This window comes from Syngnathus scovelli, chromosome 3 (genome assembly GCF_024217435.2).
Source record: "Syngnathus scovelli strain Florida chromosome 3, RoL_Ssco_1.2, whole genome shotgun sequence".
Taxonomy (NCBI): Eukaryota; Metazoa; Chordata; class Actinopteri; order Syngnathiformes; family Syngnathidae; genus Syngnathus; species Syngnathus scovelli.
This window is the reverse complement of record NC_090849.1, coordinates 21,051,887-21,286,886: the sequence shown is the minus strand read 5'-3', so window position 1 is coordinate 21,286,886 and position 235,000 is coordinate 21,051,887. Positions and strand designations below refer to the sequence as shown.

The 235,000-nt window shown below is 43.6% G+C and overlaps 21 protein-coding genes and 3 long non-coding RNA genes across 52 annotated transcripts in view; 14 read left to right on the top strand and 10 right to left on the bottom strand.

Moving 5' to 3' along the window:
- The window catches only part of LOC125994223 (uncharacterized), a 42,867-nt gene extending 13,121 nt beyond the window's left edge, over positions 1 to 29,746 (bottom strand). The window contains exons 1-6 of one of the 4 annotated variants that reach the window (XR_011086566.1): positions 29,671 to 29,746; positions 29,425 to 29,589; positions 27,000 to 27,041; positions 26,613 to 26,765; positions 13,671 to 13,765; positions 10,355 to 10,412 (exon numbers count right to left, since the gene is read on the bottom strand). This is a non-coding gene — a long non-coding RNA (uncharacterized lncRNA). Of the gene's footprint in view, positions 1 to 1,052; positions 1,657 to 8,081; positions 8,466 to 10,354; positions 10,413 to 13,670; positions 13,766 to 26,612; positions 26,766 to 26,999; positions 27,042 to 29,424; positions 29,590 to 29,670 lie in introns of those variants that run through there. The other 3 variants (XR_011086567.1, XR_011086568.1, XR_007490529.1) reach the window with 3 other exon arrangements.
- On the top strand, positions 675 to 3,476 carry dmrt3a (doublesex and mab-3 related transcription factor 3a). Its single transcript, XM_049763289.2, has 2 exons — positions 675 to 1,059; positions 2,358 to 3,476. The coding sequence occupies exons 1-2, from the start codon at positions 675 to 677 to the stop codon at positions 3,320 to 3,322; spliced, it is 1,350 nt and encodes a 449-aa protein (XP_049619246.1). The 3' UTR covers positions 3,323 to 3,476.
- On the top strand, positions 6,471 to 9,952 carry dmrt2a (doublesex and mab-3 related transcription factor 2a). The gene is made up of 4 exons (XM_049763271.1): positions 6,471 to 6,584; positions 7,555 to 7,903; positions 8,323 to 8,425; positions 8,629 to 9,952. The coding sequence occupies exons 2-4, from the start codon at positions 7,568 to 7,570 to the stop codon at positions 9,600 to 9,602; spliced, it is 1,413 nt and encodes a 470-aa protein (XP_049619228.1). The 5' UTR covers positions 6,471 to 6,584; positions 7,555 to 7,567; the 3' UTR covers positions 9,603 to 9,952.
- On the top strand, positions 28,950 to 47,372 carry smarca2 (SWI/SNF related, matrix associated, actin dependent regulator of chromatin, subfamily a, member 2). Its single transcript, XM_049763012.1, has 34 exons — positions 28,950 to 29,115; positions 30,223 to 30,490; positions 30,608 to 30,737; positions 30,826 to 31,221; positions 31,308 to 31,409; positions 32,429 to 32,681; positions 32,758 to 32,884; positions 33,088 to 33,261; positions 33,360 to 33,533; positions 33,807 to 33,980; positions 34,055 to 34,108; positions 34,182 to 34,312; positions 34,420 to 34,477; positions 34,791 to 34,867; positions 34,946 to 35,093; positions 36,305 to 36,468; positions 37,908 to 37,974; positions 38,041 to 38,151; positions 39,317 to 39,559; positions 39,665 to 39,778; positions 40,683 to 40,787; positions 40,852 to 40,938; positions 41,033 to 41,079; positions 41,445 to 41,611; positions 42,232 to 42,395; positions 42,477 to 42,704; positions 42,773 to 42,850; positions 42,935 to 43,153; positions 43,227 to 43,453; positions 44,290 to 44,395; positions 44,461 to 44,562; positions 45,017 to 45,155; positions 45,317 to 45,456; positions 46,168 to 47,372. Exons 2-34 carry the CDS (start codon positions 30,257 to 30,259, stop codon positions 46,195 to 46,197), a joined length of 4,770 nt encoding a protein of 1,589 aa, XP_049618969.1. The 5' UTR covers positions 28,950 to 29,115; positions 30,223 to 30,256; the 3' UTR covers positions 46,198 to 47,372.
- Positions 47,373 to 53,325: 5,953 nt separating this feature from the next.
- Positions 53,326 to 100,090, top strand: adamts3 (ADAM metallopeptidase with thrombospondin type 1 motif, 3). 5 transcript variants are annotated; one of them, XM_049763023.2, is made up of 23 exons: positions 53,326 to 53,640; positions 53,966 to 53,987; positions 55,733 to 56,166; positions 63,703 to 63,859; positions 72,886 to 73,076; positions 77,929 to 78,012; positions 78,222 to 78,378; positions 80,461 to 80,566; positions 83,169 to 83,312; positions 84,887 to 85,019; positions 86,379 to 86,492; positions 86,727 to 86,872; positions 87,662 to 87,837; positions 88,432 to 88,565; positions 88,630 to 88,753; positions 90,921 to 91,004; positions 91,639 to 91,719; positions 92,846 to 93,009; positions 94,797 to 94,953; positions 95,069 to 95,201; positions 95,661 to 95,868; positions 96,439 to 96,556; positions 97,340 to 100,090. In XM_049763023.2, the coding sequence occupies exons 1-23, from the start codon at positions 53,578 to 53,580 to the stop codon at positions 97,924 to 97,926; spliced, it is 3,717 nt and encodes a 1,238-aa protein (XP_049618980.1). In that variant the 5' UTR covers positions 53,326 to 53,577; the 3' UTR covers positions 97,927 to 100,090. The 5 variants fall into 5 exon arrangements, with proteins under 5 accessions (XP_049618980.1, XP_049618979.1, XP_049618978.1 ...); XM_049763022.2 differs by having other exon boundaries at positions 72,883 to 73,076; XM_049763021.2 differs by having other exon boundaries at positions 72,880 to 73,076.
- LOC125994240 (uncharacterized) lies at positions 85,836 to 86,384 on the bottom strand. Its single transcript, XR_007490549.2, has 2 exons — positions 86,184 to 86,384; positions 85,836 to 86,111 (listed from the first exon to the last, which is right to left on the bottom strand). It is a non-coding gene; the product is annotated as an uncharacterized lncRNA (long non-coding RNA).
- Positions 100,091 to 102,703: 2,613 nt separating the features above from the next.
- On the bottom strand, positions 102,704 to 111,485 carry npffr2a (neuropeptide FF receptor 2a). Its single transcript, XM_049763317.2, has 4 exons — positions 111,305 to 111,485; positions 108,366 to 108,679; positions 107,511 to 107,610; positions 102,704 to 106,883 (listed from the first exon to the last, which is right to left on the bottom strand). The coding sequence occupies exons 2-4, from the start codon at positions 108,670 to 108,672 to the stop codon at positions 106,031 to 106,033; spliced, it is 1,260 nt and encodes a 419-aa protein (XP_049619274.1). The 5' UTR covers positions 108,673 to 108,679; positions 111,305 to 111,485; the 3' UTR covers positions 102,704 to 106,030.
- Positions 111,486 to 118,512: 7,027 nt separating this feature from the next.
- slc4a4a (solute carrier family 4 member 4a) lies at positions 118,513 to 145,702 on the bottom strand. 6 transcript variants are annotated; one of them, XM_049763049.2, is made up of 29 exons: positions 145,459 to 145,700; positions 143,805 to 144,041; positions 143,147 to 143,225; positions 140,260 to 140,333; positions 135,282 to 135,449; positions 131,999 to 132,134; positions 131,398 to 131,558; positions 130,531 to 130,710; positions 128,223 to 128,318; positions 126,580 to 126,656; positions 125,428 to 125,585; positions 125,223 to 125,310; positions 124,873 to 125,027; positions 124,551 to 124,661; positions 124,311 to 124,485; positions 124,040 to 124,173; positions 123,635 to 123,909; positions 123,490 to 123,560; positions 123,199 to 123,384; positions 123,017 to 123,130; positions 122,784 to 122,945; positions 122,342 to 122,520; positions 122,145 to 122,217; positions 121,984 to 122,052; positions 121,737 to 121,910; positions 121,191 to 121,340; positions 120,964 to 121,057; positions 120,516 to 120,595; positions 118,513 to 119,909 (listed from the first exon to the last, which is right to left on the bottom strand). In XM_049763049.2, the coding sequence occupies exons 3-28, from the start codon at positions 143,155 to 143,157 to the stop codon at positions 120,552 to 120,554; spliced, it is 3,315 nt and encodes a 1,104-aa protein (XP_049619006.1). In that variant the 5' UTR covers positions 143,158 to 143,225; positions 143,805 to 144,041; positions 145,459 to 145,700; the 3' UTR covers positions 118,513 to 119,909; positions 120,516 to 120,551. The 6 variants fall into 6 exon arrangements, with proteins under 6 accessions (XP_049619006.1, XP_049619004.1, XP_049619008.1 ...); XM_049763047.2 differs by lacking the exon at positions 120,964 to 121,057 and having other exon boundaries at positions 145,459 to 145,702; XM_049763051.2 differs by lacking the exon at positions 128,223 to 128,318 and having other exon boundaries at positions 130,558 to 130,710; positions 145,459 to 145,699.
- LOC125994241 (uncharacterized) lies at positions 136,911 to 139,833 on the top strand. The gene is made up of 3 exons (XR_007490550.2): positions 136,911 to 138,106; positions 139,209 to 139,286; positions 139,505 to 139,833. It is a non-coding gene; the product is annotated as an uncharacterized lncRNA (long non-coding RNA).
- Positions 145,703 to 146,064: 362 nt separating the features above from the next.
- Positions 146,065 to 153,325, top strand: rufy3 (RUN and FYVE domain containing 3). 4 transcript variants are annotated; one of them, XM_049763161.2, is made up of 18 exons: positions 146,065 to 146,555; positions 148,311 to 148,484; positions 148,604 to 148,721; positions 148,804 to 148,905; positions 148,985 to 149,108; positions 149,269 to 149,333; positions 149,418 to 149,483; positions 149,565 to 149,634; positions 149,701 to 149,793; positions 149,865 to 149,951; positions 150,407 to 150,574; positions 150,640 to 150,737; positions 151,754 to 151,873; positions 151,959 to 152,034; positions 152,101 to 152,177; positions 152,256 to 152,289; positions 152,360 to 152,437; positions 152,766 to 153,325. In XM_049763161.2, the coding sequence occupies exons 1-18, from the start codon at positions 146,306 to 146,308 to the stop codon at positions 152,910 to 152,912; spliced, it is 1,947 nt and encodes a 648-aa protein (XP_049619118.1). In that variant the 5' UTR covers positions 146,065 to 146,305; the 3' UTR covers positions 152,913 to 153,325. The 4 variants fall into 4 exon arrangements, with proteins under 4 accessions (XP_049619118.1, XP_049619120.1, XP_049619119.1 ...); XM_049763162.2 differs by lacking the exon at positions 146,065 to 146,555 and adding an exon at positions 147,312 to 147,995; XM_049763163.1 differs by lacking the exons at positions 151,754 to 151,873; positions 151,959 to 152,034; positions 152,101 to 152,177; ... (1 more) ...; positions 152,360 to 152,437; positions 152,766 to 153,325 and adding an exon at positions 150,885 to 151,236 and having other exon boundaries at positions 146,066 to 146,555.
- Positions 153,239 to 155,864, bottom strand: grsf1 (G-rich RNA sequence binding factor 1). The gene is made up of 11 exons (XM_049763330.2): positions 155,735 to 155,864; positions 155,422 to 155,622; positions 155,130 to 155,271; positions 154,759 to 154,914; positions 154,468 to 154,602; positions 154,266 to 154,404; positions 153,983 to 154,092; positions 153,748 to 153,842; positions 153,538 to 153,673; positions 153,387 to 153,462; positions 153,239 to 153,291 (listed from the first exon to the last, which is right to left on the bottom strand). Exons 2-10 carry the CDS (start codon positions 155,614 to 155,616, stop codon positions 153,410 to 153,412), a joined length of 1,161 nt encoding a protein of 386 aa, XP_049619287.1. The 5' UTR covers positions 155,617 to 155,622; positions 155,735 to 155,864; the 3' UTR covers positions 153,239 to 153,291; positions 153,387 to 153,409.
- Positions 155,865 to 156,447: 583 nt separating this feature from the next.
- Positions 156,448 to 167,404, top strand: jak2b (Janus kinase 2b). Of its 2 annotated transcripts, XM_049763039.2 has the most exons (24): positions 156,449 to 156,982; positions 158,324 to 158,584; positions 159,195 to 159,318; positions 159,382 to 159,499; positions 159,884 to 160,029; positions 160,818 to 161,109; positions 161,257 to 161,376; positions 161,547 to 161,704; positions 161,792 to 161,903; positions 162,364 to 162,550; positions 162,616 to 162,740; positions 162,821 to 162,955; positions 163,613 to 163,700; positions 163,795 to 163,922; positions 164,188 to 164,326; positions 164,511 to 164,662; positions 164,869 to 165,019; positions 165,091 to 165,227; positions 165,437 to 165,626; positions 165,729 to 165,853; positions 165,924 to 166,096; positions 166,167 to 166,284; positions 166,598 to 166,711; positions 166,910 to 167,404. In XM_049763039.2, exons 2-24 carry the CDS (start codon positions 158,338 to 158,340, stop codon positions 167,009 to 167,011), a joined length of 3,381 nt encoding a protein of 1,126 aa, XP_049618996.1. In that variant the 5' UTR covers positions 156,449 to 156,982; positions 158,324 to 158,337; the 3' UTR covers positions 167,012 to 167,404. The 2 variants fall into 2 exon arrangements, with proteins under 2 accessions (XP_049618995.1, XP_049618996.1); XM_049763038.2 differs by having other exon boundaries at positions 156,448 to 156,982; positions 160,818 to 161,376.
- A 1,900-nt stretch (positions 167,405 to 169,304) lies between these two features.
- Positions 169,305 to 178,947, bottom strand: gldc (glycine dehydrogenase (decarboxylating)). Its single transcript, XM_049763059.2, has 25 exons — positions 178,639 to 178,947; positions 178,485 to 178,563; positions 176,042 to 176,177; positions 175,639 to 175,803; positions 175,488 to 175,565; positions 175,273 to 175,420; positions 174,957 to 175,153; positions 174,800 to 174,896; positions 174,618 to 174,723; positions 174,420 to 174,559; positions 174,166 to 174,246; positions 173,979 to 174,076; positions 173,593 to 173,677; positions 173,468 to 173,509; positions 173,223 to 173,365; positions 172,943 to 173,018; positions 172,071 to 172,196; positions 171,748 to 171,897; positions 171,522 to 171,634; positions 171,298 to 171,439; positions 171,107 to 171,218; positions 170,931 to 171,026; positions 170,458 to 170,630; positions 170,288 to 170,368; positions 169,305 to 170,025 (listed from the first exon to the last, which is right to left on the bottom strand). The coding sequence occupies exons 1-25, from the start codon at positions 178,945 to 178,947 to the stop codon at positions 169,885 to 169,887; spliced, it is 3,114 nt and encodes a 1,037-aa protein (XP_049619016.1). The 3' UTR covers positions 169,305 to 169,884.
- A 28-nt stretch (positions 178,948 to 178,975) lies between these two features.
- On the top strand, positions 178,976 to 191,352 carry LOC125993946 (zinc finger protein 462). Of its 5 annotated transcripts, none has more exons than XM_049762987.2 (12): positions 178,976 to 179,110; positions 179,978 to 180,300; positions 180,482 to 180,617; positions 183,606 to 188,149; positions 188,254 to 188,519; positions 188,591 to 188,709; positions 188,805 to 188,933; positions 189,014 to 189,251; positions 189,363 to 189,505; positions 189,578 to 189,801; positions 189,867 to 190,563; positions 190,826 to 191,352. In XM_049762987.2, exons 3-12 carry the CDS (start codon positions 180,494 to 180,496, stop codon positions 190,915 to 190,917), a joined length of 6,576 nt encoding a protein of 2,191 aa, XP_049618944.1. In that variant the 5' UTR covers positions 178,976 to 179,110; positions 179,978 to 180,300; positions 180,482 to 180,493; the 3' UTR covers positions 190,918 to 191,352. The 5 variants fall into 5 exon arrangements, with proteins under 5 accessions (XP_049618944.1, XP_068506412.1, XP_049618943.1 ...); XM_068650311.1 differs by having other exon boundaries at positions 179,978 to 180,376; XM_049762986.2 differs by having other exon boundaries at positions 179,978 to 180,380.
- On the bottom strand, positions 180,570 to 182,574 carry coq2 (coenzyme Q2 4-hydroxybenzoate polyprenyltransferase). Its single transcript, XM_049763439.2, has 5 exons — positions 182,451 to 182,574; positions 181,338 to 181,655; positions 181,019 to 181,185; positions 180,691 to 180,956; positions 180,570 to 180,624 (listed from the first exon to the last, which is right to left on the bottom strand). The coding sequence occupies exons 2-4, from the start codon at positions 181,603 to 181,605 to the stop codon at positions 180,822 to 180,824; spliced, it is 570 nt and encodes a 189-aa protein (XP_049619396.1). The 5' UTR covers positions 181,606 to 181,655; positions 182,451 to 182,574; the 3' UTR covers positions 180,570 to 180,624; positions 180,691 to 180,821.
- A 286-nt stretch (positions 191,353 to 191,638) lies between the features above and the next one.
- Positions 191,639 to 195,213, top strand: mfsd10 (major facilitator superfamily domain containing 10). The gene is made up of 13 exons (XM_049763293.2): positions 191,639 to 191,797; positions 192,385 to 192,571; positions 192,749 to 192,845; positions 192,911 to 193,014; positions 193,093 to 193,251; positions 193,331 to 193,513; positions 193,739 to 193,841; positions 193,987 to 194,098; positions 194,183 to 194,291; positions 194,449 to 194,539; positions 194,620 to 194,667; positions 194,749 to 194,838; positions 194,905 to 195,213. The coding sequence occupies exons 2-13, from the start codon at positions 192,419 to 192,421 to the stop codon at positions 194,988 to 194,990; spliced, it is 1,335 nt and encodes a 444-aa protein (XP_049619250.1). The 5' UTR covers positions 191,639 to 191,797; positions 192,385 to 192,418; the 3' UTR covers positions 194,991 to 195,213.
- A 324-nt stretch (positions 195,214 to 195,537) lies between these two features.
- On the top strand, positions 195,538 to 201,651 carry secisbp2 (SECIS binding protein 2). 2 transcript variants are annotated; one of them, XM_049763146.2, is made up of 17 exons: positions 195,538 to 195,762; positions 196,130 to 196,263; positions 196,542 to 196,605; positions 196,886 to 196,961; positions 197,181 to 197,383; positions 197,460 to 197,615; positions 197,688 to 197,840; positions 198,002 to 198,088; positions 198,180 to 198,263; positions 198,411 to 198,531; positions 198,605 to 198,771; positions 198,899 to 199,031; positions 199,237 to 199,408; positions 199,481 to 199,701; positions 199,950 to 200,104; positions 200,349 to 200,532; positions 200,726 to 201,651. In XM_049763146.2, the coding sequence occupies exons 1-17, from the start codon at positions 195,754 to 195,756 to the stop codon at positions 200,830 to 200,832; spliced, it is 2,226 nt and encodes a 741-aa protein (XP_049619103.1). In that variant the 5' UTR covers positions 195,538 to 195,753; the 3' UTR covers positions 200,833 to 201,651. The 2 variants fall into 2 exon arrangements, with proteins under 2 accessions (XP_049619103.1, XP_049619101.1); XM_049763144.2 differs by having other exon boundaries at positions 195,539 to 195,762; positions 196,539 to 196,605.
- On the bottom strand, positions 201,502 to 205,875 carry prlrb (prolactin receptor b). Its single transcript, XM_049763272.2, has 9 exons — positions 205,735 to 205,875; positions 205,153 to 205,224; positions 204,399 to 204,531; positions 204,021 to 204,190; positions 203,108 to 203,283; positions 202,763 to 202,904; positions 202,586 to 202,682; positions 202,431 to 202,500; positions 201,502 to 202,348 (listed from the first exon to the last, which is right to left on the bottom strand). Exons 2-9 carry the CDS (start codon positions 205,214 to 205,216, stop codon positions 201,806 to 201,808), a joined length of 1,395 nt encoding a protein of 464 aa, XP_049619229.1. The 5' UTR covers positions 205,217 to 205,224; positions 205,735 to 205,875; the 3' UTR covers positions 201,502 to 201,805.
- Positions 205,876 to 206,202: 327 nt separating this feature from the next.
- On the top strand, positions 206,203 to 211,476 carry malt1 (MALT paracaspase 1). 3 transcript variants are annotated; one of them, XM_049763131.2, is made up of 19 exons: positions 206,203 to 206,448; positions 206,599 to 206,765; positions 206,829 to 206,950; positions 207,100 to 207,247; positions 207,356 to 207,534; positions 207,680 to 207,776; positions 207,853 to 207,900; positions 208,275 to 208,298; positions 208,390 to 208,434; positions 208,545 to 208,748; positions 208,812 to 208,989; positions 209,113 to 209,184; positions 209,258 to 209,385; positions 209,648 to 209,788; positions 209,870 to 210,027; positions 210,098 to 210,223; positions 210,325 to 210,415; positions 210,498 to 210,697; positions 211,327 to 211,476. In XM_049763131.2, exons 1-19 carry the CDS (start codon positions 206,303 to 206,305, stop codon positions 211,414 to 211,416), a joined length of 2,364 nt encoding a protein of 787 aa, XP_049619088.1. In that variant the 5' UTR covers positions 206,203 to 206,302; the 3' UTR covers positions 211,417 to 211,476. The 3 variants fall into 3 exon arrangements, with proteins under 3 accessions (XP_049619088.1, XP_049619090.1, XP_049619089.1); XM_049763133.2 differs by lacking the exon at positions 211,327 to 211,476 and having other exon boundaries at positions 210,498 to 210,781; XM_049763132.2 differs by lacking the exon at positions 211,327 to 211,476 and having other exon boundaries at positions 210,325 to 210,781.
- Positions 211,468 to 216,409, top strand: emb (embigin). Of its 3 annotated transcripts, XM_068650088.1 has the most exons (11): positions 211,468 to 211,616; positions 211,873 to 211,947; positions 212,038 to 212,221; positions 212,481 to 212,563; positions 212,782 to 212,918; positions 212,993 to 213,154; positions 213,218 to 213,338; positions 213,431 to 213,506; positions 213,571 to 213,696; positions 214,300 to 215,137; positions 215,313 to 216,409. In XM_068650088.1, exons 1-9 carry the CDS (start codon positions 211,559 to 211,561, stop codon positions 213,653 to 213,655), a joined length of 981 nt encoding a protein of 326 aa, XP_068506189.1. In that variant the 5' UTR covers positions 211,468 to 211,558; the 3' UTR covers positions 213,656 to 213,696; positions 214,300 to 215,137; positions 215,313 to 216,409. The 3 variants fall into 3 exon arrangements, with proteins under 3 accessions (XP_068506189.1, XP_068506188.1, XP_068506187.1); XM_068650087.1 differs by having other exon boundaries at positions 213,571 to 215,137; positions 216,046 to 216,409; XM_068650086.1 differs by having other exon boundaries at positions 213,571 to 215,137.
- mrps30 (mitochondrial ribosomal protein S30) lies at positions 214,215 to 216,433 on the bottom strand. The gene is made up of 5 exons (XM_049763298.2): positions 215,827 to 216,433; positions 215,348 to 215,493; positions 215,017 to 215,122; positions 214,770 to 214,946; positions 214,215 to 214,576 (listed from the first exon to the last, which is right to left on the bottom strand). Exons 1-5 carry the CDS (start codon positions 216,431 to 216,433, stop codon positions 214,296 to 214,298), a joined length of 1,317 nt encoding a protein of 438 aa, XP_049619255.1. The 3' UTR covers positions 214,215 to 214,295.
- hint2 (histidine triad nucleotide binding protein 2) lies at positions 215,943 to 218,896 on the top strand. Of its 2 annotated transcripts, XR_007490521.1 has the most exons (7): positions 215,943 to 216,092; positions 216,971 to 217,098; positions 217,259 to 217,396; positions 217,470 to 217,574; positions 217,695 to 217,767; positions 217,834 to 217,986; positions 218,751 to 218,896. XR_007490521.1 is itself a non-coding variant. In XM_049763444.2 (6 exons), exons 2-6 carry the CDS (start codon positions 217,009 to 217,011, stop codon positions 217,923 to 217,925), a joined length of 498 nt encoding a protein of 165 aa, XP_049619401.1. In that variant the 5' UTR covers positions 215,943 to 216,092; positions 216,971 to 217,008; the 3' UTR covers positions 217,926 to 218,352. The 2 variants fall into 2 exon arrangements, 1 of the variants encoding a protein (XP_049619401.1); XM_049763444.2 differs by lacking the exon at positions 218,751 to 218,896 and having other exon boundaries at positions 217,834 to 218,352.
- LOC125994017 (long-chain-fatty-acid--CoA ligase ACSBG2-like) lies at positions 218,754 to 225,786 on the top strand. Its single transcript, XM_049763151.1, has 15 exons — positions 218,754 to 218,902; positions 220,300 to 220,371; positions 220,750 to 220,844; positions 221,562 to 221,845; positions 222,392 to 222,480; positions 222,798 to 222,918; positions 223,025 to 223,105; positions 223,309 to 223,458; positions 223,540 to 223,707; positions 223,772 to 223,953; positions 224,035 to 224,268; positions 224,341 to 224,555; positions 224,771 to 224,910; positions 224,994 to 225,237; positions 225,446 to 225,786. Exons 2-15 carry the CDS (start codon positions 220,313 to 220,315, stop codon positions 225,535 to 225,537), a joined length of 2,154 nt encoding a protein of 717 aa, XP_049619108.1. The 5' UTR covers positions 218,754 to 218,902; positions 220,300 to 220,312; the 3' UTR covers positions 225,538 to 225,786.
- A 578-nt stretch (positions 225,787 to 226,364) lies between these two features.
- Positions 226,365 to 229,398, bottom strand: LOC125994184 (flavin reductase (NADPH)). 3 transcript variants are annotated; one of them, XM_049763418.1, is made up of 5 exons: positions 229,378 to 229,398; positions 228,105 to 228,299; positions 227,515 to 227,716; positions 227,223 to 227,387; positions 226,365 to 226,893 (listed from the first exon to the last, which is right to left on the bottom strand). In XM_049763418.1, exons 2-5 carry the CDS (start codon positions 228,237 to 228,239, stop codon positions 226,736 to 226,738), a joined length of 660 nt encoding a protein of 219 aa, XP_049619375.1. In that variant the 5' UTR covers positions 228,240 to 228,299; positions 229,378 to 229,398; the 3' UTR covers positions 226,365 to 226,735. The 3 variants fall into 3 exon arrangements, with proteins under 3 accessions (XP_049619375.1, XP_049619373.1, XP_049619374.1); XM_049763416.1 differs by lacking the exon at positions 229,378 to 229,398 and adding an exon at positions 229,171 to 229,371 and having other exon boundaries at positions 228,105 to 228,246; XM_049763417.2 differs by lacking the exon at positions 229,378 to 229,398 and adding an exon at positions 229,171 to 229,369.
- Positions 229,399 to 235,000: the final 5,602 nt, after the last annotated feature.

Below are 235,000 nucleotides of genomic sequence, written 5' to 3'. Positions count from 1 at the left end.
TGGGTCAAGTATGCCCCCCCCCCCCACACACACACACACACACATACACACTTTTGGGGCTTTCTTTGTGATTTTTATCATTAGCTTCTCACCTTAGTTACCCAAACAAAAATCAAATCAGTCATACCCAAACTACAATAGAAATATTTAAATCCCTTCAGTCCATAATATATATATATTTTAATAAATATCCAATTCTAAGTTTGAATAAAACATTTTTGGTGTTGGATTTGAAATGTTTGCTTAATATCTCACGGATTAAAACATAAAATAAACAAACTCGTCCCTCTAAAAAAAAAATTCTAAAAGTGATTATTTTTTGCATTTTTTTCCCCAAGTACCGACCACTTCGGTCACGTGCACGTTTTGATTGACAGCCTTGTATAACTTTAAATATAGAACTATTCACCAAGAAAACTGAAGCCAACTGACTCACTAAAGTGTTTCCTATATATAAAACGTTTTTGTCTATATTTTTCCAAGGAGGGAACAGTTGTGGTTGACGTGCACGTTCTGATTGATAGACAGCCGGGTGGGTGGGCGTGTAAAGTAAGCCACCCCAACCCGCCCCCGCGCCACCCGGGTCCCCGTCCCCTCACTCTTGTCTCTCTCTCATCTCGAGCGTGTGACAAGTGTCGAAACTGTACAGCGCGCACACCACATCCGGATGGGCGATGAACGGTTACGGCTCCCCGTACTTGTACGTAGGCGCGCCCGTGTCGCAGCCGCCGCGAGCGCCCCTCCAGCGGACCCCCAAATGCGCGCGGTGCCGGAACCACGGCGTGCTGTCGTGGCTGAAGGGCCACAAGAGGTACTGCCGCTTCAAGGACTGCGCCTGCGATAAGTGCATCCTCATCATCGAGAGGCAGCGCGTCATGGCCGCGCAGGTGGCGCTGCGCCGGCAGCAGGCCAACGAGAGCCTGGACAGCCTCATCCCGGAGGCCCTCAGGGTCGTGCCGGCCGAGGGGGCCGCGGCGGCGGCGGCTGCGGCGGCTGCGGCTGCCACGGTAACCGGCGGCGAGTCCGAGGCCAGCTGGCGGAGCGCGGAAGAAAGACGCGGTAAGGCGCGCCCACGTTTTGAAAGCAGTCGACACTTCTGGATTTAATCAGATCACTTCTGGACTTCCGATTCTTTTGATTAGTCATAACTTATTTTAGTAGAGACACACTGGAAATATATTTCAGGGGAAAACAATGAAAAACAAGTGAACAAGTTTTAATTGCCGTCTATCTTAATTGACAAAAACTACATCATCACAATCGTCAAGCAGGGATTCCAACTATATAACGTTGTTTCAAAATTAACAATAATAGAATAAAATAAAACTATGGAGGAAACGTGAGCTAAATTGTTTATTTTATGCTATTTTGCATTATTAACGTTTTATATTGTTATATGTAAACATACACCTGTATACAAACGTATACGTACAGTAAACACAAAATAACACACACACAAATATATGTATTATTTTTTTTAAATTACAACATTTCTCAGTAAATGATTTAAGGAGACCTGGATCAAATGAGTGCATGTCAGGTTGTTTTGATGTCACACTCGGCCTTTGGAAAATTTTCTATTCTCAAATACAAATGTAAGTCCTCTGTTACATTCTACATTTGAATAGGACATTTTATGTCAGCTCTTTTAGCCGCCTGTAAAAAAAAAAAAAAGAAAAAATTTGAACAAACAAATATGTATTTAGATGGTTCGTGATATAAACAAATGCGTTTTAATTGAGGCGCTAGATAAAGATAAAGGATCATTATTATTGCCTGACACGTGATTAACGACGTTTTTTCTTTTAATGCATCTGCATGAGCATGATGGAGTCGCTGAAATTCATTGAAAGACACTTTGGAAAGAAAAAAAATCATTGACAGACTTCATGTACATATTGCTGCTTGTAAAAACAATTGTATGAAAAATTTAATGTTACATGTAAAGTACAATATTGTTTTTATGTACATAAAATATGTTTTTATATAAAAAACATTTTTCATAAAAATACATTGCTACATGAAAACCAATACACAATAATACACTTATATTTGTACGATATGCATTATATATATAATTTTAAAACATTAACATTATTTTACACATATTTAAAAACAAAATTCATTGTTAAATGTCATGTTTAATCCAAAAGCAATAATTTGCAATTTATTATTAACAGCACAACATATCACAAATTCTATTTACCCTTGATCTGATTTATCCAGATTTTGGGTCACTTGTTACTAGGCAGACTTCACCAGGATCCATCGCAAAATACGTTACTATCCATATTAATTTCACAATTGGGTTATTGCTCTCTAATAGGAAATATAAAACAGCGGTGTTTGTTTTGCAGAAGCTCCAGAGGATGGGAGTGGGGACGTGTCTGGGCCCGAGACCGGGGGCAGTCCTGGAGAGCGAGACCAAGATCAGGTGAGCTCCCCAGAAGGTTCCAAACCAAACTCCTGCTACACGCCGGAGCCCCCAGACGGCCACCTGGGAGAGAAAGAAGCCAAAGCCACCGAGAGTCCCCAGAAGAGCCCTGCCAGTCCAGGGGGCCGGGCAGTGCTGATCGAGGGTCTGGCCGGCTCAGTCAACCTTCCCTTCAGCCTCAGAGCCAACCGTCCCCCACTGGAGGTCCTCAAGAAAATCTTTCCGAGCCACAAGGCACCCGTTTTGGAGCTCATCCTCCGAGGCTGCGGGGGCGACCTGGTAGGGGCCATCGAGGTGCTGTTATCCAGCCGGGGCCCGGATGGAGGCGGGCAGCCGCACCCAGAATCGCACCCAGACCCTCTGGTGCTTCCGCCGGGGGGGCATCCTTTCGAGCACAGCCTGGGCTCCTACCACCCGGTGACGTCCTCGGCCAAGTGGTCGGTGGGCTCTGCCTTCAGGGTGCCGGACTCGCTGCGCTTCACGTCTGAGTCGCCCTCAGTGGGGGCCCTGGGCGTCCCCCTTCAGCACCCGCGCTACCCGCTAGTTCTGCGCAACTCCCTGACCCGGGGCCCAGGCGGAGCCCTGGTGCCCAACGATGTGACCCTGTGGAACACGGTGGCCCTGCAGCAGCAATATCAGCTACGCTCGGCCGCCGCCGCCCAATACGTGTCGCCCTTCGGCCCGGCCGGAGCTCCCGGGGGCTCCGTCTTCCGGGGGGCCTCACTCCTACATCAGCACCACTCCAGAGTCACAGAAGAGTCCCGCGGCGGCATCCAGGACGGGGAGAGCTGCGGGCCAGGGGCCAAAGGGGGCCTATACTCACCCGACGAGGACTACGAGGAACGCTCGGATTCGGCCGACTCCCGGATAATGAACTCGTCCAGCTAGACCGCTTTTTGTTTGTTATGACCAGACCCGTACCAACAATGACGTGAGCGCTACTCGTGAATGTACGCACGTTTACGTCTATTTCCTGCATGATGTCATGTTTGTGAGCATGTGTTCAGTGTGACTAATAAACAAGAGACACTGTAAATGTAAAGTGTGTCAAATGCCGCCTTATTAAAGCCCAGCCACCACCTCCACTTTGTACACAAAAGCAAATGAGCCAAATAGAAATCATCCGGTGAGTGTCACAAAATCACCTTTCAACATTTTTAACTGGGACACAACGGAAAATAATTTGATTCAAGCATAAAAATGAAACACCTCCAAAACATGTGTCACACTACAAATAGCCCTCGATTAGTTTTCGAAAGTAAAAATATTTACTGTAGCGAAGCAGTTTGAAGTTGTAATAACAGTGTTCACCACTAGATGTCAGAATCACAAGTCTGTATTCTTCACCACCAGAGAGGAGAGGGCGGCTCAAATTAGGTCAAGAAAACTGTTTCTTTCTGGTAAAATAAAACGCAGATTATATGTTCACCAAATTCAACCATCAACACTTTTGCCTGGTTTGTTTTGATATGCTAACAGCTATGAAAGATTTCAATTTGCAACAACACTGATCTCAAAAGTACATAAAGATCAACTGTTCAAAAAGATTAGTTTTCTTGAAATGCATGAGGCCTTATTAAATGCGTGACCTCCAAAAACATGGATATACGTAAATCCAACTACTGGCTTAATTGGACAAGTAGAAATAAAAGCCGAACTCACGTCTTCCTTGAAGATTTGTAAACGGCATCAGATAATATAATCTCATTTCATATATAACAGAATGTTTGGACAACTGGATCTGCAGAATCTGCAGCATGTGCGTGGCACAGCATGTTCAGTTTCCTTCCATTCAAATAAGGTGACAAATGCCGCCACCCAGTGGTCAAAGTTGACACAGCATGAGCGCTCCAGTTGTATACAGCTCGTTGAGTTTACCTGCTTTCGTGTGACATCTAGTGCTTGGACGTCGAAACGACATTTGATGCTTTTCATGACTAAGAAAAGTTACAACTCAAGATGAACACGAACACTTATTTCAATATTTTCCCCTACAACGTACATTTAGATAAAAAGTTAAAAGTTAAATAAAGTTGTAGACGGTAGAAATACTGTCTTCAAAACATGATCAATTCCAAAATAAATAAAACAGCAATTACTGACGTTGAAACGACATGAAAAAGTCTAAAACAAAATGACCGACGGTGAGAACTGATTTAGTGTGTTAACTGCCGTGTTGTCTTTTGACTGGTGTCGGGTCAAGGTGTCAAAGCACTTGAGACGAAGACAAATGCCGCTCGCCATGTCTGCTTATGTCCTTAAGTGCATGTGTTGCGAGTCCATCATGGGCTAATTAACATAACAGCGCTCCACTTACACTTTTAGTGGCGTGGCGTGCACCTCCACCACCTCCTCCTCCTCCTTCTCAGTGGGACACTTCCAGCTAGTTGCTGCTCTTTCAATCAGAAACACGACAGCACGTGATCAAATGTCATTTCAGTTCGGTGTGTGTCAACAACACGACATACGACCAACATCTTCAGAACCCGACAGAAGTTCTGGAAAAGTTTCATGCGTCAATAAAGCCTCCAAAGATTCATTTGAAGCGTCACAAGAACTCCAAAGTTTTCTGTAACAAGATCTGGAACTCCTCCTCAAGATTATTCCTACACTCATGAAGACTTTGTTGACCAGCTGGAAGAACCACAAATCTTATTTGACGTGACTTGGACCCTCTCAAACAATCATTCTTCTCTCCAACAGACCTCTATGAAGACCTCCATTTTTTTCTACAAGACCTAGAATGCCTTTAAGTGTCTTAAGACTCATTTGAATCCCTGCAAGAACCTTAAATTGTCTTGAACATGAGCGACACTGAATTCAAGAATCCTTAACCCTTCAGAAGACTCAACAGAAAAGACCTCTAAATGTTCCAAAGGGCCCTGAACCCATCAAGAGTCTTCCAAAGATTGCCATATCTTCTTGAACAGAACCTAGAACTACTTCAGAAGTCATTCAAGCCTTCCAAAAATTATTTGGAACCACCTCGAGAAGCCCAGGTTTCAACAGGGACAGGTAGCTCTTCATAGGGGACCCACAAACCCGAGTTTTATTGAGAATCCAAGACTCCCCCTCTCAGAGAAATTGAGACCATCCACAACGACCTGTGGAAGACCTTCAAGATCTACAGGCTGTCCCACATTTCCCGGTGTAACTTTAAAAAAAAAAAGATGCCAAGAATTCCTTCAAAGTCTCATCCCAGGGGTCCTTAATGAGCCACAGAGAATACGTTACACCTGGAGGTGTCCAGACCCTGGTGACGAGCGCATCCCTCCGACCTGAGCTGTGGGCCGGGCCTGTCGGATCAAAGCATTCCTCACCAGGAAACTGCAGCGTGGGGTGGCCGCTTGTAACCCCCGTCGTAAATTAAGAGACCAAGTGGAGAGTCAAGCTGCACCTGCAGGTCTTCACCCCCCCCACCCCACCCCAAATAAACTACTCAACCCTCCCTTTCTCCACACATGGAGGAAGAGTTAGGACCCCAGAGAACCCCAGGCTGCACACAGCGTCTTAGATTGAGGGCTATTACGCGGTTGTTACAAATATTGACCAGTAATGTACTAGGAAAACACAAAAGGTATATATACAACGAAATAATGTGTATGCATCTTTAACCAAAATAAAGTGGAAAGGGATAACATAAGACCTACATATAATTATCATGTACACAAAACAACCAAAGAAAGTATAAAAAAAATGACAAATTCCAAAATAAATTAATCAAATGTTGAAATCAATAAAATAATGCCGTCAAATAAATGAAAACAGAAAAAAAAAAGTTTGATTTTGCAATAAGCTAAATGGAAATATGTTGACTAGAAACACCATGACATGAAATTAATTCATTTGTGACGGTTATATTGTCAAGGACCTTGTGTCAAAGAGCAGATTTGAGCACCGCGGAAGCTTGGTGGCTCCCTATTGGTCAGTTTAACTTTTTTTTGTATTTGCTTGGAGAGGCCGCCAATCAGAAGCAGAGGGGGCGTGGCTTGTGAGAGGCGTTTGCGGTGAGCTGGCGCTGCGCGAGCAAATTTGGCTCAGTCGGTTTACGCACGCAGACACACGCAGTCAATTAACAGCCAATTAAGTGCTCGCTGCTCTCCAGCAGGCTGGAAAACACCTGGAGTGAAAGGACCGTCCACTCGTGGAGGTAAATTTTATTCTTTATGTTAGTATGGCCACTAATTAGCAGGTAAATAAAACTAATCAGCGCAGGAATTGATTTGTTTTATTTCAATTATTTTTTGATTGTTTTAAGATATGCTTAAGTCTAACTTGGATGCTGAGTGTTTATTTGTATTTGAAATTTTTATTTTCTGGAATATACAGTTTTTTTTTGTTTTAAAACCTGTTTTTAACACTTGTTTATTTTTTTATTCGTATAATCTGGATTAGAATCCTGCACTCTAACATTTAAAATCATTTTGATCTATTCATATTCATCTCCATGGTTGGGGCAAAAAATATTTTAAATATGTTTTATGAGTATATTCATAAATCTGGATAAGAATTCAACACTTTTTAACATAACTTTTTAAAATTATTTTATTTCATGCAATAGCCTAAGACATATTTCGTGACTTTAAAAAGTACTGTACTTTTTTTGGTTAACATTCATTTCTCCATAATGTAGAGAATGAGGAAATATTAATGAAGATTTATTGCTGCAGCACGTGCATATTTTGTAAACTGGATAATAATAATAATAAATAATGTCACGTGTCTATCTATCTATCTATCTATCTATCTATCTATCTATCTATCTATCTATCTATCTATCTATCTATCTATCTATCTATCTATCTATCTATCTATCTATCTATCTATCTATCTATCTATCTATTAAAATATATTCACACAAGCGTTTACTTATTCAGAATTGTATTGCATTTTCCTCTCATTTCAGAAAAAAAGCTATACTGAAATGTAAATTTATATGTATTTTCAAAGTGCTACATTATAATCCAGACTATATGAATGCAATCTTCTAAACAAAAGAAATGAGAAAATGAGTATAATCAAATGCCCTCCTATGCATTTATGTGCATGACATTGCAAACGATCGTCATCATTGCCATGCAATTACCGCAACTAAAAAAATCCCTTTGCATGGTGTTCAGGGCGCTCGCAAACATGACCGAGGGTTGCGAGTTCGAGATCGACGTAGAGAGCGTGGAGGCGGAGGCCGACGAGGCGAGCGAGCGAGTGGACGAGGACAACCAGCACGACGGCGGGGACGCTCTCGCCGCCAAGCCGGGCCCCGGAGGCCTGAGCCCGGGCGAGCAGCGCAAGTTGAGCCGCACGCCCAAGTGCGCTCGCTGTCGCAACCACGGCGTGGTGTCGTGCCTCAAGGGCCACAAACGCTTTTGCCGCTGGAGGGACTGCCAGTGCGCCAACTGCCTTCTGGTGGTGGAGAGGCAGCGGGTGATGGCCGCGCAGGTGGCGCTCCGGAGGCAGCAAGCCACCGAGGTAAGGCGGCGGGCGGATCCAGGGACGGTCGCTGCATGACAAGCTCTGACGTTGCGCACGTTCAGTATAAATGCGGAGAATTCTCGAGACGGATTAGAAAGATTAGAAATTTCTATTGAAATAAAAATAAAAAATGAAATACGCAAGTGTGCTTCACACTTAATGATAACGATCAGGATTTTTGTTTTTTTTAAAGACATTTCAATGTCAACAATGTCAATCACGTCTTGTCTGTTCTTCTATGTTGCTGATATTATATTATATATATTATATATATATATTTTGATATTTAATCCTATTTTTTAAACATGGTCAATCGGATTGTGACACACGACTTGAGAGACAAAGAGATTGATGCTAGCTGTGACTTGATCTGAAACAAATTTTATTTACGAATGACCAGAGTTTTTTTTTTTCAGGACAAAAAAGGCCTGTCTGGGAAACAAATTCCAGCGGAGAGGAGGCCCATCTATCAGCGACATGTTCGTCCATCAACTCTGCTGGCCAAAAGCATCCTCGAAGGTCAAAAACTGGCAATTACATCTCTCTTCTTCTGCATGGGCTTTAAAACGAGTTCATATTGAAGCAGCTGTTGCAAATATTATTTGTTTATTTTACACTTTTGAGGAGTTGACCTATTTGGTTAAAAGGGGAACCTGTCCTGGAGCTGTTGCTATCAAACCTGAAACCATTTGCACGTCCTAATTTGTCCCCCAATTTGACAGGTTTCCGCCCGGTGCCGTCCGATTCCTTCCTGGCCGCCAACCCGAGCCTGCCTCCGCCACTGAGTGACCGCATGCGCAAGAGGCGGGCCTTCGCCGACAAGGAGCTGGAGAGCATCATGCTGGAGCGCGAGTACAAGGAGCGTGAACTTCTGGAGAACGGCCAGGCCTCCCCGCTCCTCTTTGCCAGCAACGTGGCGCACCATGCCGTCGACTACAGCGCCTACAAGTCGGCGTACTCGCCCGAGGTGTCCCCCAAGGACATGTACCTGGGCCCGGCCTGTTTGGACGCGCCCGTGCCGTACGCCGCGGCCGCTAACAACGTGGAGCTGGTCTCGTCCAACGTGAGCGTGGCCGCCACGTACCGGCACTACCCACGAGGGGGCTTTGTGGTGTGGCCCCGTGCTGCCGCTAACCTGGGGGACGCCCTGTTCTACCGCCAGTGCCTCTTCAACGCAACGGCGGTGCAGAATATGAAGCCCGGCGGTGCGCCGTGGGAGCTCAAGACCGCGCCCCCCGAGAGCCAGCCAGCAGAACGGGACGTGGCTGATGCTGAGGGCTCGCGAGCCACCTCGTTGCAGGATCCCCCAAAATCTACCATGAGAGAGAACTCTGCTTTCTACTCGCCAAAGAGGAGCTATGGACAAGCCTTCCCAGCTAAGGACGCCACCAAGTTCTCACTGAAAGTCAACTCCGCCTTTCACTCGCTCATCCAACACTCGCTGGGTGACAAGGGCGGTGGCGGGGCGGCGCCCGAACTCCGGGGTGCACCGTACTGTAAGGAGTTCCTGCAGGAGGCGGCGCGCAAGCTCCGGGAAAGTTCCGGCAAGGACGCGCAGGCCGGCAAAATGGCCGACAGGTGCGCCAAAGACTTTCTGTCCAAGCCGGGAGGGACCAAAATGGCTGCCGGCGAGTCCCTGTCCTTCTCAGTGGAGGCCATTTTGAAAAGACCCGCCATGAGTCGAGCGTTTCATTGAAAGACAAAACCACCCAATTTTCTTTTAGAAAAAAAAAACTTTAGATCCCAGACAAATCAGCTCAATAAACCTCCGTCGCTCGGATTACTACTTTCCTGTCTGCCAAGGTTTTGGCGCCAACTTGTGGCAATTTTGCACATTCTGAAAAATGCAAATGGGTGACTAAGAATCGCAAACTCAGAGTCGGCGGGGGTTCTTTGTATGTAAATATGGTTTTTGGGTCCAAAAAGAACACTTTCTGGTTTTGTACAGTGTATTATATTGTTTCTGCTTGTGCATGTGAAAAAAAATGTCAAAAGTATTTAAACAAGTTGCTCATGTCAATAAACTTTGTAAGACTTTGCCTAAAATGCCTCAGAGTTCACACTCAAGTCCGCCATCTTGCCATTTCCCTAATAATAAAATCCAACTTCAAGCCACTTTTGCTTAAGAACAGGACATTTATATAAACTTAGAAAAAAAAAAAAAAAGTAGTAATTACACTCAACAAAAAGCCGCCCCAAAAATGCTCAAATCTTCGCTGATTTTTCTTGCTGTTTTTTTAGCCCGTAATTGATATATTTATTTTGAGCGTAAAGGACATCAAAAATACATTCTTTTAGTCATAACGGATATTTTTGTAATTAATTGTCTAAATAAATAATGATCTCCCAAACAATGAATCTCAAATAATCATTGGTGAAACATGAAAACTCCATTTGAAAATCAATTCAAGCCATTCAAAAATACATCCAAAAGAAAACCAGCCCTACCTTTCAAGATTTTATTCTCGTCCAATATTTTCCCGAGTGACCCTCGGCCTCAGGATCCCTGTTGAGTACAAGAAAAACTGCCAATCCCGAAATATTTCAGTGCCCCTTTATTTTGATTACAATCAGCTTTAATGACATTTATCATGTTTGCAGCCTAATTTACACATCAAGTGTCAAGTCGTGTGAAGGAAAAACATTTTAAGCGCATTTGTACGTGCAGCTTTCAAAGACAAGATCGTTCCCGTTTTCACACGTGTTGTTGTGTAAACATAACTCGTGAGTGTGTGCGCCACACAGCGTTTGTGTGTACTAAACGGCCACTGATAACAATCTGCTGAGGACCACAGGGGGGGTGGGGGGGGGGGAAGATTGAGCATGTCAGCAAGGGAGCCGGCCGGATTGCTGACTTCACAGCACGCAAACACACACGCAGACACACACACTTTCACCTTATCAACAGTTGCCGTTCGCACAGTAGCATTTTGTTTGCGTGCACGCAGGTGTCGTTTGCCATTTCGAGACTTGACTTGCACACAAACACACACATGCACACACGCGCGCACGCACACACACGAGGAAAAGTGGCCTGGGAATTTAGTCTTTGGCATCTCTTGTTTCGCAGTGACAACAAAGCAAAAGGTCACAAGGGTGCTTTGTCGTTAATACACGTCGCTGCCGACGTTGTCGTGTTAAATGTCGCTGCAGGGATTGCTACAACCTGAACGCATCGTTTTGGCAATGAGCTGGAGAAAACTGCTCGCGCTATTACGCAGGACACATTACTTGGAACATTATCACTGGCGGAGCTAAAAATTCTTTCCACAAAGCCCCCAAAAAATTCATCAGAAAACACAGATTATGTTTCCTATAATGGACATGTGGAAATGTCTATACTGATTTAAGGGTGGAAGAAAGTATCAATAGATGCTAGCCATTGCTTATGTTAGCATTAGCTTTAAGTTAGCAGAATAATGCTAAATTTTGTGGGTGTTTTGGTGGTGACAAAAAAAAGTTGAACTTTATTCAAGAATATTTACTATCTGACACGACCGCCATCTCATATGTCATATCTTGAGTTTCCGCTTACAAGTCAAAGCAAAACAAATATCCATTAATTGACAGCTCATATCTTAAAAAACTTTGGGAAAAAAGTCAGGTAGGGGAGTATCTTGAGTCACCAACTGTATTTATTTATCCCGGAAAACAGGAGTGTTCCGCCATGGCGATATTGGTGGTCATTAAAAAGTAGGGGAAGAACTTCACGCCATGCAAACTACATCACGCTCCATTAACTCCTCCAGTCATAATAGCGTGTGTGTTTGGGGCATCTCCCAACTCGTCGCGAGTTGCTAGCGTGACCACCGCGACGACAACGAGGCGGATGTCTGCGCCGACACCTGGAGAAGGCCACTGGAGAAGATATTTTGGAAACTGTGACGATACAGTAAACCTCAGCTATTCATGCGGTTAGCTTCTGTTGTTATTGTACGTTTAATTATTGACTTCTAGTTCTTGACTGTGAAATGAACCATTCAGGTACATTTTTGGAGAAAGAAGGAAAACGAGTGTTGTGTTAACCGAAATGAATATCTAAGTTTCCAAAAAATGTTCTCGTAGTTGCCACTGATACTCGTGTCCATTTTATTCAACCGCTAAGAAAATATCTTCTATCACGACAATGTTGACAGCTCAACCTACTTTTCATGTTGCGTGTTTTTTTTTTTTTTTATAAGTGTTATTTCATGTCACGTCCACCTGTCATTTTGTAGCAAATTTGCCAGTCTAAACTTTCATGTAAATTCTATGGAAAAAGTGTGTCACATTGCGGCCCCCAAAGAAAATAGCCATAGCGACATTATGTAGCGTCACACTCTGTGTTATTTCTGCCCGCTTTGTTGTCTTTTGCACATGATTCACGGCTCTTCTTTTAGCGGCCGCCGCGACGTGACTGATCGCAGCTGCCGCTGCCCGACCGCATCGACCGCCGCTGCGTGAGCTGTGATTTTACTAAAGTGCTGATAAATGGCCGCCGCACCTGGCTGCCGCTAACTAGAGTAAACAGCGACTCTGCCAAAGTTAAAACTTGAGGGGCCCACATTTGCATTGGCCTGGAGGAGTCCATGTAAATGACTGCACATATAGACGCTAAATTTAGGTTCTTATTTTTTTGAATCTGCTATCTCAGGACACTGCTGGGAAATGTACTGATGCTCAAGTTCCTTTGGCTTAATATTGGACTGATATTTTGGCATCTCAGCTTTCTGTGTTTTGTCATTGAAATTTGATGCTATGCTCCACACATCTAATTTTTTTCCAATTCTGTCAAGGATACGTGGTTCAATTTTGGTAGCAAATTTATAAAATATATACTTTTGAACACTACAGTAAATTTTGTGGCTCTACTCATGAAAGACATGTCTACCAAATTTCAAGTTGCGTATTGAAAGTGACTTCAGGGGCTTCATTTTTAAAGATTAAAACTTTATGTTTGAATGTGGGCATTGACACAATGACTCAAACGGTTGGCTTCAAACTAAAATGGCCGTTCTCAACTGCATCTTTTCAGATATGGCTGCTTTTGTGGCTCCATTCATGTCTACCAAACTTTATGTTGCCAAATAAAACTTTGGTATCATGGATTCAATCATTTTGGTTTCTGTTTTTTATGTAGGGTAATTCAACTTTGCCTACACAGAATGAACACAAAAATCGAATCTGTCACAATTCAGTATAAAATGGCTGCTTCGCATTCAAAATGGCAGACATAATGTGTCCTTTCAGGCGTGGCAATGTGGAACGTGACAACATTTTCGCTGCCAAGCCCTCGGGATTTTAACCTTGGTGCTGGCTGACAAACAACCTGTTGCCACTGTGCAACTTTGCGCCTGTTTTGGCAACAGCGTCTGTGCTAATGTGTGTGTTGTTACATCAACACACTGTTTTAACTCACTTGGCCCTTGGCCTGTTTGAAGTGTGCACACACACTAACATTTCTCAATTTTAATTCCAAAAGGTCCAATCCAAGAGTCGTTATACTTACTTCACCGGGGAAGGTGTGATTTTTTTGTGGGTCCACACATAAAAGATAAGCCTACCAAATTCCATGTTGTGTTAAGTGAGGCTAATTTTAAGGGTCGGACTAAAGGGTCCCACTATTGAGGACAGGTGTCAATGTCAGCAAAGCATGGAAGTCAGCTGACCCCCCCCCCCCCCCCGACCCCCCTCTGTCTAAGGACACAGGGGTGCATTTGAAGGTCAAACATATTTGACTCCACCTCTAGAATAACCCCATCATAAAAACGAGAAAAGGTCTTACGTGGGGGAAGCTGCGCGACATCACCTCAGAAGTTGCGGATTCAGTCGATCCATTAATCATCATCATCATCACTGGCTCATGTGCACACAGAGAAACTGCAAAAATGCATCAAAATACAATTTATTTTCACATTTATTTAATTATTAAATTGATTAAAAATGACTTTTTTAAAAAATTATTTGGCATGGAAATAAGCATTCAAAAGATTCATGCAAAGATGCAACCGTTCCATTAAATTATTAGAAAAATAAATGCAGTCAAATGTTAATCCTTAATACAGCATCGCTTTTATGATTTGCACCAAACGCTAATATTCATGTGTTGCCGTGGTGACGGGGTGCATGATGGGAAAGCCAGAAAAACATGTGTGCTCTTTAAACCTGTCGGTGGGGAAAAGAAAAAAAAAATATATCTTGACGAGCCGGGGAAGCTTCTCCCGGGGCGCGGCGTTGACACGTGTAAGTGGACCCTGGTGCATTTGAACTTTTTTAAAAGCTTAAAAAAGACGATTTAGCGAGGAGGGAATCGAGCAGGGAACCACGGCCAGTCGCGAACCGGAAAAAAAGGAAAAAAATTCAAAGGAAATCGTAAAAGTCTCAATTTTTTTTTTTTTTTAAAAAGTGCAGATTCTTTTAGCGTTAGCGCTTTTAATGGCCCTAACCCGAGCCGTTTTTACATCACATCAGGATGTGTTGTGGTATTAGTTGGAGCGGGCCAAGAATAATGTCATAAATGACGATGATGAGGCCAGACGCTTCCGACCAAGTGATGAGGAAAGCAAAGCGTGTGCCGCGTTAACGAGCGCATGTGTTCCCATGAGTTATGAATCCAGTCCCGTCATGTGCCACTCTTTTTTGGGGGGGATTATTTCTTGGGACTATATGCTTATTTCGACTGTGCTTATTCAGAGTATTTCTGTCATGCAAATTGGCAGTTACCATGGAGAGACATTTTGCAGGAAAGCGCATAAAGAGGAGTTTATTTTTGATTTTGTGGATTATTTCTAGGCACTGTTTAATTCTAATGCTCAGAGTGGCGCTTATCAAAAATAATTGTTGAGAGGAGCAATTGCATAATATGACATGTACAGGATTATTGGAGAGTGAAAAGGTCCGCCGTGCTTGATGTAGACTTTTTTTTTTTAACTTTGTAGCTTATTTCTAGTCATAGATTTTATTTCTATTGTGCAGGGTGAGCATTATCAAAAATAACTGCTAATAAAAACCATGCTAATTATCATATAACACACACAAAGAATATTTTATATACTTGAGCCCACAAATATGCCATTGATTTTGTTTTGTGTGGATTATTTGCGGTCGTTATTTTTCATCAGTCTACTTTGTTCCACTGATGTTTTTCCCATAGCGGTTTTAAACGAGCCACTTTGAGGAGCGTCACCTCCTGTAAAAAAAAAAAAAAAAAAAAAAGTGAACAAGGTCCTTACACTTGATAGCTTTGCGTCCGGGTGGTCTTAAGGGGCGAGGACCTTGTAAAGGACCTCGCGAGGTTCTAACGGGGGTCTGGCCTAGCCCAACCTAACCTTTGCTGCTTGATGACGTGTCCAGCTGGAGCAGCACGGTCACCAACTTGTGCTAACGGAAAGTTGCGCTCATAAACGTTTGGCTTTGATAGCGCCATCCTGCAAGTTCCTAATATTGGCAAAAACAAGCTACCGCGTTAGCGTTGGCTAACTTGCGCGTGCAAAGTTAAAATTTGAAAATGGCATCTGACAGTTAGTGACAGCGAGTTAGCTAGATTGAGGACTAGCTAGGTAGCCGTCGCATTTAACCAAAGGAGAAAGTAGAGTGAAAAAACGTTGGGGAAAAACTACATTCACACGCGCCCACATAAATGTCACGCAAGATTTAAGCAACGTGCCGTCCCAGGGCTGCAACCTTTTGGCCCGACAGTTTGCTTTTTCCCACTGTCCTCGGCCCGATAGTGCGTGCGTGCGTGCAGGCGTGTGTGTGAGTGTGTGTACGTGCGCGTTTGTGTGTGTCTTTTCCACGTGTGGCAGCTTTTTGAATGACTACATTGATGATCCTATAATAAGTCATCTTGTCTCGCAGGTTACGTCTCCTGTCTGCAAGTAATAAAGCTCATAATTAACAATGTCCTGATCTAGACATTATTTGTGAGTGTGCATGTCGCACATATGATGCTCATCATCATCATCATCTTCAACGAGTGAAGTCACTTGCAGTAGAAAAGAAGACGACCTTGGCAGGGGCTCGGACCTTGGAGCGGGGCCTGCACGGCAAAAACGGTTTTCCACGTATGGATTTTATTTTTATGTCTTTTATTTTTATGTATTTGTTTCATCTTCGTTCGCTTGCGTGCCATCATTCTATCTGTTTTACTTTGAATAAAATGGAAACATTGATACCCTTTAATCCATATATATATATATATATATATATATATATATATATATATATATATATATATATATATATATATATATATATATATATATATATATATATGTGGATTTATATCCAGTGAAGGATATAAATCCACATATATATATATATATATATATATATATATATATATATATATATATATATATGTGGATTTATATCCAGTGAAGGATCCACTGTGGGCGTTTTGTGCATTTCTCGCCTGTTCCAAGAAAACAACAAAAATGCAAAGACTCTATTTAGACAAAATGTATTTTGTGTAGCGCAGATATTTACGAGGGGGCTTTGGAGTGTTTTGGTCTTCTTTTACAACACTGACACATGGCAATAAGATGTTGGCCCGTTTGAAGTCGCACATCTGCCCGCCAGCGGAAACGCGCAAAATCTCGCGTGCCTCTTTGATTGTTACATTGGAGATATCATATGTGTATGTGTGTATATGTGTGTGTGTGCGCTACCAGGCCGGCTGCTGCGAGCTTGTAAAAGACTGGAAGATGGGGATTCCACATGCTTATCCAAGGAGATAATAAACAAAAGGGGGGGACGGGTGATATATTGGGCACATGTGGGCTCTTGGAAGGATGAAGGGCTGGGGTGGGGGTGGAGGGGAGTGGAGAGGGGGCCGGTGGTTGGATACTTGAGGGGTATCCGAGAACAAGATGAGTTCAGTAGATCACATCATCTGACATGAAGAGATTCCCACCCTGGCCACACCCTCCTCCCCAAATGGGGAGCTGCTTCTTAAATGAATGGACGCAGTAAAGGAAATTTTGGGATTTGCGCTCATTTTCACCACTAATAGATCTGCTAAAAGTGGAGCAGAAATTTCTCTGCAAGAAAAAAGAACATTCTGGAACACTGCAGAGTAAATAAAAAGTTTTGATTGCGCTGACTCAAGATTTAGAAGCAAAAGGGTGACATTTGGGGACAGTCGGGAGCCCGGAATTTTCAAATTTAAATAGGGTAGGGTTGAAAAATAAGGTTTCAAAATCTACCCAGGGTTTCAAAAAAACAGGGTTAGGGTTTTCATTTAGGGTTTAATAGAAGAACAAACGTTCGGCTTTTAAGAAAAAATTTCATCATAATAATTCAAGTAAATTGAATTGAATTTATTCCTGGAAATGGCGTGTAGACTCGGAGGGGGTTAAAAAAACGTGTTTTTTGTTACAACTGTGATTTGTTTTGATAACATGCCATTAAGCGCCAGGACCAACCCGCTGACGGGACTCCGCGGCGTCGGCGCCACCGCCGCCTTCCCTTCGAAAACGCGAGCGAGGGTCGCCATTGGCTGCCTGCACCACGCAAACACAAAACGTTGTCTACATAACAAATATTACATACTATACATATTTAGGAGATGATGTCGAAAGATGTGATCATATCATTAGATTAATAAAATATATAGAATATGGAAGAAAAGGTAAAAATAAGAACACAAAAATGAAACAAATTCAAATGAATTAGTAAATGAAATAGTAAAAATACATAAATACAAGTTAAAAAATATGAAATAAAATAATATAAAAAAAATGACTAAACTAAAAAAAACATGAATGAAATAAAAATACCCTAAATTAAGACTAAATCAAACAAATCAGAGACTAAAATAAACATTAAATCAAACAATTCAATCCTGAAATATAAAATACTGAAACAAAAAACACCCAAAGTACCCGAATAAATCAATAAAAACAACATTAAAAATAAAACACAAGCTAAATAAAATAAAATTAGGTTGAGCACAACAAAAGCTGTTTTCCGAGCAGAGAGGGCAAAAACTCAAAAATAAAAATGGCTTGCCAATACTGAAACAGGTTTTGTAAAGAAGAATGATTTCTCTCAATAAATCATTGTGAGCCACCTTTGCCCCTTGCCAAACCTGGCACCACACACGAACATTTCCACACATATTTGGATGGTGAGACAAGAAGTACAGACGTTCACATTTAATTTAAGAGGTGTCACAAAAATATGCGCATCTACCTCTGCCGTCGGGCGCCCAAAAGTATTTTTAACATATCCACCCACCCAATAAGACAACCCATGAGCTCATAACACTTGCAAGCGTACATAAATTCTTTATCCTCTTCGAAGAATGGCTTCATTTGATCCGAATGTATTATGCTGCCCCCTGTGGCAAAGCGACAAAAACACATGTTTTCGAATTTCTGGATGATTGAAAATAAAGCGGGTAGATTATCGGCGACGGCGCGAGGGAGCAGCGACAGTTTGGCTGCTTGAATTGTTTCCACGACAGCGGCGTTTGTCTCCCGTTGAAAATCACGAGGAGTGAGTCATGTGTTGAGTACAAACACACTCTGCTGGCATTAGGTCACCCTGTTTGTCCACAAGTTTACCCGCTGAGGAATTCACAATTGAACTGAACCATATTGTTATCTATTTATAGTATCTCAAAATCACCCCAAAAAAAAAAAGCACGAACTGGAAATTGTTTTGGGGCTGCATTTCAACAGTAGCGGTTGACGTCTGCTAAATAGATAGCGCTTGTGTTTGTTTTCGGCTTTTGTTTTTGCGTACACAGCTTTGAGAGGTCAACGAGCCTGTGACACCTGTCGGGCTAAACAACAACAAAAACAACACATTGCTCCTGTGCATGCTCAACTTTGTCATCCGACACCGCAACAAAAAGAAACAAATGTGTGCTGATCGTTAAGTAGCATTTCATACAAAAAAAAAAAAAGCCGATCACTGTTAGCCAAAACGAAAGCGGACTTAGAGTTACCGCAAAGATATTGCGAGAGCTTCGCTTTCACGGAGGACTGCAAAAATTGGAGAATATGAAATTGCTGAGTGGCTGAAATTCTGAGGATTTTAGAAAATTCACAAAATCTCGAAAGAATCAAAAACGATTATCGATGAATTTGATAACCAACAATAAAAAAAACTTAAGACAGACAGAAAACGTCTGGCCGTGAACCCACTATTTGGCACCCCGTGACCTTATGTTGTCACGGTGACAATAAAGTAAACCGTTAACATCCCCAAACAGCGCGGCATGAAGTTATCGTTTGCGCGTAAAGGCGGCTAATTCCGCTAGCGGCGGGCAGCCAATTCCCATGAAATGGGCCCGATATTCCTTTCATTTGTTCTCCGCCCCCACAATTAGTCTCGGTCGGGGAGGGGTGGTGGGCGATCAAAGGGGGTGGGGGTGGGGGCGCTTCGCCACTCGCATGTGCACTGACGTCCTCAAAGCAGAATGAAATATGAAATATCCAGTTTCTCGCTTGTAAAAGCGAATCTCGGGGAACGGGAGGCGTTTCACACGGCTAATACGAAACATTCGCCGCTCGCTGTATTCCGTGCCAAGTAAGAGAGTATAAATATTATTTTGGGGTTTTGGATTATTTTTACTTTTATTTACTATATTTGAAAACATACAGTGTTTTGAATACAAAACAACCACATAGATTTGCCTTATAAAGTCAGTTTAGCTTAATGCTAACAAACAATACAAAACACCTTAGGCTGGCTAACAAATAGCATCGGTACTATTTACAATGTGTGCACTTAAGTATTTTTGCCACTTTTGTAACTTGTTGTTAGTTTCTCAGCTTTTAGGGGGAAAAAGTGTCAAAGCAAACGATGCTGTGGCGTAAGACATCTGTACTCGCATCAATTACGACTTCTGCCGACTGACATTTATGGCTTTCGCCGATGAAGGCCAGTTCTCAGGCCAGTTCTCAGGCCTCGGCAGATGTTCAACCTCAAGGGTCCCCAAACCTTGAAATGTCGCCATTCACATAACCACTTGATTTCTTGAAAGAATTCAAATTAAAACATTTTTTTAGGGACATCTTTTGGAAATTTTTTTTAAATAAAATTTCTGTAACTTTTATGTATAGCCGATATTAAGAAAACGACTTATTGTAACTATGTGTTAAATTTTGAAAAAATATTTTATATTTATTTTATATATTTTTTTTGTGTTTGGGCCTACCCAAATTTGTACATAGCTGTATTTTTGGTGGCTGTTGATGGGAAGCAACTTAAACAAAGCGGCAACAATGTTGCTCTAATGAGCGTCAAAAACGGCGTAAATGCGACACAGGTGCCGGCGCATCGTTGTAGCAGTCCACCGCTTGCAAATCAATCGCTCGCTGTCAGACGGAAGATTCCAGAGTGTGAAACGACACCTTGACTTGAGGGAAAACACTTGTGATGTCTCCCAGTTGTTGCCAGCATCCCGTCCCCCCCTGCACCCCCATGATGACCACATGGTGACCCCCTTCCAAGTCACCTGCTGTTGGAACCGTGGCTAACCTGCCATCCCCGGCGGAAAATCTGCCGCCTCTTTGGACGCATACTTCCATTTTTTTCCACTGGATGGCAAAGCTTATAAAGTTCTGACAAGTTCTGACTAAATTAAGATCCACTCAATTTAATATTATTATAATATTACAAGATGGCGTCAAAGCACTACTTTAGTCTAAATTGAGCGAGGGAGGGTGGCAGTTGCCTCCCCCCCTGACACAAACACACAGAAGAATAAAGTATCCGTCTTTGGTATGTCCAAATAGCAGGTTGTCAATCAAACAGCGGGGAGGCGGAGCCACATTCACGCACTTCCATCTCGCAGGCACGACGTGTACGTAAAATGCCCGCCATCTTTCTCTCATTTACGCCTCCTATAGAACGAGGACGGTCCAAGCCATAAATCAACTCGCAAATCTTCATAAGACTTTTTTTTTTTTCTTTCTGCACTGGGTCTATTCACGTCTGCTCGGCAACTTTGAACTTTATGACCTTAATGTTGTCTGACTTTAATTTCAGGTGATGTTTTATTTCTCAAATGTATGTGAACTCAAGTCGCCTTAGCAACACATAAGAGTGTTGAACTCCCCAAAGTGAGTCATCTTTGTGCTGCCGTGAGGGACATGAGGGTATTTGGGGATGAATTCCAGCGATGGGCGACTGTTATAAAGCAGCAGAACATATTTGAACAATGGGGACAGAAAAGGTTTTTTTTTGCCGTGCCGGGCTTTCGTATTTAAGTGAGAACGTGTTAACGTTTTGATGGACGACTGCGATCTTATCGTGCTGGCCGCGCTTTGAAGGCGGTCCCGGGTAGACGGCGACCCAGGGATGCGAGTCGTCCAGCGCCCACACCTGCGGCGGCCATGTTGTTTTGATTCGCCATCGAGGTCGTCTCGGGCCATGATTGACCAGACAGGCTCGTGGGAAAAAAGGGGAACGGAGATCTGATCTGACATCAAAATAAATGAATGAGTAACATGTTCATGTACGCTTTTGGAAAAATTCAAGCAGTTGGCCCACAAATGAGCGGTGGCGGCGGAATGTCTGATGTAAATGGGAGCTTGCCACGTTATTGGGCACGCCCAGGTTACCCGTTACGTAACACGACCAAGTTCAAAAGCGCCGAGTTGAACGTTCAAAAATAACAAAAGTGTCCTTGAAAGCATAGAAAGTTGTTTAAAAAGGCATCGAATAACTTTTTTTTTTCATAGGAAATAATGGGGGGGGGGGGGAGTTATCATCCCCTTGGAAAATACCTCGTCGCTACCTCCCTTTCCTTCTCTACTTGCTACGTGATGTCATCTTCATATCTTGGACACTTGCATTTTTTTTTTTTTTTTCCAAAGAAAATCTCGATACCTGGAGCGCCTTCAAACGACAAAATACCTGTTCCATCTGGCGGACGCCAAGTTATTTACGACAACCTCGATTTTTTGTTGTTTTTATTACATTCAAAGCCTCGAATTACCGCACCATTCATCCTGATGCTCACACGCCGTCCTCGGGAGGCGTTGCTATTTTTACTCAAATAAGAAGAGAACCATCTCTTCTGCTTTGGAAACGGGGGCCGACATGCCTGGAATTGTCGCACTGATGCCTTTTCCAGAGAACAGCTGGGATAAGTTTGTTCAGGCAAACTTCTGGGCGCCCAAAGAAGTCCCTCAGTGAAATGTAGACAGGACCCTGGACCCCGGCCATCGGGAGGGGGGGGGGGGGGGGGGACACACCTTACGAACGCAGCGGTTTAATTAGGTTGGTAAATGTCAAGGATAGATGACAGGTTCTCTTTGGTGTCATCCATCGTGGGACCCCAGTGGGCGGACCTGGTGCTCCGCACATGTGGAGCAACCCCCGCATTTCTGACTAAATAAGTCATTCTGCGTTTTTGGCAACGTCCGGCTGGAGATACGATACAGCTGAAGCGCTACATTGTGCTGCCCCTCGAGTCGGACAACCTGGAGATCAAATTCGAATCTCCTGGGGGGGGATCAGTGGTCAATAGAATAGTCCAAATCCCTCAAGATCTCTGCAAGTCTCATGAGATTTCCTGTGTCTTGAACAGTCGTCCCCCGCTATTGGCTAGCATCCGGGGACTGACCGGCCAATGAGAGAATCCACATCTAATTGACGGACGCTCATTTGATATACAGTACAGTATTTGATATTACTCCCAAAATACGATTTAAAAAAAAAAGTAACAATAAAATATCTAATATTAAAAATACAGGAAAAAATCTTATCTTAACATATATACATAAAAATATAATAATATTTTTTAATATTGGTCATGATGGACCTAATGTGATATATTGATAATATGTAAATATTATAATATTATTCAAATACAGACATTGTCTGTAAGGAATGAATTTTACAGAGACAACATTTTAGAAAAAAAGACAAAATTCTACGTCCATTCTGGAATATCTAAGAAGCGAACACGGCAGGAGGCTCAGCGGCGCCTTTGATACCAAATGACCGGAAACGACTTTGCGCTACTTTTGCCCATTTTCCCACTTGAGCGCTCCGCTCCGCTGGGATTTAACGGGAAACAGGTGGACATCTTTAAGGCCATGCGAAAACAGCCCAAAAAGCATAACAAGGCCCCTGTGGCTTCCCCATAAGTGTGCCCTCATTTACCATATGTAGCCGCATATATCAAGCATATAATCATTAACGAGCGGTTCACGGGGAGGTCGCGCGCGAGCCCTTGGAGCCCGGCTCCGGGATCGTTTGCTTTCCCCTGAAAACCACAAGAGAGCCGGCCTGAGCAAATGTTATGCTTTGCATGTTTCACAGAGCTCAGTGGCCACGATTTCCTTTCACTAGCAATGACAAATCAAGACGGTGGATAGAGTTGCCACTAATGGCTTATCCTCTGTGGCTTCCTTTCTTTCTTGTTTTTTTTTTTTTTTAAAGAAAATTTCCCTTACCGTGCCAAGCGATTCAACATGCATGACCTGACGTGTTGGGATTGAGCTTTTTTAAAAAAAGGAAGTGATGACATCCTCATTGTCTCGCGTCATTCGGCTGCCCGGTAACAAACGGCCCGCGAACCGCTGATTGGTCGCTTACACGAATGACATCATCGAATACAAACAGTTTTCATTCCACTTTCTCCTTCAATTGTTGCCGTGTGTGCTTTGGCCAGCGCTTGTTAAAGTCTTGCGGCGAAATTAGGTCATTTCGGTAACCGCAAACTCAGAATGGCAGTCCTATAAAATAAATGACTCTACAGTATACAATATTCCAATTTACATGAAAAACAAGTACTGAAGTGCGGCAAGAGTAGACGTTTTGCTTGACCGAGCAAGCCGCGCCAATTCACGTTTCCATCTTGCCGTTGATGCGTGCGCTGAGCTTGATTGATTCCTTGTTTTTCTAGCCAAGTGCACTCCGGCGGCCCAACAGGTCGACACAAGCTACTTTCATGCGGACGGGCGACCTCGCCCTGCTAGAAAAACTGCCAGCGCTCGACATCTCCGGCTTATTTTGGTTTTCTTTTTTCTTGTTGTTGCCAAAGAAAAAGCTCGTTACGTGCTTCTCTGACACGTTTCATTCTCACCCGCACAATAGCGACAGTGAAAGACGACATGATCCCCGCCGCTCATTCATCACGGGGCCCGAGCTATTCGCGTCGTTCGGGTCGATAAGCGCCCGTCTGAAACCGGAGCCGATTTCTTGCTAAATTCCGCCATTAGTCACAGGCCCGTGTTTCGGGGATTAGCCAATCCCTTGGAGAGCGCTGGGCCAATTGTCGTCTGGAGCGGCAGCGTGTTTAAGTAGTGTTTGTTTAGGGAGCATTTCTTTAAAGTGGTGTCATGCTTTTAGAGGGGATTGGCCGGCTGTAAAATTCCGGGGCCCTTTGAGGTTTGCAGTCATCCGAGCACAAAAAGGAGCACGCGGGGGCGAGTGGGAAACAGTACAGTAGGTTTCAAGGCGTCTAATGGTTACTTTGTGCGTGGATTGACTTGTTGCAGGGACGCTTAGCGGCGACGCGATCGCCTTTCCGCAACAAAGTGAGCCGTTCAAGGCGGTGCTTGGAATACGAATGGAGTCGACCGCAGCAGATTCGGGAATTGGCATACGATACCTTTCTATTAAACTACCCTCAATTCCCATGGAAGCATTACAATCTGGAATTTTCCCCCACTTGGCCATTTTGAATTCCAATAAAAAAACTGGACTAAACTTTCGATTTTTTTTTTTCTAGCTTAGAAGTAGCAACCTGACGTGGCATCACATCTGTATTGATGCGCGCCGATCCAGACGTGTACATGAGGTCACACACTTCACGGCTCATCTGCCGTGGTCACCTTAGCTTTTTCCCTCCTCGACCGCCATTTGTTATTCCTCATGAAAGGGAAGCCCCGGGTAGATTTACGGGGCAGGTGCTCCTCGGCACGCCTCCCGTCGCCGAGCGTTCCCGCGGGAGCGCTGTCTGGTCGGCCGAGCGACTTTCTCCGACTCGTCTGCCTGAGATCTTTTTCCAAGATGGAGCAGGGGTCAGGCGGGAGGCCCGGGGAAGAGAGGAAGCGCTGTCAGGAGGAAACCCGCCTTTGTAGTTGCCTGTGCTGCAGGTGTTCTGCCATTCATTGTTAAAGCGTGCTGTTTAATATTACCGTCCCGGGCCGCCGCGATCCTACGCCTGAGAGAAATATGGACTGTCGGGAGAACACAAGAGCGCACATGTTGATTTAGCGTAGCATGTGCCTAGCATCCTGCGGGCTCTCGACAGGAAATCTGCAACAATTTCGAAGCTAATCGCCGGCATGTGAGGCGACATTGTTTTAACATGCCGTAGATGAGACGATACTGTAGAAGCATCGTTGACATGCTCAGAGACTTTACAAAGAGGTTTTTATTCCTATAAATTAGAATTCATGTGTTAAAATTAGCGCTTTATGTGGCAACCCGACCATAAGCCTCAACACGGATAATTTGGAGGTCTGAGTTAACGTTTTTTTGTGGTAACTCTATCCCTAACCTCAACCCAAACCATAACCCGAACCACTAAAATTACCGCTAGCTATTAGCTTAATGGTAACACCAACACAATTCTTCAGTTCTAGAGGCTTTATGCTCATTTTCACTTAGCTGTAGAATAGATTTTAAAATATAGCTGCTGGCCCATGAATCAATGAACAGTTAGGCTCAAGAATAAATGAAAGAAATGTTAAATGAATATCGGTCTCATGTTGCTAGGCAGAATTGGCAGGGCTCAATCACAAGTGCCCCGATGACCAATGAAAAAAACTGCTCCACGCAACAGCAAAGGAGGTTGTTGCGGAAGGTTTTGCCTCTTCCTCAAACAACTCACAAGATTTGTGATCACCATCTGCTTAACATGGTGGGGCACTGCACTTCTTGCCCGTCCTGCAAGCGTGTCAGCCGAACAAGAGCCAAGACTGTGATTGAGTTGTGTCTTTGCCTGGACTATGACCATAACATCATAAAACACACAAATGGAGAATGTTTTTTTCTTCCCCCCCCCCCCTAACTTGCGTGATTTTCCAACTTTTTGAACGCGCATATGTTTCGGGCTTGTCACAGTGGATACCTGCCTGCGCACAGGCGCATCCGGCGTCTGTGAGCCGTTAAGACCGCTTCATCTTCGACTCGTCCGCACAGCGAGAGCGTAAAAGAAAAAGGTACGACGGCTCCATCTGCAAGTCATATGTTCGCCGTTAAGCGTGTTCCCGGACAAAATGTGTTTTGCCTTCCGTTCCTTGTTGAATTAGTGCAGCGATGGAATGCGAGTGGTGGGAAGTAGCAAAGTGTACGTACTTTGTTACTGTTCTCACTTGAGTGTTTATATTTATGATGTCTTGCTTACTTTCACAAAACAGGCTTGTTACTTTGACACGCACCAACAATAACGCAATTAAAATAGGTCGTAAAAAGAGAGCTGTAAACACCATGGTTTAGTTTTTTTTTTACTCATTGGGATGTTAGAAAAACAAAAACTAGTCCGGTGCTAGCTTGCGCTGTCATTCTTTTCATAGTGCAGTTATCAAAACGGGTATTGTATATAATTAATAAGGAAAAAATCATTTCTACTTGTGTACTCAAGTACATTTCAGGGCGTGTACATGTCGACAAATTCAGTATTTTGATTTCACCAGTGTTTTTATCCACAAGTAGCAATCTGAACTTCTACTTACGAACAAAGTGCGAGTACTATTGCCACCTCAGATGGTAAGCTGAGGCATGTTGTGACTAATGGTTTGTTTCCACTCACCGCCATCTTCTGGGATGCTGCGCTTTGAACGGCAGAGCCTCAGGATTACCCACGGAAAAGTCTCTTGTTGTGATGGATCCGAGCAGATGCGTCACAGCCACGCTTTGGCGCATTAAGATCAATTGCCAGGTCAAATGCTTCCTGTTCTTTGACCTGATGGGAAGGAAAAGAGTGTTGAAGTGGAATGAAGATGTGAAAACACCATCTCTCAGCTTTTGCAAAATAATTAGGAAGTAAATGAAGCTTTTCATCCATTTTTCAATGATTAAACTTTGATTGCCTCACAATGTTGTGTTGTTGATTATTAAAAGTGGTGTTGAGGGTAGTTTTTGTACTATTTCCACGGTCGGACAAGTAAACAATGTTGTCAACTGTGGCTCTGCTCACTTGTCAAGTCTTCCTCCTATGTGCAAACATCCACTTGGCCATCTGCCCCAGCCATAAAAAAAAGTGCACCACAAGGTTAGTAGTGGTCATTCAAATGGCAATGAAGAAAAGAAAAGAAAAAAAAGCTTCACCACCAATTGTGGCTCATCTCTAAATAAATGAGGGCCGCACCCTTGTTTGCGTACACCTGCAGACGACCAGGCATTAGCTGTGTGTGTGAACATATGAAAAATACATAATTAATAAAAAATACATGAATGTTTGTTGACATTAAACTGAACATTAGAAACAAGAACAAAATATTGGGTAGAAAATGCACAAATATTTGATACACAATATAAACGTGGAAAAGTATTCCGATTACATGTACAGTATGCAAATATAACAAAATACAGAATACACAGAAAATTCAAAGGGGTCAGGCTAAAATCTGAAATGGATTTAAAGGTAAAGTACTTCATGCCTACTCACTATCGACAATACTTAATTTGATTCTTATATGATGTTGAGAGGGGGTGAACGGTCGTGCCACTGGGCTTTTGTGAGCGTGACGGCCTTTGAAGAGGTTTGGTATTTAAATAAATTGTCACGCCACTGACTGGTCCACTGGAGTCTTTTTCAAGGTGACTGCTCCGCCGCAACCGCCCGGCCTTTCACTGCCAAATGATTGCGGCCGAGCCTTTTCCTGGCTCGCCGGACCCGAGTGGCATCACGGGCCGCAAGGTGACTTGGCTTAGTTTATTTGGTTAGCATTTACATCCGCTTCCTGTGCGGATGGCCCAATAAGAAAAGGCCGGTTGGGCCCGAGAGGGTGGAAACCAAGATCAGAGATTAAATAGCTTTTGTTAATTGAGGCAAGATATTCAAATGAACGTCTGTGTCAGGATGGGGTGCTTTGAATGTACTGGTGTCCAACCTAATGATTCCGGGCCGGATTGCGGCTTGAGGTACAGTAATAATCACAACCACCATCTTATGCTTCCCACCAATCCTTGATATGAGTCAACAATCTACGACTAAACCATTTTGAGAATTATCTAAATTTCCTCAAAATTACGACAGAGATTTAATGTGCAAGTTTTTCTAAAATAAAGGAACCATGAATGAATATGAAAGTTTACAGGGGTTAACTTACAAACCACTTTATAAACATATACAAATATATACATAAACTATATACATATATATATATATACAATTATATTTTGGTCTGCGCAACAAATGGTTTCAAAATTTCATTGCAGTAGGTCCTATTTGTAAAAATGTCAATAGACACCGAATGATTTTTTTTCTATGTTCCAGTCAAATGGTTATGCATGTTTTTTTTAAGTCATTACCGACCGACCGTCACGGGAATAATACAGACAAACTTTTTTTTTAATGCAGACTCACAAGCCAACAACTTTCCAGCTCTTGATGTCACTATTAGGCTACGCCTCTTAAAGGCACACCCCCAACACATACCACAATACATAGCCGCGATTAAACAATTTAAAAAAATATATTATTTCTTCACTTTGTTTTTGTATTTTTAAATTATTTTATTATTAATTATTATTATCATTATTATATATTAATGTGGCACTTTTGTCCCCGACTTCTTTCAATAGCGTAAATAGCTTTAAAGAACAAGTGCTAGGTGTTGCTTCCCCCTTGTGGTCAATGTAAGAACCTCACACAAGTCGGTAGGGGGGGGGCAAGAAAGCACTGTCAATTATATAAAGCTTGTTTAACCAATTTACAACGTCATTTGTAGGTCGAAAAATCTTTTGCACACAAACTGGTCGATGTCATTTTTTATTTAAACGTCTTTTCCCTTTAATACACCACAATGTTGAAACATTACAGTAGTTGTACAGTACAATCCAAAACACACCCAGAAAGAAGACACGACGACCGACAAGGCACCGGAGCCAATAGGCAAGAGTGGAGAAGAAAAAAGCCGGGACATCCTGTGCATCCAGCCAATGCACGACCGCGCCAACGAGCTCAACTTTAAATATGTCAGCAAAACAGCACGAAGGGGGAGTGAATTTGACGACTGCAGTCATATTTTAGAGAAACATTAGATTGTTTTTTTTCTGCTGCCGTGTGCCACTTTCGCTTCGGCCGAGAGGTAAATGATCTCCGCGTGGCGGGGGGCATGGGGGGGCTTGTCGCCGTGTACGGCGTGTTTTTAACCGTGTCGCGGTGCTCGTTGCTGTCAAAACTTTTCTGACCCGCTCGCTTTGCAAGAGGGAGAGAGAGGGGGAGAGAGTCTACACCACAGAATCAGAACCAGCTAGCTCATTAGCCTCCTAGCTTAGCGTTAGCTTAGCCGCACGAACGAGGGTTCGAAGGGGGTGTGTGTCAGCCAGAAAACGACCCAAAACACCGCAATGGTGGACATCAATTATATATTCGTGACTGAGCCGTGCGTAGTTACCTGGAGGTCTGCTCACTGTCTCGACTTTGATACCACAAGTGACGTTCCGCCATGTTGGCCACCGTTTTTTTTTTTACCAGGGGAAGCCATGATCCAATCAAGAGTCCACTTCAAATGTGTTGCCTTGACATGAACGGCCCCGGGAGCAAAAAGCTCACGGTGCTCCTGTTAAAATAATATTTTTATTTAATAAATTGACTTGTGTGGTGGTCAGCGCGAAGGGTATATAAAAACGTTGCCACTTACTTGCTGGAATGTGGGGCAGGCACACTTGGCGCTTTTTGAGAGCTAAATAGAAAATGCTGGAATGATAAAGTAGGTACCCCCCCCCCCCCCCCCCCCCCAAAAAAAGGTATTTTTTAAAATTATTATTATTTTTAATCACCAATACCAGTGTCAGAGTTTGTTAATGGAAGGGAATGGGGTAATTATGTTAAGAATTAGAAAGGTTATGTCAATGGCTCACCTATGACATAATGACTTAAAATGTATGGCGTTAGAATTTATTCAAAATTGAGGGCTACCTTTTTTTTAAGTGACTTAAAATGGAGGGCTTATAATATGTAATGAAACTGACTCAAAATAGAGGACTTAATGTATTCATGTAATGTATAAGAGTCTTAAAATTGATATGTATTTGGTTATTTTAATTAGAGTTATTATGAATTATTACTGTCATATAGCTTGTTAGCATTGAAAGGTTTTTAGCTTGTAGAACTTGGGTTCTATTCGAGTTTATGACTGCCCAGATTTTGACTAGATTCTTAGTGGCATTTAAATCTATTTTCTTCCCTAAAGACGGCCTGCTGCTTATCATCCGGCGTTCCAGTCCATGTCCACTCCTTCTGACCCATCAGGTGGTATGTCCCATCCTGGCCCTTCCCCGGGTGCGGGCCTTTCACCCGGCCCCATCCTGGGCCCCAGTCCCGGACCGGACCCGTCACCTGGCTCAGTTCACAGCATGATGGGACCCAGCCCCGGGCCCGGAACACCCAATGCGGCCCACGGCATGCAGGGACAGGGGCAGAGTGACTTCTCGCAAGACATGATGTATTCTATGCACAAGGTAGACATGACACGATTCATTTAATTCATACTGTGTGTGAAATCGTGAAATAAAATGGCCATTTTCTAACTTCTGTAGCATAGTCTTATATCAATATCATTGCTTTTGCTTTTTCAGCCCATGGAGGGAATGAACGACAAGGCAATGGCGGACACGATGCACTTTGGGCACATGAAAGGCGTGGGCATGAGATCTCTCCACAGCGGCATGGGCCCCCCACAGAGCCCAATGGACCAACATGGCCAGGGTAAATTTCAACTGTGCTTCTTTATTTTAATTCAAGTTTAACCACAATTCCCCAATCTCTGGTCTCTGAACTTTCATTTCTAATTCAGGCTACATGTCCCCCCATCCTTCACCAATGGGCGTACATGAGCACGTGTCCAGTCCCATGTCCGGGAGCGGAGGACCCACGCCACCCCACATGCCCCCCTCCCAGCCGGGCCCCATGATGCCCATGGACCCGCAAGCAGGAGGAGGAGGAGGCGGCGGCGGTGGCATGGTACCCAACATGTCCGGCATGGGCCAGCAAGGCCGTGGGCCATCGGCATTCAGTCAGGCCCAGCTGCAGCAGCTCCGGGCTCAGATCCTGGCCTACAAGGTGTTGGGGCGCGGGCAGCCGTTGCCCGAGAACCTCCAACTGGCCGTGCAAGGAAAGAGGAGCCTACCCACAATGCAGCAACAGCAGCAGCAACAGACGGCGAGTGGTAGTCCTTACAACAGACCTCAAGGTACGAATGATATATTGTTATATATTTAGTTGCTTGATAATCTGCAGTTTTTTAACCAACATTTGAACATGTGTTTTGGTCCAAAGGCATGCCAATGGCACCTTTGGGTGGAGCCCAGTCCAGCCCGTGCCCCACTCCAGCCATGCAAGGACACAATCAAGGTGCAGGACCCAAACCTTGGCTCGATGGTATGTATTGGAAAAGGATGCAACCCAACTTTTTGGATAGTTAGGCTAACTGTCATTTTACCTGGAGACTGAAAACACTGCAAAAGATCGATTAAAGCTCAGATACACATTTTCTCTACAGAAACTGATTGATTTTTTTTTTTTTTTTGCCTCTCTGCTTCCTTTATTTGCTCCCTCGCAAATGGCTGAGTTCAAAACAAAAAAGGATATTCGATAGAGATGTAAAAGGCATATTTGCACTTTTCTTGTATCTGTCTGCTGAAAGCAAACCTGCCTGTCTACAGCAAAATTAGACATATACGTAAATACTTAAAAAAGTGAGCAGTGCGGTGAAATAGAACTCAGCCTTTTTATTCCATATGTCATCATAAAATCGAATTTGAAGCTGACGAAACTTCAAACCAACCAACCAACTTCTTGCGTCACACTCTTCTATTTGACAGCAAGCTGAGGTAAATTTTTTGAAATACGTGCTCATTTGATGACGTCCACAACACGTATCCATTAAGTAAGACAGGAAAGTTTTTTTTTTCTGGGTTGGGGGGGGTAATTATTAATTAGAACAAAGATTTTTTTTTACTTTTATTCCAAACAGCACAAAAAGATAAAGTTAAAGTCCCAATGATCATCGTCACACACACATCTGGGTGTGGTGAAATTTGTCCTCTGCATTTAACCCATCCCCATGTGATTTTAATCCATCCCCTGGGGGAGAGGGGAGCAGTGAGCAGCAGCGGTGCCGCGCTCGGGAATCATTTGGTGATCTAACCCCCCAATTCCAACCCTTAATGCTGAGTGCCAAGCAGGGAGGCAATGGGTCCCATTTTTATAGTCTTTGGTATGACCCGGCCGGGGTTTGAACCCACAACCTTCCAGTCTCAGGGCGGACACTCTACTACTAGGCCACTGAGCTGCAAATGAAACTCAAATCATAATGCCTCGTTTCAAAAATGTCATTTTTACTGACCCAAAATTAAAAAAAAGTAGACAACACAATCACTAAGCTTCCTCTTCTCCAGGTCAAGGTGGCGACAATCAAGCCGGTGCCCCCAAGCACCTCCCCCCTGTGAGCGGCGGTCGCCCGTCGCCCGCGCCTCCCCAGGCCGCCTCCTTGCCAGCCGGGCCCCTACCGGGCGGCTCCGTAGCCCCTCAACCGGCGGGCCAGCAAGTGTCCCCCATGCTGCAGATGCAGCAGAAGCAGAACCGCGTCACACCCATTCAGAAGCCACAGGGCCTGGACCCGGTGGGCATCCTACAAGAGAGGGAGTACAGGTAAAAGGACTGTGCTTTGTAGCCCTAAACACATCGATTAGTTTCCACGAATCACTTCGATAATGACGTCCACCAGGCTGCAGGCTCGGATTGCACATCGTATCCAAGAGCTGGAGAGTCTGCCGGGCTCCCTTCCGCCCGACCTGAGGAACAAGGCCACGGTGGAGCTCAAGGCACTGCGGCTTCTCAACTTCCAGCGGCAGGTTTGTGACCTTTTTGCATTTCCAAGTGTGCTTAAAAAGTAAGACTACAATTATTAAGTTCCTTCAGTGTGCAGATCAATTTTATATTAGTGTGTTACAAACAATAAGAAATTCTTTAGATAATGTCTTAACTGTACCAAAGATCCGGATCGTGAATTCTTCCCGGAAATATTGTACGGACTGTCATATGCCTCTCTCGCTAGCTGAGACAGGACGTGGTGGCGTGCATGCGGCGGGACACTACCCTGGAAACGGCCCTCAACTCCAAGGCGTACCGCCGCAGCAAGCGGCAGACACTACGGGAGGCACGCATGACAGAGAAGCTGGAGAAGCAGCAGAAGTTGGAGCAGGAGAAAAAGCGCCGGCAGAAACACCAGGTTGGAAACAAAAAAATTAACACATGAAAGGTGTCTCAGAGGTTTAAAAAAAAAAAATATATATATATATATATATATTTTTTTTTTTCTTCCTCCAGGAATACCTTAACAGTATCCTCCAGCATGCCAAAGACTTCAAGGAGTACCACCGCTCCATGTCGGGGAAAATGCAGAAGCTCACAAGAGCCATCGCCACTTGGCACACCAACACGGAGCGGGAGCAGAAGAAAGAGACTGAGAGGATCGAGAAGGAGCGAATGAGGAGACTTATGGTAACAACTTTAAGTTACTCCAATATGTTGTACTGTACAGGACTCCAGATTAATATTTTGATTTTTTTTTTTACTAAGATCACAGTGGTCCTGAACCTGAAAGTTTAGCGGCAACAAGGAGAACATATATAAATTTTAAATATTCACATTTGCATGCCAAAGTACAAAGCAGCAGTGATAAAAATGTGATAAAATGTGCAAAACTGTCTGAAACTGTAGTGAAACTTGAATTTGGTTAAGAAACAAGGTCTCTTGCAATGGTTTGCATCGCAGGCGGAGGATGAGGAGGGCTATCGAAAACTCATCGACCAGAAGAAGGACAAGCGTTTGGCTTACCTACTGCAGCAGACGGACGAGTACGTGGCCAACCTCACCACCCTGGTGTACGAGCACAAAGCTGCGCAGGCGGCAAAGGAGAAGAAGCGACGGAAGAAGAAGAAGAAGGCGGTACGGACGCACCGTAAGACAATTCCAAATTATGAGCTAAATTGTTGAGTGACGCCAATGCGCTCCTTATCTAGAAGGTTGACGGAGAAAGTGGTGAAGGAACAAGTGCCATCGGACCTGATGGGGAGGTAAGTCGGCAGGTGTTCACCCTCTCTGGAGGAAAAACCAAGTTTTCGTCCACTCTTTGTGGTGTGTTTGCAGCCCATGGACGAGAGCAGCCAGATGAGCGAGCTGCCCGTCAAGGTCATCCAGACGGAGACGGGCAAAGTTTTACAGGGTACCGAGGCACCCAAATCCAGCCAGCTGGAAGCCTGGCTCGAAATGAACCCCGGGTGAGAAGACCCATTCTGCTTTTCGCCTTTAGTTTTTAGATGTCTCCGCTCAGCGATGCAATGTTAGAAACTTTCGTTTAACTGTTAGCTTTTCATACTCACCACAGGTACGAAGTTGCGCCAAGGTCGGACAGCGAGGAGAGCGGCTCTGAGTTTGAGGAGGAGGTCAGTGAGTCGTCAATACAATGCGATTATTATGGAAGGTTATTTGGTTTATACACACACAGAAACAGACGGCCTAGCTAGTGCGTTATTTCTTTATTAAGCCAAGGTTAGAAAAATCTCATGGCACATCATCAAATAAAATCCCACACTCAAAATCCTCACAATACAATCTCACACTTGTAATCCACTAGGGGGCTGTAGCTGTACACATTTCAGCAATGCACACTCTCAATGCGGTCCTCCACATCAAACATACTTCTTGTAATGAATATACTCTGGCGGGTCCTCAAAACGTATTATTTTATGTCTCAAGGAGGAAGGAGAGACGGCCAAGGGCGAAAATGACAAGACCATAGAAGATCCCGTCGAAGAGGCCAAGCACATTATCGAGTCTGTACTGCTTCTTTTCTTAACAAGTACTGAATAACAATGCACGGGAGTCTGATGTTGAATCACACACACGTTCAGATCATCCAAACAAGACGTGGATGACGAGTACAGCGTGCCGACAGACGAGGCCAGCCTGCAGTCCTACTACGGCGTGGCCCACGCCGTCATCGAGAGGGTGGAGAAGCAGTCGTCTCTCCTGATCAACGGCTCGCTCAAACACTACCAGGTATGTGCGTGCAGCTTCTCGGTGAACTCACAACCAAGTGACAGGTTGTGTGGGCACTTTTTGGAGCGTGGTTGAAACAGCGCCCAATGACGTCGTTGGGAGACCAGCATGAGTCCGCCCTCCCTCACTGTTTAAGAAATTCTTTCTTCTTCCTGTAATTGTTCCCATTTCCCTTTGCCTGGTTCTCATCTTAATATGCTTCCGACCAGATTTTGAGGGCAAATGGATGTTGTCATGCTAACCGTCATCCGGTAAACTTAACCGCGGCAATTTTTTTTTGTTTAATATCGCCGTTGCGTTGGCATTTCATCTTCCAAGGTAGTCAAGCACGACCCCGTAATGAAGGCTGCGACGCTTGGCCCCTCAGAGACAACGAGGAGATAGTGGGGGATGCCAGACAGCGAGGAGCTACAGGGGTTGGATTCCGATCATCAAAAGGGCAGAGCGCAATGTCGGCTCACAGCGAGACCGCCGACCAATTAAAAGCACACGGCGCTCCGCGTTTTTGACAGCTAACACAATCACAGAAGAAAAATGAATAAAACACAGCGGCTATGATCCCGTTGGAACATTTTGTCCATTTCAGACTACTCGTCCCTTGAGGTTGAAGTTCATTTTCGAGGCAAGATGATCCTGCTGCCAAGATCAACTTGGAGTGCAGGAGGGCGCGCAAATGGAGGAGGGCGGGGCGGGTGGCAGTGGCGTTGAACTTGTAAGGGACACTGGCTCAGCTTGGCTGGACTGGAGATAAGGCCCAGAGTTCACCATGCATTTAAGGCTTTGTAGAAACCACCCGAGTCTTTTACTGCTCAGAAAAAAGTCGGTCGACTTGAGACAAACTATTCTCGGAAAACCCTTAGCAAAGAATCATCATTATTCCCGCCCGTTCCTGTTCTGTCAGATGCACTGTCCTCTTTTAAGACCTTTCGGCCTCACGTTTCCAGCAAATGAGCATTTGCAAATATTTTCTCCAGCTGTTGTGTGCTAAGCGACTTTATTTATTCAGGATGCACAAGTTAGTCATCTGGGAATGGAGCCGATTTGTTCTAATTTGTTATTCAGATGGCCACGCCTCCACTTTGTTCTTTCCCCTATTTGATATCCCCCCACTCTCTCGCTTTCATGCTCAGCACGCCCTCCAAACAAACACGTTTTGTTGTCGCCGTTTGCGTTAACAAGTATGTCAACACTCTTGCGTCTCTCGTGTTCAGATTCAAGGCCTGGAGTGGATGGTGTCGCTGTACAACAACAATTTAAACGGCATCCTGGCAGACGAAATGGGCCTGGGCAAGACCATCCAAACCATCGCCCTCATCACGTACCTGATGGAGCGCAAGAGACTCAACGGGCCCTATCTCATCATCGTGCCTCTCTCGTCAGTACTTGAACTGGCTTTTGTGTCCAAAAGGCATTTCTCACACAATCGGAGGATTAAGTGAAGTAAAGCAGGAGGGAGAGACTGAAAGTGGAGTGGAATGGAATTCGTGCACTCCTTGCAATTCCTTACAAATCAAACACAGCGTTAATGGAAATGCCTAGAAATAAGATCCAAACACTAACCTAGTTTCAAACCCGAACTTGAAACTCAAATATCGCAATTTGAAGTATTAACTCTATTTTGAAACGTTAATTTGAAAGTAGCTAACCTTGTTTTAAAAAAAAATAATAATAACACTCCAGGTTTGAAATCCTAATTTTAAATTCTAAACCCTCATTTGAAGCCTCTGGTTGCAAGCATGCAAATCCCAATTTGACCAAAGATGATGTCACATTTCCTCTTAGATACGACATAATGTTATTTCATCCACATTTTTTTTTTTTAAATTCCAGTAGCGTGAAATCCGATTGCGGCTAATCAATACGTGCGCACTTTTTGACTTGACATCTTGCGGCGACTACACAAGCGCAGATAAGCGTCAGCCATGATGAATGGGTCGATATTTTTAAAGAAACCGGCGCTGCAAATTGGTATTCAACGTAGCTGCTGGATTCCCAACACTTGGCATCAGAGCTGCAGCGGTGCGAAACTTCACAAGGTTAAAACACGCTTATATAAAACAAACAAGCTTCTCAGTCTTTGATTGGACTGAACGAAATCAGCAATTTATCTCTGGTTGTTTTTGCTCACCATTAATCCTTTCAAATCCTTAGACGGCACACGAGCAGCCTGCTGATTTGGATGCACGCCTTAGCCTAATTAGCATACAAATATGAAACAGGAGCTTCCTAATACTCACATCCTATGTAACGCTCCTGATGTCCACATAAGCCTTTGACTTAATTAGCCTGTTTACAAAACGCTTAGTGCCAATTCTAAGTTTTTAGACGACTGACCCAAGTCACACCCCTGAACCCTGAAAGTGACCAATCACAGCACAGAACAGATTCTCTTTAATGAATTTGTAAATATAGTTTTTTTTTTTTTTATCAATGTTCAAACCCAAAATACTTAAGTGGTTTGTCTGCATAGTTGTCAAAGTACAACTGTTTCTTTGACGTCTGCGTCAACCTTTTATTGACTAATAGTAAAATAAGATTTATTCTGCCAGTGTTTCAGTCTTAAACTTGGACCCCAGGGTGTGCAGACAACAGAAGACCACGCTGTCTTTCGTAATTACTGTTTTGGCAGATTAAAGCTCCGATGTAATCTTTTAATATGCGCTGAACTAATTACGCTTTTCCGCCTTTGTGAAGGCATCAGACCAGACAGCCAGTTTTGAAAACCTTCCAAAAGTCTCCAATAGCAAGCAATATTTTTGACTCACTGCTTCTTGCTTGCGTCGCTTTAATTCTCCTCGATTTTCTGGCTTTCAGGACTTTATCCAACTGGATCTACGAGCTTGACAAGTGGGCTCCATCCGTGGTCAAAATTGCCTACAAGGTAAAAAAAACTTTTTTTGTTTTTTGCTTTGTTTGTTATTACAAAAAAAACTTTTCCTCACCAAAGGGTACCCCCGGACTACGCCGGGGACTCGTGCCGCAGCTTCGCAGCGGCAAGTTCAACGTTTTGCTGACCACCTATGAGTACATCATCAAGGACAAGCACATACTGGCCAAGGTGAGACCTCTTGACCTCAAAATGACCTTTTGTTTTGCTCCACTACAAGAACGTATTGCCTCTGTTAGCCTCAGTAGCTATCTGGCGGTATTACAATGAGTTAATCAGTTACAATCACTTGGCCAGTGAGCAGTTAGCAAGCTAGCTTTCTTACAAAAAGCTACACCCCACGTCTTCCCTGGATGCCCCAATTTTCAGAGCCGCTCGCCGTTACTTCCATTTGTGAGTGCGTTGTGTTATTCAGGCGTCCGTAATATGTTGGAATGCCGAGGATTGTGGACGTACACAGGAATTATCAGGGAGCACGGACTCAAATTCCTGTCGTGAGCCACAAATTGAATGAATGTTCTGCTGCGTTTAATAAATGCTTCACGTTCTGTCAAGTGACACAACGTGACATCTGTGGAGGAGCCTCCGGCAACCTGTTAGCTTAAGCTAGCTGCTAACCTATAACACCAGCAACTATAGCTGCTGGCTAGTGACCACACCAATTGGCTTGATTTATTTATTTTTTGTTCAACATTTTCTAGACTTCATGGCACATTTTTCCTCACAGTGGAGCGTTGGATGTGAAAGGTTCCCTAAATGTTGACAACAAAAGTTTCAAAAAGTCCCTTAGCCCCAACCTTGTCTGTTGGGAGCTTTGTCTGTTTGCTCCCTTGCAAGCAAATTGGCCGTGGGAGATCACTGGAGTGAGTCTCTCAAAGCAGATAAGGCGCTGTTATCATTTCTTTCTCCAATTCCAAGACGGGCCCGATGCAAGTTCAGCATGACTGTAAGTGCCGTCATTGATTTATCGAGCACTCCAAAATGAATGCGGGCCCCGTTAGCCGCTTCTTTTTTGGAGATGGCTCAAGCAACGTACGCGGCGCTTTTCTGACGGCTTTGTCGATACGCCCCTTTGATATCTGGGGTGTTTGTTAAATGCCAGATGTTTTGTGGAGCCCAAGAGTCCGTTCTCTTGGTGGGAGAAGGGTATTGATAACGGCATTATAACCGCCAAGGAGAACGCTATCACACCAACCTTGAAATAATGTCGCACTCTATCGACTTTTCATCTCATACTTTGCTGTAAACAGTGTTAAAAAAAAGTTTCATCCTCGTAATGTACTTCTGGAGACTTATGAACTTTATCGCTGTCCTTGCCATATAATAATTTTTCCAGATCCGTTGGAAGTACATGATAGTGGATGAAGGCCACCGCATGAAGAACCACCACTGCAAGCTGACCCAAGTGCTGAACACGCACTACGTGGCGCCTCGCCGCCTGCTCCTCACCGGCACGCCACTGCAGAACAAGCTGCCCGAGCTGTGGGCGCTGCTCAACTTCCTGCTGCCCACCATCTTCAAGAGCTGCAGCACCTTTGAGCAGTGGTTCAACGCCCCCTTCGCCATGACGGGCGAGAGAGTACGCACCTTCGATTTGGTGTCCTCATGATGTCGTTTGCAACCGGGCCCCCGTGTGCCATTGCGGTTGCTAAGGTCACTCTTTATTGTTCTGGACTTTCTTCAGGTGGACCTCAACGAGGAGGAGACCATTTTGATTATTCGACGTCTGCACAAGGTTCTCCGCCCTTTTTTGCTGCGACGCCTGAAGAAGGAGGTGGAGTCTCAGCTGCCAGAGAAGGTGAGAAGCTTCAAAGTCGCTGCAAACACATCACAGTGGAGTCTAACACCAAAAAAAAAAACCTCACCTTGTTAGCAATCTAAAATTAATCTGCAGTCTTCTCAAGATGCTGCACCTCCCTTGGAGTGATTGCAGGAATGTGCAAAAAAAGATTTTTTTGAACTTATCACAGTGGTGTTGTAGCACCAAAATAATTCATCAGCAAGCACGTTTTTTTCTTGATCTTCGGGTGTTTTGGATTTAAAAAGAGGCTTCAAGTAGTTTCTCACTCCCAGTTGGTTTACTTGTAAACGAAAGAGAACAAAACAAAAACAGAACAAAAAGAATGATTGAAAACAAGCAAACAATTGCAAAGAAGGGCCGTTTATCTTAATGCTAATCAACCAAATTTCAGTGCTTCAATCCTTTCAGCAACAATTAAATTTGATTACAACTCACGAACATTTTCTCACATCATATTGACACTAGCGATTAATTTATGTGATCTTAGTTTGTGTTTTTATCTGCTTTAGCAGACTTCCTCAGGCTACTGCATTTCCTCTTTAAATTATGTGTATGCCTTCAATATTTAAGTCTTTTTTTTAACACATATAACTAAAAGTGATTAATTGGAAACACCAAAATGTTGAGTTTCCCCCAAGCTGTTTTTCTAAATATTTTTTGAAAGCATGAAGAAATTAGGAATTTGTAAACATGTCACAGTGGGGTTCTAACCTCACAATAATTAAATAGTAATTCATTATTTTTTCTCATTTAAGCCGTGTACACGGGGGAAATTTATCAACTGCTCTTCATTCAATTTTCATGGATTTCTAGTTACGACATTAAACGGAGCTTCACACTTTGGAGTACAATGAGCAGAATGACGTTCATATGGTGATTTTTCTCATCACCTTCTGCACAGGTGGAGTATGTTATCAAATGCGACATGTCCGCCATACAGAAGGTCTTGTACCGCCACATGCAAAAGGGAATCCTCCTCACCGATGGCTCGGAGAAAGACAAGAAGGTACAACCACGTTGATTGGCAGTTACTTCTGCACGTCACACGTTTGCTTTTCTTTTGGCATCAGGGTAAAGGGGGAGCGAAGACCCTTATGAACACCATCATGCAGCTGAAGAAAATCTGCAACCACCCGTACATGTTCCAACATATCGAGGTGAGTGATGTTTATGAGCTCATTTAGCGCCATCTGAGTTAATTGACCTAAAGTGGAGCCGATCGATCATTGATCGTTTCATTCTCTACCGTAGGAGTCATTTGCTGAGCATATGGGCTACTCCAACGGCATCATCAGTGGGTAAGACTGAATTAAAAAAAAAAAAAAGCTTGATTATTTTTTTTAATATTTTTTTTTTCTAGCCGCTGTTGACAGAAGCTAATCATTTGATGTGAAGCCAACGTCGTGTGCTAGTAATTTGCCAAGTGTTGTCTACAGCTTGTTATTAGCACAGTGCGGCGATAATTGGCGATTATCGACGTCTCTGCCGTAATTGGCGAGCGGTTACTGCCTGTGTATCCATTGCCTCTGCATCAGAGTGTTCTAACAGGATGGGAAGTGTGTGCTGCTTCCATGTGAATCCCGGCGGAGTTGTAGCTTCGCTTTTCAAGCGGAACCACATTCATCTTGTTTGTCAGTAATTGCGCCGTCCGTTTCCAACCCAGGCCCGACCTGTACCGAGCATCTGGGAAGTTTGAGCTCTTGGACCGCATCCTGCCAAAGCTGCAGGCCACCAATCACCGGGTGCTGCTCTTCTGCCAGATGACCACACTTATGACCATCTTGGAGGACTACTTTGGCTCCCGTAACTTTCAGTATTTGCGTCTAGACGGTAAGATTGAAGTCTTTAGCGGCACCATGTTGGTGACCGCTGCCGTCAAGTAAAGCCGGCACATTTTGGAATCGGGTTACATAATGCAATATGGAACAACATCATACATTATACATGCCGTCATCCAATTTCTCGGAACACCCTGTCATAGCAGACGTTGACTGATGGCTGAGCTGCGAAAACTAATCATGTTTGCTCATATTGCTGCAAGTCACAACTTGATATCTTTTCATTATTTAATATATGCAACTAATTAATTCCTTCCGGTGTATAGGTGGATGTAAATATGTATTATCATGATAATAAGTGACATTAAAATGCTGAGGAAAACGCTTTCTTTGTGCTTCACGTCCACAAGTAGAAGGCTGATATGTTTTCATCGTATTCATATCGGCAACTATTAAATAACCGAGTACGGATGGATGTCGAGTTGTATTATCATGATAACCAGCGTCATTAAAAGACTCAGTAAACAGCTTTTCTTCCTGGAATAGAAGAGAAATTAACATATTTATGTGAGGCATGCCTGGGGTAATTGATTTAAAAAAAAAAAAAGGGTTGATCACATTTTGCCTTTTCAAACGCAACCCGAGACTAATTCGGTTCTTTCATTTTTCCAGGAACCACCAAGTCGGATGACCGAGCCTTGCTGCTGAAGAAATTCAATGAGCCGGGGTCGCAGTACTTCATCTTCCTGCTCAGCACCCGGGCTGGCGGCCTCGGACTCAATCTGCAGGCCGCTGACACCGTCGTCATCTTTGACAGCGACTGGAACCCCCATCAGGTCAGTCGGGTTGTTTGAGCAACCATTGCAACTTTACTCTACATCTTAACATGAGACTAAAAAGCCGCGTCTCGTTTTCAGGACCTCCAGGCGCAAGATCGCGCTCACCGCATCGGCCAGCAGAACGAGGTGCGCGTGCTGCGCCTCTGCACCGTCAACAGCGTGGAGGAGAAGATCCTGGCGGCCGCCAAGTACAAACTCAACGTGGACCAGAAGGTTATCCAGGCGGGCATGTTCGACCAGAAGTCCTCCAGCCACGAGCGCCGCGTCTTCCTGCAGGCCATCTTAGAGCACGAGGAGCAGAACGAGGTATGTGGACGGCTTGCCGGCATGCCTCGTGGGAGTTGAATCACTTTCCGCTGTGTCTTCACATGTAGGAGGAAAATGAGGTACCCGACGACGAAACCCTGAACCAGATGATCGCCCGCAATGAAGATGAGTTTGAGCTGTACATGGTAAGAAAGCGTCACGTCTTTTTTTTTTTTTTAAACCAAAGACCCGTTGCCGCGTTTCCACTCAACCCTCCTGTGCGATCTCAGCGCTTCGACATGGACCGGCGGCGGGAGGAAGCCCGGAACCCGAAACGTAAGCCACGCCTCATGGAAGAGGACGAGCTTCCCTCCTGGATCATCAAGGACGACGCCGAGGTGGAGCGCCTCACTTACGAGGAGGAGGAGGAGAAGATGTTTGGCCGAGGGTCCCGCTGTCGCCGGGACGTGGACTACAGTGACGCGCTGACCGAGAAACAGTGGCTGCGGGTAACGAGCGGCGCCCGGTTTTTAAACTGCTGGCAGAGTCGAGAGTCTTGTGTGATGATGACCTCCCCGTTAGGCCATCGAGGACGGCAACCTGGAGGAGATGGAGGAGGAGATCCGCCTGAAGAAGCGCAAACGCAAGCGGCGGCAGGACAAGGAGCCGTCGTCGGCCAGGGAGGACTGGGGCTCCAAGGCTAAGAAGAGGCGAGGGCGTCCGCCTGCCGAGAAGTTCTCGCCCAACCCGCCCAAACTCACCAAGCAGATGAACACCATCATCGACACCGTCATCAACTACAGAGACGGGTGAGGACGACCTCCTCGAGGGTTGGAGCAAATTGCGCACTTGATAATGATTCAAAATATCACCTACTCGAATGCTCGACATCAGGTTCGACAATTAATACTTGTCTATCCTTGGGCTGTTTGGACAAAAGCTCACGATGAGTCCACTTTGATTGATTTCTTTGAGCACGGTAGCAAAGAAAATGTTACATTTTTCACCCGCACGTTCATAATCCAGCTTGGTGTTGAATCAATAGTATGATCAATTTTACCAACAGAGCATACAGCCTCGGGCTCACGTTTCCATCCATTTTGACACAAGGGGGTCTGAGACTGAATATGCGTCGCAGCATCTCCAAGTGTTGAGGAGGAGGGGGGGGGGGGGGGGGGGCATGTTTGCCGGTGGATACGCCTCAAGCCCTGATGCATTTATTTCCCCTGAGAAGAAAAGGATCCCATATGTCTAATTGAATTCCTCAAGTAGCTTGCAAAAGTAACTTCCACATTTGTTGGGTTACATTATTTTTAAAATTAGGGTTTGAAATGGGACCCCACTGAAATTATAATTTTTTTTACTTTTTTTAGTATAATGCCAGTTTCGACATTCAGCAGAAAATATTCCGATATTTTATATGTTCAATGCATAAAATGACTTCTTCTACAGGCAGACATTTTTTACAGTTTTTGTTTAACATCATAAAAGTGTCATTTACAAATTTAGGCTATAAATGTATGCGAGATGTTTATTATTATTGTGAAAAGGCCCTAATATGGGTTGAACGGAACAGGATTAGAATTTCAAACCAACTTTCAACTTCTTTAAATATTGTTTCAAGCTTGCTTGTTTTGTTTTTCAGGGCTGGCAGACAGCTTAGCGAGGTCTTTGTCCAGCTTCCGTCCAGAAAGGAGCTACCGGAATATTACGAGCTGATCCGGAAGCCCGTGGACTTCAAGAAGATCAAGGTATGTCTGCGTCAAGGTTCCTGGCCTTTACGGGCTCAAGCCATCAATGCGCCGTCGCTCGGCAGGAACGCGTCAGGAGCCATAAATACCGCAGCGTCGGAGATCTGGAGAAGGACGTCATGCTGCTCTGTTACAACGCGCAGACCTTCAACCTGGAAGGATCCCAGGTCGGTGCAAATTGAGCTTGCTGGCAATACAATGTGTTTGCGTTAAATCCCCGGGAACACGTTTAGTTGACCTTATCCCTGTTGACATTTTGCTGCTTCGGTGATTAAAGAAGCAATAAAACAAGGCTCGAAATGAGTCATTGTTTTCGAAAGAAACAAGAGTTGCCGTTTTAAAGAAGGATTTGAGCTAGAAGTTTCCAATTAGGTTTTGAAGCAAGCGTTTGAAATTAGCATACATGGGGTTAGGATTCCAAATATCGGTTGGAAGCCTGGGAAAGGGTTTCTCAAACGAGCTTAGAACCTTTCGGTTTCCGTAGATATATAAATAATAAACGTTTGCGTTTTGAATAAGGGCTGGTTACGAACCACAGAGGTGTGACGCAATCCTAAAATACGCCCTCGTCGTAATCAAGTTGCACTGAGCAGCCACGCCTTTGCCAACATGTACCGCAAGATCTACGAGGACTCCATCGTGCTCCAGTCGGTGTTCAAGAGCGCCAGGCAGAAGATCTCCAAGGACGAGGAGAGCGAGGATGACACGGAGGACGATGAAGATGAGGAGGAGGAGGAGGAGGAAGAGTCAGAGGCTGAGGGTGAGGACACACACACACATTAAGGTCTCATTGTCATTCTGCACTTCATCTGACTCCGCACAAAACCGGGACGTCAACACCAGCGATCTAATAATAGTTTGTGTTTTTAAAGACTGCACTTTTTTACACTCACAATTGAAGACCTTATTTGTGGCTTCCAGCCAAGTCGGTGTGGGTGAAGATCAAGCTGAACAAGGAGGCTCGCGGAAGCGCAGAACGGGGCAAAAAAAGGCAGAGCCGGGCCAAGGCCAAGCCCGTTGTCAGCGACGACGAAAGCGACGACGACGACCAGGACGGCAATGTAAGTCCAAACTCAAATAACACCTTCAAAATTACCAAGATGTCGAAAGAAGGATTCAAGGAGTGGAACCGTTCGATTCGATTCGATCACATCTTTTAAAACAAATCCGACTTTACTATGGAAATCTATTTTTTTAGTGTACTGTTCATAAATGACTGACTAGAAATGATAAAATAGAATTTTTAACCACCATAAACAGTGCGCACGCCTACTTGATGTTTATGAACCGCGAGGCTGAAACGAGCCACGTGTCGCCGGCTCGGCTTGTGTCTCTTTTCAGCCCCGCTGAGCCTATCAGATGTTTTCTATTCATTACCGCCACAAATCCACCGGCAGTCTCGCCTCTTGTTTTGGTCACGTCGGCGTTCATTACCCGCCACTTTTGTCACACCAGGCGTCAAACATTTGGAAGCGTTGAAGGCAACGTGCTCGAGATGAGCCTCCGGGAACAACCGCTGCATACGCTGACTAATGACTCATGGACGCCTCTCTGGCGGCTGTCCACACGTCAACAACGGGTTTGATTGGTCGCAGCTCAAAGCAGCTCACTCGAAAGTTCTCAAGCAAAAGAAATTTGACGCCACACTTGTCACATTCTGATGCCTTTCCATGTGAGCCATCTCTGAGTGGTTTACTTTTTAAATGGGTAAAAATGAAAAAAAAAAGTGCCCGCCTCTCACCCACCCTCACGGCTGCTTTGTATCTCCGCAGGAGCAATCTGACATCAGCGATGACGAGTAAGGACCAGTTCAAGCCCCCCCCTTCCCCCCTCCCCCCCCCCCCCCCTCCACCCCCCACCTCGTTGTCCAGGTTCTGACTTTGTTTTCATTTCATCCTATTAGTCCACACAGTCAGCCCACTGCCTTGCAGTATGAACATTTTTTTTCCCCCCCCGTTATAATAACCAGATGAGCCGCATATGTAATCTTGTTCCAAGAGATTTTTTTTTTAAATAGTTTTACGTATGTAATCGATTTTTGCCATTGTTACGCAACGCTTACGCTCGCACTTTTTAGAAAGTCACAAATGAGTATGAAATGTTAAGATTTCATGTCGCACTTCTAGAGCAGGGGTGTCCAAAGTCCGCGGTACGAAAGAATGTAGAACTAAGCTGGGGTCCAGTGACAATTCAGCTACCGAAATTCACACATGTTTTTTATAGCCAATTCTGACCTGAATTTAATGTTTATTTAGGAAATTCTACAGACATTCAAACCATCCTTTAAGGAAAAATGTGGTCATGTCTGTCCCGATGTGAACATAAATGGCAAAGCAACCTAAAAAAAGAACAATTTTAGTTTCAAATGTTCCATTGAAACATCAACTCATTTGATTTGACGATATCTTTTCACATTTGCCCACCAGATGGCGATAGATGTGCCCCATTCAAAGCATGCAGCTCATTTCAAATTCATTCCTCGCCACAAGCAGTGGTCCTCACCGAAAAGAAAACTTTAAGGTTATTGTTAGACGCCTGCGATGTAAAGTGATTCAACTTTAAAGGAGTGAAATCCGCAAATAGTTTGCATTTGTTATGTGTATTTCTGGCTGAAGTCATTTTAAAATGAGAAAAGTTTGGACACCCCTGATTTAGGACTGCATGAGCCTTCCATTTCCCATCATTGACAGTTATGCCGTTAAGATCCAGTTGTTTGCTTCAATACAAGTTGGAAAAAACAACATTCAAAACAGTATTATAGCTTTCATGCAATATATTTGAATCAGTATGTTATATTTGATTGTATTTTTCCACAAATCCTCCTATTCATTTTTAGATTTGGCTTTTGGCGTGAGTTCTCATTTGGCAGATAATCATAAGGGTCGACTTAATGTTTGCTTTCTTTGCACAGCGTCTTTGTGGTTGTATTGCCTAGCCAAGAGCTAATTAAATAACACCAATTTGGAGCACAAAAAAACATTTGTTCTTTATTTTTTTTTCTTGTGTGTATATGTAAGGGTGTATGTTTGTATGTTTATTTGCCTTGATGAAAAAAAAGTGACGAGTAAATACGTTCAAATTTCAAACCGAAGAATAACAATGTGTTGAAAAATATGCTTCAATTCAAATGCAATACAAAACAGAAATGAAATATTTGTGCTTATGGAGTAACATTTTTGGATCGGGAACAGGAAACAATGAGATGAGATGGCATGATTGGCTGAAAGGAGCAGCCATAGATCAATATCCATTAGACAGCGGTACTTCGGGCACAACATCACAAAACAAGTTCACGTACGATCAATGATTTATTAATTTTTTTATAGCAGACGATGTTAGGTTGTCCTTCGTGTCCCTTCGCGGTCTGCCTCTGTTTGCTTACCCACACAAAACACCTCAGGAAGGAAGGAAAAAAAGGTCATCGGGGTAATTGGCCATCGAGACATTTGAGGTTCAATACCTGACATTCACCCGCCCTCCTCCATGTTGTGTTAAAATCAAATGCCACTACAATTTTCAAGCAGAACAGCAAGCGAGTGAAGATACCGACCGCTACATTAGCATCTGGCGCTAACTGCGTCTTCTCCCTCATTTCACGCCATCCCAACACCGGAGGGCCGGCACATCAAAACGGCTTTTCTCATTCTTTTGCTCTATACCGCCCGTCCCGAGGCAAGCTTGGCTAAGATAATTCCCGCCGTCTTTTTTCCCCCCTCAACCCTTTTGAAGTGGTCACTCTGTTGGCACAATCGCCCGAGTGAGCGGGCGCGCCAATCGGAAGTTAATCCTCGTCTAAGCGCCCCGCCGGACATGTCGGCCGCAAACAAGTCAGGTCACGGCATCGATGCAGGTCGGACGGACGGAATTTCTCTCAGAGGCCAGGTGCTCCCGATCTGGTTTTGTAAGCGCCCCCCCTCTTCACCCTCCCCTTGGAGGCCAATAGCTTTCCTTGTCTGGCGCAATTTAAAACAAGAGCGGTTCCATGGGGAAAATTCGGGGGGGTTCACGCCTGGTCGAGGAACGGGATGACACTGCGGTCATTCCGCCGTTGGTTTGATCTACTGCTACAGCTATTGATTCCGTTGCCAAGAATAGTTCTGGGACTTTGGAAGTCTTGCATTGCTTTGAAATTTTGACTCGGAACATTTTAGTTTTTTATAATCAACAGACGATCTGAATTTCTCTTTCATTTCTTCAAAGTGGACATTAAGAAATTTTGAGGGTGGGACGAGGAGGCCGGGCTAACTCGCGGCATGAGCTCTTCATCCTTTGACCTTGATGTGCTCGTCAGGAATGTCACCGTCTGAAAGGGAGTCGGGATTAGAAAAAGCAGGTGACGCCATTGTCGAATGGGACCGTTTAGCCGTGTTGGCTTTGCACAGCCTGGCTTTTGATCGCACTGTTGATGCAGCTGATCCCTCGTCAACACATTTTTTCTTAAAGACAGCAGTTTAATCAAAGATAAGGTATTCCTTTATTTGTCATGGTATTAACTAGTGCAAGAAATTCACATTTCTGACTTCTCAACTCCAGTTTTTAAATCCAAAAGCATGCCTTCAAGTCAAGGCTACAAATCTGGCCTTTCTTTGTGCAGGTTTGAATGTTGCTGACAAGAGATCTCCAGAACGTTGGTCTTCTTTAATTGGTGTGATGCTAGTGTTAGCATTTAGAACCATCCACAGATTGTTGTGGCCAAATGATTAAGGTGCTTGAGAGTCTTGGCCTTTCCTTGTACAGAATCCTCCTGACAACAAATAATATTCTGGAATGACAAATTAACATCTGCCTGGGACCTTTATTTGAGCACTGATACGCTCAAGAACTTCCTCCTAAAGCGTCTCTGTGTTAGCTTCTACAAAACTCATCACAGGTTGCGATAAAACCACAGAAGGAATTACTTTGGAGCAAGAAATGGAACATTTTTGATTGAGTCTCTGGTTTTCTTCTAAAACAAGCTCAATTCCATTGTCCATGTTTGCGTTTGCTAATTTTGCGCTTGATTGGTTACAGCGTTTTTTTCTCAATTACATTTGTGTGAAAATTGTGTGAAAAAAAGAAATTAACTTGGGCCAAACATCAAAAGGACTAATTATTTGAGGTTGGAGGTGCTTATTTTTTGAACAGTGATAATAGCGCCTTTCTACCGCACTTCCAATTAAGTGTCAGGGTGGGTACAACGGCAGACATTTTCGACATATTATCACTTGAAGCTGATAAAGTTGAACATTCTTCAAACGTACCGGCAGGCGGTGAAGTGAAACCAAACACGAGATCATTTTGTGGACCTGCTCACAAACTTTTGGTGAACTACTTTCATTAGCTTTAGCCTTGATGCTAAATGTTGCCGTTCAGAGACGGAGCCAAGCAATTAAGGTGATGCATCAGAAATGACAGCCTGCGCTAATGCTAATTATTAACATTAGTTCAAGTCTATCGGATTAATTACCCTACGGCCCAATCTCTCATACCGTAATTGAATGTAAACATTAGCATCGGTGCTAACGATCGTATCGATTCCCAGCACTAGAAGTAGCCGAAGCACACACATTTGAGCTTTTTTTTTTTGATACTATAAATAACTAACTGAAAAAGCTCAACGCAGACAGAAAGCATTTCGGTCACGCAACCTCTGTGAATTTCGAATTAAAAAAGAATCGAGCCAAGATGAATTAGCAGGAGGAAACGTTTGCGAATAATTGAATTAGCAGCGTGGTCATTCCTCAGACTTGTGATCAAAACCAAACAAGTTTTCATTATTTAACAATTATCGGTTATACTTGAAAAGTTTAACGGACAAAAAGTCAAGAAAGTCTCTATAAGGTTAGGTCTGGACTCCTCTGCGATACCATACTCCCATCATATTCCATTTCTGCAACCATTACTAATGTATATGTATAATATTGAAGTCATATTTGACAATCAAATATACCATAGATATAGAAGATGGATGGATTTCCATCTTTAATTATAATTCGACCGGAGGCTCTTCTTGTTCCTCTAAAAGGATCTTATGATATCCAACTTAAGCCTCGGGTATCCATTTTTTTTTTTTTATGGTAATGACGAGTCTCCCGCAGAACGCTGACATGGAGATGAGCCTCCCTACCACCATGGCTGCTTTCGTGTTTATTGCCTTACAGGGTTGTTTTTGGGGGGTCGAAAACTCAAAATTGATTATTTTGGATGTTTTGCTCGCATTAACATAATAACATAAACACACACACAAACAAATGTTCTTATTCCGCAAGTGTACAAACCTAAACTTTCTATGCTTTAACTTTAGCATTGATGCTACTGCTAACTGAAGTGGGGGAAACCATGACGTCAAATCCCAACACGTGGAGAAAATGTGCCAAATTAAGCCCAGAGAGCTGCTGACAAAGCGAGCGCTCACCGCCAGCATCTCGCCGTTAGAGCCAATTAACGGCTTGTTTGGAACGAGCTCCAGCAGATGTTACAATTTGCAATTTTTTATTTATTTTTATTTTTTTTACATTTCTCATCAGGGCTCATATTTCTTACCCTGACTGATGGTCCAACATTTAGCTGTAACAAATGTAGCGTATGACTTTCTGGTTATACAACTTTTATTTTAATGTGTTCTCAATTTTGTCTGCTAACATTCCAATCTTGTGCTACACTTAGAATTCATAATTATTTCATATTTATGCCAGTGTGACTTTTTTTTTTTTTTAATATATAAACAAACTCAATGAGCGCAGTAGGTGTGAGTTTTGTTTTTTTGTCTTGTAAAGAGTCAAAAAGCAACTGACGGGGCATCAGCGCCGCATGAGGCCACTAAATCAGACGCCTTTTATTGTTCTTTCCGCTGCACCGCTGCCTTTCAAATGAGCCTTGTTAAAGCAGAATATGTGTGTGTGCGTCTGTGTGTGTGTGTGTGTGTGCGTCTGTGTGTGTGTGTGTGTGTCCATGCTCATTACAACAGCATCGTGTGTTGCGCCGACAATGACTGGTTGGGGAAAAAGTCAGCAGGAGGCGGGCCTCCGTGGAGAATGCCTGAAAGGCAAACATCATCTCGAGCTTTAAAATACGCTTTCATGAATTTCGGAGTTTAACGAGAAAAAGAAGCTGCATTTTACTCGCCGCTGGCGTTCACTTGTCCATATTATGACAACTGAGTTTTGATATTGCATTAATTTTATAATATCAAGACTTTTTCCACTTTGTTTTGGGAGCATTGCATACTACAACGTTTTGTCTTTTAATATAGAAATGAAAAAATCACCTTGTTAGCCCATTTGAAACTATTGAGCATGTTGCCAAGCAAATAAATACTTTCCGGGCATTCCCCATTCAGGATATGACGAGCATCTTTTAATTTATGTCAATTATTCCCAGCTCCCCCCCTTTGCACCCTCTAATGGAATGTCCCGTCAATGATTTTTTATTGCCCCCGACGACAAAAAGCATCGCTGACCCCACGGGGTGCGACGTGGACCCATTGTGAGCGGGACATAACCTGCCTGGTAAAGACGTCACGGGTCATTGTGTTGGGACGAGAAAGAGTGAAAAGACGGCATTCCGGGTTGCACTCCCAACCCCATGTTTTACATGCAGGCGGGGGGTCAACTTCATCACCAACAGGCTCAAGAGTCGTTCGCTAACTTCACCTACCCGTTACTTTCTATGTTCCTCTGTTGAAAAGCCATGCAAAAGATACTTATAAATAATTAAATCAGCAAATCAATAAATAAAGTGAAGCGCCATTTTGACGCTAGCTTTTCAAAGAGGAACAAGGCCAGCCCGCAAATAGCAAAACTCCACAGCGGGGTCCCACTGTACCCATTTTACCCCTTCCGAAATAGCCAGACGAAGATTTGACATGATCAAAGAAAATGGCGTCAATTTGCAATCTCAAGGCTTTCATTCATCTTCTGAATGCCGCTGCGCCAGAGCTCAGATGTGGAAAAATGACAGTGACAAAGAGGACTGTCACACGCCGTCTGCAAATGAGATGGGTCGCATGACACGGCAAGTGATTGGTGGGCCGTGTCATCTCATGTCACACGTTGCCTCGCGATGATGGCTGCCATGGAAATGTTCACAAGTCGGGTTTATTGATTTGGACTCTGGATGGTTTTCAGCCACTGCTTGATTCTGTTGTTCAAGGTAGCGCTTGTCATGAGCAAGACATGATGCGGGCATTCCGCAAGGGAGTTGTTTAATTTACGAAATATTTTTACAGATGTCATGAATTCAGCATTTTACCATGCTCTGTTCATTTCTTTTTTATGTTTGTAATAACACTTATCCAACTTTTTGCTCTGCAGCTAAACAAAATAGTCCAATCGTATTTTTGCAAAAAATACGGACGTGTCACGTTTTGGAAAAATCAATACATGTAAAAATTACTTTAAAAATAAGACCCCAAAATAAGATTTTTTTTTTTTTAAATGTTGAATATTTTACAATGAGCATCTACGTATACAAAAAATTAAAGGGGAGGCCAAGGTAAAAACTTGTGGAATGTGAGGTAACAGCAAAATCCAACCCTTCGAGGGCAGCCATTTTGCCAATTGCCGTCGACTGAAAATGACGTCACAGTTGCTCTCCCCCCCCCAAACGGACCAACACCTCACCTGGTTCCCGCCATCATTTACGTCATCCACCCCTGTTCTTGTTCTAAGGAAGTGTGGACACTTCTTCAACCATAGTCTTTACATTTACTTTTATTCCCCTCTTGATAAGCTTGAACAAAAAAGTTTTACATCTAAGAGGTCCAAAAAGTTTTTATATATGTCACTCTCCTATTTTACATCCTTTTTTAATCACCCAAACTTGGCGTTTGAAGTGGGGTGTGTAGACTTTTGATATCTGTCGTACGAGAGTATGCGTGGGACGTTTTTTGAGGGGGGGGGGGTGTCAATGGTGACGTCACACAGGGCCGGACTTATTTGGTTTATTAGGCGGAAGCTTGAGGAGGCAGGCAGGCAGGCAGGTCGCGCAGCTGTGCAGCGGCCGAGACGCAAGCGGCGGTGGACCCACGCAAACTTTGGAGTGACAGTGACCCCCAAAAAGTCACGCAACTAGCCTCACTTGCACTCCTTGCGTTATTTCAAAGAAACAAACAAAAACAAGACAGAGGCAACATTTTGCCGCACACTCCATCTCTTTTTTTGGATCAACTTTATTTCTTATTAATTTCCTTGACAAGACTCGTGATGGCCGCGTTGTCACTCGCCTCGTTGGTGCTACTGGGATTTATCGCGACTTCAGCCGCCAAGGTAAAAACTTTGTTGGTCACATGTCTGCTTTTTTTTAACGTTAAAGGTCAAAACAGAAGAGGGACTGACTGTAAGGAGGCAGTGTGTGTGTGTGTGTTGGGGGGGGGGGGGTGCGCGTGCACGTTTGACTCCCTTAAATGCGCGCACTGTGTGAGATGTTGACACACTCCACACATGCACGCCACACACACTTTATACTGTTACATAACGTTTTCAAGAAGGCTTTTTTTTGGGGTTAATTTGATTTTAGATGACACGTGCCATGTACTCTTGTTTGCGTGAATATTTTATTTCATTTCAATAATTTCCTCCCTTTGTCTTGCAGGCTGGTGAAGGTGATCGAGAAGGTGAGTTTCAATGAAAAAGTGGGAGGGGGGGTTAAAGGTTAGGGTTCGCTTCATGTAGACTCATATAGGCTCACAGAAATCACGAATTTTTCAAGATATGGTTTTTGCAGTTGATTTATTGTCAAACAAAAACTTTACAGAATTACACTTTGTGTTTTGGAAAAGAACCAAATAACTGCCTTAGAAAGTTAATTTAGCTTAATGCTAACCTCAGTGCAAAAATCCAAAGCAAAAATGTCACCAAAGTATATTCTTCTTAAATCTTAAGAATTTTTTGCTCAATTTCTCTTCAATCCTGCTTTTTATGTTTATTATATGACGTACCGATTCGGGCATGATTATTGATGTATGTAATTTTGTTAATTTGGAATCATTACATTCGAAATACACACGCATGTAGATGCACACAAGCTTCTAGTCTACCAGGGCTTTGCTTGACAGAACCCGTTAAGACAGGAAGTGCAAATTCCACCTCTGGATCCCTCCACATCTGTTCTCCATCGGGAAGTTAAGCAAGGAGTTGAGTCTCGACATGGTCCACGTCGTACCCCCTTATCCCCCCCCAAACCCTCTTACGCGAACACTTGACCTCTCTTTGCTCACTTCCTGTTTCGCAAGTTGAAAAAGCCCGTTACTCCCACCGAAGGTTTTCCAGGGACTCGTACGCACGTAATTGCCGGTGTGTTCAAGGACTGCTTGGGGGAAAAAGGAATTGTGTATTTTGCGGGAGTGAAAACACACAAACAAAAAATCATGGCAAAAAATGGGGAAAAAAATCCATCTGTGTTGTTCCTGCCGTGGATTTTCACACACCTTTTGTCCAGTTCGTCCATTTTTTTTTGAGGGGGGGGGATTTTCAACCAGCTGAAAGCACATCTGAGTTAAACAGATTAAAAAAACAAAACAAAAAAACAAGCGTGTCTGATGACAGAGTACTTGGTCTTGGCCTCATAAAAGATCTTTTATGTTTTCAAAGCAGATGTGTTAGCATCACTTTTCATTTTGGCAGACCTTACTGGTTATTGTCACTAACACAAAACTTTCATCTGTCTTACACCCCCCCCCCAAAGAATCTTTGTTTTCGTGTTTTTCTCTGGACGTGTAATTTTACCTTCAGCAAAGACACCTGTTTGAATGGCCAAACCTTTTGCGTAATTACAAGGTCTCCGAATGCGCTTTAGCTTTTTTCTTTCCGACCCACCGATCTACACATTTTTCAATGTAGGAGATGCGTCATCCATGTTTGGTATACCTGAGTTAAATTTCACAGTAATTGGACACAAGAAGTTAAAGTTCAACGGAACCCTGGAAATAGCCAAAACCGATCCTAAAATCCTGTTTGTTTGTTTTTTCTTCCCTGACCTGATTTCCATCCAATTTCTTACATTTCATTTCATCTTGCTAAGTAACACTGGCTTTGGGTCTGAATTAAAAAACAACACTAATGGGGCCTGAATTAAAAAACAACACTAATGGGGCCAAAGCAAAGTGTTTTTAGTTCCATTCTAAACCGCTCAAGTGTAATCTTCTGTAGTGCTTCCCAGTGCGCTCAAATAAATACAAGATGACCTATAACAAACGACATGATCGCAATCCGAGCCCACCGACTGTCACCCGATCAAGAATCGAATCCCTGCCAAACCGCCTTGAACTGTAATCCGACGTAGTACCCGGATTTTCCTGACGGAACCCGCTGGTATGGTCTGGTTCTTTTTGATGCACAGGTCCGCTGATTTGTGTTGCAGATCATCTGAAGCGCCGTCTGAAGGAATACGGCTTGGTCACTCCATTCAGCACCGATGCCCACGGACGCTTCCTGTCCCACCTGCTGTCGGCCACCCACAAGCAACGGGTCAGGAGGGAGGCGTCCACGACACCGCCCCCGACGCTCCCACCCACCCCATCGGATCGGCTCTTCTTCAACATCAGCGCCTTTGGCAAGGAGTTCCACCTGCGACTGCGGCCCAACAACCGGCTGGTTGCACCGGGCGCCACGGTGGAATGGCACGACGACGAAGGCTTCGGGACCGCAGGCGGAGCTTCCCGACCCTTCGCCAACCAGACGGCGTCCAACAACGGGACGACGAGGATAAGCTTGCTGAAGACAGACTGCACCTTCGTGGGCGACATCACTGACGTCGCCGGGGCCTCGGTTGCCATTAACAACTGCGACGGTCTGGTAAGTGTGCTGTTCAATGACCTTATCAACGGGCCCGTTTTGGGGCGTCCGGAACTCGGGACTTTTCTTTACGTCAGCATTTTTACAGCGCATTGTTCTCAAGAGGCTGTTTATGCCGACGTTTGTTACGCTTGAGTGGCCGTTAATCGGCGAAGGCCTCCCCGACTCCCTCGAAACGACCCCTTCCCAACATAAAACAGGAGTGGCCTTTTGTGCGGCCCGGGCCAACCGGACCTCCCCGTCAACCCTCGTAAAACACTCGAGCGGTATTTAGAGAATGAATCACCCACGCCCGGGATTCCATTTTGGGATTCCGAGGTGTTAAAAAAAACAAATGCTTAACATTAGGGATAGTAAGGGAACGCCGCCGCCGCCCCCCTCGAGAAAAAAACATTTAGGTTTGCCTTGGCGATAGTCCAAGAAGGTCCAAGAATGTATTTTGTTTTGTGTAAAGAGACATTGAAAATCAAATTAGTAATATACAACTGTTAAAATATTTTCTTTTGATGAAAGTGCAACATCAACTGTATTGCCAATAGTGTCGTCGTCTTTTTCGGGACGTTGACCATCGCTTAGCAAAATGCAACATCAAGAGTTTGTCTTCTTTTTTTTTTAAGAAAGTGCTCTGTCAATAGTTTTGTCTTGCTTTGAGCAAAGTTTGTCTTCTTTTCAAGAAAGGTTATTAGGTCTTATCTTTCCCTCGCTGGATCCAAACCAGGGAAACTGGGTGGCTGTTCTTTATGTTGGCCATACGCCAATAACACATCGCTAACTGTGATAGCGGCTAGCCAGGGGCTAAGCTGCTCTGTATTTGTTGATGGGACAAATATGAATTCGTGCTCTACTACATGTTGCTTATTCAAGGAAAGCAAAACATAGCTTATCTTCACGTTATTCAGAAACTGTGTGAGGCTATTACGCTAGCAATGAGCATCCAGGCTACAAGCGTTGTCACATTTGTGTTATCGTTCGTTCTCCTAAAGCTGAGGCTTGAGTGATAAGAAGCAACGGCGGTCAAATGAAAATATTTTGCATCGTTAGGCAAATTTTGAAGTTGGACGACCGGTCGAGCGGAAGGGACCGCTGCTGCAGATTTATGCTCTCCATAAAGAAAACAGAGTAAACGGAATTCCTTCTCAGCCTCGTTAATGCAGGCGGATTAACGCAGAGGCAGCTGGACAAAACTAGACAAATGCTGTCAAAAAAGTTTTGGAAGAAGAAGCAAACGTCATCAGAAACTATTTTTATGTGTGATAAAATATCGTTGATATAATACAGAATAATATATCTAAATATCCTTCAGAAAAACTGGTGAGCCGTGATTGGCTGGAACCTGACACCTGGCAACCGTGATGTCATTTTCAGTCGACAACAAGTGGCAAAATGGCCGCTCCCTTGAGATGGCTAAAAGCAGGTGGACGTTACCTGTTTAATTCAGATTCCACAAACAAAACTACCGTTTCGACATCTTGCTTCAATGAAAATTTGAGGTGATTTGAATTTTGATGAAATATTGATATTTACGGAGCGCATTGAAAGCAGCTCGTTGTGCATGTGGAGCTCTGTGCCTTTTGTGTTTTTCACCAACCACCCCCTCCAAGCACTTAGTCTGCCTCCTCAAGCACTCCCGGCAGTGATGGTCCCTTACAAAGGTGTCCTTTATGGTCTTCACATCACGACGTATAGTAAGGCCCGCTGGCGTGGGAGTGTGACAGAGACGAGGGTGTGGGAGGAGATTTTTGCGGATCCTTGCTCTGGAAAACTGAAAGCGGCACTAATGTTTGGGTTTGTTTGTAGGAAAATATGCATCAGGTGCCGACAAAGCGTCTATATTTCACTGGACAGTGGCGCATTGACTGCAGAAGTTTATTTCTTCTGCGACCAAGCTTGTAACTCGGTTTACCACTTCCAATTTAATTCAATTTACTAATATATCAAATTGATTCTCCCCTAATTAGAATGAATTAGAATTCCATCAACAATAGAGACTATGCTATTGTGTAAAAATATACAATATTTGTTTTAATGGCTCATTTTAGACATTTACAATGCTAACCTAAAGGCAACTCCAAAGATTTTTTTTTTTTTTTTTGCCTTCAGCTCAGTTTCACTCCGGCAACAGAAAGCTCGTAAATTGACAAAGTTCACAAGCGCTCAGTCAAGGTGCCACTGTGCTGTATATAGCATTTTGAATTGATGCTCCCATTCCACTTATCTACCATGTGAGGATGTTTGTCAAGCAAGCAGGAAAGACGAAGGCGCCGTTCCAAACGAGAGCATGACTGAAAATAGAAAATGAGCCTCTTCCTGTCTTTTTAAAGCAGCCGTGAAATTGGCCCTCGACCTTCCCTGTTGGTCCCCAGCGTCGAAACCTTGTTGAGCCCCATTAGCCGTGTTTGCCGTTATAGTCGATTGGATGCCCTTTTTTTTATTATTATTATTTTGCGCGTATTTTCGCCTCTTGGCGTTTGTGTCAAAGCAGCTGCTAACATGCCAATGAAATGATTTGAACCCCGCATTTGTGTTCGTATTTCGGATTCACATTTGCGTGAACCGCAATAATGACATCCGGCACACTACAGATACTAAAAAAAAAAAAAAAATGATGGAAGGATGATAATAAGCCTGCAAACTTTGCATCCAGTCTTACTGTTTCCGAGATGTCAAAGTAACCAATTACAACATTTGTGTCAAACGAGAAAAGGCTTGCTTGTGTTTTGGGGCTGCTTTGCTCCTCCTGGCATGGGGGGGCTTCCTTGAATTTGTCTAGTGTAGACGTAAACCTTAAAGGCATTTGGATTTGTGATGCCATATTAGTGTGTCTACTATGAAATGCGGAGGAGGTTTGGCTATGTTGGGGCTGCTTTGCTACATCCGGCGTCATGAAAGCGTGCATTACAGACGATGAAGCAAAATGTGGGTGCGGGTATCAGAAAGCAATTTTCTTTGAAGCAGGCTGAAGGAAACAGTTAATCAGTGGCTTGGTGGGAGTGTGTGTGTGTGTGTGTGTCGTGGGAGGGGGCGAGGGGGTCCACACAGGATGTGAGAGTTGTGCTTCTCATATGATGTTGTGGCAGTTAGCTGTCCCGAGGTCATTTGCTTGCGCTGCACTTCATCACGCTGAGAGCCGTGACACATGTGGAGTCCCGCCCCGCCCACCACCACCACATGCATCATTAAAATGCATGCATTACCCAATTAAAGTTTATTTATTAGACTGCTCATGAATGATTCAAAATGGAGGGAAAATGTGGCGGAATCATTTTAATGATGAACTTTATTGGTGAAATTTGAACTTGCGATTATTTGACGTTTAAAAATGGTAAGAACTGGAGAGCTTTGCTGCCACCTTGTGGCAATTTACTGCTAAAGAACGAACTGTTGAAGTGAGTTGAGGAGCTTGGTTTAGGCAGAAACAGTGCTTTGCCGTCATCTTGTGACATTTCGTTGCTGAGGAAATGAATCGAGGATCATTTGGAGAAATGCGGCATCTTTGGCAATTATAAACACGTTTGTGAGATTTGTCACTTAATCGGATTTTTGCATTTTACGGTAAAGCTCGGTCTGTTCCCATCCCACATGAAACGGGGCCTCAAAGCTGAAGTGAACCAATTAAAGTCATGCCTTTATGTATTCCGCACAAAATTGTTTATTAGGAGCTCAGCGTGATGCGGCTCGAGCGTCGAAGCGCCGATGAAGCGTTTGGCGGAAACGTGCCTGCCGCTCTTTGATGCTCCGCGCCCGGCTTGTGCGAGGCCAACGTTTGTTAGCGTGCGATTTACGAAAACTTAATTATAGCCAGCGGTCTTGTGAAGCGCACACTTCCTGTGTTTGCTACCTCTGACACGTGTGTTATGTGTGTGTGTTTAATGTGTGTGTTGGCTGTGAACTGCCTGAATCTGATGCAACATATTGCCGAGCTGTGTTTTGAAATTTCTGACTACAATTACGGCCCAAACGATCATCAATAATGGCGATTATTATCCCCAACGATTTATTCGCACCCCACTTGAAGACTCGTCAGTGGATGTGGATGACCTCGGAAAGAAAAAGCAAAAACACCTGTTGTGAGTTTTCGTGTGGCGCTAGTTAAAGAAAGAAAAAAAAAAATGGCAGGCACTTTCTTGCGCTTGTAATCGCTTGGAATCAACGCCTGTTTTCAAGTAAAAGCAAAAAAAAAAAAACTCCAAAATGTAGTATGGAAGTAAAAATGAACATTTACCGATATGAATGGAAAAATGTGTTGATTAAAAAAATTAAATTCCATTTTCCTTAAATGGCATCACACCACATGCATAGATGGTTTTTTTTTTTTTTTTTTTTTTTTTTTTAATAGCAGGGATGCACACCTCTAATATATAGATATATAGAGAGATAGATTAGTACAGTGACAACGTAAATGTTTGCTACTTCCCAAAATTGCTGCTGCGAGAGGGTGGGGGGGGTTCTCGTTTTTCCATCTTCTTCCTTCTTCTTGTGTGGGTCACATGGCCCAAGAAGGCTGCACATGGCTGGAAAGAGAGCAAGAGGAAAAAAAAATGATAAGAGCAAACAAGTCAGGAATGCAGCTGACCTCCATGTCTTCAAGTGGGCGGAACGCTTGGTCGTTCCCATCCTCCTCAAAGTTCACGTCTGCGGCCGGCTGGCCTCCCTCCCCGTGTAAACGACACATACACGCTTCCTGACTTTTCTTGTCACCAAATTGAGTCTTCCTATTCTGCGATTTAAAATCGTTTTTTTTTTTTTATTAGTTCCGAATTTACAGTGATCGCTGTGATCAAAGCATTTGATCTACTGTGGTTTAAATTCTCGACTTTTGTCCCCAAAAATGTCGTGAATTTTCAATAGGTGACCCAAAAACAATTATTATTATTATTTTTTTTTAAATGAGCTTTACTTGAAAGTCAAGGTTGCCACTGTGCCGCGTAAATGGCATCACGGGGAAGACACCGGCAGGTGTTTGCACCATTTGTCGGGCCGAAAAAAAAAAAAAATGGCGGGGGGGGGGGGGATCAAGACTGCTGTGTTCCATCACTTTAATACCCCAGCTTCAGCCCGGGCCAAGCAGACAGCGCTGCCCTGCCAAGAATAACATGTGGCATTGAGCTGAAGGGCTCCAGTTGGTCAGAAACGGCCCCTTTCAGTGCGAAAACCTCTTAGAGGGCTCGCTATGAGGCGGGACAGTGGCACCTTTCAGCCGCCATGTTGTTCAAAGGTGTGTTTGCTTTGCAGAAATGCGAGCAAACCTTCGTCATCATTAGCTGCCATTTTCATCCGCCGCCTTGAAAGCGCCACGCATCTCCATTTCTTGTCGGAAAGCAAAATCTTGGTCGAGTGCCTTTCTGAAAATACGCAAGGAAAACAAACAGAAAGAGCAAATCGTCACGTTTGGAACCTAAATGCACCACCGAATAAACGTATTTAAGACGCGAGTTAGGTCTTGAAACAAAATGAGGTTAGCGTTATCCGCTAGCCGACGGCTAGCTAGCTGAAATTATTGATGAAAGGAATAAGTAGATGGTCTCATTTTCCAAATTGCCAATTTAGAAAATATTTTTGACTCTCCCATACCGAAACCTCGACGTATTAGTGAAAATGTAAACATTAGCGCTACTTGTTAGCCGGCGACTGGCGAGCAGCCGTATGCTTTGCTTTAAACATTTAACGTGACATTCATGGTTGATTTTTGTGTATTTGTGTGACAGTTTACGGTAAAAAAAATATTATGCAAATGCCCCTCTGGATTATCATCATAAAAACGACTCAAGATTAAAAAAGTTAAAGATAATTTGCAAACTCGGTGCGTAACATCACAAAGTTAAAGCCGCTTTATTTTGTTTACACTTTTTAAGCTGATTTAAATCTGCCAATGCAGGAAAGTATAGATTATAACAATGTGTTTGGCAGCAAAAATGCTGCTAGCTCAACAATGAATCTATTTCTGCTAATGGTAAAATATTTTTACATAATTACCCAGCCTGACTTTTTGTGTGGTTATTGTTGAACATTCAATGGCTGGTTTTTTGCTTTTTTTCGAAGGTTAATGTCTGGGTACTGGACCCCGGTTACTTTGGCGGGTCTGATTAAAGCTACTGTTTAGGTGAAAATGGACTTCTATGGCGCAGCAAACAAATGTTTCAAGGACCCTAATTGGAATTTTTGACAGTCGAGTGACCATGCAGTACCATTTGTTTGGCTAAATCCAATCTTTTTCATCATCTGGAAAAGCCAAGGCTAGTTCGACTATTTCACTCGATACTTTACCCGGTCGATTGGTAGCAACAATTGGACGGCAGCTAGCTGGAACGCTAACGTCTCCATCTTCACTCTGCCCTCCTTGTCCAACGGAGTGAGCGTATCAAAGACGTTGGGTCACAACAAGGTTGTCAACGTCTTTATAAGCGATATACTACCAGAGAGACGTTTGGCACTCGCTATATGTGCTCCGACATTCCTTCGCTAAGTTGGGGAATGCAAACGTGTGAAAGGGGCAAACGGGAGCCGTGGCTGGCAAAGACCTTGAAGCCACATTAACGACCTTTTAAACCGCTCGCTCCAGGCTGTTAACTCCCAGGGGAAATATCCCACTCTTTGCCCACTAAATGCTCCATTATGTGCAGGAGCAGGAGCAGCAGCCGATGTTTGCCACTGGGCGCTCACTGAGCCTATGTGAACTGAGCTTTTTCTTTTTTTTTTTTTTTTTTAAAACACCCTATCAAGTGCCCTATAGTCAATGCACTCCAATGAATCACCACTAGGGGGTAGGATAACATATCAATATCTCCATGAATGGGGTGGTTCCTTGTGTAACACTACCTGAACGCAAACAAGAGGGAAACTGAGTAAGCGCTTGAGCTAACAATTAGCATCTATGTGGCGGGGTTGTTACACTGCAAGCAACACTTGGTGCTGTTACATGTGGACAGACTCGATAACATACGTTCTTTATCCTCTGTGAAGACCGACTAATATTACGGCCGTACTGAGAAACTGAGAGAGGAGCTGGCTGTCTTCTACTGCCACCTGTTGCCCAAAAAGCAGAATGAGCAGCACCAGTGAATTTCATTCTTGTTACTTGTATTGTACTTGTTTATAATTCGAGTAAAAGAGTAAAAAGTTGTTTTTATGTGTGAATTTATACATTAGATTTTACTTCTTTGGTGAGGGACTGTTACATTACTCATTGGTAAATTTAATTTCGCAGATTTTATTTGTATTTATTCGTTTTCAGTTTTTGACAGTTTCAACACTTGTTTTACTTCTATGATGATAAAGTTACATTTTGTCATTTTTCAGTTTTGTTTCATTTTTATTATATTTTTGTGGCGATAGAAAGTTAAGCCATTTTCTACTTTTTAATTTATTTCTGCGATAGATTGTGAGCGATTTTTCTCTTTTTTAGTTTTTTATCCATGATAAATGACCGCTGACCTCTCGAGAGTGAGAATATTCTCCCGCAATAATAAAAACAGTGGTGACCATTTTTTTTCCCTTGTATTTTCTTATTGCCTGAGTCCTGATCTTTGCGCATTGCAGGCCGGCATGATCCGGACGGATGCGGACGAGTATTTCATTGAACCTCTGGAGAGGGGCACCCAGGAACTGGAGGACCAGGGCAGAGTCCACGTGGTGTACCGCAGGTCGGCCGTGCTGCAGGGCCCATCCGACATCTCGGTGGACTACCACAAGCCAGGTAAGATGCCAAATGGTGTCCGACTTTTTTGCTTTATGACAGTGTGGAATTAATTTGGGTTTTTGTGCATCGCCACCTACTGGATTGGAGGGTGTAGTGCAGTTATTGTCATAAACGGAGTTGAAAATGACATCATGAGAGATTGTGTATCACGTTGTCGCTTGAGTGCACGTCCCATTTTGATGTAAAGGTGTTAAATTCCAGCTTGTCGCTCAAGTTTCCAGGCAGATGCATCAGATATGACACACTGATTTCAATCCAATCCTTACGCGCATCTCTTCAAGGAGATCGCGGCAATTTTTTGAGTGCGTTTCCTTGGGAATCATCCAAACAGGATTTTTCACGCAAAGCTAGGCTGACGCTCGTTATCACACTGGCCATCCACGTTTATGGAAATGTCGCATTGCGGAACTCATCCGGTGCTTTATCATTTAATCCTCTTAGATTATATCGCAGCACATCAGGTATTTGAATTTCAGTGCCAGTCATGATAACTTGTATGGCATTAAAATGCTACATTAGAGATGTACAATCTAATATTAGCTCTATTAAAATTAAAAAAATAATCTTTGGTGACCAAAATGACTGGGTAGACAATTAAGACTGTTAAGCCTTATGGAATCAGCCTTATTTTTTTCCATGTTCATCCTATGGCATTAAATATACAAGAATTGGAAGAAACATAATTGTCCCAGAATTTTTTTTCACTATCTCTGAGTCACAGTCACATGTTGCCTTGACATTCAGATGATTTCATGCCATGGGACCAAATAATTCTCCCACCTGGAAGAAAAAAAAAAAACTCTTGCGCAGTAGTGACCTTTTGTATCGACCGTTCACGCTTCTGACGTTATGGCGCCACTTGAGCAATTAATGTCAACGCTATTGAATAGAAGAATCCACTGGAGCTGCATGTCGATTCTTTTATGGTGGAAAAAAAGCACAAGGTGTACTTACAAGTTCAAATATATTTCAAAGTTCCTTTTCGACATTTAAGTATTTAAAAAAGAAAATGAGAGGTCATACGAGAGGTCGAACAAAATACGGTCTCCTATTTTTCACCTTTCACATCTCCTCTCGACTGCTACGTTAGCATCTGGCGCTACGCCCCGGCCGACTTGGGAGTCTCCTTGCCACGGAGGTCGCGTAGGCTGTGGGAATTCTACGCTTCTCGGCTCTTCTCCCAGCGTCCGCGTAACAAGAGTCGTATTTTCTTGCTTGGTTGTTCAGCTCGGAGCATTCTGCTGGCGCTCCTCGAAGCAAAACAGCCGCGCGGCATGTCGTGTTTGCCCGTAAAACAAACGCGCGCCGTGCCGTGCGCCAACCAAAGCAAACAGCACGCCGGCCCGGCGGATTACACGAGGTGAGGTGTTAATGGTCGGCCAGCACGTTGGTTCTTTATCGGGAACAGATGATACCGTTATGGTGGTGACTCACTTCCTGTTTGTTTCTTGAGATGATCAAGGCTCTTGCAGGATAACCTGACTGACCCTTTTGTTAGGCCGTGTGCTCCATGTAATTGGATTTCATTCAGAAAAAATTCAAGTTGTATCATATTTTTGTATTTTCCTACTTGACCTCATTATTTTGACGAACTCACAAATGACATTACAGTAAACTGCCCTTCATGCTAGAAGACCACAATGAGTGAAAATCCAATATCCGGACCAAATAAGAAACAATTTTAATTTCATGTAACTTCACGATACATCGAGGTATGAAAGGTGAACTTTTCCGCAACAGCAAGCCTTGCGCATGACATAACGTCGCGACATTCCGCTTGCAAATCACGGAACCTTTCAAAGATTCCGCTGCTGGTTTATTAACCCCATGGAATCCTCTTGTCATTGTGTCTTTCCATCCGTCTGTCTGTCAGCAACGTTCCACAAAGCCAGATGAAAATCGTGCTTGGAAAGTTAGTGTGTGTTGACCCAGCACTTTGTGAAAGTACACACCCACGGGTGGATGTTTTATTAGCTACGCCCACATCATAGAATGAGATCCAGAGCACTGAGTTGAATCAGAAATTCCACCAAAGCCCATCTCGCACCACCTGCTAGACTCATGGTGATCTGAGTGTGGGGGCCAGTGCCGCTGGTTTCGATGGATAGATGAACGGATTGGGTTTTCGCTGGCGGAGGCAGCACTTCACCATCAAACAAGCTAACGGCGCGTTAAACAGGGTTGCAAGGTTGTTAGCCGTAGCCACTAAAAACTCACATTTACATGTTATGCCCCCTTTCAAAGTTCTAAATGTAGTCGGGAAGAACTTCTCGAGTGGCAAAGAAACCCGCCAGTCAGTTCATGTCACCTCCAAGCAGATGGTCCGTGGTTTTACCGGCTGTCTGTAAGTTGGCAAAAAGGAATCTTATTTTTGTTGGCTGTGAGAAGAAATGGTGAAAGGGGACCATGCGTCTCCCTTCATCACGCGCATTAAAAAGCTTTGCGAGGGAAATTCAGCTGGTGTCAAGATGAAATGTCCCTTAACTACTTTGGTGTCTGCCTGGTGGAGATCCAAACGCAGGGAAACATTTCATCATCCGCTTCTACTGTGAATAACATTCAAGAGTCCTCATGACTGGAAAGTGGAGCTTCCACAGCATAGCTAATTGCTGCCTGCCTGCAAGTGACATCACCTTGGGATTTAGGGCAAGGTGTTTATATGATCAAGATGATGATGTACACACTGAAGCCTGCCATACCAAATAATTTTATTGTGGGGTACTGTATCATCGTCGTAGATATGATAGCATTTAGCACAAATGTTATTTACTTATAAAAGAAAATGAATCGGGCCTAAAATTGAGCCCTGTGGAACCCCCTTTTCAAAAGTGATGACATCACAGACAAATCATCCATCAATGGAGGTTGAATTGTAGTCAGAGCAGATGTCCGCCCCCACTCTACCTCCCAGAGATCCTCTTATCGGGCTCGGCAACCGCGGCCCTCCGCCGTCTTGCAGGTCTTTGGATATTAGCTTCCATTTTCACATGTCGGTGGAAATATGAGCACGAGAAACCGAGCGTCTGGGGGGAGCGCCGAAGACCGCCGCGGTCCGGCGGCGTTCTGGAAGGCGCTCTGAGGCCGGCGGGCACAAAGAGAGAGGAGGCAACGGCGGCGGAGGGTTCTGGTGCCGAGCCAGGTGTCGTCACGCTCCAAAGAGAAAAGCGCTGATTTATATTTGTAGCATGGCTGTGCTAAGCTAAGAGCGGGGGTGGCTGCAGGCGGAGGAATTTGGTGAGATGGCAGGAGAGGAGCAAGGTTGGAGGTCTGAGAAATGTCATGACGGATGCTAAGTACGGCGCTTGTAAGATCACCAAATGTCGTACGTGAGGCGTAAACTCAGCTGTCGTAAAAAAAAAAAAAAAAAACTGGTGAAATAATCAAAACTTCTTGAAAATAAACTAAAATAAAGGTTATTGTTGCTATAATTATAATTTCACTTATAATAAATAAAATGTATTTTTTGTTATCGCCCTATTTCGGCTCATGTGTTTATTTTTACCAAATCAAATTTCAGAATTCCTAATCTTGAAAGCAGTCTCAGAATGTTTTGACATAGTGAAGCTTTCTAGCTTTTTTATTTATTATTATTATTTTTTTAATCCATACCTTCTGCCATATCTTGAGTTGTTTAAGCGCAAAGACGTATTGCCGTGTCTCGGGAAAACCACTTAGGGAAGTAATTTACTGAACCGTCTGCCGCCTAACTTTATTTAATGAAACGCTCGCTCGCAATGCTTTGGCATCTGCTGATAACAGCGACTGAATCCTACTTTGGTAATTCTCTCTCTGCTCAAGAAACCAGTCTTGCAAAAACAGCCTTGGCCTTCTGTGTGAAATGAATTCGTATATGTACGAGGCGTCTCCAAGCAATTTACCTTTATCAAGCTAAATGCATTAAAGGTTACTTGGTGTCACCTCGGATGGCTCCTCTAATGTATCGTAAACAGAAGCAATTTCAGATGGGTCAGATGTCAGTGGGGGAAAAAAAAAAACCCAAAAAAACCTGCATCCTCCCCGTGCGTGTTTATGTACTTGAAACAAATTAATGCCGCAAAGCTTTCAAGCCGGAGTCGCTGCAGATAAAAAAGTGGCGATAAGAACCTCTGCATCATTAGCATCAACAAATACATACTCAAGTCAGGATATGAAATCTGTGCTTTTTGTCTCCTTTGTGAGTTTGATGAAGCAGCGCTGATTGTATCACGCTGACATGCCGTATCAGGTACTCTAATCTCAAGATGCGCTGTCATACATTGCAATGTGGTGCAATACATTGCGGTAGAAAATGATACAATAGTGCGACATACCATATGGTACGATGGTACAGTAGATTATCGTACGGATAATACGATACCGATAAATTAGATTATCATAAAATACATATATGTTTGATATAATGTGATACAGCATATATGATATGGTGCAAAATGACACAATATAATCTGGTACGATAAATATGAAACAATGTGATAAAATTAATATCGTATGTTCTCATACGATCGTAACGATATAGATATATTATGGTACAATGCATGCTGATAAAATACAATACGGTACGGGACAATACGGTGCACATTATAGAACGTTTTAGTACGTGAAGATTTAGTACGAATCGATGAAATATCGTACGGTACGATACAATGTGATTGCGATATGATACGATACTAATGACATAATGTAATGTGAATGTTTTAATTACGGTAAATGACAATATCTGAGATTCAATGATACGGAATGAAAGGATTCAATACGCCAAAATTTATATATGCTAACGATTCGCGACGATATGCTACAATACATGAAGCTACGTCACGATAGCGACAATACTGTACAATACATCGCAACGCGGTACAATTAGACGAGCTACAACATTAATTATGCTACATTTCCGTCGGCAGTAGCTGTAAATAAATAAAAGCGTGCGCCCGCAATTTATCTTTGTTTTTGTCATGAAGCAGACCTCGCTTCTAAAGATACTTTCCACGTTATGGCGCGTCTATCGGGTAAGTCGTACCTCTGAGCACTTTCCGTCGGAAACCTGGAGATAATTAGCGGGATGGAAAAGACCTTGGCTGTCATCATCATCGTCATCATTCCACTCGTTTCTCTTAGCTCACATGGCGGCTCTGTCTTTGTCTTCCCCCTCCTTCTTTCTGGTGCCGTTTTGTCAGCCAAATATTTGAAATTCCTGTTGCGGTTACTATAGAGCCGCTCTCATCGGTACACGTTCCGATCTCGATCGGGGAAAAACAAAGCCCTGCGGTGTTGTTTGTGACTTTTCATCGCTAATATGTGAAATTTTCCATCAGCCGATGGTGCGTGATTTGCAGCTTTTCCATCAGATGAGACAAGCAGGAACAGAGTCATCCTCGCTGGAGGAAATATGCTCCGTTTACAAGTATCCTCTGAGGTTTTTTTTTATTTTAAGGTCGTGACATTTGTGAATTTGATCCGTTGTGTTGCAGAAGGCCCCAGAGTGGAAAACAGTTTTCTGCTCGGCCTTTTTTATGCCCACGACATTGGGCTGTTTGTTTGAGAGAAACGGATGCGGGTCACTAAAGTGGATTGAACTCCCCGAAAAGGAAATACAGCCAGCGTTTTCTTCACCCCCCTCCCAAAAAAATGCAGTTCGCACCCCGGCCATGAATGAGGCCTAAGTTTGGCTGCGTGTTGCGTAGTCAAGCCACGGCAACAAGGCCCGGCGTTGTCCGGCGTCGCTGCTTCCAGCGGGCCCAAAACACTTGCGGCAACTTTTATGTCAATGAATCAAAAGAGCGACGCCTATAACCTCCAGAAAACAGCAAGCTGCGGAGCTAGCTAAAACTGACAACGAGAAATCGGATATACTAACCACCGGACGATCGAAAGGGGTAGCTACGTTTTCGGGTTAGCGTTCGTACGGTACTTTTTAAAAGCAATTTCCCGAAAACGTATCAAATCTTGAACTGAATTGTATCACCTGGCAGAATCAAATTTGGTGGTGTAATTGATGCTAACATGTTGTATTAGCCACATACTGATAAGAAACTAGCTTAAGTGCTTCATTAGCGCGTTAAATTTGTTATCAAGTTTTTTTATTGCCTGTCAGATTCTTAAGCAATAGCTTCAGCCTGTTACCACTGCAATGTACGAATATAAAAATGAGGTCATTAAACAACTAACAGCTTTGGATTCCCATTAGCATTAGCCAAGTAGACTGCTGTGTCAACGTTTAGCATGTTTTATTCCCTGTGCATCCGTTTTACAGGCGTAATTAGGTTAATAGTAACATTTTATTTCTCTTGAAAGTCTCTTGGGTTTATTTATTCTTGATTTCTGGCGAATCAGCCGAACTCATTAGCGATCCAGGAGCGTGTGACCCTGCGGGAGTTTGAGCGTTGGCTTCAATATTGGGGCTTGTTTAGTGAGTTTTGGGCCAGCCCATATTAAATTGGCATCACAAAGCCAGTAAGGAGTCGTTGCCATATGAAATGCCCAGTCAAGCAAGTTTTTGCGGTGATACGGCGCGTAATTAGACCCTCGTTGTTATTGTTGTTATCGCTGCCCCTGCGATGTTCGTTTTCAGACGCAAGAGAAAAGCTTATGTTGTGCAATTATCCTCGGTTTCATGTTCCTGGAGGAGGCGAGATCACCGTTATTGTGAGCGTTTAATCAAGCTTTTGTGTCATTTCCAAGAAACAACAAGGGCTGATGGTAATCGTGCGTGCCACTCCGAGTACGGCTTGATTTTTCCTATTGTGTACTTGCAGGATCAGTGAACTCGGCAGTACGGCTGAATCGTGCTTCTTTCCTGACTCCTGGCAAGTTGGCGATTCACAACTTTGTGCTTACAAGGGCCCGAACTTCAAAAGTACAACGAAAATATCGACGGTTCGCTGATTTGCCGTATGGACAAAAATATACACGGCAGTATTTGTACTTCCCGTCCCTGCTAATGATAATCAACCTGCTTTTTTTCCATCCGTCTCCGGTGCATAATTAAATGAGCGTATGACGCCACCGACAGACAGTAGATTTCCACTGTCGCCGACTTTGCCGCTATTTTTAGCCTGCGGCGGCGTAGGCTAGCCTTGTCGCCCCCTCGTCCGGTGGTGCCACGTGTAACCCCCCCCTCCCGGGCCCTCAGATCCAACCACCCCTTACCCTCCTGGTCTGCCGCACAGCGGGGGTCTCCAGGGACTGGTCCGTGGACCCGGAGCACACTAGTGGTCTTAAAGCGGCGCTACTGAGGGGAAGTCCTGTGCCTTTGAAGTAGCCTGTTTACTCATGAGGGTGGCGGTGGAGGGAAGGAGGGAGGGGCGGGGGTGCACAAGAATGCCAGTGTCACGGCGCGAGTGGTGGAGGGCAGGAATTCGGCCCACAATCCCCGGCCTGTAGGAGCCCGGCCCGCGGAAGACGTGGCGGACATTTCTGCCCTGTTTATTTTAGCTAACCTCGACCGCTCAACTAACAGCAGTGTCTGTAGAGCGGTGCATCTCTGGAAAAAGACGAAAAGAAAATGGCCTCTGCTTACACATCTCTCGTTTGTCCCTTAAAGATTACCGTACTTTCTTAACGATAGTGCTCCAGAATCTGTGATTTCTGTTTTTTAGTCTGATCTCTTCTTCAGTAGGAATGAATTTGCATTGTATCCCATTTTAATTGGAGTGATTAGTATCTTAATTGATGTGATTTGTATGACATAAGTAGAGTGGAACGTATAGGATTAGAAACAGGAAGTGTATCATTATTTAGACATGAAATGAGTGTGTCATATCCTAATTAGAATGACTCGTATGAATGGAGGGCTTGAAATACAAAGTGGCGTGCGCGCGGCCACTTCCATCACGTAGATGAGTGTGATCGCTTTCACAGTGCACTACCAGCCAGACCCAATACTGTCAGCTCCAATGCTTCACTTCATTTTCATATCAGACGCAGCCAGAGATGCACACTCGGAAGCCAAATCTGATTTTTCCCTCTTACGTAACCGCAAGGGATCATTAGTGTTCGGCGCCGATAACGATACTGAAGATCTTTTGCTCACGTCTGAGAAAATTTTGCATTGTGTGTATTTACAACCGTGACTATAAATATAGAACATTTATTCTCAGAATCATAAGAATAAAAGAACATATTGTACCGAGCTGGCCAGGATAGCGACGTGAAGGTTGAATCTGGAGAGTATGGAAAGACTTTTTTCCAGAATCCACCATACTGGCAGTAGGGCCCAAAAAAATATTTTTGCGTTTGGATTTTAATAAAAAAAAACATAATGATTTTAATAAAAGTTAGAATAATTACACTGGGCTGTTCCCTATAAAAACTGCAGAGTGGTCAAATGCTGGTGGTCATATTTGACTGAGTAAATCATAACCATGAATTTAATTTCCTGTTTAAGATGTTTAAAATGAAAGCTACTTTTTCGCTGCTATTGTCAGGAAACGGATGGTGAGTTTGTTATATTGCTAACGATGCTTCGTGAAGGAGCTGAGGGCCGTTCGGCGATAATTAATTTGACTAAACACATATTTATTCAGAAAAAGGCCCAAGGCAAGCACGACGTGATGCGAAATAATAAGGCCCCAAAAGAGCCAAGGCCCGATTGCAAAAGCAGCTAATAAAGATTCCGAAGCTACACCCGAGCCCGATCAGAAAATCAGAAGGCGGAATATGATGGCCACTTAGAAGGGATTGCTTCCAAAAATAACATAGCGAAAAGCCGGTTCAACCAGAGGACAAAAACCTGAGAAGCAAACTCAGCAAAGTTGGACTGAATAGAAATATCTCAATCTATTTTTAGATGAGCAGGATTCATAGTTGATGAGTAAAGTTGTTTGGCAAGGGATCGGATCGGACCGAGGTGGGGCGCAATATTGTCGTGCCCCGACCCCAGCCACCAGTTGAAATAATTGGATCGTGGAGGACACATGGAGTAAGTCGCCCAAGTCGCGTCCCAGCAGATAAGCAGATCCTGGACGTACGGATGACTGTGAATCTACGAAAGGATATCATTATTGTTTCTTTATTTTCAGAAGCGGAGTTGCCAGACGTTCCCGGGACTCTGGATACAGTTGCGCGGCAGATCAACGAGACGGTCCAGCAGCGCCGACGGCGGGACGCCGGCGAGAACGACTACAACATCGAAGTCCTGCTGGGAGTAGACGACTCGGTGGTTCGATTCCACGGGAAGGAACATGTGCAGAACTACCTCCTCACGCTCATGAATATTGTAAGTGTGGCCATTCTTTCAATAAGCGGAAAATGAAGTGAATCGTGGCTGATATCGAAATGATGACGATGCGTGGCGCGGATTGGGCGCCTCAGCGTATGTACGCTGAAGCCACACTTGATATAAGGAAACACACACACACACACACACACGCTCAGCAGGGGAGGGTGTTTTGTGTGAGAAGGCATGCTGCGAAGACACGGGTTTTCTTCGCAGCGCTCAGCAGGAAGTGGCCACGCCGAGCTGCCTCCGTCCTGTCTCCTTGCGGAGATTAGCTGCCGTTAGCGTGCAAGCGCACGGCCTGCCGAGGCTCATCCTACTGTACTGTAAAATGTACATTTTGGCATATTGCAACCTTTGAAAAAATTATGATTAAGTTACATCCTGAGTTTAATGTAAACTCATTTATACGACTAAATTATTCAAATTTTTATTTAAATTAATTTCTATTCAATTAATCATATATATATAATATAATATATATTAATATATATATTTAATTAATCATTTATATAATATATTGTAATAATAAAATATATTCATATATATTTAATTAATCAATTAATTTAATCGTGTATATGTATACATATATATACGTGTGTGTGTGTGCGTGCGGTCATTAGCTCAGGACCCTCAAGGAAGGGCGTGGGTGGCTTTGCTGGTTTGTTAAGGCTTCCATCATCGTCAGCAGACTGGTTGCTGAGGAACAAGCGTCCAAATTCTAGACCAAAAGCATTCCGGCTTCTTCATGAGAATAGCTCATTACGGGAACAAAACAATGGCCTTGCTCGTCTGCCTCCTATCAAGCTTTGACGTATGAGTTGTAATTACAGGCTCCTTCAAGACACAATTACAATCAATGAGTCACACAAATCGGGTAGCCGGGTAAAGAGTCACCAGAACTTGTTCAAAGAGTCATTCGAAAGTTCAAGAGTGTGGGCCCTGATATAAAATTGGGTGGACGTGTCTATCAAAAACACAACACGCGTGCAAATTGTCTTCATTTTTAATAATATATATTTTTTGAATATTTGACCAGTTTTTACTCATCTGAAAAGTTTGTAGCTTTTACTGTATATAATGAGCTGCTCATACATTTATTGGGGTCATAATGACCCTCTGACTACAATGCGGCCCGCGAAAAAAAAAGTTTGACACCCCTGATTTAGTCCAACAACAATTTAGCGTCCGTCGTAGACTCATAGTTTGTATTATTTAAAGGATATACACAGATGGTATTTACACATAATTGTTTCTTGCAGTATAATTTATTTCCATTAAGAACTTAGCACTAGCTTGCTATGAAGCTGTCATGCAGCTTAACCTTTCCAAGAAAAGAAATACATTGATCCATCTGTGGAGCTCAATAATACCAAACCTAACATATTTGCGATACGAGTGTTTTGCTGGCTCGTCACAAGCTCCAATCAGCGCAGAGCCGGAGTGTGACCACTTTAAGAGAAGAAGAAGGGAGGCGGTGCAAGCTTTGAAGTGCCTTATTCTCGCTCGGGTATGATTACGCTATACAGACGCCGTGCTGAAAAAGAAAGGAGGAGGGAGACCAAAAAAAAAGCATTTAGTGCCGACTCTTACTCTCGGTCACAAATCTTATCACGGCTGCGTTTCGATTTATGATTGGATGAGTGAGTGAGTGTGTGTGTGGGAAGAACTTGAGGTCTACACACAATTGCTTCTTTGCTTTGTGCTGCAGTGGAATAGTTTTTGTTGAGCGGACAACTTTGATATTTATTTGGCGTATTTAAGGCAATTAAACAATTCAATTTGACGCTACTTTTTAACATAATACCGTGAAATACCTGAAATTCCTCCTTTGTTCCTTTAAGTGTCACCATCAAGTGGTCGAAAGTGGAATTGCAATATAATATATGAACAGATCAGTTGAATCTTTTTTTTTTTTAGAAATATTTGCACACAAAAAAATAAGTTTGGAAATGCATTTACTATTCCTCCTACTTACTTTTCACCTTTTGTATTCAAACATGCATGCCAGGCAGTCAATAACTGGAGTTTACCCGCAGGAGTGCATGTGTGAGTGGCAGCCCGGGATTGGTTGCTCACCCTTGGGAGACCCCCCCCCCCCCTTCCTCCCCCTTCCCCCCTAAGGGCAGCATTGAAAATAGATGACTGGCTCTCAACCTGCATTTCTCGGGATTGCATCGCAGTAACATCATATGGCTAAAGTTTGCTCAGTTCCGCTCGCAAATTGCAGCTCGGTGTTTGAAAGCCGCTGCGGCGCTGCTTGTGTTTTTATTCCATTACTGTCCCATTGTGCCGGCGACATGATTGGACAATCAAGAAAAGGATGTATATAAATAAATTGGTGTTATCGCGCTGGAGGATGGAAATTGAATTCGTCGTGGACCTTTTCTGAGCATCCTTCTGTCCTACAGTGGAACGCAGATGGAAATAGAAGATTGTTTTCTTTTTTAATTTAGCTCCATTTATTTATTTTGTATTGCGGTCAGACCTCGACCAAGCCTGTAAATGGATTTGCAACTTCTGTCTCTAAACGATTAATCGGTATTAATTTAGTGAACGATTGTCGACCTTTGCTAAGAAATTAATTTCATTCCAATGCTTCAATCTCAGACCAAGCAAACCGGATCAATATATATACTATATATATTTTTTTTGTCTTATGAGGGCTTTTGAGATCAGCTGTGTTTTTAAAATCTTTGCGGAAAAGAACTCTGCAATAGCTTAAACGTATTTCTCAACGTGTGCGACGAGCGAGTTTGGAAAGATGGGCGGTTGAATCTCAGCAGGCTCAAGGCAAATGAACGCCTCGCTATGCCAGCCTGTCTTCTCACTCAGAATGGCCCCGCTGGCTAATGAGCACTTTCCATATTTCCAGTCTAGAAGATGGACATTTCTTTGCATCTTCTGATTCGATTGACATTTAGCTTGCAGTCAGTGGGCCGGCCGACGGCACAGCAAGGTATGCGGATTACGTGATTCAGAATCAGACACTAAACGACATGTAAATTATATGGCGGGGGCGGGAAGATCACCGCCTGAACGATATACACATATAATCCGAGGTCTATTTGCGGCATTGTTTTTAGTCAACCATAGTTAACGATCAGTTTTGAAATAGTCTTGATGACACCACGATACAACGGTGCCTTTTAGATTTTTGAGCTACACACACCATAGAGCAACACTCACAGGCATATTCTTTATCCTCTGCCAAGAAGGGATGATCTGAGAAGATGAGCAAGGATCTGATAATCCAGGAGTGTAGTGGAGGCTTTTTTTTTTTTTTTTTTTTTTTAGTGTGGCCTTAATATTTCTTCGTGTCTGCCGGATCTATTTCAATGGGACTGTTATTTACACGTTCAATAAATGGAGAAAAAAAATAGACAAATGCCACGACTCCCAAAAATAACTCGCAGGGTACAGCTGCAGGATTCCTGTAAGCCTCTTGAATATTTTCAATAAAGGACAAGCTGAGGTTGCTGCAGTACTAAATCACAAAGAGCAAATTTTACCTAATTCAATATTTATTTTCTTTTAGGGCCTGATTATAAAAGCACTTCCAACATGATGAAAGTGGAAATGCCAGTAGCACTCTATATTATTGCACAATTTGTGTTGAAATATCCCCCGCCAATCACGATAATCAAGCAAAACTTTGTTTTTTAAAATTTATATGTAATTTGTGTTTATTTTGACATTTTAATTTCAACTGGGAGTGGCAATGAATTGCCCTTTTTTAGCTGTCTAGGCATTATTTTATTCATGATATATTTTTAATGAATCTGCTGATTAACCCGTTATCGGAATTGTAATCTACCAAATATCATCCGTAATTATTTTTTAATGAACCTGCTGATTAATCAGTTCTTGGAATTGTAAAATGCCAAATATCAGCTCATTTATTCAGTCTTTAATTTTTTTTAATCACTCTACTGATGAATCGGTTGTCAAAATTGTAATGTGCCAAGTATCCGCATCAGCATCAGCCTTGAAATAAAAAAAAATAAAAAAATTGATGAGTCGGGCCAGAGCGAATACAATATATTTTTACCAACCAACTGGAGGGCAAGAGCCAAATGAATACTATGATTATAGCGGACTCTTGAAAATGCCTGCATGGGGAAAAAAAAAAAAGGCTCACGTCGTGCCAACCCCTTAAGTAGCCCATTTAACACCTGGAAAGGTTCACCGGATATTTTGCCGTAGCCTTCCTCCTCCGAACAAAAGACATTCAAGACATGCATGCTGGTGTCATTGGGAGCACATCTTCTCCATCTGTCAGTTGTCATGGGAATGTACGGTACAGCTCACCTCCAATCACAGCGTCACCCCAGCCACCAGTTTAATAATGGCCCTACATGTCTCTGGCTCCCTTATCATTAATGTATTTCATTTGGATTGGACGCTCCATCTGCCCTCTATTGTCCTTTTCTCAAGACTGCTCTGATGCAAAAGCAGGATTGGTAGAAATATGACGTGAAGCTCCTCCCACAGTAAATCTATCACTTGTATCTATCATGGAGCAGATAGAGAGGGCCGAGGCCAATCCCTGAAGGGGAAATTTGATCCCGTGGCCTGATTAACGTGTTGCCGCAGCGTAAGAGTTGGCGCTGGTTTTTGCATCTCTTTCGATTGTACTGATTGTACTGTTGTTTCCCAGATTAGCTGAGGCGAAGACCGAATCGTGATGTCCAACACCAGTTTTGTGTTGCCACACAAGTAAAGATCTAATTACGTCCACGTTTCGCTTCAATGAGTTCTGTCCATGGTGTACTTCTCCGGTTAGGCGGGGTGAAAAGGGGGATTTGTCTTAAACCAATTTAATAACCATGTGCCCCCCCACACTTCTTAGGTAAACGAGATTTACCATGACGAGTCCCTGGGGGTCCACATCAACGTGGTCCTCGTGAGGATGATCATGCTGGGCTATGCCAAGGTGAGATTTTCTTAACCCATTGACGAACATTTAGATTTCTTTGACACGATGAGAGTTGATCTGTTTCCATGCTTTGCTGCTGTTTTGGTTAGCAACAGAACTCAAACGCTGTCCACCTCCTCTTCTGCCGTCCCAACAGTTGATGGCAGTGTTGGAGTTCCTTCACGATGCAATCTTCATGAAATATGTTTCTCTGCCTTTTGCGTCAGTCCATCAGCCTCATCGAAAGAGGCAACCCGTCACGCAGCTTGGAAAATGTATGCCGCTGGGCTTTTGGCCAGCAGAAGGGTGACGTTGACCACGCCGAGCACCACGACCACGCCATCTTCCTCACTCGACAAGGCTTCGGTCCTACGGGAATGCAAGGTGAGGACCCAAGTTTGAAGTCTCAAAACCTTTACCTGAAAAGTATGTCTATTTTGATTTAAAGCAGGTGAATTCCTCATTTGAAGGACTCGCTGTGAAAAAGATTACGTTTTTTTCCCCCCGTTATTTTTCTAACAAAATGAACCTGCCGGCAGCTTCTCAAGTCGTTCGTCTCTCTCTGCCATTCCATCTTCCAGCGGCATGTGTGAGGGAAAAGAAATTAATTGCTTCCGCAATACAGTATTTTCACCCCGTGAAGCCCTTTGCACTGACTTTCCAACGACCACAATGGGAATTTAATTCCTCGCCCATTCTCCCCAGTCTCTTTTTTTGCCGTAGGGGGTTAAAAATCTATTCGGTGTGACCATAATCCTCCCAGCGGGCGAGCGGCCTGCGCTTTCATTTGTAGCCAAGACATTATCAGCTTCATGTCTTCACGTAGAATCGCCTCGTCTAAAGCCAAATTATTCTCACGTCGTTCGGCGGAGAATCTGGGAGGGCGGAACATCTCCCGATTCGGGTTAGCAATTGATAAATGAGGAGCCGCGCTGCGAGCCACATATTATTCGTCGTTTGTCTTTGAGTGTGACATGTTTTGGAATGGGATCATTGCAACAAACAAAGCAATCGAGCGAGCGAGAAGTCCGACAACCCGGGCCACAATAACGGGATGATGGAAACGGTCGGAGACGCTTGTCCTGTCTTCCGCCAAAATAGCCAATTGAATCCATCAAATAGCCTTCGAAAACAGGCACAAAGCATTTCTCATTTGTTTTGATGTCAGTTTTAGCCCTGTCACGCTAATTACGACATTGTCTTGTCACTTGATAAATCAAACGGATACGATACGCGTTTGTTTACATACGTCATTCATCGGTTGCGACATTTTCCCGCGTGTCAGTCACCTGCTGTTACGAGCACTTGGGCTGTAACGGCTTTTGAAAAGCGTTTAAACGGCTCTTTGGAGGGGAGAGCTGCTGACACTTCACATGTGATCCAAAGCTGACTGCGGATGGGGAAGCTTCTTTACGCCAGCTCGCATGAATAAGAGTGAATCACCGTCCGGGACGCACGCATACGCCTCTGCATTATTTGCTTGATCAAAATTCAAGAGTACAAAAGCCTCGGGCTAGCTCACATGAAAGAAATGTCACTAGCACCTCTCAAAAATGCATAAAAAAGGATTATTACAAACCTGTCTGAAGAAAGCAGACAGCACAAGGTCAATATTTGAATAATTTACAAACCAAAACAGGAGCTGCGCGAGTTAGCCACGTTAGCTAGCAATTGCGTCTCTACTCTTTGTACGTTACTTACGGTGAGCAGATTTTTACCATTTGAGCTAGAAAATGTGCAAGCTTTAGAATACGCTGACTAAGATGCTTTTAAATTTAACCTTTCGAGTATTTTCTTTCTTTGCCGCCAATAAAAACCAATATGCAAATGTAACGCATTGCACATATAGCGCAAGTGCTACTGTCGGATTGGAAATATCAAAAGATCATTTACAGTTCAAGATTATCGCCACGGAGCACATAAAAGAAACCTTCTAGACACAATCATTTCTCCCCAGTCATTTTTTTATCCCTCACCCTTCCACAAAGGCCGCTGATGAGAGACTTCATACTGTATGTTTGAAAAAGACCACCGCTAAGCATCAAAACCGTTCTCATTGAAAGACCCCAGTCAGTTCGTGGAGCTCCCCCCCCCGCCCTGCCCCTCCCATTTCAAGCCCAGCACTTTCTTTCATTCTCAAACTTCCCACAGGTGATAATGGCTGTTTTCACCACTTTTTATAGCTGTGAAGGCACTTGGGAAATCGTCTTTTTCGCACTGGAAGTGGAACCCCTTTTTGTCACCTCCTGTTATCGGGCACGACTGACAGATTCATCTTTTTTTTTTGATCCGCTCTGTCCAACCGTGTAATGATTAAACTCACAAAAACAAAAAAAAATCCTAACCCTGTGGATATAGCACCTTGGGGGTCCAAGCATATAGGGGAAGGGCAGTGCCCTCGCGGCACCCGCTCTGCCAGTGTTTTTAACTTCTGCCCCTCTAATCCTTCCCAACTTGTTTTTTTAGGTTACGCTCCCGTAACCGGAATGTGCCACCCAGTCCGGAGCTGCACCCTCAACCATGAAGACGGCTTCTCCTCCGCCTTCGTAGTGGCTCACGAGACGGGTCACGTGTAAGTCTTGCGTCTTTGATTGAGAAGACAAATTAAGTATTAGGCATTACAAAGAGTGGTTTGGGAACCGTTTAAAAAAATAAATAAAAATAGGGCAGCCAGGCCAGCCAAAATTTTATGACATGAATTCACTTGTTTGAAATTTAGGAAGCAATTGACTAGCTTGATTTTTGCCACAGTATTGGGACTTTAAGCTTAAGCCTTGAGACTTGAGTCTTACTTGATAGTTGCAATATGTGATTTCGTCACATCGCTGCTGAGAAGACGAACCGCCAAGTGCAGCCAAGCATTGAGATTTAATGAGCCAACTTTGTGGAATCTGCTGGGTTCTTACAACTCTCACAGCCTGGAGCCAAACCTCACCAGCTGGAGGCAAAATAAAAACAGCCAATAGATTTGTGGATTTATCCGCTAACACATTTTGGAGCGAGAGGCAACGAGCTGGCTACAGCGATGATCGGATGAATTTTGCAAACCCAAATGCTATCTGCGGCGGTACAGCCCACCATGTGTTTGTTTAATGGACAAATTTGTTTTCTCTTTTTTTTTTGGCCCTCGACGGGGATGTCGAAATTTCACAGTGGGCACTCATGCGGCCCAGAGTGGCGTTATGTGCCGCTTGTAAAAAGAATAGAAAGAAGTTCCGGCACGACTCTCACTGGGCATACACAATACGAAGAAAAGATTGGGTCGGATATTTATATTTACCTTACATGAAAATTCTTGGATATGGGGGCTGAGTAGTTGGATTACACCAGATAAAATATGTAAGCTTGTATAATTATATACAGTGAAGCCTTGATTTAACCGACTATTGGTCGTCGATTATAGTTGATTGTGCGTTAAATTGACATACTTTTTTTTTCATGACCTAAAAATTCTCTGTACAGTACAAAATGATTATAAAACACTATAAAACAAAATTAGTTATGTTACCACGCCTCCATTACGATTAAATGCCATTAGGAAAGGCCTTGACAAGAAAATAAAACTATACTGTACCAAAATTAGCATGTTGATGCTAAGCTAAAACATGGCCGCTACTTAGCCGCAACCGTTAGCTTGCTCCAATCTGTTCGGTATATCTTAATCTACGAGAGCACAACCCATACAATTGTGGACCAGAACTTTTGGAAGTAGCCTCAAGGTGTATGCAGAGTAAGAACATTTCTTCTCATTTAATATATTAGCGAATGAGAGCCATTGTTGTTTTTTTCTTTTTGGGGTCTTTGTATATGTGGAGCAAGAGCCAGGGCCACTTGTGAGCCCTTTTCACGCCACCCTTCTTGGACCCGAGGGCACAATTGCCACTCCTAACTGCAAACAACACTCGTGAAGCTAAGCCATTATTACTTGTTTTATGATAGCAAGCGGAGGGGCCTGGTCATCACCCTCAATTGCTGTTTGCACTTCTGGAGAAGCCCATAAAAGTGCACTTGACTAATAGCATCTGCATACTTTAATTTCCAAGAGCTTTTATTCTTTCCAAAAGATGGCAATTTCCAAAGGACGAGTTTATCATAACAGGAAGTTTCAATTACCCACGCACCGAAATGGACAAGGTGTCGGCCATTTTGGTTTCCGAGCGGCATACGCTAACAATTGATCAGCAAGGCGTATTTTTTCTTTTTTTTTAACACAAAATTAGGCCGATATGTTCATTGTAACGCATGGGAAATTCTCACAACGCTATTCTTGAAATTAAGCAGGGAGTCAGCCATTTTGTCATCTCTTTAGCCAAATTCCAGACACACAATTTTCCCAAATAATCTCCAGTGGGAAGCATGGATACAAAACAAATGGGTTTCTTTTCTGCCTTTCACTTAATTTAGATGGGCAATTTTTTTTTTTTTTTTAGGTTAATCGTTAAAAGAAGATTGCGAGGGCTTATTAACTGCTTCTTGCCGTGTTAATATTTCATACTTTTGTCGAGTTGTTCCTGGTTAAATATGACAAATAGGGTTCAAGGAAGATCATTTACGCCGAGGTGCCATGAAATAATAATTGCTCCGCTTTCAACACTGAAGAAAACATCCGTGAAAGTTGTTCGTTAAGAATTGTCCGTATTGTCCACAGAGAGTCATTTATCTGTTGGCCCAAAAAAAAAAAAAAAATCATTCCGGGGTTATTTATCGGGCTGTCGGGGGAGCGCTTCGAGCTCGACCGCACTTTGCATTTCCCAAAACCTCTCAACGCTCCGTGAATGAACTCCGGTGCGCTTTCGGCTGTGCTGACCGACGATGCAGAACGAGGCGTAACTTTCATTGGTTTCATTTGTTGCCATTTCTGAGAATGCTTCTGGAACAGATCAATCCTATGAGTCTTCATTATCTTTTTCTCTGCTGTCCCCGAAGCAGATTGCACACAACACTTGGCCGAAAGTTATTATGAAATGTGTTTGTGTTCAAAGATGGGGGAATGTTGTTTTCCCCCCAAACGTCAATAATAAGAAAATTGAACAACCTCAAGTCTGTCAGAGATGTTTTGGAAAATTGTGAGGTGTGCGACAGAGGACTGTAATGAGAATACAGAGTTGGAAGGAAATGCGGTGTACCAACCAAATGGCATACGTGTGTGTGTGTGTATGTGTGTGTGTGCGCAGGTTGGGCATGGAGCACGACGGCCAAGGTAACCGTTGCGGGGACGAGACGACGATGGGCAGCGTGATGGCTCCTCTGGTCCAGGCGGCTTTCCATCGCTACCATTGGTCAATGTGCAGCGGGCAAGAACTCAAGCGATACATCCAGTATGTCGAGCCTTGTTGTTTTTCCTTCCTGACAATCGCTCCGGCAATTATTCTGTCTCCATTTGAGACTTTTTTTTTTTGTCCCCCATTCTGAGTCAGATGTTTTTGATTTTTTTTTTTGCAAACTGTCAATTATATTTCATGGATTTCTGCAAAAGGGTGCTGTCGTGATGACGCTCCTCATCCCGGAGCCTCCGTCAAATCCAATCAAAGTTAAATCAGTTTGCCTGAACCCGCTTTCACTGACAGACTTTTTTGGTTTTTTTTTTTCTTCTGAAGATGTCTCACTGCACTTCAAACAACAGGAAGTTCACTTTTGGAGACTTTAGCTTCGATTTGGTTTGCATCAGTGGAGCGTATGTGAATTGCGAATGGCAGGGCAAAAACTTTCATGTTTTGTAAATACAAATTAGAAAGGCGACAACTCATCAATTTGTTTTTTTTTGTTTTTTTTTTGCCATGAAGGAAAAAGGTTATATTCACGTTTGTAAATGAACAGGCGTGTTTTTGTTTGTCGCCTTTATGAATGGCCAGGCAAGTGATTGGCTTTTTAAAAAAAAAAATTTATGTGAACGAACAGATGAGCGTTTCCATTTTTTGCAAGGATGAGAGGGCCACTTAGCTGTGAACGGACAGATTAATAGAGGCATGCAGCAGGCATTGGGGAAAAAAAAAAAAAACAGCAGCTCAAGCATGGCAGTGATTGATGGAAACGTACATCCCGCGTTCAGCAGATCTCCATCCGGCCGTAAAACAATCAGTCGCCGTGCACGTGTATCGACTCAATGAGAAGGCTTACAAGTGCAGGAACGACGCTTTCGTGCTCTGTTGGCAAGAGCACATGTCTTGCGTCTTTCCATCCAATTTCACACGTGCCAGGTTAGAATTTTCAAGTCAACTGTGACACAAAGGAATGAGCCAGCCAGATGGGCTTTTAATGCCGCCGCAATCTGCCCGAGTCATACCGCAGACACACAAACGCAGGCGTCGGTTCGAGACGTTAATCCAAGGACCGCAAAGGTCACATTGAATAGACAGAACTACAATTTTTCTTTCTTCCAAACTTTTAATGAAATGTCTTAAGATGTTCAAACAAAGAGAATTACACGTCGCTTTAAAACAACTAAACTGTTGTGTCATAAGAACAGCCCTCACTAGCTTCATGCTAACGTGTAGCGGAAAAGGCTAATGACATGCTAATGGTTAACATCAGTAGTCATGGTTTTATATCCGTTTAAGCAATGGATATCTGAACACAAATAGTGAAACATGCAAATTCTCAACCGCTTTGACACTCATAGACTAGTGGCTAACCGTTTAGCTAGTTAGCGGCCAGCCAACTGACTAATTGCTTATCACTCAATAGGCCAGGTCTGCCTATAGATTGTATATGAATAATAAATTTTTTGGACGTTACTTGGCAATAGTCTGTCTGTCATGAGACTAGTCTGCATTACGTATCTGTATCTCAGTTGTTACTTTATTTGAAATGATTCAAACCTGAAATTGGAGTAGGGTGTGTAAACTTTGCATTCATGAGACCTACGCGAGTGAACCTTTTGTCTCCTCACCAGCACGTACGACTGCCTGCTGGACGACCCCTTCAAGCACGACTGGCCGCAGCTCCCCGAGCTCCCCGGGATCAACTATTCCATGGACGAGCAGTGCCGCTTCGACTTTGGCGTAGGCTACAAGATCTGCACCTCGGTGAGTTAGCCAAAATGCCCCCGGTGAGCTTTGACTGTGTTTGTTTGTGCACTTCGCTCTGATCGCGTGAATCTCGCCTGGCAATTAGTTGTTCATTTCAAGTCCTATTGAAGAGAGCGTGTTGTTAGGGGTCTTGTTTATTTTGTTCTTCAGTGTGCGTGAACAAAATGTGATGATTGGAATGGAAGAGTTCACTCGGGGAAAGGATGGCCCGGCTGCTCGATAGCAAATAGCATATCCGAATGAAATGGAATAAAATGGCATTTAAAATTAAAGAGCCATGTATTTGAGAATATTGCATTGAAATTATTTATCCTAACAATATACAAAGAACCTACGTTAAATAAGAAAAATTGGCATTTGAATCAAATTTATATTTAATCCTGGCCCCGAGAAGTCTGCTGCAATGAGGGCAGTGCATGACTGGAGGTAAACGGGGCCGTGAGGCGACGTTTGCTCTTTTCCTTTGCCACTCCTCCTCCGCACGAGTCCTTTCCTAGCCAGACACCGCAGAGGCCACCGAGGCCCACCAGGCAGAGCGATCCGGTGCCGTGGACTCGCACCCCTCAATTGATACCGGAGCACTTTGTAATGTACTTACTTGCACACAAGCAATTAATTAAATAATTACAACTACTTCTGAGTAGCATGCAAATAGTGATTTGCTGTAAATGTATTGTTTTGCCATCAAAAGCACAATTTTGTTGCTGGTATTTTATTGAAGGATTGTTTAAGATGTACGAGGAGGCATCACGAAAGCAAAAATGATTAGTCGTTGTCGTGCATAAAATATATTTTTGTTGTATTTTTTGGAGGGTATTTTTTGCTTAGCAACCAGTCCAAGCTGTACTATGACGTGATTGTATTTATATTCGTCCATTATGGCGGGGTCCACTTTATAAACATCTGTTTTATTTCCCATTGTGGTCAGCAATCATCGCCTGCAGCTACATTGTCGGATGATAATTGCAGTCATATAAACAATATTTATCTCTCCGAAGCACGATCCTCTGCGACGTAATATCTACTAGAAGCAGTCCCCTCCCTTCCATTACACGCTTGACAGGTCATGTGACGCCATTTCGCTGTTCCCTGAGATGAAATACAAAGTAAGCACACAGTTTTTTTTTTTTGTTTTTTTTTCTCCCCGCCCGCCCTGCTCACCTCATGATGTCCTCTAATCCTCTTCCGCCGAGGTTACTGATGAGCCTCTTTAAATCCACTCCTGCTTCGACGAAACGCTCAGTGACACCCGGGCCGCCGCGATACGACCGCTCTCCTCCATTTATCCGAAGCTCGCTTCATTTTAAGGCCTCTCAAATGAACACAAAATAAAAACTTTGATTGCATGTCTTTCAGTTCCGCACGTTCGACCCGTGCAAGCAGCTGTGGTGCAGTCACCCCGACAACCCTTACTTCTGCAAGACCAAGAAAGGCCCGCCCCTCGATGGCACTGAATGTGCTCCTGGCAAAGTAGGTCTATCTCATATCAAGCCATTAAATGCCGGTCCCAGTTGAGATTTACTGACCAACTTGTATTATTTCAAACATTTTGAAACATTATTTCAAAATTATAACAAACAATTCCTGCAAATAGATGTCTTCTTTTTTGAAAACATTTCCATCTGGGCTTTTGCTAACCAAAACAGCAGCGTCTCCCAATGCTGAAGCGTTTTGTGTTCACCTGCCATGTCGTGCGCCCTCTAGTGGTGCTACAAGGGTCACTGCATGTGGAAGAATCCCAGCCAGGTGAAGCAAGACGGCGCCTGGGGCCCGTGGGGTAAACATGGCTCCTGCTCGCGCTCCTGCGGGACCGGCGTCCGCCTCCGGACGCGACAGTGCAACCAACCCACGTAACTATTACACGCTGACATTTGTCTCTTTTTTTTTTTTCCATTCTTGTTTTGCGAAGCGCCATTTGGTGAACTGTAGATAAAGCACTGTATAAGTTCAGTCCATTTACCGTTTAAATTTAATTAGGAAAGGTGACAAACAAATCACTTTATAAAAATCCACAAATCGTCACTGTAGGCTAAAATGCTAGTTGCCATAAATATTCTAAATATTATACGAATGTGACTTGGCTTTCTTCTGGCACTAGCAGTCTTTCCTTATTTTCAATTTCTTTCTTGCATTTAAGTTAAACGTCGTGAAAATCTTGAATTTTATAATCATGAATTGCTATATCAAGCATTCAAAAATAGGTAAGCTCTATATAATGTATATTCTTGCACCATGAATATATCAATTGAATAATTAGATCTAATATTTACATCCTTGCATATGTTTTATCCTGAAATATCTCAATATTAGTCATAGATTTTAAAACCGATATTAGTGTTACTGAATATTCAAAAAGAAAAGATTGTCAAGAAAAAGTTGAATAATTCATTGTGACATATGCTTAAAATTAGGACTATGGTATAATGGAAGGAGAATATTTGCAGTGAAAAGACTGTGATTAAGTCTTGGAATGGAACAAAGGTGTCCACTAAAAGCAAGGTAGCCAGAAGGTCGCCTCGCGTATTAGCATAACTTTAAGGTTAAATCTGCCTTCTCTATTCTTAGACGGGAGAGAGCTAACGTTCGATGACGATAGCCACAAGCTAACTATCAAATGTCCCTTCTTTCCCCACCTAAAGTCCCCTCAATGGCGGCCTGGACTGCCCAGGGGTCAACTTTGAGTACCAGCTGTGCAACACAGACGACTGCCCTAAGCATTTTGAGGACTTCCGAGCGCAACAGTGTCAACTCCGCAACTCCCACTTTGAGTTCCAAAGTGCCAAGCACCATTGGATGCCCTACGAGCATCCCGACGGTGAGTCGGGCCGCCGCTGATGCATCGCTCGCTGGGTTCCCAGTGGGGGAGGGAGGGGGTGAGTGTATATTGGGTTGATTCGGGGTCAAGGCGCCCTTTCGTCAAGGTGTAGTGACACTGCCAACTGCCGCCCCAAAGGCGCAGAAAATGTCACATTTGCATGTGTTGGACAAGAAAAGGGCTCTTGGGTAAGTGTCTCTTTCCACAATAGAAATAAACATCTGAGAAAAACGCCATTGATGAATTACGGAATTGTGATCGTCCCCTTTTCCTAATTGATACCTCTCCCAGGAAAAAATAAACAATCAGAAAGAATCCACATGATAAAAAAATAAGTGTTTCAAGTAAAAAATAATCCACAAGAGAGAAAAAAAAAAAGGCAATTTGCTGGACAGGTCCAATTATTCCTCGCTCGTTATTCTTGACAATCTTCATTTTGCCCAAGAGAAATAAACACGACAAGAAATAATCAATATGACCAAAAAATACTTAATTGAATGCAATCAGCCAGCGAGACACCATGAACGCAATAATTAGAAATTCCTTTTAAATTGAAAACAAGTCGACTAATTCCTCTGGCCTTGATTCTTGTAGCCAACAAGAGATGCCATTTATACTGCCAGTCCAAGGAAACGGGCGACGTGGCCTACATGAAGCAGCTGGTGCATGATGGCACGCGATGCTCCTACAAGGACGCCTACAGTGTCTGCATCCGCGGCGAGTGTGTGGTAAGACCTGTGACCACAAATATATATTTTTTCTCATTATTCAACAATATACTTCAATCTTTAGAAAGTCGGCTGTGACCGTGAAATCGGCTCCAACAAAGTTGAGGACAAGTGCGGCGTTTGCGGAGGAGACAACTCCCACTGTCGCACCGTCAAAGGAACCTTCACCCGGACTCCCAAGAAAGCCGGTAAGCCACCGAGGGAATGCCGGGGAAAAAAAAAACACACCTCATTTTCAACGTCGATGTATTTTCCGGCTCGTCGTGAATAGAATCGGATTTTTGGTTTCTCTCCTGCCACGCCTGCACTAACAGCTAACTTTTTTTTTTTACACATAAAAAACATAAAAAGTGTGCGATCTTTAATTTTTTCCCCCGTTCTGTGTCTGTCAGGCGTTTTCAAAAGGGTGAGTAAGTTTGGGTGTGTTATGAATCCGAACGTTGGCAGCCGATAAACGAAGCGACTCGGCTGTCAAAATCGTCAGGAATAAGAAGCTTGTTAATTACTGAAGAAGTAATTAATTCCCACTTCCTTTATTATTATTTTTTTTTGAAAACAAAATCCCATTATGCACTGACTTCTATGCTTTGGTTTTAATTGAAGTGTCTTCTCTCAGGTTATCTCCTCTCACCAGGCACACTATGTGACACCCACCACCAAAGTCTCCAAAAATATATTTAATACCTGTAATCGTTTATTGGCGTTTGCCCTCCTTCATTTTGAGCTCAGCGCATAACATTAAGACTTTATATTGGTGAAATAGTTAACGTTATACATCAGCTTGCACAATAGAAATCGCAGTCAAAGAAAAGGTATTTTCGGCCATTTTAAAAATGTCTGCCATGTGATGACTCATCTCGCCAGGCATTCACGATAGAAAGAAACTGAATCGTAGAAATGAAGGATTTTTTTTCCCCCAGATACTAAGTATCGATCCTCGCAATTGTGATGAAAACGTCTCATACTTTAAATCAAACAGAAAAGAAAACATGTTACTGAAATATAAAACAATTTCAAGTTGCGACTTGTCATCCAACTACATGTTTTAAAAGTTTTTCACCCAAATAATTCCACACCAAAAATCAATATACTCCAAAATTGGATTACGACATGATGGCACAGTTAATATCACTGGGTCAGACATCCCTCTTTCATTTTTTTTTTTTTTTGATCATGAAATGATTCATTCTTGACATCATCTAACATCTTTTAACAGGGAAAGCATTAAACAAGAGAGCCCAAAAAGAAAGCCATTTGTTGGAAAACACACTGTGCAAGTATCCATCGTTGTAGCCGTCCAGATTGTAGCGCAGACCGCTAACACTTACCCTTGTTGCTACTTTCTGCTGCTAATAATGATCCACGTAGGCTTGTGGTCAATACACGTTTGTCCACTTCATGTGATTATTTCCGATGCCACGCTAACTTAAGCCTCTGTGTGTGTATGCGTGTGTGTGCAGCATCCCGTAGACATCCCCGGCAGACCTTTACAGGCAATCTAGTGCGATGGTGTCGGCCATTTTGTGAAGAAATTACAGTGGAATCTCCAAAGTCTAACACCCAAAGATGGTGGCAAAGCACTATTTTTGTCTAAAGGAAGCTCCTCAACATCATTCCTTGGCACAAACATGCCGCAAGATGGCCCCTACGTATGGCGCTTTGATAACACTTCTTTCCCGGACTGATCGTCGTTACTCACCGATACCGAGTACCGATACGGCTTTTGAAGCCCCTCAATTCATTCCAGCATGGTTCCTTTAGACAAAGATGCCACAAGATGGTGCCAAATCATTGAGGTTTCAAAATGAACCAGCCTCTTGGCAAATGCTGAGTCATCAAATTCGCTCAGGTTCACGCAAATTGATTTTATTTTTAAAATAAGAAAAGTCTCCCTTAGTAAAAGTTTTTTGACTGCAACAATCGACTTTGATGGTTCCACTGGATTTCAATTTAAACTGGATATTCACCCTGGATGTGTGTGTATGTTTTTTTTAAAAATGAAACCCACCTCACAACCCCCCCCCCCCCCCCTTCCCGCCCCCGCAGCTGGATCCAAAGTAGGATTGCAGGCCGTGTTGTCCCTGCAGCCGTGCCACCTGTCGTAACCTCGCCGAAGCCAGCCGCATCCGTAATAGCCTCACAGAGCTTCACGCCGTCCGTGTCGTGTGACCCCCTTCCGCCAATGTCACGGGGGTCAAGCAATTACACCCCCCCACAGGGTTCTCGTGCCCATCCGCCCTCAAACTAAATTCCATTCGCATCCAGCGTGAAGTCCCACTTGCTTTGCTGATCTGATCCCATGTGATCCGATCCGACGCCTGCAAACAAACTAACGGCTTTGTTTCGTTCCAAAAGGGAAAACCAGAGGAGCCTTCTCGTTGCCCAAAGGAGCTCGCAATGTCTTTTTAAATGAGAGCGAAGAGTTTAGAAATGTCATCGGTGAGTCACGGGAGGTTTGTAAGAGCGGTGGACATCCCTGCCAGACTTTGCTGCCCACTAGTCTACTAAACACGTTGTTTTTTTGGTTTTTTTTTGTTTTTTGCTCGGGTTGTTGTTTGGTTTTCATTCGCACAGCAACTGAATATCTGCCAAGGCTAAAACATTTTTCACCTCCAAATTCTGGAAAGCGATAGGAATCCTTTCACAAGGAATGCCTCGAACAAAATGTAAAGCCCCAAAAATTTCAAATGTTCACAATTTCTGCTAGCTTTTATAAATGAAAAAAAAAAAAACCATAAAACAAAGCAGTGGAATTAAAATAAATCAAACCACTAGAAATAATCCACATTCAAAAAATAAGAGGAGCTTCCTCACAGTCCACATTGAGCTTGCCAAACAAACCAAATCGCCTTGGCAGAGGTAACAAAGACCTCCTTTGGTATTCCAAGCGTTCATACGTGTGAATGAAAACCTCTTTTAATGAAATTCTCGTTCTCGGGCTGCTTTGTAGAGCCAAGCGTGCGGGATGTCCACCCTTGCAAACCCTGCGTCCTTTCTGCTTATCTTACGCGTCTTCTGTCTGTGTTTCTTTTTTTGTTTCTTCCCTTTTTTTTTTTTTCTTGGGGCGCCAAAGGCTACCTTAAGATGTTTCTCATTCCTCCTGGAGCTAGACATGTCATCATCCAAGAACATGAGGCCTCCCCTCAAATTCTTGGTAAGTGTGACATCGCTACGCGACCGGGCGGCGGCTAACGGACGTCGTCTCCCTTGTTGCCGTTACGATGCTAATCGTAACGTATATACAAATGAAAAACATTCATCCATTCTGCATGACGCCTTGCATAATTTATTTCTTGGCACTCCACCGTGCATGCATTATGGATCATTAATGCGATTAAAGACACTCTATGGCTTAGAATAGCCGCGGACAAAAACACTCAGCGATCGAAATAGCTCCACCGCGTTTACGTTGAGTAGATTCGAGTAGATCTGACCGATTGTTGGAATTCAAATCAAAATGGCAGTGGACGAGAAAGGAATTTTCAAACCGCAGTGATTGTAAGGAGATTTTTGGCTGAATTCAGGTTTTGGAAGTTTGGTTGTGAAATGTTGCTGCATGCAGACGGAGAATGTAAAAAAGAAATTCAAACTAAGTAGCTGTTAAAAAGCCAAAGCGTCCCTTGCGTCTTGTCGCTTTCGTGCCGGCAGGGGAGTGATGACAGCTGGTGTGTGTCCCGAGCCTTCACAGTTTTGTTATTTCCTAAGAAAATTGTCTCCATTAAAATGCGGTGCTGCGGCAGATGATTGTTTGTGCCACTCTTTGGTGTTGGGCTTTCACGGAATATCAAATCACATATTAACGCAGCCTTGAGGCGGTCTTACCGTCGACATTGATAGACGCTACAAGAAGCTTGGAAATAGTAGGAGTAGTATTGGAAGTTTATCTGTTTTTTTTAAATAATCAGATTTGTATAAAATACTCCCCCCCCCCCCCGCCCAATTCATTATTTTTTATTTATTTATATTTGGATTTTTGCTATTTATAGGCTGCCGCCATCCCAAACCCCCCTGTCTAGTTTTAAATTGTAATACCAGCATTCACCGCTAGATGGCAGACATCATTGGTTAAAAACTGCGGTGCTATTTGCCCTCCAGTAGTAGAAAAATTGCTTTAACGGTCTTGTTTGCACCTCAAATTGAACCGGCGAATTAAATCCAGCCTCTCTGGCTCCGTATGTGTTTGACGTTGCAATCACTGTGTCGCAAGCGCTGCCGCAGCAAAATCCACGCTCTTGGTGGAGCCGCTTCTCGTTGATTCATAACAAAACGGCCAATTGCAGCAATCAAGAACCAGGCGACGGGCCACTACATCCTCAACGGCAAAGGAGAGGAGCTCAAGTCCAGGACCTTCATCGATTTGGGCGTGGAGTGGCACTACAACATCGAGGAAGACGTGGAAACGCTACACACCGATGGACCCCTGCATGACCCCGTGGTGGTTCTGGTAAGAAGGAATTTGTTACGTCTGTGTGTGTCTGTCAAGGAGACAAAAAAAAAAGTTTTGTGGGTCTACACACCGTGGACACAAATTTGATGTGGCTGGATCAGAACACGTAAAGCCAGTCACGGGGTCCCCCTGCTGCGAGCGCTTCCTTTTTTTGCAGCAGTGTTCCGTAACCTCTACGAGCTTAGATTTTATAAAACCGCCGGGTTCAAAGTTCACCGATAAGAGCAAAGTGGACAGTGAAAATCAGCAATTCATAAAAGAGTAACCCGAAAGGGGCATTCCAATCGGATGCCACCTCGTCTGGGTCGTCTCGACACAGGGGAGCAGCGCCTCTGCTCTGAATTGAAAATTGGAGAGATGTTTTTTCAAAACTCCAAGGGAAGAGCACTTACTAAACACAAACGTGGGGACAGATTTAAAAAAAATTTGAGCATATTTGGAAATAAAAGGTTTCCGCGTAACGAAAACAAACTTGATTTAAAAAAACATTGTGGGCATCAATCTTTCCCTCATATCAACACTGATTTCAGCGGCGCACTTTTCAATAAGCAATCAAGATGAGACGAGACGCAATTTCCCTGTCGAAATTGCAGCTATCGTTCTGTCAAATTTGTTCAATTGAATCCAGCCTGCAAATGCGCCAATCACCAAATATTTTTCACACATCGTACTTGATAACTTAAATGTACTGCATATGTTTTTGTGCACACCATAACAATAATTAGTCATGGCTAACTTAAAGGTTTTGTATTTCTCATCTAAACTAGATTCTAAAATGGTGCTTGAAAACAACATTTTTGCAGATAGACAAATGTCATGTTGCCAACTGACCATGGCTTTAATATTTCATGTCGGTTTCATGTCTGGATTAGCATGGGAACCTAATAGGGTCCCAGTACAGACCCTTGTGGGACCCCGCAGGAGCGCAGTGCATAATATAAGGTCTTCACATGTTTAATGTGAATTCATCTTGTAGAATGTAAAAAAAAAAAAAAAAAAGTCAAACTATATTCCAGCGATTCCCAAACTTTATAAATCAAAAGGTCACAGCACAGCACCAAATAAAAATATTAACAAAACACGTGAATGAATTCTGAGCCATGACTTCAAGTCTGGAGTGTAAACACATCTAACTGAAAAGCATTTATTGGTCCTGCCTTGAAATAAATTCAAAAAGTCATTTAAATGAAGAACATTAATTACAAATTAATTGGAATCTCCCAGAAATTTCCTAGGTGTGTATCATAAGTAGAAAAAAGGAAATCCAACTTTGGTATATAGAAATAGAGAGGTGCAATAAGCGGCTTGTCATTGTTGCGTTTTAAATTCATTTTAATTTTTAATCCATCCGACTCCACATCAGCCTTGTGAATTCAAAAGGTCCTTTCATATCCCAAATATCGCTTTTTGTTTGAATGAAAAAGCACTTCTTGTCACTCAATATTACAAATGACGCTAGTTTCAAAAGAGAATATTGAATGCTGCTTAATTACACTCATCGGTGCGACGCTTCTATTTGAACGTGACAAAGAGAACTGGCACAGGATCATTTGCTTGATAACTGCAAAGAAAAGTCATTTGTTAATATCTGTAATTGCAAAGTAATCCAGTGACCGTGACTCAAAACAAAATTGATTTAATTACCAAAGCTGAGCCCCCTCTGTATTTAGTCAGTTAATTAGTTGCTCGACAATCATTAGACACACAAAGAAGACAATTGAATATAGGCTTTCTTGGATATACCTGAGAAATCTACTAACTCATATTCTCTTCCCGTGTGCCAGATCATACCCAAAGAAAACGACACGCGCTCCACTCTGATGTACAAATACGTTATCCACGAAGACTCGGTGCCCGTCAACAACAACAACGTGATCCAGGAGGACACGTACGAGTGGGCTCTCAAGAGCTGGTCTCCTTGCTCGAAGCCCTGCGCCGGAGGTAAAGAACGCATTAGAAAGACAATATGCTAGCATCGTTCATTTGCACTTCACACAGCATGGACATAATGAATTTGATTTAGTAATTGAACATTTGTTTTTCTTTATTACTTGAGGCTACCAATACACCAAGTACGGCTGCCGGAAGAAAGGCGACACCAAGATGATCCACAGGGGCTACTGTGACGTCGGCAAAAAGCCCAAACCCATAAGACGCATGTGCAACCTGCAGGACTGCACGCAACCCCAGTGAGTGTGTTTTTTTATTTTTATTTCACATCAATTAATTGCAATTGTGCCGAGCCCTCATCAAGGCCTTCAATTTGATGACTCGACTTAATAATAATAAATTGCAGAAAGAAACATTATGTCATCACATAAGGTCATATTGACTAATTAATTCTCTGGAAAGCTCTTATTGAGGCCATAAATCTGAGTTATGTATTTGAATTTCACATGTGGTAATCATAAATACATTAGCACGGCGTGTGTGTGTGTGTGTCAAGGAGCAAAATGAAAATTATAGACGAGCAAGTTCAAGGTAAAGGCCGGAATTGCGTCTGAACGAAAATAAACTGGTTTTAAATAAGCCCAGGTAAAATAAGATAACTAAGATAAGCTATGATAAAAGATAAACTATGCTAAAATAAGCTAAGCTAACATAAACTAAGATATGTCTCCCGCGTGAGCCTCGCCATTTTTTTGCAGGTGGATCTCGGACGAATGGGAACATTGCACGCGCACGTGCGGCAGCCTGGGCTTCCAGGTGCGCACGGTGCGCTGCGTCCAGCTGCTGCACGACGCCGCCAACCGCTCGGTGCACAGCAAGTACTGCAGCGGCGACCGCCCCGACACTCGCAGGCCCTGCAACCGTCTGGCCTGCCCCTCGCACTGGAGGACGGGAGCCTGGTCCGAGGTAAAAGGGATTTTAGTCCTTTAAATGATTTCTTATCGTTGCATTCAAGAACTGATTTAATACGTTTGATATTTGTCAATCTAATACTTGCCTGATATTCTTTGCTAATTTGGCAGCGTCACTTTTGCTCTCAGGCGATGTGTGGCTCATCTCCAAAAGTTACAGCTCACAGCTTGTAATCTTCAAACATTCGGAAAACTAAGACGACAGGCTGTCACACATGGAAAATGTTTTTATTGGGATTAAGAGTAGGAAAGATGCAAACAAATTAACTAATTAATTAGCCAGAGTGAAAGCCTTTAATTTGAGGCATCACATGATTTGGTGTTTGTGTTTCTGTCAGTTTTTCAAGCAAGAATTTTTTTTTTTATGGTTTCATCATCACATGTTGGCACGATGCCAAAGCAGTCGGAAATCTCAAAAGCTATCCTCCATATTTTCATTTTTTTTTTTTTACCGTAAGAGGTGAGTTTTTATGTTTTGAGGATACCCACCTCAACATGTAAGGGCATTATATCATTTTCTGAGTTATGGAGACCAACTAATCGCAAATCTCCACTTGTTGCGCAGTGCTCCGTCACTTGCGGCGAGGGCACGGAGAGGCGACTGGTCACCTGCCGAATTGGAGACCATTGCGGCGGAGACAAGCCGGAGAACGTGCGCATATGCCGGCCTGGACCATGCCACGGTGAGGAGAAATTTAAATCAAATGGAAATTTAGTCAAGATATGCGCGTGTGTGTGTTTGGGGGTGTCAAAACATCTCTTCGGAACGAAAACCAATTTTATGTTTTAAACGGTATGTGATCAAGGTAGTTTTATTTATTTTTTTATGAAGCAGAATCCAAAGCTATTTAATTGTATATGCATGATTGTGTTTTAATTATAAATGTAACTACTGTACATCAAAGTTGCTACGGCAGTCGAATGCATTAACCGACCAGCCAGGACGACGAGCTCGTCTCTGACAGGCATTCTGGGACACGCTGACAGTTTGAAAAGTATCTCATCTAGGCAGACATTTTCTGCACCACTTATTCTGCACGGGGTCACCAGAGGGCAACTGGAGTCTTTCATCTCACATTCCACAGTAGTCATCAATGAACTCAACACACAGTTTGGACACATCAGAGAAAATTTCGTCAGTCACTGTAGGGTTGTTGTTTTTAAACAAACGGAATGTTTCATAAACTCTGGATAATTTATCATTTTTAATGACCAAATACTAAATGTGTTTTTATATACATCAGAAGCAGCTGAATTTACATATTTTCAAAGATCTCAAAGACGATTGAGCCAATCTATGTGTCTTTATGAACATCAAAGACAGTTGACTACCGTAAACCGAGCCTGCTTACGTAAAGACAACGTAGAACTCAGTGAACCGGGTGTTTTGGCCAGAACAAGTGATCGATCCTCTCTTTGAGGCTCGTTGCTTTGCTCTCATATGTTGATGCCCTTTGATTTTTCAGACGAGCCCTGCCACGGAGACAAATCCATTTTCTGCCAGATGGAAGTTTTGGCTCGCTACTGCTCCATCCCGGGCTACAACAAACTCTGCTGCGAGTCATGCAGCAAACGGGCGACAGGGGGCACTTTTTTCTCCGAGCCAGAGGACCACGTACGCTTCGGTTCTGCTTCTCAGTTGCTGGAGACGCTGATGGCCAATGCCACACGCGCCGCTAAACAACAACAAAATGCCAGCAAACGGCAACAAAATGGCAATAAGCCACAACAAAATGGCGGGAAAGCGCAGCAAAATGGCGGGAAAGCGCAGCCAAATGGCGGGAAAGCACAGCCAAATGGCGGGAAAGCGCAGCCAAATGGCGGGAAACAGCAACAAAGTGGTCGGAAACAGCAGCTAAACAACGGGAAACAACAACAAAACGCCGGCCGATCGAGACTGGTCACCACGCCTGCCCCACCCAAGAAAGCCAAAACGGCGCCAACGCCCCGGAGGAACCCGAGGGACGCCGCCCACGACGAGAGGCAGCGGCCCGCGGGTGCCGGCTTCACCGACAGCCGGTGGCCCACCACGTACTCGCAAGTGGAGAGATGAAAGTGGCGCCTTGTTTTAATGGGACTACGCAGACACAGCAGCTTCATCCTTCACCAGCTAACATCAACGACGACGTCATCATCAAAGACACAAACAAAGAGGTGCTGGTTCACTTTGTTATTTAGAGTTACCGAGCTGTCGTAGATAGGAAGCCAGAGCAGTTATTTCACAAAGGGCACAAAAATTTCAAGGGATTTTTGTCAAACACAAAACCATTCAAATCACAGAAACGCTTTCCGGATGTCAAACAGAAACCTCACTTTTTTTTTACTTTAATGTTGAGCAACAAAAGTTCTTACTGTCATAAGATGCGGAAACGACCCTGACAATGTTGAGATGAAAATCGGATAATTTTTAACAAACATCAAAGCCAACAAAGTTCCTCGAAAATCCACCGTGTGTTATTATCGTCAGAGAATTTAGTCTCGATGAATATACGCGTTTGAATAAATATCAAATCGGAAAGGCCGTTTACTGTAAAAATACATATAGTTACATATAGTTCATCAATGACCCTAATAGGTTTGACTTTTATACATAAAAAAAATATATATTTAGTCTTCAATGAGACTTAAGCGATTTCCCCAAACATCAAGGACAGATACGTTTTTGAGAAAAGCAAGGGACACACGTTGGAAGACAAATTGGACTTTTAAGAACTTATTGTGTGTCTTATAAGACATCAAAGATAATTTCAAGTCTTCAATGAACCTTTTAAAAAAAAAAAAATTCAAAAACAACTACTCTTGAAAGAAGTAACAAAATATCACATTCAATTTAGTCCCAACAAACCGAATCATACCTGTTTTCATAAATATTAAATATTTATTGTTGCTATTTATTGTCTTCTTGAACATCAAAGGCAGTTGCTCTTTTTATTCAAATCAAAATTCTTCATATGGCATACTTAGTACAAGGCGATATAGAATTATGACATGACAATGATTTTGTATTTACAAACTGGATACTCTTTTACTATCTCAGTGTTTAAAAATATGAAACTACGTTAACATATGTGTTTGTACCTACCTGGATGTAGCAGCTGTAACTTTCCAAAGCTACAGCCACAGCTAGCTTTGTCTTAGCTTCACTCACTGAAAAGAATTTTTGATGAAAACAACGCACAACAGCTACACGTTTGCCGAAAATATTCTCTACTTACACATTAGCATGTTTAGCATGTGCTAACAGTCATCCGCCTAGCATGGGTGGATTTTACAAATGATTTTGATTTACCATGGTGCAACACAATCTTTTACCTTCATTAGCATCTCGAGCAAGTCGCTCCCATCTTTACCCTGACCTTTAGCATCCTAATGTGATCACAAGTGTTGATCATTTGGATGGGCGTTTTTTACAATTTTTTTTTATTAACAATGACAAATGGAACATTCCGAACCTCCTACCAGAGAATTCATATTTGATACTTGAATACATGCTAGAATTAAATGTAGCGTCTCGCTATATCTGCCCATTTCTTCCGTTTATAGCTTGGCTTTGCTCACACGTCCAACATTTTAGCAATGATCTAAATGGCGTTTTTGATGACTGAAGAAGACAACACAAAGAAAACCAGAAAACAACAACGGATTTCCTCACAAGCACGCCATGCATCTGACTGCAATAAAAACACAACACAACAATGTACAACAATGTATAGTACGTGTATATAGATAGCATTGAGTGCAAACATATTTATTGAAGGGCGGTGCTGATTGCGCAATAACATTTTTTTTACTTTTCCAGCAAGATTCTCATTTTTAAATTTTTTAAATGATTTTTTTTTTTAAGAATACTAGGATAGAACTGACATTGTTTTTTGCAAACAATTAGATGTAAATATACACGCTCAATTTTGAGATGTTTGTCACCAGGCTGTCTTTTCACAGCTGTTTTTGTTCTTTAGCAACTGACCCGACCAGCGCTTCACGCTAACCGCTAGTGTAGTTGTTAGCTGCGCGTCGCTGCCGAGCTTTGTAATGACGCTAGTCGCGCAGGACAAAACCCCTGAGCCTCCTTCCAGTACTGTATCCATACAACCTGTGCATTGTCATGTCTCCATTGTGCTTGTCTTGTGTATTTTGTGTAGATTCAAGTGTACACTACTACTGATGCTGTTTGTTGGAATGGGGAGCACATAGCAATAAAGAATAGGATCAACATGGCCGCCTCGCCGCTCTTTGTGCTTTTTGTTTTTTATTAGTCAATGGATATAAAAGATAATGGATCTTTATGAATTACAGATATTAACATTGATGAATTACCCACCTACAAATATAGGTGGACTCGACAGGACGGTCAAGTAGAATTAGCACTAGCATCGATGCTAATGTCATCCAGTGTTTTGATTGGTTCTATCATTAGCCACGAGTTTATTTTGCAGTGAAATTTAAAAAAAAAAGAAAAAAATTGCTTTACACATTCGGTGAGTAACCTCCCATAGTTTATTTAGTCGGTTCCTTTCACTAAATTGAAGATAATGAAAGCGCCTGCCGAGTAATTTGCTGCATGATGTGATTGTTCATGTTTTAAGCAACTGCCTGCAAAGCACACAACACTCAAACGGAACTTCTCACTGGCAATAAAATTAATATTCCATTATGGCCCAATTGTGTAGCTGGAAAAAGAGATGGAGCTAATATAGGGGGATTATTCTGCTTGTTTTATGTAAACCATTTTAATACCTTAGATGACGTCCCACTTGGTTGTATGGCGTCCCTCTGCTGGTCTTTGTGTAGCAGCAGATGGACTCTTCTTATAAAGTGCAAAGGGATTAGCAGAGAAAAAGAAAGTGGATTTCTATAAGACGGCAGAATACGGATGTTGCTTCCAATACTTTAGAAAAGGGAAAAATGAAATGCAAACTAAGAAGCGAGTGCAACTGGGAATCGGGTGAGGAAGCGGCTGATGCCTCTTGAGAAATGGGAAGAGACAAAGCTGTCAGACAGCAGCAATGTGAGCAAGGCAAGGCAAAGATGAGGAATGGGGTGATAAAGATGAGGCAGCCAGGAGGTGCAAGCCAGGAAGTTTTTTAACTTTTCAGATCAGAGTGAAATAGTGAATATATTTCTGACACTTTAAGGTGAAGGAAAGTGTCTGTATTGTTCATTGATGGAAAAAACTTCTGAAAGTTTCACATTTTATTACATTATATTACATTATATTATATTATAAAGCAATATATATGTACTATATATTTTTTTTTTTTTTGCAGTATACATTAGTGTTATTTGTGGTGGTATACAGTTTCATTTTAATTTTATTAAACGTTTTATTTTTATTTTATTTACATAAACGTGACTGATGGGTTCAAGTGTGAAAAGAAACCAGAAAAAGACAGCATAAACTGAGCAGTTCAATAAAACACCAAGGTTGGGCGCATTTGTACCAACCCCAAAGGCATTTATGGATCCGATTTTTGCGTCGTTGTCGTTGCACGGCCTGCTACATTCGTTCTAACTACTTTGTAGCGTTACATGTTAGAATATTGCAGCACAAAAACAATGGAAAATCGATTGTGGCTTACGGCTATGAAACATACATCCATTCAGTGATTAAAATGTCATGCTAAGGCTATATCGTCAATATATTTTAGTGTACATGTATGGCAGAATGCCTTTGAAATCAATTGTGACCTTGCCCTGACCTATAGGACTACAAACGAAGGCCCGATTTTGCCACGCACCAGCTTCCTTAACGTGAACTCCCTTTTGTTTATTGCTAGCACATCATAGCGTTACTAAGGCAAATATCGCTCACCCACTCTCAATTCTAATGAGTCATTTCACTAAATCGTCTTGAGCGACGTCACTGGCACAGCCAGCTGGTGGTGGTAAAAATGCTCTGAATTGAAAAGCTTTTAATGACTGCCCCAGGAAATAGACACTTGTGAATATTGTTGTGGCAGTTTCAATGGAATACTTTTCCGCTTGTTTTTTCCGCCCAAGGGAATGATGTCAAAGTGAGACAAAATAGTGCTGAGATGGAAAGAAATGATGTGAACAAAAAAAAAAAGGCTGACTCAAGTGTCTTTTGGGCGGCTGCGTCAATTTGCATGACAGTGCTGCAGCTGTGTACAGAGCAGCTCTCAATTTTTCCTTATAATCTGTCTTCTACCACTTTGAGTTGTACTTTTTTTTCCCCTCCATTCAGCGTTAAGCTATTCAACAACAAAAACTGTACAGAAAACCAAGAAGAAAATTTGAAGATCTGACTCACAAATAAAACAAACTGTTGGTGTTCAGATCTAAATTCCTCTTTGGAAATGGCCAAATTGTCCCTAAAATGGCTGCTTCAATCTAAAATGAAAGATGTCCTGTCTCTTTTGACACTATTGTGGGTCTTGTTATGATAGATGTGCCTACCAAATCTTATGTTTGAAATTGAACCTGACTTGGGGGCTTAATTCTTTAAATATTCTGGACAATGCTACTGAGCCAAAATGGCCGCTCAAAGCCAAAATGGCCGCTTCAAACCAAAATGGCTGACTTCCTGTGTCTTTTCAAACATGGCTTCTTGAGATGTTTCTGGTGGTCTAAATGTTAAACTCTCTTCTCTTTTTGTTAGTCTATTTCTGAAAGACCTACCTACTAAATGTTATATTGCTAAGTGAACCTAGCTTCAAAACCAAAATGGTGTTTTAAACCAAAATGGCTGACTGAGACTTTTTGGGCATGGATATTTTTTGTGTGGCTTTAATAACGAAATTCCAGGGGGCACTACCGAGGTAAGATCTGCAATGTTTCCCATTGTTTGCGCGAATAACTGAAACAAAAAGTGGGTTTAAGTCTTTATTGTGAATGAGTAAAGAATCGCATCATTTGCATGGTCGCACCACACACACACACACGAGACAAAAATGAAGTGAACATAGCAAGCAATTCAGTCCTCTGTACATACACGAAAATCTCAAATCCAATTAGACGAGTTTGAAGCAGGAGGCAACCTTTGGCAGGCAGAACGTGAAATCGATACGCACACTTTCACATACATTTGATTGTACACGCAATGATATTTTTCCTTGGTACGTGCATATGACGGAGACAAGGCATTGTGGGTAGCCAGTCCATGGAGAATCCACGATAATCCGATTTAGACTGATCGAGTTGTTGCCATGAAGAACGTCAAATGTATAAGACACAACATTCCTTTTTTTTTTTTGTTACATACAAACTTCTACGCCTGCCCCTTGAGTGCCTTGTCACAGCGTCGTGTAGCTTAAGACGTTAACAGTTATTGTATATTGTGATTTTTTTTTCGTAACGCATTGTAATCGCTACATCGTAATCCATTAGCCATCAAAATTTTCGGTTCCTTTTATTTTTGTATGTTTTGTTCCCTTGAAGTCAAGATGCTACATTTTGTAAGTCAATAGCTCAAATCAAGATGTACTAATTGTTACTGTCGCTTTTAATTGATTTAAAATCAAATTTTGATAGGTCAGACATGCAAAATATGGAGGACTGAAAGTGCCACCAAAAAATGAATACATCATGAAATGTTTATTTAAAATGCTCATTAATCAATTAATTAAATGTCATTTATTAAGAAAATATGGAATTATATTAATCAAACAAATGAATAAATGCATCATTAAATAATGAATTAGATGTCTCATTAACCATATATATATACTATATATTAAAATATTGTAAATAATAAATTAGATGTCTCTTTAACATTGTATATATATATATATATATATATATATATACATATATATTGATATGTAAAATATATTGGCCCATGCAATATGCCTATTGCAAAGACATGCAATAAGTTTGCTATGGAATTGTTTGCTTTTATCTTTTCTATATTTATTTTTTCATCCACAAATAAGTTTATTTCTGTGCCACGTTAGTGAGGCTTGATTATTGCAAAGGTGTGCCATGGCATCCGCAACATTTTACTGTATACTATACAATATAGTAAAACTGCACTTTTTGAGAGGCCTTTTATAAATTGAACGTAACCTGTGCAATGAACAGACCTTTTTTGTAGCTACATAGGCAACGTCTTGGATCTTTGCGTTCCATTTGGGAAAAGTCGAGAGAAAAAAACAGTGTTGAAGTTTCTTTTTTTATCTGGAGGCACAGCAGTTTTTCACCGTCTTGATTCGACTCAGCCGTCAAATAAAGCAAAAGACACCAGTCTAAACCGCCAAGACAATCGATGAGGTAACCATAGATCATGTGATGAGTAGCCCTTCACAAATTAGCAGGACAACTATCGTGCCCCGAAATCGTTAAAACACAGTTAGAAATACTACATGACATTAATTCAACACAAACACACACACTCGCACGTTACACGTCCACATGCAGACTTGACGCAAGTACTTTCTAAACGTTCATCCACGTTTACAACACCGAAAACATTTTTTAATCTTTTCATTACGTCGCGTCACAGGCACAAAAATGCAATACATTCCCTAAAAAAAAAAGCACTCTTTTGTTTTTTAATGGACTTTAGTGTCCAGTCATTGTCAGGGAGCTGTTCCTAATATTTTGGCCCTCATGTTGTTCAAAATAATGATTCAGTCCTTTCATTTCAAAAGTTTCTTAACATTTGAGATCTTAAAAAATATCACATACAAAATACAACCTTTTGAATTATTCAGTCATTGTATCTTGTTTTATTGTGCTTTTTTTTTTTTTTTTTTAACTGAAAACATCAGTCTAAATAATATGAATAAATAATTTTTGTATTTCAGCTGGAACGAATTTGACATGATGATCAATTTTTCTAATGGGAACACGAATGTGCACCGAATGACGTGAGATTAAAAACGTGGAAATATATGAGGTGTTGAACACTGCACACAAAAGATACCAAGCTGGCAGTGGAGGATCGCTCAGGCAGAAAATTGAGAGCCCCCCCCCCCCCGAAAATAAAAAAAAAGCTTGAGGGTGCTGAGTTGTCCAAGTTTAGTTTGTGCAGCACCCAAATTTACACTGGATGAAAAAAGGATTACAGGTGTTATGACATCATCAGGCCCTGCCGACCGCCCACATGCTTTATCTACTTAGTTACGTTCAGCGCCAACCCGCTGTGTATTATGTGAAACATCTTGTCGGGAATATATTTCAAATCATTTACTTTCAGTCTGTTCAGCTGGAGACTTTTTTGTGATTAATTAATCATATTTAGTGAAAACGATTCTTGATTGATTCGAACAACTGATTCAAAAGGCATTTTTTAGGATAATAAGAGGTGAGGCATCTTTTTTGTTTTCTCTATCAATTCAAGTACTACTTAACTTCGAATTAATTATTGAAACAAATCAAGGCTCCAAAGGTGGATATAAAAAAGAATCAAAAATGTAACCATTTAATCTTAGTCCATGGCCTTATAAAAGAAGGTGGCCATTGAATAAAAAGCTTTCTCCAGCATTGGCTTCAGCTTTGTAGGCTGATGATGACATAAGAGGCGGATATGAATGAGTTTCGAGGAGCAATGCATCCTTTGTTCCTGGCTAGTGCTAACACACAAAGCCATAATTGGTTACCAAGGTGTCTTTGGAGTACCAAAATGAGCAGAAAATATGTTCTGGCACCCTTCTCTATAATTATTTCATGAATGTCAGATCTTTCAGCTCTCTGAAATGCAGCAAAATTAAAACAAAAGTGAAGAAATGTTTGTTGATCACCCCAAATTGGTTTTGTTTGGATTGGTTAGCTTAGCATGCTTTTTCTCGGAGTAAGATGTCTGGAAAAATAATACTATTTTGATTATGGGGTGGAGGTTTCCATTCTAAGAGCATCTTTCTAGATGCTCCCACCAGTTGTTAGCTTAGCAGGCTAGTTTGTTTTCGTAGATACTGTTTTAGTAGCTTTGAACGTGATCCCGCTAAGCATCCACAACAAATCATACCTGCAAAGTGCTATGAAGTTGGCAGAGGTAATGACTTAGTATTCCCGCTTCTGAAATCTGCATTGCACATTGTTGAGGATATGCCTTTATACATTTATACATGAAGTTTTTGGGAAGGTCGGTGCCTTCATGAGTTCGCAGGGTACGATGAAGCTCGCTAGCTCGTCGTCATTTCCTCGGAGGTAGCTTCCTGAAGAGATCGGCACTGGGACGGAAAAAACCACAGGTCGCTTTAAATTGACACGGCTGTTACGCCGCCGCTACTGCAGGAGCCCTTCTCCAAGTCCTCCAGGACCAAGTCCTGCTCCGCAACCTGAGGCACCCGCCTAGAGCTGCTTTTGTCCAGGCTGTTCAGCGAGATAGGCTCAACGGAAGTCTGCGCGTTATTGGCCGGCAGCACCGAGTTGGGCTGCAACCGGTGCGAGTACGTTTTCCTCCGCTGTCCGTCAGCCGCGCACAGGCTGAACTTGAACACCACCTGGAAACCCCGGCGGAAGTTCTCGTTGAAGAATCCGTAGATGATGGGGTTGACGCTGCTGTTGAAAAAGGCCAGCCAGTGGGCGAAGGGGTAGATGTAGATGTTGACGATGCGGTACTGTTGCTCGGTGAGCCGGGCGTAGTCGCTCAGCATCATGAGGGTCCACAAGGGCAGCCAGGATAGGATGAAGAGCAAGGCGACAATCAGCAGCATCTTGATCACACGCTGCTTCTTCTTGGAGACGCTGTGGCGGTTGTCGTGACCGGGCTTGCCGCCGGTAGGCATGGCGGTCTTGAAGAGCGTGATGCCGATGCGAGCGTACATCACGACGATGAGGGACAGCGGAGCCAGGTAGATGTTAGCGAACAAGACGGTGGTGTAAACCTTGCGCATTTCCTGGTTGGGCCAGTTCTCCCTGCACCAGTAAAAAGGAGTCGTTTTGTTGTCGTAGCCCAGCAGCACCTGGACGCTTTGCTCCTTCGTCACCTGCAGCATCACGCCGGACGGGCACATAATGGATATGGCCAGGACCCAGATAACCACGATGATTAGGGTGGCGGTGGAGATGGTCAGCTTTTGTTTGAATGGGTAGACGATGCATCGGAATCTGTGGAGGGATGGAAACAAAAGGGAATGAGTGAAGGGAAAGTGAAAATAGATATTTGACATCTATAGCCGTCAATGGCAATCCCGACCGTGGGATGAAATGGTGCAGGGTCTTGTCACATTGGAGATAAACTCAAGTCTCCCCCCCAAAAAACTAATGCTGATTAAAAGTCAAGGTCTTCTGAAAATAAGTTCGCAAAGAAGGCGATCCCAGGAGAGCTTAAATCCGACGCGCTTGACAGACATCCGAGATGACACTGCCTTCTCTCAAAGCACTCCAGACTCGTCCTTTCCAGCGGCACCAGACGACCTCGGGCTGGCCTGAATGACAAGAGGCACTACGAAGCGTCTGTCGCTATCGTACCGGCGGCCTTGTCGGTCGGCCCGTCGACGTGGCCGTTGTGAAACCCACCGCCAATCAGAAAGAAGGATGAAGGATGTGGATTGACGGGGCAACTGGTCTTGAAAGTAGGACACGTCCAGACGGACAAAGGACCAAGAACAATCCAGATGATGCTCGTTACAAGGCAGTGACGATGATGCCAGAGGTTTGTGTCACCCTGTTTGTGATTGATTCTCAACCCTTGGTACTAGAAATGCTAGTACCGGTTTTTACCAGAAATAGTACCTGTCCACGGCGATGGCCACCAAAGTGAAGACGGACGCCGACACGGAGATGCCCTGCACCATGCCGCTCATTTTGCACACCAGGCTTCCAAAGGGCCACCCTGAAGACAGCACAGGACAGGAGGGACAAGACAGAGGTTTGTATTTACAGGCGCCGGTTGTTGGTTTCACCTTCCATACAAATCTTTAATTTGCTGTTTTCTTGTTTTACAGCCCCCACAAAAAACTCTGTTTACTCTTAACTTGCTTCCTCACAGCTCGCTTGCTTCACATCCACCCACTTCATCATTTTTATTTTTTTTGCCAGAAAAGCTTGAACTCCTTTTTGGCTCCCTTAACCTGCTTCCTCACTCCTTGCTACGAGGTAATTTGAACCAAATAATGTTAGGTTTTCTTTTATTTATTTTTTTAAGGCAAAGAAAAATTAAGTTGACGTTGCCTTCCTGAGGCACAAAAGCTGATGGCGGCCTTTCCTTTCATGTGATCCCCTCACACACATCAAACCTCTCATTATTGGCCGATGATTGGCCTAATAATCATCCAAATGATGCACGGGAGGTAAACGCTGTCATCAGATAGCCGAGCTTGTTGCCCGTCCTCCACGGCGGAAGATGACGAATTCTCATTGTCGCTAGTGATCTTCTTTTGAAGTTCACAAATGGCGGTCATTAGAGACAAGAAAGGTCGTGGAAATAATTCCAATTCCAATTAAAGCCGTAAGCACCCGGGCGATGGATGGATGGATGGATGGATGGATGGATGGATGGATGGATGGATGGATGGATGGATGGATGGATGGATGGATGGATGGATGGATGGATGGATGGATGGATGGATGGATGGATGGAATATTTACCTGTAATAATGTTATCCAGCAGTGTTGTTGGCATGCAGAAAATGCCCACCAAGAGGTCACTCACAGCGAGGTTGAGGATGAACAAGTTGGTGACGGTGCGCATGTTGCGGCTACGCAGCACGATGAAACACACCACGCCGTTGCCGGCCATGCACACCAGGAAGATGAGCAGGTAGGACACGATGAAGATGGCCGCCGTGGACGGGTGGTGCAAGTAAAAGCCCACGTAGGTCACATTGTTCTTGGGAGGAAGGACGTCTTCCTCCGAGCTGTTGTAAAACGTCCAGTTGTCCAGTTGCTGGTTCATTTTCAACCTTGAGAAGGAAACAGATGATTGACAGCTTTTATTTATTGAGCCTCGTCCCAGGAAATATTTCAACCCAAAATATCTTATCTCTGTTTTTCTTCTTTCTGCTTAATCAACCTTCCTTTGGTGGCAATCCACACGTCCTTGGACGTCCATACTCTATTCATGCATGACCGGAGAAATATGAAGCTATTAACCACTTCCAGTTTTTCATTACTGATATTTATGTGGACTGTTTTGTTAGCAGTTGTCATACTCTTGGTTTTCCTGATGTTCAGGTGGAGAACCATCTTGCTGCTTTAGCTGCGATGGAAATGGCACACTTATATGTGCTTCCAAGTTAGCATTCTTAATGATTTATTTACAGAGAAGCAGATGTTAGCTGCACTTCCAAGTGTATAGGATATAACATAAGAGGCTCACCTATGCCCTTAAAAATAAAAAGACGATTTCGGACGATTTTTCGTAAGAGTGATTGAACGTCATTATCTTATATTGGAAGATGTTCATATTTTTAAAAAAATCTGAAGTAACAGCGCTAAAATATCAGCCGAAATCAAAAATAATTTGTACGATTTTGTACGCCCAAAGCTTGAAGTCGACTAACAGCGAATCCTTTTATCACTATCGAAGACAAGTTAGTTGTTTTGGCGAACATGTAAGGCATCAGTCCACATTTTGAGAAAGTGGCCAGTCTAAAAAGCGAGCAAGGCGAGGCGCGTCAAGAGCAATTGCAGCCTTCTCGTTTACCAAACCGAGTGAATCAAGCGCTTTCAGATCTTGTCACTGAGACGCTCCACCTCTTGAGAATCCATTTAAGCTGTTTGGGGATGTCAACCCAGATGGGTGACACGCTTGTATCTTGTTTTCTTAAGTCTTCCATCCCCACTGTGGATGGAGAGACTCCACGTGATGTCTGTTCGTGACACACATTTCACTGCCACTCAGTCAACGCTATAAATCACAGACTTCCCCCTGAGAAAAGACCCCGTAGCATCTTTTACGCCCACCCACTCGATCCCCCACGACACCCTGCCACCCCCAGGCGGGGGTGTCACTACGTGGCAGTCGACGCGCTCCACCGCTGTAATTAGTATTTAGGCTAATTTGTCCCTCGGCATAAGGTTTAACACTCCAGGCGACGGCCATCCAAACATCCATCAAAGGGAGTCAATTGAAAAACAAAATGGCGTGTTGCCCGTTGGAACCCACGGACAAGTTCCCATGTGATAGCTGCTTCCAAAGCTGGAATTTTCAAATGTTCCATTGGCTCTGCCGAGAGCTGTACCAAAAATATCCAAGTGTAAGCTCGGGGGGAAAAAATGAAACTCACCATTTGTCATAATGCATGGTAATAAACAAGTCTCTTAGTCCCGCTTCCTCTTAAACATAAGTGACAGTTAGTAGCCACACGGGGAATCCAATCGATCATAACTTGACTGTATACAGTACGGCCCTGTTGTTTCTCTCCATTGCGTAACAGCCTCATCCCGAGCGTGAGTTTATCCCGAGCCCAAACCGTCTTCTCTACCTTCTGCCACAATGATAGATAATTGCGTGTCATGTTAAGCAACATCGCTCACAGTTCTGGACGCGGAGTAAGGACAAAAGGGCAGAAAAAAAAACAATGTGCTCAAAGGTGGGGGTGTTGGGTTAGGTCCATCAGTGGACCGGGTACAATGGACCCACTGTGCAGCTACTCAAACGAAGATGATGGGAGGGGCGCATGCACCCCAATGCTTGGTGACTTTCACAATGCAATAGAAACTGAAAAGCTTGAAAGGTGAAATAAAAACATGTTTTTTAAGAATGAATATAAATATCGGAGAGCCATACACAAAATAAATACAAATATCATTATAAAAGATGAGTGGTATATTTAAATAAATTAAATACATTTAAATATGTAAAATTAGTATAAACACAACTAATACTTGGTATCGTTCACAGTGAAAAAAATAACATACAAATAATAAATACATGAATAGATAACAATAAACTAAAACGTAAAAACCACAAATAAATAATATAAAAACTGAAAATACCTACGTAAATATGAAATAAAATAAGTTCCACAATTTAAAAACATATATGTAAAATAATATAAAAATCATTTTTTTTAAATAAATAAATAAAATAAATAAATAAATAACCTTATAGCTGGCCAAAATCCAAATTGCAAAAATTGTAAAAACAAAATATCAACAAAAAATAATAATACATAATACAATAAGAAAATAAGAAAATAAATAAATAAATAAATAAATAAATATAAATTAAACTGTTAAAAATATAACAAAATAAAATTACACAACATGCTGAAGGGAACACTTCCATAATACAAAATATTAAAAACTAAATGAATGAAAAAATATATACAAATAAACACATGAATAAAATAAACGTAGGAGACATAATTTTTGTGACTTTCACAATGACATGCATTGCAAAAAAAAAGTGAAAGATAAAATAAACTAAATGTATGTTGTATGTTTATTCTCACAAGCAAGAGAATGGACGTGAATCTCGCCAACTAACATAAGAGACACTCCTTTCAAATACCATCCAAATGAAACAAAACCAGCAGGACAGCAACTTGCCACCTCAGTTACTCCAAACTGAAGCATCTCACCTTTTTGGGGGGCGGGGGCTTTGAAACTGCACGTGTCCGCCACACCTCTCACCATGAAGAAAAGAGAAAAGGTTGACGGTACGAGTCCGGCAGGCTGCGCGTGCACGCTTGCATCGTGGAGACGAAAGATGCGCTCAGCCCGCCGCTCTGAGCGCGAGTGGCCGGCTGACGGCGGCGCTTGGACCCTTTTTAAGGCCGTGACGTAAAAGCCCAAAAGGGAGGGGCTGGGAAGCAGATGAGGAGGAGAAGGGTGGGGGTGGGGGGTGGGGTGATACCCTCATCAAGCTGTTCGGATGTGCGCCCATAGTGATGCTGCAGGTCACAGCTGGTGTGAGCTTTTTTTATGTATGCAGTGTCAGTAAGCCTGCAACGTGGAAGCTGTAATCTAGTGTGAAGAGAGAAAAAAAAAAAATGAGGGCAATTCCCCGAGAGATGGGCGAAGCCAAGCAAATTTCACGCGTCGAGCGAGCTTCATTCAGATGCACGCTTGGATGACACGTGAAGGGAAAAGGATGAGGGGTTTTTTTTTGGTTAAAAAATACTCATTCACGGTAAAAAATAGAATTTTTTTTTTTTTTAAACGGTTGCAACAGCCATATTGGCGCGTTAAAGACTTTTTCTCGCAACTTTTCTTCTCAGCTAACTTTACTTGCTTCACTGAAGGCTAAATTGACTTTGGCTTGCCTTTCGGTCGTTTGAAGATTATCGAAGACTCCTGCTCGCTGCTCCTTTGACATTGCCTCTTTGCGGCCACTTTCCTCCCCATCCTTTCAAGTCAAGTACGTGTGTCGATGGCCAAGTCATTAAAGCGTTAATTAATAACGCCACTCCACTGTTATGATTTGGCCGTTCCCTTGTGAGGCCTGTCATAGATGAGTGGCTTTGAATGGCTTTTTTATTTTTCAAAAGTGACTACGAGAATGGAAAGTAATCATTTTCAAGGTTAATCGAGATGATGAATGAGTTATCGTGGCGACTCAGGGGGCTGGGGTCATGAGAATCGAAACAATTTTTTGTCGTTCGTGGCAGTATGGCGGACACGTGCATTACGTGAAAACATTCCGGGCGCCCGAATTTTTGTGGGGCTTGTTTTGTGCAAATTGGCTCCAAATCGACCCAAGAAGCGGATCAGTCTTTTCAGACCCAAATGTGTTTATTCAATTTATTTTTTTTGGAAGTGTTTCTAGATTGTATTTGGGTTACATTCAACCATTTCAGAGTGTAGCTCGCTATCAAAGATAAATGAACAGAGTTGACTCCTACATGGGATAAGGCTTCTCAAAAGCACCTGCCGAACTGGATTAACGTCACGGCTTATGAAACGGACTGCAAATGAAATAAGACGGCATGCGCTCTTTCTTGTGGAAATGAAGCCCGTCCACAGTGTGAAAGGGGGCGTACAAGACAAATGACTTCCCGCTGGCTTTCGTCTTCACTTGTGTATCGCGGCTGCCCCGCTCTGCTCATCTTTTAATCTGTATTTTCATTCACGTTTACACTCGCTTGATTTCTAATTTAAAACGCTGATCATTTCTGCGTGATTCGCCCCATTTTGTCTTAAAGTTGGAAAATCAATCATGATGTCATCGCTGATATCCAATCAGCTTCTCGCATGCTGAAACGCTCCTCCTGTCGGCCAATCGGGTTTGAGTTCCTTTTGCGTTGAGCAATTAGCTCCCAATAAAAGGACAGGAGAAAAGCTGATCGGTTGGCAGGGAACGGCTGCCACGTGCGAGGTGTCAATGATTTACAACCGTTCAACCGCGAATATGGCGGGGGTCGTAGTTTGCTAAAGGCCTTATACCGGCGTCTTTTCAGGGGTAGGGGATGAAGGAGTTGCCCCCGGAAATCAGCGGATTTCTGCGTGGCATGCGTGTCTAGAGAAAAAGCAGGCGTAAAGTTAAAGTTAAAGTTAAAGTCCCAATGATCATCGTCACACACACATCTGGGTGTGGTGAAATTTGTCCTCTGCATTTAACCCATCCCCATGTGATTTTGATCCATCCCCTGGGGTAGAGGGGAGCAGTGAGCAGCAGCGGTGCCGCGCTCGGGAATCATTTGGTGATCTAACCCCCCAATTCCAACCCTTAATGCTGAGTGCCAAGCAGGGAGGCAATGGGTCCCATTTTTATAGTCTTTGGTATGACCCGGCCGGGGTTTGAACCCACAACCTTCCAGTCTCAGGGCGGACACTCTACTACTGGGCCACTGAGCTCGCGGCTCATTAGGATCCTTTGGTGCAGTTGAAACACACTTTAATCAGCGGCAGAATACTTGTTGGCTCGTCGTCATGGCAATGTAACCTTCTCATTTTTTTGTGTCGGCCACAAAATGTCATTAAAATACCCACCTGTGGAAGAGGGCTAAGATTCTCAAGTGATTTGAATAAAAAAAAAAAAAAAAGGTTAATTAGGAACAATCACTGTCAGTCACTTGATTGGATAGGTCCTTTGCTGGTCAGCTGAGTTGGTTAGCTTGCTCAGGGTTTGTTGGTTGGATGGACAAAGGTCTGTTTGTCAAGTTTGGCAGGCTTTGTTGGTTCAGAGAGCAACCTCTTAGCCAGGTTGGTTGGTTGTTAGGGGTTAGGTTAGGGGTAGGGTTAGTGCTAGGATTAGATTAGCGGTAGGACTAAGGCTAGTCAGGCAGTCAAATCAGTTAGCTAGTTCATGGGTGGTTATTTTGTAGTCCAAATGAAATCAAAGATGCTATTTTAGTTTTCCCATTTCATTTTTTTTTGGTAATTAAAGTCTCCAAATACATCAACATCTGGGCTAATGGCCTTTTTTGAGTGACTTCTGAGGCAGATTTTTCCCAGAATATTGATTTAAGTACGTATTAAGAGCAATCCACTCTGAGATCAATAGTGTTGGAACAATAACCCAGGACGAAACGTACCAAAGATGACCAAAAGGGAATTTCAACAAAGTCGAACATGTGAACCTAAGAAAGCATGACTGTTCTCACAAGACCGATGCGTCACGACTCGTTTGCAGAACACTTAATTGGCCCCGGCTCAGCTCACCGAGCCTTCTCTGCATGAGGTTCTTACCAGACGTGAGGTGCAGCCTGATGTAGGAGTACAGCTGGTTTTGCTTTTCTGAGGCTGTCCTTAGACTTGTTTGTATATTGTCGCAATGTTTCATCTGGCACAGAATCCAACATTAGCATTGGAGCTAATTATTGGAAATATTTTTTTGAGGCATCAGGAAGACTTGTTGACAACAGGTTGCTGGATTGATTTTCCTGTCAAAATTATTCCACCCCACCCAAAAAAAAAAGTATTTGAAAAACTAATTGGGGTAGTTTGACTTGTAACTATTACTTTTTTTTTAAAATTACTTTTAACTTATTTCTAAGAGAGTGATATTTGTGGTCTGCTCCACTCTTGTGCCCTCTGCGGGCCGCCGTCGACGACTTTGCGGCGTGGTGCAACGAAGCCTTGCAAAATTCCCACTGGGGAGGAATGACAAGAGGATAACTGCCACCCCCATAGAGGAAGAAATGCACGTGGCTGTCTCCATGGAAACATCACAGCTCGGTTGCCTCACTGTTAGCACGCACGCACGCACGCTTGTGTGTGTGTGTATTGTCACCATGATTCAAAAATCGAGAAACCAGGAGGCTCCCGAGTTGAATAGTTTTGTTGTCTTATCCTCTCGTTATCGCTTGAGTTTGATCTTTTCATTCTTTTCTCAGCCTCTGCAAACCTCTTGGTATTTGTCTTGTTCTATTCTAAACAAATTTGCCTTGACCTTGCTTGAGCACGATCAATAGTTTGTATGTTAGTCAACGTTTTAAAGACTGTTTTTGAATCTCTGCCTAGCAACAAGCTGTTTGGGGGGGGGGGGAGGAAATATCAAATGAAGTCTGAAGGGATGCTTGTCAGGTGTTGTGACCGTGCGAGCCGGATGCTAATGGAAGCGCTAATGGCAGTGGTCCCCTGCAGACGCTCTGTGATTTTGCAAAGCGGCGGGGCGATTGATGGGGGGAAAAAAAAGTCTGTTCATGTTTACGCTCTGCTCTTTGTTTCTCAGGCGGGAGAGAAATGTTATGCACAGCAGAGAGGAAGTTGCAGATACAGCAGGGATTAGATGAAGAAGAAGAAGAAGTGAGGGCGGGGAAGGGGATTTGCAATTCCATGTAAGACAAATCTGAAGCAGCAATACAATACAGCATTACACTGTCCTGTTGGTTAAAACAAAAAAAAAAACTACAACAGCCCACGATTGCAACAGATTTCAATCGCTTTTTTTTTAATGCTATTGTTTGCATGCAATAATATAATCATTTTAAAAAAGTAAAAATGAAGTGTTAAAACAAAACCGGTAAAAATATTGTGTATTTTTTTTAATAATGCATACAAATTATTTTTAAAAAATCAGGAAAATACAATTAACAGAAAAAAATTAATTTAAACAAAGTAAAAATGAATAAATAGCAAATGCGTAAAAATGAAAGGTCTAAAAAAGAAAATCTGCACCCTGCTTACACACAGCTACACTTGCCTTTCCCTCACTCTCGTTTGTTCGCATCGTTCCTGGAGTGTTTTTTTTTTGGACGTAATGAAAATGACGCGTGAGGATAAGTTATTCAGAAACTGAATAGATGGAGTATAAAATAACTGGAACGCTGACGCCTCATGTGACATCAGTAACGACAGTGCTCCAGTTTTATAAGCGTAGCAAAAAAAGGGACCCAAAAAAAAAAGCATCATCTCAAATGTGTGTAGTTAATCCTTGGATGTTTCTTTGAACTATTTTTACAGTAGGATAAGGCGGGATGCGCTCTGCGGATATTTGGAGTCGACTTTGCTGACGGGAGCTGAGTCAAAAAGCACAGCAGGCCTTAGCAAAAAAAAAAAAAAAGACAGCAGCTGATTGGCTGAGACGTGGCGCCGGCGTTCAGGCTTGATTCTTTGTGACATGTCTGCCTCTCCTTCACCTGCCAGACTGTTTGCTTGCCTAGAGGGGGAAGCGGGTGAGGAGACCAGGCAGGGCTTCATCTGCATGCCAAATTTTTGTGCTTCTACCTGCTCAAAAAGCAAATCAGGACAAGTCCAGTGCAACAACTGACACTCTACATTCAAATCAACTTTTGTTTTCCAGGCTGCTACGCTAAGCTAACTGCTTAAAGGGTTTCAAAGTATCTCAAGCAGGACAAACTTTCAAAATATTGTGTAGAATACAATCTCAATACAAAAGTTTTATCTAGGTCAAACTTTAACGTTGTTTTTCTGTACAATAGTTTCGTCCTTGATTGTTAATTTCTATACACTAGAGACCTTTGCAGTACAATAGTGGGATCACAGTATGTGATAATTTTCTTCTTGTTTAAATCCTTTGAAGACTGGATTTTTTTCAACATACTCTTGTGCACATGTGTTCAATCGAAAATAATGATACATATTTTGTGGCATCGTACTCATTTAAGTCGCCCATCCGTGGTGCGCATCATTTATTATTCATGTCCGATCGCCACATGCTGTGTCGCTCATGTTGTGAATACCGTACCGTCATATATGTGGCATTTCGATGATTCCATTACGCTGCTATAAAAGCAGATTCCCCCATTGCGAGATTAAATAAAGGCTTATTTCCAGCTCGGCGCCCTGTTGCATTCGGCATTGGAATAAGCAACGATGCGCTGACCGGCTGACTGTAAATGACCTACAGCGGATGCTGTGGCCCAGCTGGGCCATTTCGATTCCTGGCAGGTGGCAAGGTCTTTTGATGTGGAAATACCGCCATAGCGAAAAGCAGAAGGCCAATTAAAATGAAGAGTGAGGCAAAAAATCACAAGAAAGCACATCAAGTCGTGAGAAAAATATTGAAAAATCCCACAAAGAAAACTTTGGCTTAATCTTCCCAGAAATTTCAACTTTTGAGGTCAAACCTGTCCATCTTTAGGTGGTATTGTCCTCTGATGCTGGAGTGTGGGGAACGTCATTCCTGTTTATTTACCGTTTGCTAAGGTGCTAATGCAACTGGCAAACTCTGCCGCATCTTCTCGATTACCGAGAAAAAGAAACGATTTGAAGGCACGTGTCCGAGCGGGGAACAAGTCCAATCAGCCGCTAAGATCAAACGTTGAAAATTCTACAAAAGCAACCATTACTGATCCCGCTAACATTACACTGCAATGGATTTTTATATATGTGCTCCCAGACGGTTAATGGGAGTAGAATTGAAGGAGGCGACTGTTTGGCGCCTGTTCTATTTGAGCCAAGGGAAGCGACCTCATGCTTCCATCACATCCACCGCATTAACGATCCTTTTAAAAGGAGGCCATTCGGATGACTTCTCAGAAGGGATGGAGGCTCGTTACGCTGGACATTTAAAACGAGGGTCAGGGTTTTAAACTAGGGTGTCAAAAAAGGGTTAGGGTTTCAAACTAGGGTTTAAAACTAGGGTTAGGGTTTCAAACAATGGTTTCAAATTAGGGTTAGGGTTTTAAATATGTCACAAATATTTTCTTTAACAAGCATTTCCTCATTGGTGTACGGCCTACACCATCAACGACCCTCAATCCAGGTCACGGTTTGGGCATGAAATCTCTGCTTTGACGTCAGCGTCCGAAATTTCTCAAACTCGCTTGCTAATTAGACGAAATGCTCTCAATTGCGTGCCAGAGGAGATGCGGCGACATCATCTCTTTGTTTTGCTTCGGTTAATTAGCCGGAAATGATTCGATGGTTACGTCATTTACCATATAAAGTGGGGTTACCGGAAGCTATTGCTTACTTTCTTTTTGTAATAATAATAATAATAATAATAATAATAATAATAATAATTTAAAAAAATCACAAATTGAAAAGATGGAAAAAGTAATCATAATTAGGAGAAAATCATTCCGTTAAGATTTTTTTTCAAGAATAAAATTATAATTATCCTTAAGAGGAAACTTCTATCAAAATTTGTTGAGAACAACCTACGTTGTAATTAGACAAAAAAGAAAATCCAAAGTGACAAGAGGAACCAAAAGTAAATATGAAAAAGATGTATTAAATATTACAAAAAATGTAATTCAATGAATTATATTTCTGTCAAAACATCTATACGTAATAATCATATCAAAAATGTTTCAAAGCTGCGATCTCTCTGCTGCAATAGGCGGTAATGGACACAAGAGGGAGCTGTGCTTTCATTCATCAGGCAGTATGGTGAACATGTTCATCGGTTGCTTTTCATTCAAGTACGCAAGTCACGCAATGTCTGTTCAATAACTTTTTATTTTCAATATACATTTCATTTGAAAAATAGAATTTCTAAAGTACTTACTCTAAAAAGTCACCAAAAAAATAAACAGTTAATGAAAAGCCCGCCCCCCCAAATACAGCTTGTGAGTTCTTGTATTTATGCCCATTCAAATGTATTGATTTTTATTGTATTTGTTTTGGCTAACAACAAACAAACAATCAAACAAACAAAAACACACGTGGACTATAAATATAAAATATAATCATATTGTTACTTTGGCTGATGGACTAACATGCATGATTAAAAGTAAGCTTTAAAATAGTCACGCTTACAATGTGCCTCCCAAATTACAGTAAAAAAAAAAAGATAGTGTTTCATTATTTGTTTAGATTTTTTTATGTGATTATTTTTGGGAATATTATGATCACAAATTAGCAAATACATTGCTAGAATCCTCAGACACAGAAGAAACAAAATAAAAAGAAACAAAAAAAAGAAAAGAAACAAAAAAATCAGTGCTTGACAGATATCTTTACTTTTAACGGGATATTTGGGGAGAATTTTGGATTCAGTTTCCAGACCTCATGCTAACTAGCATAATGTCATAAAAGCTCAATTATTCCCAGAAATATATGAGGGGATTTTCTTAATTTGAAACTGTATTACATATTCCTATTCTTAAAAGTACTTAAAAAAAATCAAGAAAAGGAAAAATATTTGAGTTAAAAATGTCAACTCCGATTTGTTATTGACTTTGTAGGACATGAATAATGGACGTTATAAGCCACTTGAAAGGTCATCAAATTTTTTTCAACATGAAATTGCCCATAGCTGAGAAGAATCCAATGTACGAAAGTTACCAACACACACACACACGCACACCCCAAAAAACAGTTTCGATTTAATTTAGTACGAAAAACAAATCAAAAACTGTGTTTTGTTCATTGTTAATTGCCCATTAATAGCTATTTAATCACATAAGCACACCTTTTCAGCAAATCCCCCACGATCAATCCACACTTGTTCGTCTGAAACAAGAGGTAGACTATAAAAATGTACATTTCCTGCTACAGGAAAATGTTATAATATATAAGCGATTCCTGTCCGCCCCCCTTTTTTTTCACATATTATAAAAGTATAGATGATATAAAATGAAGCAGGGAGGGAAAGACAGAGCTGCAGTTGCATAGAAGAAGTAGTAGAGTTAGCTCACATGTTCTGATTTGTAGTAGAAGAAGATGGTGGGGAGGGTCTCAGATCTGGATGCCACCCCCACCACCACCACTAGCGCTTGGCGGGCCTACAGAGACGTTTCGGATCCTCGGCTGGACCAGTAGAATGGGTTGCCGTCGTCCGGGTCCATGTCTATTCTAATCTGAGGCACCGGCTTCAGCGGACTCATCTCGGGGCTGAAAACACGTCAACAGCCAAGACGTTTAGAATTATATGTGTATTTGATTAATATTGAGTTTAGCAAGAATCAAATAGATTAATCCATATGTTTTTATCAATCTCAACATGCCGTCAACTGAGGTCAAAGTGCCTTCGGACTCACATTGCGAATGTAATGTCAGTTTCAGTGGAAGCTAATGCTAGCTTAGTAATGCTAGCGCTGCTATTTTGTCAAAGCTGTTTGAAGGCCTGCGGCGAGGTCGTTTGAGCACAAAGCAATTTTTCTTCAGAGGGACGGGATTAGGTTTTGGCAGGGTTGCAGTGTCATCGTAGTGTTACATCATAACGCTCTCCGACATTTTTGGACAAAACGGCAAAGCTCTGCACGCTTTTCATTTGGAGCAATTATTTAAAAAGAAATACTAAAACTATATTGATTTGATATAATTAGGAAAATGATTCAACAAAAGACTATTGAACTTTAAAAGCTAAATACAACTGAACTGGACTTGACAAATGTGTTGTCTGTGCCCATCGAAATAAGTTTTCTGTGTGTGTGTGTACACTTTTCCGTGTGTTCCATGTTATGCAAATGATGACAATATTGTGTTTGGGCGTCTAACCTGGACAAGCAGTTGGCCCGGTAGTAGCGAAGCTGCTCAGCACGACGTGTGTCGCTCAAGAAACGACGCTGACTTCTCTTCTGTCGAGGAGACACATGATTGGATGTCAAATAAGAATCAAAAAAATGTATAGAAACGAGAATGATCAAGAACAAAAATAGATATTAGTCATTGTAGAGTAACTTTTGGCATAGAAAATGAACAGATGTGTGAAGAAAAAGTACACATCGCTGAAAACAAGCGTGTTAGTGCAGTGAAAAGAAAACAGACTTGCAAGCGGATATTGGAGCAGAAGAAGTGAAACAAAAACAAGGTTGGAAACATCTGTTAGTGTCAAACAGCGCTAAATCCAAATGTTCATGCAAGGAGAGGAGCAAGAAGATGAAGATGAAGCAGGAAGTGGTTTGCATGCGCCGCCGTCGCCGCCGCCTCCCGGTCGTCTACTCACTGTCTGAGGGCTGACCACCTAAAAACGGTTCCTGCTCCATCATGTCCATGGGAATTTTAATGCTGGGAACATTCTCATTGTAAGGATAGTCAGACTGTTGGAAAAACCACACACGCAAAGTCCTCAAGATCTGATCTTCAACCCCCAAACCGCAAGTGTACCATTTTGAATTCAAATGGTTCATTTTTGGAATTTCTAATCCCACAGAAAGACATTTCTGCACGTACGTCATCGGCGTCGCTATCTTCTCCGATTTGCTTCTTCTCATCCTCCTTCTTCTTCTTGTCCTTCTCGGGGATGACGTCATCGAGGAAGCTGAGGTCATGCTGGGAGAACATGTAGTCCATGGCCTTCCTCACAGCCACCAGCGCCAGGATCTAAACAGGGGCGGAGAGCGTGACAAACGTACCCTTCAAAGACCAACAGGTGCATGTTTCTGCTGAAACCCGTGTGCAGTCCTGTCAAAAAATTAGGAACACATTGTCTTTGTTGTTCCATGATAAAATACACATCTACATGACTTGGACTCTTTTGCTATTTTGGGCTTCCCTTCTTAAGTGCACGTTTCTGCAGGCACCTGTGAAAATGTGTGTGTGTGTGTGTGTGTGTGTGTGTGTGGGTTCTCTGGACTCTTTCACACTCTCCCATGAACACACCATCTCATAAATATACACAGAGTGCAGCGTGACTTGGATTTTCATTGTTTTGAGACTTCCCAATCACAAGATTCCCACCATTTCCAAAAATTCCATTTCAGTTGGTACGAGTCTCACCATGACGGGGAAAATGATGGCGGCCACGGTGGACTTGAGGATCCAAAGCAGGGCCAAGCAGAGTGCCTGGATGAAGGTGAACAAGTGTACCTTCCTTAGCGGCACGTGCCGCAGGTAAATCAGGTCGGGCTGGTGTTTGGCCGGCATCAGCAGCAGTTTCAGACGGTCCATGAACTGCAGGCAGGAAATGTTATAACTGAGGCAGGATGATTTAAATGATGACATCATTATGGAATGAAAAGTCTACCTGAACTCCATTGAGCGAGGCCACTCCCATGTACAGGAAGACGCCGTACAGCACCGGCATGGGGATAAACTAATGGAGATATCAATACCATGATGCTTGGAAAAATATATCGCTCGATGTTATTGTAGATATGAGTAAAAAAAAAAAATTGGACTACATACCTTTAAAATGGGAGCCATGAAAACCGACAGTCCGGTAAGGATGAACACAGCGACGCCGGTGACCCTCTGCTCCCTGCAATCATATACACAGCAGATCTATAAAATAATCCGTGATAATAAAATCGTCATCGACTTGACCCATCTTCACGCGGCTGGTCTGCCATACTCTTGTTTTTTCAGTGAGGTTCGAAACGCACCTGACTCCTAAGAACTTGGGCTGTTCCCCAGGCGCCGACGTTTCCGTTTCCATCTTCAAGCTGTCGATGTGAGCGATGGAGATGACGGTGGCCGCCACGTACCACGGCAGGCCCATGAAGGAGCACACCACCATCAGCACGGCCACCCAGAACAGATCCAGATGGTAGCCCGCACCTTTCTGGAATACGGAAAAATCAAGTGAGCCTCAAAAATAAGAACGATGTCAACACTATAACATCGTTAAAATGATTCCACGTTATTTTTCTTTTCCTGTTAGCTTCATTTGAACGGAAAAAGCCAGAGCACTACTTGCATTGCGAGAGAACATTTGAAGTGTTCCCTCACTGGCGTGAAACATGTCTCACTGGCATGAGAGGAATGACAAACACATTTAGCAGGCGTGCGAAGTTTGACGGCGGAGAACGTGAGCAACTCACTCACCTTGAGCTTGTGCTCCTTCCTGTTAACGATCACCGCTGTGATCTGCTGGTCCATGAAGATCAGGATGGTGACCAGCAGGGCGGGCACGGATGAGGCCAGGTACACCCACCAAGGGTTGCCCCCGAACGGCGGCACAAACCAACCTCGGTGGGGACTCGTCGGCTAAAGGAGGAGGGCGATTTGAAGATCTCGGCCAAACACGAACAAAACCCGCTACGCTCGTTCGTACTCACCTTAAATTCAGTCGGCACGATGAGTTTAGGAGTGTCCACGCCGACCATGGCGTCCACGCCGCAGAAGATGAGGATGGTCAGGATGATGGCAAAGTCGCTGATGAGTTTCCTGACCTGAGCGGCCAACGAAACGCACGGTGAAGACCCGAAAGCGTACCAGGGAGACTTTGTGGCGGACTCACGGTGGTGGGGAAGAAGGGGCTGGTCTTGAACTTTTTCAGGGCCATGGAGCAGGTGTACGTGCCGAAGAAGAGGATGATGGACATCAGTGCGGTGTCGGGGACAAAGTCGCACGCTTTGCCCACCAGCTCGCCGTTGTACTTCAAGCAGTCGCTCCGACTCAGAGACGACCACGTGGCGTTCTCGGGCTGCACGCGGTTCAGACAGAACCTTTAGTGGTTCCGGTCCGTGTACCGTATTTATGCATCACCCAAGGTATAGGTGTCAGACCAGATGGGGAAAAAAAAACCTACCAGATCGGTGTTGTTCCAGAACCAGATGGATGTGCCTTCTAAAGGGTCGCCTGTGAAGTCCGAGTTGTTTTCTGCACCAGTATAAAAAAAAAAACGCTTGATGATGTCCGCATAGAGACTGAAGAAGGACGGCTCGCTCCCTCACCGAGGACGGTGGGCGCCATGCAGAGGCAGTCGTACTGCGTGACATGTTCCGCCCGGAAATCAGAGTTGATTGGGTAATGGTGCGCCAGCTTGATCATCTTCTTGAAGGCGTCGTAGATGAAGATGAAGCTGATAAGGGCCGAGAAGCCTTCCTCTGTGAAGCGCGTGAAGTACTTGACCAGGTAGCTGGCGTCCGTGGCCACCAGCAGCAGGCACAGGAACGCCGACCACAGGCCGATCCACAGGCGGAACTCCAGGTAGTTGAATTCGTTGTCCCTGGTTTTTGGCGGCGCAAGAATCAAATCGCATATGAGGTAAGTAAAAAGTTGGAGTGAGAATAAAGTTGTATTATTATTATCATTGTGAAATTTGTGGAATGTTATGAGGAAAAAGAAGTGACACTGACTTGCTGAAATTGAAGAGGAGACGTTCAAAGACGAGGACAGGTCCCGTGCTGCTGAGGATGGTGAGCGGCTGGCCGGCCAGCAGGCAGAAGACACCGCCCGCTATAGCCGTGCCCAGGAAGCTCTCCAGAACTCCCTGAAATCAACACCGACACCACCCAAAATCAGTAATGGGAAGGAACCAAGTAGACATTTCTGCTATTATTTTTCTGTCCATCGTCTATTTTGTTTCATTGAATTTTTTTTATTTCCAAAGTTGTGTGCCACTCTGACCTGCATGTTCTCCGTGGCGTCGCCGAGTAGTCCGCCAAAAGTGATGGCGTTGGTGACGGTGCCCAGGTAGATGAACAAGATGGCAGACAAGGCCTGGATGTGGAAGGCGTCGGTGATGTCGCTGAGGAAGAAAGGTACTTTTCTTTTGATGTCCAGCAACAGGCCGCCGCAAAACCTGAAAGACATCAAATGTATGAATTAGGACTTTTTTTGAAGGAACTGTTTGTGGTGATGTCTCACCTTCCCGTTTTCTCCAGCTCCTCGCCCGTGGCGTGCCCGCCGTCTCCGTGGCCGCCGTCGTGAGGCGCGTCGCCGTTCATCTGAGCATCTGCACCCGCGTACATGTTTTTCCTGAAATACACGCTTTGAGTTAAAGTTGGGATAATAATATATAAATATATTATTACAGATAGTATGAAAATAAAGTCCGTTTAGTACGCTGAAAAGTTTCTGAAAACAAAGTCACATTATTCCGAGAAATCGTCCTCATTGTTTACGTAGAGGGCTGTGACTCTCAAGCCACGTGAATTCCGCCTAGCAACAAGTAGACATTTAAAAGGACCTTTTGTCTGAGGAGGGCAGCGTTTTGGGAGGTTCAATCCGGATGGCGGGATCCCACTCGCCGGGAGGCAGCACGATCACCTCATCCAAGAACTCGTCGATGCCGGCCAGCAGGTCCTGTCGGTCCTTGGCCTTGTATGCGATGTCGTGGAATACCTGCACGTGACATAATGATGGCTACCTCAGTTGCTGTGTAAAAATTGGTGGTTAAATGCACCAAAACAAAAACTTTTTTGCAATAAAACACAAAACCTGCACGTTATTTTCATTGATGTTTTTATAGAACCTTCTAAATTGCAGTAATATTTGATTTTTTCAAATGTTTTTTTTCTTTCTTTCAGTAAATCCCACCTCGTCCGACATGAGGGTAGCGATGGCTCGTCCGATCTCGTGGTAGGACTTGGCTTTACCTTTGGGCCCGAGCAGAACAAATAAAAATCTGCAAACGTAGACGATACAAATGATTACATTTTGTCTTTGAAAAAAAACAAAGATTTTTGATAAATCTTGTTTCGAATCTAATACTGTTTTTTTTTTCCCTCAATCAGCGGCGTACCTGGTGGGAACGGGAACTTCCGTCAAGGCGCCGAGCATGACGGCCTGCTGCAAACGCACAAAAGCCACAAAGGGCGCGTCCAGGAAGTCCACCTCGCCCACCAGCACATTAGAAGCCTCTGCGTCTCTGGGTAACTTCTTCATGAACTTGTTCCGCAGCTAGAAAACAAAAAAAAACAAAAATATCATTTCAATTAAATTTTCCCAATAAGTGAAAATATTCTGTTTATTTTGAGGTTCTGCCAGTATCTAACTACACCTGTAGCAACAAGCAATGGTGTGTTTATTATTTATTCGTAGCAACTGTTTTAAATTATAATACTGAGGGATGATATGGCACGGAGTTATCTTACAATAACGTCATTGAGGTCATAAATACTTCACCATGGCCATGTGTCTTCTCCGTAGTGTGAATAGCAATAAATGAAAGTAGTAGCAGACGTACTGCTGTCAAAGTATGCTATCACATGTGCTATTACTTATTCATTTATTTTATTATATTTGCCTTCAATGAACATTTATAACTTTATAATAAACAAGTGTAATGGTGAAAAGAGAGTACAATAAGTTCAAGGTCGAAGAACAGGTTGATTGTAGCAGCGGAGTACAGAATAGTTGAACAAAACTATAAGGACAAAGACAATGTTATCAGTGCTGTTGTTATCATGCTAATTATGTAAGTTTATCTTCAAAACCTGAATTTGTTTGACCTCTAAAGTGATTTTCACAACACCATACAGCTAATCAGATGTATTCAATGTATTCATATACTTTATATTCAGTCGATGAACCTCCACCAGGGCCAAACAACGCTTGGATGTACCTGCACTTTGTAGATATCACACCACCTCAGTTTGTCTCATGATGTTAGCATACCAACTGTTAGCATGTTAGCAATTTATGCATTCTAATTAGTCATTTTTAATCATATCCGAGACCAGTGCATGGTCTGCGTGATCTGCGCTTGGCGTGACAGCGAGGATCCGGGTGTTTGTAGTTTCGTAGACATGCTCATGAGGGCATATTTAAAAAAAAAAAAAAAGTCATGTAGTTTTGGGGTTTGGCATGTTGTGGATGTGAAAAGGGTGCTCGATCTGCACGTGCCTGCTCTAGCCCTGTCAAAAATATAAAATAACCATACATTCACACTCACCTGGTCTTTCTCGGGCTTGTCAGAGATGTCATTGAGGCTGCTGGAGGTCAGGTTCCGGTGGGTGGTGGTGGGACTATCTGTTCAAAAGACACGTGGACCGTCAGAAGTCCACCTGATATAACATCCATCAGGGAGAAGGAGGAGGAGGAAAGGAGGGACAGGGGATCAAATATGAAAAACAAAACAGCCTTAAAAAAAAAAAAACATCATGGAAAAACCAGCAAACCACCACCAAGACTTCATGCAGACCTGACAATTTACTCATTAGGACAGTTGGTGTGGTCTAGAAATGTCTGGGAATTGATTGGAATTATTGGAATTGATAACATGAAAGGGATGTTAACACATTTAAAATCTTTAGATCTTCACACTACATTGGCCGAGCAAGATTTGTAATTGGTAATACAGTACAGGCAATCATCTTTCAATTGCAGGCTAATTTAGCCGCTAGCTTAGTGTCGCTACTAGCCAAAACAAACATGAAATGAGCTTCACAATGTTGTTACATCTGATTCACTCGCTGCTCTTCAGCGGAGCAGTAGGAGATTGACACCATGTTGACTTTAAGCTTTTCCGCTGGCCTCCACATACTGTCATTGCACTCATCATCTGTGTCACCGCGGCATTGTGGGTAATCACGCCTTTGTCAGCGTGATGCAGCCTTGGGGGGGAATTCCTCACGGATCCTGATTGGTGACTGTTGAGAAGCTAGGATGAACCCATAGAAGGGTTATTGACGCAGTCCAACTAGTCAGCATGCTACGGGTGTTAAAATATATCATATTTTCTAATTTTATTTAAATTTAGTACACCAAATGAAATTTAATACAAAACATTTTGTCGACCTCCGCCAAGGTCAAATGATCCTAAAAGAGTCGGACACACACCCTAAACTAAGTAGCTAACAAAAATTTGAGTCCTAGTATTGACAAATAAACAACCAAATATCAGCCATCAAGCAATATAATTATCAACTAACATATAGCTAAACAATTAAGCAGATAGATCACTAACAAACAATGAACCAATTAACCAAAAGTACCTAATTAAAAAAACTAATCAACACATGACAACCAACCGACAAACCAAATCTGTAACTAACTGACAACTAACTAACAATCAGCCACCCGTACAAAATTACTAGCTAGCTATATAAATGGATATGAAACTAACGAATACTGACAATAAATAAATGATTACATATCCACTGATTTAATTGGAAAAGTAACTACAAAATACTGACAACCAACTAACCAATCAACAAACTAATAGCCATGAGTTAACCAGATATCAAACAAAAACGTTTACTCGCTACCGTAGTGCTAAAAGGCTGCAGTAAAAACAAACTATCAACAACAAAAATAACAAACTATCCAACCACTAATTAACATACCACTTAATTAACCGATGTGTACCAACTAGCTAACTAACTTACTACCTAACGTTAATGAAAACATAGCCTGACCCTTTGACACTTGGTGGAGGTAATCTGAGTCTCATTGAGTTTGGCTGAATTGTCCAGTGAGTGCAAATTAGCCCTCATGTCTTCTTAATTCCACAGGATGCAATGGCCTGGTGATAAAACCGGAGCTCAAAATGGAGTGATCCGGCTTGTGCTTGTGGTGTCAGCGAGGTGGACTTACTGAGCCAATCCATGCTGATGCTCCTTTGACTCTGCAAGTCCTCCATTGAGATGCCGCTCGACAGGCACGTCACGGAGGTCTCCAGAGGACTACGGGCTTCATTTAGTATGTTGTGTGTTTGTTTTAGTAGCAGGTTAGTGATCCGGTCCAACAGAGGTGACAGAAGAAAGAGACAGGGAAGGGAGTAGCCACACACCCAGAAAGTGAAAGGTGAGCCAACCCATACAAAAGTAGCTGATGAGTTGAACCCAAATCAAGTCAATAAGATGCAACAGCGGAACCTCCAAACTCTCAGCTCCAAAACAGTTTTTGTTGAATTAAAACTGAGAGTTTTTTTTGTTTTTAATGGAATGCATTTTACCAACTAACTAACTGACTAACTACCTGACTAACTAATTGACTAACTAACAATCAAACAAACAAACAAACAAACAAACAAACAAACAAACAAACAAACAAACAAACAAACTGACTGACTAATGCACTCACTCATTCACCAACCAACTAACCAACTAACCAACCAACCAACTAACTAACTAACTAACTAACTAACTAACTAACTAACTAACTAACCAATCACCCACTCACTAACCAACTACCCAACCAACCAACCAACTAACTAACTAACTAACTAACTAACTAACTAACTAACTAACTAACTAACTAACTAACTAACTAACTAACTAACTAACTAACAAAAACAATTAGTCTTGACAAACTAACAAATTAATTGACTAACCAACAAGTAACAATTACAAAAAAAATAATAATAAAAATAGCAATTTATTTATGATTTGAATCTAAATCCTAGAAATTGATTACTGTATTTCTTCAAATAAATATAATGATTGTTTTTTCTTCCCAATTATTTTGATTGTAATTTTTGTCCTGCTGGAGGTGGCTGAGAGGTTCCACTGCAAGTTATTATGATGACACCATACACATCCAGTGCAAGCCTTTGGAACGAAGCACTTTTAGTTTTGAAGGAAGTTATCAGCCAAATGTCGTCATAACGGCGACTAGATAAGAAGCCAGGGCCCATCCTTGGAAATAGAGCCATAAATGATTGTAATAAAACAGTGCTTACTTTCCAGAGACTTGACAGCTGCTCATAGATTCAACGACACGGTTATTTAGATTGGCACAGGCGCAGGCACTGTCACTTTTCACCGTCCAACAAAATTCAGAAAGTGACGAGTTATATTTATTTGGTGGAGAAAATAAAGATGATATTTGAGGGGAAAAGTCATAGCTGTATTCTATATATACAAGAACAATATTGTAAAATATAGAAATCATAATAATAATAATAATTTGAGAAATTTATTTCACATATTTATCAAAGGAGTTGAAGTTTGCAGTGTTTCGGCCTGTCGGCATCATATTTAGCATCCTTCCTGAAACTAGTAAATAAAGCAACCCAGAAAAATAGAAACAACTGTCTGCATGATGCAGTGGAGTTGCCGTTCCAATGCAAAACATGAGCCCCAGAATCAACATTTCCCGAGGGTTGACTGAATAGAGAGTCGGAAATATCGGTGAAAAAAGTGACAGGCTGTCCTGCCTACTAGAGGCAAACTACAACATTCCAAAGTTGACGAGTTAAAAATGAACACATTAAAAGCTACTCAGCATGTGCAGTGAGAAAAAACTGCAGTGGTACCTTGACGTGCAAGGGAGACAGTGAACTTAAGTAACAAGTAAGCTAACTTGGTAAACTTTAAATTAACTTAGTGAATCAGCAACTGTCAAACTAAACATAAAACAAAGAGAATTACATGTTTTTTATCCCATTGTCCATGTAACCTTCACTAGCTTAATGCTAACGCAGAATACAAAGACGTGTTAGCAAAATGAGCATCGATGTCATAAAACATGAAATCATGTTTTGATTGGTATCACTAATCTTTAAAGCGCAATACTGTCGAGTGCTAGTTTTGTTTTTAAATTAAAAACATTTTCAACAAAATTTTGTCAATATTTTGGGGGCAGGCTGAAACATCATTTTCATACATTTGGATAGGAAACGATCTGATTTGATTTAAGTCGTGAGTCACGGCACCACTGTATCAAGATGAACTCAACTGTGGAAGGAGTTCATCTCTCAGGTTTGAAAATAAAGTATGAGACAAATGTTAAAAATTAGTTTTTTTAAATGTGCAATTACTAGGACTGAGCAAAGCTTTAAGGTGCCTTGTTAGTCATTGCACACAATGTGTACTGTAAATATGGTGATCCTGAGTGGCTTTTAAATAACGTGAAGAGGACCCCGGTGGAGACTGCAGCAGACTGGCACGAGTGATTTTACCGTTCTCCTGGTTGGAAAAGAGCCTACTTGCGCTGGAGACCGTCTTGCCGATGTCGGCCAGCGAGCGCAGGTTGGACTTCTTGGTCTGGTGCCGATGCTTGCGGAGCAGCGTGTACATCACCTTGTCCTTCAGCTCAGCCTTCAGTTGGCCGCTCTCCACCTGGTTGTCCGTGATCAGCTCTGGAATAACACGGTTATTTGATCATTTAGAAAAAAAATCATGTTATACGAGGTTGTCATTCTGCGAGAAGAGCTGTAATTTCCGAGAATGCATTTGTGGTTGTAATTTTAGGTTTTTTTTAAGGTATTATTTCGCACAATTTAATGCTGATTGAAATGAGTTGTAATACCGTTTAATGTTTTCACAACAAACACAAACTGCAAGTTGTTAATTGCGATTATTGTGCAGTTATTTTGTGCAATAAGCATTTGTGACATGATGCATCAATCAAAATATGTATGCTATTTTGAAACAACGCTGACAGACACGAGAGGAGCCTCAGTCACAGGCAAGTGCGGTTAATGGGCTCAAAGCAAGAGGCCCACTGCAGTGCGCTCAATTACTTCACATTCATCACTGCTCGTGGTAACGCTTCCTCCTTTCTTGCTTTCTCGTGCAAGTTTGGGATCTGGCGTGAGAGGACGTCATCTTCCCGTCAAAGTCTGGACTGGACCTTTTCTGGCCTCGAAAACAAAAACCCTGTGCCAGATCTTGCCATTTATTTTGCCTGTTTTGTTTTGTCAGGTTATATAAGGTTGCTACAATACACTGAATTGTTTTGTTTCGTATTTAAAAAGACTTTTAAATGTACGTGTGCATACGTTGGTTTGTAGGCGTGGCTGACGTGGTGAGCGTCGAGCACTCACCGACCACCTGAGGTAAGGTGGACGCTTCCATGTCCAGCATGATGGTGCCTTTCTCGATGCAGGTGCGCAGCTCAAATAAGCTGTGCAGGGACAAGGTGGCCACGTGAGGTTTGCTCCAGCGCTCGCCGCCTTTCTCCACCTTTTCCTCAAACTTGATCCACCTGCAGACGTAACAATCTCAATTGTTCATCTCCTTTTTGGATGACCGAACGCTTTTGTCCTATTACCCCCACCCCCCCTCCCCTCCCAGGTTTCTCCAGGCCACACATAGCCGCGTTGTATTAGCTCCACATTGGCCTTGAGTTACAAGTTGCATGTGGAGCCCAGCCAGTCAGCAACTTGCCAACAGTCCACACATCTTTTGTGGATCCTTGCAGGGGTGAGCTTGATCCCCCCCTGCAGAAATTTGTGCAGTAAGAAAAGTAACCAAAACAAAGTTTCGCAAAATAAGACAAATTGAATTTCTGAGATTTTTACAACTTCTTTGCACTTTTTGCACTACAACCAAATGAAAAAATTGTCATAAAAACTTCATCTATACTTGGTCTCCCAAGGTCATTCTCACCTGGGACCACCCAGAAACCGCCATCCCCGACGTTACCTGGCCGTCTCCTTCCACTCCATCTCCTGGCCATCCACCGACAGCAGTTCATCCAGCTCGGTGAAGAGCTGCGGAGGCGGCGGGCCGTCATCGTCCTCCCCGAGGATGAAACGGATCCTCTCGGCGGCTGGTGAGACTGCGGAGACGGGAAAGATACTCCGTGTCAAAGGGCGGCGGGGGGCCTCTGAATCGGCCTCGGGGGGAGGCGGCAGCGTAGGTATGATCACCATGGCCACCTCCTCCACCTTCTCCTCGGCGGCGTCCTTTTTCTCATCCTGGTTGTTATTATTATTGGACATTTTTTTTTTTTTTTTAAGAAATGAAGCCACCCCACCCGTTTACCCCGAGGTTTGATTCTTCAGGTGCGAGTCACAAGCAGAGCACTCATGAGAGACCCTGGAAGTGACAGAGCCTCTCAGCTGCTTTGTGAAACAGGTAGGAGGGGGAAGGGGGGAGTTTTTGTAGCTGTTGCGCGTCAGTGCCAGCGTACCCCCCTCGCCGTCGGCCATTGGCTTGGCCGCCTGCCCCCGGGAGCCCCTCAGTGACAATTAGGAAAGGCTTCCCAAACTGGCCCATTCTTCAGGCCCAGCTTTGGCTTCCTTTCCTCCTCCCTGCTCGATCTCATTTGAATATTCAGCAAAGGGACGAGGTGAAAACTCATCGGGGTCGTATGTGAATAATGTTTTTTCATGAAGTCGATAGGCGTCAGTAAACACTCGCACGAAAGTCACGATAAAAGTCAAATGACAACTACATCAAAGTCACTGAAACCTCCTTTGGAGCTCGTGAGTGTAATCCAAAATTAGCCGGGTGCTTGTCTTGACAGGGAGCTTGATGATTGGTTGGGAACTGAGAACAACTTGTCCTCATAAACGTAAATTATGCAAGTATTCCAAAAGTTCATTTGTGAAGCTAAATAGACTTTTTTTTAAATTTGCTGATACAATGCAACTTTGCAGACATTTATTCAGCAAATCAGTGTACTGCACTTATTCTTTTTTTTGCGCTCCCTAAGTCTCCTTAAAATCCATGTAAAGTGAAAATAAATATGTTTGACAGAGCAGTGGCAAAGGTGTTGTTGAAAATATTGCCAAATTTGAGTGATTTAAAAAAAATCCCAAGTATATTGAAAAAGAGGCTTCAAAAATGTTCATTTTCATTTCCTCTGCTCTGCTCTCAATCATCCGACGGCTGGACTATATCCCACCGGGGCTTTTCCGCATTGCTACAACGGGGCGCTCTAAAGTGAGCACGCCAGCGCAAAGCCCCTCTCCATATTATTTTTTTGATATGATATTATTATATATATCTCCACATGTTTTTTTATAGTGGCTAATGTAATGTTTGATTAGACTACTTTGGGTCTGATTCCAAATTCACGGGGAGCCCTCATAGACATCCATGAGAAAATGAGGCAGCAAAAAGGTTACTGTCCCATTCTAGCAGTTGCTAAGAGCGGGCTGGGGGAGGGGGGGCAAAGTAGGGGGTGAGGAGGGTGAGATCCAGGGCAGGGTGAAAGCAAAGAGGGGTGAGAGCGCAAGCACCGAGAGGCGGAGGGGATAGAAATGAAAATCCCAACGCTCAAACGCAATTTCAAAGGCGTGTGTGCGCTCTCGCCGAGAGCCACTGAGCGCACACAAAGAGCACTTTGTCCCGGGCAGCGAGGCATCATGGGATACGAGATGCGGGGAGAATGGCCCCGCCGATGCAGAGCTTTAGCCAAAAGGTCCCGCTCGCTCCTGACATGCATCCTACACAAACGATTGGCCCAATTTCCGCCGACTGTTTGGCAAAACCAAAACTGGCCATCGGAAAAATTGACACTGTCCACTTCGAATAGCGCTCCCACATTTGTTCCTGTCAAGCACGTGGGAAACGCTAATAGGCAGCAATGATTAATCGAGTTACTATTCGACTCCCAAAAAGGTCAAAGTAAAATATTTCTCGAAGCTTCCCAGAGTCATAATACCCACGTCGATAAGAGACAAGCCAAGAATACAAAAACAAAGTTTGTAAAATTTCGTGATGGGAAAGGCAACATTTCTCAGTGATGTATAATATTTTGAGGAAAAAGCGAAAACATCAACCTACAAACCGATCTATCTATTCATCTGTAAGCACTGCATGTCCTTTCAACGAGACTGATAAACGATATGAGGTGAAATATGTGACCCGTACGACCGGTACGCAATGCGGTCTGACGTTTGTTGACTGTTAACATTTCCTCGCGCTGTTGGCATAAAAACAAAAATCAGCGTCACAGCCACCATCTTGTTCTTCGAAAGATGAGTGAACATGCGCGTTCTCATATTACCACAAAATCAATCAATGAATTATTTAATATAAGAAAAATACACATGCACACTATATATATATATATATATATATATATATATATATATATATATATATATATATATATATATATATATATATATATATATATATATATGATTATGATAATCAATGATTATGAGAAAATGTGAATGAACACGCCACTTATTAATCAAAAGGCGAAAAAAATGGCGCAAAGCCTTCTTTTTTAAATTATCGGCCTTCGTGGAAGCAAATCAGTCCCAAATAAATCAACGCACCAAAGTCAGTGTCCGAAAACAGATGGGTCGCCTGTAATCTATTGTGTGATTAGATTTTTGTCCTAAAGAAAATCCCCGAACACACTCACAAACGCACGAAGAGACATGTCCACATTTTCAAATCCAGCTGTCGCACCAATCAGAACCCGTTCGCTCGGCCTCGAACGAGCACTTGAGTGACAACGCAATCACAAAAGCGGATCTCATGCTAAATATTGGCCACATCCTGATCAAACAAATATTAAGAAGACGTAAATTTTGTCATTTGATTCTTTTTTTTTTTTAACTCATTGGCCGATTAATCGGTATTGGAATTCTAATCTTCCAGATATAGAAACTGGTGTGGAAAAAAAATCCATATCAGTTGCGTAGATAGACAATATAAATGATAACAGAGTAATATTTTCCACTTTTAACTTGATCCAAGAGACCCTCCTCCAAACATCCCGAGTGCGCCCGAGGACAGAGACGGAGCAACACGTGCAGCTGCAAACACAGCACGCAAAAAGGGCAGAGGTGGCAGGCCAAGGGCGAGATCACCCCGCCGCCTCTCCCCCCGGGAGATCTGAACGGCCATTACTGCGAGCGCTCTGTCAACTCATCGGTGAGAGACACAAAAAGTGGAGTCAGCAAGGCCGGCGCGAGACGGACGCGAGGCTTGATGTGTTTTGACGCGGTCGGGAACTCACTGAGGGGCTTGAGGATGCTGTTGCCGACCTCGTCGTTGGTCTCGTTGTCGGAGGCGTTTTCCGACGGCCGCTCCTTCTTGTCCTTGTTGCCGGGCGTTCGCCGACGGTGGCGTCGGCGGCGGCGGTAGCTCTTGGGGACTCGCACGCCAATGTAAATGGTGTGGTGACCTAAAGGCAGAGAGCCGAAACCAGGTCAAAGAAATGACAGTTGCAGAAAAAGTGTCAATTGTAATTTCCATCAAAATGATATAAAAAAAAATTATATAGTTATAATACAATTGTTATATTTTAAAAGAGTTTTAAATTTATTAGAAAAACACTGGAATATTGAATTTAATGATACTATATTTGTAATTTTACCCCAAAAATTGATGAGATTTTAAATTACAGGAGCCAAATTTTAATTTTAAAATAATTGTTTCTTTTACAAAAATAAAGTAGTAATTGAAGATGAAAAGGTAGCAATGAGAGGAATTTCGAAAAAGTTTCATTATTACAGCAAAAATATTATCATTTTTAAAAAATGATGTAACTTAACTGAGTAAAGGTCGTAATATGCATTGTTTTAATTTTACAAAAGACATCTGTAATATCAGAAGAAAAGTGAGTTTACGAGAATAGAATTTTAAACTTTTGAATTTTAGCAGCATTGTAACATCATGAGAAAAAGTGACGTCATGGAAAAAGACCACCAGTAATAACATTGGAATTTTCCAGGAATAAAGTTACAGTTCAACAGGAGCCAATTTATCTTCAGGGAATAAAGAAAGTACAGTTATCAGTTTATGGTCTTCCACAAATACCAAGAGGAAATAAATAGTAGTAAAACAAGGTCCAAACATAACCTTGAGCTGAGTCCAACGAGGACTCTTCTCACGTGGCTCCCGACCAACGCGAGGGAGCCGAGCGTGGGCTCTGAGAGGTTACGGTACACTGTCAGTGCAAATATTTGGACTGAAAAAGAAATAGCACGTAATAGTGAATCTGGGCTAAATAGCGGCCCGGCGCGCCGGCACCGGCACGGTCGGCGACAATCGGGACCATTTTTAAGCGGTCACGTTCACGCTCATTAAAGCCCAAAATACAAATGTGTTTTCTCAAAGCACACCACTTAAGTGGACTTGAATGCCAACATGCCAACCAATAATATTTACTACAAATGGAGCAGACAGCGTTTGATTCTTGGCGGTATTTGGGCATATACATTTTGTGCCGAGCCAAGGCTTGACTTGACTTGACTTGGCTTGAGTGCATTCAGCCTGCCAACCCATAATATTTACAACCAATGGAGCAGATAGGTTGAATCGGTTCACGCTTGGCACTCAGTCAGAGATAACTAGCGACATCTGATTGGACTTTAACACCATCAAAACAAAAGGCTCTCTCTTTCAAAACTGCCTTTCGGAGCCACGTGTGGAAGTGTCGGACATCCACCAAAAAAAAAAAAAACAACAAAAAAAAACAATGGTGGTCTTTTTCACACAAACACATTCATTATTCACTCTGACAACAATGCATTGTTTTCCAGAGTGCTTTGTCGAAATACAACAAGGGTTCGATCATCCTTTTTCTATGCCATTTTTTTTGGACAGCAAGACTACTTTAGTTTGTAATGTCGTGCGAGTTTCCCTGGAAAGCGTCTGATGTTTCAAGGCGTTATTTCCAGCCAGCACGGCCCGCACTCGAGCAGCTGACCGTGAGGCTTTGCGTTCAACAAAAATGGCATCTCGCTCTTGTTTAAGGGACAACACTCTGACACTAGATCAATATAAGTCCCGCTTGCATAATGCACAGACCCGCTCTTCTAAAGAACACCTATCATGGAAAAAAAAATAAAAATAAACACTGCTGACTCAGCACAAATGTGCTGTTGGGATCAGAATTGATATTTTGATTTGATTGGTGTTGAGTCTAATCTGTTGTTTGGGATGTTGGAACGAAGCAAGAGTTTCTCTCTAAATTGCCATGATTTTTTTTTTTTTGTCAGGGTCCGGGAGGTTTTTCTCTTTTCCACAAGGGGCAGCAGTGAGCAGAGTGGCGGAGGACCCACAGGTGTGATTGATCTCCACAGGTATGGCTGATCAGGCTCGTTTGGGGAAGGCTTTTAAGGAGCATGCTCCCAGCGATTCATTCCTTGAGTGTCTACCTATGTGATCTACTCTACGGCTGTTCCTCTAGCGATTATCCAAGTCAACACGACTCGTCTACGCTGAGTCTCCGGTCTACCTGTTCGATCTTCGCCTTGTTTTCCACGAACTCTGACTCTTTGTTGTTCCCTTCCAGCTCTTGGATCCCCCGCCACGGACCTCCGACCGGCTCCACTCTGCTCAGACTGAACCTTTCACGCTCCATGACATTTTTTGGGAGGTTTTTACTAGGTGTGCTACCTGTACCTGGTCTTGGGCCAGATTTTGGTACATTTTTGGTATGTTATGTCTTGACACATTGTGTGAATGTGTCAAAGGGGAGAGAGTGAGTGTAAATGAGTATGTAGAATCGATTTGTAAATTGTGATTCAATGTTTTTTCAAATGTACCTGTTTTTGAAGCGTCAACAGGGCATGTAAGAATTCAACATACTGATGGAAGGATCACAAACACATCTCAGACCAGTTGTCCAGTTTTATGGTTCCAGGTTTGACCCGGATGCAAAGGCCGAGATCCGGCTCACCCCAACTGTCTGGCTGAAAGTCCTGAGGAGAAAGTGGACCCAGCCTGGGTGGACTAGACCCTATAATGTGATGGAGCACACCTCTCATGCCATCCGACTGGCCGGCAAAGGAGACACGTGGTATCACCTATCCCGGTGTGCCCCTTGTTGGCCAGGTAGTCCGTCTGCTTTATTGTCTGATTACTATAGTAATTGAGAGCCGTGATTTAGATTGACGTGCCGCCTATCAGATGATCCAATATTCCCGTGTTCATAATGCAGTTTGTTAGTTTGTCCTTGCCTTTTGGTTGACCTCTGAGGTCAAAAGGGGGACTGAAAAAGGAGCAACAGCAATGTCTAAATATTCTTAATTTTTCTAATACACATAAGGCACAGCTCATTAATGTCATGACAGATACAATCTTGCAAATAAAGAACCAATTATTACTCCACATTGTTTTCCTTGCTCAACGACGGCCATCTTGAACAAAATGCAACAATCTCAATCTTTTCTTTTTTTGCTTTTGCTTGTCAGTCAAAATGGCATTTGATAGAGTAATAAAAAAAAAAACTATTCAAATCATTTTTTTTATCAGTAGGAGGGGGTTAGGGTATTGGCCGGCTCATGAATAGCAAAAATCCACATAAAAGACAAAAATGCTGCTCAACATTCAAAATGTTTTGTACAAAAAGATAAAAGCTAGCGCGAAGGTGGCGAAAGAGTAAGTCAGCGCGTCGGAAAGGAAGATTTGCACCACGCCACAGCTGCTTTGTGCGACTACTTCCTCTTCTTTCTCTCATTTGGAGAGCTGAATGAAAACCAAGCACTGGCCCCGGCAGAGAGGTTTGTTTAGCCCGCTAGATTTCTGAGCAGAGGCAACGGCGAGCGCCCGTCACCCGCGGCAACCGAACTAGCTCGGGGACGATATTGGCAGGTAGCACCCCTCGAACACGGATTGCATGCTAATTATGTGGGCAGCACTGTAAATCGTGCTTGTTTACTGGATACTGAATATATTGGTTTTTGTTCGTTTTCAATTTTAGCAAATAACATTTCAGATGGACCTGAGAAATGTTTTCTAAAAAGTTAGAACACAGCAGTGGACAAATCCATAACTTTCTATATGGCTTTTCATTTATAAATTGATTGAAATGGATAATTCTCGTGTCATTATCATATTTTTAGCTCAACTTTATTCCTCTTGTAATTTTTGCTTCCCTTTCTCACACCTTTTATGGAGCAATTAACTGAACTTGAACTGTATCTTATCTTCACAGCAACAAGACATGATCTCATTATCCCTGGCTGGCACATTTGAATGAAAGAACATCAAAATGTTTGAATTCCAAGCAAAGGTCAGCGCTGCAGTATTTATCTCAAACTTCCACACTGTGACACAACATTCCGATATTCCCCCGAGCGGGAATTCTACTTAATCGAGGTTCTGATGAGATAAAATAGGCCTCCAAAGCTGCTCCGCCAAGGCTCATCACATCAGAAATGTCACGCTGCCTTTTTGTTTTAACTAATATCAGATGAACTTGCAACTCAGTGGAGATGATTTTTCCAGCAGATGATCCTGACCCACACAGGAAGTGTGACTGGGTTCAAGCTGGGGTGACAGCTGCCAAAACTCCACTGTGACCGTGTTGTGAGAACCATCTGCGGAACCGTACGTGTCACTCTTTTCATATTTCACTTTCTTGGGATTTACGATACGACCAACATTGAAAGTACATGTGTGGTGGTAATAAACCACCAGGTGTAGCTAAAGAAGTGACCTACTAGCGTACTTCTATGGCAAAAGGAAATCCCATCTGTTAGTCATACAGCTTAGCTTAGTTTAGCTAAATCATTGGCGAGTATTGTCTTGAGGATTGTCGAGCCAAAAATGTGATGTCAAATGGCTTTAAAACATCTTAAAAATAGAATAAAAAGTTCTATTTTTCATATACATCTGAAAACATTTATGATTGTGACAAATGTATTTTACATTGTTTCCCTCTTCAGAGCCGAGTAGCATTAGCATCATTGTTAGCCACACTCGGTTACCGGCAAAAGGTTTTTGTGAACACCTATAGCTTGAAACTGTTCCGAATTCCCCTCAACGGTTCAATCCGAAGAAAAACAACCTAATAAGCACCTGGTAATGAAAAACTAAAACTGCCCAGTGACTTGAAGGACCCCATTTTTACCATTTTATTTTCAATATTAAACCTGTTACACACCACTGATGATACATCATATGTCACCATATTTTGATCATCTTGTGGATTAGCGGGGTAAAGAAACGACAGCTCACATTTGGGGGAAAAAAGGCGACCATACCTTCCACCTCCTCCTGGTCGCAGATGTGCTTGACGAGGGACGCCCCGCGGTCCAGCACGGCCTCGTCCTCCATCCTGTAGTAGTAAAAAAGGAAGAAAGACTGCTCACACCGCTCCTCCAGCGACAGCATGGAGCCATAGCGTCTGGGCTCGTTCACCTGCAGCAGGTTGAGGCTGGGGCTAGGGCTCAGTCGAGCGCTACTGGTGGCGCTCATGACGCCCTACCCACCCAACCCCAACGCTGCCCCCCCAATTCAGGGGACTTAAAAAAAACTCAAAAATGAAGAATGTGTGTCTCCCTTGAACGAGGGCAAAGTGCGTAGCCGGTCAGTGCGCCAACGTGTTGTGTAGTGGAGTTAATCTGGTGAGTGGGAGGTGAAGACAAGGACAGGAAGTGTCTGCTAATTGGGTTAACTCATGCCTTAATGTAAACAAAACAGACATTTGAACTTGTCGCAATGATTCTATCATTTATTACGATGAACCACAGGGATGCGTACCAGAGCCACAAGGGATTGGTGGAAAGTTGACGTATAGAGAAAGCTAATTTCATTAATTAGCATTTTTAAATTTGACGTATCACAAAGAAAAGTGTAGTCCTACATATTTGAATGATAAAAAAACACCTTAGACCATTCCTGGGTGACATGCGTACACTCTTGTCCGACAACGAGGCGCTCTAATGCAGCCACGCAAGCGGACTCTTCGAAAGGAAGATGTGTAGCTAGCTAGCTAGCTATCTAACGGCCAGTTACAATTGCATCAAACCGCTAAAGCGGACAACGATGTTAAATTTCTTAAATAATGCGGGGGGGGGGGCTCGTTCCCGAGCTGAAGTATGTCACCAGGCACAATTTTAGCCACGATGATTTAGATGAAAACGATTTAGAAAATTCAAGTCATGTGACTCTAGTGCCCCATCAAAACAGAGCAGTTGATAATTAGTGTATACACCCCCCCCCCACACACACGCAACCATCGTATAAAACCTCTCCATATGCTCGGTAATGCCCATCCTCTCCTTCCTCCGCCTCTTCCTGTTGCTCGCCCCTCCTCCAAGGCACAAACAAGTGGGGCATCACGTCGGTCTACTCATCCGCCCTTACAGGATTACGCCGGCTTTGCTTAAACGACAACCGAGTCGTAACACCCACGACGACACACGCTTCCCTCAGTTAATTAATACCAGCAATGCAGGCCTTAACTTGTGGTATATACCATGAGACAAATATGAAGACCTACTGGTCTCTACTCATGATGGATACGCTGTTCATGATCCATGTGTTCTCTTGTTGGTTGCCCTTCATGGTAGCGTGGAACAAGTCAAAAATCTACTGATGGAAGACATCTATGTGGATTTCCCAATAGTGGGCAGCCCAGGTTGTCGCTACCACCGTTGCCATCTGTTGATCAAATTGGGGTACAACAAGACAACCTGGGCTCAAACTTAACTCCTCAGTCCACACAGAGAAAACATGAGACGTTATATTATGCTGCATTTTTATATAATCCTCTACTGGGAGCAGACTAGGCTACTTTAGCTTTTTATATGATATGTAATAAGGCAGTTTGGCTTCTTTCTTCCGTTGTAATCGCTTCACTTTACAATTTAATTATCTATTATCTTCTGTACTTATATGTCCTCTCCAACAGCGGCTCTCAAACTGGAGTCTGAAGACCCCAAAGGGTCTACGAGCCATAGAGTGGTATTCGTGAGAACAATTTTCAACACATTATTATTATTATTAATTATTTTTAAATAGAGTTAGGAAGTGTCTCTCTCACAATAGATGAAAAATTGTAGCCCCTGTCCAGCTTTTAAGTATATATATGACTACTCAAAGAAGCTTATGTTAGTTTTGCTTCTGATACACCACTAAAACTATAAACCTGGTTGGCTGTAATCTTTACTCAATCACACACAATCGCTTTCCATGTCTTCTAAAAACTCTTTGCTGTGATTTCATCACAGGGGGTGGGGGGAGGGGAGGGAAAGCAATAAATCAACAGAAGGTTTCATAATTCCAAAAACGATCGAATGGAAATAACGTGCCGTTTTAGAACGTCAGACTTGTGTGAGCAGCTGTGCAGGAAATAACTATTATGAAAGACATTCCAGCAGAAAGTAATAAGTGTCCACGGATTTTCCGCGGCTCTGTACTAGAAAGGAGTGTATTGACGATCGATCGGGGGTATTACTTTGCACTCTAGGCTCGCTATCTGTCGCCTTGGCGAGATAGTCTATCTGTCAGGCTGCTCCAGGGCCCAAACAAAGTCAAGTAGCCCGCATTGTGTGTCCTCCATGTCTAAGCGCGCCTTGGAAACACCAAGAAGCCCTGAAGGCGTCTTACACTATGCGGCGTCTGCGAGACGTTATGGAAGCATACACGCGTGCCTAGCGTGTCGCACGCCACCCCATGCGGCCGCGTTAAGAGCGTGTGTATGTGTGTGTGGACAAAGTTCACCAGAAAGATCACTGATTGGCTGTGCTCGTGTCGACGATAGCCTGCAGGAATTGAAACGTGGTAGCTCAGTTTACCTGATCAGGTGGGCGGCTGACCCACTCGACCCCCATACGAGCAGACTGGCTAAATTTCTCTTAAAGTTCTCTTATGTAACGTTTCGCTTTTGTGTTCTATTAAGTGCTATTATGTCACGCCGCTTTACGTTGAATTGCGCCAACATTCAAATGTGTGTTGTGTTTCAAGCACAAATTTACCCAGGTAATTACATGGCTGCAACTTGTATTCACGTTAAACTTTAACACGTTTACACTTCAACTCACCTCCGAGGGACCAGCTCCCGCTAACAATGATTTCCCCATCCCAAAACATTCATTCATCCCTCACAAACTACACTGACTTCCAAGATTGTCGGAGCTCACTTACTTCTTGCTCATCTTGTCGGCCAGTGTCCGGTTATTTTAGTGAGGAATGCGGCGAGTAGGACCCAGGCTGATGTTCGAACCTGAAGTGAGACAAACACAGAGTCAGAGTTCAACTTTAGCTACATCATAGATAGCATCCTCGATATTGTTCGCTTTTGAGCTACTAATCTAAATTGTTATGGTTGTAGATTATAGATAGAGCTGTTCCTAATAAACTGGCTTGCAATTTGGCTGCATCCCAAAATCTGTTGCCTGTAAAACCAGAATAAGGTTCCACTTTGATTGACAGCGATGATGCTTGAGTCAGTCGTGACAATTAACAATTAAAAAGTACTCAAAAGACGTCAAACCTCAAATTTTGCAAATATTTCATTGATGAAATTATTTGAAATATTTTGCAAATTTACAAATGATAAAATGTAAGTCATTTTGGTGGAAAACAATAAAGGTTAAACTATTTTCAAAAACATTTATTTGGCAAATTTACAAATGAAAACTCATTCAAGTGAACAAATAATAAAGGCAAGACTATTTGAAAAATGTCCCCAAATTCTCAAATAAAACATTTTTGTTCTTTTTTTTTCATGAAATAATGACTTAGGAGATGAACGACAGCGCGACCCAGCTGCTGACCCCTCTGTTGTGTGTCAATGACTTACCGCAGGGAGTTGATCTTTGCCTCCTTCGCTCTCCGTGCGCGTCTGGCAGTCTCGGTCCCACCGTGGCCGTGAAGGTGAACAAGTGATCGTCGGGAAGGAGCGCCGCTCCAGTTTGTAAGTGACGCTCGGCCGGCCACCGGTCCAGGCCACTCCTCCTCCTTCTCGTGCAGCTGGGGGAGGATGAGGAAGAGGAGAAGGCGCACACCGTTGCTCCTCCATCATCATCATCATCATGCACTCCAAGAGAAAAATATATTAAAGGTTAATGATACAATTTTGAAAAAAATTCACTGCCGACCAGTTCAGGGTATGTATACCTTTCCTCTTGCCCACAGTTAAGTGGGATAGGCTTGAGCTTACTCTCAAACCCGAATGAGGATAATATAAAATAAATAAATAAAATACATAATTACAATTAAAAGTGCAGTTGACTGGTAACCAGTCCAGGGTGCACCCCGTCACGTCATTACAAGTGTTATTGCTGTAAAGAAAGGGAAAAAAAAGTACATTTGAAAAGGAATACAATTAAGTAATGTTTTTACTGTAATACCAATTTTACTATTTTTCTATTGTCAATGTTGACATATTTGTTCAGTATTAATAGTGTATCAAAGCATTCCATCTAGTACTTCCAATTGCAATCTCTGCAAGGCACTTTCTTTTGTTTCAGTTTACAGCGCCATCTGCCGGTGTACAGTTGTGGGAGACTACAGCATGCATCTTCAACGTATAATTACTATTACAGCTTCATAATTTCCATTTTTTAGATTTCTGGGTTGGTTTTAAAGGCTAATCTACTCATACACAAAGCAAAGAATAAAAATTTAACCATGTCACATGCATACAAATGCAAAGTCTGTTTTAAGTACAACATTTACTATCAATAGTACATTTTATCATCTGATCATGTGCCTGGGCAGAAAATTGTACTAATGGTTAGCATATATGCCTCTTTTTTTTTTGTCTCAAATCTCAGCTGCAGCTTCTCTTCCCACTATTCGTAACCCTGGCATTGAAAAAAGGTGCATGTTATAATCTAAATAGAAATACAAAAAAAAAAAAATCTAATAATGCAAATGTGTGTTGTTTATATGTGCAATGGCAAACAAAAGTCAGCTAGGATTGGCTTCTCCTCCCACGACACTGAAAGCTGTGGTAAACTGAGTAAAATGTTGATCTTGATCTGTAATGACTTATGACAAATTTGAAGCTTCATTTTCCCATAACTAGTTATGTTGTTAAAAAAATATGATTTCTCACAATTTTGTGAGCAGTGGGGGCGTGAACGATGAACCGCGATAAAGGGCTTCACTATACTAAGTTTATCAGGTTTTAATTGGTTTTGTTCATACGCCAAAGAAACCTTACTCGGTATGAGCATTTGGCAAAAGTGCTTCTCATCACTTTTGCATTTTCCACCAGTACAAATGTAATGTTTTTATTCACAACACATAATATTGTATATTATAACATCGGCATGACATACAAGTCAGACAAATTAGCATTGGCGGGGGATCATCCCACATACATAAGTGTGTAACGCAAAACAGATGCAGCGCCATGCAGGACATTTGGGAAGAGGAGCAGAAGACAGACAATAACATTCAGGGATGAACGCATTCAAAGTTTACCGTGACGGCTTTATTTTCAATACCTTTTCAAAGGTCTTCAATATTATCGACGCGGTGTCTCCTAAAAGAGAGGGCCTTGAGGGGAATGTCCGTCGGCTTTGTTTTGGGGAATGTCTGTTTACGTTACATTTGGACAGCTGACTGTGCTGGCTTTCGCCACGCTCCGAGGAAATTGTTCCCATAAACAGCATTCTAGTTTCCCTGAAATATCTAATATTGACATAGTGAGACGCAAAATGTGAAAAAGTATACGCTGTCGCGGCGGGCGGGGAAATGCCCGCGAGAGTCGCCGAGGTTAACGTTGCCCCCCCCCCCCCCCCCCCCCATATAAAAAAATGATTTTCTCAACGGATTTACACGATTCACGAAAAATACTTTCGACGGAAAAAAACACGGAGATCCGCGGATGCGCGGAAAATTCTCATCCCTGAAAAACTGCGTCTGTAGTGTCTCCTAGAAAGTTTTAAACTTCAACCCGCCGGGACCTTAATTGCCAATTTAACAATTTACCACTTACTCCACTTGAAAAGCGCAGCACCAGTGCCACACAGGAATTTCCATCCATTTGGTTCAGGAATCGAACATAGTAGTGACGCATCTTACTTTAGGTGAAATCACTGCTGACGTCATGGGATGACGCGCCAAATTAGCATCGGATTAGCGAAAAGGTGTGTGGTTGTTTTACCATCCAAGAGGGTGACACCTAGTTTGGACGTAGTCGCGAACGATTTTGGTTTGGTATCAGCGGGCTGGATGCGCGCTGTGTTCGGTAGCTATGGTCATGCGGGACTTAAGCTAACCAGCACCTAGCTACATTACCACTGATCACATGAAGTGAGTTTGACCGGGCGGGGTTGCTCATTCACGGGGATGGCCGACAGGGATTTGACCACGGCGGCGCTTCCACCGCGCTCACCCGCCTCCCGGTTCCGCGGTTCCTCGGATGAGAACGGACACCGCCACTGCGACGACAGCCCGGACGAGACACTGTCTCCGACCTCGGTGATTTATTTCAAGGAAGCTTTGAGCTCCGCCAACGTGAGGATCGGCAAGGGTGGTGGGTCCTCGCTGTCCCCCAAGTATGACTTCCACATCGAGAGGGTCGAATCGAAGCAGAAAAGTGAGTACTATGATAATGCAGGTAGCCATTTTATAGTAAAACACTTTTTTTGCAAGTTGGATTAACTGATGAAATTGTTCATTGCTGTCACGAGACTGTCTGACATATGCTAACTAGCTATCTGGTAGCCAACCAAATAAGCTAACGTCAGATTGAATATATATTAAATATACCAAACTACTTACTTTTTTGCACGTCATTATAAAGATAAGATAATGAAATTAAGAATATGTCACAGCTAATCCAGCTACATGCTAACGTCAACAACTTTGTTGAATCACGTGACCCAATCACGTGTCAGACTGTTGGTCAGTTTTTGTTTTTAAACCTTTTGCCTAATTAAAGTACATAATCTACATTTTATTGTGTTTTTTAATCTTCGATATTATTTTTGATAACTTTAACAATAACAACAGATTTGTTTAAATAAGGGAATTAGCATAGAGCAGTATGTATTCATAATCATAACTACTGTAATAATGGTAATGATAACGATATGGCGCCATAGTAAGGCTGCCTTCCCTACTAAATAATCATAATATAGTTTTTTTTTTTGCATGGAGGAGTCTGATAATTGTTGCAGCCCGAATAGGGACGCTGCTACTACTTTTCTACTAGACAGGGCTTTGGCACCATCTTGTGCCAGGTAAGCTTTTCAGATGATTTATTAAAAAGTAAGCAAATGGATGAATTTCCAATAGTGAACACTATTTTAATCTGGTGAAAATTGGTATGCCGTCGCGTTCGGTTTATCTTATCGTTTGATTGGTTGTTTATTAGAGGTCCCAAAATGGGGAACTCATGCTGTTCACGAACATCATTAGCATTTAGTTGGCCTCTCTGGGGACCACCATCCTCCCTTCCCCCCTTTCTCTCGCTCTCTCAATCTCTCTCTTGCACCATCTGCTCACGTGACGCAGCTCTGACTGCTACCCGGCCCTCCTCCGCCACAGCGGTCGGCCATCTTGGTCAACACCCAGTGTGCATCCAGCCACCACCAGCCCCCAATCAGACTCCAGAGGAGGGTGGTGGGTGATTGTTTTTTTTTGCTCCTTTAAATCCATCGCCTGCACAATAGGGAAGAAAAGGGAGGGAAGGGGTGGAGGAGTGAGGAAGCGCAGCGTCTCCGTCAGTCACAAGGAGGAGGAGAGAGAGACCTGCTCCAGACATCCTTTTTGTCCCCTCATTGGGAATTTCGGGGCAACAAGCACAACCGCTTGTTAGGTGTTTTTTTTTTTTGCCGAGTCATCATCACCGCCATCATGTCGGATTTGACGCCACAGAGCGAGACGCCGACGCCCACCACTGACAAGATCACGCAGGCCGCCCGGGAGACCATCTATCTGTGTAACTTCCGCGTGTCGGTGGATGGCGAGTGGCTGTGCCTGCGTGAGCTCAATGACATCTCCCTCACGCCGGACCCCGAGCCGGCCCATGAAGGTAGGATTGGGATGGCGTGTCCATGGATGTAACGCCGCAAGATATGTACGTTGATGTTTTTGGGCAACGTTAAAAAAAATGGCCATGACGCCGCAGTTGAAGATGAGCGGCTCGTTGCCGACTCGCTCTTTCCTCGTCTCTGGCCACGCCTTCCCCCAAACGCCTTCATTAATCTGTAATAAATCTCTGTCATCAATGGAAGCCGTGTCAAGCGTTATCGTGACTCAAACATAATAAAACTAAAAGAGTAAAACGACTTTTTGATTTTTTGCAGTAGCGGCTTTTGTCAGTGGCTTCACGTTGTGTGTCGTGTAGATCCCAAGGACCCCATCACCATCGAGAGGCTCAACCTGATGAACATGGCCAAGCTCAGCATCAAAGGTCTGATCGAGTCGGCGCTCAACCTGGGACGCACGCTGGACTCGGACTACGCGCCTCTGCAGCAGTTTTTCGTGGTCATGGAGCACTGCCTTAAGCACGGCTTGAAAAGTAACGTCAGCGACGCTCGCTCGCACACCTTCTGGAGCTCCTCAATGAGTGGTTCTATCTCCAACGATCTGATTTCGACTCATTCATTCTTGCTGATGTTGTCGTCTTTGCTCCCTCAGCCAAGAAGACCTTTCTGGGCCAGAATAAATCATTCTGGGGTGCCTTGGAGCTGGTGGAGAAGCTGACGCCCGAGGCCGGGGAGATCACCGCCAGTGTCAAAGACCTGCCTGGACTCAAGTCAGTTCAAATTCAGCCAAACTGTCTCAAAAGTTGCTTTTGCTGATCTGAAATGCCGAGACTTGTTTTACGACTGTGACAGGACGCCGCTAGGAAGAGGCCGCGCTTGGTTAAGACTTGCCCTGATGCAGAAGAAGCTGTCCGACTACATGAAAACCATCATCAACAGGAAGGACCTGCTGAGGTTCAGGACCAGCTTCGCATTTTTTCGTTTTATCCTCAAACTTGTTGTCAACCCAAAAGCATTTTCTTCACGTGTGCAGTGAATTCTACGAGCCCAACGCTCTGATGATGGAGGAGGAGGGAGCCGTCATCGCCGGATTGCTCGTCGGGCTCAACGTCATCGACGCCAACCTGTGCATGAAAGGAGAAGACCTGGACTCCCAGGTTGGTCCACTTTCAGCAACCTTCACAGTGGCCGAGTGTCCTGGAATGAACCCAGAGCATTAGCCTGGCATGAAGCAGCTTGTTTTCCTTTTTTCATCTAGCTCTCTACGTAACCATCTAGCTAGCTAGCTTCTCAGCGATTCTTCCATTTTCTCCGCAGGTTGGAGTCATCGATTTCTCAATGTACCTAAAAGACGGCGGCCACAGCAGCAAGAGTGCAGAAGGGTGAGTGTGGCTGCTTTCTGACGTATTCAACCTCAAGGATCCCCTGGGGAAGAAAAAAAAAATGTTGATGTTGATTTGTATCAGTGACGGTCAGATCACCGCCATACTCGATCAGAAGAATTACGTGGAGGAGCTCAACAGACACTTGAGGTTTGTCACACCAGCGAGATCCTAATTTTTTAAAAAAAAGAATAAATAATAAAGCTCATGTTGTCTTGTGTGTGTGTGTAGTGCTTCCGTAAATAACCTCCAGGCCAAAGTGGATGCGTTGGAGAAGTCCAACACCAAGCTCACAGAAGAGGTACCCCTAACTGTACTTGTCATTTTGTCCTCGAATGTCCCCCTCATGGCATTTTCATCTCCTCAGCTGGCAGTGGCCAACAACAGGATCATCACACTACAAGAGGATGTTGAGCGGGTGAAAGAGGAGAGCTCCTACCATCTGGAGTCCAACAGGAAGGTCAGCCGTCACCTTCGGTTACTTTTGTGTCTCGTTTGTTTGGAGTTGAAGTCTTTTCCTGGGATTTTCAGGCACTGAGAAGCGACTCTGCAACAGCCGACGGCCCGGCGCTGGGCGAAACGCGCAAGCAACTCAAAGAGGAGACGCTCCTTCGACTGGTGAGTTTTCGCCTCTAGAAGATTCTTCGGTTCTTTCATGCGGCCCACTGAGCATTTACGTGAACAAGAAGCTGGCCATTTGGATTAACTCATTTTGTTTAATGTGGGTCATCCAAAAGTTGTTTATTCTTTCCATCCATTAAATCTTCTCGGATAGGTGGGTAATTCGTTTATTTTGCAAAAAGTAATTATGTCAAGTGACTTGACTTGACTTGAGTAATTATGTAGAGTCCCAACCGTTATGGATAGCTTTGACTGGAATAATTCATAAATATTATTAACGTATTTTACAAATTGTATGAAAACCGGGTTAGGAATTAGCACAAATATTGTTCTAGAAAAGTTTACTTGCATCTCTGATTGAAAGACGGGAATTATGGGATTCGATAATCGGCTGATTAACATCAGGTAAATGAACGCGCACGTATATTTCAAATTTGACCATTTTATTGCAGGACGTGGAGAAGGAGCTGGAGGTGCAGATCGGCATGAAGCAGGAGATGGAACTGTCCATGAAGATGCTGGAGAAGGACGTATGCGAGAAGCAAGATGCGCTGGTGGAGCTGCGGCAGCAGCTGGACGACCTGCGCGTCATCAACCAGCAGCTCAGCCACAAGTCGCAAGTACGCCGCTGTTTAGATTCACTGCTTAGCAAATTGTCCCGCCTTAACCCAACTGGCTTCCTCAGAGCGCCGACGCCAGCTCCAAGCAGAAGAGTGACGCCGTGGCCCGTCTGGAGGAAAAAATTTGCCAGATGTCAGGCACCATCAAACAGCTGGAGAGCAGGTAAGCGTTTCCCAACTGCACCGAATCACGGCCGCCGCCTCCAAACCTATTGGTTCAAAACTCTCCTGTTGTTTCCCTTCACCACCCCTTCTCATTTTCTCGCCTCACTTTTTTTGTGATTTCCTTCATTTTGAACGGTGCGCTTAGCGAGAAACATTTGGTGCAGCAGGCCAGGAACCTCAACTCGACCGCTGAGAAGCTTCTGCAGCTGCAGCAGTAGCCCCGCCAAAATGCCAAATAACCAAACTAGGGAGCTCCCCTTTTTTTTTTCTTTCTTTCTTTCCATCGGCTTCGAGTAAAGCGGACTCAATGCATCTTTAAGGAAATCCTTGTGTTCTCCCACGTGCTTCTTGTCACACCTGCTCATGAGCGGGTGGTCCAAAGAAGCGGTCACGTGGGAGAAAGACAATTCATTTCTGGATTTTAGAGCTGTACTGTATGTCGACATTTGTCCTTGTAACCATTAGGCTAATAAAACAATCGTACAAATACCAACCGACTTCCCGGCACACTCGCTTTCTTGTGAGTTGGCTTATTGTCTCAAGGCTGAAGAGCTGATGACATTTTTTATTTTTTTTTAATCAGCCAAGTATGATAAAGGATTGAAATTATTCAAGTACAAAAAATGAATGAAAATAAACATATACAGTGGATACCAAATGTCTACACACCCCTGCTGAAATTAAATAAAATCATACAGGAAAAACAAAAACAATAAACAATAAAAATTCTTTAAAAAGCTGTAAAAATTGGGATATCATTAGAAAAAATCTACAAAATAAAAGTACTGTGCAGAAAAATAAACAATAAATAATGAATGCATATAACTTAAAAAGATACATACCTTTAAACTGAAGGATTTTCTCAGTCCCACCTTCTTCATTCCTTTAACTTCATTTGTCGGCTCTTTGGCTTTCACTTTCTGCACCAATTCCCTTTTCAGTTGCTTTTATGTTAAAGTTGTTTTACATCCCTCCATCATCATTTCCCCCCCCCCCAAAAAAAAAAAAAATCAGATGCAAACAGGCTGAGCGGGAAAAGGACGCGGTGCTAGAGGCCAACCGCCTCTTCAAGCGCGAGTTTGGGGACAAGATCGAGAGCCTGGAGGTGGAGCTGGAGCAGCTCCGGAAACACAGGTACCCCCCTAAAACAACATGGTCTGTCCTAAAAATAAGAAACACAGTTGCTTGCTGAACTGAGGACTTTTCTGCTTTCCACCAGGTCCAACCTGGAGGCGGAGCAAAGGAGGGAGCAAGACCACCACCTGGGCAGCACGCAGCGCGAGAATGTCCCACAAGTACACTCGCGCTCATATAAGCCGTCTCGCATTTGTTTGTCTACTGACGAGGCTTTGGTGTTGCAGCCTCAATCGGGATCTCCGGCAGTGAGGAAGGACCTCAGAGTGACAGCAGAAGACAAAAGCAGCCCAAACTCCAGCTTGTGTGTACTCCCAACAACATTTTTGTCATTTTAAAATGTGTTTCAATCTATATCGTTATACATTTGTATCTTCTCAAGGTCCTTCTGCCCGTCTGATGATGACAATGAGGAGGTAAGTTTGTTTTTTTTGTTATATATGCAAATTTACTGCAAATGGATGTTATATATATGTTCATGTCCAGGATGAGCCCTTTGTGGACACCAGTGAAGCTTCTGTGTGCAGCATGTGCGAGCTGAAAGACTCACTCCTCATGACAAAGGTACCAGCGTGATAATCTGTACGGGGGGTCAGGGGTCATAACGCATACATCTTCCTCTTTTTTAAAAAATTAAAGTGTCTTGCTGAAAGTTAATTTCCAAATTGTTTTATTTATACGTGGAAAAAAGGAACCACGTCCCCAAAAATATTTGTATTTGCCTGTTATGGCCACAAGATGGCAGCAAAGTAGAAAGGATATTGGCAAAAACTCCAAAATAGTTCCTTGGAGATGCATTTTTGGGCTAGGTCGCAGAGCTGGGGTTGCATATATATATATAAAAATAAAAAAGCAGAATCTTCTCTGCCAACGCCATTTTGTGTTTTTTCAGAAACAGTGCAAGAACTGCGGCGGCGTGTTCTGCGAGCGCTGCGTGGCCAACGAGTTACCGCTACCGTCGTCCATCTTGCCCGAGGTTGTGTGCTCCGCCTGTTACGCGCATTTACTGCAGCAGTACGCTTCCACGTCGCCAGCGTAAAAAAAAACCCGCTAACGTGAACGCTGTCCTACAACTGGAACTGCAACATGCACTTTTTAACACTCCTAAAATCTCCTCATAATGGACACCTGCAGTCAACCCCTGTGAAATGTTTTAGATCTACCATATACTTCAAGTAGACTTAAAAAATATATATATATTAAAACACATATCTTAAATCTGCCAAGTAGCGGGGAAACACAAGATGGTGCCATTAGGTGTCATGAGGACATTTTGCCCGGTTGTCGATATGACAAGACCGAAAGCTTTAAGGACTTAAAAATCAGCTATGCATTTACATTTCAAAGAAGCTAGTGACACGCATGTGATGAAACCAGGAATGGTTTATTGTTTGATGCCATACTTGAATAAAGAACATCTGTGTGTCAGCAGAAAGACAAAAACATTGGAAACATTAGCCTCAAGAGGAAAATAGCAAATCTAAAAAAAGATAATGGAGCAAAATCTGTTTACCTGGTTTAGAAGCGCGTCTTTTTTCACCTTTCGTTATCAGGCACAGAATTGAGGAACAGCTCAATGTATCTTCCACCTAAAAACCAAAATGTTGAGCTGCAAAAATCAAAGGAAAGAAATATCTGCCGCTTTCAAGTGCGTGAATCTTCACCTATGTACATTCTGTCTTTGGACATTGCTGCCACGGCGTCACAGTGGCTGGCGAAGTAAACGTCGGCCTCGCCGCTCGGCCTGCCGTTAGGTCCCAGGTCCAGGCGGATCCTGGACACGGTCAGCGGGGCGAAGAACTGTAGCACAACCCGATCAACTTTTTACAATTGTCACAATCAAGTAAGCCATGTGGTTCGTACATAATGTTTACCTTTACAAGATCCTCTCCAGAGGCCTGGAAGGGAAGTCCTCTCAAGTGGACGTGATGTGACTCGTTGGACAGTTTAGCAGGGACTGATGCAGCGGCTAAGAAAAAAATTAGCACAACTCTGACATTTTAGGATCGATGGATAAACATATTAAATTAGACCATAATTCTGTTTTTTAAAATTAAATATAAGGATAAAGTGATGAACTGTCTTGTTTCATAAAATCACTTTTTTTACCGGGGTTGTCGGGTCTGACCCTGCTCCTGGATGTTTCGTTTGCATTTTCTGAAGAATGCCGCCATTTTGAATGAATCTCTTGACTGCAACTGGGAAACACTTCAATGTATCTGTCACAGGAAGAGGGGGGGGAAAAAAAGGGAAAATAAGTTGTGTGTTTGAGAGATATATATATATAGAGATGTTGAAGTGAAGTTTTTGCAATACCACATGTTGCCACAAGGAGCTGAGCAGACACGTATGCTTCACCTAACATCACGAGGGTTCGCTTCGAATGTCTGACCTGTTCCCTATGAGCTCTCTGTCTCTTTGCAGTGCTTCATCAGCCGCTTGCTGCGAGGAAAACCACACAAAAGCCTCCCCCGTCCTTCTCCCTCTGCTATTCATTACCATGGTGATGCCTTTCTCCAAAATGTCCAAACCTGAAACGCATTTTTACATACTTACCTACCAGCAACAGCTACACTGGATTAGGTGCACCGTACCAGTAAAGAAGTGCACAATGTCGTCCTCGGTGCAGGAGAAGGGGAGACCTCGGAGCCGAACAACCCGGGTGTCGGTGGGAAACAACAACGCTTTCTTCAGGATGTCCTCGGCATCGTTGTTTGTTACCTCATACACTAGGAAGGGTGAGTGGACCATTTTATTAGGTACACTTGCACTATGATTAGTTGAGTATTTTAATCAGGATATCTGCAGCTTTAAGGAGGCCACAATATTGAAAATGTTAAGTGTAGTGAGTCTGGAAGGGTTTTTTTTTTTCCGAGAGCTCAAACCTTCCACATAGCGAGGTCCGAGGTACTGCCGGTGCTTCTCCAGCGCTTTTCTCACATCCTCTTCATGCTCCAGCTCCACAAAGGCACGTCCCGACGGCCTACCCTGGTGGTCCACAGTCAGGTGCACGCCTGACGTCCCGTCGCGGATACGACACTCTGGAGACACAATTGTGATTACGATTTTTTCTTCCACAACACACTTCAACCATTTCATTGGATAGCTAGTTTTCCTTCAATCTAAGTCTGACACTAAAGAGGAAAAGTTAGTTTGAGCCAGTGGTGAGAGCAGTTTATGGTAACAACAAAGCCACCTCTGCCTTGATTTGGGCCTGGAAAACCCCTGATTCAGATCTGTATTTTTTTGCTCTTACCTGAAAAGAATTGGACAATATCCTGGGTAGTGCATGACCACGGAAGGCCTATCACTTGCACGATGTACACCTCTTTCCTCTTCGCGGGTGCCGTGTCGGTCTCGTAGGCTGGAAGGGGAGGATATTCATCCTCACACGGTGCCTGGAAGTCAAGGAGGATGTAGAAAATAGTGAACAGTGGGACAGGCACTCAAACTCTGTACACATGTACAATTGTCATGATTCAACTCACGTGATTCCCTTGGACCCACCCCAAATGATTAAATACGCCCCTGTAAGAGGTAATGGCTACCTTGCTGCACAGGAGACGTTGGGTGGTCCTCACCACGGCGATGCACTGGAGAGGACACAAGCCCCGAAAAGAGGCCGCTGTCCGGGTCGTGGAAGTCCAAGTGGGCCGTGGAATACGAGCGCACCTGGTCGTCTGGTGGCTCAGCGCCAGACAACGCTGGAGAAACGTCAACACTGATCTGGTGCTAGCACTCATGCTCGCCTAGATTCAGATCGAGTTAGAAACCAAGTCAAGTACTATATGTTACTTAAAAGTATACGCATATGGCATTTATGAAACGAAGAACTTGAATTATGACGCTTGGTTTGCTCACGTGGGTCAAGCTTGTCAAGGACGGTGGGTAGAAGATGCAGGGTTCGCCGGTGTAAAATAAAAGATATCCGGTCACGTATTCAGAATAAGACACATTTCTGAATTATTAAAAAGGCTTAACTTGTATACTTAGCTGTTATTAATTTATTCGTCTTCTAATCAAATTATAATTATGAAATAATCACTGTATTTAACATCCTTTATTTGACAGGGCATTAATAAACATAAATAAATTTATTGTGAATGTGTATTATTATGAAACAACATTTCCGCTCAACTTCCGTTATATATAATACATCCGGTGAGAAACAAGAACATCTCACGAGCACACCGCCAACTAGAGGTCCGGATGCTTTGACAAAAAGCCAAATTCGTTATTGATATTAACTTCACATTATTAATTGATGGATGGATGCACAAGTCCTCAATAATTCTTAGACTTTAATGGTTAAAACTCAGTTAGGTGGGTTGACAATAGCAACACAAAGTCCAACTTCTCTATTCATCTGTCTGCCCACCCATTCATTTTCTCTTCTGCTTTTTATATTTTTGTTCTTGCACTTGTGTCATCCCGCGTCCTAATAAGGTAGCAAGAATATAAGAGCTAAAGTAAACTACTAAAACCATAATATCCACATATAAAAAATGAACTTTTTGTTTATTTTTTTTAAGGAAAAGGTACTGTGATTGGGGGATTTCCGCTGTCCCTGAACGCACCGCGCGGAGCGGTGGGAGAGGTCGCTTGTTGACTTGGGTCTAGTGCGGCTTCCCAGCTAGCTCGTCCACGCTTAGCACTGCAACGCAACAAGTGGATAAGTTTTCCCGATTTAGCTCAATGGAACACCGCGACTCGACTCACACAGTCGTAGCTGCAATATAATGGGTGAACCGGGGGGCTCTTTCTTCCATTTAGGGCACGGGAACTTGTGTTGGTTTTAAAGTTATGTTGACGAGATAAGACCAAAGGGATAAAGTTGCTCATCGGGGGGGAGTGGACGTGTACGGGTGCGGTGGGGGGGTGGGGGGGAGAAAATGGGGAACTGGCCGTGTTTGGAGTCCCAAAAGCGGCCAGTTTAGAAGCAACGCGGAAGGGGAATGGAGTAAGAAGGGGCTGTTTGGCTGACTTATCCATTTCAAATTTGTAAAGACAAGCGTGAGCTGTCAAAGTCGTCCTGACTGCTGGTGGCCTACGGGGGAGCTAGCACTGAGCTAGCTGGCTAGCTGCACCGCTGGCTGCTCATCTTGCAAAGTAAGTGTTTGACCTCCCGTCACAAATCATTTGCAGCTCGACTATTTAAACACCATATTACCCATATAAGCTGCTAAACTTGTCACCCCGGATAAAAAGGTTATTTCGCTGTGACGTCACGTATCATCCAACCATTGCGGTGGGAGGAGACGTGTGCGTGCGTGTTTGCCTACTTGCGAAGGTTACCTGTTTAAGCTTATTTGCCCCCCCCCCCCCCCCCCCCCATTTAATTTGTTACCAGTTACACACTTCAACATGTTAGGTTTTGAAAACAGTGTTATGAAACTAGGCAACAGGGTGATAAGTGTTTACTACTCCTGTCTCACAGTTCTCGGGTTCGGGGTTCGAATCCCGCTACCTCTCACAGCCCAAATATCTATGCAGTGAACCCCCGTCTTACGCGGGGGTCGAAACCGGGCCGTCCCGCAATGCTCGTGTAATAGACGCCCAGTGAAACCAACAAGCGTCAATCAAGTAAAACTGAAAGTAAAATTGCCTATAGGAAGTAAATAAATGTGTCAAATAAATCACACTTCGAAGAAAGTTTATGCTTTAACTTCGAAAGCCCTAATGCATACACGATACATAGAGTGGCCCCAAAAACGAATGTGTACTTTAAATAATTGTAACATAAGTGTTGATTGGAATTTTATTTATTCTCAAAATTTAACCAAATTTACAAACATCATATTCTTGTTTTATCACCACTTGATCGGATCCAACAATCGGAGCAAATTGCATCTACGATCCTGCCTTGAATAAATTTAATTTTGTTTTCCCCTCAAAGATGAGCATGGCTGCACCCTAGAAATAATCTAGAAAATACATGGATGGATATTTTGAAGGTATTATTAAACACTTGGTTGCGTGCACTTGTTTGAGAGGGCTGAAACATTGCAATCTAAGTGGTGTTTGGTTTTTTTTGGGTGATTTTTGCTGAAGTCGACAAAATTGATTTCCTGTGAGTAAAAGATTGCGTTAATTGCTTAAAGCAGGGCTCTCCCTTCAAACTGCCGATAGTAACATTCTGTGAATGTTCACATTTTCATAAACTCTAACAGAATGAATTTATCTTACAGTGGGAAAAAAAAGTCACTGCCAAAAGTGACTGAGCTGAGTTAAAGAGATGGCTTTTATTAGCATTAGTAATGGAAATATATCAAATTCAGTCACTTAAATAGCCTTGGTGTTTTTTATTTGTTTTATTTATTTGTTCCAATTCAGCACTCAGGGTTTTGCGTAGACAAACAAAACAATCTCAAGGAGACATTCCTGCAAAGGCTCAGGGTAGTCTGCCGCTTTCAATTTCATTTCAATTTCGATTACCTTTTTTTGTTGCAGGTGGCACGTTGCCGATGGTCTCTCAGCAAGCCATGGACGCGACGCCGGACACGTGCCCCACAGTGCAGCACCGGAACGGAAGCGCCCATCGGCAGTGTCCGGACAGGAACCCGGCCGGCGGTACCGAGCCCGCTGACCCCGCTGTTTTGAGGGTTCGCTTCTATCACAGCATCCGGGGAGAGTCCGACTGCAAATTCCTGAGCTACCCGGCCGGCGATTACGTGGCCGAAGAGCTGTGCATCGATGCTGCCAAAGCATGCAGTGAGTATTTGCATACTAACCCTAACCCTAACCCAAACGGCAAACTTAGGGGAAAAACTACTTCACAATTAGATCACATTAAAAAAAATGTTTGAAGATCACCGGCCTTCATCTTCCACTTTAGTGCCGAGTTTGATCAATCACTTTTGTACCCACGAGATCACTTAAATGAAAGATTAAAAGATGGCGTTCGGTATTTAGTGCAGCTCGATCTCGCCAGCATGTTGCCGTAATCGAATCTTGAGCGTCTGATGATAGAACAAACACTGTTGACATTTAAGGGCAAATTTATTGGCCTTGCGCTGACTTGTGTTGGCACCAAAAACAGCTTTTATTACGTGTAGCCCTCCGATGCAACGCTGTGTACTTTGCTCACAAAAGTGACTCGCAAAAGTCCCCACTGAGCCGTTCAGTCCTCAAATCAACTGCCCGCAGTGATCAAATCCAAGAAGATGAATTGCTGACTTAATTCTTTGCTGACCACTCAATGGTGTGCTTGGTTTAAGCCAAACTGGATTTTTATGTCCCGTCTACTAACAGCAGGTATTTTTTGCTGTTATTTTATGTAACATGCTTTTATTTACATTTGCTTTCGTTTGTGTGTCCGCAGGCGTAGCGCCTGTCTACTTCAGCCTCTTTGGCCTCTTCAGGGAGCGAGACCGCTTGTGGTTTTGCCCCAGCCATATTTTCCATTTGGACGAGTCCGCCTCGGAAGATGTGTTTTTTCGAATAAGGTAGCGTCGGGTGATCATTTTGCAGGCTGACGTTTCAAACGTAACATCGCGTGTCGGTGGCAGGTACTACTACCCTGGCTGGTACAGCGGTGGGGCGTCCCGGGCTTATCGATACGGCGTTGCAAAGGGATCTGAAAGTCCCATTCTGGATGATTGTGTGATGTCATACCTCTTTTATCAGGTGAGTGTGTTGCTTCTACAGTATGTGTGCTTTTGCCAATGTGAATTGTTGTGGGCTTAGTCGGCTCATGGGGTGTCACGTGCTTTATTCAGCGCAGAAGGTTTTGCAATGGCCCAGCCAGAACCCAAAAGTAAAAATGATTGAAAAATCTTTGGCTAGCTCAAACACAGGAGATGCCCCTGCAGTCTGCAGACCTACTGACCCTGAAACATAGATACTTGGAAGAAAATCCATCGATTTGTTTAGTCTCCATTGTCGTCCTTTTTTTTTTTTTAAATAGGAAACGTCCGGAGGACATCACCATCCGCTTTGGGTAGAAAAGATTTCTCATTTGTGTTTCTGGCAATACTGACAAAGTCTGTCCATCCCCGCCAATCCCTCTAGTGGAGAAACGATTTCATCAGTGGCTTGGTCAAGCTTTCCAGCTCTCACGAGACCCAGGAGGAGTGCTTGGGTATGGCCGTGCTGGACATGACGCGGACCGCCAACGAGAAAGAGGTGTCGCCGCTGGACGTCTACCGCACTACGAGGTAGCCGCTACGTCTCGTGTTGAAATCAACAATATCGCGACCTTCGTTCAGTAAGCCGTATTCACATGATCAAGGGAGTTTGTTGCTTTCATTTTCAAGTTTTAGATCGTTTTAGATAAGCTTTTTATTATCCATTATTTGCCTTTTTTATCCTACAAACTATTTTACGTTTTAACTTTGTCTTTATTATTTTTTTTTTATAACTTTAAAGTGTGGGTTTCATGTTTGTTATCAGCAGATCAGTTCATCAACCTATGTGATAATTGTATCTTAAAATAGCTCCTGGCTCTAAGGTCGGCGCTTGCTGGTACCATGGCAACCGTGGACTGGCTCCTTTTTAGGTCATTTGCAGAGGAAGTCAAAATGTATTTTAAAAATATTTAATTTTAATAAAACAATGACATAGACACGCAGTTAATTTTATTCTCCGTAATCTTCATGATTCATAACGCAATGATTCTGTTTAACTAAAGAATTATTTAATAGATTAAACATTTTAAAAAGTTCCTCATTTTGCAGTTCATTGGATCATCGTATGATATTGTCGACTAGGCAATAAAACAAGTTCGAAACGTGCTCATTTTTCTGAAAAATGTTTTTTTTAGATAACAAAATCCATGCTTGTTTCATGATTTTTCTGTATGCAGTCGCAAGTGCTCAAAATGATATCATAACAAACTGAGCAGTTATTTGATGATCATGTCAACGCTCTGCGGGCCCGAACAAAGAACGGAGATGTATTTTGTGTAGCCATGGTAATTTCCATCCATCTTTGTCTGTGCACGCAGCTACAAGTCGTTCCTGCCCAAAGACATGCGTGCCCAGATCGAGGACTGCAGTTTCCTGACGCGCAAACGCATCCGCTTCCGCTTCAGGCGCTTTGTCCAGCAGTTCAGCCAGTTCCACACCACCGCGCGGGACCTCAAGCTGAAGTACCTCATCAGCATGGAGTCGCTGGAGAAGGCCTTCTACACTGAGACCTTCCAGGTCCGCGAGGCATCCGGCGGCCAGCTCGTCTTGCTGGTGGCCGCTGACAGCGGCATCCAGTGGTGCCGGGAGAAGCTGAAAGATCCCGACCAGGTTGGTGCCACATCTCTGAGCTATTTAAAGGTAGATTCACTTGATGGATGTTTTACATTATTTGTCCAGCACCATTCTGGTGGTATCTTGGTTACCTCTCAACTTGCATGTGTGTTTTTTTTTTTTTTGTTGTTCTCCTCACCCCAGGAGCTGCAGACGCTGTGCGACTTTCCGGAAGTTGTTGATATTAACATCAAACAGGCCAACAAGGAAACTGCCTCTGAGAGCCGCCTGGTCACCATCAACAAGCAGGATGGCAAGAACCTGGTAACACTGATTTTGATATCTTCTAACAGGGACACATCATTTAGAATTGACACTAAAAGGAACTTTTCTCTGTGTTTTTTTTTTGTAAACTTGCTAATGCGATGCTAATTACTTACCGAACAGAGAAAAAAAATATGCACAAAGTTGATTTTGTTTTCTCTGCTTTCCAGGAGTTGGAGTTCCCCAGTTTGTCTGAAGCGCTCTCCTTTGTGTCCCTGATCGATGGCCACTATCGGCTCACCGCGGACGCACATCACTACCTTTGCAAAGAAGTGGCGCCCCCTAGGCTGGTGGAGGCCATCGCCTGCCACTGCCATGGCCCGGTCTCGTAAGTGATGGGAAAGGAAGGTTTGCATTTGAGGCTACCGATTTGTTTTTGTGATCCCCGACAAAGGGACTGTGTCTCTCCTCGTAGGATGGAGTTTGCCATTAACCGACTTCAGAGATCGGCCAACAAGCACGCCTTGTACATTTTAAGGTGCAGCCCGAAGGATTTCAACAAGTACTTTCTGACGTTCCCTGTTGAGGTATGCAAAAAAACAAAAGCAAAGTGTCTCAATTTCTGAATTGGCTAACTAGTTTTCTGTCCAGAACGCTTTAAGCATAAATTCCGGACCCAGAATAGCAGCTGTTGGCAAAGGCAGTCGTTCTCGCAATCGTGCCACGGAGAACCTGACAAAATTGCAGATCTTATCGCCAAAATGTTCTCCACGTGATTCTGTGGATTTGTTCCAGGTTGTTGGCTTCCTTCAATACTTTGGATCGGCTTTCTTCCTTCCAATTGAACATTTTCACTAATCCATTGTTGATTGTTCACATGAATAGATATTTTGTTTGTTTTTTTTTGCTCTTTTATAACTGTCTCTTCATCGTCTGGCATTTAGCGTGAATGATGGTTTGGTTGGCGAGCAGTCCGAGGAGTATATTTATAATTTTGCCCTTCCCTGACATTTAAAACACGTTCCTTTTGTTTGTGCCCCCTCCCAGGTGTATGACTCAGTGGAATACAAACACTGCCAGATAACCCGATCGTCCAGTGGCGAGTTCAACCTCACCGGAACCAAAAGGAACTTCAGCAGCCTGAAAGATCTTCTGAGCTGCTACCAAAAGGAAGCGGTGCGCTCCGATAGCTTCATTTTCCAGTTCAGCAAGTGCTGCGCTCCTAAACCTAAAGGTAAGTCGTGCCATGTGCTGGGAATATTTTTGGTGGCCAAAATACTTTTTTTTTTATTTCATTAGAAAAGTCCTGTTTGCTGGTGTGCCGGAGAAACAAAGCGTCCGACGTGCCTCCCTCACCGTCACTGCATCAACCCCATGTCAGTCAGATGGTCTTTCACACTATCAAGAAAGAAGATTTGGAGTTTGTATGTTTGTTTTTTTATTTCTATATTTTCATTTATTTATTTATATGCGTATGACACTTTTTATGTTTGACATTCCTCAGCTGGAGAGCCTTGGCCGAGGGACGTTTACCAAGATATTCAAAGGCGTGCGCAAGGAGCTCGGAGACTACGGACTTGTGCACCAAACTGAAGTAGTCATGAAAGTCTTGGACCAGGCCCACAGGAACTACTCAGAGGTAGGAGTTGGCGATACATCTAAAAAAAAATATCCTAAATAACCCCCCCCAAATGAACTTTTTTTTATCCATCAATAAAAAGAAGCACCACAGCACATAATTCAAATTTTTATATATTAAATCAATTAGACTTGACTATAAATTGATGTGCCCCTTAGAAAATATATTTTTCTATTGGTTACTCATGCAGCCCTGTTAAAAACAGCAGAAGCTGTTGTGAAAGCGCTATACAAATGAAAATGGATTACCTCCATAACATTTTACACACTTTGTCAACCATTCAACACTGCCACCTAGTGGTGGATGGGGTAGTGCATATTTGTGTGTTTTTTGTCTTTTCTACCGCTCGCTCTTTAAATATATCAATATTAAACGCTATATCAAATTGGACCTTTCCGCTCAATCGTGGTCACAATTTGGCCGATTGAAAACAAAGGAAACTACTTTTTCTATTCCTTGTTATTGACTGAATAATATTCTCAGTTTCCACAAGGATGGATCTTGTTTTGGAGTTGGGGGTAAGCCCCCTCATTTATTCTCATGTCAAAAGGAAGTGCGCATTAGTTCCACTTGTGTCCTTTTTTCTTATCGTCATGGTCATCTCCAGTGTTTTGACCCCCCCTCCTTTTTTTTTTTTTCTTCTTTTTTTCCTGGCAGTCTTTCTTTGAAGCAGCCAGCATGATGAGCCAGCTCTCCCACAAGCACTTGGTTCTCAATTACGGTGTATGCGTGTGCGGCGAGGAGAGTAAGTCAACACCACACACGCTTTTGTGTGTGTGTGTAGTGTAAAGGTGCCATTTGTTCAATTTTAGTGAGTGGCTGATATTGTCTCTCTACAGACATCATGGTACAGGAGTATGTAAAGTTTGGCTCCCTTGACACCTACTTGAAGAAGAAGAAGAACTCGCTGAACATTCTGTGGAAGCTGGAAGTGGCCAAACAGCTGGCCTGGGCCATGAATTTCCTGGTATGTAAACTTTAAGGCTGACTCCAAAGTGTAAAAAGTCATGACTACAAAAATGTAATTAGGATGCATGACCAAAGACCGTGACTAATGACACAAAGCCAAAAAAAACACAACCAAAACATAGTTCAAAAAGCATGACCAAAAAACATATTTCAAAACATCATTTAATTGCACTGGTGAGTCTAATGTTTGTAGCTGTAGCTCAATAAAATCTCACTGATGCATATCATCAAATGGCTCATCCTATGTAATGCCCGATGTGCAGGAAGAGAAGCACCTGGTCCACGGAAACGTGTGCGCCAAAAACGTCCTGTTGATACGAGAGGAAGACCGCCGGGCCGGCAACCCGCCCTTCATCAAGCTGAGTGACCCTGGCATCAGCATCACTGTCCTACCTAAAGACAGTGAGTCTGCAGCTGCCGCTTCTTACACATTTTTTTTTAAAATCCAGACATGACCAACATGTGGGGCGGTTTCTTGGGGCTGTAAAGGATTCATGGCATTTCAATTCATTTTACTCGGTCAAATGTATTTATTTGACCAGACCGGACCAGGTATTTATTTGTCTGTGCTTTTGTTTGCGTCCAGTTTTGATCGAGAGGATCCCGTGGGTGCCCCCCGAGTGCATTGACGACCCTGCCAACCTGAGCCTGGCGGCTGACAAGTGGAGCTACGGCGTCACTCTTTGGGAACTTTGCAGTGGTGGAGAGAGGCCACTAGCGGCGCTGGATGACTCCAAGGTGAAGCTTGAAGGAATTGCATGGACCAAATGACCAAATGACGTTACCAACACTCATCAGTATCACCCCAAGTCCAAAAACCGCAACCATGTCCCAAGCGTTTGACCCAAGCACGCGACTAAAGAATCCTGACAAAGAACCATGACACTTCGCAAAAATTATGACCGAAATTGTGCCTTTAAGCATCCTTTTCTCCAACGCTCCAGAAATGCCTGTTCTACGAGGACCACCACCAGCTTCCCGCGCCCAAATGGACCGAGCTGGCCAATCTGATTAGCAACTGCACGGACTACGAGCCGACGTACCGGCCGACGTTTCGCGCCATCATCCGGGACCTGAACAGCCTTTTTACACCAGGTTGGTTGACAAGATGTTCTCATTACTGTCAGGAAAGACACACGTTCTTCATTTGTCCTCGCGTCCTACAGACTACGAGTTGATCGTGGACAGCGACATCCTTCCCAACCGGACGACGGCTTCCGGCTGGACGACGGGAGGCGTCGAAAACCAGGAGCCGGCCCAGTTTGAAGAGAGACACCTCATATTCTTACAACAGCTTGGAAAGGTACCAGAGCTCAGCCGTGTCGAATCATTTCCAAAAACCGTGGCTTTTTTTTTACTATGTCAAAAACTGAGATTTTGACAAAGAACATGACTATAACAACTCGTCACAAAAAAAAACTATTTCTTAGGACTACAACAAATGTCCCAAACCACATGACCGTTTGTCTGCTGTTCTTTATCTTGACACGATGGTTTATCGATGTATCTCAGGGCAACTTCGGCAGCGTGGAGATGTGCCGCTACGACCCGCTGCAGGACAACACGGGCGAAGTGGTGGCCGTGAAGAAGCTGCAGCACAGCACAGCGGAGCACATCCGCGACTTTGAGCGCGAGATCGACATCCTCAAGTCTCTGCAGCACGAGAACATCGTCAAGTATAAGGGCGTCTGCTACAGCGCGGGTACGCTTTCAAGCAAAACTCACTCACTTGGTCACCAAGGCCACAATTTAGAAAGTTCACGTGTCAAAGTTGAGTTCACTTGTCGATTTTCTTCCTGGTCAGGCCGACGCAATCTCCGCCTCATCATGGAATACCTTCCCTTCGGAAGCCTGCGAGACTACCTCATGAAGAACAAGGAGAGGATCGACCACAAGAAACTAATGCACTACACGTCCCAGATCTGCAAGGTTCTTACACTTAGCTGCCACTTTTCCACTCTTTGGTCGGGAGCTTCTTTCCAATGTCGTGTTCGTGCAGGGAATGGAATACCTGTCGGGCAAGCGCTACATCCATCGCGACTTGGCCACGCGGAACATCCTGGTGGAAAGCGAGCAGCGGGTGAAAATCGGCGACTTCGGGCTGACTAAAGTTCTCCCTCAAGATAAGGAGTACTACATGGTCAAAGAGCCAGGAGAGAGCCCCATCTTTTGGTAGGGTATCCCCCCCCCATCCCCACTTCCCTTTCAACAAACACGTCCTGACGCCCGCTCTCCTCTTCAGGTACGCCCCCGAGTCGCTGACGGAGAGCAGGTTCTCCGTGGCGTCGGACGTGTGGAGCTTCGGAGTGGTGCTTTACGAGCTCTTCACCCACAGCGAGAAGAGCTGCAGCCCGCCGGCCGTAAGCCACCTCACGCTGCAAATAAAGAAAATGGAGGACAAAGGAGAAATGTTAAATTATGAATCATTTGTAAATAATGTAATGTAATTGTCCCTCATATACTTTAAATAACATATTTATGTAATTGCAACATTTATTTAATTTTTTTTTCCTTGTAACTGGACACTCTTAGAACAAGTAGAACGTGGATGTGATCCGAAAAAAAACATTACAATCTAACGAGCCAAAGGATTAGCGATTTAGCAGTTAGCATAGCATTCACTTGTCCACCGTTTTGAACCTTTTTTTTTTTTTTTTTTATACTCCTGGTCAGATCTTCATGTCCATGATGGGCAACGACAAGCAGGGCCAGCTAATCGTCTACCACCTGATGGAGCTGCTCAAGTCGGGCAGCAGGTTACCGCAGCCCGTCCACTGTCCCGCCGAGGTCTGTTTTTCATTTGTGACATCTTGAAAACTTGATCCTGTATTTTTTTCAGGATGTGAGCAACCTGTGCAATGTGCAAATAGGTTCATTTGAGGGGATCAAAAAGAACGAAATATTTGATAAAAACAGAGTGTGGTTAAAGCAACAAGAAAAGAAATCTTACAAGTTACAGTGTTAACGAATGTCGTGTCATTGCAGATTTATGAGATCATGGAGGAGTGCTGGGACAACGACTCGGGCCTGCGCCCTTCTTTCAATGAGCTCACTCTGCGCATCGACCTACTCAGGGACGCAGACTGAACCCCCCCCCCCCAGCCCAACCCTGCCCATTACCACCCAAAGTGCCGCGACTTCTCTTTTCAACTTGACACCTACCGTATAGTGTATGTGGGGGAAAAACACGTCCAACCCTCGTTTTGCTTTTGTTTAAAGATTTTCGAATGTATTATAGACACGTGGGTAGACATGGAGATGCTTATGTGTGCGTGCTTGTTAGCTACCCAAAATCGCTAGCAGGGCTAGTCGTCACCGTCATGCCCTCCCCCCCCCCAGCCCCACCCCTGGAAAAAAGTCTATTTTCTATGTGTATATACACCGACAGTATATATTTGTGTACATATGTCCAGATTGTTTTTTTTTCTAATTCTAATATACTGGAGCTGGAAGTTAAAGCCCCGTATTGTTTCAAAAAGTTATTTGAGTGAAGAAGTGACTTCATCGTGCCTCGAGTGTGAAAATTCAATGAGTAAATATAATAAGGGTTATCATTAAAACATGACCTTCAGACAAAAGCTAGTTCATCCCAAAGAGAAAGTTTTGAGAAGTAAACTCACCATTGTTTATGTAGTCCAGTGAAATGCAACGTGCAAGTGCACCCACCATGAGCCAGGAATGGATCACCACCATGAGGGTCCACCAGATGGCGCCAGGCAAGCTTTTCTTCAACGTCCTGGTGCAGGACAGCACCTGCCCATATGCCGCGCAAGGTAAAGTGGGCCGATTAAAACCAAAATCAGATTGATATTTCCATGCGCATATTTATGTCATACCTTAGAGAGGACTTATTTTACGGATCTTCATACTGCCTTTAGTTACTTTGATATCTATTTAATTTAATTGAGCATGTTGTATAAGGAAGACTTTTCTGGATTTCAATAATGAGGGTGTGAGGAACTATTTTTAAATGAAAACAAATTGTAAAAAAAAATAGAAATATATATAATTTTGTAGTTACCAAATATATTATTGGCTCAGTAGCACGGTGACGTCAGAGGTCAAGACGCTCGTCTCGGTCACGTGACATGTCACCTTTAATCGAGCCCGCGAAGCAAGCAAAAATGAGCAAGAAACAGAGATGTTTGGAAAGCTTCTTCGGAAAGGCAAAAAAGCCCAATGAGGAGACGGAAGAAGAAGAGGCTACGACTTCTAAGAAAAGGAAACCTGCGTTTAAAAGAACATTTATGGAGTCCTAATTAAAATATGGATTTTTCACCACAGGCGACTCTGACGCGTGACAGGCTAGCTAACGAGGCAATGAAACCTCCAAAACTGCTTCAGCACATGGAGACCAAGCATCCTGCATTAAAAGACAAACTTTAACCACTTCGGGGTGTCATTGTCTCCGATTACGCCTAGATGGGACCGGCTGGTTTCTGAGAAACAAGCTCAGTGCTCCCACTAATTCAACGTAATGGTGAGTTTTATTTTTATATCGTTTATACTTGTTTTTATGCCTGTCGTACCATTTTATTTAATCGCATTTATAGATTTATTATAAATGTATTATTTATTTATATAAATTTATTTATTTATTAAGGAGTTACTACATTTTTGTTGTTGCATTATACGTTGATTGATTGTTTTCGTGTTTGTATTATGTGGCGTGGAGAAATCACGGACGTTGCTGCCGTCGCCATTTAAATTTCTCACATCAACCACTAGAGGTCTCCCCAGACCACCGAGATGTTTGAATGCCCTTTGAGCATAGTCGACCACTTCTGGCACTAGACATTTTGTCATTTATATTGTTAACTATTCCCTCTATAGTCCCTTTCTCATTATTTCAAAACCAAGTTGTTCGTATATTCTGACAGATTAGCAGCCCACATAAATGAAAATAGTAGACCACTTCTGGCAAATGACATTTGTCATTTATGTTGTTAACGTCTTTTTATTCCCTCTATAGGCCCTTTCTCATTATTTGCATGCAGATAGTTGTTGCTTGGACATTTCATAAATCTCAGCTCCTCTCTTGGCTTTTCAGTGCAGCATAGTTGTTCCATCACAGAGGATAAAGAATATGAGCCTGTTGTTGTGTTGTCTGGCAACGTGTTGCTGCACAGTTTGTGTTCAGATATCAGTTGCTTAATGCAAAACTGTCCAAACGTGGTCCCCAAGGGCAGGACAGCAGCCCCCAAGGACCGATGTTAATTGTTAGCCCTGTTTCCGATTGTATATTAGCATTGATCTCTAATATGATTGCTTTAAATGTACATCTAATTCTAAAATCAATGGCTTTTATCTTGAAAAACGAATAGTTAGCGTCACCGATATCTATAGGCACGGCTGTAAACTAAAATAAGTCAACAAAAAATATCTTAAACACAGGTTTTGTTTAATTATTTGGTTTTCTTAGCAAAACAAACATGGATTGGTTAGAAAGTAAACCATCCAGCACATGGCTGAGTCCAGTTAAATTGGGATATCTCAAAGGTAGGGAAACTACTTTGTCATTTGGAGTAGTACATATGGAAGGGGGAAAAAACATCCACAACAGAAAACAGAAGAAAAACTTTTTAAATCAACATTGTGATGTAAAAACACAATAGCATTAACAAGGCTACAAGAATGTTATATTTCAGGGGTGGGGGGTGTCAAGGCAGCAACAAGACAGGCACGAGGAATATTTTTTTCTTGTTTGAAAAATATTGGAAGGTTCTGTTATGGTGCAATTATAATTTTTTTTTGTAAAAAAAAGCAAAATTTGCACCTTTGGTCCATTGAAAGAGTTGGGCATGTAAGCTCAGTCCCAATGTCTGACTAAATTTCTGGAAAAAGAATGACGCAATAAATGCAAATTATGATAGAATGTGGACTTTTTCAGGATTGAACGGCAGGGTGGATCAAACGGTCAAGCATGGACGTTGGGACTGAACTAAACTGAAAGAAAAGCCCTATGAGGAGGCCCTGTTCTCTTCGTATGGAGACTCGTAAACCTCCATGGGGGGGCAGGTGCACACCAAGTGCTGGTCGCCGTAGATGTCGTCGATCCGCGAAATGGTCGGCCAAAATTTGGTCTCGGGCCGAATGAAAGGCTGTGCGGGAGCAAAAGAAAGTTAGTTCGCTTCTGTTTCAGCTATTCCAGATTATATGAGCACATGGTACTTGCAAAAAAAAAAAAAAAAAAAAAAAAAGAGAATCATTTCTACTCAGTTACCATATTTGCCCCAATTTTCAGTTTTTTTTTTCTCCTAAACGAAATGTATTTATTACTTTAATTCATTCATTTATTCCAAAAGAATTAAGCGAGCACGTATAGGACTCTATAGCTTTTAACTCTGCATTTTGCAGTTTTACCAAGGGGAAGGCGGCAAACTCTCTGGAGTAAGGTCTGTCCCAGTTGGAGGATGAGATGCAGGCCAGTGAATGAGGCGCCATCTAGAGGACAAAATAGAGCTCAGGGGGCGGACGGTTTTCTGGTTGTATTCTTTTTTTTAATGTCCTTTAACTCTGGTGACAACAATTACCTTGAGCGGGTTGATGCGAGAGTCCATCCTGCCCTCCTCAATGTCAGCGATCTCTTGCCGGATGCCCAGCAGGGCGTCACAAAAGCGGTCCATTTCAGCCTTGTCCTCCGACTCGGTTGGCTCGATCATCAGCGTACCCGCCACGGGCCACGACATGGTGGGCGCGTGAAACCCTTTCAGAAGAAAAGTTATGTTTTTAATTATACAAATATTTGAACACGGTCTGTACAGGTGCAAATTTAAATATTCAATAGGGAAGTACATATATTCTATATCTTCTGCAAGGATCTGAGTACAGTACAGTTTCCCTCCCCCCCCTCCATCGTGAGTGGTACATTCCTGACCACCCCGCAAAGAAGTGAAATCCATTTAAATACTCCCCAGTCTTTTTTTTCATATAACTATTCGGGAACGTGTTCTGTTTTTTTCATCCTCGTGCACTTGGGGATGTAAAACATGAGGTGTGACCTTACCGTAATCTTGGAGCCTCTTGGCCACGTCCACGGCCTCCACGTTGGCCGATTTCTTGAAGGGCCTCACGTCCAAAATAAACTCATGGGCCACAAAGCCTGCTCATACACGCACACGCAAAAATCATTGTGGGGGGTCAGCCAGGGTCTTCTGTTGCTAGGCAGATAAACTGATGTACCTTTGACTCCTCTGTAGAGAATCTTGTAGTGGCCCTCCAGCCTTTTGGCCATGTAATTGGCGTTGAGGATTGCAATCTCTGTGGCATGAACCAGACCTTTGGCGCCCATCATCTTTCATTTAAAAAACAAACTTTTGTTGTAAGTCATTGGGCTAATATATAAATAACCTTTTCTCTTTTTTGATGCCGACCTTGATGTAAGCCCAGGAGATGGGCAGGATGGCGCTGGACCCCCACGGCGCGGCGCTGATGGTGCCCAGGGAGCTGCTGCTGTTGACCGAGTGCATGGAGACCACCGGATGGCTTGGCAGGAACGGCGCCAGGTGAGCTTTACTGCTCGGGGTGGATTGTTAAGGAGTCAAAGAAATAGTCAGACGGCTTTTCATAAATGAGTCCTAGTACCGATGGGACTCACACTCCGATGGGCCCCATGCCGGGTCCTCCGCCTCCGTGCGGGATGCAGAAGGTCTTGTGCAGGTTGAGGTGCGACACGTCGGAGCCGTAATCTCCGGGACGACACAGGCCCACCTGTAACACGCTAGTGCTACTTTCACTCATGCAATATGTAGAATATGCAGAGTTTTGAGCCTCCCCCTGAATTTTATTTTATTTTTTAAAGTGATAACAGCGTACACACGTACCTGAGCGTTCATGTTGGCGCCATCCAGGTATACCTGGGCGCCGGCTCGGTGGATGAGCTCACACACATCTTGGATTTGCTCCTCAAACACGCCGAACGTAGACGGGTACGTGATCATCATTGCTGCTAGGTTGGCCTTGTGCTTGTCCACCTTGAAGAACAATCGTAAAATATCGGTGGAACTGTTGCTAAAAACTAACATTTAATTTGAAAACAAAAATGCTAGTCCTAAAAATTTTTACAAATAATGTCCGTCTTACAAAAAAAAAAATTATGTAAAAGTATACATTTACAAATCTGATTTTCAAATCTAGTGCGTGGTACCAAAGCATTGAGGTGGGCCAGGTCAATGTTGCCGTCTTTGTCCACCTCCACCACCTGCACCTTCATTCCCGCCATCTGAGCGCTAGCTGGGTTTGTGCCGTGTGCTGACTTGGGGATCAAACACACCTAAGACGCACACACAACGACAACTTGTCACAAATCAAGACCGCTTTTCAAGAAACAACAGATATCCCATTCTTTTTAGAGGCCAACGATACAGAGAATATATTGTGTGAAATGTATTATTACATTTAAAATAATGTTGTTTTTATTAGTTAGAATTGCAACATCCTTTTTTTTTTTTTTTTTTTTTTTTTTTTTTTTTTTTTTTTTTAGTGACCTGCTGGTCACTAATTGATCTTCTGCCTTATTAGGGCGACACTCATGACATTGCACAATAGATCCGGGGCGCTTAGACCTGCAGGTTGGGCAACGTCCACAAATAACACACGGGCGGCCTCTGCAAAATGTAAGTACCAAATATGGAATCTTGTCAATTTGGACTTTGACTTTTTCAAGTCCAGCCTGCCTATCTAAGATGTGCATATATAGGGGAAAAAAAAGGGAGGGGGGGCAGGTGCTAAAAGTCCAGTCAGGCGTTCTTTAATCTTAGGGGGACGTCTTATCTGGATCTGCGATTTGTTCACAAGAGGTGACCAATCGGCAAACGAGTTAATCTGTGATGTCACAGTGACCCATTGTGTGAATGATAACGCTCCTCGCTCACGCAAAAAATTAAATTTTAAAGAGAATAAAGTCAGAATTCTATTTTTGTTTTTTAAATGGCTTAAATTACAACTCGTGATGAGATATAAGACTTTAGTGCAATTACATGATAAAGTTTTTTTTTTGTTGTTTTTAGCATGACTTACACTTCTTGAGCTCTCCCCCTTGGAATTGAGGTAGGCTTTAATAGCCGCCAGCCCGGCATATTCTCCCTGAGCACCACTGAAACACAAAACAAACACAACGTGCTCATATACAAACGAACAAACGAGCCAACACAACGCTAAATACACAATTCGCGTTCAAATGACATCACGTTTGCTGAGGCTACCAGAGCGAGGAGTTTGCATGTGACACATTTTTTCCCTCCTAGCCAATTCATAAAATAATTGAATAGCATTGCAACATATCCTGTCCTCAGCTCACCTGTTTGGCTGGAAGGAGATTTTGTCATAGCCTGTCACCTCACAGAGGTCCTTCTCCAGCTGCCTGAAGAGCTTCTGGTAGCCCTCGGCCTGGTCCAGAGGCACGAACGGGTGAATGTTGGCAAACTCCCTCCACGTGATTGGCTAAAGCAAACAAAGATTACGTTTTAATTGGATAAAATAAGTAAATATGATCTTTTAGAAACATAAAATAGACTTTCCATTTGGTTGTAGAGAGTGACTTACCATGAGCTCCGAGGAGCTGTTCAGCTTCATGGTGCAAGATCCCTAAAAAGTCCCCATTGTTGTTATTATTATGAATACTTGTATTGTCGTAGTATTTTTGAAGTTGTGTTGTGGTGAGTTCTCACCAGTGGGATCATGCTGTGTACCAGTGAAATGTCTTTGTTCTCCAAGCGCTTCATGTAGCGCACAATGTTTGTCTCGGAGTGGTAACTAAGGATGACCCAAAGCAGGATAGTTAGCAACATGCTAATACCAACATTTGTAGAAAATGCTAATGGGGCATGATATCATCTTGCAAGCCGGGTTACTCAGAGATATTAGAAGCCAGGACTGAATTATTTATGGCCCCAGTAAAGATATGAGCACCCGAAAAGCCTGGAAAAAAGAAACTCACTTCCAAAAGGGACCATTGGGGGGGCTAACACTGTTAGCTTCATAACAAATCTTATTGTGCAAGCTAGCATAATGAGTAATAGCATAATGCTAGTTAATGTCACAAGTGACTCTGCACCTGTTGAAGACCTGGTGTGCTAGGTACTTGCTGGTCCTCTTGAAAGGACTTCCCATGATGCCCTTCATTCGCTCGCCCATCTTCTCAGCGATAAGCTCCTAAGAAGTAAATGAAGTGCCCGGCCCAGGAATTAGCACGACGCAACAAAACGGGATGGGTTAAGAAAAAAAATATGGTGTAAACATACGGCGGAGGATTCACAGCCAAAAACCCAGAGCAAATCATCCAGGTCCCTTTCAGTCACTGTCTCATCCAGCGATACGCCCAACTGTGACAAACAAAGAAACATCAACGGCATATTTGAAGAATCATCAGTTTGCTATGTTTTAAGCATGTCCAACTGCATGTTCAAATTAAGGACTGATAAGTCTTGGGAGAAAAGAGGAAGAAAATGGATGACAACACGAAACTCTGAATAACCAGAGTACAGGAAGTCCTCACCACGCCATCAGAATAAACCCTGAGATTCATGTTCCTCTGCGCAGCTCTCTCCAAGATGTCCTTGGCTGCCACACCGCAGGTAATCTTCAGGGTGTCGAAGAACATCTCACTGTGCAGTCGGTGTCCTGCTCGCTTCAGACCTGGATCAGACCATGACTTACTCGTCTGGTTTTTGCTCAGATGGTGCGAGTACCTTACCTTCGGCAAGGATAAGAGTGGCGTTGTGCGTTCTCTCGGCGATGTGTTTGAGTCCTTGTGGGCCATGGTAGAGTGCAAACATGGCGGCCATGTTGGCTAACAGAGCCTGATTGTTGGGAAAGAAGCCCAAATCAGGACAGGGTGAGACATTCCTGTCAGGGATTTGGTCTCTGAGGTCCTACCTGAGCTGTGCAGATGTTACTGGTGGCTTTGTCTCTGCGGATGTGCTGCTCCCTGGTCTGCAGCGCAAGTCGATAAACTTCCTTCCCCGCAGCATCCCTAAAACATCAACACCATTTCTACTTGCTGATCTTTGGCAGGTGAGTCTTGGTGCCCTACCTGGTAACGCCAACCATCCTGCCGGGCATCATTCGGACCAGGTTCTCTTTGACGGAGAAGAAGGCGGCGTGAGGACCCCCGTAACACAGAGGAACCCCGAACCTCTGTGAGCTTCCCAGTGCAATGTCTACACCGAACTCGCCGGGGGGACGCAGAACGCACAGCGCTAGCAGATCTGTCGCGCAGCAAGCCAGGGCCTAGAAAAGAAAACAAAAACATTTCTGTGGGAAACTGTGAGAAGAAGACCATCATTCAAATCAAGACACACAAACAGGAGTGAGTATTAACTCAACATTTTCAGAACGAATGCTCTTACCCCTCCCTTGTGTGCCCGGTCCACGAGGGCCGTGAAGTCCTCCACCCTTCCGTCGGTGTCAGGGTACTGGAACAAAACACCGCTGATGTCTTTCTGGCTGAAGTCCATCTCGTGAGGAAGCTTCAGTATGGTCTTCACACCTATGTAGCTGGAACGTCAGAAACAAGCGCGGTGTCAATGTTGGACGCTTGACAGTCATTTGAGTGTGACCCTACTTGGCTCTAGTCTGCACCACCGCGATGGTCTGAGGGTGACAGCGAGGGTCGATGTAGAAGATTCTTCTTTTGTTCTGTCTGGGAGGAGAGCGAAAGGCATTTACACAGACTCTGGATATCAGTGTGGTACTGCTATAAAATGTCTTCACACCTGTGGCAGAGCTGCATGGCCTCGGCGGCGGCCGTGCCCTCGTCCAGTAATGAAGCGTTAGCCATGGGCAGGCCTGTGATGTCGCAGATCATGGTCTGGTAGTTGAGGAGAGATTCCAGGCGGCCTTGGGACACCTCGGGCTGGTAGGGTGTGTACTGAGTCACCCTGATGATGAGAAATGGAGAAGTAAGAGGGCACCAGTTGGGATGAAGAAGGATCAGGATCTAAATGAAGGATGGGATCCAGGGATTGTTCATTGCAGGAGAATATCCATTGACCCACACTGAAGTAAAATTCAAGTCACTGGACATCTCCCTGTCGCTAGGAGACATTAAATTCAAGCAACCAAAACCTTGTGACCAGTCAGTGGATCATCAGAGGTTACTTGAGTTCTCCAACTCACCAGCCAGCGTTCTCCAGGAGGTTCCGCTGGATGGGCGGTGGTACGGAACAATTGTAGTAGCCCATGCCAATGTAGGAACGCCACACCTTGTTCCTGCTTGCAATCTTGTGGAGCGACTCCAACACTTCATTTTCACCTGGAACATTCCCAGCAGAGCATCAAAGGAACGTTAAGAGAACGTTAAGCTACAATACCAATTTCTAAGTATAGCAACCCACAAAGAACTTACAAATGATGATAGATAGAAGAGACAAATTCATTTCTATTTGCGTTCGATCAACATGACTTTAGTTGAAGTGGTGGTCAGAAAGCTAGCAGGGGCGGGGCAAGAATCCCTGCTGTCTGCTGATTGGCCAGCAGAGAATAATAGGTATTGCTATCATGGTCTGACATCAACCTATTTACCGCAACGACCCAAGATGAACTCCTCAAGTCGGAACTTCTAAATCGGTCTTCCCTTTCACTAATTTGATCGGCTTTGTTTATCACGAGTCCCCACGTGGCCGTCACGCCGCACCACTCCTCTGCTTAATTCCAAATTATTCCAACGAGCAGCACTCTGAGCTGCGCAGCAAACAGGATTATAATAAAAAAAAAAAAAAAAAAAAAGCAAACACAAATATGAACGTAGGCGACAGACCGAGAGAAAACCAGGACATATTTTGTTTGCAAAAATCCAGAGAAGAGCTTGATCCATACAGCATGGTTCTAGCCCCCCTCCCCATTTAACAAGAGCTGTGCCAAAACAACCACTGAGATTCCTCTGGTTGCCTAGCAACGCCGAGGAACGGGACAATGGCACCCCGTCTGAACTACTACTGGGGAAAAAGAAGACACCCAAAAAAAAAAAGTGGATACGTGCAGTTGAGTCAGCGTCAAGTTATGTGACAAATAAAAAATGTCTCTTTGACTGTGATGGACCATGCATTTGGTACCCGAAGCTTGGATGGAATTTTCCTGACTTAATCTGCCTCCTGGATGCTTTACGTATTTAAAAAAGAAACTTGCATTGAATTACATCATAGCAGATTTTTTACATACATTAATCACGTTTGACCAACCAATCAGAGGATGGAAAAATGCTGATGTCACCAAGAGCCATCTGAGGCAGAACTTCAAATTCGATTGGATGAGACATTTTTATTGCGTTTATTGATTTTCAAGGCAAATTTGATTGACATGGCAACACAAAGGCTGGAAGATGAAAAAGGATTCTGTACAGTGCACCCAAGTGAAGTGAAGAGAATAGATTGTCAGGAATCAATAGCATGAAGTAGAAATGAATGAAACTAATGTTCAATTTTAGGTTCTCAATGTCAGTTGGCAGCCGGACGGAGAGAGCTTACAAAGCCTCAGAAAAGCTGAACCAGCAGAAAACGTCAACACCGAGCCTCCCCGGTCCAGACCAATAGAACGCCGTCTCTCGCCAGGTGACTCCGACAAACTGGGTTAATCATTCTCGCCTTTGTATTTATGATCCGTGCGACAAAGAAAGTAGCTACTTGTGTCAGCACTCGTGTGAGCTCATCAGTAAATCATCAAGCTTGAATGGTGGTGAGTTATTACGTTATTAAGTACACAGTTGCGCAAACAAAAAGATGATCATGGCACACCACCAACTCTCAATACGCCAATCGTTTTAATAAATAAAGGCCAAGCCAAAACGATCAAACTTGGTAGATCAGTCAACACAATGTGAAAGGCAAATTACAAACGACACAGAACATGACGAAGTTCTCATTTGACAGTAGTTGTAGCCGTTTTTAATATTTTGACAGTATTGCAAATGCCAACGTGTTATGTGATACGTTATTTTGTTTTATCTTTTGTAAAGCGCTTTGTTGCAGCGGCAACTTTTGTGAAAGTGCTATATAAAGAAAAATTTGTTGGTAATATATTGAAAATGACAATTAAAGTCAGTTAGTAAAATAAAAACAGAACATATTAGATTATAATTTTGAATATACAATGCTTTTTTTTTGGTCTTTTTTAAACCAAGACAGAGACAAAAAGCGGTTAAACTAGCTAATTGCAACAATGCAAAAAGACTATTGTGATTATTAGCATCTTGAAAACAACCCCCCCCCCCCCCCCCCCCATTAGAAGGTCCCTTGTCATTTAACTGATTTCATGTGGGTTTAATGTTTTTATAAGTAATTTGTCAGTGTGTAGCGTGCCGAATATGTTGGGGGCGAGGGGGGGTAGGGGTGAGTAGAATGGGGCAGATTACATCCATCCATGTCACCTTATTAGGAGCCCCCTCGGCTGTGATGTAATGTGACCGCTGGAACCAGATTGAACTGGACTTGGGACCTGGGCGAAACTTTGCACTCGCCTCCCCATGATCCTCATCATTATTATTATTATTATGACCAGAATACACTCCAAATATGTTCGAGGGGAAGCGTGTGGCAGAAAATGCGCGATAAAGATGTCAACTTACACACTGGATCGTCCATCTTCATGCTCTGTCTCATCCGGATGGATGACGGCACCGTGTTCTCAATCAGCTGCTCGATGGACTAGAAACAAAAACGATGCATATTAAATAGGCGCAACCGAGAAGTGTGATAATAGTTTGCCTTTGTTTTTTTTACCTCCAGTCCGAGCGCGTCCAGCATGTCCCGCTTCTCCCGCTCACCTGGCCCAATGTGACGCTCGGCAAAGTCATCGTGCCGGGGTAGGATCCGCTCGATGCGCCGGGAGCACCCGGCCACCGAGGTACGGACTCCTCGTGTTGCCAGGGACGCCCCCGGCCCCGAGCTCCGGTGGCCGGTGGCTCTGCATAACGCGCGGCTGCCAGCGTCCGCGCGCCCGAAGCCGGTCGCGCAAGTCCGGTTGGTCGCCCGGACCACCCCACCCGCTGTGGCAGATAAGATGCCCCACGACTTAGCGCAGCGTTGCATATTTTGTTTTAGAACAAAAAGTTGGAGAAGCCGGCTGAGTGTGATGCGATCTCCGCAGGAGAGCTGTTGCTGCCGCGTCTACCGCTGCTTCTGCTGGACTACTTCAGAGTTTATGCGAGTGCACGCAGTTGAACAAGAGCGAGCCAATCACAGCGTAGAGTGGGCAAGTGACGTCACGACGAGCCCAAGTTAAACAGCTGCCCATGCAGCTTCCTCACGTGATTTACCAAAATTCACCTCTGTTGTCAAAGATCTGGGAAAGTTTCACTTAGTTACGTGAAATTTGGTCGCCAGGTTTATTACGAGTAGGTTTACAAAAAATGTCTCGCTAACTAACCCATGTCTGAAAAAACAGGACGTAATGCATTTTGATTTTAAGTGATCCTTCCAAAATTGTCCCCATTGCCCTTTTTGGATTTATTTTTTTTTTTTTTTTAAAATTCAACACTCAAAGTTAGTTTTACTTAACAGCACAAAATGTGACAATCATGAATATAACCACAAAAAAATCTGACAGCCATGTCCAAAAAGAGCCAGGAAGTCAGCCATTTTGGTTTCGAGCGTTCCCTTGAAAAAACTGTTGCTATGCTAGCATAAAAGGCATACAAAATGAAAAAAAGAACTCTAGGCTAATTAATAACACTTTATCAGTAAATAATATGACAATCTGATTCAAACTTGTGTGAAGTGTGCAAACATCTTAGACTGAAAGGAGGACTGTCACCTGAAATTGAAAACAAAAACTCACGACTCTTGGATTTATGACATCATAAAGTAATCCAGCACGCTGGGAACTCCTTTGACATCCCATTCTTCATGTCATTGGAGCTCTTGAAAATGAAATCTGACTTGTCCTCCCAGACTTTCTTCTGTCATCTCCAGATTGAATCATCCTTGTGTAATAACTTCAATTGACTTTGCCTGCCATGATTTTATTTATTTTTTAAGTAGGGAACAGATAAAAAGCAAAATATTACATGATCATTTCCAATCCTTACAACGAGATTGTTTCTCGCCTTTCTTTCCATAGGTTACCAGCAATGATTCCTAAAAGTAGTAAGAGTCCAAGATTCCTGTTGGAGACGAACTTCTTCCAGCAGTCCTCCGGCTTGTCAATGTCCAGTGTGGAAATCTAAAAAAAAAAAAAAAACAGCTAAGTTTTCGAGTTGTCATTTGGTTGATTTTTCTTTGTTGTGCAAACAGTTCTGTGAGAATGCGGATGGATGCTCACCTGGCGCGCTAGATGAACGGTGACTGCAGCGAGGACGGCGTAATATGGGCCGGTCTGCTCAGCGTGGATCCCTGCCGTCACCAAACCCGCCATCATGGCCGCCGTGAAGCCGCTCAGCCAAGGTTTGGTCTGCTCGCCGAAACGAAGCGCTGTCGACTTGACGCCCACTTTGATGTCATCTTCCTTATCCTACACCACGTGGGTACAAACACCGATCTTCAGATAATAAAGTTCAGTGAACAGACCTGCATTTTACCCAATCAAGGGATTCTACGCCGAAATTGTTGCATCTTTTCTTTCCAGCCGCCTCACCTGATGTGCGTAAATGGTGTCGTAGATGAGCGTCCACATGACTCCGGAGAAGTAGAGGGGCAGACACACGGACCAATCGCAGACTCCTCTGACGGCGGCCCATCCCAGCAGCGCCCCCCAGTTGAAGGTCAGACCTGAACATCACCAACAGTTAGACTTAAAGAATCAAAATAGATAGAAGCGGCAAAAACGTGACTTACCGAGCACCAGCTGGGGCCAGTAAGTGATCCTCTTCATTAGCGGATATGTGAGCACAAGGGACAAAGAGGCGGCGCCCAGAGCAATACTGACAATACAAAAAGAGTTCAAATCATGAACAGCGCCAGAAGATTCAACACTTGTACCTGTAATAGTTGAGACAGAGGAGCACGGCTAGAGCAAGCGAAAGCTGTCCTCCCAGGAACACCAAAGCCTGGAGATGGGAAATGTCGCCACACGCGATGGGCCGCGTGGCCGTCCGAGCCACCTGCGCGATGGCCAAACGAATCAGAATGCCGCGGCATCGTGACGCCCGTGACGGGACACTACCTTCTTGTCAAAATCTTTGTCCCACATGTCGTTGACAGTGCAGCCGGCACCACGCATCAGCATGGCGCCCGTACCGAACAGGGCCAGCATCCCCAAGTCAGGGAGACAGCCCGGCTCAGCAGCCAGGGCGATGCTCCAAGTGCACGGAAGGTATAGCAGCCACGTGCCTACCGTGAAGAAACACAAACGTCTCAGGCTCAGACAGTAGAACCCCCCCACCCCTGTAAAAATAGCTTTTTTTTTTTTAAATGCAAAAAGACTTGATGCTGTTTTTTTGTATTTTCTTTTACTACATTTGCATTGATCGTTGTTGACACACCGATTGGTTTGTCCAGCCTCATCAAGCGTAGATACGGCTGGACAGGAGCTGGGGAGGCGTTCACAATCGTCGCTGCAGACACACCGAACGCTCTCCTTCCGTGAGCAATAAACGATGAGACGCTTTTAGGAACGCTGGGCCGTAACGTTCTGGGCTGCGGCTCTTCCCCTTTGGGGAGCGTGCAGAGGCTGGAGCAGTGGGTGGGACGCCACTGGGACATCCTGAGTGCAATCAGCGTGCCCCAGCGTGTGAGTTTGGGTGGGAGCATGGTGGGAGGCGGGGGGGGGTGTCATTCACTGTGGGGCTTCATCAGCAGGCCTAGGATGAACACACACACACACAATGACTTTGCAAGAGCAACCAATCTCTTTGTTTAAGCAAATGCTCAGTGCTGTTTAAAAGAAAATGTGCGTGGATGAAACATGTTACAAGTATTCCTTACACTTAAGTTTTGAAAAAGACTGATATTAGTTGTTATTCTCAAATCTGTGTGTAATATGTCTGTACGTATTAACGTCTCCTGTGACCATGGTGTTTATTTATTGACATTCTTGCAATATGACATTTATTTACAAATCAAAAATATACTTGTTTGAAAGGGAAAAGAGGCGGAAGCATGAGCTTATTTTGCCTGACGCCTGGTTCGTGTTGTATTTTGATTTACGCACTGCATATGGCAGTAGGACTGCGTCGTAACTCAAGTACCCCCATCTAGGGTCAGTGTGAAACAGTGGGGGTGGGTTCGATCGAGGGGTCATGCGTACCCATCAATAACCTTTCACCTTTGTATCACTGGTGTTGGGTGGTCATCCTCGAAATTGTTCCGGATGGAAACAATTATTGAACGAGTCTTATTTTGGTCAAAATATTTTTTAACTGCAAAGCTTAAACAAACATATATATTAAGGCTTAGGGTAAGCGGGAAAATAATATTTTAAGATCATTGTCGTAACCTTTTGCGGTCATTTCTTTTTTTTTTTTTAATCAGGTAGGTCCCGAAAAGGATCCTGACATAAAGAACGCTTGATCTCCGACGTTAATCTGTGAACATGTCAAACTTGGTCACAAAAATATATTTTAAAAAAATATTACAGGGTGATAGTCATACAATACCCTGATATTTTTGTTGTTTGGTCTCTTCCTATCGGAATGGCCCGTCATCGAAATGAGTCCGGGGGAAAACAAAGTACACAGCCCAAATTACCGTTATGAAAGAAGCAGCAATCTGCTTGATAGATTTAGAGAAAGGTCATTTCCGTCTAGTTACCGTCAGTATAAAACCCACCGTGGCGCTTTAGTATTAAAAATAGCATGACAATGCGCGGGTAAATCATTTTACTGCGAAGGAGCTGCGACTTTGACCGGAAGCTGATTTGCGGCATGCGCTAGTCCATCCTCGCTCGCGCGAAAAATGGCGGAAATGTGTGCAGCTTTACCGACGTCCAATCGAGGTGTTGTGGGGTAAACCTCGAACCCTGGACTATTTCTCGGTGAGAATGTGTAATTTACACACAGCGAACGAAGGTCCTTAGCGTCGATCGTTTCAGCCTTAGTCTTCCATTTAGTCACAGCCCGTCTCGGTTGGAAGTTGTACTTGCCCACTTTATAGTCACTTTTGCTATTGTTGTACGTCAACGTAATGGCCCTTTCACTAACAATGAAACGCATATTAAAGCATTTTACTACCGATCAGTTGCGGTGACTATGACGGGCTTCGATCTTTCCATACAACACGCATCCAAACCTATTCTTTTGCCTCGCACTTGCATTGTTGTGATGCGTTCATTCGGCTTCCACTTGTGGTTACTGTGGCATCACTTAACGAGTTGTAATGAAGCCATGACAAGACAATTAAATGTTTGTTAATTAAGAGTAGGACATGACCAAAAAAATATAGATGGATAAAAATGTATGGAGCTATATTGTTCTGGACTCTGATCAAGAATTGCAACTAGCAACGGATGTGTATTGATGTGCTAATATGCAATTAGCTGGAGATCACAGTTGTTTTGGATTTTGGTCCTACACAATAGACTTACACAATAAAAATAAAAACGCTAACTACAAATAGTCCTCAGACCAAATATAAATGGACACATTGTAAGCTTCCTTCTCTTGACAGTTATTTACAAGGACTATTTCTAATAGTAACAATATACAAAGTAAAATATGTTCTGTAATTAACAGTCACTCGTGGGTAATTATTTAAGATAATTGATGATGACCAGATCTCATTCTGTGTTAATGTGCATTTGAATAATCATCTAGGTGGTGCCACTGTGATGACCTCCGACAACGGTATGCAAAAAGAAGACACTGATGACGACACCATGCACAACCAAGATGCCCACCAAGAACAGCCCCACAAGCCGTCGTTCCAGTGCAGCCGTTGTCCACTCGAGTTCACGTCCGAGGTCTTCCTACAGGAACATCTCGGTCACGTCCACGGCGATGGTCCAGATTTTAATAACCATGCAAAGAAAGACTTTCCCCAAAACACCCCGGAAAGCTCACATGACATTCTTAAAACCGATCCCCGTGATGTTTTGAACCACCTCGAAGATGACGATGAGAATTTGACAGCTGATATAACCAAAAAGCCGGAGACTGAAATGATGGCCGTGTCAGCCAACCATCATGATGAAGAAACAAAAGATGATGAAGAGGAGCATTCGATTTCTACCTCAAGAGTGACTCTTAACCTGTCCAGAGATTTGAAGACCTATAAGAAACCAGTACAAACCTCCACTGCCAGCAAGTATTTCACTGTCACCGATAACCAACCAGACAGTGAGCCAGAAGACCAATCAAAGAACCAATCAAATAACGAGTCAGATAACGAGTCAAACGACCTTGCTCGTGCCATCATCGACATATCTCACAAACATGCTTACTTGCAGGAAGACAGCCTCTACCTTGGCCTGATGCGCCCGATTATCCAGACCCCCCCGCCGAAGGACAAGAAAACATCCAACGCGGACAAGACGACTCCGGAAGCGACAGACAAGAAGGAGTTGTCCTTCGAAGTAAGTGAAGATGACGAAGACAAGAATCCACCGACCTACAGCTGTAAGCACTGTAACCACAAAGACGGCAGCCTCAAACACTTATCTTTCCATTACCACCAAAGCCACCCGTACGTGCGCACCAACTCCGACTACATCCGAGACGAGAATGATGGGAGTGCCACCTTCCGCTGTCTGGTGTGCCCCGTCGAGTTCCCGAAGGAAAATGACCTGAGGAGCCACTATGGCGACAAGCATGCGGGCTCCCTAGATATTTTCAACCTGGGACTAGAGGGCATCGACTTAGCGTATAAATGTTTCACTTGTACGTTTACCACTAACGCTTTGGAGAAACTTAAAGAACACTACAAAGACAGGCACCCCGCAGCCAGCGCGTCAAATCCGTTGATGTTCCTCAAGTACGTGTCGGCTCCGTGCCGAGAAGACCCGTCACCCGTCAAGACCCCCGCTTTAGAAAACCCAGAGCCCGATATAGCTTTGTACCAATGCAACAAATGCCCGTTTCGTCACAGGTCGGTCATCGTCGTACAAGTCCACTACCAGAAAAATCATCCGGAAGAAAGCGTCACCATAGACAAGATAAAACGACAGGCCGCCGTCACGCCGAGTAAAAGGCCGCAATGTCTGAACTCTGAAGCGGAAACCAAGGACCAAGTCCTTGAAGCTCAGCCGGAGTTGGCAGTGTCTGAAAAAGTTGGCGAAAGCTCCAAAGCTCAAATGAAATGCGACGAAAAGGTCACAGGAGACAAGATGACGTCGTCTATACACGGAGAAGTCAAAGGAACGTCCGAAGCGCTGACAAAAAACAAGGACAAGGTCCTCAAAACTTCTTCACCTGAGAAAGTCAGAAAAACCTCCAATGTTGTCCTGAAAAGTAAGAAAGTTAAACTCTTCAAAGCTGAGTCTGAATCTGTCCTACCCGAGAAAGTCGATTCTCCGGAGGAGCGAAACAACTGCGTTGACCCGGAACAAACGCATCATCAAGCCGAGGATCTCGTCCAGAATGGTCTGGCCGGAACAACCTCGCGCGATTCCAATGGGTCTAAATTGGAAGAACTGACACCCAAGTGCAAATCATCAACTTCAAACATTTATGCACGTCCTGAGAATTTATTTTTCTGCTATAAGTGCAACTACGGGAATCCCAGCATCAAAGGAGTCATGGTCCACCAGTTCCGAACACACGATAAACTCCGGACCACCAGCGAAGCCATCGTGACTTACACCACCAAGCTTCTCAACAGTTTGGAAAAATCGGTAGCGCAAGCCGAGAATCAGTCCTTTTCCCCCTTGCTGCCTCTTCCCATCTTGAACAAGGGTGACGAGCACACCTTTTTCTGCCACTTCTGCCACTACCGACGGAGTACCGTCTCCAAGGTGGTCCAACACTATGCCAAGAGACACAATGGCTGCGTAGCCACGCCCAAACAGATCCAATCGTACACGTTTCGGACTCTCGAGCTGTTACAGAGGACGGACGTCGGCGAGGGGCAGCAACCCAAAAAGTTCAAACAACCGGCTCCCCAGAAACACAAGAACCTCCAGTGCAAGAGCTGCCTTTACAAGACGCAAAACCCGAACCTTTTCCGACTGCACGTACGCAAGTGCCAACGAGGGAATCACTCCAGTTCGGGCGTTTTAAAAGTCTACCTCAAGCAAGCCAACGTACAAGCCGGCTACCAGTGCGATTTGTGTACGTTCTCCCACAAGAAATCCAGTGTGCTGTACAAACACTACCGCCAGGAACATCCGGAGAGCAGGTCCAGCCTGGATTTCATCACCACCCGCTTAAAGGAAGGTCAAGCGAGTTCTCATTTGAAAAAGAACAGTCGGATCAAAGGAGAGCCAGACGAAAGCCACGCCGGCGGGCAGAGCGAGACCAAGACGTACTCGTGCCGAGCGTGTTCTTTCAAAGCGAGCTCGGTGATTACGATTCGGGAGCACTACCGTGCTGTGCACCCTTGGTGCCTGAAGGAAGACGGCGTGGTGCCCGGCGTGGACGGCCAAAAGAAGTCCAGCGGCAAGAACAAGGACGACTCGTCCGGCTGCTTTGACGACTACCAGATCCCTCTGGAGATGCCGGGCGTGTCGCCCAAAGGCGCCAAATCAGCGGCAAAGTCTCCGCTCCCGGAAGACGGCGATTGCAAAGAGTCGGAACATAGCGTGGAAGAAGAAACCCACATGCACGTCTTCAAGTGTCTGTACTGCTCCTACGTCAACACCAAGCATCAGGGGGTCCTCACCCACTGCCAAATGATGCACTCGGCCCTTCAGTCCCGAGCCGAAAGCCTCTACGTGGACGAGGCGCACTTTGACGACTGGAACCAGAAGCACGAGGGCCAGGAAGGAGACGCGTCACACTTCCGAGGCTACATGTGTCAACTCTGCCCGCAAACCCACGAGACGGAAAAGAAGCTGAGGAGACATCACGAGCGGGACCACGGCGAGACCTCGCCGGCCGCCGCGTCGGATGAACCGAAAATGCCCAAAAGCGCCACGTATAAAATCAAGATGACACTTTTCAGGTGTCAGCAGTGCTCGTACAGCTGCAGCAACAAGATGGCGTTCGGGCGACACATGCGCTTGAAGCACAAAAGTCCCGCCTTTCAGGTGTGTCGCTACACTTGCGTCCTGTGCTCCAATTCCTACTTCAAGAAGAAGCGTCTCGGCAGCCATTACCAGAATAAGCACGGCCAGGAGGCCTACCTGAAACACTTTTTGCCGCTCTGCGAGCAGACCCCCGCCGACGCCCCCTCCCGACCCGAGGTCCAGGCCTCGAACAAGAGCAAACGGCTCGTCTACAAGTGTCCGCTTTGCCCCTACGTCAACTCGCGCCCGCACGGCATGGCCACGCACTGCCAGATGATGCATCCCGACCTCCCCGTCCGGGTCAACGAGTTCGAGCGGGGCGAAGTGCTCATCAGTAGCAACTACCAGGCGGGCACCAACAACAAGCGAGGCTACCTGTGCAGCTTGTGCGAGGCCATTTGCATGTCGCTCAAGAAACTCGCCATCCACTGCTCCAGGAAGCACTCCGGAAGCTCCAAACAGGAAACGTCCCAAGACGGGAATTCTCAGGCATCGGCGGTCGAGGCCGATCCCAAAACGCTTCAAAGGGTCGGCAACGCTTTGTACAAGTGCTCGCTGTGTTCTTATTCGTCGATGATCCGCAAACGCCTGGCGGCGCATTACACCAACCGACACGGAAAGAAAGCCTTCCACAAACACTTTGTCCCGCTCTACCTACGCAAGGTCAATAAAGCCCCGTCTTCTCCGGAAGCGCCCGAGAACGCCCCGGAAGGTGAGGAACTGCTCTACAAATGCCAGTTGTGCGAGTACAGAACCTGGGCGCGCCGCTACCTGACCTATCACTACAACAAGACCCACCAATTAGACGTGGGAACCAGAGATAGGCTGCTGATGGCGTACAATAAACGCAAAAGGCCCATCCGTCAGGATCCTCCCCCAGACTGGGAGCTAAGTCTACAAGACGGCGAGCAGACGGCCGCCTCCACTCGATGCAAAAAGTGCTCCGACTTGTCCTTCGACTCGCCACAGCTCCTGCTCGCCCACTACTGCGCCAGCCACGGCATGGAACGCCGAAGAGATTTTACCGTCATCCACCCGGCGGGCCGCAACACGGGCGTTTATCGCTGTAATCGCTGTCGCAAGACCCTGAACGGGGTCAAGAAGCTGAGTCGCCATCTGGATCGGCACCGGGAGAAGAGCGCCACGAAGGTCATGGCTAAAAAGACGACGGGGACGCCGCTCGAGAAGGTCAAATCGGTAAGTCGGCGCTTCCTTGATCTGAAATTTTAATTTGAGACAATTTTGCTCGAGACAACAACGAATCCTTGATTTTTTTTTTTCTGCTGGTTTTCTATCATCAGAATGCTTTGGACGCAACAGCGGACGATCTTCCGGGCTGTAGCGCGCCTCCAGATCAAGAGTCCCCCCCTTTAAGCCGCATCATCGCCACGTCTCCTCAGAAAGCCGGCGAGCACGAGCAAGCGGACGCCGCGTCGCTAAGCGAGATTTACGCCTGCAGCCAGTGCCAGCGCACCTTCAAGTCACGCAACGGTGTGCGAACGCACGAGCGCAGCCACCAGGCGCTTGCGGCCATCAAAAAGCTCCCGGCCTCACTCTCACAGCTCAAGTAAGAAAAACGTCGTACGTCACCACCAAACGTCTACTATATTTTCCTTATTTTTTTTCTGATCCCAACAGTTTGAACAAGTATCTTCTCCACAAGCCTGGAACTATCCGTCCTTTCCAGTGCTCCATTTGCTTCTATCGTACCAACCTGATGGGCTTGTGGAACAACCATTTGTTGAAAAAACATCTTGGTACGTTCAACAGCATCATTTCGTAACGAGACATAGCTTGTATCTGGAAGGTCTTTTCGACTAGCGTGCCTCCATGTGTGTGTGTGTTTCTCCAGATATCGTTATTGAAACCTGTGACGACCAACAGGAGAATAGCACGACGACTCAGAGCGCGGACGGCGACGCTCCACATTTAGGCTGCGGAGTCATGAGTTGGGCCAAAACCAATAAAGGATGCACCAAAGGCAAGTATTGAAATAACGCCACATTTCCAGCCGTACATCCGTGGCCTCCTCACACTCATGTTCCATCGCACCTTGCCTAGACTGGTACCTGGAACCCCCGGAGGTGCAGCGTCAGCTGAGCCACTTCAGCCTGATGGCTCAGAAGGGAGCTTCCGCCGCCATGCCGGCAGCACGGCGGATGGACGGCGGCGGCTACTTCCGCTGCGAGAACTGCTCCTTCTTTTGCGAGGATATGCCAAGCATGCGGCGACATTACCTCAGTCGACACGGCAGGAAGATCTTCACCTGCAAGGACTGCGACTTCTTCACCGGCTTAAAGTCAGTCCAGCATGTCTTGGTTGTCACTTGTCTCGCTCTCTCTCTCTCTGCAATCATCTCATCTGATCATGGATGAATTATTATTGACGGAGTGTATGGTCCGGTCCTTAGACGAGCCATGAGGGTGCACATGGACACGGATCATTCCACGTTCCAAAAAGAAGTTCCTCCGCCGGACTGCCTGCGCTGCCCCTTCTGCCTCTACCAGAGCAACAACAAGAACAACATGATCGACCACGTCCTGCTGCATCGCGGTACGTCACTTTTTTTTTTTTTTTTTTGCTTTTCCCCGTGAAGAACAACGTTTTCATTGCGTCGGTGCGCAGAGGAGCGTGTCGTTCCCATGGAGGTGCGGCGGCCCAAGCTGTCGCGTTACCTGCAAGGCCTGGTCTTCCGCTGCCACGTGTGCACGTATGCCAGCGCCAGCGCCGACAACCTGCGCTCGCACAGCGCCAAGCACCAGCCCGTCAAGCCCTACCGATGCCGCCTGTGCTACTTTGACTGCGCCAGGCTGGACGAGCTGGAGGCCCACCTATGCGCTAAGCATCAGGTGATGCTTCGCTGCTTTGCTTAGCCTCCTGTCAGGAGATTCCTAACTTATATTCTTACGTGCAGGTGATGAGGAACCATGAGCTTGTGGGGCAGGTCAGCTTGGAGCAGCTGGAGAACGTGAAGCTCAACGAGAGACCGGAATACGAGGAGACGCAGGCGGAGCAGATGTCCAACCCTGAGAACGCCCAAGATGTTTCCCGCCACGTGAAGGAAACAGATGGCAGGAAACCCACAGAGAAACTAAAGAGTGACTTTGAGAACCACCTCCGGGACATGGCCACTGTTAAACAGGAGCATCAAAATGATGCTGCCCCACTTGAGTCCAAGGACGCCGAGAGCCAAGAAGTGGAGGAGGAGAAGGTGGAGTGGAGCCCCGATAAAGACGAGGAAAAAGCCCACCTCTCAAAACTGCAGACACTGAACAACGAGGCACACGTGGAGAACGGCATCCTGCGGCACACACTGGACCAGGAGAGCGGGACACCGAGTTCCTCGCACGGCGAACAACTACGCTCAGACATTGCGGAAAGCTCGGGATACATGGCCAAGAAGTCTCTCAAGAGGGAAACCTTGGCCCCGCTTCTGGGCCACTCCTTGGAGACGTCCCAAGATGACAAAGCCCACAAAAGGAAGATGTGTGATGGACTAAAAGAGGAAGAGATGAATGTAGAAGAAGGAAGAGACTGTGAAAACCAAAAGAAGCGGCTCAAGATGGAGGATACTTGCACACGGCAAGATGGCGACATGTCTGAGCTCAAAGGTAAAAACGATGAAACAATAAAACAAGTTGAGGCTTTTGATTACCACTCCCAGTTCACGTTTATTCTTATTTATATCTCAAAACGGAAGAACAAATAACCGCAATTTATTTAAATATTTGAACATAAACATTGCTGCAACAAATAGAATATAGTCACAGCATATATTCTTTATTCTTTGTAAAAAGTGACGATTACTGGAGCTTACTGAATCAAGTCGCGGATAAGATCTGTGCTGTCTTTTTTTTTTTTTCATCATTGCAGGTGTCCACGAGACATTCCCTTGCAACCTTTGCGGACGAAACCTCCAAAGCGAAGAAGAGCTGAAGCGCCACGCCTCTCGCCACGGAATGTAGGCCACGAATGGCATAACACTACCAACATAACTCATTTTTTACATTTTAGACATTGTCTAAAGAAACGTGATTTTTTTTTTTTTTTTTATGTTACACAGGTTTGTTTTGATAGTTTAAATAAAGCTTTGAAAAACAGCCGTTAAATGTCTGACACTTGGTGTTTTTTCATGTGAAAAACACTTATAGAACAATACTACTGTATAAAAGAAAAAAAAAAACCTAATATTAGATTTTTGTTTTCATGGACAAAAACAAACAAACTAGTCATATGTTGCATTCAAGCGGTGCACGACATTGTGCCTTCCTGGTGTCTCGTCTTAAAACACAAATGATTTGTGTTCTGACATTTATTTGGTTTTATTTTATCTGTTTTATATATTTGGTCATTAAATAAATTTGAATGTTTTGTACAATAAAATTTTACTTTTTCTTTTATTTTTTCTCAGTTATGTGTATGTTAGGATCATTCTGAGTTCTTCCCAGTCATTTATATTTTTTTTTATATCATTTGATAATTATGATCTAATCTATTCATGTGTTCTTACGAAATCAATGCAGCAGATTGGAAATGATTTAGAATTTCAAGGATACACTGATGTATCGGTTCATAAAAAAATAAAATATCTCGTTTTCGTTGGCGTCCGTGTGCACTACGACACGGAGCTATTCGATAGATTTTGCAAATTCCAAATTTTGGTGAACGCCACTTTCCGAGTGTGCACGATGACGACACCACTGGTGTAGTCCATTGTAAACCGACACCGCTTCCTGGTGCGGGATTTCCTCATAATAATAATGGACGTACAAAACGAAGAGTCTATCTAAGAAGTCGGTTCCGTCGGTCACACGGAAAAGTTAATCAGTCAATTTACAACACAATGTAAGTATTCCAGATGCGAAATTATTTGTTGTCCGTGTGTTGTCGGCGAGGCGGAGGAAAGATGCTGAATGACGTCGGTGGAGAAGGCTCCATGGAACTTTTCCCATTCGTTTTGAGATAAAAATTGGATTTATTATGAAAACAGTATTTAAATACCATTCGTTTGAGTTGATTATTAAATCACTCAAATGTTTTACGAGTATTTACAGCCTTTTGTTCACTGATTTCCTGAGATAATTGATCAAATGGATGCTTCACCACTTTTATTATTTCTTGTAGGAAGGGGAATTGAGAAAGTTTTTATCTTTTTTACACGAATGCCTCTGGAGTAACACACCACCCATTTTGTAAACGCACAATCTGAATCTAAATTAACCTGTTCTGTTAAACTTGCCAACAGTTTGTTCTTCAAGAACTTCTTGAGCTTTATGAGTGTTTCAGTCAAGGTACCACTATTTTAAATTATTTAAAAAAAAAATAAAGCTGTGTGGATTGAGAAGTAAGGTATAAAGTTTTACCAGTAGTTACATCAATCTCATAGAGCTTTCATTTTTCATGGCCTTTTTCTTTTTTTATTTGTCCTCCAGACGTTTTTTTTTAAATCTTAAATCAGCGTGAAGAATGTCCGACGCCAACAAAGCTTCCAAGGATGTGGCGTTGTCCTCGTCAAGGGTGATCTTTGTGGTCTTCGTCCTCTTGCTGCTGGACTTGCTCGGCTTCACCCTCATCCTACCTCTCCTGCCCTCCATCCTGGACCACTACGCGCACACTGGGGTGAGTGGGCCATCCTTTCTCGTACACGAGGAAACAAAAAGAAGACTCTTAAGTGTGCTTGAAAACAGTTGTCACAAATTTCTTGTCAATAAAGAGCGCTTTTGTGGCCCAATTCGTCTCACATTTCAGTCAATTGGTTTTCCTCGTTGTGTGTCCTCATGATGTTTTGTGCGACAGGATGGGGCCTATCAATCACTGCAGAGTGCTGTGGACATCTTCAGAGAGGCGCTTGGAATTCCTATGGAAAAGAAGTACAATAGTGTCCTGTTCGGAGGTATTCGAATAAATAACGTGATCAGGTACAGAATATTTGCTTCATTTCTTCGCTGTGCTTTTCAGGTCTGATCGGCTCACTTTTTTCCCTGCTGCAGTTCTTGTCATCTCCCATCACCGGAGCTCTGTCGGATCGTTACGGCAGGCGACCTTTACTCCTCCTTACGACGGTAAGCCCTTTGCTGCGTTTATTGGGTTAAGTGTTTAGTTTTTTCCAAACCAAGTTGGTCACTTAATTGTGAATGCAGATGGGGATCATGTCTGGCTACGTGGTGTGGGCTCTGTCCCGAAGCTTCGCCATGTTCCTTTTGTTCCGAGTGATCGCAGGAGTGTGTAAGGGCAACGTCAGCCTCTGCACCGCCATCGTGGCCGATTTAGCCGACCCCAAAGCTCGGAACCGCGGGATGGTACGTGCACGCACATATGCACACCTCAAGTGCATTTTATGCTAGGTCTTCCACATCTACCTTGTGTCCTTTGCTGTAGGCCATGATTGGCGTGGCTTTCTCGGTGGGCTTCACCGCGGGACCTCTGATGGGGGCGTACTTGGCCAAAACCTCGGGGCACGTCTTCTTCCAGACGCCGGCCTTGCTGGCGTTGGCATTCAGCGTCGCAGACCTGGTTTTCATTTGGTTCATGCTGCCTGAAACGCTTTCAGCGCATGCCAAGGTCAGTCGGGGAAATGCAACCATTCAGCCACCCACACTCGTTGGTTGGATTGACAAAAGTATTTGGACACTCTTCCCTGAAAAAAAATAATAGCCCATTATCGGAACCTGTTCTAGCTGAAAAGTTTGTGAAGCTATAATTAATCACCGTTGAATGAAAACTCTGTATGATATTGCAAACTCTATTGTTTTATGATTTTTTTTTTTTTTTACAATCTCATTCCAGGGTTCCCATTCTGGCTTTGGGGACTTTCGAGACCTGCTCAGCCCGGAGGCCTTGTTCAATTTCTCTGCTGTCACGAGAACCAAAGATCCACCTACAGAACAAAGTAAATACAGTACCATTGTATGGTCTAATGTTTTTACATGTACGTTAGTAAATTAAGAGGTAACAGATTATGGGAAATTGACTTTTTCATTTTTATATCAAGTTCAGTTGGGCAACTGTGGCATCCTTCATAACTGTCTCGGCAGGAATGCAGAGGCTGAAAGCGTTGGGTCGGGTTTATTTCTGCTACCTCTTCCTATTTTCCGGCCTGGAGTTCACGCTCAGTTTCCTCACGCACCAACGCTTCCACTTCACTAGGTCTGCACACCATTACGCAACCACTTGTGCAAGAAATGCACCTTCTTGTTTTTTAAACAGTTTTCTCGTTTTATACTTCAACAGCATGGAACAAGGAAAGATGTTCTTCTTCATCGGCATAATCATGGCATCCATCCAGGGCGGATACGCACGCAGAATTAAACCTGGACACCACGTCAGAGCTGTCCGCATGGTAGTAGGAGCTTTAGTCAGAACATCTGGAAAATACCTTCTATTCGGATACACATGTATCTGGCAAATGTTGATGCCGGGCCATTCTTTTCCCAACTCTTTGCTTTCCTGATTTGCAGTAGTGAGCACAATGTTTAGGTCGTGTCTCCACTTTTCAGGCCATCGCTGCACTCATCCCAGCGTTTATTCTCATTGGACTCTCGTGGAACGTCACGATGCTTTACGTGGGCTTGGCGCTCTATTCCTTTGGTGAGAATAATTCACAATTGTTGCCCCACTCTAGTACTTTTTGTAGTACATTATTAGATGCATTGCTCTTTTCATTGTAGCGGCAGCAGTGGTGGTCCCGTGCTTATCAACACTTGTCTCTGAACATGGTGAGTCTTTTTTTTTTTTTTAAGTTAGTATGAAGGTTAGAAAACTTTTGCAATAGTTTCAATATTTGATCCTTCCCCCAGGGACGGCCAGTCAGAAAGGCACAGTAATGGGCATCCTACGAAGTCTGGGTGCTCTGGCAAGAGCTCTGGGCCCAATTGTGTCATCATCTGGTAACTATAAGCTTCTGTCTGCCATATGTGTGTAACAAATTTGTTTTATAACCATTTTGTTTTTAGTTTACTGGCTGGCTGGGGCACAGATCTGTTTCCTCGTCACGTCAGCATCCTTTGTGATACCTCTGATTCTGCTAACCGGCGCCTGACGACGGCTCATCTCTGCTCATTGTGACACCGTGAATGTCTTCATGTTTACATCTGCTCATTTGTGAGGGAGCCTCACAAGAAGAGCAACAAGGCCAACGAGAGGAGAGGAAGAATGTGTGTTGAAATCTTTTATACTGTACTATTTTGTCACTTTAAAAAAGTCACACACGGTTTAGGTGCCTTAAAAGAAATCTATTTTCTTCTCATTAAAATTAGTAAAAACTTTTTTTTAAAAAAACACTTATATTTTGATTTTAAATATGTTATACTGTATAATCAAAGATTTCAAACAGTTAAAATTTTATCGATTTAAGATGATCATTAATGTAATAGAAAATGTATGACAAGTTTTTGGGACGTTTTTGTTTCATTTTACTTTAAAAAAATAATTATTTCAAAACAATTTTATATATATATATATATATATATATATATATATATATATATATATATATATATATATATATATATATATATAAAATCTAGGGGAAACTGAAAGGATATATTTTTTGTACTCCGAATTTGAAGTGTTTCGCATTAAACGTGGGTGCAGTACATGGCGCTGCCTCTGCGTGTCGCCATCCGCCGGCTCAACAGCATGTAAACACGCCGTGGGTCTCGTAACGCTCGTTGCTTAGAAGCTTTGCTTGGATGATACCCGAACTAACTTCCCAATTTCAATTACGTGGACAATGACAGCACCGCGACGGACTTTAAGAGATTCTACACTGACGTGACGACGTAAAAAGGGACAACTGGAAGATGGAGAAGGTAGATAAAGGAAAGGAAAATACGGCGGTTACGTTGAGCTAGCGTGCTGGCTCGTAGCTAGCTGTAGCGTTGCTAACTTTTAAGGGAGAAAAAGAGGAGCTAAGACTAGTGGCTGAAGTGCTTTCACGAAACACAGCAAAGTTTGCTCACTTTAAACGTCTGTTCGTTTGATTTGAGAGCAAATTAAAATATTCTTCACGTGGATGAGTTGACTTTCTGTTCGTTCACTAAAGTTTTGAATGAGCTTTGTGCTGATATAAAGCATTTAAAATGGCTGCCAGTATACAACAAATGTAGCATGTGAAGCATTTTCATTTATATTTGTTTATTTTAAATGATGCGTACGGTTTTATTTCCACTTATTCAGGAGGGCGAAGTGACACCTGCTGAGCCGACATGTCACTCGGGGAGGAGAACCGAGTCAGCTGGGCAGCAACGCAGCAGCTCGAACCGTCATGTGATCCTCTCAAACCCCCACCTTTTCCAACACGAGCCAAGAGGGTAGGCGCACCCATTAAATATGGCATTGAAAAGCGTTAGTCAAACGCATAGCAGTAAAAGAAGATAGTTTTTGTTATGTTGAGCTGAAAACTGCAAACAGCAGGGTCCCCAAAACTGAACCCTGTTGAACATTTTCCAACGCTGGGTCAGAGGAGAATGTCGAGTAATCAAGACGAACGCAAAACGTTCTATCATATAATTTAAATGCCTAAAAAAGGTAAATATGTATCATATAAATCAAATCATGTTCTCTGTCTCTTGTTTTTGGATTAAAGCAGCCAGCCATCGAACCGGAACCCTCCGTCAAACATTAATGGCGGCGACTTGTCCTGGAGAGCAAAGGTTAGTCGTCCATCCTTCAAGAGTGAAATTACACAACCAAGTAAATCTTTTTATGGTCCAAAATGTGTTTATTAAGTGAGCACTTTTGAATTTTGCTGGATTGTGATTTCACAATTTGGGTTTGATACTGCCCCACAAAATGAAATGGAACTGTTTTGAGGACAGCATGTCAGGAAAGCACGTTTTAAATTGGAGCAAAAACTTGTCCACAATGCTTTTATTGCATGTAATTGTATCTTTTAAATAAACTGTTGACTCAGAATCATGTGAACCTCCACAGGCAACAACAAACAGCAATGACCCCTTTGTTCAAAGCGGCATTGTGCGTAACAACTCAGGGAACACACAAAGAAGAGGTAATCCAGTAATTCTTATTTGTTACATCCTAATGTGTTGCTACCCAAATTGACCCGATTTAAACGTTTAAAACACTAGAAGAGGTATTTTTTCACAAATTGCAATTTTGATCAATTTTATTGTTTAACCATTTTTTGAAAATCAAAGCGTCAAATCGGGGTATGAGTAATTTATCAAATGGTTACCGAGACATGATTGGATGCCTGCCTTGTAAACAGGTTTTAGGGATTCCAGATCGCTGAGGATAGCAAAACCCGCTCAGGACGACTTGGCCCAATTTGAGGTGAAAATGTCAGACTTCCCGCAGTTGGATTCCAGACCCTCGCACGCTCTCAAAGACAGCCAGGGGCCAAAAGCGATGGCGGAGAGACGCCGGCCTTCCTCAAAGTCAACCCCTCCCTGGGCCGAAGTGCAACACCAGGTACTTTGGATTAAGGATAACATGTTTTTTTTCCTCAGCAACTTAGACCCTTTCTGTATTTTTTTATATTACACAGACAGCCATGAGAGGATCCCCGACTGTACCTGAGCTCAGACAACCCAACAGCCACATCCCCGCTAGCCCCACAAACCACCCCACAGTTACATCATGGGCTAATGTTGCTTCGCAGCCCCCCCCAAAAGCCTCTCAGAAGGAAAAGACTGTTGTGCTGGTAAACTTGCCATTTTCTAATGCCGCTTGCTGCTTCCAACGCGACACATAGTGTTGCCTTCACCTTTTGCAGACTGAGGAAACAGACAGACAGCAGCCAGGAGAGGGAACAGCGGCAGGGAGGAAAAAACGGAAGAAAAAGAAGAAGGGAAAAGAGGCAGATGCCGCCAACATGGAAGCTGAGGCAGAAGAGTCAACGGTCCAACAGGAGCCGCCAAAATTTGAGGTGAATCTTGCCTTTGACTTCGATACAGTTAAATGAATTTTGGTGGCTTTTGGCAATTTTAAAACACATCAAGTGGTTGTTAAAAGGTCTGTGATGGTTAATGTTAAATAATCACCTGAGGATGTGGATTGCTAATGGAAGATTGGCTCAATATTGTTCAGGATGAAGAGGAGTTTCCGGGTCTGGCTCCAGCTCAGATTTTGTCTCCTCGACCGGCAAGCAATAGAAACTCTGGAAAAGCCAATGCAGTGAGGGCCAACGCACGTGTGATCCATCTGACATTTCATACAATCTTGGCACGAACTAACTGAGAAAAAAAAATGTTTTTTTTAAACTAAGGAAAGTGAACAGGGTGAAATGGTCCCAAACTGGGGCAAGGATGCTACCAGAACGCCATCGACAGAGGCAGCAAAGAAAGGACAGGTGAGGATTTTCCTCTCACAAATATGAAAAAGGTATTTTTAACACATAAATAAAAAGATACATCATTTTAGCATACTTATTCACGTTGGGGAACAGTCAAGGTACCATTGGTAAAATAAAGTTGTTATATTTTTCATGAATTCCCAGAAAGCCGAGAAGACGTCCGGGAAGAAGAGCAAAGCTCCCGTGCAGTTGGACATCGGGAACATGCTGTCTGTCCTGGAAAACAAGCAGAAATCTCAGCAAGTCAAGCACAACGTCATTTCAGGTGAAATTCGTGCTCCAGGTGCAAGCCATTTGGAACATTGCAACCAGCAGTGCATTTCAATCTCGCCCTCTAGTGGTCGGAGGACTTCCTGTCATCCACAAGCAAACGGCGGTCCAGAAAAAGACACCCAGGCAGCAGGAAAAAATTGCGCACAACCCGCTGGACTCCACAAGCCCCCTGGTGAAGAAAGGCAAGCAGAGAGAGGTGCCCAAAGCCAAGAAACCCACTGCTCTTAAAAAGGTTCTTTCAACAAAATATGCTCTTAAGTTTTTCTACATGCGCATTTGCAGCAAACATTTGTGTTTGTTATAACGCACTTTGTGAACACATTCTAAATGTATTTGGGCATAATTTTTGTCATCCTTAGGTCATCCTCAAAGAAAGAGAGGAGAGAAAGCAGCGACGTTTACTGGAGGAAAGAGGGGTGCTACCTGAAAACGATTCAACGGTCACCACTGATCCGGCACAAGACGAGGAACAGTGTGACGCTAATCTGACAGGTTGGTCCTCATCTCTGTTCACAATAAACATGAAATCAAAACAAACATTAACCCAGGTTTGTTTTTTGTTTGTTTTTTTTAAATCCACTTTCCCAAGTCACTTTTCTGCATGTCTTTTCTTTTCACATAAAGCTCCTTTTTGTCACTTTGGGTCATAAACCATCTTTTTGGTGAAACCCACCCATGTTCCTCAATTTCTTGTCAGACGAGGACGCCGGTGCTGTTTCGGGAAGTGACGAGCAGCCAGCAAACGAAACGTCAAGGGAGGGTGACGGACAATCCGATCGAGTGCAAGCTGACGAGCAGCAGATTATACAGCTCGACTTGTCCGTCACTGTGCCAGATCGACCCAAAATTCACAGCAGGAAGTTCAGAGAGTGAGGAGAAATGGAGCTTCTCTTCTTCTTTGCTTGTTTGTGACACATTGCGTGATGTTTTGTGGCATTCAGATACTGCAGCCAGATGCTCAGCAAAGAGGTGGACCAGTGCGTGACGTCTCTGCTGAAGGAGCTGATCCGCTTCCAGGACCGCCTCTACCATAAGGACCCCATGAAGGCTCGCATGAAGCGCCGAGTCGTTATGGGCCTGCGGGAGGTCCTCAAGCACCTCAAACTCCACAAGGTCAAGTGCGTCATCATCTCGCCCAACTGCGAGCGCGTCCAGGCCAAAGGTACAACTGTGTGTCCCTTCCTCAAGCTTTTTGCTTTGCATTGACACCTGAAGTTCTAGGAACATTTCGTTCTTGCTACTTTGTGGACCTAGTAAGCGCCATTCAGGTCTGCTCAGACCTTTGTATGCGTAAAGTCTACCAGAACTAAAAGTTGCTTGTTCTGAGGTAAAGTTGGAAGAAAATCTGAGATTTTGTTCTTTATTATGCCCCTCTATCTGATGATATCAGTGGTCCGTTCACGTTTTCAGGGGGCCTGGACGAGGCACTCCACAAAATCATCGACACGTGCCGCGAACAGGAGGTGCCGTTCGTCTTCGCCCTCTCTCGCAGGGCGCTGGGGCGCTGCGTCAACAAGGTGGTGCCCGTCAGCCTGGTGGGCATCTTCAACTATGATGGCGCACAGGTCAGTGAACTCATCGTAGGAGCTACGTTCCAGATCCACCTGTCTTACCTGAAATGTGGTACTATTCAAATATAGATCAATGTTTGACCCCTCCCACATCCTTTAAGCATCTTTTATGTTTTACTGCAAAACCCATAAAAAATATATATTGCTATAAATAGAATTTCAAGCGAGCATGGATGTGACAGTCTATTTTAATTCCTATGTTATGGATATTCAGTAAGTAGCGCTTCTGACCCCACAGGACTACTACCACCAGATGATCGAGTTGTCTTCGGAGGCCAGGCGAGCGTACGAGGAGATGCTAGTGAGCGTGGAGCAGTCCGTCCAGGCGGAGTGCGGCGACGGAAACTTCTCTGAAGAGCACAGTGCCGCCAAGCTGATTCAGCCCGAGGAGTCAGAGCCAGAGTCTCAGGAGCCGGAATACAGTACGTAACGTAAAGGCATCTATGTATAAAACTAAAAATATATACTGAACATTTTCCAAAAAAGATAAAAACTAGCAAATCTTCTCGAAAAACGAATTAAAACTAAGTAACTATTAAGTACTTTTTTGAACAACTTGCTGTTCTCTGACAAGGAGCCGAATGGCAGAATTCATGATGAATGTTCTCCTCCCAGGGCAGCTGTGGAGGAAGCTGCTCGAGAAGGAGTCCAGCTACAAGTCATTGAACTTTGACACGTGGCCCAGTGAATGTAACGAAGAAAATGAAGACGAGACCAGTTGACAGTGGCGACTGCGGTGAGCTTCTCACGACAATAGGACAGGATTTAATTTACCAGGTTCGATGTTCTTGCTCAGAGTGGGGGGGTGGGGTGGGGGTGCGTGGGGTGACTACATCATGGGATTGGTTGACTGCTGTAATTCTTATTTCCACTTGGATGAAATCATGTCGTAGTGTCAAAAAAAAGATGATTTGCTGTTGACACCTGCAAAACGTTTTAAAATGTTGGGCGAAAAATGCACAGTTTGTTTCCTTTAAAGTTAAATTGGTAGACGGTCCAGAAGTCGAACAATATTTATAAGCAAGACTAAGTTTTAAGAACAGCTAAAGTTCCTGAGTTAGTTCCTGAGAGATGCCAGACGCGGCAACGTTTTTTTGAAACCTTTCTACCACTTGCACTTACTTATCTGCCCATCTCCAAACTAGCGTCAAATGCCAACCATTTAGTTTTTACCTAGTAGCTCATGCCCCCAAAACCAGCTAATTTTCTTTTACTTTTTCACGTCTTGATAATGACACTACTGACTTTCAATCGTGATTTTGAGTTTGTTTTATGTTAACTTTTCTTTTCACTTCTTAGGACCAAACAAGTGGCATAACGTACAAATAATCCCGCAATATGAAGTGAATGACAAAATATTTTGCCTTTATTTGACTGCAAAAAGAGACACGTACCTTGTGATTTTTATTTATTAGTTGTTCAAAAAAAGAAACTAATATGTATACGAGTGTATGTAACGACAGGCCATATGTGATGAAAGATTGAGAAGATTGACTACCTATTTTCAATGATTCCAATTAATAAATTACATTTTGGCATGAGGTGACGTACCCCCCCTACCCACTCCTCTGTTACTTATTATTCTTTCCACAAATGAATTACCAAATTTCCAACCAAAAGACACAGATCAACACGATGTTGAGTTGGGGCACCAAAAGTCTTGATACTAAAAACAAATCCATCCTGTATCAAACTTCAATAGGTTGAAGACGTTTTCCCGAAAGGTGGGGTCAGGATGGCGTCTACGTATCCGTTGTCGCAATCCATACGAGAGTGTGTGGGCGGCAGCTTCTTGTGACGTTCCAACTGGAAGTTCTTTTTCTGAAGCAACAGCATTTTACTGTCCACCATCTTGCTATATTCCTCAGGGACTTTCTCCGGTCTGAGAACCTCCATGTTCTCGAGGAGGACGACGTTGTCGGATGTCACGTCTTTGACTCTGGTGTAGTCCAACTCCACCCCGGCATGTGTCTCAATGTGCACATAGCTGCTGTGGTTTGAAAAATCACCGCAGCCATCTTCCCGGTTGACAGCAGGCGGCATCTTCAAATTCTGCTCTGCTCGGTTGTCCTTAAGTTGGTAGTCGGAACTGAAGCAGGCCGAACTCACCGAGCACCTCTGCTGAGCCGTATGATCCGACACAATTAAGTAGTCGACCATGTAGTCCTTCCAGGCCACCGCAGGAAGGAAGTCCTGGTGGATGATCAACGCGCTGGCGAGGTCTTCGGGTTGCCCACTCTGGATGGAAAATTTGGTGTTAATTCATTTACGCTATGACTTTAATTTGGAGAGGAGCGCAGGATTATTTTGAAACAAGAACCTTGACCAACTGGAAGTCAACCCCTCGTATCTTTGGAGCAGGAACAGGCGGAAGCAGACGCCGTATCACGCTGAAGAAAACAGGTACAAATGTGGGGTCAAGAGGCTTAAGACTGAGAACTGGCAAAGGGGTAGCGATATTAAGAAGAGACGTACCTTTTCCTCTTCAAGACCATGAGCCAAAGTGCTGCGAGAAACAAAAAGCAAGAGAGAGCCAAAACTAACACCCAAAAGGGTTTCTCCTTCCGAATACCTACAGGAAAATAAAAAACACTTCAACTGATCGATCAATTAGTGTTTGTCTTGAGTCAAAGCAAAGACAGATTCACGCACTGTTAGGGATCTTCATGTAGGAGGCTTCGCTCCACGAACTCCAGGAGCCGTGATCCAGTCGGCACCGCACCTGGACCACAAACACCGACCCTGGATGAACGCCGTAGAGTGTGAATTGGGTTTGTGTCCCGGCCTTATACTCCTAGAAAATGACACCACCACACACAACAGTCACAAAATGGTGGTGGAGATAAGCAAAGAACAGTAGGAAGACCAACAAAACATTTTTATCACGTCAGGGTTTAATTTAGTCTCCAAAATATATTGTGTCTGTGGATTCTAGATTTTTCCAATTTAAAAATTGGCTCAATAAGCTTGGGGAACACTGACCTAATTATTGCCTACCTTCCAGTTGTTGTTGTCTCCTACTCGTTGTTCTCTGGCTCTTATCTGATATTCCAGCGTGGCCCAGCCGGACTTGATGTCCACGTTCCCGGGATGCTCCCAGCTCACGTGCAGACTCTGACTTTCAACTCGGTCCTCCGTCGAGAGCGTGACGTGTTCAGGTGTGTCAGGCTTCACTGAAATGTTGCAACCATGCGCGGCAAAACTTTAACCAGTTGTTTCGTCTGGCCAAAGCTCGTTTATTTTGATTTTACCAAGTGGTTTGAGTTTAAAGAAAGCATCCCTCGGGGGGCCGGGACACAAATGCCCCGTTAACGCGTGCACTTGACGTTATCACAAAACCAAAACAAAGGGATTTTTGTCATCAGATGTTCAACATGTTTAACACCCTTTACAGACCAGTTCTGCTTCATTCTGCTTGATTTCTCTTCCTTGTCACGCTGTAATTTTCCACTGTTCTTGGCAAGCTGCATGGGCTAATAAAACCACAGCAACCATTAGAGTCGACGTACACCACGATTAAGCAATCGTCAATAGAAAGTGAATGGCTGTTTGTCAAAATACTCTTCCATGATTACTTTCAGATACACCTGACATGGAACGTTGCCGATTTTGTTGAGGTGAGAAGTCAGTACTACAAGAAATGAATATTTTTAGCAACTTTGAGATAATACAACCAGCTTGGGATGGGAATCAGAAATGTTTGGTAAAAGTTTCAAAAAGAAATCGGATTCATAAGCAATATTAAAATTTTTGGAATAGGAATCGCTAAATTCCATCGTGGAACATTTTGGGTTTCTCTAAACAAGATTGTCACGTTGATTAATACTTAAGGATCAAATTAAGTGGATTCAAGACTCGCCTAATTCATCCAACTGTTGTTTTTTTGTTTTGTTTTTTCCCCAAGGCTCACCAATTTCCATGACGTCGATCTTTAAGACGTCTGAAGTGGCGTTCCCCAGGGCGTTGGAGGCCACCACTGTCAAGAAGTAGTCAACCCAAATGGACGTGTGGATTCTGTCAAAGAAGCAGGTGTTGTTTCCAGCCGAGCTATAGTCTGGACACTCGTGTGTCCCCTCCAATCTGGACAAACAATGTTGGCCATTAAAAGCAAAATTGCAGTCATCAATGTCAATATCAGTTGACATTTGTAATGTATTTTACAAATGTATGTATTATAGTTTTTTTGGTTTTTTTTAAATTAAATAACAAAACAGTAGTCATTTATTTAATTTCGCACACTTGAATATGATGCTACAACACACGCAGACTGAAAGGGAAACCTTCTGACCGTTCTCTCTGGTAGTACAGGCGATGTGTGGTGGGAAGTCCTCCGTCGACACCTGGCTCCCACCAGCAGGTGAACGTCTCCTTCTCGGGGGACCGGCAACCAAGCAGTACCGGTTTACCCGGTGGAGACCTGTCTGGAAACCAGTGCACGACAAACACAATGGTTAAGGTGTTTTCCAATCCAACTTTTTCCATGTGATCTTTAAACAATTAATTAGGGGTGGATATTTTTAAGAGAAGTAAAAATCATCTGAGGAAATGTGGTTGCATAAGTGCGCACACCCTCTTACAACTGGCTGTGTTTAGAATTAACCAATTTAAACTTATAAAAGGGTGTGAACACACCACTGCAATTAAAGTGGCTCTGATGGATGTCATATCAAGTTCAGATGTTCTAGTAGGCTTTTTTGGTCATGTTTTTCTTTGCAGAACAATCCTGAAGATTAATGCTAACGCTGACTGCTATTTGGGAATGTTCATAATTGCCTCTACCTTGATTAAAGCCCCAGTTAAGGCTGAAGGAAGAAAAGAAAAAAAGGTGCTGGCACCATTGTGCTTCATTGGGAGGTATGGTCTTTTTTTGGTAAGACTATGCATGTTTTTACTTCCTCCGACTTCGAACTTTGTTGGCCTGATCACATATTTGCCCAAATCATATTCAAATGTTTTTGCAAAGCATGAATAAGAGAAAAAGGTCTCTTCTGTCAAAAGAAGCCTCGCTTTAGAACCGCTGTTACCAAAATAAACCAACTGACTGTTGCAATGGACAACCGAAAGCAGCAACATTATGATTGTGGCCACGCACGTGTCCCGCTTCATCCTGTCACCTGTTGGGAAAAAAAAACATTAGCACACACCTTTGTGGTTAACATAATGTGACTTGGCTTGTTGCAGTGTTTGGAGTACAAATAAGTAAAAGGCATGTGAAGGGCAAACAGGTGGCATTGTTTTGTACAATACTGCAGAGGTGACAAAAATGCACATGCTGTAAAGAATTACAGATAACTGATTTTTTTTTTAAAAAGGGCTGGTAGAAGTAGAAATTCAATTTCTATTCAGCTACTTAAGTGATCTTAAAGCAGCCAAGCTGTTATTTTGTATTTTATTCATATTTTCATTATTTTATGTGAAACATTGCATTTTTGAGAGAGAAAAAATTCTCCCAATTAAATATTTTGTGTTTAATTTCTCATTAAAACATTCACACTACTTCTCTGAGCAAAAAAAATAATAATTTTACTTTGCTTTCAGGGAGAATTTACTTTGCTGTTGTATTCTTGCCCCTTGCAAAACATTCTGAATTGAATAGCAAAAGTTAATATCTCGCTTTAACTCACCTCCAAGCCCGTCATGGAAAATCCAGCGCTTATGGAAAAGACAGCGCGTCGGGCACAACAATCATGCCGACGTTGAGCTGCATAGAGGCGGACCGGAACGCGGCTGGGTGAGTGGGTGGATGGGGAGGACAAGCCTTTTCTCGCCCGGCAACGCGTGGAGCGTACCTGCCAACAACCGATATCGTCTAGGAAGACAAGCGCTTGCCTCCACCCAAACCGTGCATTTTTACGAGTTTAATACACCTCTCACAACCCTAACATACTTTTATACACACAAGTGAAATGCTTTCTCTTGCGTGCGTAAGCGTAAGAATTTTGACAGCAAGGTGGCTGACCAAAAGAAAAACCAGAGCGCAACACGACCCTGCATCCTCGCCTTCGTTTCTGTAGTGAGTCATCTCAACGATTAGACGATCTTATTGTGGGTCAAAGCCCAAAGTGGGCGTGGCCGCATCACTTGTTTGATTGGTTATTTCGCGGAAGTAACCCACTTGTCGCCTGTCTTCAAGATGACTTGTGTAACTTTCTTTTCTTTGGTCTAAAATCAACAACTCTGTGACTCTAAATCATGGCGGCGACTCCGGAGCGGTCGGTCAAGCTCAACCCGCTCAACGAAGAGTGGAAGAGGCTGTGCGACGTTTTGGACCGAAGCCCCGGCAATGGATGGCGAAGACTCGGAGAGATTGTGGCCCAGGACCGGCGCTTCAGACTCAGGTACATAGAAACCAAATACTGGTACTGGATTTGTTTTCAACTCCAGAAAGAGGCAGCTGGGTTGGGTTGTATTTTTCTCTGGAGACTCAACTCCAAGTTATTCATGAGTTGATTTTCCATAATGTGCCCCCTTTCGAAATGTCTCCTCAGTGCAGACAACTTGGAGATGTGCTCTCTGAAGGTCCTGCAGCCCGACGGCAGTCCGAGCCACATGCTGCTGATGCTGCTAGCGGAGCGAGGCTGCACATGCGGTCAGCTGATGGACTTCCTTCGCGCACTGGCCAACGCGGAGGCCCTTCACTGCCTCCAAGCGCCGGGTACGCTCCAAACCACCCACGGTCATTTTTATGGTCAGCTTTAGGAATGACTTCTTTTTTCAGCCTTGCAGATCATCACCCAGCCACAATCGGTGTCGCTGCTGTGTGGGCACAACTTGCACCTCAGCTGCCAAGCTGTTGGCCCCTCGCCAGTGCAGTACCAGTGGTTCAAGTCCAAGGAGGAGGTCAGTCCCACCTGTTGCACTCACACCTCTAACTGGATACGGTCCATTTGTGTCACTTGTCATAGTGTCCATCTGGAAAATCAACAATTCAAATGTTGCCACCTAAAGTGTTACCCTGATGTTTTTTTCTCGTGTGTGTTCCACCGCAGGTGCCAAACGGCTCCACGGCTGACTTGGCTATCAACGGCGTCCACGTGAAGGACGGCGGCTTCTACATCTGCCGTGTCAACTGCGGCGAATCCTTCCAGTTCAGTCAGTGGGCTCAAGTGGACGTCCTGGACGTGTCCGTGTCGAGCGGTGAGCCCTTGATGAGCACTGTGTGATCATGTGACCAGTGGTGGGAAGTAACTCTTACCTCTCAGCTACCATCTATTCTTTGCATCAATTTATCCATATTGCCGGAAGGCTACACCCGCCAGTCTTCGGATGGTCATCTGGAGGTGGCCCTCCAGCCTCGCCCGCAGCGGCTGCTGGCCGGCGCCGCCCTACAGTTGGAGTGCGGCGCAGCGGGCTGCCCCATCCCTCACTATCAGTGGTACTGTGACGGCGTGCCTCTTCCAGGTGCCACCAAGAGGAAACTCACTGTGAGCTATAAGAGACACAATTGACTGCTTCTCACACACTCCACCAAAATGTTCCCACACGCTATCATACACACTTTGGGATTGCTAACTCCAAAGAAAATTTCAATGTAGTGTTTGCCCGTCTGACTTTGCGTTTCTGCTTAAGATCCCAAACGCCACGCAGGACCACCAGGGAAAGTACCGCTGCAGGATCATTAGTGGAGGCGAGAGGACGTGGACCAGCGAGGTGGAGGTCTTGATCGGTACGTCAGCCAGCCTGTTAAACGCAACTACTTCTGTAACGACATCTAAATGCTTATTTGTGTTTTTGGCTAAAAGCTCCAAGTGCACCGGTGCAGATTTCAGGACCAATGGAGTGCTCCGAAGGTAGAGTCTTAAGGTTACACACCCTAGTTGCAATCACAACGCATACTGTGCAATTTAGTGTATTTTGACATTTGTGGGGAAAATTGCACAAACCATGTGATGGGTCCACGTGGTCAGTGATACTTAACCCATGGCATGAACGGAGGGTTCTTTGAGGGGGAGGTCAATAAGGGAAAGGAGGGGTGAGGCTGATGTCACAGACATGACCACTTTATTAGGTACACCTGGCAGTACTTACTAAAAGATAATCATGCATACAATATGTCAATCTGAGAGCTGTTCCTAATATTTTGTGTCTATTGCTTTTACATTTCAAGTGTAAAAATAAATTCTCATCACGCCAAGTTCTAATTGTGTTTTCTTCTCAATCCTAGATGACATTTATGCCATTGGAGGAGGTATTTCCATTCACTATACACAAATGTAATAATTCATGTATATTCTTGCTTTCATCTGCTTCTGCTGCCTTTTGTGTGTTTTTTTTTTTAGGTTCCACTGATTTCCTCCTAAACAGTGTACCTGAGCAACTACATGGTGAGCGTTGTTCCACATATCTGCCAAAATAATCACTTTAAAATCCAAACCAGGCGACGGTGATCATAACTCGCGTGTTTTAATCCAACTTTGTCTTTCCCCCAACACAGCAACGGACAAGGTCGCCCTGCTGATAGGCAACCTGTCCTACCAGAACCACCCGCAACTCAAAGCCCCCATGGTGGACGTATACGACCTCACTAACGTGTTACGGCAGCTGGACTTCAAGGTGGTCTCCCTGCTGGACCTCACCGAGTTGGAAATGCGCAACGCTGTCCACGAGTTCCTGCTGCTGCTCCATAAAGGAGTCTACGGTACATTTCCGCCCAGGTCTCGCGTTCGGGATGTCAGGGTGATTGCGGGCCTCTCGTCGGCAGGCTTGCTGTATTACGCCGGCCACGGCTACGAAAACTACGGCAACAGCTTTATGGTCCCGGTGGACGCACCCAATCCGTACCGCTCGGCCGACTGCTTGTGCGTGCAGAGCATCCTCAAGCTGATGCAGGAGAAGGAGACGGGCCTCAATGTCTTCCTGCTTGACATGTGCAGGAAGAGGTGAGTCCTTGCCAAAATAAATAAATAAATACATCATGAGCCACTATGTAGCGGTGGGGTTCACAACCTAGTCAATAAATCAGAGTTGGACACCTTGACCAGCAATCAAACCATCATTTCCAGGAATGTCCATGACGACAGCACGCACAATGTCGTCTTGAGGGTGACCGCTAACATTGTCTTTGGATACGCCACGTGAGTTTGAATCTCCCTCACGTTTCCCCATCGGGGGATAAAAAAAAAAAAGTAAAAGTTGTGTTGTGGAAAGGTGCCAAGATGCTGAAGCTTTTGAGCTGAGCTCCAGCGATTTCACCAACGGCGTCTTTGTCAAGTTCTTGAAGAAACGCCTGCTGGATGACGAGAAGATCACCGTGGTGCTGGACAGAGTCGCCGAGGGTAAGGAACATCCCATCAGAGGAATAAAACAGCACTTTTTTAAAGACTGTTATAAATATTGAAATGAGTTGCAGGGCTTTATTTCGACAAAAGTAGTGCTTAGCTGCCATCTTGTTGCAACTATAGGGAATTATGAAGCTTTTTAGGGGCAGGGCTTCATCTCATGTCACTAAAACCTGCAAAATATTCACTTCCTAATGACCTAATGAGAAGGTCACTAAGTGTTGAGGCGACGAAGCAGTCTCTTCCTTGTCATGCGCAGACATGGGCCAGTTTGACGCCACCAGGGGTAAGCAGGCGCTGGAGATCCGCAGCAGCCTGTCCGAGCGGCGGGCCCTGACCGACCCGGTACTGCCCGGTGCCGCCGACCTCCCCCACAGTCAACAGTGGGCCAAAGCCCACGGTGAGTTGTCACTCAGGGTGACAAATGCAAATCGGCATAGCGTGGAGTGAGCGGCCGTTGATGTGACTTTGCCGCTTGCAGAGCTTCCGGAGAGCATGTATGTGGACTTTGAGTGCGGCGCTCAGATCAAGTTGGGCTTCGCCGCCGAGTTCTCCAACGTTCTGGTTGTTTACACGCACATCGTCAGGAAGCCCGCCGAACTCTCTACGTGTCAGGCGCACGTCACCGACTTCCCTCAGGTCGCGAAGCGCACAAATGAAGGGAATCTTTGACAAGTCAGTGCCTCAGGACCGATACTCGTCTTTTCAGGAGCTGGACGTGGACCCAAAGGCAATGAACCGGAGCACCCCGGAGGACACGGGTGTCTACCTGCTGTCCAGCCACTTGCCGCATCATTGTCTCTACACCAGACTGTGCTCACTACAGAAGCTCAAGGTGAGTTAACCACTTCCTGTCTAAAGAAAAGAAAATGCAACAAAGCTAGCTATAGAAAATGATTGGCTGTGATCCAATTGGCCTTATGTCTTGTCCACCAGGATGATCTGGTGTTCACCGCGTGCCTTCGGGGCGCCTCGGCAGCCATGGACGCCGACGACAGTGTCTCTTGGACCGAGAACGTCAACATCGGCAAGCCGCTGATCGCCCGCCTGGACTTGCATCAAGCCACGCGGCAGAACAGCTGCCTGCTGACGTGCCCCATGCCCCACAGCCCCACGGCCCACTACCAGCATCCGGACCACGACCGCAGCCACCAGCATCACCGCCTTGACGTTTCCGTGGGTGGGCAGACGGTGGGCGAAGGTGTGGCGGCCTACGGTTCCAGCATCCCTATCGAGGCTAGCGACGACGTGGACGAGCTGCATACAGCATTCATCGAAAGCCTGCAGCTCCAGCGGTCCTGATTCGCTGGTAACTGCATGACTGTATTATGCTGCCACCTGGTGGCCAAAAGCGAGCACACCAGTAGCAACGGCAATAAAACAATGAAATCAACTGTAGCATTAAATTATGAAGCACAAACTCTTTAATTCTTTATTACTCTTATTTTTTTATTAAATATAATAGTGTACAGTAACAGGGTTTACGAGCATAGTTCTGAATGAATTAAATTAATAACTCAAGGCAGCGTTGTATTCCTATACCATCTTAAGACATTTTATGCTGATCTCCTAACACGTACTTTGATCAATTGAAACCATTTAAAAATCATCATCTTATTTGTGAGGTATCAGATTTTTTTTTTTTATCACATTCTGAAAATTACACATGAAAGTATTCCCAAATCCTACAGAGACATTTTCTGTGGACGTGTTCACATTTCTCAACTGACTCAAACCATTACAACTATTCTTATATTTGACGTGTTCTTTTTTTTTAACAGGCCAATTTCAGCACCGCTTAAATATAAATGTGCATTAATTATTGATCCCTGGGGTATATTAACTAAAACATATCACAGATGACAGAAGTAGTGAAATAATTGACTTGTACTGCTGCGCTGTGAAATGACTTTAGCTGTCATTCCTCTCCTATGACAGGACCAGCGTGAAATATTAGCTCGCACACTCAACATTAAAATGTCAGCCTGTGGGACGTGCCCCTCCCTCTCCGGCGACAGAGCAGCCTGACTCAAACGGCCGCGGGCTGTGAGCTGACATCACGGCGGAGGCGTCACCGTGATGCAGCAGATGCTGAGGGGGAGGGAACAAGAAAGAGCCGCTCCGTTCTGCAAGAGAGGACCCACGGGATATCATCATCGTCCTCCTCATCATGATGTCGGCCTCCTGGATGCTTCTGCTGCTGGCCTGCTGCGGACACGGCAATCCAAGTATGTATACTGATGATTTACAGTTTGAGTACTTCTTGTCCTTCGAGTCACCTGGTGCAGAGAAACCGTCAGTGTTTTTTATATGCAGTTTTAATGATAAAAAGAAAAATGCATTATATAATGTAAAGTATTTTGTATATAACAGATTTTTTTTCAATAAATGGTGTTGCTTGATGTATATTTTGTATGTAATTTTAGTTTTATTAGCTCGCAAATGACAAACTGCAATCTGTGTACCGAATATATTTTTTGTCAGAGAGTGTCGGTCAGATGCTCCCCGCGGTGCCTGGTGATGATTTCCCGTCCGATGTGCGGAGTGTCTTCCTTAAAGGTAAAAAAAAAAAAAAAAACACACACAAAAAAACCCCATAAATATTATAGTAGTGTGATTCTTTTTTTTTTAATGTTTTGTTCAACACAGATAAAAGCCACACGGACAAAATGGAAGTGTCGAGTCCCGTCAATCTGACGTTGCAATGCACCTGGACGGACAACGACAACAAGGTGGACAACATCACTGGATTCTGGAGAAAAGACGAGCGAGATATTGACAACAGCCACGTGACGCTGCGGCAAGAGAACCAGCAGTTTCAACTCCAAAGAATGTAAGAAACTTTTTACCACCTCTAAAAATATCTTTTGCTCTCCAACGACCACCATAATGATCCTCATTAAAATAGCACTGAACTCATCTTAATGGTTCTACGCGAAGGATGAAGAATACATGACTGAGCACTGTGACATAATTGCTGTCTACACATTTCACCGTTCGTGATCAAAAGTGTTTCAATAAGTTTTGTTTTTGACGGGCAAAATGATTGTTAACAAATGCTTTTATATGGTGTCCATATCTTGCCTTCTGAGGTTCATCATTAAAGATGAAGAAAGTCTAGGGAATTACTCGTGCGTGTTTGGAAATGAAGCAAAGGCTGACTTCATTTTGACAGGTGAGTTTTTCCTGAGAAGTGCATTTTTGCAATAAAAATCCCCAAATTAAGGAATATTTTACCTACTGAATTCCTCTTTTAAAACATTCCAATTATTTTACTTTTCAACACTTCCATGGCTTTTAATTTCCATTTCAGCTCTTTAGTTTTCTTAAGTAGTTTCTACTTGCATTCTCCAATTATGACGATGATGATGTTGGCCATTTTTTGTCCACCAGTGCCGCACATGGGCGACGTGCGGGACAAGCCGGTGGTCAGCTATGTTGGCGATTCGGTGGTGTTGCTATGCAAGATGGATGACAACAAGCCCAAACCCAAAACCTGGTTGTGGTTTAGAGCCAATGGCACTGACAAGGTGTGTAACAAGCTTATTAATATTTGTATTCTTTTTTTAATATTATTATTAATTTTCTCCCGCTCTTGTTTTAGGAGCAGATCGACACTGTGACGGAACCTGAAAAGTATCAAATGAAAAACGACGAAAAGTCCACGAAGCTGCACGTGTACAATCTGACCCACGACGACTCGGTTCTGTTCTACTGCAGTGCTGTGTTTGCCATCGGCTCGGCCGTCAGCCACCTGGAGCTGAAGGTAAGTCACATGACTGCTAACGAGTAGTGTCGAGGAGTATTTCATTTGGTCTGTGCTTAAAAGGTAATCACCATTTACGAGCCATTGAAGCCCTTCGTCGCCATCGTGCTGGAGGTCCTCGTTCTAGTCGCAGCCATCTTGCTCTTTGAGAGTAGTCGGTCCAAGAAGGCCCAAGCGCAAGATGGTATGTAGGATTGGGTATCTCATGAGGAACATTTACTTTTCATCAAGTGGTGGTGGTGCATTGGGTGTGCTTAATGTAATGACCACCATCAGCCTCGGGGGACGAGGTAGCCAACACCGAGGCGCCGACCACGAACGCCGAGCCCCCCACCACCACCACGGTCACCACGTGAGTACCCACAATGCACTGCCTGAATTTTGTGCAGATGTTGATGTTTGTGACCTCTTCTTAGGCCGTCGGGAGAAAGCAACGGATTGGACGAAAACCCCTCGGCCAGGCAACGAAACGTTGAAAATGTCGCTCAACAAAAGCAATAAATGACTTGTGGATTTGATTACTATAGCTCCAAATCCAACACGTAAGCTCTAGCATTAAGCATTTTTTTTTCAAACAGACAAATGGCAATAACCGCACCTTACAATGCTAAGGTGCCGAACACGTGGTGCAAATCACTAAAAGTAGTGCTTAGGTGCTGTGGTATTTGAAGTAATACAGGTGTTAGCACTCATATTTTATGAACATAGGATGTCCCGTGTGTCAAGGTGCACTGTACTGTATTGTAAATGGACTTTTTGTTTTCCATTGAGAATATATATCTGCCGTTGCGTTCAATATTTAATTGACAGTTTTTGTAAACACTGTCATTAAAGTCAATGTGTAACAAATAAGGTTTCTGTCAATTTTTATACAGGATGAATTTATACAAATAATTTCATAATGTGTATTTTGTTTTATGAAAAAATACCTTTTATAATTGTTTCAATTAATATTTTGATTTAATCAATTTTATATGTGCTTATCTTTTACACACTTACAATTTTTAAAAAATGTTATATAATAAAGAAAATGTTAGGAAGAGGAAAAAAAGTGTTCATGTAATGGCAAGCAATCTACTTTTATTCGTCCATAAATACTCGATTTTTTTTTTTTTGGTGCGATTGTTTTGCATTTTCACATTTAGACATCCAGGACATCCTGCCGGGGCTGATGGAGGAGGAATCGCACCAGTAGCCGCAGCGCGTGGTCATTCAGGCCGACCACGTGCCCGTCCTCCACGCCGTCGTAGAGGCGCACAGACTCGCTGCCCCACAGCAGGTTCTTCCGGGCGTTTCCGCTGTCCGTCTGTGCGGACAAGGCCAGCGTGTTGAGCTGGTAGCAGAAGAAGGAGAAAAAGTGGCCGTCGCTGATCACCGCCTGCGACACGAACGCTCTGCTCACGTCCTCGTGATTCCAGAAACCTGACGTATCAAAAATTTGAATTATTTTAAACTGTTCTATCAAATATTACTTAAAAAAAATACATTCAATGATGAAAAATATTTTGAAAAACTGTTAGCCATTTTTTTAATTTTAGATTTGTTGTTTATGTATCTTTTACACAATTTCAAATCTATGTAAAAATAATGCAATCTTGTTTGTCTGTTCCTTGACCTTGATAGGAGGCCTGCGCAGCGGTCCACGCAAACAGGCTAGCGATGGCGTGGGCCCTGAGGAACACCTCCACCTGGTCCGACTGCTGGCGGCGGGCCATGCGATCCCTGTGGTAGCGGTCGGGCACAAGGTGAAACTGCGTGTGGCCGTAGCACGCTGGGTCCGGCACCTTGGAACCTGTTGGACCGTCGCCAGGCATTCATTCGATGGCATGACTTCAAGACGCTTCATATCAGCGAGAGCTCACCTGTGAAGATGGTGTTGGTGTACTGCCTCTTGAACAGCGGCAGACAGGAGGGAGAGTACGGAACTTCAGGAACGTCTGCGTCATAAGAAGCTTCCATCGGGACCAACTGCATAAGCGCAGGGTTAGTCAACCCTAATTTATTTGGCACATGTGATTCCAAATTTGTTTTCTCACAAAATTGCAACATTTAGCTAAAATTTTTAATTCCCACAATTCTCATTAATCTGCCTTGATGCTTTTTGTGCGTGGGTTGCAATTTTGCTAAATGTAAGTAGTTCTCATTGGAAACTGTACAGGGCAAGTCCTTTTTAACAACAAGACTTTGGATAACCTGAGGGAGCTGCTGCGTTATTCGAATCTGACAGAGCGGCCGGTCGTCTATCTGGAACCTGATGGGCTCCAGGCTCCCCTTTCTGTGGCCCCTTGGAACAATCCTCTCCCCTCTCCTCCAGTAGAAACCAACTTGGGGATTCACATCTGAAAACAGAGACAAAAACAAACATAATTTTAAAATAATATAATAGAATTATAATAATATTATCAATAGCATTTGATATTGGCTTTTGTTTGAATTTTATCTCTTCCAGGTGAACTTAATTTGACTTCCTTTAAACTTTCCATTGCGGATATTAAATCCATTTCTATTTGCTCTTCCTCAGTAAATAATTGATCAAATAAATCATCTTTGTTAGGGAACAGAAATCAGTGCACAGGGTTACTGAAACATTGGACATGCTAATGTTTAGAAAAGCTTGAATTAAGTTAACCTGTAAGTGTTAGGTAAAAAAAGATCATGGAAGATCAGCATACCCATGCTGGAGGAGAGGAGCAGCGGGCTGTATTTGGCCAAGCCGTATGTTAACGATTTGACCAAGTTTCTCAGGAAGGGTCCCTCGACGAGCTCCTGTCGTCTGTACATGGACGTCTTTCCTTTGATAGTGTGCCAGTGCTCTTGCAGAATCACGCGCGTTACCAATGAACGGATGTCCTTGAACGCCTCATCACTAATGCCGAGGTTGTCTGCTTCAGTGGCGGGGGAATCCTTCTCCTCCACGGCGACATGAGGCCGAGCTGGGGTGAGTTGCTCCGGCAAGCCGGGGATGTATGCGGTTTTGGTGAAGTGCTGGTACCATTTATCCGCATTTCGCGCGAACGTCTGCGGGTAGACGACGTATTTTTTGCGCTCGATGCGAGTGAGTGACCGCAGTTTATCCTGCACGGGTGACGCTTTTATCCGCTCGACTTGCTCCTCGACTTGGCGCGCTCGAGCCGATTTGCTTTTGGCAGTCAGAGACGGTTTGATGGGCGGGTAAACAGCCTTCTTGACCACTGTCGCCGCCGCCTCGGTGTGTACAAGCTTCTGGTTTATATGCAAGTTTACAGGGAAGCGAAAGGGCACCCGTGCGCGGGCCGCCATGTTGTTTCGTCTTCTTCGTTTCCTCGTCGCATAAATTGAGGAGCGCTTACACAGCAGCGCCCCCTAAAACACAGGCAATTATAATGAATACACGTCTTTATTAAGCACATAACTGTCGCCAAATATCAACTTATTGAGCAATTAGTGTTATTATATCATTATTACTATCGATATGTATGCTATCGCTTATTTGGCATGATATTGGTTGACTATGAACAACTCCAGAGATGATCTTGAACACAGCCTGCAAAACAACGCCGCCGGAAATGGTGCGTTTCAGTCGGACAAATGTCATTTCAGGGTTTCGCTACACATTAAAATGTCGTGGATCTTTTTGCGGACATTATTAATATTAACATATTAGCCTATTAGTTTGCCACAAATATAAACCCAAAACGACTGAGAGCTATTATTTTTACTGACGTTCAGCGTTAGATTTTATTCAAATTAACGTGGCGTATTGAAAGCAACACTAATGTAACACTAGCTACACGTTTTCCCGAGGAAAATTGAATATCCATTGTGGTTATATTTGAGGACGCCGTGCTTCGACGTGGGAATAACAACAACTGGCCATGCTTTATCATCATATTCTCCGAACATGCTTGATACCTAGCCGAACGGCGGTCCATCTCGGAGGATTGCAACTTGTTTGCAGAGTCCAGGTAGCTTTCCTGTGTCATTTCCAGTTTGTTGTTTTTGACATTGTCACGATATAATAATCTGAATATTGTTGAATTTTAGATAGTATTGAAATCTTGTGACCAACGTTAGCATTATTTTGAATGTTATTTTTAGTTAATTTCTGTTATTTGCACATTTCAGAGAGCTCTGTGTACCGGAAGTGACGAAGTACGACTGGCGGAAGTGGCCAGTCAGAAATATGGCCGCCCAGTTGCTACAATCTTCTCCAAAGTGATTGACAAAAGCCTCCCCGCAGATATCATATATGAGGACGACAAGGTCGACTTGTGCTTGTAAATATAGAAATGAGTTATAATGATTCCAATTTACCAATTTAGTGTATCTCCCCCAGTGTTTGGCTTTTAGGGACATCAGTCCACAGGCTCCTGTTCATTTCCTTGTTATCCCAAAGATGCTCATTCCCAGGATAAGTCAAGCCAGTGATGATGACGCTGAGGTAAGATGGAAATAGAGCCATCAAGAATTTATCAATTTACCTAAAATAAGTATTCTGATAGAAAAAGTCCCACAGTATTTTTTTTTAATACTCTACTAATTTACACTGCTTTTTGTGCAGCTCTTGGGACATTTACTGGTCGTGGCCAAGAAGGTGGCGAAGCAGGAAGCTCTGACAGAAGGTTATCGAGTGGGTAAGTGGCCCGTTGACATCGGTTAAGTGTTAAGAGTTGTATTGATCAGGTTGTTGTGGTCTGCAGTCATCAACGATGGCAAACATGGTGCTCAGTCCGTCTACCATCTTCACCTGCACGTGTTGGGAGGCAGACAGATGACATGGCCGCCAGGATAAATGCTTCCATCCAAATTTACATATATGCATACATTACTGGGACATGTTGACAACATGCATTGTGAGTATATTTTCTCTACTTATGTCAGCTAAATATAAAAAATAAAATAGATTAAAAACCCTTACAAAATGTTGGCTCAAATTTAATATTTCTCAAGATATTTTCTACACACAAATAGTAAATGAGAATGATTTATTTAAACACAAGTTGCAAGTGCAAAATAGTCTTCGACAAAACGTTTCCTTTTTCCTTCTTGTACTAAAGTTGACATTGATTCGCGGCTTCAACAATCATTGACACACAACTGCAGTGTTATGTGCGGTCATGTGTGGTTTGTTTGTGTGTGTGTGTGTGTGTGTGTGTGTGTGTGTGTGTGTCTCCACGTGTGTCTCTTAATTACGGAAATAAAATTTATGGTGAAAGAACTATGAAGAACTCCTTGCCTTTGTAGGTCACTTTTATGTAGTTTTAGTAATATAATAAACCAATGTTCATTCTGCTGGATATTTTTGTGAATGTATTTAAAATATAATGGGAAGCATAGAAAAGTGTCATGTGAACGGTAGGTGACTGCGGCTCCTCTATTTTTTTTGATTCAATAAAGTATGTCATTATTTTTTAAATTCAAGAACATGTCAAAATATTATATTTGACAGAATAAAAAAAAACGAATGATAGGTCAATGCTGGCTTCATTTGCCATCGTGGTGTCGTGTCAGTCGTGTCAACATAAGTCAGCTGATCAACACAGATAAGCATGCTGGCAGGTCTTCGTCACCTTCGTGAGTCGCGACCTTGGCAGATGTTTTTTTTTCCCCCCCACAGGGCACCGTGGCCCTGCTGGGCAAGTGGGCGGTACCGAGGGGGACAGCACGCAGAGCACTCGAGGTTCCTATTGGTTGATGACGGAGGCCTTGAGAGCACCTGCTCGGGCTGGCCGAAACGTCTTCAGGTCCTCAAGTGACTCCCTGCAGGAGGTAAGGCGCACTTTTGCTTCTTCTATCTTTCGACGTTGATGCTTAGAATATATTGTATCGCGTACAATGTTGTTCTTCCAAGACTGATCATTTTTGCTTGGGTTTTGTTTTTGCGACGAAAAAGTCATAATTGAGAATAACTAGTTTTTCACGAGAAAAAAATTATCACATGTGAAAATATGTATTCTCCAATTAAAAGGGTGTTTTGATTTAAAAATAACAAGGATGTGATATTTGAATCAAGTACATGATTTAAAAATAATCATGTTTTTGAAGATATATTTTTATAAAGCAGAATATCAAGATTTATCTTCACCTTCCTTTTTTCTCACTAAAATACGTGTAATAACAAGTATAGTCCCCCTAAAGACATTATCTTCTTGCCAAAAGAGACTCAACTATATGGAACAATCCATGTTCACTCAATACCATGCTTTTATTGCCACAATGAAACTGAAGTTTCTTAAGCTAAAAAAGCAAAAATAAATGTTTGTATTGTTAAAATTAATGTGACAAGAAAGCTTGACCTCATTGTCATTGTGTGATTTTTCCTTTAGTGTGGACATAAAATAGTGTCATCCTCACTGCCACAGTCTCGTGTTGTTGCTTAAGATGTTTCAACCCGAAGTAAAAGGGGGCAAAGTTCGCTCCCACTCAGAGGTCGGACTGAGGTGATGGAATGCCATTCACTACTTAGTCCACTAGGTAGAACAGTATTTCAAAACAACTTTCATCAAAACTGTCCTAATATTAATTGCAGCATACAAGCATTTTTTTCGACAAACGTTATAGTTTCTATTTTACACGTGAAAGAAATCGTAATCGTTAACTATGCCACATTCAGAAAACGCTGTAGTCTCACAAGAAAACCAAAAGAAACAATCTTACTTCTTTGACATAGAAAATAAATGTTTGCAAAAAACATTGTTATAATCTATTGCAGTATAGAACAGTTGTATTTTGGAAGTGCTGTTCTTAAAAGAGTTGCTTTTTATTAAAATAGATGCAATACCACAAGAGTAAACAATTTCTTATATTCACATCTTAAATGTATTTCAGTTTCTTTTTTTTTGTTCTCACCTGAGCTGAACTTGAACATGTTGTAGAACCCGTCTCTGGATGGCATTTTATTTTAGCGTTTGCAGGACTTAACACAACATGGCACCTTTTGGCTCTTTGCTCACATTTGTGTATAGTGTGACAAATGGCGTGCTGGCTCAGCATCATTTATTAGGTTAAAGGTGAAGTGAAGGACCCTATCACCCAAAAAAAAGTGTGTGCAAAGCTGTCTCAGTCAAATGCCAAGATTTCCACATGGTCAGTGTAGCAATATGAGTGCTATAAATGAGAGCAAAGATCCTCACTGCTTTTCATTGGAGTTTATGTCTTTGGTGCAGCTTTGAACACAAAATGGCCGAGGCGGTGATGTCAAACGGGCTCACGGGCTTGGATGGACACCATCTGGACAGGTACACACACTTGACAGCTACAGACTCACGTAGAACATCGTGGTCTTTCAAGTTACCCGATTTTTGTTTTGAGTTGCACTCAAAATTGAAACTTTTGTGCATATTATACTGCCCTCTTGTGGCCAATGCGCACACATCAGAATGAACAGGACAATGCCTGTTGAATTATGATGAGCAAAGGATTTAATTCTTTACCCTACACTAAATTATGTACCATGCTGTGTGTGATATTATATTTTTTAATTGCATAGATGTATGTACACTTTCAACACAAAACATTCTTGAAGCCGACAGCTATCTAGAAGATTACTCAAGTGAATACACATCGCTGAAAAGTCTACTGGTGATATTGAAACGTGTTCTCTGTGTGTATTCGAGGATCGCAGAGCCCTCCGCGCTCACCGTCGATTCCACCAAGAAGGACACGCACAGGAATGGAGCCTCAGCCGGAGCAACGCACCAGGCACAAGCAGGTACGTGTTTCGTGAATGTGACCTTGAGCACAGATGAGAAAAATGTAAGCAGGTTCGCCAAACAATCTAAAATCAGGTTGGGTATTTGAATTGACGAGGAGACTTTTTTTTTTAGATTTTAGAAAAAAAGGGTTCTACAAAAATAGTACAGGTATTTCTTTTAATCAAAAAGGCTTGATAACATTTTGTGTTAAGCGTTAAGTTTTTTTATTATAAAAAAGTATTGTTAGTATGATTAAAATAAAGATAATCAAGTTTTAAAAAGTCAAAACTACAAGAAGTCATCACACAATTGTATTGATACACCCAGATTATTCTCCACACAAGACTTTTCCAAACCTGTATGCAAAGTTAATTTTCACTGACGTTTCCGGGACAATCTAATAAATTCTTACAAATGTATTGTAAACATTATAATCCTTTAAGAAGCAAAAAGCCTGCTGAATCTTTCATAATCTGCATGTGACACATAAGCACAGTCCGAGAAGTGTGCGGTGTTTGTACTGAGCAAACACAATAACTTATAAGCGTCAAAAACCAGACTGGCGGGTACACGGCACACACCTGGCTGCCTGCATCATCTCAGGTAACACGGCGAGACCTCGCCTCCCTGGCGTGGCCTCCACGTCACAGTCCGACTACTCGCGTCCTTGCGCGCTCACTCGCTCACACCACTCACCATGGCGGGTAATTGCAGCTGCTCCTGTTGCCCCCCAGAGCCCACCGCCATCCCACTGAAGCCCCAGGTGCACGCCACCGCTAGCCTGGCCCCGGCCGAGCAGCTGTGGACCACCAGCAAGCAGGGGGCAGTCCGCTTGCGGATGGAGACGTCAGGACCGGCCGCCGACATCCCTGTCACAGTGCACCAGATGTTCCTGGGGACGGTGGAGGCCTTCGGGGACCACCCGGCCTTGGCATCCAAGAAGGACGGACAGTGGGAGACGCTCACGTGGAGGCAGTACTACCAGCAGTGCAGGACGGCGGCAAAGAGCTTCTTGAAGGTCTGCCCTTATTTAATTAAATAATTTAACTCAGCTTCAGCCTCACTGATGAAGCCCGCTGTTTGTCCTCGTCGATAACCAAAACGTGCGTCTTTGATGAAAACACGTATGTTCGGTTAAGCCTCTGACTCCAAATTGTCTGTCATGTTTAAAAAGAACTTGTGGTTAAGATTTATTGAAGACACAATTGCATTCTTCGAAGACATAATTGCCTTTGACAGGTAGGTGCAGTAGTTTATTGTAATTGAATTATCTGATGTTTACAAAATACGCTTCGATTTGGTTAGCTCTTGTTTTTCTTTTGTATGATGGTTTTTGATGAAATTTCATAGCTCTCAGTCTGTTGCCTCTGCTCTTTATTTGTGTCCCCACCGAAACTCTCAAGGGAAAATCAATCCTGTAATTTAGGCGTGTGAAATCTCCAGCTTGTGTTACGGATCCCCTTTCCCGGTTGCGTTGGCGGACCCATGTGTATGTAGGTCAAAAGTAACGTGTGGCAAAGTGTCATCATTAAAAATGGATTCGTGCATGTATGTGTATGTGCAGCTCGGCCTGGAGCGCTACCACGGGGTGGGCATCCTGGGCTTCAACTCCCCCGAGTGGTTCGTCGCCAATGTGGGCTGCATCTTGGCCGGGTAAGTGCAGGACATTTTTGTTTTGTATGCCGAGTGCTGACTTAATATCTTTTTTATGCCGGTATCTACCCTAAAGCATGTGTGCTGGTCGGTATGTGTTGACGTTAAAGATACACAAAGTGCGTATCAGGTGTGCATTCCACGCATAGGTCAGACAAGAAGACAGTCAGATGATTATGACACAGGCTGAGATAAGATGACTGTCATTTTCTGGATTTTTTACATACGTAAAGTAGAACCACGTGACACTAATTATTGGTTTGATTTTTGTTTTACACGACCAAGAAAGATGTATGTATGTTTTGTGTGCATTCCAGGGGTTTGGCGACAGGCATTTACACCACCAACGCACCCGCGGCCTGTCGGGAAGTGGCTAGCACCATACAGGCGAACATTATTGTGGTGGAGAACCAGCAACAGCTGGATAAAATCCTGCAGGTGAGCACCGGACTCGAGTCTGCGTGTGTACGAGTGTGCGTGTCATCTCGAGGGTGCAAGGCCAGTTCTTAAATTTAAAAGAAAATACATGAGTTCTTCCGGGCAGGTGAAAGATGATCTGCCGCATCTCAAAGCCATTGTCCAGTACAAAGGAGAACTAAAGCAGAGGATCCCCTCCCTTTACACAGTAGGTTGACACATTCACACAAAATGATTTATGCACATTTACCAAAAAGCAAATGATTTCATTTGAAACAATTTGAAATATCCAAATTATTAAGTAAAACAAATGTTGATGGAGAATTTTATGAAGGAAAAAAAATGTGATTTATATATTTATTTATTTATTTTTACGAGACTCAGGTAACCACACAGAGATTTTGTTTTTAGTGGGCGGAATTCATGAGGCTGGGCGAGGATGTGCCTGAAAAAGACCTCAACGATTCCATCAACAGCCTCCGTGCCAACGAATGCTGCACTCTCATCTTCACGTCAGGATCCACCGGACCCCCAAAAGGTGTCATGCTGAGCCACGACAACGTGAGTCATCTCAATCTTTTTACAAAAACAAACAAAGTTCCAAAAATAGACACTTACGGAATTCCAACATTCCTTCTACAGGTGACCTGGACGGTCCAAAGAGCAGGAGACTTGGTGGGCCTGCGCTACGCCGAGGAGTCAGTGGTCAGCTACTTGCCTCTCAGCCACGTGGCGGCTCAGCTCAATGACATGTACATCACCATGAGGTTCGCAGCAACCACATATTTCGCCGAGCCCGATGCCCTCAAGGTGAGCACACAACACGCCTTTTAGCCATGACGACCACATTTTATTTTATTTTTTTCAATTAAAGGGATCCTTGGGGACCACGTTGAAGGAGGTCAAGCCCACCGCCTTCCTAGGTGTCCCTCGCGTTTGGGAGAAGATACAGGAGAAAATGCAAGAGGCCGGCGCTAAGGCGAGCCCGTTCAAGAAGAGCGTGGCCGACTGGGCCAAGGCCATCGGGCTCATGTACAACTACAGCGCCATGCACGGGTGGGATGGTGTCACCTTCATTTTTGTCACACTAACTTTCAAATGTGACGATTTTTTACAAACTTTCTTTGTGTGTCGCAGGGAAAAGCGCGTGCCGTGGGGCTTCACCTTGGCTAACCAGCTGGTGTTCAAGAAGGTCCGAGTGGCGCTGGGCCTGGAGCGCTGCCGGACCTTGTTAACTGGGTCGGCCCCCATCTCCAAGGAGACCCTGGAGTACTTCATGAGCCTGAACATGCCCCTCTTGGAACTGTACGGCATGAGCGAGAGCTCCGGCCCGCACACTGTCTCCACTAACGATGACTTTCACATCAACAGGTCAGCGCATACCACAATTGGAATTCTACAAATCGACAACTAGCTAATGCTAATAGCTACATGTGGTCTTAGCTGCGGGAAGGTGATGCCAGGCTGCAAGGTGAAGCTGGAGAACCAGGACTCGGAAGGCAACGGGGAGGTCTGCTTCTGGGGGCGCAACGTCTTCATGGGCTACCTCAACAAGGACGACAAGACCAAAGAGGCCCTAGACCAGGACGGGTGGCTGCACTCCGGAGACATTGGAAGGTTCCAGCGAAACTTCCTTTTCATCACTGGAAGGATTAAAGGTCAGCCGTGTGCATATATTTCAGATGTTTTTTTTATTTTCTTATTAGAAAATAAAAATCTTAATTTTAAAACAAACGAAAAACAATTTGCTAAATAATCTGCAAAATACCAGGAGCACGAATATTATATCATGGGTGTTCACCATATCAAAGTTAAAATATTTCGAGCCAAAAAGCAAAATGACCTCATTTGGATTATTGGTGAAAACACGCAGAGATCATTATTACCGCTGGCGGCGAGAATGTGGCCCCAGTCCCCATCGAGAATATGGTGAAGGCGGAGGTGGCCATCATCAGCAACGCAATGCTAATCGGAGACAAGAAGAAGTTCCTCACCATGCTCATCACGCTCAAAGTAAGCTCCCCAAAATACCCCCCCCCCCCCCCCCCCCCCCCCCCTACACACAGAATTATTTACTATAGTGAACCATTGGCCAGTGCGTCGTGGACCAAGAGGGCAACCCCACAGAGCAGCTGAGCCAAGAGGCCACCGACTTCTGCCGCAATCTTGGCGTCGGTGCCACCAGGGTGTCGGAGATCATTGATAACAAGGAGCCCGCTGTCTACAAGTCCATTCAGGAGGGCATGGAGCGATACAACGCCAATGCCGTCTCCAGAGCGCAGAAGGTACAGAAGTTTGTCATCCTGCCAAGAGACTTCTCCATTGCGGGAGGAGAGCTTGGTAAGTTGTTTACATGTTCCTACCTGTATAGTCCAAGTTGATTACATTTGTGACAAGTAGAACACAGCCTGTCACAAATCTTGCTTACCATCTTTGTCACTTGTTATGTGAGGAACGGGGCCGCATTCCAACCATGTTTTTCTAAGCGAACGTTTTCATTTCATTATGTGCGTGCACATACTGGAGTAGAATCTGCTTTTCCTTACAGGGCCCACCATGAAAGTCCGGAGGCCAATCGTCGTCCAAATGTACCAAGACAAAATCGATGAGATGTACACCGAGCAGACGCAAACAAAATAAACCATGAAGATGGATGATATTTATACTTTAATGCACCTTTACCTTGTAAATAAAAGCTCCCAGTCATGGCCAAAGCTTGCCATATTGATCCCCACGTGAGTATCTAACATTAAGTGCAATATCATTGATTTTGTATTGCAATTGTTTAGTATGACCAGTGTCATTAAATAGGATTGGCTGTTGAATTGAGACATCATTAATCGATGTCTGTTGTCAATTTTTGGTAAGAATAAAATTACAATATTTGAAGTATGGTGTACTTTTTTTGTAGGGTAATGACAATTTTACAAATTTAAGTTGTAATATTCCAAAAATGTATTTGATGACCACAATTTAATGGCAGAGCCCCATTTTTTCACTTTTCTCCTAGGGTTTGTACTTTGTTTGAATTCCTTCTCAGGTTCATCTTCATTCTACGTAGAATCAAAGTTAGCCAGGGCTCTCGGAAAACGGGAAAGCTGTCGGATGCGTGTAATTATTCGAAAATGACGCCTGAGGCGTGGTGCATATGGTTGCAGCATCAGCATTCTTTTTAGCGTTTAACATATCAGATGGCGTGGCTGGACTAATTGTCGTCTTTCAGGTTTTTTTTTTTTCTTTCCAATTACTGAAACGTGATATCTGGGCATCTTCCTGTCAACCCACAGCGTGTACTATCGATGAACCCGTCGTCGAGATGGCGCGTTGTCACGCTTAGATCCATAGATACACATGCTAGAATGTAAGCATATTGGCAGATCTCCTTCGTCAGGAGGTGAATGATAAGAGCCTTTGATTACCTCAAGGATTAACTTAGATGACTATCAATGTAAAAAAAAAAATACCAATTTGCTTGCTACAAATAGTGCTTTTATTTCTGTCATATGGGTCACAGTAATGAAGCAACTGAACCCTTGTGTTTTTGTTCTTGTTTGGTGAAAACTACTTAGGCTAACATTTAAGTTACCTCTCAATCAGTAATGTGTGTATCCAAAACGTTTTTGTGAGTAGTGTACAAAAAAAATGAAAGGCACATTTTCCATTAAACATCAAGGCAAAAATAAATGTGGTATGAGCGGGATATATTCTATGCTGCCACCTTGTGACTAAAACGATTATTGCATGTCAGCAGAGTTTTGCGTAATATTTCATTTAACTGGAGTGGTACTTCATACATGATGGCCAAAATAAACAACAAGGCTGAGTTAGAGGCTGTTTCTCATTTGGTGATGATGGCCACTCCCTTCTTCACCCAAGCGTTGCTGGTGAGAAGCGATAGCATGAAGCGAGCCACGTCGCTGCGTCCCATGCCGCTTCCCGCTGGCCGCCCGCTCTTATCAGGCACAAAGTAGCCCTCGTGCGTCAAGATCTCCAAGGCTGAGGATGACATGGGCAGAGAATGCTTAAATTCCATATGCTGTAAAACGATGTCAGCCATTATGTTTTGTTGGCTTCAGCCAATCAGCTGGTTGCTTAAGTTTCTACCCAGCAGTCTCATCTTTGCAATCCAGTCTACAGTGGAACTCTCAAGGTAAGGCACCTTTTTAGTAACATTTTACATTCTTAATAAAATACTATCAATAAGCGAGACTTGAATTCTGCGTAGCAACAACCATTGAGTGTTGAAAAAAAACTAGTCACCGCGACCAGTACGACCAATTCAGTTCCCTTGTATAAATGCACTCCTGCTGTTTGTGTGTGTTTACCTGAGGAAGGCAAGTTCTTGAGACCGGGCGGGCGCACCACGGTCCAGTTGACGTCATCTACCTGCTGGAGGTATTGCTCCATCTCCCACATGTTGCTGAGCACACTGCGGATCAGGGGCAGCAACAGGAAACGGATCAGGTACGGTGACTGAGTGCCAGAGTTAGCTGGGAGGAGAAAATGGAACAATGCACATCACAATTTGTCATGTCTGATGGATTTTGTAATCATTTGCATATTCACAACTGACTGATTTACATTATTATAGATTATACTATAGATACAACAACTCACGGTCTGTGTACCAAGACGTCATGGTGATGATGTTGTTGACGCGTGCCTCCCGCATGGCTGTGATCACAGCGCTCATGGACTCGGTGTAGCCCGTCACGTTGGAGAAGAAGGAAGTCGAGAAGCCCAAGCAGGAGACCACTGCATCTGAGCCTTCAAAATGAGACTTGAGGCTGTCCGCTGAGAAAATGTCAGCCTCCACTACCTGCAGGCAGAGGTAAAAAAAAATTTAACCCTGGAGGTTTATTGGCATTTTTGGGGATATTTTTGGCATGTCACAAGCGCATACTTTTTATCCTCTACAAATAGTGTGGTTAGTTATCGCTCCATGTTTATTTGCATCATACTGCCCCCAAGTGGCCAACGTGTGTAGTGTCCATTGAGTTGAAGCAAACAACGTTTTTCAGTTCTATTTAATGAAGTGACTGTAGTATATTGTTAGAAAATACAATACTATAATCAGAAAATCTGGTCACGGAAGTAATTACACTCATGTCAAGGCACTGCTCTACTTTACTTTTATTCTATTTGCCATTCAACAACAACATTTTTAAAGTTACTTTGTGAACTATGGTCACACGGCGCATCGTTACCTTGAGGTTGTCATGACGCACGGTGAGCTTGTCCAGGTTCCGCACGACGGCGGTGACGGCATGGCCCTGCTGGAGCGCCTGTCTCACCACAAACTGGCCCGTCTGCCCGGTGGCTCCCAGCACGGCGATCTTCATGCTGACACTACAGACGCACAGCGCCAGGCAGACCCAAAGGTTTTTCAGATGTTACCGCCCCTGTTTCATAAAGTCACACTGTTACAAAATGATTAGCATACCCGCGTGACGGCAATTGGTTTTGGTGGTGTAAAACGCTCATCATGTGTTAATGTCATAAAAAAGACATTCTCCCTGGCCAACAGAGGGCGACACCAAACGGGTGCAGGGGAATAGAGACGCTTGCTTGTTTCAAAGGGGGTGACTGGGCCTAAGGCGCTGAACGGCACATTTCTTCTCCAATTGATTATTTCTGCAGATGAGGATGTCAAAAAAACTCACCAAAAAACTTAGTCTCATGACTAAACACCGCTAGAGTGGATTAATTGAATGAAAGAAGAAAGAGTTACAGAATACAAATGGTTGTAATTTCCATAGCGATCATGTGATTTGAATGTAATGATCTTCAGATTAAAGATGAAAAAATTCAGTGCATTGGGGTGACTTGGACTAAGTGGGAGGACGTTGAATCAATCCTCAACTTGCTATTCCACTGACTTGTATTGACTGCTCAGGCAATTAACATTTGAACATACCTAAATAAACCATAGTATTTAAAAAACTATAATAAAGTACAATGACTCACCCTTTGAGGGTGCCAGTCATGGAATAGAAACACGAAGGAGTTTACTAGCTGCAATACTGTCACCTAATCAGAATTATTTAGGTAAAGATTATGGATCCATTTCCAAATTTGTTATTTGTTTCTTTACAGTCGCACAAACTGGAGGAGGTAAACTGCACAAAATAGTTGTCATTCCTACATGGTTAAAATACTTTTGCAATGCATTAGTTCAAAACGTTCACTCACAACTTGATTGTTTTATTTATAGAATTATAGGGATTTACTTTAAAACATGAATCAATACAGGGAGAAGTGTATTTATCTTACCCATGAGATTCCAAGTTTGCTTTTAATTTAAGTTTGCTTCGCGTGTTTAAAATAATTTTCATGGAACTAAACACGCAAAGGAACGTTCCTCCTAAGCAGCACGAATGTATAAAATATATATATATATATTTGCTGTATTTTAAATGTAACGAGGAAAAAATGTCGCGTTTTCCAATGTTGAGTTATGAAACACTTCCGCATACACACCTTCGCAGTTTGCACGTTAGCGCTACTGATGTGCATTCCAGTTCTTTTAAGTGAACTGAATCTTTAGAATCAGTTCACTCAAAAGATTCATTCAAACGAATCGTTCAACGAATCGTCTCCCTCCCCGCACACACACTGATCCTTTTTTTTTTCCACACATTTCTTTCTATAATACAACACCTACAACATTATTGGCTCGTGAGTGAACGATGGGTTCAAAAGAACGAATCTTTTCAGTGAACGGGAATGAACGAATCACTTCCTAAAGTGATTCGTTCTTTTTTCAGTTCATATGACTTCAGCCAGTAGGTGTCGGTAATGCCCATTGAAGCTGGTGCCACCTCGCCGTAAAACAAAACGAAGAAGAAAATGACGTCACTTCCCGTACACGAACGAGTCGTGAATTGCATTTCCCGCTCACCAACGAACGAATCTGTGAGCGAGTGATTCGCATTTCCAGTTCATCGCGAGAACGGACCAGTGAGGTAACAAATCCTGACTTTCCCGTTCGCGAACGAGTCAATGGGTCAACTGCCTTCCTTCCTCCCGTGCATCAACGGATCAGTTGGTGAAGGTGTTGCGTCTCCCTCCTGGCGTGGACTATGTAAGCCAGAATGTCGATTTACGATTTGCCAAGGAAAGAAAGAACCACTCACTGAAACGCCACTTCTTTTATGCACGTTTTCTCCAAGCTAACGGCTAACTTTATTGCATGAAGGGATGCGCCGTTATGCAAAAACGGGGAGATTATGCTTCTCAAAGTCAAAGTCTGCTTTATTGTCAATTTCTTCACATGCCAAGACACACAAAGAGATCGAAATTACGTTACCACTATCCCACGGTGACAAGGCATAGTACACAATATACCATCAAGTAAACAACACAAAATATAAAAACAAGCAGGCACAAACAATGAATAAATAATAAATAAACAAATAACATAATAAATAAGAGGATTATAAGTTAAAGTCCCAATGATCGTGAGCAGCAGGGGGGGGCCCCATTTCAACCCCTTACACTGAGTGCCAAGCAGGGAAGAAATGAGTACCATTTTTATAGTCTCCGGTATGACCCGGCCGGGGTTTGAACCCCCAACCTCCCAATCTCAGGGCGGACACTCTCCTCTCAGGCCACTGAGCTGGTAACCACTCTCAAGTGGTGTAACAATTTCACATTGGATTGCTGGTTTGAAATTTGCTTTTAATATTATTTTTAATAAACATCTATGTTAAAACCTGTCTGGTGTTTTATTCCTTGTTTTTATATTCGCCAATTAAAACAAAAATCAGACATTTGGTTAACTGCTTCATATGACAGTTGAAGAAATAAAAAAGAATATATGCATCATATGTATATCTATATAGGTACACTACACGAGGTTAAAAAAAATAAATAAATGGTTAATTGCACAATAAAAGCACAGTTTGACATTCATCCACTACTGGATTCGAACCAAGTTCTTACCGCGTAAGAGCCCATGTTACTAGCCACTATGCTATTTTGACCTGGCAGCCCACAGTCGTCTGCACTGTTTTGTACTAGTGATGTGCATTCCAGTTCACAAGTGAATTGAATCTTTAGAATCGGTTCACTCAAAAGTTCTGTTCAAAGGAATCGTTCACCGAATCGTTCGCTATAGTTTCTTATTCTTTTTTTTTTTTTTACCTCGTGTAGTGTACCTATTGTAGTGTCCAGGAGGTGTCCCTAATCATTGGGCACTTCAATAGGGGAAAAAGCTTAAGTGAAAGTGAAAAGTGCCACACCCGCCCTCACCCCCACCTCCTGATTGGCTGTTTGATCTGTGACGTCACTCGGACACTCCATTAGGTACACCGCCATTTCCAAGTGTACCTAATAACAGGCCACTTTATTAGGGAAATATCATGGTCAAAGGTCACAGGTGTAAAGCTCTAGTCCTCGGGGCCGCGTTCCAACATGTTTTCTAAGTGACCCTCGTTAAGCGCAGGTGCGTGAAAAGTTTTAGCTTCTTTCACGTTCAAAAGGAGCTAAAAGTTTTCACGCACCTGCACTTAACGAGGGAATCACACGGACACTCCATTAGGTACACCGCCATTTTCAAGTGTACCTAATAACAGGCCACTTTATTAGGGAAATATCATGGTCAAAGGTCACAAGTGTCAAGCTCTAGTCCTCGAGGCCGCGTTCCAACATGTTTTCCAAGTGACCCTCGTTAAGCGCAGGTGCGTGAAAAGTTTTAGCTTCTTTCACGTTCAAAAGGAGCTAAAAGTTTTCACGCACCTGCACTTAACGAGGGAATCACAGACACTCCATTAGGTACACCGCCATTTTCAAGTGTACCTTATAACAGGCCACTTTATTAGGGAAATATCATGGTCAAAGGTCACAGGTGTCAAGCTCTAGTCCTCGAGGCCGCGTTCCAACATGTTTTCCAAGTGACCCTCGTTAAGCGCAGGTGCGTGAAAAGTTTTAGCTTCTTTCACGTTCAAAAGGAGCTAAAAGTTTTCACGCACCTGCACTTAACGAGGGAATCACACAGACACTCCATTAGGTACACCGCCATTTTCAAGTGTACCTTATAACAGGCCACTTTATTAGGGAAATATCATGGTCAAAGGTCACAGGTGTCAAGCTCTAGTCCTCGAGGCCGCGTTCCAACATGTTTTACAAGTGACCCTCGTTAAGCGCAGGTGCGTGAAAAGTTTTAGCTTCTTTCACGTTCAAAAGGAGCTAAAAGTTTTCACGCACCTGCACTTAACGAGGGAATCACACGGACACTCCATTAGGTACACCGCCATTTTCAAGTGTACCTAATAACAGGCCACTTTATTAGGGAAATATCATGGTCAAAGGTCACAAGTGTCAAGCTCTAGTCCTCGAGGCCGCGTTCCAACATGTTTTACAAGTGACCCTCGTTAAGCACAGGTGCGTGAAAAGTTTTAGCTTCTTTCACGTTCAAAAGGAGCTAAAAGTTTTCACGCACCTGCACTTAACGAGGGAATCACACGGACACTCCATTAGGTACACCGCCATTTTCAAGTGTACCTTATAACAGGCCACTTTATTAGGGAAATATCATGGTCAAAGGTCACAGGTGTCAAGCTCTAGTCCTCGGGGCAGCATTCCAACATGTTTTCCAAGATTCCCTCGTTAAGTGCACCTGCGTGAAAACTTTTAGCTCCTTTCACGTTCAAAAGGAGCTAAAAGTTTTCACGCAGGTGTGTTTAACGAGGGTCACTTGGAAAACATATTGGAACGCGGCCCCTCGAGGACTGGAGGTCGACATCCCTGATTTAAGTGAAAAGTGCCACACCCGCCCTCACCCCCACTTTCTGATTGGCTGGTTGATCTGTGACATCACTCGGACACTCCATTAGGTACACCGCCATTTTTAGGTGTACCTAATAACAGGCCAGTTCATTAGGGAAAAATCATGGCCAAAGCTTAACTGAAAGTGAAAAGTGCCACACCCAGCCTCACCCCCACCTCCTGATTGGCTGGTTGATCTGTGACGTCACACGGACGCCATTTTCAGGTGTACTTTATATATGTATATATATATATTTATGCATTTTTTGTACGTGTCAAGAATGTGTATTTGACTACTTGCTCTTTATTTTGGTTGACACCAACACATATTACACAACGTAAAACACATGTACATATTGTCATATAAAGCAGTTAACCAAATGTCAAATTTCTGTTTTCATGCCCCAAAAAATAAAAACATGGAATAAAACACCAGACGAGTTTTAACAGGTTTTTAATGTTTATTAAAATAATAATAATAATAATAATAATAATAATAATAATAATAATAATAATAATAATAAAAGTAAATTTCAAACCAGCAATCTAATGTGAAATTGCAGTAGATATACACATATTGTCATCTAAAGCAGTTAACCAAATGTCTGATTTTTTTGTTTTAATATAATATAAAACAAGGAATAAAACACCAGACAAGTTTTAACATAAATGTTTATTAAAAATAATAATAATATTAAAAGTACATTTCAAACCAGCAATCCAATGTGAAATTGCAGTAGATATATTGGATAACAATATTTAGGCGTATATATGCATACACGTTATTTAAAAACTAATATAAGTGTTATAAAATCAAGATTACCCAAAGAGAAGCATAATCTCCCCGTTGTTGCATAACGGCGCATCCCTTCATGCAATAAAGTTAGCCGTTAGCTTGGAGAAAACGTGCGTAAAAGAAGTGGAGTTTCAGTGAGTGGTTCTTTCTTTCCTTGGCAAATCGTATATCTACATTCTGGTTTACATAGTCCACGCCAGGAGGGAGACGCAACACGTTCACTGACTGATCCGTTGATGCACGCGAGGAAGGAAGGCAGTTGACCCATTGACTCGTTCGCGAAGAGGAAAGTTAGGATTCATTCCCTCACTGATCCGTTCTCGCGATGAACTGGAAATGCGAATCACTCACTGATTCGTTCACTCAGTTTCGTTCGTTGATGAGCGGGAAATACAATTTACGACTCGTTCGTGACCGGGCAGTGACGTCATTTTCTTCTTCGTTTTGTTTTACGGCGAGGTGGCACCAGCTTCAGTGGGCATTACGGACACCTACTGGTTGAAGTCATGAACAGCGCGGTGTTTTGGACAAACACAAGAGCCGCACAGGTAGTGAACAGCTGGAGCACAAAGGACCAACTCGCTATTTTTTTTTTTGGGTCAGAAATAACATCATTAACAGTTGCAACAATCACTGCTCCTTTGGTGTCTGCCGGAGCGGCTCGCGATATGCTGACCGGGATCATATGAGGGGAGTTTTCATATTTTCATATCTTTCCCAAAGCCGTGGAAGAACCGAGAGAAATACGTTCGCTGGGTAGAAGCTTGTAAACGGCAGGGATTTACAGTACCTAATGTCATCAAAGACACATATATGCATATATATATAATTGACAATTATTCTCAGAGCATCCCCTGATCTTAAGCTCCCAAGAGAGCAAGGAAAAATAAAAATAAAAACCACTAAAAGAAGGAAATAGTCGTATCATTTAGTTTCATCGTATTTATATATTTATCATAAATGTATTATTTATTCATATAAAGGCCGGTCCGCGAAAATATTTGTGACACGTAACCGGTCCGTGGCGCAAAAAAGGTTGGGGACCACTGGTTCGCTTGTGAGCTACTCCATAAAACCAGAAATATTATAGGCAATATGAGTGAGGTTTCCATAGTGTAATGGTTAGTGCTCTGGGTTCTCTCCCCAATTCTCAGTGGGGCCAAATTATTTTATCATAGAAAATTTGCAACACAGTTGCTCGTGTGCTGCCCCATATAACCATATACCTCCCTAAATTTTAGGGTTAGGTTAGAGCTAGGGCTATGGTTAGAGCTAGGTTTACAGCTAGGTTTAGAGCTAGGATTAGGGTTAGGGTTGGAGCTAGGTTTAGAGCTAGGGTTAGGGTTAGAGCTAGGGTTAGAGCTAGGGTTAGGGCTAGGGTTAGGGTTAGAGCTAGGGTTAGGGTTCGTGGCTAACCCTAACCTTAGCTCTAAACCTAACCCTAGCTCTAACCCTAACCCTAACCCTAGGTCTAACCCTAACCCTAGCTCTAACCCTAGCCCTAACCCTAACCCTAGCTTTGAAAGCCTAGTTACAAAC

Coding starts and splice junctions, on each gene's coding strand:
- rufy3 (XM_049763161.2), top strand. CDS start 146,306: ATGGCCGACAGGGATTTGACCACGGCGGCGCTTCCACCGCGCTCACCC. Junction 148,906..148,984: donor AACAGGAAGGACCTGCTGAG/GTTCAGGACCAG, acceptor TCACGTGTGCAG/TGAATTCTACGAGCCCAACG. Junction 152,438..152,765: donor ACTCACTCCTCATGACAAAG/GTACCAGCGTGA, acceptor GTGTTTTTTCAG/AAACAGTGCAAGAACTGCGG.
- prlrb (XM_049763272.2), bottom strand. CDS start 205,216: ATGAAGCGGGACACGTGCGTGGCCACAATCATAATGTTGCTGCTTTCG. Junction 204,532..205,152: donor TTCGGTTGTCCATTGCAACA/GTCAGTTGGTTT, acceptor ACTGGTTTCCAG/ACAGGTCTCCACCGGGTAAA. Junction 203,284..204,020: donor GATCGACGTCATGGAAATTG/GTGAGCCTTGGG, acceptor GCAACATTTCAG/TGAAGCCTGACACACCTGAA.
- mrps30 (XM_049763298.2), bottom strand. CDS start 216,433: ATGGCGGCCCGCGCACGGGTGCCCTTTCGCTTCCCTGTAAACTTGCAT. Junction 215,494..215,826: donor GCTCCTCTCCTCCAGCATGG/GTATGCTGATCT, acceptor CTCTGTTTTCAG/ATGTGAATCCCCAAGTTGGT. Junction 214,947..215,016: donor CACCAACACCATCTTCACAG/GTGAGCTCTCGC, acceptor ACGGTCCAACAG/GTTCCAAGGTGCCGGACCCA.
- coq2 (XM_049763439.2), bottom strand. CDS start 181,605: ATGCTCCCACCCAAACTCACACGCTGGGGCACGCTGATTGCACTCAGG. Junction 181,186..181,337: donor GAGGCTGGACAAACCAATCG/GTGTGTCAACAA, acceptor TCTTCACGGTAG/GCACGTGGCTGCTATACCTT. Junction 180,957..181,018: donor ACAAAGATTTTGACAAGAAG/GTAGTGTCCCGT, acceptor GCCATCGCGCAG/GTGGCTCGGACGGCCACGCG.
- smarca2 (XM_049763012.1), top strand. CDS start 30,257: ATGTCCACTCCTTCTGACCCATCAGGTGGTATGTCCCATCCTGGCCCT. Junction 33,981..34,054: donor GGAAGAAGAAGAAGAAGGCG/GTACGGACGCAC, acceptor CTCCTTATCTAG/AAGGTTGACGGAGAAAGTGG. Junction 44,563..45,016: donor TCAACCTGGAAGGATCCCAG/GTCGGTGCAAAT, acceptor ATGTACCGCAAG/ATCTACGAGGACTCCATCGT.
- dmrt2a (XM_049763271.1), top strand. CDS start 7,568: ATGACCGAGGGTTGCGAGTTCGAGATCGACGTAGAGAGCGTGGAGGCG. Junction 7,904..8,322: donor GGAGGCAGCAAGCCACCGAG/GTAAGGCGGCGG, acceptor TTTTTTTTTCAG/GACAAAAAAGGCCTGTCTGG. Junction 8,426..8,628: donor GGCCAAAAGCATCCTCGAAG/GTCAAAAACTGG, acceptor CCAATTTGACAG/GTTTCCGCCCGGTGCCGTCC.
- LOC125994017 (XM_049763151.1), top strand. CDS start 220,313: ATGGCCGAGGCGGTGATGTCAAACGGGCTCACGGGCTTGGATGGACAC. Junction 223,459..223,539: donor TCATGCTGAGCCACGACAAC/GTGAGTCATCTC, acceptor TTCCTTCTACAG/GTGACCTGGACGGTCCAAAG. Junction 224,269..224,340: donor GATGACTTTCACATCAACAG/GTCAGCGCATAC, acceptor ATGTGGTCTTAG/CTGCGGGAAGGTGATGCCAG.
- dmrt3a (XM_049763289.2), top strand. CDS start 675: ATGAACGGTTACGGCTCCCCGTACTTGTACGTAGGCGCGCCCGTGTCG. Junction 1,060..2,357: donor GAGCGCGGAAGAAAGACGCG/GTAAGGCGCGCC, acceptor TTTGTTTTGCAG/AAGCTCCAGAGGATGGGAGT.
- LOC125993946 (XM_068650311.1), top strand. CDS start 180,191: ATGAACGGTGACTGCAGCGAGGACGGCGTAATATGGGCCGGTCTGCTC. Junction 188,710..188,804: donor TTTGTTGAAAAAACATCTTG/GTACGTTCAACA, acceptor GTGTTTCTCCAG/ATATCGTTATTGAAACCTGT. Junction 189,252..189,362: donor GACTTCTTCACCGGCTTAAA/GTCAGTCCAGCA, acceptor TCCGGTCCTTAG/ACGAGCCATGAGGGTGCACA.
- LOC125994184 (XM_049763416.1), bottom strand. CDS start 229,232: ATGAAAATTATTTTAAACACGCGAAGCAAACTTAAATTAAAAGCAAAC. Junction 227,717..228,104: donor TGCGTCATGACAACCTCAAG/GTAACGATGCGC, acceptor CTCTGCCTGCAG/GTAGTGGAGGCTGACATTTT. Junction 227,388..227,514: donor GACGTCTTGGTACACAGACC/GTGAGTTGTTGT, acceptor TTCTCCTCCCAG/CTAACTCTGGCACTCAGTCA.
- hint2 (XM_049763444.2), top strand. CDS start 217,009: ATGCTTTATCATCATATTCTCCGAACATGCTTGATACCTAGCCGAACG. Junction 217,397..217,469: donor TCATATATGAGGACGACAAG/GTCGACTTGTGC, acceptor TATCTCCCCCAG/TGTTTGGCTTTTAGGGACAT. Junction 217,768..217,833: donor GACAGAAGGTTATCGAGTGG/GTAAGTGGCCCG, acceptor TGTGGTCTGCAG/TCATCAACGATGGCAAACAT.
- emb (XM_068650088.1), top strand. CDS start 211,559: ATGATGTCGGCCTCCTGGATGCTTCTGCTGCTGGCCTGCTGCGGACAC. Junction 211,948..212,037: donor GCGGAGTGTCTTCCTTAAAG/GTAAAAAAAAAA, acceptor TGTTCAACACAG/ATAAAAGCCACACGGACAAA. Junction 212,564..212,781: donor GGCTGACTTCATTTTGACAG/GTGAGTTTTTCC, acceptor TTTGTCCACCAG/TGCCGCACATGGGCGACGTG.
- secisbp2 (XM_049763144.2), top strand. Junction 197,616..197,687: donor AGGAAAAGACTGTTGTGCTG/GTAAACTTGCCA, acceptor CACCTTTTGCAG/ACTGAGGAAACAGACAGACA. Junction 198,089..198,179: donor ACTCTGGAAAAGCCAATGCA/GTGAGGGCCAAC, acceptor TTTTAAACTAAG/GAAAGTGAACAGGGTGAAAT.
- malt1 (XM_049763131.2), top strand. CDS start 206,303: ATGGCGGCGACTCCGGAGCGGTCGGTCAAGCTCAACCCGCTCAACGAA. Junction 208,749..208,811: donor GCTCCATAAAGGAGTCTACG/GTACATTTCCGC, acceptor TCTCGTCGGCAG/GCTTGCTGTATTACGCCGGC. Junction 210,698..211,326: donor CCAGCGGTCCTGATTCGCTG/GTAACTGCATGA, acceptor CTCCTATGACAG/GACCAGCGTGAAATATTAGC.
- slc4a4a (XM_049763047.2), bottom strand. Junction 132,135..135,281: donor CAGCATCCTCAAGCCCCTCA/GTGAGTTCCCGA, acceptor CCGTCTCCGCAG/TCTCACCAGCCGCCGAGAGG. Junction 130,711..131,397: donor CACCTTACCTCAGGTGGTCG/GTGAGTGCTCGA, acceptor GTGTTATTCCAG/AGCTGATCACGGACAACCAG.
- gldc (XM_049763059.2), bottom strand. CDS start 178,947: ATGCAACGCTGCGCTAAGTCGTGGGGCATCTTATCTGCCACAGCGGGT. Junction 175,566..175,638: donor GCCATGCAGCTCTGCCACAG/GTGTGAAGACAT, acceptor CTCTCCTCCCAG/ACAGAACAAAAGAAGAATCT. Junction 170,631..170,930: donor CAAGAGGCTCCAAGATTACG/GTAAGGTCACAC, acceptor TTCTTCTGAAAG/GGTTTCACGCGCCCACCATG.
- npffr2a (XM_049763317.2), bottom strand. CDS start 108,672: ATGAACCAGCAACTGGACAACTGGACGTTTTACAACAGCTCGGAGGAA. Junction 107,611..108,365: donor GCTGGATAACATTATTACAG/GTAAATATTCCA, acceptor TGCTGTCTTCAG/GGTGGCCCTTTGGAAGCCTG. Junction 106,884..107,510: donor GTGGCCATCGCCGTGGACAG/GTACTATTTCTG, acceptor ATCCCTCCACAG/ATTCCGATGCATCGTCTACC.
- adamts3 (XM_049763021.2), top strand. CDS start 53,578: ATGGCCGCGTTGTCACTCGCCTCGTTGGTGCTACTGGGATTTATCGCG. Junction 94,954..95,068: donor CTCGAAGCCCTGCGCCGGAG/GTAAAGAACGCA, acceptor TTATTACTTGAG/GCTACCAATACACCAAGTAC. Junction 95,202..95,660: donor CAGGACTGCACGCAACCCCA/GTGAGTGTGTTT, acceptor ATTTTTTTGCAG/GTGGATCTCGGACGAATGGG.
- grsf1 (XM_049763330.2), bottom strand. CDS start 155,616: ATGAGTGCTAGCACCAGATCAGTGTTGACGTTTCTCCAGCGTTGTCTG. Junction 154,915..155,129: donor TATTGTCCAATTCTTTTCAG/GTAAGAGCAAAA, acceptor TTGTGTCTCCAG/AGTGTCGTATCCGCGACGGG. Junction 154,603..154,758: donor CGGACCTCGCTATGTGGAAG/GTTTGAGCTCTC, acceptor CACCCTTCCTAG/TGTATGAGGTAACAAACAAC.
- mfsd10 (XM_049763293.2), top strand. CDS start 192,419: ATGTCCGACGCCAACAAAGCTTCCAAGGATGTGGCGTTGTCCTCGTCA. Junction 193,015..193,092: donor CTTTACTCCTCCTTACGACG/GTAAGCCCTTTG, acceptor TTGTGAATGCAG/ATGGGGATCATGTCTGGCTA. Junction 194,839..194,904: donor CCCAATTGTGTCATCATCTG/GTAACTATAAGC, acceptor TTTTGTTTTTAG/TTTACTGGCTGGCTGGGGCA.
- jak2b (XM_049763038.2), top strand. CDS start 158,338: ATGGTCTCTCAGCAAGCCATGGACGCGACGCCGGACACGTGCCCCACA. Junction 159,319..159,381: donor GATGTGTTTTTTCGAATAAG/GTAGCGTCGGGT, acceptor TGTCGGTGGCAG/GTACTACTACCCTGGCTGGT. Junction 161,705..161,791: donor CACTGCCATGGCCCGGTCTC/GTAAGTGATGGG, acceptor CTCTCCTCGTAG/GATGGAGTTTGCCATTAACC.